The 276,430-nt window shown below is 53.3% G+C and overlaps 22 protein-coding genes and 1 pseudogene across 40 annotated transcripts; all 23 read left to right on the top strand.

The window, feature by feature from the left end:
- The first annotated feature begins 36,916 nt into the window (after nucleotides 1-36,916).
- LOC137482897 (protocadherin beta-16-like) lies at nucleotides 36,917-42,167 on the top strand. Its single transcript, XM_068205529.1, has 2 exons — nucleotides 36,917-39,485; nucleotides 41,213-42,167. Exons 1-2 carry the CDS (start codon nucleotides 37,053-37,055, stop codon nucleotides 41,330-41,332), a joined length of 2,553 nt encoding a protein of 850 aa, XP_068061630.1. The 5' UTR covers nucleotides 36,917-37,052; the 3' UTR covers nucleotides 41,333-42,167.
- A 476-nt stretch (nucleotides 42,168-42,643) lies between these two features.
- On the top strand, nucleotides 42,644-45,619 carry LOC137482896 (protocadherin beta-16-like). The gene has a single exon (XM_068205528.1). The coding sequence runs from the start codon at nucleotides 42,970-42,972 to the stop codon at nucleotides 45,424-45,426; it is 2,457 nt and encodes an 818-aa protein (XP_068061629.1). The 5' UTR covers nucleotides 42,644-42,969; the 3' UTR covers nucleotides 45,427-45,619.
- Nucleotides 45,620-46,260: 641 nt separating this feature from the next.
- On the top strand, nucleotides 46,261-48,762 carry LOC137482895 (protocadherin beta-15-like). Its single transcript, XM_068205526.1, has one exon. The coding sequence runs from the start codon at nucleotides 46,297-46,299 to the stop codon at nucleotides 48,736-48,738; it is 2,442 nt and encodes an 813-aa protein (XP_068061627.1). The 5' UTR covers nucleotides 46,261-46,296; the 3' UTR covers nucleotides 48,739-48,762.
- Nucleotides 48,763-50,664: 1,902 nt separating this feature from the next.
- LOC137482894 (protocadherin beta-15-like) lies at nucleotides 50,665-53,246 on the top strand. The gene has a single exon (XM_068205525.1). It carries the CDS (start codon nucleotides 50,729-50,731, stop codon nucleotides 53,168-53,170), a length of 2,442 nt encoding a protein of 813 aa, XP_068061626.1. The 5' UTR covers nucleotides 50,665-50,728; the 3' UTR covers nucleotides 53,171-53,246.
- A 1,873-nt stretch (nucleotides 53,247-55,119) lies between these two features.
- Nucleotides 55,120-57,603, top strand: LOC137483326 (protocadherin beta-15-like). The gene has a single exon (XM_068206313.1). It carries the CDS (start codon nucleotides 55,162-55,164, stop codon nucleotides 57,601-57,603), a length of 2,442 nt encoding a protein of 813 aa, XP_068062414.1. The 5' UTR covers nucleotides 55,120-55,161.
- A 1,996-nt stretch (nucleotides 57,604-59,599) lies between these two features.
- Nucleotides 59,600-62,121, top strand: LOC137482893 (protocadherin beta-15-like). Its single transcript, XM_068205524.1, has one exon. It carries the CDS (start codon nucleotides 59,636-59,638, stop codon nucleotides 62,075-62,077), a length of 2,442 nt encoding a protein of 813 aa, XP_068061625.1. The 5' UTR covers nucleotides 59,600-59,635; the 3' UTR covers nucleotides 62,078-62,121.
- A 1,926-nt stretch (nucleotides 62,122-64,047) lies between these two features.
- LOC137482891 (protocadherin beta-15-like) lies at nucleotides 64,048-66,569 on the top strand. Its single transcript, XM_068205523.1, has one exon. The coding sequence runs from the start codon at nucleotides 64,084-64,086 to the stop codon at nucleotides 66,523-66,525; it is 2,442 nt and encodes an 813-aa protein (XP_068061624.1). The 5' UTR covers nucleotides 64,048-64,083; the 3' UTR covers nucleotides 66,526-66,569.
- A 1,926-nt stretch (nucleotides 66,570-68,495) lies between these two features.
- LOC137482805 (protocadherin beta-15-like) lies at nucleotides 68,496-70,989 on the top strand. Its single transcript, XM_068205395.1, has one exon. The coding sequence runs from the start codon at nucleotides 68,532-68,534 to the stop codon at nucleotides 70,971-70,973; it is 2,442 nt and encodes an 813-aa protein (XP_068061496.1). The 5' UTR covers nucleotides 68,496-68,531; the 3' UTR covers nucleotides 70,974-70,989.
- A 1,978-nt stretch (nucleotides 70,990-72,967) lies between these two features.
- On the top strand, nucleotides 72,968-75,451 carry LOC137483325 (protocadherin beta-15-like). Its single transcript, XM_068206312.1, has one exon. It carries the CDS (start codon nucleotides 73,010-73,012, stop codon nucleotides 75,449-75,451), a length of 2,442 nt encoding a protein of 813 aa, XP_068062413.1. The 5' UTR covers nucleotides 72,968-73,009.
- A 1,970-nt stretch (nucleotides 75,452-77,421) lies between these two features.
- On the top strand, nucleotides 77,422-79,905 carry LOC137483323 (protocadherin beta-15-like). Its single transcript, XM_068206311.1, has one exon. The coding sequence runs from the start codon at nucleotides 77,464-77,466 to the stop codon at nucleotides 79,903-79,905; it is 2,442 nt and encodes an 813-aa protein (XP_068062412.1). The 5' UTR covers nucleotides 77,422-77,463.
- Nucleotides 79,906-81,901: 1,996 nt separating this feature from the next.
- Nucleotides 81,902-84,385, top strand: LOC137483322 (protocadherin beta-15-like). The gene has a single exon (XM_068206310.1). It carries the CDS (start codon nucleotides 81,944-81,946, stop codon nucleotides 84,383-84,385), a length of 2,442 nt encoding a protein of 813 aa, XP_068062411.1. The 5' UTR covers nucleotides 81,902-81,943.
- Nucleotides 84,386-86,381: 1,996 nt separating this feature from the next.
- On the top strand, nucleotides 86,382-88,962 carry LOC137482890 (protocadherin beta-15-like). Its single transcript, XM_068205522.1, has one exon. The coding sequence runs from the start codon at nucleotides 86,424-86,426 to the stop codon at nucleotides 88,863-88,865; it is 2,442 nt and encodes an 813-aa protein (XP_068061623.1). The 5' UTR covers nucleotides 86,382-86,423; the 3' UTR covers nucleotides 88,866-88,962.
- A 4,540-nt stretch (nucleotides 88,963-93,502) lies between these two features.
- On the top strand, nucleotides 93,503-96,487 carry LOC137483321 (protocadherin gamma-A3-like). Its single transcript, XM_068206309.1, has 2 exons — nucleotides 93,503-95,956; nucleotides 96,470-96,487. The coding sequence occupies exons 1-2, from the start codon at nucleotides 93,503-93,505 to the stop codon at nucleotides 96,485-96,487; spliced, it is 2,472 nt and encodes an 823-aa protein (XP_068062410.1).
- A 1,428-nt stretch (nucleotides 96,488-97,915) lies between these two features.
- Nucleotides 97,916-100,706, top strand: LOC137482873 (protocadherin gamma-B5 pseudogene; annotated as a pseudogene).
- A 1,868-nt stretch (nucleotides 100,707-102,574) lies between these two features.
- On the top strand, nucleotides 102,575-105,591 carry LOC137483320 (protocadherin gamma-A6-like). Its single transcript, XM_068206307.1, has one exon. The coding sequence runs from the start codon at nucleotides 103,105-103,107 to the stop codon at nucleotides 105,589-105,591; it is 2,487 nt and encodes an 828-aa protein (XP_068062408.1). The 5' UTR covers nucleotides 102,575-103,104.
- A 5,738-nt stretch (nucleotides 105,592-111,329) lies between these two features.
- LOC137482874 (protocadherin gamma-A4-like) lies at nucleotides 111,330-271,970 on the top strand. 19 transcript variants are annotated; one of them, XM_068205485.1, is made up of 4 exons: nucleotides 111,330-113,809; nucleotides 251,116-251,174; nucleotides 264,655-264,743; nucleotides 269,558-271,970. In XM_068205485.1, the coding sequence occupies exons 1-4, from the start codon at nucleotides 111,353-111,355 to the stop codon at nucleotides 269,779-269,781; spliced, it is 2,829 nt and encodes a 942-aa protein (XP_068061586.1). In that variant the 5' UTR covers nucleotides 111,330-111,352; the 3' UTR covers nucleotides 269,782-271,970. The 19 variants fall into 19 exon arrangements, with proteins under 19 accessions (XP_068061586.1, XP_068061583.1, XP_068061577.1 ...); XM_068205482.1 differs by lacking the exon at nucleotides 111,330-113,809 and adding an exon at nucleotides 116,091-118,720; XM_068205476.1 differs by lacking the exon at nucleotides 111,330-113,809 and adding an exon at nucleotides 123,317-125,815.
- LOC137483317 (protocadherin gamma-A10-like) lies at nucleotides 127,992-139,975 on the top strand. Its single transcript, XM_068206305.1, has 4 exons — nucleotides 127,992-130,474; nucleotides 133,603-133,609; nucleotides 135,028-135,165; nucleotides 139,752-139,975. The coding sequence occupies exons 1-4, from the start codon at nucleotides 128,018-128,020 to the stop codon at nucleotides 139,973-139,975; spliced, it is 2,826 nt and encodes a 941-aa protein (XP_068062406.1). The 5' UTR covers nucleotides 127,992-128,017.
- LOC137483316 (protocadherin gamma-A10-like) lies at nucleotides 144,509-147,150 on the top strand. Its single transcript, XM_068206304.1, has 2 exons — nucleotides 144,509-147,074; nucleotides 147,133-147,150. Exons 1-2 carry the CDS (start codon nucleotides 144,621-144,623, stop codon nucleotides 147,148-147,150), a joined length of 2,472 nt encoding a protein of 823 aa, XP_068062405.1. The 5' UTR covers nucleotides 144,509-144,620.
- On the top strand, nucleotides 157,072-168,068 carry LOC137483315 (protocadherin gamma-A12-like). The gene is made up of 4 exons (XM_068206303.1): nucleotides 157,072-159,528; nucleotides 162,659-162,665; nucleotides 164,085-164,222; nucleotides 168,007-168,068. The coding sequence occupies exons 1-4, from the start codon at nucleotides 157,075-157,077 to the stop codon at nucleotides 168,066-168,068; spliced, it is 2,661 nt and encodes an 886-aa protein (XP_068062404.1). The 5' UTR covers nucleotides 157,072-157,074.
- On the top strand, nucleotides 168,974-171,605 carry LOC137483314 (protocadherin gamma-B5-like). The gene has a single exon (XM_068206302.1). The coding sequence runs from the start codon at nucleotides 169,110-169,112 to the stop codon at nucleotides 171,603-171,605; it is 2,496 nt and encodes an 831-aa protein (XP_068062403.1). The 5' UTR covers nucleotides 168,974-169,109.
- LOC137482804 (protocadherin gamma-A5-like) lies at nucleotides 173,457-176,145 on the top strand. Its single transcript, XM_068205394.1, has one exon. It carries the CDS (start codon nucleotides 173,590-173,592, stop codon nucleotides 176,134-176,136), a length of 2,547 nt encoding a protein of 848 aa, XP_068061495.1. The 5' UTR covers nucleotides 173,457-173,589; the 3' UTR covers nucleotides 176,137-176,145.
- Nucleotides 185,962-189,040, top strand: LOC137483313 (protocadherin gamma-A6-like). The gene has a single exon (XM_068206301.1). The coding sequence runs from the start codon at nucleotides 186,494-186,496 to the stop codon at nucleotides 189,038-189,040; it is 2,547 nt and encodes an 848-aa protein (XP_068062402.1). The 5' UTR covers nucleotides 185,962-186,493.
- LOC137483312 (protocadherin gamma-A5-like) lies at nucleotides 199,567-203,182 on the top strand. Its single transcript, XM_068206300.1, has 2 exons — nucleotides 199,567-202,517; nucleotides 203,141-203,182. Exons 1-2 carry the CDS (start codon nucleotides 200,058-200,060, stop codon nucleotides 203,180-203,182), a joined length of 2,502 nt encoding a protein of 833 aa, XP_068062401.1. The 5' UTR covers nucleotides 199,567-200,057.
- Nucleotides 271,971-276,430: the final 4,460 nt, after the last annotated feature.

Genomic DNA, 276,430 nt, shown 5'->3' with positions numbered 1-276,430 from the left:
AGCTCTGCTGGGAGGAAAGGCTGGCACAGCTGGGATTGTTCAGCCTGGAAAAGAAAAGCCTTGGGGTGACCTCACTGTGGCCTTGCAGGACCTGAAGGGAGCTGGCAATAAAGATGGAGAGAGACAATTTACAAGGGCCTGGAGTGACAGGACAAGGGAAATGGCTTCAAACTAAGAGATTGTCAGTTTAGATTATGTGTTAGAGAAAAAACTTTGCCTGTGAGAGTGAGGAGACCCAGGCACGGGCTGTGTGGGCTTTGGAACAATCTGGTCTAGTGGAATATGTCCCTTCCCGTAACAGAGGGGTGGAACTAGATCATACTGAAGGTCCCTTCCAACCCAAACCCTTCTATGACTGTATATATAAAAATCTGGGACATGGTTATACTGTTGTACAGAAAACTTCAATACCCACTGTCAGTGATAATACTGCTTAGGTATAATGAAAATCTGATTTTTCAAAGTGATTCTGATATGGTGACCAGAGGCACCTACTTCTAGATTATTTGTAGTTCAGGTGCCTTAGGCTGGCTTAGAGAACTAATGAATTAAATCCTTCAGCATGAAGTACCACAGCATTATCTCTGTGGTGAGAAGAGCATATCTTACGCTGCACCATGGATTCCCTTTCATATCCCAGGACAGCCTCCATGAAATCACTCTGATGCAGGTGTTAACATCAAAAGATGACAGAGATGCGGTGAAGTAAACATCTCTCAGAACGCCACACAGCTTAAAAATATTAAAAATGTTTGCCTGGCAGTGGTGCCCAGAGTTGTGTCACTGTTGTCTGCAAGTGACTTATCCACATTTAGGAACTGATGTCTGAAGCATATTACAAAACAGACATGCTAGGCTTGAAAAACAGATTTTAAAACCTTGACAGAGGGTCAGAAATACTAAACTGGCCTTCACACCAAATGGAGCAGCCCTAAGTCTGTGTCACTTCCACTCCTCAGCTCCCTTGTTCCTTCTCTGTGGTGGGGGGACCTGTGGGAAGCAGGAATCCTGAAGAGAAAATCCCATTTATGCTTCCAGGTGGGAAAAGTTCTCCTCCAGGCAGACCATGGCAACAGGCACATAAATGGGGTGTTGGGGACACCTGTGGGGCACAGTGTTAGGTGAAGTGTGACCATGTCACCAAGGTGCCATCCCAGGAGTCATGCCTGAACCTGAAGCAAGTGTGAGACCCTGAAGGCCTCCCTGGGAGCTCAGCAGTGGGTGGTGCATCACTGCTGGGGCATTAGATGTCACTTTAGGCTTCAGCACTGAGGTGGGGTAACAGAACTGGCCCTGGCAGCCCCGTTCCAGCTCCTTTGGCAATATTTTATGGACACCTCGAGTGTCTTGGCACCACTTGAGCTGCACTGAGGAGAATTAGAAAGTCCTTGCCCATTAATTACAGGAATGGTGCTGCACAACAAGGCTGACAAGATGTAGTATTGTTAAAACACATCAATCACAGCCAGCCTAGACTTTTAATCCTGCAATAGTTTTCCTGTTAGATAAATCCTTCAGCTTTTCAGTGGCTCAAATTCTGCTTAGTGCAGATTCAGTGGCAGCAATGTGTGTGGTTCTGGGGGAAGCTAGACAGAAAATATGCTAAGCAAGCCCCCAGTGTGTCTTAGCCCCCATCGAGGGAGGCATGAATCACTCCCTACCCTGAAGAACTTCCCTCTGTGGGTGTTTAAAGAAGCCTGGAGTCTCTCAGTGGAGTGATGTGCTGAGCAATTACAAATCCAATCAACTCTGTGCTCTAGGACTTAAGGCCATCCATACATTCCCACTTCTACCCCCAAATTATCAACACTGTTCAAGCCTTTACTGGCTGATGTCCAACTTCCTCATCATCACCTGTGGTGCAAACAGCCTTGGGCTCAGTGAGGGCCCAGGATCTTGTTCCATGGGCTGGCACAAGAGGCTCAGGACCTGTCTAGAGCAGCTTTTTCAGTCTGGCTCTTCCCAGATGCTCTGAACCCCAGCTGTGAGCAGTTTCATCCAGCACCACGTGGTGACAGGATAAGGGGCTTAACTTTGCTGAACTTGCTCTCACCTTTCCCCTTCAGTATAGAAGTTTCCTGAGGTGTATGCTAGATAAGAGGCAAGCCTAAAATAATGAAAAATCTAGCCTAAAATTTGCTTGTCTTACATGCTTACAAGGGGATTATGCAACACTTAGGTACTGGCATTTGAGGAAATGATCCACAATGATCCTGATGGGTGTTTACACAATAAAGAGGATCTGCCAAACCCCAAGGGTGTGTAAATTGTGTTAGTCCAGCTACTTGAAGACTCAAAAAGTTCTTTGTACAAATATAAGCAGCCACTAAGCATCACAAAAGCTACCTTAATCTTTCCAAAGCCACATGTAACAATCTCTAGTTAATCTACTTTAGCGCAGTCACAATATAGATACAATCCTGAAGATGAGCTGCATCTTACCCCAGAGGGTGACTGCACTGAAAATGGCAGGCACAAATACCTCCTTCTGTTCTCAAGGAACAAACGACACAAAAAGGTGAAACCAGTTTTATTTTATCCTCAGGCTCCCTTCAAATGCACAAGAGTAGGTCTCAGCTGGCCACATTGAGTCAGATTCTGAGCAGCAGCGCCAGCAAAGAGATATTTATTAGCTAGAAAGTGATAAAAGGGTTATGTGACCGAATTCTTTCACAACATTAGAAGGTACCAGAGACTGGAAGTGTGACAGGTCAGTCCAGGTCACTAAATGCACTTAGTTTGGAGTGGCTGGTCTGCTTACAGAGCTCGCTAATGGCCCCCTGGGTCAAGCAGGCTTTCACAAATGCACAGCCCATATCATCTTTAAAGCTGTCAAATATGCTGTTGGGCCCATGGCAGGAACTGCTGACCTGTGAGTTATATTGCTCCCTTTTTTTAGTATCTAAGAAAAAAATTAGAATTCCTATGAAGCATCTTAGCCTAGGCCCTTACGGTGCCCTGCTGGGCTCCTCTGTGAACCTGCCAGGCCGTGTAGGTTCAGTCATCAATATGCACACAGGCTCCTGCAAAGCAGCCTGGAAGGAACAGGATATTGCAGTGCTGTAATGCCAAAGCCTTCCCAGCCTGATCAATATTGATGGTGCAGTTAGTTCTGCATTGATTAACTTCCAGAGCAAAACCTCTCTAATAAATGAGTTCTGTGGTGAAGCTCTGCTGCCGCTGTGGCTGCCAGAACCGTGCAGCTGTGTGAGATAAGAAATAGGTCACAGGCAGACAGACTGCAGGTGTGTGTGCAGCCCAGCTGTTCCACTGTGCCACGAGCACTCACAGCGGGGCTGCAGGCCCCACGGGGTAATTTATGCTCTGCAAAGTCTTGTCCTTCCCCTGCACAGAGGTTTGTACTAAAATCTCTTAAAACCCAGGGGCATTTGGCCGTGCTCCCTGACCTCAGTGTGTAAGGACACGTGTACACTTCACCACGAGTGTTTATGTTGTTGGCTGTGGGTGCCAGTGGGCTTTGGGCTGCTGGTACCTGCTCTGTGTAAAGGCATAGGGCTGGCCCCAAAATCCATACATGCAGCTAATCAATGATGGCATTATGGTGGCAAATGGGATAGATGACCTGATGCTTACCCACCCACGGGGCAAATAATGATTTGGTTCATCCCATCCTGAAAGATCCCAAATTTCTTCCTGCCTGTGCAGCTGGATGAGGTCATTTCCTGTGCTCTGGAAAGTTAGCTCATCCTTGGGCCCTGTGGCCTTTTTCAAATGCATGGAGAAAATTACATCTTCCTGTATTTTCTATGTGCTTCCTTCTCCTCCGCTGCTCCAGCTCCTCTAAAGAGCAGAACTGGGCTTGTTCAGCAAGACTGGATTTCTGCCCATGTCTAAACACACATTTAAAATGAAAAAACTGTCCAAACACTTCCTATCTAAGCCCATCATGTTGGCTTCTCTTCTGCTCTCCTACCCACCCGCCTACCCCAAGTTCTGTTCCAGAAAACTCATAAAAATGCTTTGAAATGCCATGTCCCTCCTTCCTGGCTACAGCTTGCTCATTGATTTTTAGCCATTTGTAAATTTGAGTGGCCAATGACTGACACAAAACAAGTCAAACATCCCCAAACTCCACTAAGCAGCATCTCATTCCTTCCCTAGCAACACTTACACATCCAGGACAGTCCCAGCTCCCATAAAATCCCCTGGATTCATTCCATGACTGCTCCAAAGCCCTTTTCAGTCCGTGGCTGTTATGGATATGATTCCTCCAGTCAGACACATGACCTACATTCTTGATCATATAATGCCTTTGGATGTCATGAAGTAGATGTGTCTCTGTTGCTCTCCACCTTCCAAACTAGTTGAGCTTATTCTGTGTGATTGATTTAAGTGTCTCATTCCTGATAGTGTGTGCCATCTGCATGTTTTTCCTTAAATAATTTTGTATCTTCTTACACATTATTCATTTAGCAGCCTTTGGTGAAGAAGAAATCCTCATAGGACCTACAGAAGATCCCAAAAATTCACACTGGTCATGTTCTATCTGTTGTAAGATATTTTGTAGCCAGACTATTTCAGTGGCCCTTGTGGGTACCATCCAAGTCAGGACATTCAATTACAGCTTTATTATATATCATCACTGCTGTGGAAAACTACGGCACAGGAATTGGTTGGGTTTTTTGTTAACACACTTTTCTATATAAATCAGGCCAATGAGTAATTAAAAATTGTATTGCACTTATTTGACAAGACTCATTTTTCATAAAACCATGGTTTTGCTTTTTACAGCTTATTTACCATTCCAGTATTTTCCTTTTTTTTTTTTTTTTTTTTTTTTTCCTGACACAAATTTCAGGCTCTTTGCCCACTAATTTAGCAAAGTGGCTCAGTCTCTTTCACAGGTCTCTCTCCAGAGTTCCAAGAGGTTAAAAATACTCAGTCCCTGAAGGAACCTGAGCCAATTCTTGTATTGTACTTGAATGAAGACAAAGAATCATAGCACAGAATCATGAATTATTTGGGTTGGAAGGGACATTAAAGCCCATCCAGTTCCAAATCCCTGCCACTGCAAGGACACCTTCCCCTATCCCAGGCTGCTCCAAGCTCCATCCAGCCTGGCCTTGGGCACTTGCAGGGATCCCGGGGCAGCCACAGCTTCTCTGGGCACCCTGTGCCAGGGCCTCACAGGGGGGAATTTCTTCCATATATCTGGCCTGAATTTCCCCAGTTTCACTTTGAACTCACTATTTCTTATCAGGTCCTGATGAAAAGTCCCTCTCTGGATTCTTTGTAGGCCCCTTCTGACACGGAGAGCTGCCCTAAGGCTTCTGTGCATCCTTCTCTTCTCCAGGCTGAACAGCCCCAACTTTCTCAGCCTGTCATCACACCAAAGGGCTATTTTATACTTAACAAAGAAGAGCAGCCATTTTAGATGAAGCCTATGGGGCAATACTTTGATAAAATAACAATCACTATTGAAAATCCATGCACAGAACATAAGAAACCTGTCCAGAAATGTTCTCATTTCTTGCAGTCATTTTTGACAGATACTTATCTAGCAATTTCTCACTCCCTTCAATGTTCTCACAGCTTCTCAGGGCCTGTTTCTTATCTCATAAAAGTCACCTTTTTATTAACAGTGGGGTGTACTGAAGCTTGGACTCTGATGAAATCTTTTACTTGGGCCACAGAGTCCAGTAATAATCAAAATTATGCCACTGCCAACTGCAGTTTAGCGTAGGATAGGGAAATGTCACAAATCTAATTGCCAAGGCCATGTACATGCTGCAGCAAACAGAGTCCTAAATCCTACTTTCTAGCAGCTCATTCCGCAGTTCCCTGGTGCAAAAGACTAGAAATTTTGCAGTGGTTTCTTTTTCAATTGCTCACATAATCAGTACAGTTCTTCTGAACTGTTTCCTTTAATATGAAATTGCATACATGACACACTTTCTCTTTTTTTTTCTCTAGAGCCCTGATTGTCCTATTCTCAGAAAATAGTTTCAGAAAAAGTGTCAAAAATCATTAGAAAAGAATTGGAGCTTTTGGCACATGAAAAAATGTGGAAGTGAGTTGCAGATAAAGGAGTTTTTCTGTAAAAATGAAAGAGTTAAAGGCATTGACTTTTGAACTATGAATGTTTCATTTCACCATTTTCAGCTCTTTGAGATGTGGCAGTTCACATTTCTCTGGCTGACTGGCAACTTAGGACAACCTCTCAAAATGGAGACACACTGTCAAGTTTGTCTTGTGAGTGACAAGGACAAGCAGGAAATAACAGAAATAAAACAGGTATTTGATCATGCAGTGGGCAAATGGCACAAGGTCTTTCATCAACCTCTAGTTTTTAACAGTAATGAAATGTAACATTCCACAATAAAAGCTGGGGGCAAGTTTGTCTTTGCTGGCATGTTTTGGAAAAAAGTGGATTATTGCATACACTTCTTTTTCCTGTCAGTACAAGACATTTTTTTCTGCAGCCTCATAGCTGGGCTTCTTCCTCAAACACATCCAGCAAGGTCACTGTGACCACTCTTTCCCCTTGCTAATATAAGATTATCATGGCTTACTGTGAATATGGGTAAGAAAAGGCTCGTGCAGACCCAAGGCTTTGAATGGCGCTCTTCCTTTTCCACCTGAGCAATGTTAATAAAAGTGTTTGTTCTTTGGATGTGCCTGCCTGGGCAGTGACCACACCATATCCTACAAGTGGTGTTCCTGCTGTTAGAGAAATTGTCCAGAACTGGCACATTTTGGGAGCTGTCTGCTTAAGAAGTCTAAAAAACTAAGTGGAGTCTGATGAAACAGCTGGAAAAAGTATTTCGAGTTTCCTTGTTGCATTGGAGGAGATGCTCTCTCACTTGTTAGGAGAGCTGGCCTTTTCTGTTCTTTATGCCTATTTATTTTAATTTACTTTTTCCCAGTAATGGCTCAGAGAATTGTTATCAATAAATCACCAGCTCTCTGATGCAGAAAAAAATCAAGTAGTATTTGGTGTTAGTTATGATCCTTACTATGCAAAATTTATTTTCTTCAAGAAATGTGTTGTTTTCTTTCCCTGTGAAAATTTTTAGGAAGGCATTTCTAAGAAGGGACCTAACATAGGTGGATGTTGGTCTAAATGCTGGCTTTTGAGCTCTTTTTTTCCTGAACAGCACCAGGTAAGAAAATCTTAGCTGTTTTTGAAAACTCAGTCTAAAAGAAAATCCCTTGTTTTCAAATATGTGAAATGTTATCCATGTTTTCTTAGTCCCCAGTGTTGCAAACTGTCATAAATAGTTTTACTCCAAATCACAAGTATGAAATTATGCTGTTGAAGACTTAGCAGACTTTCCAGACAAGGCTTTTTATTCTTTTCTGTAACAGTGTTGTCTAATCTCCACTGAACTTTTTATAATCCTTTTTAAAGCAAACATAGAAGTCTCACTGAAAAATAAGTGGAATAAGAGCCACTAATTCAAACAGAGCACCTTGAAGCATGAAGTTCTTTAAATTGTAAATAAGGCTACAGTTTCTTTATTAGTATAATGAGTACTTGTATTTTGGACAAGGCACTTGAGACTGATAGCTCTTTCTAGAGAAGATGAAGCTTTCAAAACATTCTATATCCAAATTGGAAACCTTTTGCACCCTGGAAGTAGGAAGTCCATAGGCAGGATACAATTAATACCACTTTGGTTTGAATTCAAACATGAGGATGTTCATATTGCACAACTATCAAACAGTGGATAAGCTCACAGGCTTTATATGAATTGTGCCAGGCTGCAATCCTTCCTACAAGAACCTTGTGTGAACTTCAGCTAAATCCACACTTTAAACACAGGACAGCAGTGAAGGCCTTGAAAACACCAGCACATTTTGAAGCAGAGCCCCCAGCAATAAACTGATCATTGCTGATCATTTGTGATTAAACACACCCTGAAAAGCTGGGAAAGGACTGCTGCTGCTGTGAGGTGGTGGTGGGGCAGCAAGTTCATCAGCTTATCAAGAGATTAAAAAAGAAAAAAAAACCCACATAAATACAAGCACCAACCAAGAAACAAGTCACAGGCCAAGACACATTCAGTAGCCTGGGGAAGTCCCACCCCCAGCACACTGCAGTGAACAAGTGAATGGCTTAGAACTGTCTAGAAAATGAAACACCTATAAAAGGAGAAAACATTGAATTTGTGGGTTGTAAAGGAAGGGGGAATTATTTCTCAGAACTGATCACCTTCACCTCATGGACTGAGAGGACATTGAGAACTGCAGCTCTTGGCCCTGTCTGTATGACACCCTCTCCATGGCATTGGCCACTTACAGCTAAATTAGAATAAGGTTGTTAAAATAACCTCTGTGACTCTGTGGTGATGGTTATTAATAGTAAATACCAACAAACATTCATTGTGTGTATTGTTAATATCTAACAAGATTTTTTAGAATTTAAAGCTGCCTTCTTTTATCTGGCTTCTAAATTTTCCTATGGCAGCAGTCTTCTTTTCCCTAATTAGTACAGTTGTATTCAGTTACAGCATGGTAAGGGATCTACTAAGGAATTTTATTCTCATTAGAGAAAGAGTAAAATGTCTAATATTTAATATTATATCTAGTGTTTATGTATTTCATGTTACATGGGAGAAATGGGAAGTGTGTGGGCAAGATTTACAAAGTCTAGTGAGACTCATCTCACCTAATCTGAGAAGTCTGCATCACTGATATCTGCATCTGATCTAATCTTGATGACTCCTTTCATATCCATTGGAGGGAAATAAATTCTTCTGAAATTCTAGCCATTTGTCCTGTCTCTGAGTGAGATGAGGTGACCCTTGAAAGGCCTATTTCTGTCTCTTCGTCAAGACAGCCCAGACAACGAGCTCCAAGGTGACAGTCTGCACCACCAACATTTCCTTTTTGACAGGGGAATCTCACCCTTTGGCTATTAGGGATGTCTGCTCCTGGAAGCTTGTCTAGCCAGAGGTTCCTCCTCTGTCACTTCACGGGGCAAAGCTGCTAAAATATTGATTTAGACAGAGCAAGAAAGCCCAGCAAAATTACTTTTTGTTATTTCTAATCTTCAAGCAGTTCAGTTTTTGGAGTCAAGTAGTTATTGATTAGTCATTAATGAAGTCCTGAGTGAATAAGTTAAATGAGTTGTGGGGGTGTTTTTCCCCTGGTTAAATTGCTCCCAGCCTCCCTTCTCCTTAAGATTTGCCACACCCTGCTCTGCTCCCCAGTTTGAATCCCAGCAGATTATTGTTTGAGTGTGGGAGAAATGCAGGTTTCTAGGTTGATGAAAAGATTAAAAGTTTATTCTTATCATCAGGCAAATCAAGTGGGGTTGATTTTTAGAATTTAAAGCTTCCCTTGTTTCTTTGGCTTTCTAATTCTAAAACTAGAAATATTCTGGGAAGCAAGGGATGATGACAACACAATTTATTCAGGGTAGAGGGACAGGATGACTAATGGAATGAAATCCAGGTTCTTCTAGAGGTCACTGTGTCATAATGTAGCACAAATTGGCACAGAAAGAGGCAGAGCTGGAGAATTGGTTATAGGAATTCAAGGAACAATGAAAAAGCCAGAAAGGAGGCAGCGTGACTCCTGAATCAGATTTCCTTTTCTCATGATTAAAAAACAATAGCTGACTGAACAGGCTCAAGAGATGCAGGCATGGAAGATTGCAGTGGAGAAGACCTGTAACAGGTCTGATCCCTAGGGCAGGTCCTTGTGCTGCTCCTTCCCCAGGATCTTTTGGCTGCTGTGAGCCCAACACCACCCCAAACTACAAAGCTGCTGCACCCAAGGCTTTATGCCATAGAAGATGATTTTGGAAACAGTGGGGAAAAGGACCACTACAACTGGCCAAAAAATACAAAGAAGACAAAAAATACACTAAAAGGAAAAATATTTGCCACCAGCTTCAAGCCTGTTGAAAGAAGACAATACAGATATGTAGGAGCATACCTGTCATGGTGGCTGCTCCTGGGAGCTTTGCTCAGAGCATGTGTGCTTGCATTTGCACTAAAATAGCTCCCAGACAGAGGAAGAAATAAATTTAAAGTGACAGCTGCTCGAATTCAAGGTCTACTAAAGACTCTGGGGATGTATTCTTCTAGAGACTGCAGACAGATTAAAGGCATGGAACAAACACCAATGGTTTGCATTGGCTGCATGTTGCTGACTCAATGGAAAAAAAAAAAAAAAAAAGCTGTGTCCTTTTGCATGTATTCCAGCTCCACCACCATCTCCCTAACCTGTTGGATAAATTAGAAACACGGTTCAACGTGCCTCCATCTGCTTTAAGTCTAAATTGTGGTAAGCATGACATGAAGGTAGAGGCAGTAAAAGACAAAAAATACTGTAGAACATTTTCTTTCCCTTTCTCTTTCCTTCTCAGTCACCAGGCTTTGGATTCCCTGAGCAATTCCAGCTCCTGGAGCAGTGTCCCAGTCTGCCTTTCCCAGGACTCCTGGGGTAGATCCACTGTGGCCTGTGCTGATCTTGGTGTGTTCTTCTGCTCTTGCCATGCAAATACACTGGAACTGGCTCTGTTACCATGTGAGAGTGACGAGAACACATCCCAACCTGTCCCACTCTTATTCCTGAGATTCTGCTGGGTGTTTCTGAATTAATAGTTTCAAATACCCGGTGTTGGGTTGGAACCAAGCAGTTGTTCCTCGATGCAATAAAGATACTGGCAGTTGGCCAGCTGGCTAGTCCAGCATTATAAACAATCCCTTCCTACCTTGGCCCAGAGGAGAGGAAAAAATTGTTAAAGGGGTCTCCTTGGTTTGGTGTTTTTTGGTGATTTTTTGTTGGTGGTTGGAGTTTTTGTAGTTTTTGTTGGTTTGTTGTTGTTGGTTGTTTTTTTGCTGTTGTTTTGGTTTTTTTTACAGTGGTAGGGAAAAAGCATTTTTATTTCCTTTGCTCCTACTGGAAATCCAAGACCTTTGAAAGCACCTCATGGGGTGCATTTCTACTCGCAAGCTTAAAACAATGGAGTCAGATAAAATTCTGAGCTCCTCAGTCGTTAACTGCTGCAGCAATTTAACTGGCTTATGTTTGGGCCAGCCTGTTGTTCTAGAATATTTTATACACCTTTGGTTCAGGTTGCTTCACTTTGTAATTCTTGGAATTTGGATTTTGTTGGGTTTTTTTCCCAGATAGATCTGTTTTATGATAAATAGCTGTCTTTAGCCTGCATTAACAATATTTTCTTTCATCTCTATCCTAGTGTCTTTCATATCTATCCAATAATATTTGGTGGATGTTATTTCTTGCCTATTATCTCCCAGCTATTGTTTTGGGTGCTCCAATGTGTTCACTGGAGGTACAGGTCTCTCACCTTGCAGTGTGCATCACTGCTTGCCTGTTAAAATAATGCACAAAAGCAAGAACAGGGGTTTTGAAAGGAACGCAAGCAATTTTTGATCATTCAGAAAGAAAATATTATTGATCCTTCAGAAAGAAAACATGTAATATATTTAGAAATTCGCACAACTCTGATTCTGTTCCTGGCATGAAAAAATACAAGTCCCAGAAAAAGGCAAGTGGAAAATTATGGAAATTTAAACATGCTATGTCATGATCACAACTCAGTATAAGCATATTATTTATCTGTTTATTTAAATTTAATTTACTCAAAGCACTTAACTTGGACCACTGGACAGTTTTATAAGTTTGTTAAATGTAAAATTCCAGCAAACTTTCTGTCCTTAAAAATACCTTATTCTTCTGCAAATCTAAAGCTCCTAGGCTCAGTGTAATTAAACCCACTAACCACATTTATGTTGAAAGACTAACATTGTGTCTTGTCATATCTAGGAAGGAGGTGAATTCAACATGCAGGTCACCAAAAGAAATTATCAGGCTAATGGGTTTCTGCCATTTGAAAAGGTTGTTGTGTGTCAGAGCGGCTCAGGAGCTAGGAATTCACTCAGTGTCACATGGGGAAAAAGAGGATTTCCAAGGGAAAAAAACCACAAATTAAGCTTTATAAATTAAAAGCAATATATTGAATTTTTCAAATGGGAAATCATTGCACTTCTAAATACAGGTATGGTGTACTCTGTGGGTATTACTTGACAAAATAATTTTAGAAATTAGTGAAGTCCAGTGTCAAAAATCCTGCAGCAACCTGCTGACAGTCACAGGCTGCTCTAGCAGGATCTGTCCTGTAATAATTTACTTTTGTTTCTGTTCTGGTTCATAATATAACGTTGTCATCAAATAGTGCTGTTAATGAACCTTGTCAGCATGTGTGTAAATAACAAATTATATCAGAGATGGTTGGAATGCATCTTGATGTAATTTAGCAAACACTTCAGCAGGCCTCTCACAGGAATTCCTGCTAACTGTGCAGTGAAAATGCTGATCAGTGTGAGGTCAGAGGCACAGCCTGGTCCAGTGGCAAAACATACAGAGGATGTGTAGATGCAGTGTGAAATGAACAGTGACAGTGAAGATGCAAGAGATGACCAAATGTTTTTCTACCTCACTTGAAACTTTAAATCCATGCAGATCCTACCCCTGACACACCAGTCAAACCTGTTCTTAAGGGATGTTAACTCTCCCTTAGCCTCTTCCAGGCTTAACTATCCTTGGAGTGGCAAATGTTTCTGGGGTGTAATGTAAATCCTCTTTGCTGCAAATTAAGCAGATTACTTCTTGCCCTCCTCCAGAGGACACAGAGAACAATGGATCACTGGTTTTGTTGCAGTAACCTTTGATAAACTGGAAGATTCTTCTCACCTTTCCCTGGCCTCCTTATTTATCATCTAAACAAATCTTCAGGACTTTAATTTTGGATAAAAACCTTATTTTTCTTGTTCTCTGTTGGATATTCTTTATGTTCTTGCTTCTTTAAATGCTGTACTCACAGCAGGAACCAAGCTCTCACTAGTAACAAGTAGAGCAGAATAATTACCTCCCTTGTCTTACACACAGCACTTCTGATAATATACTCCAGAATGAGATTTTCTGCTTTTTTGGAGGTGTCATCTTATGGCCTGTGAACCACTATAACCCCAGATATTTTCTGCAGTACTGCTCACTCATTTAATTCCTCATTTTGCTCTATTTGTTCTGCCCTTCCTGACTGTACCTTTTTGAATGTGTCATTATGAAATTTTGTCTTATTTCAAACTCTCCCTCCCAAATTGACAAGGTTATTTTCAATTCCAGAAAGCTTCCCTATTTCCATGTGCTAGTTTGGCATCAGCCAAGATTTTGTGTGCATGGAAGTAGCATATAAGGTGCTAGTAAAATAATTTTTAGAGTCAGATGCATGACAGATCCCTGTAGGACTATGCATGAAATGTCATCCCATATTGACAGAAACCATTGTTTAAACACTGGATTTGGTTTTTGTTTTTTTTTTTTTTTCAGAGCCAATTGTTTATCAGCATTGTGGTGATTTAATCCACACCATTTCTAGGCTATAACCAGGTTGCTTCCTGAAATCCATTTGCAAATTCAAGTACATAAAATTTAAGTTTCAGTTTGAGGAGAGGAGAAGGAAGAAGTCAGAGTTGGAGGAAAAAGTCATTAAAAGGACTGTTGACCTACATGGTCAACAAAAGAGAAGAAAAGAAAGTGTACTGGAGAAAAGGAAGATGTGGCCAGGCACAAGGATTCACAAAGGTTTTCTGGAAGAAGAAGAGAGGAATATTAGCAGACAGTTAAGAGACATACTGGAGGTTGAGAAATAAATGTGAAAAGAGACAGAGTTTTCTTTAGTCAGGGGTGGACGAGATTTGAAGAACAAAATTAATTTGGAAAGCAGACAGATCATATCACCACAAGACAAATTCTTGCAGAATTGCCAAACATCATGAGCCACAGCAGAAATGTGTTTGGGATGTAGACCCCAAGCCTTGCTTGTGGAAACAACTCCCTTTGGATGGAAGGAGACCAGAGAAAACAGGGCAGTAACCTCAATGATGGGGCAGGAGGGGGTTCTGAGAGGAGATTGAAAATGTGGATAGCAGGTAAACAACCAGATGAAGGGAAAGAGCAGTGAGAGATAATAGATACTTATTTATCTTCTCCAAAAATAGATGTTGCTCACTATAGCAAACATGGGAATTGAGATGGATTATGCACAGTGCAAGCTTAACTCACACAGGGTTTTTCAAAGCTGTCTGCTAAACCATAGAGATTTTAGGAGTTTAACCCTTGAAGAAGCTGTATTTGATTTACCTCTTTGTCAAAAGCCCAGTCAGCATTGCTGCCAGTGGAGGTATTTAAAGCTGTATGTATGTGTAAAGAATCAAAAACTTACTGGGTAAGCACTTCCCATGATGCAAGCCCCTCCTTTGTGTGCCATCTCTCTGTGTCACAGCAGTCTGGGATTTCCCTATACATTTCCTGTCACTAAAATTCTGTGTAACCCAGGCTGACAGCACAGTGGGGTGAGCCAAGCCCACTGGTGCCCATGGAATTGGATGCTCCTGTGCACGATAAGCACCTTTTGCTGCACAGTTCCCAGCATCTCTCATGTGTGAATCACTCTGTTCTGCTCATGCTTCCTTCACTCTGCATCCCTTTGTTGCTCAAGGGTGTTTTGTTCTTACTTAAAGAAATCTACATCCTCCTTCCTTTTGATGCTTCGCTGTAGTTCAGCTATGTTTAAGAGCTGAAAGAGTTGAATCTGAATTTTAACTGACTGAAGCTTACCTTTAGGATGTCCTTGTCTGCTTTCTGGGGCACCAGTCAGCACAAACTCTGTGCATAAATAAGTAGCTGTAAGAAAGGTGGGTGCTCTTCAGACACCACACAAGGGCACACAAGGTTCTGTAAGCAGAGGGAAATAAGGAAGTGGTTATATAAATGTTACAAGGGGCCAACTGAGGCATTTTGGACAACTGGGAAGTTTTCCCTGATATTATTCTGGGCACTGGCTATGATAGAGACCACTATGGGGGGCATCAAGTAAATGAGATTTGAGAAAAAGAGGGGTTAATCAAGGAGAGATGGTGTGGCCAGAGTCCAAAATACAGGTTTTTGCAGCCTTTTGTCACAATGATGTGTGAAGAGCAGTAATGGGGAGGACCCAGGAACAGCAAGGTTTGAAGGAGCTGTGTAATTCTGAGTAGACAACAAGTGGCCCAGCTTTGGGATGGGGCAGTGCTGACTCTTGGCATTCCTAACAACGAGCCTGAGGTAGTCCCTAGGTGAGACTTGGCCTGGCTTGACAAAACTATTGCAGAGTCCATGCTCCAGGAAGTTGTGAGAACAACAAATGCTGCAGTGAGATACTGTGAGGAGCAGATTTGTATAGTTTTCACATAGATGGTGATGTACCAGCAGAACAGAGAGGTACTAAAATACCCACATACAAGATAAAACTTTCCTTAGACGCTAAGCCTGCAGAAAAAAAAATAATAATAAAAATAATTTTAAAATCTAGTTGCCTTATACTCACAGCCTATGTGCAATGTATCCCCTTCTATTTGTGGTATAGAAGTGCCTCACAACACGGCGGCATGCAAGAATTCCTCCTCTGACTCTTCCTCCATTTGCAAATCACTCCTAAAAAGATAATTTATGCATCTTCTGCCCTGAGGAATAATACTGACACAGAGTTTCAGGGCTGCACTTCCTCTTTGTGCAGGCTCTACCTCGAGTCCTGGGGGCAGTTTTGGATGCCACAGTAGAGGAGAGATCTAAAGTTATTAGAGACCTGTAAAACTGTTAGGTGGGGTGCAAAGATGGTGAAGGGCCTGAAGGGGAAGCCACAGGAGCTGCAGCTCAGGACACTTGGCTTGTTCAGCTCGAGGAGACAAAGCTGAGGTCAGACTTCACCAGGGTCTGCAGCTTTCTCATGACGGGCAGCTCCCATCACTGCTCTTTGTGAGCAGGGCAGGACCCAAGGGAATGGCTGCAGCTGTGTCAGGGGAGGGTTAGATTGGATACCAGGGAAAGATTCTTTCCTCACAGAGTGGTCAGGCACTGCCCAGGCTCCCCAGGGAATGGGCACGGCCCCAGGGCTGCCAGAGCTCCAGGAGGGTTTGGACAATGCTCTCAGGCACAGGGCCAGGAGCTGCACTTCAATGATCTCTTCCAGCTCAGGGGTGTGATGCAGCTTTCACACTTGTATCCATGTGTGAGATCTGCCACTAAATGCCACACCAGAGCGTGGGTTATAGAAAGTATTGCAATGTATATGAAAACACAGGACTCAACTTTCCAGACATAACTTAGATATGTTATTACATTTTATTGCTAAGAAGCTTACTATCTCCTTTCTTTTTTTTTTTTTGTCTATGAAATAACCACAATATCAGCCTGACAGTGATAAATGTGTCGCTGTCTTGCTGCCAATCTGAAAGTTCTGAGAGACTGCAAACTGAATGTTATTACAGAGAATCAATATGTGTGGCCCCAGTTCTGATCTTCAGAACAGATAACTGTCAAAGCCTGTTTTTAATTTCCTTCCAAATATTAGGCTATTTTAGAGTGATCTTTGTAACAGATTACATTGCTGTAAACATTACTGGGTAAAATAAATGAGTCATTCTTTAACTTTACCATTCTTTGTTATTTTTTGTGATAATATCTAGAGTGACTGCCTTCAACCCTAAACTTTTATCCAGAAACATTGTGGACTTGCACAAAAAACTTCAGCCTTAGCTAAGTACAATTTCAGGGCCAAAATCGCCAAACTTTTCATTCTTAGCCAAGCAGGGAGCTTAGGAGCATTCTCTAAAGTTTTTCAACAAGCAATGTCTTGGAGTTCCTCTAAAATTACTTTCCGGGTCCAGAGAGTCTGTGGGTTCCTCATCCCTGGGATGTTCAAGACCAGACTGGATGGGACTCTGAGTAACCTGGTCTAGTGGAAGGTGTCCCATGGTCCTTCCCAAACCAAACCCTTCTCTGATATTTTCTGAAAAAGTGACAGAACAGGACAGAAGCAAGCCAGGAAATCTCTGGAGTGCCCCAATGGTAACTCCCTGATACAGGGCACTGAGGAATCAAGGAGAGGAAGTTCTTTGCTGGACCTGATGCTTATAGACAAGAAAAACTGGTCTGGAGTGTGAAGGCTGGGTCACCCTTGGATTTAGGGATCATGTAATGGAGGGAAGGATTTTGGGAGAAGGGAACTGGGCAGAAAGCAGCCTCTGAACCCCAGAGTGGCCTCCCAGGTTTCAACAGAGTGGGCTTTGGCCCGCTCAGGAACTGGTAAAATTAGAACCATGTAGAAGATGGTTCTGGAGAGGAACTCTGGAGATTTCAAAGTTTTACCTTCTCCAAGCTCCAGAATGTACAAAAGTCAGATGAGCGTGGCAGAAAGCCTGCATGGGTGATCAAAGAGCTCCTGGCTCAACTCTAATATCAAAAATAAGTGTACAGAAGATGAAAGAAGGGACAAGTGACCCCACAGGAATATAGAGAAGCTGTTCAATATTCAGGCAAGTGTAGGATAAGGAAGCCAAAGCTCAGCTGGAGTTGAATGTAATGAAGGGTGGGAAAAGCAATGTGAGCTGGCAGCAAGAGAAAGATGAGTAGACTGAGGGCCCACTGCTGAATGACGTGAGGGAGGTGGTGACAAAGAGCAAGGTGGTAAGAAGGAGAATCTACAGAACCAGAGCTCATTAGATTCTCCTCAGTCCCTGGGAGGATGCAGAGCAAATAACCCTGTAAGCCCTTTTGAACCATATGAAGGACAAGAAAGTGATTGTGAGTAGTACTCATGATTTTATGAAAGGGAAATCATGTTTGATCAACCTGATGTCTTTCCACAATCACGACTAGATCACTGGATGAGGGAGGAATGGTAGAATTTGTTTACCCTGACCTGATTATGGCTTCCAGAGCTTCCTCCTACAAACAAATGGATGGATTACAGCCTAAATAAGTGGGTGCTGGAGTGAACTGAGAACCAGGTAAACTGCCAGACTTAAAGGATTGTGACTAAGGGGAAGGGAGGGGAGGGGAGGGGAGGGGAGGGGAGGGGAGGGGAGGGGAGGGGAGGGGAGGGGAGGGGAGGGGAGGGAAGGGAAGGGAAGGGAAGGGAAGGGAAGGGAAGGGAAGGGAAGGGAAGGGAAGGGAAGGGAAGGGAAGGGAAGGGAAGGGAAGGGAAGGGAAGGGAAGGGAAGGGAAGGGAAGGGAAGGGAAGGGAAGGGAAGGGAAGGGAAGGGAAGGGAAGGGAAGGGAAGGGAAGGGAAGGGAAGGGAAGGGAAGGGAAGGGAAGGGAGGGGAAGGGAGGGGAAGGGAGGGGAAGGGAGGGGAAGGGAAGGGAAGGGAAGGAAGGGAAGGGAAGGGAAGGGAAGGGAAGGGAAGGGAAGGGAAGGGAAGGGAAGGGAAGGGAAGGGAAGGGAAGGGAAGGGAAGGGAAGGGAAGGGAAGGGAAGGGAAGGGAAGGGAAGGGAAGGGAAGGGAAGGGAAGGGAAGGGAAGGGAAGGGAAGGGAAGGGAAGGGAAGGGAAGGGAAGGGAAGGGAAGGGAAGAGAAGGGAAGAGAAGAGAAGAGAAGAGAAGAGAAGAGAAGAGAAGAGAAGAGAAGAGAAGAGAAGAGAAGAGAAGAGAAGAGAAGAGAAGAGAAGAGAAGAGAAGAGAAGAGAAGAGAAGAGAAGAGAAGAGAAGAGAAGAGAAGAGAAGAGAAGAGAAGAGAAGAGAAGAGGATCAGGGGGAATTAAAAATCAGTCAAATAGCTGGGAGGATAATAAAGTGGGAGTAAAGCATGCAGACAGGTTGTCCAACAGGACAATAGGCAGGAATGGAAATATACTAAATTCAGGTAAATTAAGGCAAAAGCTTTCCTGCTCTGATGGTAGTTGACCACAGGTCTCCATTCCTGGATGTATTCAAAATTCAATTGGTTGAGAACCTCAGCAACCTGCTCTAACTTACCCAGGATTTAGGGGGTGGAGGGAGTGGCTGTCATGTGGTGACAATCTCCACAGGGTCCATTCTAACCTCAATAATTCTTTGGCTCTGTGAATTATAGGAAAAACAGTTCTTAACAAAGGTGCTTGACAGTGAGCTGCTAGGACAAAAAGACAAGTCTGGAATCACAGAAAGAATTAGTCACATTTAGATAATATGCAATTTATGCATTTTTAGGTAGAAGATGGGAATTCATGCTTTGCTGGAAGTGGTGTATTATGCCTCTATGGTTAGTTGACCAAAAGATATTAGGAGTAGGCTGATACATGTAATTTGATGAAGCTGAATGAATTAAAATGTGGTCTGCACTGTATCTTTTTAGTTCATGTATTAGATTTCAAAGTCAGCTCTTTCCTTTTGCAAGCTTTTCATGCTGTATATACCCTAATCATCAACTTTCTAATTTAACAGTGTGCAGTACAGTGTCAAATTGGTTTTATGTCTACAGCTTCCCTCTGTGATATGTTACCACTGTGAAAAATTCTGTCAGATTTGATAGGAATAATCTCCCATGTGTGAATCCCACTGAGTCAAACTCTCCTTAATTAAATCATAACAGTCCAGCTGGCCTGCTCCATCTCGCCTTAATGGTGTCCTCTGTTACCCTTTCTGCATTTTTTAGTCTTGTATTTTCCTTAGTACAAAAGACAGGTATTACACATGAATCTTTCTCAACACGTCCTTGCTTCCAGAAGTGTGCTGAATACATATGCTAATATTGGCCCATTTTTTGGTACTTGCCTCAGGATGCTGCAAAGGAGGTTTTCTCGTTTTGCACAGTTGCTTAATCTTCAAATGCTCTAATTTTTTCTTTTAATATCTCCTTTTTCCTTTTCTTTTCAGTACCAGATCTGGCAAGATTCCAGTTCCCTTCAGCAAGTTTTGTTTTCTAAAATAATAACAGCTGTTCCTGGGAAAAGTGGCTTGTTTTAATGATTCCATTTTTTCAGTAATTCCCATGGGTGTTCTTGTTTCTCATGGGGCTGAAATGCTGTTACCAGTTTTGCTGATATCTTGATTGCTTCTGAGTCGTCACAGGCCATGTGCTCTTTGTCAAAACCTTATGCAACCTGGTCAAAATCAAACATGCTCAGAACTATTCAGGGCTTGCTGGTGATAAAAACAAGGTGAGCACATAAACTTCCTTTGCATTATGATGATCATTTCACTAGAGACACATATACAAGGCACAACTATACGCCAGAGATAAAATTTCATCCTTTTTATTCATGCCTCTCCTTCTCTTTGTACAGCTGGATAAACTTAGGCCTAGAATTTTAATATTAAGTATGCTTATTTGTTTCAATAATTGCAGTAATTCCTCTTAAATTTTAGGTGCTTCCCTCTAAATTTCAAATTTTTCTAATATAACATGTAGCTGGAGAAAAGGTATTAGAAGGCAAATGATCAAGTAGGTCAAGAAGATTGATTGTTTTCCTTCATGGTCTCTATTTTACTCCAGCATATTCACAAAAAATGCTATAATCGATTTTAGAATGTGCTTTTATATGGAGATTGTGTTTGGACTTGCAGGGATCTATATGTAAATAAACCCCAACAGCTCCTTAGCATTCAGTTTAATTTTCCTCTAAGTCACTCTGTGCACATGCTTAGTTCTGTGTCCCTGTGCCTCTGCTGCTTCTTGCTTCAGTCTTGGCACACTTTTGATTTTTGTAGACTTATATCTCATTTTCTCATCTCTTTCTCCCTTAGCTAAACATTTTAAACTCTCTTGCCTCACATTTAATTTCCGTCAAGACTTTCATCAGGTGATAATATTTCTTTGGTCTGGCTTAGTTTATGAACATGTTGCATTTGAGTTCTCCTGTGTGCTGTGGCCATCCGGATATTAGAGAAACAGAGAGAATACAAATCAGCTGGAATTACACATGGACCTGGGAACTGCCGTTAATAAAAGTATAACAAAAGCTTCATGACTGCTGTTTAGAAAATAGGAAGCTTTCTGGAAAATCATTGTACCAGAGTACAGAGATGCAAGAGTGTATTTGAACTCCTTGTATTTTTAATTTAGAGTAGATGTTTTAAAGAAACACACAGACAAAACAGCAAGCAGTGATGTAAAAAATTGCCAAAGTGCACAAGTGACTTGCAGAGTTCATTGCCTTTTACCTCAGATTACCCAGCTAAAACCATGCTGGCAGCCCAGAAGAGATGCTGCTTTTCAGGATATTTCAGAGATAAGCAGATCCTATAATTATATTATATTATTATATTATGTAACGTTAATGTATTATTTCAGAGATAATAAAAAATGCTTCCCAAAATCAATATTTACAGAGCTGGCTCAATAAGTAATTGTGTTGCCTTAACTAAAAATAACAATTATATGAATTTTATATTACACTGAAAAATGGCTTAATAATCTGCATTTCCTTTGGACTAGAAAGAAACAATAATGATTTGTAGAGGTAGTTATGTTATGGTAGAAGAATTTACCCAAAAATCACATCCTGGAGCTCATGCCCTATAGACCTAGGTAGGTACAAAAACAGAAATTGGACAAACAGTTGAAATTCCAAGTAGTAACTAAAAACATTTGAAGTGTGCCTATCTTTAGTGAGATATTTCCCCCATTCTGAGTTATCACATCTCAGAGCGCCTTTTAGCTCAATAAATGTGACATCAAAAGCTTCATGCAAAGAAGTATTTCCCATGGTTTTGCCCCACATTCTCCTTGTGAGCCACTCTGGGGATTTCTCAAACAGGGTTTCTGCCTCAGACATTCTCTTTTCCAGATTCATACCAAAGGTCTGTTCCCTTCAGTGCCTGCTCTTTCACACCTTCTGGACCATTTCAGCTGCAAATATAATTAATTTAAGTTATTAGATTCTATCAGGCCATGCTGGAACAGTGAAGCAGTCTCTGTGTTGTACTTTTGCCTTTTCAGAAACACAGGAACTTCTACAGCAGAGGGTTTAGCAGATGGATTCTTCCAGGCTGTAAATGCAGGGTTTAAGAATCCCTTGCTTACTGTCTGAACACAGATCAAGCATGTTCCTAATATAAGCAAGAAGTATGTTTTCTCTCATCAGGAAACACCATTTCTGGTTAAAGTCAGACTCTTAGCACTGTCTGATGGGCAGGTGCCAGAGGAAGATAATATATAACACATCCCATCAATTTTCATCTTCTTAAAAATCACAATTTCAGAATATACAATGGCAGAGAGGCAAGGAGCTGGCTATAGCCATGGCTGAGGCCAACATCTGGCACTGCAGATGCGTCTTCATTAACACTTCAGTTCATCTTTGTGATACTGAAAAGGCAGAGCAGAGCTGGCTCTACAGATCTCAAAGGAGAAAATAAATAGCAGAAGCAATAGCTGAAGAATCAGCTCTATTTATGTCTATGTTTCAGAAGACGATTGGAATTGTTAAGTTATATTTCCAAAATGACAGAATATAAAGAACACCACAGCACCTTATTCTACTTAATAGCCATGTGTGCAGTCCCTGAGAGGTAACACAGAGATTCTGACATTTGAGAGAATCCTGTGGGAAATGGACTCCCAGGAAGCAGCATCTGATGCTCACATATGTCTTGAGCAGAAGGAAAGGGACTTCTGTGTGTTTCCAAAGGTATGAAATCTGAACTTTTTTTAACTTTGCTGTTCCAATAACTTGGGAGAAAATCTCCAGCTCTCCATCACTACTAGAGGCACAAAGCACAGTAAAAGCCAAATTCTGAATTTGATTCATTCTGTTGCTTCAAAATGTATTTTCTGGGCACTCTGAACGTTAATTAGCAGATTAGATGATTTTTGAAAGCTGGCAGTTATCTGGAATTTGGGAATCAATTGTGGAGAGGCAAATACAGAAGCCATGTTTGACCTGGAGGATGTTAGATCCAATGTTTGTATTTCACAGATACAGGATGTATTTTGTGATCATCTAACCTGCTCTGTGCATATTCACATGCACCTCTCCCTGCAACTGTCTCATGACAGAATGTGAACCACCTTTAGAAAGACCCCACTTATTGATTTAAAGGGATCAGATGAGAGGTAACACAGCATGTGCCTTGGCCATGTCCTTTAGGTGTTATAAATTGTGATTTATTCCCTGTTCCCATTTCTTTAAACTGCTGAATAATAACAGGGGTGTGTCAAATGCCCTTGCTGGGTTAAAGAGCCATCTTAGAGATTTCTGTTCGTCAGACTCTGACCAAACCACCTGTAAGTTCCCAATGGTAAGCTGGAGACTGTAGTTCCTTAGGTCTCTGTCCTGTTCTCCAGACCAGTTATTGCCCTGACTGTTCCTCTATGAACCAGAGTCAGTTTTGAAGGGCACACATGGAAGCTGAGTTCCAACAGCTGCAAAGAAATGCTCTTTTTCTCCTCAGTGCTTTTCTGTTATCATGTATTTTGCCATCCATCCCGGTGGTGTTCAAGAGGTTGCCTACAGAAATTTCCAGTCTGTCCAGAGCCAGGTCTCTGCATGTGATTCTTTGGTCCTGGAGGAATAACACTGGATTTTATTGTATTAAAAATGCCTTGGTGTGCCATGCCAAACATTTCACAGCTCTGTGATATGCTCACGGGCTTTCTTGATTACCACATCTCAATGTTTATGTCATCTGAAAGCTTTCCAGGAACAAATGTATGTTTACACTACCATTACGTATCTGTATCATTGTAAAATAAGATTATATGTTTATAATAGAACAGTATTTATAGGACATTACAAGTCTTATTGCAATTATTTGATGATTTTACATTAATTGCAGTGAGACTATCAGCTTGACACATTCAATTGGATTTAGTATGTGCCATTCTGATCTTTCATGATGCTCTTGTTTTTAGGTTTTTTGTCTGATTTTAGAGGCACAAAGCCAGAAGTCTAAAAATGTCTGATTATGTTATATCAACAATATAGTCTCCGTTATGATTCCTATGTTTAATCTTGTCAGAGAAAGATATCAAATCTCTTTGACATAATCTGCTTTCCATTAAGCTGCACTCTCCTTGTTAGGCTTGTGATGAGTTTAGGCTGTTGCCACACAATGGGAGGTGTAGCTAAAACAAAGTAATAAATAAGATAGGATACAGTAGGAATTAGGGGTTGGCCTGTTTGCTTCTGCTTCCTGATGGCTGAAGCACTTCCTTCCCCTTGCTTGTGACATTTGCCTTTGTGTCCAAGTGCCATAGTTGTGTTTTGGAAATCACAGAATGGCCTGGGTTTGAAGGGACCTTGAAGATCATCATGTTCCAACTCCCTGCCATGGACAGGGACACCTCCCACCAGGCCAGGCTGCTCAGAGTTCCATCCAACGTGGCCTTAAACACTTTCAGGGATGGGGCATCCAGGTAATAATTAAACAAACAGCTAAATAATAAATAAATAAACAGATAAATGAACCTGATCTCTTTAATGATTATTATTTGTCTACTGGCTGACAGTCTGCACCACACACAACAGTAACTGGAACACCCACAGAGGACTGCAAGTTTTCTATGCAGAAAAAAAGCAGTAGAGAAAAGGTCAGGGTGATCTCAGCAGTGACACAGACACCTCCTGAATAATTAAAAATTATAGATAAACATTCCATGGAGCAGAAAGGGAAAGAACCCACAATATGAGGTGTGTTTCCTCTGAAGTATGCACTCTTTGCCGGCACAGCTTTCTTATTATTCTCATGCATATTTTTCTAAAGTATGATGATCATTTTGGGCCCAACCACCAAAATATCATGTTCAAACTGACATACTTGTATAACATATTTTTAAATAATTGATTACTATCTTAACTTTTCTACTCATTCAGATAACACAAGTAACAAAAAAGTTTATCTGTGTTTTGTTTCTTTTTAAGTCCTAAGAAACTTAAGGGTTCAAAGGATTTAGGGAATTTACGCCTCGTTTGAAAAACCCCAGCCATTTCCAGTTTTTCTGAACAAGTATGTAAAAAAAATCTTATGCATATTTATTTGTATATATTCTGCTATGATTTGAGAATATGTAATTAGAGTATATATAGGGAAATTTGCAATGTTAATTAATAAAGCTTCAGAACAGACTTAGGAATTTGTTGCTATGGGCCAAGAAACCAGCACCTGCAGCCCTCTGAAGCATCCTCAGTGTCTCTCACCCTTTCATTAACTGACAGGAGAATCCCTTTCCAAGAGATTTTACTATGTATGATCTCACACATTTTTATTTCAGAGGCAAGTGCAAATGTCTGTCCAATAGGAAGGATCTCTTCTCATCTCTCCCTCCCTCTAATTTGATGTGAAACTTCAAATGATGCATGAAGACCTTTTGTTAGAGCACTGCTTTTGCTTCTGAAAGAAAGGCATTTGACCATTCTTATTGAGTCTTCTTAGTTTGGGTATTCAGGTGGATTGGTAGTTACAGCAGCTTGGGGGTTGCTTTTTTAGGTGCTATTCTTGGGCAGTCAGGGGGAGCTTTTCTGATTTTACCATTTGCTGTCAGCTCAGAAGAGTTTAGTCCCAGGGGAGGCTTTAGGGGTTTGGTTGATTCACCTTTGAAAAAACAGTTCTGATGCTAACTTGCATTTCCTTCTTATTTGTCTTGAGGACCCATTGGCTGTTATCCACCTGGCATTGATAATGTGCTCTCTCTGCTGGACAAAACTTTATTATATCTCTTAATCGTTATCTTAATCCAAAACAAAGCTCTCTGCAAAGCTTTAAAAGATTTTTAAATACCCTGCAACACATGCAGGAGACTGCATTATGTGATGCAGCTTCCATTCAGGAATTCTTTAAGTGGATTGTACTTACTGCTATTGACCTCTGTGATGGGGTCATGGATCTCTGACAAAAATTTATGTCCAGCATCGAGGTGGCTGCTCCCATGTGCCATTCACAGCATGTGCACTGTGGTAATGTTACAGCTAGATTTCAAATTACTGAGCTGACAACAGATGGGTGGCTTCTGTGTAAGAGCAGAAAGCAGGAGTGTGTTTCAGAAGATGGTATCTCTTTCCTAAAATATTTATCTATTCTTAAAGGCAGTGTAAATCAGAAGTTGTTGAACAAAGGCTGTTAGTATTACTATATTTGTGTGATTATCTCAGAATTTCTTCTCTCATCAAGTACAAACAAGCCTATTTTTTGTTGTTAGTGGTTTGAAATTAAATAAGATTCTCAGTCTTACCACATTAGAGCTGTTGCTTTAATCCACCTCTTATTGCTGGTACCAGATTCTGTGAGGCCTGGTGTCACTGCTTTTCTCCCTCATCACCCTGGACCAGTTTGGGTATTTCCTTGTGGAAGCTGTGTTTCCAGCCAGATGTGTCTCACTGTTCCAAAGCTGCTGAGCATCTGAGCCATCATTCTGAATGCTACATAAATGAAAACAGTATTATCATATTTGCTTTTGTTGTTGCTGCTGTTGTAGTTCACCTTTAGGCAAGATTGCTTCTAAGAAAATTTTTGTTGTGGCTGGTGATGCTGGACCTCAATTATCTGTGCAGTACAACATCTGTCTTGATTTTTCTGATGTTTTACTTGTAAGCCACATGCAAAACTAAGTAAAGATTATGTACAAGGCAAAAACAAGAACACAGGTTTATTCTGTCTTTAAAGTTTTGCCAAATAGATTCTGTGATGTTTGTATGTGCATTTAGTAGGAAGTGGGAGTCACTTGGTTTAGCATTTTAATGTAAATAACTCATACTCCATCTACTGAGCAACACTGTAGTGAACATTTGTCTGTTCCTGTCACTGTATTCACTACCCCAGTTTTCCCCTCAGAATGGCAGATGTTTGTGTATTGGGCACAGAGCTTTTTCCCCCCTATATGTTCCAAAGAATATTCACTTGAGTTTGGGATTTAAAAGTTGAATTTAAGGGATTTATTCACCCAGGCAGCCCATAGTAATTCTTAACCTCTCTCAGAATCACCTATGACTTTGTACTGGATTTGGGGGTGCTTTTTTGAGTATTTCTTTCTTTAGCTACCTTGATTAATACATCAAGAAATAGAACGAGATAGATGAAAGAAAAGAATGAGGAAGAAAAGAGACTCTTACTCAGTTGTTAACTGCCACTTGCTAATGAGTGTAATGCTTGTTTTGAGTGGAAGGTTAAGAATCACTCCAGACCTGTGCTAAAGTTCCTGTCATCAGATATCCAGAGGTGACGCCTTCTTTAGGTATCACTTTAGAAGAAGAAAAAAGGAGACAAGTTATTTTGTCAAATCCCTAAGGTATAAATGGGAGACTTACAGTAGTGCTGGATATGTTTGCTTCTCAAAATGTATTTTAAATCACTAAATCAGCCCTGGACAAACCTGGGAATTTTACTTTAAACTAAGTGTGATAAGAAATATTTATATACATGTATTCCTGACAACTGCCTCTCTGAAGAGGTGCCTCTGACCCCTTTCTTTGTCTTCTGTAAAGATTAAACAGAAGACAAGCATGGAGTAATGAATGTGGACACAATTCTTTAAGCACATTTTAAATGGCACAAGTACTTTCTGCATTAGAGACTGGCTTGACAGAGAAGCAAGTTAGGAGATTATTTAGATGCTGGTGTCTCCTACACCAATCCCAGATTCCCAGGGTTTAAGCTGGCTGCTGTCCTCACTTGCCCTGCAGCCCCAGTGCTGGGAGAAACCAGCACACTGCTCAATACTACTGCAATTTGGTTTTTGTTCAGTGGCAAGGACAGAAAGGCAGCGCTGGGGACCCCAGGGGATAAACCGATCCCCGTGGCTGCTCCATGACCTACATCCCCTCCCACAGCCCGCTCAGTCCAGCATTCTGGATCCCCCTCTCAATCTCACTGCTTCCCTCCTGACCTCACATCTCCCCCTTCTCCCCAGCCCCTTGCTTTGAGTCTGAGTGTGATCTGAAATGGTTTCCTTGCATGTGAGTTTCCCTGGATGCTCCTTTCCCCAGGGCAGCGAGCAGCACAACGGAGCCCAGATCCTGTGGACAAGGATGCTGCAGGATGGATGGGTGGGTGGATAAGAGATGAATGGATGGGCAGGTAGATAAATAAATGGAGGAATGGATGGACAGCTTGATAGGTAGATCTATAAATGATAGATAGATAGATAGATAGATAGATAGATAGATAGATTATAGATAATAAAGAGACCTGCCTCTCTCCGGGGGATTGTCCCTTCCCTAGCCGGCCCCGCGATGCTGCCGGGCCCGGCTGTTCCCGGTCCAGCCCCGCCGCTCCCTCCCGTGACTTGCAGATTCTCCGCTGGCTTTTTCCTTTGTGGCGGCTGCTATCTGGTGGAAAAATGTGGGAATTGCAGCAGCCGGGTTGGACCCCGCCGCCTCTGCCGCTCCCAGGGCAGAGCTCAGGGCAAAGACCGACTTGCTGCTGGTCAATAAACTGCATTTAAGTGATCCCAAGGAGCTTACAAGTCTCATCTGGTCAAGCCTGACCAAAAAAAAGCGGTAATAGTTTTATATACGGCAGATATACAGGGACTACCAGCTGTTTTCTATTAGCCCTCCCCATCACTGATGCAATCCAGGGGTTTTAATACAAAAATACTTTTTTTCCCCCTCCAAAATGTATGAACCTGGCAGTAGGAGTATCGTGATATCACAATTGTGTTTCACCTATGCAGATATAAACTCTTTGGAAAATAAATTAGCTGTCATACACTTCCAGTGGTACCTGCTAAATGTGTTGAGTTTGTATCTGTTTACTTTATAATTTTTCACTAGGAACAGTGTTTGTGCATCTGTCTTGAAATTGGTTTTCAGTTTGTCTTTGCCAGTGTGTCCCCTCCTTTAGAAAATGTGTTACAGGTATGAGTACCTGTCTGCTGCCTAAACAGTGAATAAACTCTTTCTGGATTCCTGCCTACAGAATTGATGTTTTCTTTTCTGTGAGTCTATTTTTTTCTGGAAGTCTCTTTTCTTTCAGAATATCCACATGTTGTTGGTCAAAAACGCTGAGCATGTCAAAGGATCATTCAAAAAAAGGAGAGCTTTTCACTGCCCATCTTTGTCAAAATACAGAAGTATTTAAAGATAAAATAAAAGACAAGATACAAATGGGTTAACAGGAGTCTAAACTTCACTGCTTTGTGTAAACAATGACCCAGGTAGTTCACTGGTCACTCTGTATTCTGGGGGATGATTTAGCTGTGTCAGAGGTCCAAGGGCCATCCTGTGATCCCAGAGAGCGCCTGGTTTGCAGTTGCTACTGGAATCATGTGGGAGAAAGTGACCTGCAACTAAGGACAAAGGAAGTTAAACAGAGGGCCCCAAACCCCTTTACCTTCCCAAATATCCTCCCAAAAAAGGACATCTCTGCTGTTTCAGTAAACCATAAGCCAGATTTCCCTTATGCTGTGTCAGAACCCAGAATGTCCCTTGGACACTCTTGGATGTTCTGGGCCCAGGTCAAAAGCATCTGAGACCCTGGAATGCAGCCACAGACCCCTGTGGCTTTGAACCTGATCCATGGAACAATTTACCAACCTTGCAGGAAGAACAAGAAACCACAAAAGTTTAGATATTATAGTAGAAGTAGTCACAGAGTGAAAGGAAGAGTTTTTGAGTGCTGTACAGGGGGGTTTTAGGCCTTGTACAGAGGGGGCTGAGTTTTGTACATGAGGATCAGAAGTTTTAAGATGAAGGGATTTGGGTGTGCCCTGTCCTTTTTCCTTCTTCTTCCTAACCTCCATGTTCTTGGTGATGTTGGCACTCACAGATTGGTTTAGAGTAGAAAGTCACTGTTCAATATCGGTGATGGGCATTGGGGAAAAACCACAAACATTTAACACATAATGTATGATACAAAAGAGGGCACCAGCCCCCTGGGAGTCAGTGTATGCCCTTGCCTGACTGCTGAACGGACCGCAGCAGCTCAGGGAGAAATCTTTTAGATAACACACAATAAACTACCTTGAGACTGGACGACTGAAGACTACTGAGTCTTTCTTTGGAGACACGGGTTGCAGGAGAGACTTTTCCACCTTTCCGGGTCACCCCAACCAGGGAGTGAGCCCCCACAATGCTGGGGTTACACAGCTCTTATCACTTGGCTGGATGTGGTTTAGAAATAGTCTTATTTAACTGCTGAACTGGTCTCTGTGTCTTCAGAAGCACCAGACATGAATTGAGGGGTGAGCCCCTTGTGCTGGTGCATCTCTGTTCACCTGTGCCATGAGCAAACACCGTAACTCCCTCGATCTCTGTCTTGTGGGAATTAGTAAAGGTAAGAAGATTTTCAGTAAGCTGGGAAAGCAGGCCTTAGAAACAGAAAAAAAGAAAATTTAGAGCTAGCTGCAGCTGCAAAATCTGAAAGTAGAAAAAGTTACAATGGTATAGCAAGCAAGGACATTGAGCAATAGCTTGAGTTTTAGGCTTGGCTAAGATAGACCTTAAATTGCAGAAAAATATGCTTAGGAGGGTAGTAGAAGATTTTAAGCTTATTACTGGAGTATTGTGTATTGTTAATAGAAAGAAGACAAGCAAGCATTGTGTGAAGCAGGTGTACTTGTGCTTTTAACAATTGGCTAAACCAGCTGTCTGTGAGCTTTAGCAATATGCTATTGGCTAAAAAGTTTTTAAGATGCTCTGTAACAAAGAAATCTTTGGCTGCTGCTGGCTGTACGTGAGCTTTGCCATCATCTGACTGTCTCAGCCATGTTATGAGGCTGATGCTGCAAATAAAGCTCAAGGAACAGATCCCAGCAGCCCCATCCCTTTTGTGAAAAGGAAAAAAAAGCCACACCAACACACGTCTCCTTTGAAAATCTCAGTTCAGAACTCCTGCTTTCCTTCCAGGCAGTGACCAGGCTGTCCATGAAGCTGTGCTTGAATCCCTTCTCCACTGACCTTCCCTTTAGGTACCACTGGGCCCTGTTTCCAGAGCTGTTCTCAGTATGTTCATGCATCCAAGGGGTACAGGATTCAGAACCTGGCTTGCAAAGGGCCAAGACTGGCATCAGGAGACAGAAAGTTGGGTACTGGACACTTCCCATTACACTGGCTGAGGTAGAAGGGTTCCTCTTGGTTTGCTGCTACCTTCTGATAACTTTTTTGCTCTCCCATCAGAAAGAAAGACATTCTGAGGAAGAAAGGTGGAAGTGAGGAAATCTAAGCCTTAAGCCAGACACTAAGAATTGGAGAAAGACCAGTGCAAGCTTAAAGGATCAGATATACACTTTCTTCCTCCTTCCTAACTCATTTATTTCTTCCTCCTTTGTGTCTATTTTGGCTCCTTTCTGATCCATGCAACTGCTTTGACTTGAAACTGGATTTATTGCCCTTCCTGCTTCTCCACAGAATTCCCAATACCCTTTTTACTCTGGTTGATTGGATCCCACACTCCCTTTGATGCCTGTTGTGATTCTTTTCTTACAGGTGCTACATCAACCAGCCTTTCCTAAGCTGTTCTCAGGATGGATCCTACCCGTGTTTCTTTGTCCTTCCCCTGCTTGGTCAGCCTTGTCAACCAAAGAGCTTCATGCTTGTCCTCTCTTGGTCCCCCTTGCATAGCATCTTTCCCTCCTCTAACCACTGCTGTCGCCTCCTTCTGCTCTCCCCCTCTCTCTTTCACTTTCAAATTTGCTTCTCAGATGAATCCCTGATTATATATATATATATATATATATATATAGATATAGATATAGATAGATATAGATATAGATATAGATATAGATATAGATATAGATATAGATATAGATATAGATAGATATACACACACATGTCCCCCTTGGAAGTTAAAAAATGGGCACAAAGCAAGGATTTCAGAATTTGTCCTTGCAATAGCCTTGCTCAGATGACCAGTCAGATTTCCAAAATTAGCCTGTCCAAAGCCAACCTCTTCCCATATCTATTCCTTCCTGTCCTTTTAAGACAAAATGTGCTGTTTCTCTGCCCTGGACAGCACACAGTCTGCCTGGTTCTTACTTTCTTGTTATAATGCTCAGTTGTTTGACTTCAAACACTTCTAATTCCTATCTTCGGGTAGTCAATCACAGAAGGATTTCTTCACAAGCCTGAGGATTCTTGTCCCTGTTCATGAATGCCTGTGTGGCACTTCCACCCCTGAAATGTCTTTTTCAAGGCTTTCCAAATGTCACTAAGAAAATCATCCTGTTCTTTCTTGCTTCGTGAAAAGCACAGAGAAAGCCGAGGCTATTTATTTAGTGAACTTGAATTACCTGAAAACCTTGTGCTGGACTGTTGAACATGTGAGTTTCCATTTGAATATCTCCTCTGAGTCAACTGAAACAGCCACTGCAGGAAACTGTGGAAGGAGTCATAAAGAAATTGAACAGAAGAACATGGGGAAAAAAATCTCAGTAGAGGACACTTGCCCCACAACTTCTAGAAATTGAAATATTATTTGTTGGCCATTTGAGACCTCAGGACATAAAAAACCCACGTGGGTTTAGGGATTTATGAAGAAAATTTATGCCTATTTGACCTAGGAGTGAGACTGAAGGTGGAAAAATTGGATCCCACTAAGCACAAAGTTTACAAAGATGAAAATACTTACATGCCTTCGAAAGGCATTCAAGATAGTGTTGCAGCGGAGAGGATTTATTTCCAAATGAGATTGTCATGGATATAGAGGAGAGAACTTGTTGCCTTTGAAGGATGGGAAAGATCTAAGCACACATACCATGACAGAATGGTTTGGATTGAAAAGATCATCTTGTTTCAACCTCTTACCATGGGCATGGGCACCTTCCACTATCCCAGGTAGCTCCAGGCCCTGTCTAACCTGGACATTTCCAGGGGTGGGGCAGCCACAGCTTCTCTGGGCAATCTCAGGGCCTCACCATCCTCACAGTAAGGAATTTCTTGTTAATATCTCATCTAAACCTGCTCTCTGTTAATCTGGCAGGTATCTTCTGTCCAGAATTGTCTTTGGAGACTGGAGAATACAGAATATCTCTGAGGAAATACATGAACTTAGACTTTGGAAGCAGGAGATTTTCCATTATTCTTTGAAGCTGGAAGGTAACCAGGGAAGTTTTAGAGCAGATGGACTCATGAACTGGTGTCATTAGAAAGAAAATGCTGCTACCTAGGGAGAAATATGTTCTCCATTGTGTCTGAGGAGCAGCAGCAGCAGCATTACTGCCTCAGTCAAAACACTGAAATTCTGACTTTAAAGGAGTCACTGGACCAAGGGGACATCTGGCCACACAGCAATACCTGCAGGCTCATCTTTAAGATATTCTTTGGAAATCTATTGCAGCTGATCCAAGGGGCAGCAGGGGTTGGTGCTGCTGTTAACACTGAATTGGTTCTTAACTATGGAATATTTTAGGAGAGCTCATCCAACCGTTGGAGATCGCCTTCTGAAATAGAATGTATTCAAAACTTAGCCTCCTCCAAACAGCCTGTGCTTGAAGATGCCTTTATTCCTAGCTTCTGGAAAACGTAGTGTGCACACACAATGTTTGCTAGGTTTGCCCATGTCTTTGTTCAGCACACTTGATGGAATGTTTGTGTAGGGCGTTTCACGTCTGCCTGGATTATTAATGCCAAACCAAACGTCTCAACAAACACTAAGGGAAGGCATTTATGTGCCAAAGAGTCCAGGTGGGAAATATATTTCAGAATTCGTCCTTGCAATAGCCGGAAGGCGAGAGAGGAGATGCCAGCCGAGGCTCGGGGCAGGCGCCCCCGTGCAGTTCCTGCGCTGGCCGCCCAGCGGCGCTCTTGGCCAGCGCTGGGCGCGCGTCGCTGCTGCCGGGCGGGCGGGGGGAGCGCAGCGAGCCGCCGTGAGATGCTGCGGGGCTGGCCCCGGCTGAGAGCCCCGCAGAAACGCCCCGGAACGCGCCCTGGCTTAAAGCCTTTCCAAAGGATGTGCTGGGAATCGCCGCATCGAGACGTGCCTGGAAAAGCCAAAAGAACAAGGTGAAACGGAGTGTGAAGGACGGAGACGGCCTCCCAGGGGCATCGTGCGGGATTCGGGAGGATTTCACCGGAGGTCTGGGGTAGCTCAGAGTCGGCTGGTTGGTAAGCAGAGTTACTAGCGGGAGAAATAAACATTTGATTCTAACAGACTGATGGGGAAAGCACTCGCTGTACTGAGTGCAGACAGAGGGAGGAGGCTGGTGTATCTCTCGGAAAATGAGCCTCAGAACAGGTACCCGTGGTGTTTACAACATAACCGAGAGCCAGAAGGTTAGGAATTATTCTCCCACCTTTCCTCACGTTTGCATCCAGCTGAGAGCTCCGGCCCCACTTCCGCAGGATAGCTGGGAATTCGGGATGCAGCCTGATTGTTACAGAGACAAAAGAAGAAATCCATCCTGGGAGCTCTCTGGGAAGGAGAGGTCGGGAGTGTTGGTCCGTCCTTGCACTCAGGCATGGAAAACGCTGTGACTCTGGGAAGTATCTGCTCTTCTGCTCCGCAGGCTCCTCCCACGCCATCCTATCCTCAGGGTGTGCTGAGGGAAGCGGACAGCATCTCCAGGGATGAAGAAGCCTTTATCTGAGGGAACCACAAAACCGGGCACAGTTTCATTCCGCAGATCTGAATCCCCATATGAAAGACCAAGAAGGATTTTGGAAATTGAAATTGCTCAGGCTTCGGAAGTGCGGGCAGAATTTTCTTTTAGCACCTCTGTGTTCTGAAACACAGAGCCATACCAGGAACTGAGCAGGATATGCTGATGTAACGCTTTTCTAGCGTAAAGTTTTAAATGACCGAGTGAAGAGAACTGTTTTTTTTTGGTTCTTCTTAGGAAAAGATGTCATCACTGAAAAAAAAGATGAAGAAGCCTGCAGTATCACGGTATGCCCGAGGAGATAAGTGAATTCTCTGGCACATTTATGCAAATCTTTGTTAGCATGGGTATAGTTCCTTCGTTTGTCCTAAAATACAGTGTGCCTCCGTCTGGCAGTGTTCAAACTTCTTTTTTTTTTTTTTTTTTAATTGATACCCATCCATTTCACTTTTGTGACCCAAAGGAAAATACCAGCATTTGCTCTCTAGTGCTACACGGTAAATGACCCTCTTTATAATTTCTCTAAAATCTGAAAAAACTATAAACATCTGTTGAAGAGCAGCATCTTCTGATGAGCAAAGATCTTGTTACAGCCAAGAGCTCCGTTAGGGATCGCTTTTCTTCTTACACCCTTCTACACCTGAAGCTGAAGGACGCGATTTCCTCTCTGGAATGATGGCAGCAACAATAACTGGGCTCCTGCGCTCAGGGTAGGAAATGTCTGTGGAAGTTCTTCTCGGCTTGTGTCTTTCCCTGTGCTGCGCAGTGATGCCAAAGATTAGGATAAGTAGAAGAAAATACACGTTTCCCCATCGGAGGTGAAAAAACCGGGCACAAAGCAAGTGGATTACAGGTGTCACAGTTATTTTTACGTGGCAAAATAAAAGAGAGAAGCCACTTTCCCAGCACATCTGCTGCTGTGCTTGGCCTACGGTTTGACTTCTCTGTTGGTGATAATGATCGCAGCTGGAGGGATGGACCTGTCCCTGGAAGGGAAGAAAGGAGGAGCTGCCCTTTGATGTATGTTACTGGTTTAGATCTTATCACGAGTGCAAGTCAAGGGGAGATAAGAGGAAATCGCCGAAAATTACTTCGTTCGCGCAAGATCTTTTAGTAGTTAAAGTTTCTGGGAATCCTGAAGCCAACCAACCCTAGTTGTTGTTTTCTCCTACTGATAAAGGCACGAAGTTTTTTATTTTAAAACTAAAATTAAGACATCAGAGAATTTCTAGGACTTGACCTCTTGAGTATTGTTTGACAGCGTCACTCCTTTTAGCAAACAAAAATAAGGGGAAAACATCTAGGAAATTAAAGAAAACGTACCAAACCCAAGGGGGTTTTGATACTTTATAATAATAATTTTTAATAGCATCGTTTCTTTTATAGTAAAATCCGAACTAAAAATTCTCGAGACACAGGTAAATAATGCAAGCACTATTTTGTTCCCTCCTTCAGTTTTTAATTCTCTAAGAGAAAGGTCGGACTGGGCTCGCAGACAGCTGTGCACATCTTCAGTGCATTCGTCGCAGAAGCAGTCGAGGAGTAAATCTTTCTTCGGGGCCAGCCGTGCCTGCCTGACGCTGAGGTTTTTATCTGGTTCCCGGCACGAATTCTGCCTCACAGTACCCCTCGATATCTCCTGCCACCTCCGTTTTCCCACGGTTGTTCCTAACAGGTCTGCTGTAGACATGTCCCTCTTAGCGAGTTTGATTCTGCCTCTAATCATCTCATAATAAGCCTTGCAAATTCCTGGAGCCCCCCTCAAACACTTCGTAATCAATTAGTTCTTTTCCATTACATTTTTTTCTGATTATCCGTGAGAATCTTTAGAACTTTTTTCTTTTCCTTTATCTTTTACAGGGTTTTATGTTGAACCTCTGAAGTCTACGTTTCAATTATTCTTTTAATGGCCCGCCAATTAGCGTGATGAGAGCCTTATCTTTGCTATTGTCTCCGTTGCTCCTCGTTAGCATTTGTATAAGGAGGAGTTTAGCTCAGAAGCTCCCTGTTTGTTTCCTTGCCTTTCTTATTAGCCGGCTGCTGGCCATACATCCTAAGGCAGATACAGGACTTCAAGTTTAGCATCTTTTTCACGTAGAAAAGTGTAAAAGTCGGGCTAGGTGTGATACCCAGTAAGAAAAGAACAGCTTTAGGATGATGTATCCTAGGACAACTTTATCATCCTGCTGTGATGGCGATCTGGGGTGATAAGGAAACGTTTACTTAGGGACAATTCCTTGTGAGGTCTCTGGCAACAGCTCTCATTTTCAATAGCTTCTCTGACTCGCCCCACTTGCTAATCGCCATGTGCTGATTAAAAAGTGGAGAAGAGAAAGAAAATCTCTTCTGTAGCAGAGGAATTTGCCGTGTCTACACAACGCAAACCAAAAGCTGTGCATGAAGAGTTCGTGGTTGCGAGTTGGGATGTGATACCCAGAGCAGCGCTCTGTACGCGGGCAGGGAACCCACTTCTGAGAGAGGAGAGCTTTTACACCGCACCTTTTTTCTTCTCTTTGGCACAAAGAGTGCGGGTTCAAGCAGCAAACTCCGAACCAGCAGCGCTGCCCCGATTGAGAGGAAATATTCCCCCTTCCGACGCTGGGTGGGGATGTTGGCCGCGGACCGGAGCGTTCCTCGGTCCGCCCCGGGTTTGCAGACACAGGGAGACAAAAAAAGCCGTGTGAGCTGAGCTGCTCGCAGAGGAGTCGGAGCACTCCGGGGCTTCCAGTTTCCTTCACCCCAGGACTGCTGGCCCACACCGTTCTTTTTCGGACGCTACTAAAAAATGCTGGGAGCCACGGAGGACGGTGGATGGCTTTTTTGGAGAGTGATGACGTGTGGGAGACGGAGCAGAGACAGAAAGAGGCAAGTGATCTTGTTTATTCTGTGTGTTTGCGTGTGTCAGAGCGGGGCTGAAACCCTCCGCTACTCTCTGCCGGAGGAAATGGAGAGGGACTCATTTGTCGCCAATATCGCCAAGGACCTGGGGCTTCCTCTGAGCCAGCTCGCGGCTCGCAAAGCCCGCGTTGTGTCCGAGGGGAACGAGCAGCTTTTCCGACTCAATCAAAACACAGGAGTCCTGACGGCAAAGGAATCGCTGGACCGAGAGGAGATCTGTCCTCAGAGCGACACCTGCACGCTCGTCTTTAAGATATTCTTTGAAAATCCGTTGCAGCTTATCCGAGGGGAGGTGGAAGTTCGTGACGTAAACGACAACTCGCCCGTGTTCCCGGAGAAGGAGATGGTTTTAAAAATTCTAGAAACAGCATCTCCTGGCTCCCGTTTCCCCCTGGAAAGCGCCCAGGACCAGGACGTGGGCATTAACGGTTTGCAGAACTACAGCCTCGGACCCAATCCTCATTTCTCCCTCGCTATTGGAACAGCGAAAGATGGAGTAAAATACCTGGAACTTGTCCTACAGCGCCAGCTCGATCGTGAAGAGCAGGGAGAACTGAATTTACTTCTGACCGCCACCGACGGGGGGTCACCACCCAGGTCGGGCACGGCTCAGGTCCGGATCGTGGTTGTGGATGCCAATGACAATATTCCTGTCTTCGACCGGGAGACCTACGAGGTGCGCCTGGCTGAGAACAGCCCCCTGGAGCAGCTGGTGGTCAGAGTCGCTGCCGCGGATCCCGACGAGGGGTCCAACGGGGAAGTGCGTTATGCCTTTACCCAGACATCAGAGCGATCCCGGCAGCTCTTCCAGCTGAACCCGACCACAGGTGAAATACGAGTCGCGGGCAAGCTGGATTTTGAGGAAGCAAAATCCCACAAGATGGTGGTGAAAGCCACGGACGGCGGAGAGCTGTCTGCGCATTGCAAAGTGCAGGTGGAGGTCCTGGACGTGAATGACAACGCCCCGGAGATAGCGCTCACCTCCCTCAGCGCCTCCATTCCCGAGGACGCCCCGCCACGCACCGTGGTGGCTCTGTTCAGTGTGCGGGACCGGGACTCCGGGGACAACGGCAGGACGGAGTGTTCCATCGACGGGGACTTGCCGTTCAGTCTCACCCCCACTTTTGATAATTACTACGAACTGAGAACAAACGCGGCTCTGGACAGGGAGAGGACGGCAGAGTATAACATTACCATCACAGCCACGGACTGGGGCAGGAAGCGGCTGAGCTCTCAGGAAAGCATCTTTGTGCAGATATCGGATGTGAACGACAACCCCCCAGAGTTCACCCAGGAGGTTTACACCATGTCTGTCACGGAGAACAACAGCCCCATGCTCCGGATCGGCAGCATGAAGGCCACGGACGCCGACACAGGAATAAATGCCCGCGTGAACTACGCACTGGTGCGGCCGGAGGGCAAAGAGCAGCCCGAAGTGTCAGTCAACGCTGAAAACGGGGATGTTTATATCCTCCGCCCGCTGGACTATGAGAAGGTGCGCGCCTTCGAGGTGACAGTGCGCGCAGCCGACGGCGGCTCCCCGCCGCTCAGCGCCCAGGCCGTGCTGCACATCGTCGTGCGGGACGAGAACGATAACGCGCCCGTGCTGCTGCACCCGGCCCCCGACAGCAGCGCGGCCGGAGAGCTGGTGCCGCGCTGGGCACCCTCCGGCTACCTGGTGGCCAAGGTGGTGGCGGTGGACGCGGACGCGGGGCAGAACGCGTGGCTGTCGTACGAGCTGGCCAAGGCCACGGAGCCGGGGCTGTTCCGCGTGGGGCTGCACAGCGGCGAGGTGCGCACGGCGCGGGCCGTGACAGAGAGGGACGCGCCCCGGCAGAGGCTCATCGTGCTGGTGCGGGACCGCGGGCAGCCGCCACGCTCTGCCACTGCCACCCTCGCCGTGGCACTGGTGGACGGCTTCTCCGAAGCCCATTTACGGGTGAGCGAGGAGGCACCGGCCGCCGAGCCCGACGGGCCGCTTACTCTGTACCTCATCGCCTCCCTCGTGTGCGTGTCGGCGCTGTTCCTCGCCACCGCGGTGGCCGCCGTGGTAGTGAAGGTGCGGCGGGCCAGGCGGAGCGAGACGGAGAATTTGCCCACCTTCCCGACTGCCACGGAGAGCAGCGCGGGCTCCCTGCCCCGCAGCTACGTCTACGACGTCTGCTTCGCCGCCGGGACCGTCAACAGCGAGTTCCGTTTCCTCAGGCCGCTCTTCCCCTGCTTCCCCGCCGGGCTGCCTCCCGGCCCGGGCGAGCAGCGGAGCTCGGTGTGCTCGCAGGATGCGGCCAACCTCGGGGGCGCGGGCGACTGGACCGCACAGGTGAGGGACTGACAGGGCGATCGGGCAGGCGGGAGGGAGGTGTGACAAGCCCTGGAAGCAAGGACTATTGAAGCTGCAGAACTGCTAGTGAAGGAGTCCCTGGGGTGGGAGGAGATGATAGAAGGCATCTCAGAACTGCTGGAGAGGCCTCCCAGGAGGATCCAACGGGGCTCAGCTGCTCCCCAAATGCTGACTAACCACACCTCTCTGCATCATAGAAGGACAGAACATTTTGGGTTGGAATGGACCTTTAAAAGCCACTAAGTCCAAACCCTCATGCAATGAGCACAGATACTTTCAACTAGGTCAGGCTGGCTCTGAGCAACCCGACCTTGGATATTTCCAGAGTTGGGGTACCCATCACCTCTCTGGACAGCTGCACCCATCTATGCTGAACATTCATGATAGGTGAAGTCTTTGGTGTCACTTCAAAGGGGACTAGTTGGGCCATGAGAAGGTGAAAATTACAGGTAGAGATGTGTTGCAGCTGAGATGGCCACAATACACAGAGTATCACCATACAATTTCAGAAGGCTTCAAGCGTCAGCCCATACAGAGTAATACCATACCACTTCAGAATGCTCCAAACGTCTTCCCTTGTTGTTCTTTAGCCCAACCTTTTACACCCTTCATGTTCATGCATTGCACCTGTGTGTCCTCTCTACCTTTTTGTGGTAGGTCAGTGCACCTGGGCACTCCAGATCTCATTACCTTCAATGCTGCTCACCTGTCCTGCACAGCTGAAGCCCATTAGGGATGAGGCTCGGCCGCAGCCCCACTCCCACTTACCACAAACCATGTACCTACACACATGTGGCTTCTGCTCACACACTGTGTAGAGCCTGTGGGGACCTGGAGCAGGAATGACACCATTCCTAGGGATCTGTCCTCCCAGAGGTGGCTGTAACGGGAATGTAGTGGCCTGTCCAGCGTCAGATGGGACTACAGGGACAGCTGTGCAAAGGGGTGTCACCAGCAATGTCCTCTGCGCTGCTGTTGGGAGCTGGCACTTGGTGCTGCCATGTGCCATTCACCAGGGTGGTGGCAGTGCTGAACTCAAGCTGTCTTACAAACTGCTGGAAGCTACGGAGGTGGAAACCTCTGCCCTTAAATTCTCTTATATTTTTGTGACTTGCATGGATAGTGTTGGCCAGAAAAGTGTGGTTATCAGAGTCAATCACCTCTCAGTATGGGATGCTGTGGGGACTCCATGGAGAGTGTCCAAGTATCCATTTAGCATTTCACAGTGGACAGGATGATGAAAGTATATGAGGTTGGAGAAACACAAACACCATCAGGGTCAGTTAATACTTTCATTTTTCATAACCACCGGTGACTTGGACTCACTTTACTGCAGGGTGTCAGAATCACAGTAGCCTCAGGGAAGACAAGGCCCCTTCTTGATATATCAGCATTAAACCACATTTTCTGTTAGTGAGAAAGTGGTTTCTGTTTGGGGCTCTCACCATTTCGAATTACTTAAAACTCATAAAAGTTTTATAGAGACTCATTAGGTTTTGCAATAGTACCTTTTTTGGAGGATGGTTTCTGACTTCAGGTGTTCTCCATTCAGGTCAGAGATCCACCAAGTCTTGCCTTCTCTTTGGCTCTCGGTAGAGAGGAGTGGTGTGATGCAGGCAGTGGTGTACGACAAATCCTCTAAGCTTCTCGGTGACGCCTGCTTTCCTTCAACACCAAATGACAACCTCTCTCTCTGTTCTTTGCAGGGCAGTGCTCCCCTCTCTGAAGATACAAGGCCCAGAGCTGCTGATGCAGTTTGCCCTGCAAACAGGGAGCTGGAGCTAAATGTCAGTTCTGAGCAAAACCCTTGGCTCACCCATCAATAAATTAAAAGAAAGACAAGTTTGTCTGTCCTCACAGGGAAAAGGGAACATAGAGACCAAACACGTCTCTAAAAAGTACCAGGGAGATGAAGCGTTCTCTGTGAGAGTACTTTCCCCTTGAGCAGTACTTTATTCGTGTAGGTATTTTATAATTGTGATGTCAATGGAGGAGAAGAACCGTGCTGCATGTTGATTACATAATAATGTATGATTGTGAGAATGCTACTGCTTCTACATACTTGCAGAAATACTGAAAACTGGCAGCAGATCTTTAACTTCTTGTTACACCGCATTCTCTGGGGGGTTTCCTTTCGTGCTTTGTTTATTTCTTTATTTTTATGGAGAGAGCTTTGTAATAATATCTTAATTTTTCTGCCGTGTATTCAACACCAGGCAAAACAGATATTATGCAAAATTAGGTGGTGCTTGCAAAGGAATTTCTTACAAAATAAGCAGAAGCTGTTTACATTTTGAACTACTGGCATTGGCACAGTTGGCATATTTGACCAGGAACTTACAGGCTCTCCTCATTGTAAAGAGTGAGCTTTGAGCAATGTATTCTTTCTTCCTTTTTTTTTTCCATAAAGTTGAAAATGCTATTTCACAGTTTTTAAAAACCAAGATAATTAGAAGTATTGTTTGTGGTTTTTCAGTAAAATAGATGAAACCATTTACAATTAGCTTAGGACACTGTAGAATATAGGGTGTCAAAAATTTTCTGTTTTTCTTTCGTCAGTCAGTATTAAACTATAAAGTAAAGTGATAATTCCTGTCATTTAACAATTTTTAAGAGTCATATGAGTGATGACAGAAAAAAATAAAATCTACTTGGAACTCCCTTGGGTGAGTGTGCAGTCTCGAGATCAATTGCCACAGTCATGGCCAAGGAAATAACCAACTCAAAAGCAGGATTTTGGGAATAAATCCGTGCATCTGGAGTGGAATTTATGCAGGGGAAATCAGAACGACCTGGGAAATAGGATGGTCTCAGAGGTCGGAGCAAGGCTGAGGAATTTTTTTCTGGGTGGAGCTGAGGTCTGAGATGCTGCCTCCAGCCCATTCCCAAAGGCTCCCAGCAGAACAGGTGGTGAACTGCGGGAACAATCTCTGTCCATTCCGAGAACGACTCTGGCGATAGCTGGTTAAAAGACCACCTCACCTGGTGGCTGGACCCCTGTAACCATACACAGCTGTTCTAGCTGAATAGCCGGAAAGTAATTTATTCAAAGCGTTCACACTGGGGAGGGGGGGAACCAAAACAAAAGGAACAACCCAGCTTTAAATAAACTCCATTTTGACATAGAAGGCAAACAGAGGCTTTGCTCATTCAGCCAGTGGCCATATTTTGAATACGGTTGTATGGACATATAAATCTCTATGCTTTGACCTAGGAAGAGAGAAAACCAGCCGTTAATCTCTGCTTTCCAGGCTTTGCGCTGGGAAATCTTCGAATCCTTCTACTGATCGGCCGCCTGGTGCCGCTGCTGACCGCGGAAGCTCCGCGCAGCTCCCAGTTCCGCGCCCCCGCGATTCGGGCGGGCGGGGCTGCACCATCTCGGGCTGCTCCGCTCGGGGGTCGGCAGGCTGTGTCGGCAGCTCCATCCAGCTTACAGGAGAGGAGATCGGGTCTCTGGAAGGGAATGAAGCCGAGGAAGAGTGAGGAACCGCTCCCGGGGCGAGCGGCGGCTCTGATCCTTGTCCTCTGCGTCTCGGGGATGAGAGCAGAAACCGCTCAGTACTCTGTGCCCGAAGAGGCGGGGAGAGGCTCTTTTGTGGCGAATATCGCTAAGGATTTGGGACTAACCGGTGAGGAATTATTGGCTCGTCAGGCTCGAGTCGTTCCTGAAGGAGAAAAGCAGTATTTACAGCTGAACCAGCACACCGGGGATTTGGTGGTGAGAGAGCAGATGGACCGGGAAGAGATGTGTGGACAGAGCGAACCCTGCTTGGTGCGTTTTGAGGTGCTGCTGGAGAGCCCACTGCAGTCCTTCCGAGCTGAGGTAAGACTCACCGATATAAACGATCATGCTCCTGTGTTCTTAAATAAAGAGATTGTTTTAAAGATTTCGGAGTCGACAATGCCGGGAACTCGGTTTTTGTTGGAAAGCGCTCACGATCCAGACGTGGGGAACAATAGCCTTCAGCACTATAGTATCAGCTCGAACGACTATTTCCTTGTCTACACCCGGCGGCGGAGTGACGGCGGGAGGTACGCCGAGCTGGTGTTGGATCGAGCCCTGGACCGGGAGCAGCAGGCAGAAGTTGCTTTCATCATCACGGCTGTGGATGGTGGGAATCCACCGCGGTCTGGCACAGCTTTAATCCGCGTGGTAGTCCTGGATATAAATGACAACAGCCCAGTATTTACTCGAAGTTTGTATACAGTCTCCGTAATGGAAAATAGCTCCCAGGATACCTTAGTGGTGGTAGTGTCTGCAAGCGATTTAGACGCAGGCACAAACGGAGAAATCGTCTATTCCATAGTTCAAAATTCAGAGGAAAATTTCGAGACATTTAAAATAAGCCCAGAGACAGGTCAGATTCGGCTCAAAAAGGCTTTGGATTATGAAGAAACAAAAACCTATGAGATAGATGTTCAGGCCTTAGATGGAGGGGGCCTCTCCACCCATTGCAAGGTGGAGGTGCAGGTGAAGGACGTGAATGATAATGCCCCCGAGGTGATCATCACCTCGCTCACCAGCACTCTCTCCGAAGCCGCCCCTCCCAACACCGTGGTGGCCCTCTTCAATGTGCGGGACCGGGACTCCGGGGACAATGGCAGGACGACTTGTGAGCTGTCAGGAGAGCAACCCTTCAGGATCACGCTGCTGGCAGCCGACGCGTACGCGCTGGTGACATCAGAAACGCTGGACCGGGAGCTGGTGGAGGAATACAACGTGACGGTGCGAGCTCGAGACGAGGGCTCCCCCGCCCTCTCGGCATCCAAGACCCTGCTCCTGCGGCTCTTGGATGTGAACGACAATGCACCCACCTTCACCCAGGCCATTTACACCATGGTGATGAGCGAAAACGAGCCCGCGGGGAGGAGCCTGGGCCACCTCAGTGCCACGGACCCAGACGCGGGAGAGAATGCCCGCGTGAGATACTCGCTAGTGCCGCCGCCGACAGGCACCCCTGCCGCGGCATCATTCGTGTCAGTGGACGCGGAGAGTGGAACTGTCCGGAGTTTGCGCCCACTGGACTACGAGAAGGTCCCTGCCTTCGAGGTGACAGTGCGCGCAGCCGACGGCGGCTCCCCGCCGCTCAGCGCCCAGGCCGTGCTGCACATCGTCGTGCGGGACGAGAACGATAACGCGCCCGTGCTGCTGCACCCGGCCCCCGACAGCAGCGCGGCCGGAGAGCTGGTGCCGCGCTGGGCACCCTCCGGCTACCTGGTGGCCAAGGTGGTGGCGGTGGACGCGGACGCGGGGCAGAACGCGTGGCTGTCGTACGAGCTGGCCAAGGCCACGGAGCCGGGGCTGTTCCGCGTGGGGCTGCACAGCGGCGAGGTGCGCACGGCGCGGGCCGTGACAGAGAGGGACGCGCCCCGGCAGAGGCTCATCGTGCTGGTGCGGGACCGCGGGCAGCCGCCACGCTCTGCCACTGCCACCCTCGCCGTGGCACTGGTAGACGATTTCTCCGATGCCTTCCACCAGCTTGGCCACGATCCTGCGAGCGGACAGCAGCCGCAGATGGCCGAGGAGGAAATGCTCACCACTTACCTCATCGCCTCCCTGTGCTGTGTCTCGTCCCTTTTCCTCTTGTCCGTCCTCGTCTTGGCGGCGAACACTCTCTGCAAAGCTCGCGTCCGGGCAGAACTTCCTCCTCCCTCTCCCAGCTGCTACGCGGATGGAGATTTCACCAGCGACGGCGTGGGCGTGGGCAGCACAGGTACTCTGTCACCGGCTTACCGCTATGAAATGTGTCTGACCAGCGGCTCGGGGAAGAGTCAATTCCAGTTCCTAAGGCCTGTCCTGCCCAGCCTTCATAGCAATGCTGAGGCGGGACTGAACAAGGACGAGGAGCCGCTAGGCCACTCGCAGCCTGCCTGCGACAGGGAAGCCCAGGCGAGGAGCACAGCCACTCCTCGTTTTTAGCCGCAAGACTGGCCGGTAGGCGTGCGCGTCCATGCCTGAGCCGTGCTGGGACGCACGTCCCTTCCCCATCCTCAGCCTAAGATTCCCCAGTAGCTGTAGTACCGTTCCCTGCTGTTGCTGGCGTACTCTCCCTGCTTAGGCTCCAGGCTGGTTTCTCCTGCCGGGCAAGGGAGCTCAGTCGCTCCGGGTTCAGCCTCTGCCTCATACTACCCTGTTGTGCGGCTCTTGCGGCCGCGTTTCTCGAAAGTCGCGGAGGCGCCTATCGCTAGACAAGAGCACACCAGACCGGGAGCTCGGGGCAGCGAGGGGAGAAGACGGGAAGCGGAAGAGCTGCCGGCGATGCTCCGGCGTCAGAACTCTCCCAGGGCTACTGCCTATCCTCCCTAGCGCTTCTCTCCCCGGAGGATGGGAGCGCATCCTGCCGCAGGAGCCCCGCTGTGCGCGCGGCTCCACGGGCCGGGGCGAGCGGCAGCGCGGGCTGCGGGCGGCGGCGGCTGCAGTCCCAGCGCGCACCGCTGGGTGGTGCCCTCGGCCAAGGCGGCGCCGAGCGGCTGCGGCAGCGGAGGCGGCCGAGCCCGGACCGGCGCAGCGCAGCGCAGCCCGGCACGGCACGGCACAGCCCAGCCCAGTTCAGCTCAGTGCAGCTCAGCTCAGCTTAGACCAGCGCAGCGCAGCCGGGCGGAGGTGGCACAGGCTGCGGAAGGGATTGCAGCCGCTGCCGGGACACCCCGGCTGCCGTACGGGCCGCCGGCAGAATCTGAAGCAGCGAGAGAAGACGTCCGCCTTCCACTTCGCCGCTCTCCGCGGGGAATCGCCCGGATCATCCGCGAGACCGACACCGGCCGCCGCCGCCGCCGCCGCCGCCGCGCCATGGCGCTCGCAAGGCAAGTGCTTTGTCTCTCTGCTTTCCTCTCGCTGCCGCACGCTCGCGCCGAGCCCATCCGCTACTCCGTAGCCGAGGAGGCGGAAAGCGGCTCCCTGGTGGGCAAGCTGGCGGAGGATGCGGGGCTGACGCCGGCGCAGCTCTCGGCTCGCCGCGCCCGCCTGGTCTCGGAGGACGGCCGGCAGCATTTTCGCTTCGACCGCGCCTCCGGCCGCCTCGTCGTGGCGGGGAGGCTGGACCGGGAGGAGCTGTGCGGCCAGTCCGCCACCTGCATGCTCCCCTTCGAGCTGCTGCTCGCCAGCCCCCTGCAGTTCTTTCGGGTCGAGGTGACTCTGGACGATATCAATGACCATTCGCCCGTCTTCCCCGAGGAACGAGTCACTTTTAGGATACCCGAAAAGAGCGACCCCGGTTCCCTTTTCCCGCTGGAGGCGGCTCAGGACCTTGATATTGGCCAGAATACAGTCCAGGAGTACAACATCTCTCCAGAGAATGAGTATTTCAGTGTCTCCTATGGGAGTCGGAGTAATACTGACAAATATCTTGAACTTGTTCTGGAAAAGCCACTAGACAGGGAGGAGCAGGCAGAGATGGGTTTCAGTGTTATTGCTGTGGACGGGGGCTCCCCTCCCAGAAGCGGGACCATCGAGATCTCTATTATCATTCTAGATGTAAATGACAATACTCCGAAATTCACGCAAGATCGTTATATTGCAAAGGTTCTGGAGAACATGCCCGAAGGCTCTGTGGTTCTGACTGTGCTGGCAGCTGATCCAGATGCAGGACTTAATGGGGACATCACCTATCAACTCAGCCAGACAGTGGGACAGAGTGACTCTGCATTTGTGATTGATCCCACAACTGGTGAAATTAAAATCACAAAACCTCTGGACTTCGAGGCAGGAGAAACTCACGAGCTGATTGTGAGGGCCAGAGACGGAGGGGGCCTGTCAGCAATCTGCAAAGTGTTGGTGGAGGTGGTGGATGTGAATGACAATGTCCCAGAGCTGCTGGTCAGTTCCTTCAGCAGTCCCCTCCCCGAGAACACGGTGCCCGGCACGGTGGTTGCCCTGTTTGCGGTCAGGGACCGGGATTCCGGTGCCAACGGGAAGATCTCCTGTGCCCTCGAGGATCAGCTCTTCTTCTCCCTGCGGCCAGCCTATAAGAATTACTATGAGTTGGTGACAGTGAGCGCGCTGGACCGCGAGGAGACGCCTCAGTACGTCCTCAGTGTCACGGCAGCAGACGCGGGGTCGCCTCCTCTCACAACCACCCAGACCTTCACGGTGGACATCTCCGATGTCAATGACAACGCCCCCGTCTTCAACCAGACCTCCTACACCATGTACGTGCGTGAGAACAACGTCCCCACGGTGTTTGTTGGGGCCGTCAGTGCTGCAGATGCTGACGTGGGGCTCAATGCCAAGGTGACCTATTCCCTGGCGCCAGAGCAAGGGTCAGAGCGGCCCTCGTGCTCCTGCATCTCTGTGAACTCTGAGAACGGACACGTGTTTGTGCTGCGGCCCCTGGACTATGAGCACTTGAGGCAGACCGAGGTGACGGTCAGTGCCTCTGACGCGGGCTCTCCTCCCCTCAGAGCCAACGTCACCGTCCACCTGGTCGTGCTGGACGAGAATGACAACGCACCGCTCGTGCTCTACCCAGCCCAGGACAGCAGCCCAGCGTCCAGTGAGCTGGTGCCCGTGTCGGCTGAGGCGGGCTTCCTCATCAGCAAAGTGGTGGCCGTCGATGCCGACTCGGGACAGAACTCCTGGCTCTCCTACCACCTGCTGAGGGCCACCGACCCAGGGCTGTTTTCCGTGGCCGTCCAAAGCGGGGAGGTGCGTCTGAGGAGGCCGGTGACAGAGAGAGACAGCGTGAAGCAGAAGCTGGTTGTCCTGGTCAGAGACAACGGCAAGCCCCCGCTGTCAGCCACGGCAGCTCTGAGCGCTCTCCTGCTCAAGGACTTCTCAGACGCGCGCCTCCCGCACAGCAGCCCGGCCACAGAGGATCAGGACGGCTCCCTGACCACCTATTTAATCATTGCCTTGGTCTTTGTCTCACTCCTCTTCCTCATCTCCGCCGCAGTCTTTGTCGCTCGCAAGGTGTGCAGGAGAAAGGAGCTGAAGGCTGGCCACGTGCTTTATGGTGCCGACAACTTGCAGAGCGGCCTGGCCGATGCAGCCGCTGCAGGGAGCCTGCCCCGCGCCTATTGCTACGAGATCAGCCTCACAACGGGCTCGGGCAACAGCGAGTTCAAATTCCTCAAGCCCATCCTGCCCAGCCTGCCCCCACAGCACTGCGCCAGGGGCCAGGGCCCGGATGAGGAACACGATCTCCCCTGTGTCCCTGTCAGCACAGAGGACATGGCCCCAGACAATGCTGGCACTCTCTCTGCAGGACACTTCAACGCTCTTTCCTTTAACTAACATGGGTTCTGCACAGCTGGAGGCTTCATGGCTCATGGGGGGAGTGGATCCTTGTTGCAGCACCTGGCAATTGTTCCTCCAGAGACAGTATGTTCCCAATTGGCATAGCCAATTTCCCAAGTCAGTGTGTACTTTGTCTGCCTCTCCAAATACAAAATTGCAGAAAAAAAATATACTCTGATTCTCTTCCTCAGACAATAGTCTATTTCTCCTATGTAACTGCCCTTTCTGATAGGCTTTAATAATGCACTCCCAGATTTGCTCTTTGTCTCTTGCTCTCAGACCAGACCTTGGACTTCTTGTTTTTTTCATAGCTCAGTGGCACAGTTGCATAGACAAAGCTCACATTGGCTGAAATGACACAAAACCCTTTCCCCAGAGAAGCAAGGCTGTTCTGAATACTGTGTCATAATGTTCTATTAGCATGGGGCTTTTTCTTTCTGGGTTTTGGATGTCTCTGTCTGAGATGGGTGGGCTCTGTGTGTCACACCGTCTTGTCAGTATATCTGTCTGTATAGCCATGGTGCGTGTGCAGGTGCTTTGCTAATGCTGCCCACAGAAAGGGTGAATTTCTCCCATCCAGCCATTACAGTGCAGGCAATTCCAGCTCTGCCTGAAAGTAGACTGGACTTTTGATCCTTCCAGGGCAGAGCAGAGCACTCCAAAACACAGCAGAGCAGCAAAACGCATAACAAAAGTCTTCCTTTGGCCTATAAGTGTGCATTTGTTGTTCTGTCTCCTTGCACTTGCCTTGGAAATATAGCAGTGACAGGTCAGCCTGTGTTTGGAGAGTGTATGACTGCACAGAGCAATGAAAACTTATTCATCATCTCTGGGGGCATGAAAATCAAAGAATTTTCTGAGGGTAAAATCAAGAACTTGAAAGTTTGAAAAAGATTGGAAAAGGAATTTGAGTTTTGTTTCCTCATTCTTGTTAGAGAATTCAGCGCTTTGTTGTTGGGACTTGACGCATATGACTTTCCCATATGTGTTAGAGCATTTGCATTCTCCGTTTTGCCCTTTCTCCTGCTCTCTGAAATGTGTTTGCACATTACCTTGCCTGTTCCTCTAGAGGAATGCCACCCTATCTAGAATTGCTGGCTGTTTGAATGATGTCTGTGATGCATGAAATACTCAGAAAGTTTCCCACTCGCTGTGATGAGCTGACGTTATAGAGTTTAACAGTGTAAATTGGTATGACTCTGGGTTTAGAAACTGAAAAATTATGTTAGACGGAAATAAAAAGAGCATCGTACCTCCTTTAGTGGAGACAGAATCCTTCGTAGAGACGTTCTTTCTGGGAAAGCCCTGTCAAGACTTTTCAGAATTGTGCGAGTTACTTTCCCAGTGTGTCGCTTGTCGGAAGCAATGTTGGGTGGGTACAGTTCCTGAGTGTGCAGATGCAGCCGGGAGAGTGTTCATTGGCATGCCCGTGCGGTCACCATCGCCCTATCTGCGCTCGGTTTCTCCTGCTGCGGGAGGAGGCTCTGTCCTTCTGGACTCAGCCTCGTCTTTAGGCTGTGCTGGTTCGGGCCGCGTTCCGTTCTTGGCCCGGCTGTCTCGGTGGGCTCGGAATCGCGGGCCGGGGCGAGCGGCAGCGCGGGCTGCGGGCGGCGGCGGCTGCAGTCCCAGCGCGCACCGCTGGGTGGTGCCCTCGGCCAAGGCGGCGCCGAGCGGCTGCGGCAGCGGAGGCGGCCGAGCCCGGACCGGCACAGCGCAGCGCAGCCCGGCACGGCACGGCACAGCCCAGCCCAGTTCAGCTCAGTGCAGCTCAGCTCAGCTTAGACCAGCGCAGCGCAGCCGGGCGGAGGTGGCACAGGCTGCGGAAGGGATTGCAGCCGCTGCCGGGACACCCCGGCTGCCTTACGGGCCGCCGGCAGAATCTGAAGCAGCGAGAGAAGACGTCCGCCTTCCACTTCGCCGCTCTCCGCGGGGAATCGCCCGGATCATCCGCGAGACCGACACCGGCCGCCGCCACCGCCGCCGCGCCATGGCGCTCGCAAGGCAAGTGCTTTGTCTCTCTGCTTTCCTCTCGCTGCCGCACGCTCGCGCCGAGCCCATCCGCTACTCCGTAGCCGAGGAGGCGGAAAGCGGCTCCCTGGTGGGCAAGCTGGCGGAGGATGCGGGGCTGACGCCGGCGCAGCTCTCGGCTCGCCGCGCCCGCCTGGTCTCGGAGGACGGCCGGCAGCATTTTCGCTTCGACCGCGCCTCCGGCCGCCTCGTCGTGGCGGGGAGGCTGGACCGGGAGGAGCTGTGCGGCCAGTCCGCCACCTGCATGCTCCCCTTCGAGCTGCTGCTCTCCAACCCCCTGCAGTTCTTTCGGGTCGAGGTGACTCTGGACGATATCAATGACCATTCGCCTGTTTTCCGAGAAGATCGAGTCACTTTTAGGATCCCAGAAACTAGCGAGCCAGGCTCTCGTTTCCCGCTGGAGGCAGCTCACGACCTTGACATTGGCCAGAACACAGTCCAGGAGTACAACATCTCTCCAAAGAATGAGTATTTCAGTGTCTCCTATGGGAGTCGCATTACAGGCAAGAATTCTCTTTTGCTTGTTTTGGAAAAGCCGCTAGACAGGGAGGAGCAGGAAGAGGTGGGTTTCAGAGTTATTGCTGTGGACGGGGGCTCTCCTCCCAGAAGCGGGACCATCCAAGTAAACATTGTAATTCTGGATGTAAATGACAATGTTCCCATCTTCACAATGGAGGAGTACACAGGAAAGATTCTGGAGAACATGCCCGAAGGCTCTGTGGTTCTGACTGTGCTGGCAACTGATCCAGATGCAGGACTTAATGGGGACATCTCATATCAACTCAATGAAGCACTGGGTCAGAGCGACTCACCCTTTGTGATTGATCCTACAACTGGTGAAATTAAAATCACAAAACCTCTGGACTTCGAGTCAGAAGACTCTCACGAGCTCATTGTGAGGGCCACAGATGGTGGGGGCCTGTCAGCAATCTGCAAAGTGTTGGTGGAGGTGGTGGATGTGAATGACAATGCCCCAGAGCTGCTGGTCAGTTCCTTCAGCAGTCCCCTCCCCGAGAACACGGTGCCCGGCACGGTGGTTGCCCTGTTTGCAGTCAGGGACTGGGATTCCGGTGCCAACGGGAAGATCTCCTGTGCCCTCGAGGATCAGCTCTTCTTCTCCCTGCGGCCAGCCTATAAGAATTACTATGAGTTGGTGACAGTGAGCGCGCTGGACCGCGAGGAGACGCCTCAGTACGTCCTCAGTGTCACGGCAGCAGACGCGGGGTCGCCTCCTCTCACAAGCACCCAGACCTTCACGGTGGACATCTCCGATGTCAATGACAACGCCCCCGTCTTCAACCAGACCTCCTACACCATGTACGTGCGTGAGAACAACGTCCCCACGGTGTTTGTTGGGGCCGTCAGTGCTGCAGATGCTGACGTGGGGCTCAATGCCAAGGTGACCTATTCCCTGGCACCAGAGCAAGGGGCAGAGCGGCCCTCGTGCTCCTGCATCTCTGTGAACTCTGAGAACGGACACGTGTTTGTGCTGCGGCCCCTGGACTACGAGCACTTGAGGCAGACCGAGGTGACGGTCAGTGCCTCTGACGCGGGCTCTCCTCCCCTCAGAGCCAACGTCACCGTCCGCCTGGTCGTGCTGGACGAGAATGACAACGCACCGCTCGTGCTCTACCCAGCCCAGGACAGCAGCCCAGCGTCCAGTGAGCTGGTGCCCGTGTCGGCTGAGGCGGGCTACCTCATCAGCAAAGTGGTGGCCGTCGATGCCGACTCGGGACAGAACTCCTGGCTCTCCTACCACCTGCTGAGGGCCACCGACCCAGGGCTGTTTTCCGTGGCCGTCCAAAGCGGGGAGGTGCGTCTGAGGAGGCCGGTGACAGAGAGAGACAGCGTGAAGCAGAAGCTGGTTGTCCTGGTCAGAGACAACGGCAAGCCCCCGCTGTCAGCCACGGCAGCTCTGAGCGCTCTCCTGCTCAAGGACTTCTCAGACGTGCACCTCCCGCACAGCAGCCCGGCCACAGAGGATCAGGACGGCTCCCTGACCACCTATTTAATCATTGCCTTGGTCTTTGTCTCACTCCTCTTCCTCATCTCCGCCGCAGTCTTTGTCGCTCGCAAGGTGTGCAGGAGAAAGGAGCTGAAGGCTGGCCACGTGCTTTATGGTGCCGACAACTTGCAGAGCGGCCTGGCCGATGCAGCCGCTGCAGGGAGCCTGCCCCGCGCCTATTGCTACGAGATCAGCCTCACAACGGGCTCGGGCAACAGCGAGTTCAAATTCCTCAAGCCCATCCTGCCCAGCCTGCCCCCACAGCACTGCGCCAGGGGCCAGGGCCCGGATGAGGAACACGATCTCCCCTGTGTCCCTGTCAGCACAGAGGACATGGCCCCAGACAATGCTGGGACTCTCTCTGCAGGACACTTCAACGCTCTTTCCTTTAACTAACATGGGTTCTGCACAGCTGGAGGCTTCATGGCCCATGGGAGGAGGAGATCCATGTTGCAGCACCTGGCAATGGTTCCTCCAGAGAAAGTATGTTCCCAATAGGCATAGCCAATTTCATGAAAATTCCAAGTCAGTGTATACTTTGTCTGCCTCTCCAAATACAAAATTGCAGAAAAAAAATATACTCTGATTCTCTTCCTCAGACAATAGTCTATTTCTCCTATGTAATTACCCTTTCGGATAGGCTTTAATAATGCACTCCCAGATTTGCTCTTTGTCTCTTGCTCTCAGACCAGACCTTGGACTTCTTGTTTTTTTCATAGCTCAGTGGCACAGTTGCATAGACAAAGCTCACATTGGCTGAAATGACACAAAACCCTTTCCCCAGAGAAGCAAGGCCGTTCTGAATACTGTGTCATAATGTTCTATTAGCATGGGGCTTTTTCTTTCTGGGTTTTGGATGTCTCTGTCTGAGATGGGTGGGCTCTGTGTGTCACACCGTCTTGTCAGTATATCTGTCTGTATAGCCATGGTGCGTGTGCAGGTGCTTTGCTAATGCTGCCCACAGAAAGGGTGAATTTCTCCCATCCAGCCATTACAGTGCAGGCAATTCCAGCTCTGCCTGAAAGTAGACTGGACTTTTGATCCTTCCAAAACACAGCAGAGCAGCAAAACGCATAACAAAAGTCTTCCTTTGGCCTATAAGTGTGCATTTGTTGTTCTGTCTCCTTGCACTTGCCTTGGAAATATAGCAGTGACAGGTCAGTCTGTGTTTGGAGAGTGTATGACTGCACAGAGCAATGAAAACTTATTCATCATCTCTGGGGGCATGAAAATCAAAGAATTTTCTGAGGGTAAAATCAAGAACTTGAAAGTTTGAAAAAGATTGGAAAAGGAATTTGAGTTTTGTTTCCTCATTCTTCTTAGAGAATTCAGCGCTTTGTTGTTGGGACTTGACGCATATGACTTTCCCATATGTGTTAGAGCATTTGCATTCTCCGTTTTGCCCTTTCTCCTGCTCTCTGAAATGTGTTTGCACATTACCTTGCCTGTTCCTCTAGAGGAATGCCACCCTATCTAGAATTGCTGGCTGTTTGAATGATGTCTGTGATGCATGAAATACTCAGAAAGTTTCCCACTCGCTGTGATGAGCTGACGTTATAGAGTTTAACAGTGTAAATTGGTATGACTCTGGGTTTAGAAACTGAAAAATTATGTTAGACGGAAATAAAAAGAGCATCGTACCTCCTTTAGTGGAGACAGAATCCTTCGTAGAGACGTTCTTTCTGGGAAAGCCCTGTCAAGACTTTTCAGAATTGTGCGAGTTACTTTCCCAGTGTGTCGCTTGTCGGAAGCAATGTTGGGTGGGTACAGTTCCTGAGTGTGCAGATGCAGCCGGGAGAGTGTTCATTGGCATGCCCGTGCGGTCACCATCGCCCTATCTGCGCTCGGTTTCTCCTGCTGCGGGAGGAGGCTCTGTCCTTCTGGACTCAGCCTCGTCTTTAGGCTGTGCTGGTTCGGGCCGCGTTCCGTTCTTGGCCCGGCTGTCTCGGTGGGCTCGGAATCGCGGGCCGGGGCGAGCGGCAGCGCGGGCTGCGGGCGGCGGCGGCTGCAGTCCCAGCGCGCACCGCTGGGTGGTGCCCTCGGCCAAGGCGGCGCCGAGCGGCTGCGGCAGCGGAGGCGGCCGAGCCCGGACCGGCACAGCGCAGCGCAGCCCGGCACGGCACGGCACAGCCCAGCCCAGTTCAGCTCAGTGCAGCTCAGCTCAGCTTAGACCAGCGCAGCGCAGCCGGGCGGAGGTGGCACAGGCTGCGGAAGGGATTGCAGCCGCTGCCGGGACACCCCGGCTGCCGTACGGGCCGCCGGCAGAATCTGAAGCAGCGAGAGAAGACGTCCGCCTTCCACTTCGCCGCTCTCCGCGGGGAATCGCCCGGATCATCCGCGAGACCGACACCGGCCGCCGCCGCCGCCGCCGCCGCCGCCGCCGCGCCATGGCGCTCGCAAGGCAAGTGCTTTGTCTCTCTGCTTTCCTCTCGCTGCCGCACGCTCGCGCCGAGCCCATCCGCTACTCCGTAGCCGAGGAGGCGGAAAGCGGCTCCCTGGTGGGCAAGCTGGCGGAGGATGCGGGGCTGACGCCGGCGCAGCTCTCGGCTCGCCGCGCCCGCCTGGTCTCGGAGGACGGCCGGCAGCATTTTCGCTTCGACCGCGCCTCCGGCCGCCTCGTCGTGGCGGGGAGGCTGGACCGGGAGGAGCTGTGCGGCCAGTCCGCCACCTGCATGCTCCCCTTCGAGCTGCTGCTCTCCAGCCCCCTGCAGTTCTTTCGGGTCGAGGTGACTCTGGACGATATCAATGACCATTCGCCCGTCTTCCCCGAGGAACGAGTTACTTTTGACATCCTAGAAAGGAGTGACCCTGGCACTCTCTTCCCACTAGAGTTGGCTCAGGACCTCGATATTGGCAGCAACAGCATCCAGGCATACCGCATCTCACCTGAGAACGAGTATTTTACTGTCTCCTATGGGACTCGCGATACAGGCAAAAAGTATCTTGAACTGGTCCTGGAAAAGCCACTAGACAGAGAGGAGCATGCAGAGATGGGTTTCAGTGTTATTGCTGTGGATGGGAGCTCCCCTCCCAGGAGTGGCAGTACAGAAGTGAAAATTGTCATTCTAGATGTAAATGACAATGCTCCCCTTTTCACACAGGAGGTGTACATAGGAGAGGTTTTAGAAAACATGCCAGAAGGCTCTGTGGTTCTGACTGTCCTGGCAACTGACCAGGATGCAGGACTTAATGGGGAAATTTCCTACCAGTTCAGCCAGACAGTGGGACAGAGTGACTCTGCATTTGTGATTGATCCCATAACTGGTGAAATTAAACTCACAAAACCTCTGGACTTTGAAGCAGCAAACTCTCACGAGCTCAGTGTGAGGGCCAGAGATGGTGGGGGCCTGTCAGCAATCTGCAAAGTGTTGGTGGAGGTGGTGGATGTGAATGACAATGCCCCAGAGCTGCTGGTCAGTTCCTTCAGCAGTCCCCTCCCCGAGAACACGGTGCCCGGCACGGTGGTTGCCCTGTTTGCGGTCAGGGACCGGGATTCCGGTGCCAACGGGAAGATCTCCTGTGCCCTCGAGGATCAGCTCTTCTTCTCCCTGCGGCCAGCCTATAAGAATTACTATGAGTTGGTGACAGTGAGCGCGCTGGACCGCGAGGAGACACCTCAGTACGTCCTCAGTGTCACGGCAGCAGATGCGGGGTCGCCTCCTCTCACAAGCACCCAGACCTTCACGGTGGACATCTCCGATGTCAATGACAACGCCCCCGTCTTCAACCAGACCTCCTACACCATGTACGTGCGTGAGAACAACATCCCCACGGTGTTTGTTGGGGCCGTCAGTGCTGCAGATGCTGACGTGGGGCTCAATGCCAAGGTGACCTATTCCCTGGCGCCAGAGCAAGGGTCAGAGCGGCCCTCGTGCTCCTGCATCTCTGTGAACTCTGAGAACGGACACGTGTTTGTGCTGCGGCCCCTGGACTACGAGCACTTGAGGCAGACCGAGGTGACGGTCAGTGCCTCTGACGCGGGCTCTCCTCCCCTCAGAGCCAACGTCACCATCCGCCTGGTCGTGCTGGACGAGAATGACAACGCACCGCTCGTGCTCTACCCAGCCCAGGACAGCAGCCCAGCGTCCAGTGAGCTGGTGCCCGTGTCGGCTGAGGTGGGCTACCTCATCAGCAAAGTGGTGGCCGTCGATGCCGACTCGGGACAGAACTCCTGGCTCTCCTACCACCTGCTGAGGGCCACCGACCCAGGGCTGTTTTCCGTGGCCGTCCAAAGCGGGGAGGTGCGTCTGAGGAGGCCGGTGACAGAGAGAGACAGCGTGAAGCAGAAGCTGGTTGTCCTGGTCAGAGACAACGGCAAGCCCCCGCTGTCAGCCACGGCAGCTCTGAGCGCTCTCCTGCTCAAGGACTTCTCAGACGTGCGCCTCCCGCACAGCAGCCCGGCCACAGAGGACCAGGACGGCTCCCTGACCACCTATTTGATAATTTCCTTGGTCTTTGTCTCACTCCTCTTCCTCATCTCCGCTGCAGTCTTTGTCGCTCGCAAGGTGTGCAGGAGAAAGGAGCTGAAGGCTGGCCACGTGCTTTATGGTGCCAACAACTTGCAGAGCGGCCTGGCCGATGCAGCCGCTGCAGGGAGCCTGCCCCGCGCCTATTGCTACGAGATCAGCCTCACAACGGGCTCAGGCAACAGTGAGTTCAAATTCCTCAAGCCCATCCTGCCCAGCCTGCCCCCACAGCACTGCGCCAGGGGCCAGGGCCCGGATGAGGAACACGATCTCCCCTGTGTCCCTGTCAGCACAGAGGACATGGCCCCAGACAATGCTGGCACTCTCTCTGCAGGACACTTCAACGCTCTTTCCTTTAACTAACATGGGTTCTGCACAGCTGGAGGCTTCATGGCTCATGGGGGGAGGAGATCCACGTTGCAGCATGTGGCAATGCTTCCTTCACAGTATATTTGTCTTTGGATTTGGTTCAGACAACTTTTTTGAAATTATATTCCGAATATACACAGTCTGCCAATCTAAAGAGCAACGACAGTTGTAAAATGGCAAAGGTTCTCTCACTTTTGTAGGAATTTGTTCCAGCTCTTTTACTGCCATTTCCAACAGGCTTTAACTGTGTCGTTAGCACTCAGCTGTGTTCTTGTTTCTCTTGCTGTCTGAATAGTCATAGGATGTTTTTATTCTGAGATTTATACCATGTCACTGGTGGCCAAACAAATCATATCCTCACTGAAATGCAAAAAGCCATTTTTGAGCCTCAGGAAAGCAAGGAAGTTGCGAGTACTGGGACGCAGTGTCACGTGGGCACTAGGCCCTTCCTTGCCTGGATTCTGGATGTCTCTGTCTGAGATGAGGGCTCTGTGTGCTTTGCTTTCTTGTCGCTATGACAGACAACACAAGCTTGTCCATTCAGACACTGAATATCTGCAGATGCCTCAGTACTGGGGCCTGGGGGAGGTGCTCCCACCCAGCCATTGCAACTCAGGCAATGCCAGCTCAGCAGGGGAGGAGTTGATTTGGACCCATTCACAACAGCAGTCTCGCCTTCCCTATCTAGCTCTGAGCAGGGCAGCAAAATGCACAACAAAGTCTCCCTACGGCTTCCGAGAAGGGCTTGGGGGATCTGTCACCTCAGGATTGCCTTGGAAACACATGAGCACAAACAGGGTTAGGGTAGACTGTAAGTGAAAAGAGCTGTAGAAATATGTCCATTATCGTTGAAGGCATTGAAGGAAATCTCCACAAATACTCAGACAATTATTGGAAGGAAGAGTAAAGAAGAACTTTAAAAAAAAGACATTGAGATTGGTCTTTTCATTGTTGTTTCTGAATCTCAAGGCTTCTTGATGGCACTAGAAAGCTGTCCCTGCATGATTTATTTTCTGTGTTTATGTCAGAGCATTTGCATTCCCATATTTGCCCTTTCTCCCCTGAAATGTACTGAACAATATACTGGGCCTGTTCCTCTAGAGAAGAAGTGCCACTCCAACTAGAATTACTGGTTGTTTGAATGATGTCTGTGATCCTTGAAATACTGGGATAGTCTCCCTCCCGCTGTGATGTGCTGAAGTTAGACAGTTTAACGCTGTAAATTAGTATAACCATGGGATTAGAAAGTGAAAAAATGTGTTAGACTGAAATAAAGAGAACACACAGACTCCTTTTGTGGAGAGAGATGTTTGTAGTGGCATTCTTTCTGGGAAAGCTCTGTCAAGACTTTTCAGAATTGTGCGAGTTACTTTCCCAGTGTGTCGCTTGTCGGAAGCAATGTTGGGTGGGTACAGCTCCTGAGTGTGCAGATGCAGCCGGGAGAGTGTTCATTGGCATGCCCGTGCGGTCACCATCGCCCTATCTGCGCTCGGTTTCTCCTGCTGCGGGAGGAGGCTCTGTCCTTCTGGACTCAGCCTCGTCTTTAGGCTGTGCTGGTTCGGGCCGCGTTCCGTTCTTGGCCCGGCTGTCTCGGTGGGCTCGGAATCGCGGGCCGGGGCGAGCGGCAGCGCGGGCTGCGGGCGGCGGCGGCTGCAGTCCCAGCGCGCACCGCTGGGTGGTGCCCTCGGCCAAGGCGGCGCCGAGCGGCTGCGGCAGCGGAGGCGGCCGAGCCCGGACCGGCACAGCGCAGCGCAGCCCGGCACGGCACGGCACAGCCCAGCCCAGTTCAGCTCAGTGCAGCTCAGCTCAGCTTAGACCAGCGCAGCGCAGCCGGGCGGAGGTGGCACAGGCTGCGGAAGGGATTGCAGCCGCTGCCGGGACACCCCGGCTGCCTTACGGGCCGCCGGCAGAATCTGAAGCAGCGAGAGAAGACGTCCGCCTTCCACTTCGCCGCTCTCCGCGGGGAATCGCCCGGATCATCCGCGAGACCGACACCGGCCGCCGCCGCCGCCGCCGCCGCCGCGCCATGGCGCTCGCAAGGCAAGTGCTTTGTCTCTCTGCTTTCCTCTCGCTGCCGCACGCTCGCGCCGAGCCCATCCGCTACTCCGTAGCCGAGGAGGCGGAAAGCGGCTCCCTGGTGGGCAAGCTGGCGGAGGATGCGGGGCTGACGCCGGCGCAGCTCTCGGCTCGCCGCGCCCGCCTGGTCTCGGAGGACGGCCGGCAGCATTTTCGCTTCGACCGCGCCTCCGGCCGCCTCGTCGTGGCGGGGAGGCTGGACCGGGAGGAGCTGTGCGGCCAGTCCGCCACCTGCATGCTCCCCTTCGAGCTGCTGCTCTCCAACCCCCTGCAGTTCTTTCGGGTCGAGGTGACTCTGGACGATATCAATGACCATTCGCCTGTTTTCCGAGAAGATCGAGTCACTTTTAGGATCCCAGAAACTAGCGAGCCAGGCTCTCGTTTCCCGCTGGAGGCAGCTCACGACCTTGACATTGGCCAGAACACAGTCCAGGAGTACAACATCTCTCCAAAGAATGAGTATTTCAGTGTCTCCTATGGGAGTCGCATTACAGGCAAGAATTCTCTTTTGCTTGTTTTGGAAAAGCCGCTAGACAGGGAGGAGCAGGAAGAGGTGGGTTTCAGAGTTATTGCTGTGGATGGGGGCTCTCCTCCCAGAAGCGGGACCATCCAAGTAAACATTGTAATTCTGGATGTAAATGACAATGCTCCCATCTTCACAATGGAGGAGTACATAGGAAAGATTCTGGAGAACATGCCCGAAGGCTCTGTGGTTCTGACTGTGCTGGCAACTGATCCAGATGCAGGACTTAATGGGGACATCTCATATCAACTCAATGAAGCACTGGGTCAGAGCGACTCACCCTTTGTGATTGATCCTACAACTGGTGAAATTAAAATCACAAAACCTCTGGACTTCGAGTCAGAAGACTCTCACGAGCTCATTGTGAGGGCCACAGATGGTGGGGGCCTGTCAGCAATCTGCAAAGTGTTGGTGGAGGTGGTGGATGTGAATGACAATGCCCCAGAGCTGCTGGTCAGTTCCTTCAGCAGTCCCCTCCCCGAGAACACGGTGCCCGGCACGGTGGTTGCCCTGTTTGCGGTCAGGGACCGGGATTCCGGTGCCAACGGGAAGATCTCCTGTGCCCTCGAGGATCAGCTCTTCTTCTCCCTGCGGCCAGCCTATAAGAATTACTATGAGTTGGTGACAGTGAGCGCGCTGGACCGCGAGGAGACGCCTCAGTACGTCCTCAGTGTCACGGCAGCAGATGCGGGGTCGCCTCCTCTCACAAGCACCCAGACCTTCACGGTGGACATCTCCGATGTCAATGACAACGCCCCCGTCTTCAACCAGACCTCCTACACCATGTACGTGCGTGAGAACAACGTCCCCACGGTGTTTGTTGGGGCCGTCAGTGCTGCAGATGCTGACGTGGGGCTCAATGCCAAGGTGACCTATTCCCTGGCACCAGAGCAAGGGTCAGAGCGGCCCTCGTGCTCCTGCATCTCTGTGAACTCTGAGAACGGACACGTGTTTGTGCTGCGGCCCCTGGACTACGAGCACTTGAGGCAGACCGAGGTGACGGTCAGTGCCTCTGACGCGGGCTCTCCTCCCCTCAGAGCCAACGTCACCGTCCGCCTGGTCGTGCTGGACGAGAATGACAACGCACCGCTCGTGCTCTACCCAGCCCAGGACAGCAGCCCAGCGTCCAGTGAGCTGGTGCCCGTGTCGGCTGAGGCGGGCTACCTCATCAGCAAAGTGGTGGCCGTCGATGCCGACTCGGGACAGAACTCCTGGCTCTCCTACCACCTGCTGAGGGCCACCGACCCAGGGCTGTTTTCCGTGGCCGTCCAAAGCGGGGAGGTGCGTCTGAGGAGGCCGGTGACAGAGAGAGACAGCGTGAAGCAGAAGCTGGTTGTCCTGGTCAGAGACAACGGCAAGCCCCCGCTGTCAGCCACGGCAGCTCTGAGCGCTCTCCTGCTCAAGGACTTCTCAGACGCGCGCCTCCCGCACAGCAGCCCGGCCACAGAGGATCAGGACGGCTCCCTGACCACCTATTTAATCATTGCCTTGGTCTTTGTCTCACTCCTCTTCCTCATCTCCGCCACAGTCTTTGTCGCTCGCAAGGTGTGCAGGAGAAAGGAGCTGAAGGCTGGCCACGTGCTTTATGGTGCCGACAACTTGCAGAGCGGCCTGGCCGATGCAGCCGCTGCAGGGAGCCTGCCCCGCGCCTATTGCTACGAGATCAGCCTCACAACGGGCTCGGGCAACAGCGAGTTCAAATTCCTCAAGCCCATCCTGCCCAGCCTGCCCCCACAGCACTGCGCCAGGGGCCAGGGCCCGGATGAGGAACACGATCTCCCCTGTGTCCCTGTCAGCACAGAGGACATGGCCCCAGACAATGCTGGCACTCTCTCTGCAGGACACTTCAATGCTCTTTCCTTTAACTAACATGGGTTCTGCACAGCTGGAGGCTTCATGGCCCATGGGAGGAGGAGATCCATGTTGCAGCACCTGGCAATGGTTCCTCCAGAGAAAGTATGTTCCCAAATGGCATAGCCAATTTCATGAAAATTCCAAGTCAGTGTAAACTTTGTCTGCCTCTCCAAAAACAAAATTGCAGAATAAAAGATATGCTCTGATTCTCTTCCTCAGACAATAGTCTATTTCTCCTATGTAACTGCCCTTTCTGATAGGCTTTAATAATGCACTCCCAGATTTGCTCTTTGTCTCTTGCTCTCAGACCAGACCTTGGACTTCTTGTTCTTTTTATAGCTCAGTGGCACAGTTGCATAGACAAAGCTCACATTGGCTGAAATGACACAAAACCCTTTCCCCAGAGAAGCAAGGCCGTTCTGAATACTGTGTCATAATGTTCTGTTAGCATGGGGCTTTTTCTTTCTGGGTTTCGGATGTCTCTGTCTGACATGGGTGGGCTCTGTGTGTCACACCGTCTTGTCAGTATATCTGTCTGTATAGCCATGGTGCGTGTGCAGGTGCTTTGCTAATGCTGCCCACTGAAAGGGTGAATTTCTCCCATCCAGCCATTACAGTGCAGGCAATTCCAGCTCTGCCTGAAAGTAGACTGGACTTTTGATCCTTCCAGGGCAGAGCAGAGCGCGCTAAAACACAGCAGAGCAGCAAAACGCATAACAAAAGTCTTCCTTTGGCCTATAAGTGTGCATTTGTTGTTCTGTCTCCTTGCACTTGCCTTGGAAATATAGCAGTGACAGGTCAGCCTGTGTTTGGAGAGTGTATAACTGCACAGAGCAATGAAAACTTTTTCATCATCTCTGGGGGCATGAAAATCAAAGAATTTTCTGAGGGTAAAATCAAGAACTTGAAAGTTTGAAAAAGATTGGAATAGGAATTTGAGTTTTGTTTCCTCATTCTTGTTAGAGAATTCAGCGCTTTGTTGTTGGGACTTGACGCATATGACTTTCCCATATGTGTTAGAGCATTTGCATTCTCCGTTTTGCCCTTTCTCCTGCTCTCTGAAATGTGTTTGCACATTACCTTGCCTGTTCCTCTAGAGGAATGCCACCCTATCTAGAATTGCTGGCTGTTTGAATGATGTCTGTGATGCATGAAATACTCAGAAAGTTTCCCACTCGCTGTGATGAGCTGACGTTATAGAGTTTAACAGTGTAAATTGGTATGACTCTGGGTTTAGAAACTGAAAAATTATGTTAGACGGAAATAAAAAGAGCATCGTACCTCCTTTAGTGGAGACAGAATCCCTCGCAGAGACGTTCTTTCTGGGAAAGCCCTGTCAAGACTTTTCAGAATTGTGCGAGTTACTTTCCCAGTGTGTCCCTTGTCGGAAGCAATGTTGGGTGGGTACAGTTCCTGAGTGTGCAGATGCAGCCGGGAGAGTGTTCATTGGCATGCCCGTGCGGTCACCATCGCCCTATCTGCGCTCGGTTTCTCCTGCTGCGGGAGGAGGCTCTGTCCTTCTGGACTCAGCCTCGTCTTTAGGCTGTGCTGGCTCGGGCCGCGTTCCGTTCTTGGCCCGGCTGTCTCGGTGGGCTCGGAATCGCGGGCCGGGGCGAGCGGCAGCGCGGGCTGCGGGCGGCGGCGGCTGCAGTCCCAGCGCGCACCGCTGGGTGGTGCCCTCGGCCAAGGCGGCGCCGAGCGGCTGCGGCAGCGGAGGCGGCCGAGCCCGGACCGGCACAGCGCAGCGCAGCCCGGCACGGCACGGCACAGCCCAGCCCAGTTCAGCTCAGTGCAGCTCAGCTCAGCTTAGACCAGCGCAGCGCAGCCGGGCGGAGGTGGCACAGGCTGCGGAAGGGATTGCAGCCGCTGCCGGGACACCCCGGCTGCCTTACGGGCCGCCGGCAGAATCTGAAGCAGCGAGAGAAGACGTCCGCCTTCCACTTCGCCGCTCTCCGCGGGGAATCGCCCGGATCATCCGCGAGACCGACACCGGCCGCCGCCGCCGCCGCCGCCGCCGCGCCATGGCGCTCGCAAGGCAAGTGCTTTGTCTCTCTGCTTTCCTCTCGCTGCCGCACGCTCGCGCCGAGCCCATCCGCTACTCCGTAGCCGAGGAGGCGGAAAGCGGCTCCCTGGTGGGCAAGCTGGCGGAGGATGCGGGGCTGACGCCGGCGCAGCTCTCGGCTCGCCGCGCCCGCCTGGTCTCGGAGGACGGCCGGCAGCATTTTCGCTTCGACCGCGCCTCCGGCCGCCTCGTCGTGGCGGGGAGGCTGGACCGGGAGGAGCTGTGCGGCCAGTCCGCCACCTGCATGCTCCCCTTCGAGCTGCTGCTCTCCAACCCCCTGCAGTTCTTTCGGGTCGAGGTGACTCTGGACGATATCAATGACCATTCGCCTGTTTTCCGAGAAGATCGAGTCACTTTTAGGATCCCAGAAACTAGCGAGCCAGGCTCTCGTTTCCCGCTGGAGGCAGCTCACGACCTTGACATTGGCCAGAACACAGTCCAGGAGTACAACATCTCTCCAAAGAATGAGTATTTCAGTGTCTCCTATGGGAGTCGCATTACAGGCAAGAATTCTCTTTTGCTTGTTTTGGAAAAGCCGCTAGACAGGGAGGAGCAGGAAGAGGTGGGTTTCAGAGTTATTGCTGTGGATGGGGGCTCTCCTCCCAGAAGCGGGACCATCCAAGTAAACATTGTAATTCTGGATGTAAATGACAATGCTCCCATCTTCACAATGGAGGAGTACATAGGAAAGATTCTGGAGAACATGCCCGAAGGCTCTGTGGTTCTGACTGTGCTGGCAACTGATCCAGATGCAGGACTTAATGGGGACATCTCATATCAACTCAATGAAGCACTGGGTCAGAGCGACTCACCCTTTGTGATTGATCCTACAACTGGTGAAATTAAAATCACAAAACCTCTGGACTTCGAGTCAGAAGACTCTCACGAGCTCATTGTGAGGGCCACAGATGGTGGGGGCCTGTCAGCAATCTGCAAAGTGTTGGTGGAGGTGGTGGATGTGAATGACAATGCCCCAGAGCTGCTGGTCAGTTCCTTCAGCAGTCCCCTCCCCGAGAACACGGTGCCCGGCACGGTGGTTGCCCTGTTTGCGGTCAGGGACCGGGATTCCGGTGCCAACGGGAAGATCTCCTGTGCCCTCGAGGATCAGCTCTTCTTCTCCCTGCGGCCAGCCTATAAGAATTACTATGAGTTGGTGACAGTGAGCGCGCTGGACCGCGAGGAGACGCCTCAGTACGTCCTCAGTGTCACGGCAGCAGATGCGGGGTCGCCTCCTCTCACAAGCACCCAGACCTTCACGGTGGACATCTCCGATGTCAATGACAACGCCCCCGTCTTCAACCAGACCTCCTACACCATGTACGTGCGTGAGAACAACGTCCCCACGGTGTTTGTTGGGGCCGTCAGTGCTGCAGATGCTGACGTGGGGCTCAATGCCAAGGTGACCTATTCCCTGGCACCAGAGCAAGGGTCAGAGCGGCCCTCGTGCTCCTGCATCTCTGTGAACTCTGAGAACGGACACGTGTTTGTGCTGCGGCCCCTGGACTACGAGCACTTGAGGCAGACCGAGGTGACGGTCAGTGCCTCTGACGCGGGCTCTCCTCCCCTCAGAGCCAACGTCACCGTCCGCCTGGTCGTGCTGGACGAGAATGACAACGCACCGCTCGTGCTCTACCCAGCCCAGGACAGCAGCCCAGCGTCCAGTGAGCTGGTGCCCGTGTCGGCTGAGGCGGGCTACCTCATCAGCAAAGTGGTGGCCGTCGATGCCGACTCGGGACAGAACTCCTGGCTCTCCTACCACCTGCTGAGGGCCACCGACCCAGGGCTGTTTTCCGTGGCCGTCCAAAGCGGGGAGGTGCGTCTGAGGAGGCCGGTGACAGAGAGAGACAGCGTGAAGCAGAAGCTGGTTGTCCTGGTCAGAGACAACGGCAAGCCCCCGCTGTCAGCCACGGCAGCTCTGAGCGCTCTCCTGCTCAAGGACTTCTCAGACGCGCGCCTCCCGCACAGCAGCCCGGCCACAGAGGATCAGGACGGCTCCCTGACCACCTATTTAATCATTGCCTTGGTCTTTGTCTCACTCCTCTTCCTCATCTCCGCCACAGTCTTTGTCGCTCGCAAGGTGTGCAGGAGAAAGGAGCTGAAGGCTGGCCACGTGCTTTATGGTGCCGACAACTTGCAGAGCGGCCTGGCCGATGCAGCCGCTGCAGGGAGCCTGCCCCGCGCCTATTGCTACGAGATCAGCCTCACAACGGGCTCGGGCAACAGCGAGTTCAAATTCCTCAAGCCCATCCTGCCCAGCCTGCCCCCACAGCACTGCGCCAGGGGCCAGGGCCCGGATGAGGAACACGATCTCCCCTGTGTCCCTGTCAGCACAGAGGACATGGCCCCAGACAATGCTGGCACTCTCTCTGCAGGACACTTCAATGCTCTTTCCTTTAACTAACATGGGTTCTGCACAGCTGGAGGCTTCATGGCCCATGGGAGGAGGAGATCCATGTTGCAGCACCTGGCAATGGTTCCTCCAGAGAAAGTATGTTCCCAAATGGCATAGCCAATTTCATGAAAATTCCAAGTCAGTGTAAACTTTGTCTGCCTCTCCAAAAACAAAATTGCAGAATAAAAGATATGCTCTGATTCTCTTCCTCAGACAATAGTCTATTTCTCCTATGTAACTGCCCTTTCTGATAGGCTTTAATAATGCACTCCCAGATTTGCTCTTTGTCTCTTGCTCTCAGACCAGACCTTGGACTTCTTGTTCTTTTTATAGCTCAGTGGCACAGTTGCATAGACAAAGCTCACATTGGCTGAAATGACACAAAACCCTTTCCCCAGAGAAGCAAGGCCGTTCTGAATACTGTGTCATAATGTTCTGTTAGCATGGGGCTTTTTCTTTCTGGGTTTCGGATGTCTCTGTCTGACATGGGTGGGCTCTGTGTGTCACACCGTCTTGTCAGTATATCTGTCTGTATAGCCATGGTGCGTGTGCAGGTGCTTTGCTAATGCTGCCCACTGAAAGGGTGAATTTCTCCCATCCAGCCATTACAGTGCAGGCAATTCCAGCTCTGCCTGAAAGTAGACTGGACTTTTGATCCTTCCAGGGCAGAGCAGAGCGCGCTAAAACACAGCAGAGCAGCAAAACGCATAACAAAAGTCTTCCTTTGGCCTATAAGTGTGCATTTGTTGTTCTGTCTCCTTGCACTTGCCTTGGAAATATAGCAGTGACAGGTCAGCCTGTGTTTGGAGAGTGTATAACTGCACAGAGCAATGAAAACTTTTTCATCATCTCTGGGGGCATGAAAATCAAAGAATTTTCTGAGGGTAAAATCAAGAACTTGAAAGTTTGAAAAAGATTGGAATAGGAATTTGAGTTTTGTTTCCTCATTCTTGTTAGAGAATTCAGCGCTTTGTTGTTGGGACTTGACGCATATGACTTTCCCATATGTGTTAGAGCATTTGCATTCTCCGTTTTGCCCTTTCTCCTGCTCTCTGAAATGTGTTTGCACATTACCTTGCCTGTTCCTCTAGAGGAATGCCACCCTATCTAGAATTGCTGGCTGTTTGAATGATGTCTGTGATGCATGAAATACTCAGAAAGTTTCCCACTCGCTGTGATGAGCTGACGTTATAGAGTTTAACAGTGTAAATTGGTATGACTCTGGGTTTAGAAACTGAAAAATTATGTTAGACGGAAATAAAAAGAGCATCGTACCTCCTTTAGTGGAGACAGAATCCCTCGCAGAGACGTTCTTTCTGGGAAAGCCCTGTCAAGACTTTTCAGAATTGTGCGAGTTACTTTCCCAGTGTGTCCCTTGTCGGAAGCAATGTTGGGTGGGTACAGTTCCTGAGTGTGCAGATGCAGCCGGGAGAGTGTTCATTGGCATGCCCGTGCGGTCACCATCGCCCTATCTGCGCTCGGTTTCTCCTGCTGCGGGAGGAGGCTCTGTCCTTCTGGACTCAGCCTCGTCTTTAGGCTGTGCTGGCTCGGGCCGCGTTCCGTTCTTGGCCCGGCTGTCTCGGTGGGCTCGGAATCGCGGGCCGGGGCGAGCGGCAGCGCGGGCTGCGGGCGGCGGCGGCTGCAGTCCCAGCGCGCACCGCTGGGTGGTGCCCTCGGCCAAGGCGGCGCCGAGCGGCTGCGGCAGCGGAGGCGGCCGAGCCCGGACCGGCACAGCGCAGCGCAGCCCGGCACGGCACGGCACAGCCCAGCCCAGTTCAGCTCAGTGCAGCTCAGCTCAGCTTAGACCAGCGCAGCGCAGCCGGGCGGAGGTGGCACAGGCTGCGGAAGGGATTGCAGCCGCTGCCGGGACACCCCGGCTGCCTTACGGGCCGCCGGCAGAATCTGAAGCAGCGAGAGAAGACGTCCGCCTTCCACTTCGCCGCTCTCCGCGGGGAATCGCCCGGATCATCCGCGAGACCGACACCGGCCGCCGCCGCCGCCGCCGCCGCCGCGCCATGGCGCTCGCAAGGCAAGTGCTTTGTCTCTCTGCTTTCCTCTCGCTGCCGCACGCTCGCGCCGAGCCCATCCGCTACTCCGTAGCCGAGGAGGCGGAAAGCGGCTCCCTGGTGGGCAAGCTGGCGGAGGATGCGGGGCTGACGCCGGCGCAGCTCTCGGCTCGCCGCGCCCGCCTGGTCTCGGAGGACGGCCGGCAGCATTTTCGCTTCGACCGCGCCTCCGGCCGCCTCGTCGTGGCGGGGAGGCTGGACCGGGAGGACCTGTGCGGCCAGTCCGCCACCTGCATGCTCCCCTTCGAGCTGCTGCTCTCCAACCCCCTGCAGTTCTTTCGGGTCGAGGTGACTCTGGACGATATCAATGACCATTCGCCCGTCTTCCCCGAGGAACGAGTTACTTTTGACATCCTCGAAACGAGCGACCCTGGCACTCATTTCCCACTAGAGTTGGCTCAAGACCTCGATATTGGCAGCAACAGCATCCAGGCATACCGCATCTCACCTGAGAACGAGTATTTTACTGTCTCCTATGGGACTCGCGATACAGGCAAGAAGTATCTTGAACTGGTCCTGGAAAAGCCACTAGACAGAGAGGAGCATGCAGAGATGGGTTTCAGTGTTATTGCTGTGGATGGGAGCTCCCCTCCCAGGAGTGGCAGTACAGAAGTGAAAATTGTCATTCTAGATGTAAATGACAATGCTCCCCTTTTCACACAGGAGGTGTACATAGGAGAGGTTTTAGAAAACATGCCAGAAGGCTCTGTGGTTCTGACTGTCCTGGCAACTGACCAGGATGCAGGACTTAATGGGGAAATTTCCTACCAGTTCAGCCAGACAGTGGGACAGAGTGACTCTGCATTTGTGATTGATCCCACAACTGGTGAAATTAAACTCACAAAACCTCTGGACTTTGAAGCAGCAAACTCTCACGAGCTCAGTGTAAGGGCCAGAGATGGTGGGGGCCTGTCAGCAATCTGCAAAGTGTTGGTGGAGGTGGTGGATGTGAATGACAATGCCCCAGAGCTGCTGGTCAGTTCCTTCAGCAGTCCCCTCCCCGAGAACACGGTGCCCGGCACGGTGGTTGCCCTGTTTGCAGTCAGGGACCGGGATTCCGGTGCCAACGGGAAGATCTCCTGTGCCCTCGAGGATCAGCTCTTCTTCTCCCTGCGGCCAGCCTATAAGAATTACTATGAGTTGGTGACAGTGAGCGCGCTGGACCGTGAGGAGACGCCTCAGTACGTCCTCAGTGTCACGGCAGCAGACGCGGGGTCGCCTCCTCTCACAAGCACCCAGACCTTCACGGTGGACATCTCCGACGTCAATGACAACGCCCCCGTCTTCAACCAGACCTCCTACACCATGTACGTGCGTGAGAACAACGTCCCCACGGTGTTTGTTGGGGCCGTCAGTGCTGCAGATGCTGACGTGGGGCTCAATGCCAAGGTGACCTATTCCCTGGCGCCAGAGCAAGGGTCAGAGCGGCCCTCGTGCTCCTGCATCTCTGTGAACTCTGAGAACGGACACGTGTTTGTGCTGCGGCCCCTGGACTACGAGCACTTGAGGCAGACCGAGGTGACGGTCAGTGCCTCTGACGCGGGCTCTCCTCCCCTCAGAGCCAACGTCACCGTCCGCCTGGTCGTGCTGGACGAGAATGACAACGCACCGCTCGTGCTCTACCCAGCCCAGGACGGCAGCCCAGCGTCCAGTGAGCTGGTGCCCGTGTCGGCTGAGGCGGGCTACCTCATCAGCAAAGTGGTGGCCGTCGATGCCGACTCGGGACAGAACTCCTGGCTCTCCTACCACCTGCTGAGGGCCACCGACCCAGGGCTGTTTTCCGTGGCCGTCCAAAGCGGGGAGGTGCGTCTGAGGAGGCCGGTGACAGAGAGAGACAGCGTGAAGCAGAAGCTGGTTGTCCTGGTCAGAGACAACGGCAAGCCCCCGCTGTCAGCCACGGCAGCTCTGAGCGCTCTCCTGCTCAAGGACTTCTCAGACGTGCGCCTCCCGCACAGCAGCCCGGCCACAGAGGATCAGGACGGCTCCCTGACCACCTATTTAATCATTGCCTTGGTCTTTGTCTCACTCCTCTTCCTCATCTCCGCCGCAGTCTTTGTCGCTCACAAGGTGTGCAGGAGAAAGGAGCTGAAGGCTGGCCACGTGCTTTATGGTGCCGACAACTTGCAGAGCGGCCTGGCCGATGCAGCCGCTGCAGGGAGCCTGCCCCGCGCCTATTGCTACGAGATCAGCCTCACAACGGGCTCGGGCAACAGCGAGTTCAAATTCCTCAAGCCCATCCTGCCCAGCCTGCCCCCACAGCACTGCGCCAGGGGCCAGGGCCCGGATGAGGAACACGATCTCCCCTGTGTCCCTGTCAGCACAGAGGACATGGCCCCAGACAATGCTGGCACTCTCTCTGCAGGACACTTCAACGCTCTTTCCTTTAACTAACATGGGTTCTGCACAGCTGGAGGCTTCATGGCTCATGGGGGGAGTGGATCCTTGTTGCAGCATGTGGCAATTGTTCCTTCACAGTATATTTGTGTTTGGAGTTGGTTCAGACAACTTTTTTGAAATTATATTCCGAATATACAAAGTCTGCCAATCCAAAGAGCAACGACAGTTGTAAAATGGCAAAGGTTCTCTCACTTTTGTAGGAATTTGTTTCAGCTCCTTTACTGCCATTTCCAACAGGCTTTAACTGTATCGTTAGCACTCAGCTGTGTTCCTGTTTCTCTTGCTGTCTGAATAGTCATAGGATGTTTTTATTCTGAGCTTTATACCATGTCCCTGGTGGCCAAACAAATCATATCCTCACTGAAATGCAAAAAGCCATTTTTGAGCCTCAGGAAAGCAAGGAAGTTGCGAGTACTGGGACGCAGTGTCACGTGGGCACTAGGCCCTTCCTTGCCTGGATTCTGGATGTCTCTGTCTGAGATGAGGGCTCTGTGTGCTTTGCTTTCTTGTCGCTATGACAGACAAGACAAGCATGTCCATTCAGACACTGAATATCTGCAGATGCCTCAGTATTGGGGCCTGGGGGAGGTGCTCCCACCCAGCCATTGCAACTCAGGCAATGCCAGCTCAGCAGGGGAGGAGTTGATTTGGACCCATTCACAACAGCAGTCTCGCCTTCCCTATCTAGCTCTGAGCAGGGCAGCAAAATGCACAACAAAGTCTCCCTACGGCTTCCGAGAAGGGCTTGGGGGATCTGTCACCTCAGGATTGCCTTGGAAACACATGAGCACAAACAGGGTTAGGGTAGACTGTAAGTGAAAAGAGCTGTAGAAATATGTCCATTATCGTTGAAGGCGTTGAAGGAAAACTCCACAAATACTATAAATTATTGGAAGGAAGAGTAAAGAAGAACTTTTAAAAAAGACATTGAGATTGGTCTTTTCATTGTTGTTTCTGAATCTCAAGGCTTCTTGATGGCACTAGAAAGCTGTCCCTGCATGATTTATTTTCTGTGTTATGTCAGAGCATTTGCATTCCCATATTTGCCCTTTCTCCCCTGAAATGTACTGAACAATATACTGAGCCTGTTCCTCTAGAGAATGAAGTGCCACCCCATCTAGAATTACTGGTTGTTTGAATGATGTCTGTGATCCTCGAAATACTGGGATAGTCTCCCTCCCGCTGTGATGTGCTGAAGTTAGACAGTTTAACGCTGTAAATTAGTATAACCATGGGATTAGAAAGTGAAAAAATGTGTAAGACTGAAATAAAGAGAACACACAGACTCCTTTTGTGGAGAGAGAAGTCTTGTGGTGGCATTCTTTCTGGGAAAGCCCTGTCAAGACTTTTCAGAATTGTGCGAGTTACTTTCCCAGTGTGTCGCTTGTCGGAAGCAATGTTGGGTGGGTACAGTTCCTGAGTGTGCAGATGCAGCCGGGAGAGTGTTCATTGGCATGCCCGTGCGGTCACCATCGCCCTATCTGCGCTCGGTTTCTCCTGCTGCGGGAGGAGGCTCTGTCCTTCTGGACTCAGCCTCGTCTTTAGGCTGTGCTGGTTCGGGCCGCGTTCCGTTCTTGGCCCGGCTGTCTCGGTGGGCTCGGAATCGCGGGCCGGGGCGAGCGGCAGCGCGGGCTGCGGGCGGCGGCGGCTGCAGTCCCAGCGCGCACCGCTGGGTGGTGCCCTCGGCCAAGGCGGCGCCGAGCGGCTGCGGCAGCGGAGGCGGCCGAGCCCGGACCGGCACAGCGCAGCGCAGCCCGGCACGGCACGGCACAGCCCAGCCCAGTTCAGCTCAGTGCAGCTCAGCTCAGCTTAGACCAGCGCAGCGCAGCCGGGCGGAGGTGGCACAGGCTGCGGAAGGGATTGCAGCCGCTGCCGGGACACCCCGGCTGCCTTACGGGCCGCCGGCAGAATCTGAAGCAGCGAGAGAAGACGTCCGCCTTCCACTTCGCCGCTCTCCGCGGGGAATCGCCCGGATCATCCGCGAGACCGACACCGGCCGCCGCCGCCGCCGCCGCCGCCGCCGCCGCGCCATGGCGCTCGCAAGGCAAGTGCTTTGTCTCTCTGCTTTCCTCTCGCTGCCGCACGCTCGCGCCGAGCCCATCCGCTACTCCGTAGCCGAGGAGGCGGAAAGCGGCTCCCTGGTGGGCAAGCTGGCGGAGGATGCGGGGCTGACGCCGGCGCAGCTCTCGGCTCGCCGCGCCCGCCTGGTCTCGGAGGACGGCCGGCAGCATTTTCGCTTCGACCGCGCCTCCGGCCGCCTCGTCGTGGCGGGGAGGCTGGACCGGGAGGACCTGTGCGGCCAGTCCGCCACCTGCATGCTCCCCTTCGAGCTGCTGCTCGCCAGCCCCCTGCAGTTCTTTCGGGTCGAGGTGACTCTGGACGATATCAATGACCATTCGCCTGTTTTCCGAGAAGATCGAGTCACTTTTGACATCCCAGAAACTAGCGAGCCAGGCTCTCGTTTCCCGCTGGAGGCGGCTCAGGACCTTGATATTGGCCAGAACACAGTCCAGGGGTACAACATCTCTCCCGAGAATGAGTATTTCAGTGTCTCCTATGGGAGTCGGAGTAATACTGACAAATATGTTGAACTTGTTTTGGAAAAGCCGCTAGACAGGGAGGAGGAGGCAGAGATGGGTTTCAGTGTTATTGCTGTGGACGGTGGCTCTCCTCCCAGAAGCGGGACCATCGAGATCTCTATTATCATTCTAGATGTAAATGACAATGCTCCGAAATTCACGCAAGATCGTTATATTGCAATGGTTCTGGAGAACATGCCCGAAGGCTCTGTGGTTCTGACTGTGCTGGCAACAGATCAGGATGCAGGAATTAATGGGGACATCACCTATCAACTCAGCCAGACAGTGGGACAGAGTGACTCTGCCTTTGTGATTGATCCCACAACCGGTGAAATTAAAATCACAAAACCTCTGGACTTCGAGGCAGCCAAAACTCACGAGCTGATTGTGAGGGCCAGAGACGGAGGGGGCCTGTCAGCAATCTGCAAAGTGTTGGTGGAGGTGGTGGATGTGAATGACAATGCCCCAGAGCTGCTGGTCAGTTCCTTCAGCAGTCCCCTCCCCGAGAACACGGTGCCCGGCACGGTGGTTGCCCTGTTTGCGGTCAGGGACCGGGATTCTGGTGCCAACGGGAAGATCTCCTGTGCCCTCGAGGATCAGCTCTTCTTCTCCCTGCGGCCAGCCTATAAGAATTACTATGAGCTGGTGACAGTGAGCGCGCTGGACCGCGAGGAGACGCCTCAGTACGTCCTCAGTGTCACGGCAGCAGACGCGGGGTCGCCTCCTCTCACAAGCACCCAGACCTTCACGGTGGACATCTCCGATGTCAATGACAACGCCCCTGTCTTCAACCAGACCTCCTACACCATGTACGTGCGTGAGAACAACGTCCCCACGGTGTTTGTTGGGGCCGTCAGTGCTGCAGATGCTGACGTGGGGCTCAATGCCAAGGTGACCTATTCCCTGGCACCAGAGCAAGGGGCAGAGCGGCCCTCGTGCTCCTGCATCTCTGTGAACTCTGAGAACGGACACGTGTTTGTGCTGCGGCCCCTGGACTACGAGCACTTGAGGCAGACCGAGGTGACGGTCAGTGCCTCTGACGCGGGCTCTCCTCCCCTCAGAGCCAACGTCACCGTCCGCCTGGTCGTGCTGGACGAGAATGACAACGCACCGCTCGTGCTCTACCCAGCCCAGGACAGCAGCCCAGCGTCCAGTGAGCTGGTGCCCGTGTCGGCTGAGGCGGGCTACCTCATCAGCAAAGTGGTGGCCGTCGATGCCGACTCGGGACAGAACTCCTGGCTCTCCTACCACCTGCTGAGGGCCACCGACCCAGGGCTGTTTTCCGTGGCCGTCCAAAGCGGGGAGGTGCGTCTGAGGAGGCCGGTGACAGAGAGAGACAGCGTGAAGCAGAAGCTGGTTGTCCTGGTCAGAGACAACGGCAAGCCCCCGCTGTCAGCCACGGCAGCTCTGAGCGCTCTCCTGCTCAAGGACTTCTCAGACGCGCGCCTCCCGCACAGCAGCCCGGCCACAGAGGATCAGGACGGCTCCCTGACCACCTATTTAATCATTGCCTTGGTCTTTGTCTCACTCCTCTTCCTCATCTCCGCCACAGTCTTTGTCGCTCGCAAGGTGTGCAGGAGAAAGGAGCTGAAGGCTGGCCACGTGCTTTATGGTGCCGACAACTTGCAGAGCGGCCTGGCCGATGCAGCCGCTGCAGGGAGCCTGCCCCGCGCCTATTGCTACGAGATCAGCCTCACAACGGGCTCGGGCAACAGCGAGTTCAAATTCCTCAAGCCCATCCTGCCCAGCCTGCCCCCACAGCACTGCGCCAGGGGCCAGGGCCCGGATGAGGAACACGATCTCCCCTGTGTCCCTGTCAGCACAGAGGACATGGCCCCAGACAATGCTGGCACTCTCTCTGCAGGACACTTCAACGCTCTTTCCTTTAACTAACATGGGTTCTGCACAGCTGGAGGCTTCATGGCCCATGGGAGGAGGAGATCCATGTTGCAGCACCTGGCAATGGTTCCTCCAGAGAAAGTATGTTCCCAATAGGCATAGCCAATTTCATGAAAATTCCAAGTCAGTGTAAACTTTGTCTGCCTCTCCAAAAACAAAATTGCAGAATAAAAGATATGCTCTGATTCTCTTCCTCAGACAATAGTCTATTTCTCCTATGTAACTGCCCTTTCTGATAGGCTTTAATAATGCACTCCCAGATTTGCTCTTTGTCTCTTGCTCTCAGACCAGACCTTGGACTTCTTGTTCTTTTTATAGCGCAGTGGCACAGTTGCATAGACAAAGCTCACATTGGCTGAAATGACACAAAACCCTTTCCCCAGAGAAGCAAGGCCGTTCTGAATACTGTGTCATAATGTTCTGTTAGCATGGGGCTTTTTCTTTCTGGGTTTCGGATGTCTCTGTCTGACATGGGTGGGCTCTGTGTGTCACACCGTCTTGTCAGTATATCTGTCTGTATAGCCATGGTGCGTGTGCAGGTGCTTTGCTAATGCTGCCCACTGAAAGGGTGAATTTCTCCCATCCAGCCATTACAGTGCAGGCAATTCCAGCTCTGCCTGAAAGTAGACTGGACTTTTGATCCTTCCAGGGCAGAGCAGAGCGCGCTAAAACACAGCAGAGCAGCAAAACGCATAACAAAAGTCTTCCTTTGGCCTATAAGTGTGCATTTGTTGTTCTGTCTCCTTGCACTTGCCTTGGAAATATAGCAGTGACAGGTCAGCCTGTGTTTGGAGAGTGTATAACTGCACAGAGCAATGAAAACTTTTTCATCATCTCTGGGGGCATGAAAATCAAAGAATTTTCTGAGGGTAAAATCAAGAACTTGAAAGTTTGAAAAAGATTGGAATAGGAATTTGAGTTTTGTTTCCTCATTCTTGTTAGAGAATTCAGCGCTTTGTTGTTGGGACTTGACGCATATGACTTTCCCATATGTGTTAGAGCATTTGCATTCTCCGTTTTGCCCTTTCTCCTGCTCTCTGAAATGTGTTTGCACATTACCTTGCCTGTTCCTCTAGAGGAATGCCACCCTATCTAGAATTGCTGGCTGTTTGAATGATGTCTGTGATGCATGAAATACTCAGAAAGTTTCCCACTCGCTGTGATGAGCTGACGTTATAGAGTTTAACAGTGTAAATTGGTATGACTCTGGGTTTAGAAACTGAAAAATTATGTTAGACGGAAATAAAAAGAGCATCGTACCTCCTTTAGTGGAGACAGAATCCTTCGCAGAGACGTTTTTTCTGGGAAAGCCCTGTCAAGACTTTTCAGAATTGTGCGAGCTACTTTCCCAGTGTGTCGCTTGTCGGAAGCAATGTTGGGTGGGTACAGTTCCTGAGTGTGCAGATGCAGCCGGGAGAGTGTTCATTGGCATGCCCGTGCGGTCACCATCGCCCTATCTGCGCTCGGTTTCTCCTGCTGCGGGAGGAGGCTCTGTCCTTCTGGACTCAGCCTCGTCTTTAGGCTGTGCTGGTTCGGGCCGCGTTCCGTTCTTGGCCCGGCTGTCTCGGTGGGCTCGGAATCGCGGGCCGGGGCGAGCGGCAGCGCGGGCTGCGGGCGGCGGCGGCTGCAGTCCCAGCGCGCACCGCTGGGTGGTGCCCTCGGCCAAGGCGGCGCCGAGCGGCTGCGGCAGCGGAGGCGGCCGAGCCCGGACCGGCACAGCGCAGCGCAGCCCGGCACGGCACGGCACAGCCCAGCCCAGTTCAGCTCAGTGCAGCTCAGCTCAGCTTAGACCAGCGCAGCGCAGCCGGGCGGAGGTGGCACAGGCTGCGGAAGGGATTGCAGCCGCTGCCGGGACACCCCGGCTGCCGTACGGGCCGCCGGCAGAATCTGAAGCAGCGAGAGAAGACGTCCGCCTTCCACTTCGCCGCTCTCCGCGGGGAATCGCCCGGATCATCCGCGAGACCGACACCGGCCGCCGCCGCCGCCGCCGCCGCCGCCGCCGCGCCATGGCGCTCGCAAGGCAAGTGCTTTGTCTCTCTGCTTTCCTCTCGCTGCCGCACGCTCGCGCCGAGCCCATCCGCTACTCCGTAGCCGAGGAGGCGGAAAGCGGCTCCCTGGTGGGCAAGCTGGCGGAGGATGCGGGGCTGACGCCGGCGCAGCTCTCGGCTCGCCGCGCCCGCCTGGTCTCGGAGGACGGCCGGCAGCATTTTCGCTTCGACCGCGCCTCCGGCCGCCTCGTCGTGGCGGGGAGGCTGGACCGGGAGGAGCTGTGCGGCCAGTCCGCCACCTGCATGCTCCCCTTCGAGCTGCTGCTCTCCAACCCCCTGCAGTTCTTTCGGGTCGAGGTGGCTCTGGACGATATCAATGACCATTCACCCGTCTTCCCCGAGGAACGCTTCACGTTTAAGATTCCAGAGACGAGCGATCCCGGCTCTCGTTTCCCACTGGAGGTGGCTCGAGACCTCGATATAGGCAGTAACACAGTCAAGGAGTACAACATCTCTCCAAAGAATGAGTATTTCAGTGTCTCCTATGGGACTGGGATTTCAGGCAAGAAGTATCTTGAACTTGTTCTGGAAACGCCACTAGACAGAGAGGAGCATGCAGAGATGGGTTTCAGTGTTATTGCTGTGGATGGGGGCTCTCCTCCCAGAAGTGGGACCAGCCAAGTAAACATTGTAATTCTGGATGCAAATGACAATGCTCCCATCTTCACAAAGGAGGTATACACTGGAAAGGTGTTGGAGAACATGTCAGCAGGCTCAGTGGTTCTGACTGTGCTGGCAACAGATCAGGATGCAGGAATTAATGGGGACATTAACTATCAATTCAGCCAGGCTGTGGGACAGAGTGAGTCAGCTTTTGTGATTGATCCCATAACTGGTGAAATTAAAATCACAAAACCACTAGACTTCGAGGCAGAAGAATCTCATGAGCTCAGTGTGAGGGCCACAGATGGTGGGGGCCTGTCAGCAATCTGCAAAGTGTTGGTGGAGGTGGTGGATGTGAATGACAATGCCCCAGAGCTGCTGGTCAGTTCCTTCAGCAGTCCCCTCCCCGAGAACACGGTGCCCGGCACGGTGGTTGCCCTGTTTGCGGTCAGGGACCGGGATTCCGGTGCCAACGGGAAGATCTCCTGTGCCCTCGAGGACCAGCTCTTCTTCTCCCTGCGGCCAGCCTATAAGAATTACTATGAGCTGGTGACAGTGAGCGCGCTGGACCGCGAGGAGACGCCTCAGTACGTCCTCAGTGTCACGGCAGCAGATGCGGGGTCGCCTCCTCTCACAAGCACCCAGACCTTCACGGTGGACATCTCCGACGTCAATGACAACGCCCCCGTCTTCAACCAGACCTCCTACACCATGTACGTGCGTGAGAACAACGTCCCCACGGTGTTTGTTGGGGCCGTCAGTGCTGCAGATGCTGACGTGGGGCTCAATGCCAAGGTGACCTATTCCCTGGCACCAGAGCAAGGGGCAGAGCGGCCCTCGTGCTCCTGCATCTCTGTGAACTCTGAGAACGGACACGTGTTTGTGCTGCGGCCCCTGGACTACGAGCACTTGAGGCAGACCGAGGTGACGGTCAGTGCCTCTGACGCGGGCTCTCCTCCCCTCAGAGCCAACGTCACCGTCCGCCTGGTCGTGCTGGACGAGAATGACAACGCACCGCTCGTGCTCTACCCAGCCCAGGACGGCAGCCCAGCGTCCAGTGAGCTGGTGCCCGTGTCGGCTGAGGCGGGCTACCTCATCAGCAAAGTGGTGGCCGTCGATGCCGACTCGGGACAGAACTCCTGGCTCTCCTACCACCTGCTGAGGGCCACCGACCCAGGGCTGTTTTCCGTGGCCGTCCAAAGCGGGGAGGTGCGTCTGAGGAGGCCGGTGACAGAGAGAGACAGCGTGAAGCAGAAGCTGGTTGTCCTGGTCAGAGACAACGGCAAGCCCCCGCTGTCAGCCACGGCAGCTCTGAGCGCTCTCCTGCTCAAGGACTTCTCAGACGTGCGCCTCCCGCACAGCAGCCCGGCCACAGAGGATCAGGACGGCTCCCTGACCACCTATTTAATCATTGCCTTGGTCTTTGTCTCACTCCTCTTCCTCATCTCCGCCGCAGTCTTTGTCGCTCGCAAGGTGTGCAGGAGAAAGGAGCTGAAGGCTGGCCACGTGCTTTATGGTGCCGACAACTTGCAGAGCGGCCTGGCCGATGCAGCCGCTGCAGGGAGCCTGCCCCGCGCCTATTGCTACGAGATCAGCCTCACAACGGGCTCGGGCAACAGCGAGTTCAAATTCCTCAAGCCCATCCTGCCCAGCCTGCCCCCACAGCACTGCGCCAGGGGCCAGGGCCCGGATGAGGAACACGATCTCCCCTGTGTCCCTGTCAGCACAGAGGACATGGCCCCAGACAATGCTGGCACTCTCTCTGCAGGACACTTCAACGCTCTTTCCTTTAACTAACATGGGTTCTGCACAGCTGGAGGCTTCATGGCCCATGGGAGGAGTTGATCCATGCTGCGGCATGTGGCAATTGTTCCTTCACAGTATATTTGTGTTTGGAGTTGGTTCAGACAACTTTTTTGAAATTATATTCCGAATATACACAGTCTGCCAATCCAAAGATCAACGACAGTTGTAAAATGGCAAAGGTTCTCTCACTTTTGTAGGAATTTGTTTCAGCTCTTTTACTGCCATTTCCAACAGGCTGTAACTGTGTCGTTAGCGCTCAGCTGTGTTCTTCTTTCTCTTGCTGTCTGAATAGTCATGGGATGTTTTTATTCTGAGCTTTATACCATGTCACTGGTGGCCAAACAAATCATATCCTCACTGAAATGCAAAAGGCCATTTTTGAGCCTCAGGAAAGCAAGGAAGTTGAGAGTACTGGGACGCAGTGTCACGTGGGCCCTAGGCCCTTCCTTGCCTGGATTCTGGATGTCTCTGTCTGAGATGAGGGCTCTGTGTGCTTTGCTTTCTTGTCGCTATGACAGACAAGACAAGCTTGTCCATTCAGACACTGAATATCTGCAGATGCCTCAGTATTGGGGCCTGGGGGAGGTGCTCCCACCCAGCCATTGCAACTCAGGCAATGCCAGCTCAGCAGGGGAGGAGTTGATTTGGACCCATTCACAACAGCAGTCTCGCCTTCCCTATCTAGCTCTGAGCAGGGCAGCAAAATGCACAACAAAGTCTCCCTACGGCTTCCGAGAAGGGCTTGGGGGATCTGTCACCTCAGGATTGCCTTGGAAACACATGAGCACAAACAGGGTTAGGGTAGACTGTAAGTGAAAAGAGCTGTAGAAATATGTCCATTATCGTTGAAGGCGTTGAAGGAAAACTCCACAAATACTATCAGACAATTATTGGAAGGAAGAGTAAAGAAGAACTTTAAAAAAAGACATTGAGATTGGTCTTTTCATTGTTGTTTCTGAATCTCAAGGCTTCTTGATGGCGCTAGAAAGCTGTCCATGCATGATTTATTTTCTGTGTTATGTCAGAGCATTTGCATTCCCATATTTGCCCTTTCTCCCCTGAAATGTACTGAACAATATACTGAGCCTGTTCCTCTAGAGAAGAATTGCCACCCCATCTAGAATTACTGGTTGTTTGAATGATGTCTGTGATCCTTGAAATACTGGGATAGTCTCCCTCCCACTGTGATGTGCTGAAGTTAGACAGTTTAACGCATAAATTAGTATAACCATGGGATTAGAAAGTGAAAAAATGTGTAAGACTGAAATAAAGAGAACACACAGACTCCTTTTGTGGAGAGAGAAGTCTTGTGGTGGCATTCTTTCTGGGAAAGCCCTGTCAATACTTTTCAGAATTGTGCGAGTTACTTTCCCAGTGTGTCCCTTGTCGGAAGCAATGTTGGGTGGGTACAGTTCCTGAGTGTGCAGATGCAGCCGGGAGAGTGTTCATTGGCATGCCCGTGCGGTCACCATCGCCCTATCTGCGCTCGGTTTCTCCTGCTGCGGGAGGAGGCTCTGTCCTTCTGGACTCAGCCTCGTCTTTAGGCTGTGCTGGTTCGGGCCGCGTTCCGTTCTTGGCCCGGCTGTCTCGGTGGGCTCGGAATCGCGGGCCGGGGCGAGCGGCAGCGCGGGCTGCGGGCGGCGGCGGCTGCAGTCCCAGCGCGCACCGCTGGGTGGTGCCCTCGGCCAAGGCGGCGCCGAGCGGCTGCGGCAGCGGAGGCGGCCGAGCCCGGACCGGCACAGCGCAGCGCAGCCCGGCACGGCACGGCACAGCCCAGCCCAGTTCAGCTCAGTGCAGCTCAGCTCAGCTTAGACCAGCGCAGCGCAGCCGGGCGGAGGTGGCACAGGCTGCGGAAGGGATTGCAGCCGCTGCCGGGACACCCCGGCTGCCTTACGGGCCGCCGGCAGAATCTGAAGCAGCGAGAGAAGACGTCCGCCTTCCACTTCGCCGCTCTCCGCGGGGAATCGCCCGGATCATCCGCGAGACCGACACCGGCCGCCGCCGCCGCCGCCGCCGCCGCCGCCGCGCCATGGCGCTCGCAAGGCAAGTGCTTTGTCTCTCTGCTTTCCTCTCGCTGCCGCACGCTCGCGCCGAGCCCATCCGCTACTCCGTAGCCGAGGAGGCGGAAAGCGGCTCCCTGGTGGGCAAGCTGGCGGAGGATGCGGGGCTGACGCCGGCGCAGCTCTCGGCTCGCCGCGCCCGCCTGGTCTCGGAGGACGGCCGGCAGCATTTTCGCTTCGACCGCGCCTCCGGCCGCCTCGTCGTGGCGGGGAGGCTGGACCGGGAGGAGCTGTGCGGCCAGTCCGCCACCTGCATGCTCCCCTTCGAGCTGCTGCTCTCCAACCCCCTGCAGTTCTTTCGGGTCGAGGTGGCTCTGGACGATATCAATGACCATTCACCCGTCTTCCCCGAGGAACGCTTCACGTTTAAGATTCCAGAGACGAGCGATCCCGGCTCTCGTTTCCCACTGGAGGTGGCTCGAGACCTCGATATAGGCAGTAACACAGTCAAGGAGTACAACATCTCTCCAAAGAATGAGTATTTCAGTGTCTCCTATGGGACTGGGATTTCAGGCAAGAAGTATCTTGAACTTGTTCTGGAAACGCCACTAGACAGAGAGGAGCATGCAGAGATGGGTTTCAGTGTTATTGCTGTGGATGGGGGCTCTCCTCCCAGAAGTGGGACCAGCCAAGTAAACATTGTAATTCTGGATGCAAATGACAATGCTCCCATCTTCACAAAGGAGGTATACACTGGAAAGGTGTTGGAGAACATGTCAGCAGGCTCAGTGGTTCTGACTGTGCTGGCAACAGATCAGGATGCAGGAATTAATGGGGACATTAACTATCAATTCAGCCAGGCTGTGGGACAGAGTGAGTCAGCTTTTGTGATTGATCCCATAACTGGTGAAATTAAAATCACAAAACCACTAGACTTCGAGGCAGAAGAATCTCATGAGCTCAGTGTGAGGGCCACAGATGGTGGGGGCCTGTCAGCAATCTGCAAAGTGTTGGTGGAGGTGGTGGATGTGAATGACAATGCCCCAGAGCTGCTGGTCAGTTCCTTCAGCAGTCCCCTCCCCGAGAACACGGTGCCCGGCACGGTGGTTGCCCTGTTTGCGGTCAGGGACCGGGATTCCGGTGCCAACGGGAAGATCTCCTGTGCCCTCGAGGACCAGCTCTTCTTCTCCCTGCGGCCAGCCTATAAGAATTACTATGAGCTGGTGACAGTGAGCGCGCTGGACCGCGAGGAGACGCCTCAGTACGTCCTCAGTGTCACGGCAGCAGATGCGGGGTCGCCTCCTCTCACAAGCACCCAGACCTTCACGGTGGACATCTCCGACGTCAATGACAACGCCCCCGTCTTCAACCAGACCTCCTACACCATGTACGTGCGTGAGAACAACGTCCCCACGGTGTTTGTTGGGGCCGTCAGTGCTGCAGATGCTGACGTGGGGCTCAATGCCAAGGTGACCTATTCCCTGGCACCAGAGCAAGGGGCAGAGCGGCCCTCGTGCTCCTGCATCTCTGTGAACTCTGAGAACGGACACGTGTTTGTGCTGCGGCCCCTGGACTACGAGCACTTGAGGCAGACCGAGGTGACGGTCAGTGCCTCTGACGCGGGCTCTCCTCCCCTCAGAGCCAACGTCACCGTCCGCCTGGTCGTGCTGGACGAGAATGACAACGCACCGCTCGTGCTCTACCCAGCCCAGGACGGCAGCCCAGCGTCCAGTGAGCTGGTGCCCGTGTCGGCTGAGGCGGGCTACCTCATCAGCAAAGTGGTGGCCGTCGATGCCGACTCGGGACAGAACTCCTGGCTCTCCTACCACCTGCTGAGGGCCACCGACCCAGGGCTGTTTTCCGTGGCCGTCCAAAGCGGGGAGGTGCGTCTGAGGAGGCCGGTGACAGAGAGAGACAGCGTGAAGCAGAAGCTGGTTGTCCTGGTCAGAGACAACGGCAAGCCCCCGCTGTCAGCCACGGCAGCTCTGAGCGCTCTCCTGCTCAAGGACTTCTCAGACGTGCGCCTCCCGCACAGCAGCCCGGCCACAGAGGATCAGGACGGCTCCCTGACCACCTATTTAATCATTGCCTTGGTCTTTGTCTCACTCCTCTTCCTCATCTCCGCCGCAGTCTTTGTCGCTCGCAAGGTGTGCAGGAGAAAGGAGCTGAAGGCTGGCCACGTGCTTTATGGTGCCGACAACTTGCAGAGCGGCCTGGCCGATGCAGCCGCTGCAGGGAGCCTGCCCCGCGCCTATTGCTACGAGATCAGCCTCACAACGGGCTCGGGCAACAGCGAGTTCAAATTCCTCAAGCCCATCCTGCCCAGCCTGCCCCCACAGCACTGCGCCAGGGGCCAGGGCCCGGATGAGGAACACGATCTCCCCTGTGTCCCTGTCAGCACAGAGGACATGGCCCCAGACAATGCTGGCACTCTCTCTGCAGGACACTTCAACGCTCTTTCCTTTAACTAACATGGGTTCTGCACAGCTGGAGGCTTCATGGCCCATGGGAGGAGTTGATCCATGCTGCGGCATGTGGCAATTGTTCCTTCACAGTATATTTGTGTTTGGAGTTGGTTCAGACAACTTTTTTGAAATTATATTCCGAATATACACAGTCTGCCAATCCAAAGATCAACGACAGTTGTAAAATGGCAAAGGTTCTCTCACTTTTGTAGGAATTTGTTTCAGCTCTTTTACTGCCATTTCCAACAGGCTGTAACTGTGTCGTTAGCGCTCAGCTGTGTTCTTCTTTCTCTTGCTGTCTGAATAGTCATGGGATGTTTTTATTCTGAGCTTTATACCATGTCACTGGTGGCCAAACAAATCATATCCTCACTGAAATGCAAAAGGCCATTTTTGAGCCTCAGGAAAGCAAGGAAGTTGAGAGTACTGGGACGCAGTGTCACGTGGGCCCTAGGCCCTTCCTTGCCTGGATTCTGGATGTCTCTGTCTGAGATGAGGGCTCTGTGTGCTTTGCTTTCTTGTCGCTATGACAGACAAGACAAGCTTGTCCATTCAGACACTGAATATCTGCAGATGCCTCAGTATTGGGGCCTGGGGGAGGTGCTCCCACCCAGCCATTGCAACTCAGGCAATGCCAGCTCAGCAGGGGAGGAGTTGATTTGGACCCATTCACAACAGCAGTCTCGCCTTCCCTATCTAGCTCTGAGCAGGGCAGCAAAATGCACAACAAAGTCTCCCTACGGCTTCCGAGAAGGGCTTGGGGGATCTGTCACCTCAGGATTGCCTTGGAAACACATGAGCACAAACAGGGTTAGGGTAGACTGTAAGTGAAAAGAGCTGTAGAAATATGTCCATTATCGTTGAAGGCGTTGAAGGAAAACTCCACAAATACTATCAGACAATTATTGGAAGGAAGAGTAAAGAAGAACTTTAAAAAAAGACATTGAGATTGGTCTTTTCATTGTTGTTTCTGAATCTCAAGGCTTCTTGATGGCGCTAGAAAGCTGTCCATGCATGATTTATTTTCTGTGTTATGTCAGAGCATTTGCATTCCCATATTTGCCCTTTCTCCCCTGAAATGTACTGAACAATATACTGAGCCTGTTCCTCTAGAGAAGAATTGCCACCCCATCTAGAATTACTGGTTGTTTGAATGATGTCTGTGATCCTTGAAATACTGGGATAGTCTCCCTCCCACTGTGATGTGCTGAAGTTAGACAGTTTAACGCATAAATTAGTATAACCATGGGATTAGAAAGTGAAAAAATGTGTAAGACTGAAATAAAGAGAACACACAGACTCCTTTTGTGGAGAGAGAAGTCTTGTGGTGGCATTCTTTCTGGGAAAGCCCTGTCAATACTTTTCAGAATTGTGCGAGTTACTTTCCCAGTGTGTCCCTTGTCGGAAGCAATGTTGGGTGGGTACAGTTCCTGAGTGTGCAGATGCAGCCGGGAGAGTGTTCATTGGCATGCCCGTGCGGTCACCATCGCCCTATCTGCGCTCGGTTTCTCCTGCTGCGGGAGGAGGCTCTGTCCTTCTGGACTCAGCCTCGTCTTTAGGCTGTGCTGGTTCGGGCCGCGTTCCGTTCTTGGCCCGGCTGTCTCGGTGGGCTCGGAATCGCGGGCCGGGGCGAGCGGCAGCGCGGGCTGCGGGCGGCGGCGGCTGCAGTCCCAGCGCGCACCGCTGGGTGGTGCCCTCGGCCAAGGCGGCGCCGAGCGGCTGCGGCAGCGGAGGCGGCCGAGCCCGGACCGGCACAGCGCAGCGCAGCCCGGCACGGCACGGCACAGCCCAGCCCAGTTCAGCTCAGTGCAGCTCAGCTCAGCTTAGACCAGCGCAGCGCAGCCGGGCGGAGGTGGCACAGGCTGCGGAAGGGATTGCAGCCGCTGCCGGGACACCCCGGCTGCCTTACGGGCCGCCGGCAGAATCTGAAGCAGCGAGAGAAGACGTCCGCCTTCCACTTCGCCGCTCTCCGCGGGGAATCGCCCGGATCATCCGCGAGACCGACACCGGCCGCCGCCGCCGCCGCCGCCGCCGCCGCCGCGCCATGGCGCTCGCAAGGCAAGTGCTTTGTCTCTCTGCTTTCCTCTCGCTGCCGCACGCTCGCGCCGAGCCCATCCGCTACTCCGTAGCCGAGGAGGCGGAAAGCGGCTCCCTGGTGGGCAAGCTGGCGGAGGATGCGGGGCTGACGCCGGCGCAGCTCTCGGCTCGCCGCGCCCGCCTGGTCTCGGAGGACGGCCGGCAGCATTTTCGCTTCGACCGCGCCTCCGGCCGCCTCGTCGTGGCGGGGAGGCTGGACCGGGAGGAGCTGTGCGGCCAGTCCGCCACCTGCATGCTCCCCTTCGAGCTGCTGCTCGCCAGCCCACTTCAGTTCTTTCGGGTCGAGGTGGCTCTGGACGATATCAATGACCATTCGCCAGTTTTCCCTGAGGAACGAGTCACTTTTAGGATACCCGAAACGAGCGACCCTGGTTCACGTTTCCCACTGGAGGGTGCTGAAGACCTAGATATTGGCAGCAATAATATCCGGGCATATAGCATCTTTCCTGAAAACGGGTACTTCAGTGTCTCCTATGGAAGTAGGAGTGAAGATGACAAGTATGTTGAATTAGTCTTGGAAAAGCCGCTTGACAGAGAGGAGCATGCAGAGATGGTTTTCAGTGTTATTGCCGTGGATGGGGGCTCTCCTCCCAGGAGTGGGTCCACAGAAGTGAAAATTGTCATTCTAGATGCAAACGACAATGCTCCCATCTTCACACAGGAGATGTACATCATAAAGGTTTTAGAAAACATGCCAGAAGGCTCTGTGGTTCTGACTGTGCTGGCAAGTGACCTGGATGCAGGAGTTAATGGGAACATCTACTATCAGCTAAGCCAACCAGGAGGTCAGAATGCCTCAGCATTTGTGATTGATCCCATAACTGGTGAAATTAAACTCACAAAACCTCTGGACTTTGAGGTTTCAGAGCATCATGAACTCCGTGTTAGAGCCACAGATGGTGGGGGCCTGTCAGCAATCTGCAAAGTGTTGGTGGAGGTGGTGGATGTGAATGACAATGCCCCAGAGCTGCTGGTCAGTTCCTTCAGCAGTCCCCTCCCCGAGAACACGGTGCCCGGCACGGTGGTTGCCCTGTTTGCGGTCAGGGACCGGGATTCCGGTGCCAACGGGAAGATCTCCTGTGCCCTCGAGGATCAGCTCTTCTTCTCCCTGCGGCCAGCCTATAAGAATTACTATGAGTTGGTGACAGTGAGCGCGCTGGACCGCGAGGAGACACCTCAGTACGTCCTCAGTGTCACGGCAGCAGATGCGGGGTCGCCTCCTCTCACAAGCACCCAGACCTTCACGGTGGACATCTCCGATGTCAATGACAACGCCCCCGTCTTCAACCAGACCTCCTACACCATGTACGTGCGTGAGAACAACGTCCCCACGGTGTTTGTTGGGGCCGTCAGTGCTGCAGATGCTGACGTGGGGCTCAATGCCAAGGTGACCTATTCCCTGGCACCAGAGCAAGGGTCAGAGCGGCCCTCGTGCTCCTGCATCTCTGTGAACTCTGAGAACGGACACGTGTTTGTGCTGCGGCCCCTGGACTACGAGCACTTGAGGCAGACCGAGGTGACGGTCAGTGCCTCTGACGCGGGCTCTCCTCCCCTCAGAGCCAACGTCACCGTCCGCCTGGTCGTGCTGGACGAGAATGACAACGCACCGCTCGTGCTCTACCCAGCCCAGGACAGCAGCCCAGCGTCCAGTGAGCTGGTGCCCGTGTCGGCTGAGGCGGGCTACCTCATCAGCAAAGTGGTGGCCGTCGATGCCGACTCGGGACAGAACTCCTGGCTCTCCTACCACCTGCTGAGGGCCACCGACCCAGGGCTGTTTTCCGTGGCTGTCCAAAGCGGGGAGGTGCGTCTGAGGAGGCCGGTGACAGAGAGAGACAGCGTGAAGCAGAAGCTGGTTGTCCTGGTCAGAGACAATGGCAAGCCCCCGCTGTCAGCCACGGCAGCTCTGAGCGCTCTCCTGCTCAAGGACTTCTCAGACGTGCGCCTCCCGCACAGCAGCCCGGCCACAGAGGATCAGGATGGCTCCCTGACCACCTATTTAATCATTGCCTTGGTCTTTGTCTCACTCCTCTTCCTCATCTCCGCCGCAGTCTTTGTCGCTCGCAAGGTGTGCAGGAGAAAGGAGCTGAAGGCTGGCCACGTGCTTTATGGTGCCGACAACTTGCAGAGCGGCCTGGCCGATGCAGCCGCTGCAGGGAGCCTGCCCCGCGCCTATTGCTACGAGATCAGCCTCACAACGGGCTCGGGCAACAGCGAGTTCAAATTCCTCAAGCCCATCCTGCCCAGCCTGCCCCCACAGCACTGCGCCAGGGGCCAGGGCCCGGATGAGGAACACGATCTCCCCTGTGTCCCTGTCAGCACAGAGGACATGGCCCCAGACAATGCTGGCACTCTCTCTGCAGGACACTTCAACGCTCTTTCCTTTAACTAACATGGGTTCTGCACAGCTGGAGGCTTCATGGCCCATGGGAGGAGTGGATCCAGGCTGCAGCATGTGGCAGTGGTACCTGTAGACTAAATTTGTATTTTCAATTTATGTATTCAACTTCCTGCAAATTCTAAGACTAAATATTTGTTTTCCACTCCAAAACACGAGCAAATAAAAGCGACTCAGGTTCTCTCACTGAGATAATGGTATGTTTCAGCTGTCATGGTCATTTCTGACAGGGTTAAGGAAGAGGCTAACACTTCAGCTATGCTCTTGTCTCTCTTGCTCTCCAACAAGACAGTGGAGCTTTTCTTCTGTCCTGTGACACAAGGGCTCTCCTTGTGTCCTAGTTTGGCACACTATGCCAGATCTCCTCCTTCAGAAAATGTACAAAACCCCTTCCGCAGCTCAGGAAAGCAAATATGTTGAGAGTACAGTGTCACGATGTTGTGTGAGGACTGGCTCTTTCTTCCCTGGATTCTGGATGCCTCTCTCTGGGATGTGTGGGCTCTGTGTGTTTTGGTTTCCTGTCAGTCAGTATAGCCACTGTGTGTCTGCATATAATTCACTAGTGTGGCCTGGTGGAGCTGCTCCCATCCAGCCTTTGCTCCAGGCAATTGCAGCTCACCTGGCAAGACTATTCTGACCCTCTGAGTACAAGAGTCTCATTTTCTCCAGGGCAGATAAGAGCAGTAAAATGTATGACAAAATATTCTTTTTGCCCTATAAAGCAGTGCTTGGTGTTCTGTCTCCTTGAAATACAGAAATACAACAGCACAAATGGTGTTTGGTTTACTATAACTGTACAAAGTTTTGAAAAAATGTTCATTTCCTTTGGTTATATTTCATGAAAAATCCATAAGTCCTTCAGAGAGCATTTTCTAAGAGTAGAATCAACATGAAATGGTAAAAAGGAGATTGATGTTGGCCTTCTTATTGTTGCTGTATACAGTGGTTTCTTGTTTGGAGTAGAAAGCTGTCCCCACATGATTTTCTCCATTTGTGTTAGAGCATTTGCATTCTCCTTTTTGCCCTTTCTCCTGCTACTCTCTGAACTGAGTTTGAACATTGTCTTTATTTTGCTTAAAGACTGTCACCCCACTTATAATAACAGATTACTTAAATGATGTCTGTGCTGCATGGAATATTCAGAAAGTCTCACGCTGTGTTTTGTTGAAGTTATAAAGTTTAACATTGTAAACTTGGATACCCCTCAATTTAAAACTGAAATAAAGAGAACACCTGTATGCCTTGTGTGGAGACAGTCTTTGTATTTTCCTTTGGCCTAGATAGTGGGTGAGTGGGCACATCTCTCCAGTTTCAAGATGCAGCTGATAAAGCATTCAGGAAAATTGGGAGGACAATGGAATTGCTATCAGGCCTCTATGGTTCTTTTGAGCACTGACCTTTAGGCTGAGATGGAGCCCAGTAATAGGCAGGTCGGAGGAAACTGGGCCCCACCTCCACACAGGCCCTAGGTGTGCTCTGTCCTTGTAAAGCTGTGATGTAGGGGAGTGAACTTCTCAAATCTCCTGACTGCTGCATCCACAGATGCAATTACGAGGTGTTTGTAACACTTCAGATGTAGGAAGTTTAGAAAAGAATGGCACAAAACCTAGGGAGGTATATTTAGGGAGTGCCTGGAGGTGGAAATTTGATGAGTAAAACTGCTACCAGGGAGAAGCTTTGACATAATGAAATGCAGAGGACTACAGCAGGACTACTTCCACAAGGCCCAGATGAAAAGGTAAGTCCTGGGGAGCAAATGGTGTAGTGATGCTGACCAGAAGACTGATGAACATCAAGGTTGAAGTAATCCATAATCCAGTTAAACTGGGAAGACTTAGGCTGCTGATGTGCTGTGTTCTGCTCTACAAATACATTGGTGGAGGGTTAGATTAATCTCATTTTAACCAAGGAACCTGCAGGCAGGTCCCCCTTCCCACAGGTGAGAAAGCTACCTGCAAGCAAGAAGTCTGCATGAAAACTTCTTTTACTGGAACTCTAAAAATTATGAATAAAACTGGTTTACTGTGTGAAAGTCTTGTAGTGTCTTGACCGAGTGGAACAGGGGCACACTTCATTTCCTGGGACCAGGAACTGCTTGGCATCCTGTGTGTGGCTGAATTCCTGTGGGAAGTTACTTTTACTCAAAGTTCTCCACATCTAAAGGAATGTAAGATTACCTGTGCAAATCTTTTCCACTAGTGTGTGTTATAAAAGAGAGTTGGTGTGTGTCTTTTACTGAGATAATGAGGGACCACCACCTTTCGTTATTAAATGTCTGGGTGTCATAGTTTAACACAGAAGTGAATTTTTTTAGGAAGTTAAGTCAAACTTTCCCAGGGGGAAAATGGGGAGGGACTGTAGTCCCAAGATGAGATGCTGAACTGTTGTCTCTTTTAGTCGGTGGCAAAGCATCCTTAAAGGAGCCTTATGAGCAGTCTGTCCATGCACAGTAGTAAGAGCACTGTGACATAGAAAAAAAGAGTGTCACACTAACAAATTTTCTCCAGGCAGTGCCATGTGTAACATAGAAACACAAGGGTAGCAATTGTGTTTCCTAGGGGAGTCTGTAGTACAAAAGAGACTTCTCTCTCCTTTAAAAGACTGAGTATTAATTATTTAAAAGGTGGCAACTTAATCAAGAATCCTAAGTAGTGTCTCACTGTAGTTTTGTAAGAAATTAGTTAGAGGGAGGAGGAGCGTTTTAAAGAGTCTTCATCCTAGATTTTAGTGTGTGTGTCTTCTATAGTAGTAGTAGTTTAATAAAGGGGTTTTTTTCTTTGTTATTCAGTTTGAGACTGCTCTGCTCTGTTCCTGATCACATCTCACAGCAATTATTTGAGAAAGTGCATTTTCATAGAGGCACTGGCATTGCGCCAGCATCAAACCATAACACTGGGGTTTGAGTCATTCCAGTTTGAAGCTTCAAGTGTCTGAGGCAGTTCATAAACAGATGGTTTATTATGGCTTTTACCCTGTGAGAGGGGAAGGCAGTATCCTGTCTCGAAAGGCCTGAACACACTGCTGAGTTCTCCCAAGAAGCTCACTTGGAGGTGCCCTTTAGGAAGGATTGAGACCTTAGTCCAACCCTCCTTACCAGAAGAAATGTTTTTCTGGACTTGTTGGTCATCAAAACAGATGAGCTAATCAGAGATATGAGGACTGGAGGCAGCCTGGGCTGCTATGATCATTCACTGGTCAAGTTCATAGTCCTGAGAGGTATGGATCTGGCAAAGAGCAAAGCCAGGACAATGAATTTTAGGAAAGCAAACTTCCAGGTCTTAAAGGATTTAGTCAATGGGCTCCCTCAGGGCAAAGTGCCCTGAAGGACAAGAGAGCAGAACAGACCTGGCAGATCTTTAGGGATGCTTTCCATACAATGCATGCCCTCTAGAAACCCATGTGTAGGAAAACAGGAAAAGAAGGGAACAGACCGGCATAGCTGAGGGAAGAATTGCTGGTCAAATGAAAGGGCAAGAAAGAAATGAGCAGCAGTGGGATGAGGGATAGGGTCCTGGGAAGAGTATAGGGATGCTGGCTGGTTGTGCTGGGATAGGGTCAGGTTGGCCAAGGCATGGTTGGAGATGAACTATACAGGGAATGCAAAGAATAGCAAGAAAGGTTTCTACAGGTAAGTCTGACTGAAGAAAAAGGTAAAAAAAAAACAAACCTGTATGTCTCCTGATGAGCACAAGTGACAATTTGGTAAAAACAGACCACGAAAAGGCTGAGGTACTCAGCCATATCTTTGTCTCAGTCATCACTGACAAGGTCTCCTCTCACACCTGTCAAGTGGATGGAGTTCAAGGCAGGGACTGGAGGGAAAAATGTCCCTCCCACTGTAAGAAAAGATCAGGTTCGAGACCACCTGAGGAGCTTGAACACAGAAAAGTCGGCTGCTGGCTTGTGCTAACACATGGGGTTTGGAAATCTGAGGTTGCTAGTGGCATTCAAATATTAAGATATATTGGCAGAAAATGTGAGGGGAATAGAAAGATTATCCAACAACGACTGCTGAAAAAGCTGGGCCATTAGTGGGGGAAATTGTGGTTTTGAATGAATGGACTATGACTAGTAATCCTTCTGCTTGTTAAGAGAACTTAATATCAATATTGTATCACCATTACAAAAAACCTTTTCCTGTGCGGTAGAAAACACAAGGACGCCTCTGCCTCCTTACCGGTCTTGATCAGCTCCTCAAAGAAGAGATGGGCTGGGGAAAAGCAGAGGCAGGAGGTCCCCTCTGGACGGGGCCCGATATCTCCGTGGCGCTGTGCTGTCCCCGCGAGCTGTCCGTGGGCGAGGCAGGGCGGGCAGCGCTCGGTGCCTGCAGTGCCGGGAGGAGGCTGCGGGCGCCGCTGTTGACCGAGAGGAGCGAGAGGGAGCTCGGAGCGCTGCAGCCCCGCCCGCTGCGGACAGGATTCCTTGCCCGTTGCCTCTCTGACTCGGCAGACGCCGGATTGGGATCGTTCCCGCAGTGCGGATCGGTGCAGCACCGAGGCGGAGGGGCCAGCGGCAGCGGCCGGGAGCGGTGAGCCGGAGAAGAAATTAGAGCAGAAGCGGGAGCCGGAGCGGGGTGCAGATCAGGGGTCGGCGGGGCGAACTGCTCTCTGTGTTGCGGTGCCGCGGTGGAGATGTGCGCGGCGGGGAGGCGCTGGGGCCGGCGGCAGCGAGCTCTGCTCTGGGCCGTGCTGCTGGCAGCGTGGGAGGCGGCGTGGGGGCAGCTGCGCTACTCCGTGCCCGAGGAGATGCCCAAGGGCTCGTTCGTGGGCGACGTGGCCAAGGACCTGGGGCTGCAGCTGCCGGCACTCAAAGACCGCGACGCCCACGTTTTTGACACAGGTAGGACACGGTACTTCTTCTTAGACTTGCAGAGCGGCCACTTATCTATGATGGAGCAGGTGGACAGAGAGGAGATATGCGCAGCTGTTGCTAAATGTGTTCTAAAGTTTGAAATTCTTGTAAAGCGTCCAATGAACATTTACAAAGGGGAGGTAGAAATACTGGATATTAACGATAATCCTCCCAGTTTCCCAGAAGGAAGAAGTGTCTTAGAAATCAGCGAGAATACTGCACCAGGTGCACGCTTCCCATTAGAGAAAGCTCATGATCCCGATATAGGAGTGAACTCTTTACAGAATTACGAATGTAGCGAGAGCAGCTATTTCACCTTGGAAGTGAAAACTGGAGATGATGGTGTGAAATATCCGGAATTATTATTGGTGAAATCTTTGGATCGGGAACAGAAGGCTGCTCATAATTTGATCCTGACAGCCACAGACAACGGGAGTCCGGTGAAATCAGGATCGACAACAATCGAAATTATTGTGTTAGATGGAAACGACAATGCTCCAGAATTTACTCAGTCTGTGTATAAGGTGACTGTGAGAGAAGACGTGGCTGTAGGAAGTCGGGTGTTACAAGTGACAGCGAGTGACAGAGACGAGGGGCCAAATGCCGAAGTAAAATACTCGTTCTTTAAAATCCCAGAGAAGTTCGACAAGACTTTTAAGATGGATCCGGAAAGTGGAGAAATTATAATAATGGAGAACTTGAATTTCGAAGAACACGAGTTTTACGAATTGGTTGTGCAAGCTCGGGATGCGGGTGGACTCACTTCCCACAGCAAGGTACTCATCAAGGTCGTTGATGTAAACAACTACGTTCCCGAGATCGTCATAATGTCCGTGTTCACTCCGGTTCCGGAAGATACGCCTCTGGGGACAGTAATAGCAATTTTCAGCGTCCAAGACAGGGATTCGGGAGCAAACGGAGAGGTGCAGTGCAGTATCAGCGACAGCCACCCGTTCCGCCTAGAGAGGTCATTCGATAATTACTACCGTGTGGTGACTGCAGAACTACTGGACCGGGAGCAGGTGTCGGAGTACAACGTGACGGTGCGAGCGGCCGACGGCGGGTCGCCGCCGCTGCAGAGCAGCGCGGTGCTGGCGCTGCGGGTGCTGGACGTGAACGACAACGCGCCGGTGTTCGCGGAGGAGCGCTACAGCGCGCGGCTGGCGGAGAACAACGCGGCGGGCGCGCTGGTGCTGACGGTGCGCGCCACGGACGCGGACTGGGGGCAGAACGCGCGCGTGCGCTACCGGCTGGCGGAGGGGCGGGTGCGGGGCGCGCCGCTGTCGTCGTACGTGTCGGTGCAGGCGGAGACGGGCGCGCTGTACGCGCTGCGCTCCTTCGACTACGAGCAGCTGCGCGAGCTGCAGCTGTGGGTGCGTGCGGAGGACGGCGGCGCGCCGGCGCTGAGCAGCAACGTGTCGGTGCGGCTGCTGATCGTGGACGAGAACGACAACGCGCCGCAGGTGCTGTACCCGCCGGCGGCGGCGGCGGCGGCGGCGGGCTCGGGCGCCGCGTGGTCGGGCGTGGAGCTGGCGCCGCGCTGGGCGGAGGCCGGCGCGCTGGTGGCCAAGGTGGTGGCGGTGGACGCGGACGCGGGGCAGAACGCGTGGCTGTCGTACGAGCTGGCCAAGGCCACGGAGCCGGGGCTGTTCCGCGTGGGGCTGCACAGCGGCGAGGTGCGCACGGCGCGCTCGCCGCTGGCCCGCGACGCGGCGCGCCAGAGCCTGGTGGTGCTGGTGAAGGACCACGGGCGGCCGGCGCTGTCGGCCACGGCCACGCTGAGCGTGGTGCTGGCCGAGAGCGTGGCCGAGCTGCTGGCCGAGCTGGGCAGCGCGGCCGACGGGGCGGCGGCGCCGGGCGAGCCGGCCGCCAGCCTGACGCGCTGGCTGGTGCTGGCCGTGGCCGCCGTGTCGTGCCTCTTCGTGGCCTTCCTGCTGCTGCTGCTGGCGCTGCGCCTGCGCCGCTGGCGCCGCCAGCAGCTGCTGCCGGCGGACAGCGGCGCCCTGCGCGGCGTGCCCGTGTCGCACTTCGTGGGCATCGACGGCGTGCGCGCCTTCCTGCAGTCCTACTCGCACGAGGTGTCGCTCACGGCCGACTCGCGCAAGAGCCAGCTGCGCTTCTCGGGCGGCAGCTGCTGCGACACCCTGCCGGCCCGACCACCAGATGAGGCTTCGGGTGATCTCGTCCCTTCAGGAAATCAAGTTACCGAAAGCGGTGGCCCAGTTGCCTTTCAGGTACGTTAATTTTTTGACTGTATTTAGTGGACGCGATGTTTAGGATTCTTAGGGTAGTCTCAGATGTTTCACAGTCTTAGAAACCGTGTTTCAAGACAGTCACACACTCGTGAATGTCATCTCCTGAATGCATGCTGATTCTGCCTTGTGTGTTTTACGTGGCATGTTCTTTACTGCTTTCAAGAGCTCTTTTTACCTAGCTTTCCTCAAGGCTGGAAGGTTCTGTTGCCTGTGTAACTTCACAAGGAAATCACTTTCTCTTTGTGTTCTACTTGACCCTTCCTTGTAATTGTTTGAATACTTGCTAGTACCCGGCTCCAAGCATTTCAGTGTAATCACCTGTATGAGCTCTCAAATTCGGGGATCTTGTAGCTTGAAAGCCGACACTTTGAACTTCCAGATTTCTCCCATATCTGCCTTCAACAAACGAATTATTCAATCCTTCTTAAGGGTATTTGAAGAGACTCGTATTAGTTGGTGAAGAATTCCTCTGATCCAGTTTTTTCCCCACAGCTGGGTTTCGTGACTTAACCTTTGGATTCGATACAAACTGTCGATTACTGTGCAGGCATAGTAATCAAAATAAAGTATATTTACTAGAATATCGATGAAAAAAATACCTAAATGCAAACTACGATTCATCACTATCTATTCATCATGTAGCTAATTTTAGAATGCGAGTTAATATTGAAAACACGTATTTGGACAGTGTTTCAGAGATGCATGAAAATGTGTGTCTGGGTTGTTACAGGCAATTCTGGTCATATAGGAGGCAATAAATTGTCTGCGACATATTTCAACAGAATTTCCCTGCCCCCATAGAAACAACCACATCCATCTCTCAATTTCTTCTGGAGATGCTCACAGTCTTGCGTGGCTTCTGAAACATTACAAATTCAAATCCACGTCTTGTTCTGACAGAGTGTTAATTTTTTACCAGAGGTTGTGTATAGGTGCAGCTGGATGGGAAGGAATTATCCTTGACTAGATTAACTACCACAGTTAGTAGGAAAACACATTTTCTAACGAGACATTACTGATACGGGGGGATAGCTTGACTTGGCATCTCAGACACCCAGGACTGGAGAATGTGCCAGAGCAATTCTATCGAGTAGATAGTGTGGAGAGTTTTCTAACCTCTCCTTGTCTTCTGCATAAGGGGCTGTGATGATACACAACCTTTCTTCAGGATTTTTTGTTGTTATTTTTTTTTGTTTGTGGGTTTGGCGATTTTTTTTAACGGTAAAAGAGACGAGGATCTAGTTTACAAGTAAGATAAAATGGCTTTTCGCAAGGAATCTGTCTGTTTACTCTGGTTGTTCAAACAACCATAGCTGCCGCCGACATTTCCCAGGAAATGTTCTTTAACGCCTGAGAACAGCTACAGTATCTGCCTGTTTAGGATATCAGGGAGTGGTTTGTGGGATACACACACATGATTCGGGGTTGGGTTGTATGGGTAATGATATGGACGCTGAGCTTTGAACGTCGAAAGAGATGGGATCAGGTCTGATGTGACCGCTGTGGTTTTCTCAGAGCCTGGAATTCCCGGCTTCGCTTGTCCATCAACGACGACTGTTCAAAACTGGAAAGCTTAGTGTTAGCTGGGGATCTCAGCTATCCTAAATAAACCCAAAGCAGTGTTTCAGTGTTCGATCCGCCTTGCCTTTTCCCTCACGGAGGCGGCACGATGGCAGCGGGGACGCCGAGCGCTCCACCCAAGAGATCAGTAAGCTGACAGTGGCACACCAAGGTCCTGCCCCACATCCCTCAAGAAAGGGATCTGTCCGACAGAGGAATTGCAAGTGTAAGCAATTCAGACAACAGGAATTCCTAGATGTTTCAGTACTGATAGACTTTCTGTTTCTTGCTCCTGACAATATCTGTATTTTCCAGTCATTCCCGAGGCAAGGGAGTGCAGGGCTGACCTTCGGGCTGTTTTTTTTTTCTTGGACACTGCGGTTCTCAGGCACGGACTCAGGGTGTCACTGTTGGCCAAGGCGGAGATGCTGCTCAGCTGTCGGCTCCTCCCCGGCGCCCGCGTATTGCTGCTCCGTACTGCGCAGAGCAGAGAGAAAAGCAGGAACCGCTCGACTCAGCCCGTCCTCCAATCTGCAACAGGGATTTCATATCTTTATTTCTCTCGAATACTGGTTCAGCTACCCGGAAAGGCTAACTTTTACCCGTCCACAGAATACCCTTCAGGAAAGCACGGAATGGAGGTCAGATCGGCAGCGCAGGGCTGGGCAGGCGCTGGGCGGGTCGCGCTGCTGGCCGCGGTGCTGCTGTGCGTGTGGTGCCGGGCGGCGGCCGAGCGGGTCCGCTACGCCATCCCCGAGGAGCTGGGCAGAGGCTCGCTCGTGGGGCCGCTGGCGCGGGACCTGGGGCTCAGCGCGGACGAGCTGCCGGCGCGCAAGCTGCGAATAGTCACTGGTGACGAAAAGCAGTACTTCACTCTAGAGGAAGATAATACAAATCTGCGTGTAAATGGCAGGATAGACCGAGAGAGCATCTGCGGGGCCGTGTCGCCGTGTGTCCTCAGTTTGGAGGCAGTTGTGGAAAACCCTTTTGACATATTTCATGTGAGTGTTACTATTCAGGATATCAATGACAATGCGCCACAGTTTGAAAGAGAATTTGTTACCATAGAAATTATCGAGTCGACGCCTCCTGGGACCAGGTTCCCACTGGGCAGTGGGAGAGACCCCGACATTGGAGTGAACTCCTTGCAAAACTACGAATTTACCCCTAATCCACTTTTCTCCCTCTTAGTGAGAGAGAGCCCTGATGGGACAAAACACGCGGAACTGGTACTAGAGAAAGTCTTAGATCGAGAAAAACAGAGAAATTACCATTTGATACTGACAGCGGTGGATGGTGGAGATCCAATCCGATCTGGAACCGCCCAGATTAAGATTAACGTGACCGACGCAAATGACAATCCACCAGTATTCACCAAAGAAATCTACAAGGTTCGACTGATGGAAAACCTGCCAGAGGGCACCTTTGCTTTTCAGGTGAAAGCTACTGACAATGACGAAGGTACAAATGCGGAAATCACCTACTCCTTTAGCGACATAGCAAAAAGTATCCGACAGCTCTTTACTCTGGACGCTAGGACAGGGGACGTAAAGGTTACAGGACCCTTAGATTATGAAGAAAGGAAATATTACGAATTCAGTGTTGAAGGCAAGGATGGGGGCGGGTTGACAGCACACGCCAAAGTGCATATAGACATTATAGACGTAAACGACCATACACCAACGCTTTCCCTCCTGCCTATCTTGAACCCGATACCCGAAGACTCAGTCCCGAGCACGGTTGTAGCTGTGATCAATGTCCGTGACAGAGATTCAGGAGAAAACGGAGAAGTGAGCTGTGAAATGGACAGAAATTTGCCTTTCAGATTAGAAGCTTCATCAGAGAACACATACAAACTTATAATAGCCAGTGCCCTGGACAGAGAAAATGTCTCCGCCTACAATATCACCATCACTGCCACGGACCGGGGCAAGCCGGCGCTGCGGAGCAGCGCGGAGCTGGTGCTGGAGGTGTCGGACGTGAACGACAACGCGCCGGTGTTCGAGGAGGCGGCGTACAGCGCGTACGTGGCGGAGAACAACGCGGCGGGCGCGCTGGTGCTGCGCGTGCAGGCGCGGGACGCGGACGCGGGCGCCAACGGGCGCGTGAGCTACTGGCTGGCGGGCGGCAGCGCGGGCGCGGCGGGCGCGGCGCCGCTGGTGTCGGTGGAGGCGCGGAGCGGCGCGCTGTACGCGCAGCGCTCCTTGGACTACGAGCAGTGCCGCGAGTTCACGGTGGCGGTGCGGGCGCAGGACGGCGGCTCGCCGGCGCGCAGCTCCACGGCCACGGTGCGCGTCTTCGTGCTGGACCGCAACGACAACGCGCCCCGGGTGCTGTGGCCGGCGGCGGCGGCGGCGGCGGCGGCGGGAGAGGCTGCGGGAGGGGCGCCGCCTCCTTTCGAGGTGGTGCCGCGTTCGGCCGAGGCCGGGTACCTGGTGGCCAAGGTGGTGGCGGTGGACGCGGACGCGGGGCGCAACGCGTGGCTGTCGTACGAGCTGGTGCAGGCGTCGGAGCCGGCGCTGTTCCGCGTGGGGCTGCACAGCGGCGAGGTGCGCACGGCGCGCGCCGTGTCCGAGCGGGACGCGGCCAAGCAGCGTGTGGTGGCCGTGGTGAAGGACCACGGGCAGCCGGCGCTGTCGGCCACGGCCACGCTGCACGTGGTGCTGGCCGAGAGCTTGCAGGAGGCGCTGCCGGAGCTGAGCGAGCGGGCGGCGGGCGCCGAGGCGGCGGCGGCGGCGGCGGCCGAGCTGCAGTTCTACCTGGTGCTGGCGCTGGCGCTGCTGTCGGCGCTCTTGGTGCTGAGCGTGGCGCTGGCCGTGCTGGCGCGGCTGCGGCGGGCCGGGCCGCCCGCCGTGCTGCGCTGCCTGGGCGCGCAGCGCTTCTCGGTGGCCGGCGCCGCCTTCCCGGCCGACTTCTGCGAGGGCACCTTGCCCTACTCCTACAACCTGTGCGTGGCGGCGCCGGCCCGCGCCGTGCCCGAGGCCGCTTGGCCGCCGCCGCCGGTGCCCGTCCTGTCTGCGGAGGAGCTTCTGGGCGGGGATTCCTGCGAGAAGCCGAGCCTGAACAGCAGTGCCGCCGAGGGAGAGGTGCCTGCCAATCCCGATGCACCGCAGGTCTGTAAAACCGTGAGCTCCTGCTGTTCTCCTTGAGCCTTTCTTAACAGGCTTTTTCGTTTTCCCCAAATTGATACACTTGCCGTGATCTGGACATTGTCTGTCGGTCAATACTCGTTCGGTATTTACTCCGAAAGAGAACACGCACCTGGCTCTACTGATTGAGAAATTACATGTTGTTCTAACCCTCTTCTGCTTGCCCTCCCATGTTTTGAGAGAAGGCTGCTGCACATATGCTAGGCATAGTGAGGCTGACTGGTTTTTCCCCTGATATTGTTTGTCTGATGCCACCCGGGTTTTAATCCTGTGTCCAAAATTGCCGTGTAGTGTCCTATGTCTGAGGGAATGGTGCTGGAGCAAAGGCAGCATTAATGGCATGGATATATATTTCCCAGTCATGGTTTTTCAGAGGCTTTTAAAACAATTATTTATCAGTTCAACGGAGAGCACGGATTCTTGCTCTGCAGAAAGAGATCCACTGATTCTATGTAACAGAATTCCGAAAAGGGAATTAACACTTTTGTTTGTTAGGAGGTCGGGGCTTGTGTTTGCTTGTCATTTGGGGTTTTTATTCCTGCGATGTGTGCCTTTTCGACATGAAAGGAGAAATTACAGGTGGTTCCTCCCTGCTGCAAGAGTGTCGAGTGTATTTGGTTAAAATTTTCTTCAGAAATGGTAGGCGGGGTTGCTTATCTATTCCAGTCATTATTTTTCTCTGCAGTTCTTTCTGCAGAGCTGCGAGTTCCTGCTGTTCTCCTTGAATCTTTCCCAACCGTTGCCCTCTTTTCCTTGGGATTCCCCGGGTAGTGTAGGTTGGAATGGCTGGTCCATGTCTCCGGGAAGGAATAAAAGAACGAGGCGATTTCTTTTTCTAAGAACAGGCAATTAGCCAAAGCACTCGATTCTGCAGTGGCCACAGCTTCAGATTCATCTAAGAGGTCTTGTCTGCATCTCTTGAGTTGACTAAAATCGTATTAATTAGTAACTGTGATGGGGAATCATAACTGCGCAGGAGATTCGTGGTTCTTCATTAAAGGAAATGGGGAAATAACGTAGATACTAGCTGTTGCAGATTTTTCCTTAATGATCTGTTTATCCTGAAACTGTATTCTGGGACCTGGTTAAAAACTGGCCACATACCCCTTGTTTAACGCTTTTTCAGTCTTGGACTCCAGAAAGACTCGTTTCTCCTGGATAGAACAATGACAGGTCCTCCATCCAGAGTAAGAGAAGAGATTGTCACTCATCGTTTGCGTGAACACTGTTGCAGAAATGATAGGACTGGTACCATCAGCGGGACGAGTTCATTTTGCTAGATTTCTTTTTCCATTCTGGCTGGTAGTTCCCTCTTTTTCTTTTGCTATTCCTAATTTTTCCTTCATGCACAGGTGTCGATGAAGACTGAGGCCTCAAAGAGGGGGAATTTTTTTTTTTTTTTTTTTTTTTTGTTCCAGACGCGACTTTCTTATCCTGTTTATAAAAAGAGAGGTGATTGGACCCTGTATAGAGAATTCGTTCTCTTAGGGTTTTTTTGTTTGTTTGCTTTTTTTTTGGTTGGTTCCCCTTCCACTCCTCCCTCCCCAGTTTTTCTTATGAATGTCTATTTAAAAGGATAATAAGGCTCTAAGATTCAAATATGGATATCAAATGTGTAGGAGATTCGCCAATTGAGACTTCAGGCACTTGAACCAGGTCTACTTGAAAATTTACCAAAGGCCATCAGAGTCTAAGGTGTGCAGCTGTAATTCTCTTTCCTCGCTGCCTGAAAATGTTTCGTTGAAAATGTGCCATAGCTACATGAATACACAAAAATTAGAACAAGGTTTTGCTAACGAGCGTCAGCCCTTTACATCCTAATTTCTGAGAAAAGAAAAACCTCTTCCTGAGATTATAGAATGACTTGATTGAATATAGTCATGTATAAGCTGGACAGGTTCAGTACAGGAGCTTTCCTGCCTCCTGGGTAGTTGTAGGTACAGTGGGCACAGAGTGATGAAGTAACCTACAGCTGTATATCAGAGTCGGTTTTCTTTCGCTACCCTTGCGCCGCTCATTCCATCATGTCCCCTACAAATATTTGTGAAGGAAGTTCTGCTTTTCTACTACTGCGTTAGGACTCGTAATACTCCGTACGTCGTATTAAAATAACTCGATTACATTTCACTGCGTGCAGTGCCGGGAGGAGGCTGCGGGCGCCGCTGTTGACCGAGAGGAGCGAGAGGGAGCTCGGAGCGCTGCAGCCCCGCCCGCCGCGGCCCGGCTCTCTCGCTCTCCCGGTGTGTGAGTCGGCGGCGGAGCGGTCTGCGATCGTTCCCGCGGTGCGGAGACGTGCTGAAGGGAGTCGGAAGAGCCTGGCAGGAGCGGCCGGGAGCAAAGCGCCGGAGCTACACCGTGAACCAGATCCGTGAGCGGCGGCGGAGAGCTCCCGGCAGTGTTGCGGTGCCGGCGGTGGAGATGTGCGCGGCGGGGAGGCGCTGGGGCCGGCGGCAGCGAGCTCTGCTCTGGGCCGTGCTGCTGGCGGCGTGGGAGGCGGCGTGGGGGCAGCTGCGCTACTCCGTGCCCGAGGAGATGCCCAAGGGCTCGTTCGTGGGCGACGTGGCCAAGGACCTGGGGCTGCAGCTGCCGGCGATCCGCGACCTCGGCGTCCGCGTTGTCGCCGAGGGTACGATGACGTATTTCGCTCTGCACGGGAAGACGGGACATTTAGTGACAGCAGAGAGGATCGACAGAGAGCAGCTGTGCCGGCTGGTGGAGAAATGCGTGCTGCGCTGTGAGCTGATAGTGGAGGGACAGATGCAGGTTTACGGAATCGAAGTGGAGATCATGGACATTAACGACAACGCGCCCAGCTTTCGACAGGCAGAGAAAGACCTGAGACTTAGCGAGATGACAGCCCCAGGGTCTCGGTTTCCCCTGGCCGAGGCTCACGATCCGGACTCGGGCCGAAATTCCCTGCAGAGCTACGAGCTGAGCGGCGACGAGCACTTCTCGCTGGCCGTGCAGGCGGGCCCCGGCGGCGATCAGCGTCCCGAGCTGGTGCTGGCGAAGGCGCTGGACCGGGAGGAGGCGGCGTTTCACGAGCTGGTGCTGAGGGCGATGGACGGCGGCGATCCGGCCCGGACGGGCACGGCTCGGATCCGCGTGACGGTGCTGGACGCGAACGACAACGCGCCCGTGTTCAGCCAGGCGGAGTACACGGTGCGTGTGCCCGAGGACGTGCCCGTGGGCTCCGTCCTCGTCACCGTCACAGCCACCGACGCCGACGAGGGTCTGAACGGGCAGGTGAAATACAGCTTCCATAAAATTTCAGACCGAGCCTCAGAACTTTTTAATCTCGACTCTGAGTCAGGAGAAATAACTGTTAAGGACGACTTGGATTTCGAGGAAATCTCATCCCATGAACTTGAGGTTCAGGCACATGACGGAGGAGATCTCTCTGATACTGCAAAAATGGTGATCACCGTGACAGACGTCAATGACAACGTGCCCAAGATTTCAGTGAGGTCGGCTCTTAACGAGATCTCGGAGGACGCCCCTCCGGAAACTGTCGTTGCCCTGCTGCATGTGCAGGACCGCGACTCGGGTGCCAACGGTGAGATGCACTGCTCGCTGGATGGGGATGTCCCGTTCCGCCTAGAGAAGTCTTTTGACAACTACTACCGTGTGGTAACAGCGAGCGAGCTGGACCGGGAGCAGGTGTCGGAGTACAACGTGACGGTGCGAGCGGCCGACGGCGGGTCGCCGCCGCTGCAGAGCAGCGCGGTGCTGGCGCTGCGGGTGCTGGACGTGAACGACAACGCGCCGGTGTTCGCGGAGGAGCGCTACAGCGCGCGGCTGGCGGAGAACAACGCGGCGGGCGCGCTGGTGCTGACGGTGCGCGCCACGGACGCGGACTGGGGGCAGAACGCGCGCGTGCGCTACCGGCTGGCGGAGGGGCGGGTGCGGGGCGCGCCGCTGTCGTCGTACGTGTCGGTGCAGGCGGAGACGGGCGCGCTGTACGCGCTGCGCTCCTTCGACTACGAGCAGCTGCGCGAGCTGCAGCTGTGGGTGCGTGCGGAGGACGGCGGCGCGCCGGCGCTGAGCAGCAACGTGTCGGTGCGGCTGCTGATCGTGGACGAGAACGACAACGCGCCGCAGGTGCTGTACCCGCCGGCGGCGGCGGCGGCGGCGGCGGGCTCGGGCGCCGCGTGGTCGGGCGTGGAGCTGGCGCCGCGCTGGGCGGAGGCCGGCGCGCTGGTGGCCAAGGTGGTGGCGGTGGACGCGGACGCGGGGCAGAACGCGTGGCTGTCGTACGAGCTGGCCAAGGCCACGGAGCCGGGGCTGTTCCGCGTGGGGCTGCACAGCGGCGAGGTGCGCACGGCGCGCTCGCCGCTGGCCCGCGACGCGGCGCGCCAGAGCCTGGTGGTGCTGGTGAAGGACCACGGGCGGCCGGCGCTGTCGGCCACGGCCACGCTGAGCGTGGTGCTGGCCGAGAGCGTGGCCGAGCTGCTGGCCGAGCTGGGCAGCGCGGCCGACGGGGCGGCGGCGCCGGGCGAGCCGGCCGCCAGCCTGACGCGCTGGCTGGTGCTGGCCGTGGCCGCCGTGTCGTGCCTCTTCGTGGCCTTCCTGCTGCTGCTGCTGGCGCTGCGCCTGCGCCGCTGGCGCCGCCAGCAGCTGCTGCCGGCGGACAGCGGCGCCCTGCGCGGCGTGCCCGTGTCGCACTTCGTGGGCATCGACGGCGTGCGCGCCTTCCTGCAGTCCTACTCGCACGAGGTGTCGCTCACGGCCGACTCGCGCAAGAGCCAGCTGCGCTTCTCGGGCGGCAGCTGCTGCGACACCCTCCCGGCCCGGCCGCCGCCCGACGAGCCCGCGCCGCTGCTCGGCGACGAGGATCCTGCCGGTGGCCCGCCGCCGGATCCCACTGCTCTCCCGGTGAGTTCCCCGTACCATTTTGTTTCGTGATGCTTTCCTCTCTTGCCTTCCTGCTCTTTTTGCTCGTTTTCTGTTTTCAGCAATTGCTGACATGGAAGGCAAAGCGTTGTTCATCGATGCACTGAACTTCTCTGCCTCTTTTTGCAATGAAGTGATCATGGTTGTGATGCTCTGTTTAAAAGGTGGTCGGAGATGCTGTTGGTTGCTTGAGGTTCCTTCTTTTGGGCCTGCGTGTCTTTATTGAGCAGTGTTGACAATGGACTGCTGCCCTGATTTTTAAAAGTGTTAAGTTTTCTTTTAAAGTTCTTTTGAAACTTTTAAAGTTCTCATAAAACTTCTTTAGCCTTCTAATGATGTTTACGTATTTGAGAGTCAGAGTTTCCACACAATTTCATGTATACGTAGAATAGTTTACATATTTCTCTGTGAGTGGAGATAAATGATTAGTTGATCTTTATACCAGAGTGATTGGAGAAGTAGTAATTCCATCCTCCAATCCATGGTCACCTTTAGAATTCTATAAATACCAAATGTTTAAATAAAACCTGGTCTTTTTCTCTTTGAATTTACCAAGCTTCTGTGTACTCATTTCGTGTCCAATAGCAACAATGGACATTGTATCTCCTGGTTGTAAAATACATACTTTGGCAAGAGCTATTGGCAGGTGAGAGGTGATACGTCTATGGAGCTAGAGGAGGTATAACTAGAGTTAGAAGGTGAGGATCCATGGAGATATGCACTGACGGAATCTCTCCTGAGGTTCACAGCTCTTGTAGTTTTAGAACTTTGAGGTTTCTTCACGGAACTGCTGTGACCAGATTTATGTGTTCTCCTACCTACAAAAATATTTATGTAAATTTTGTGGTGAGATTTTGTGGCCTGTTGAAGAGAAATTATCTGGGAGACTGGCCTGTGGTGTCATTTATGAGGGTCAAGGAACACCATGGATTTTGTAAAGGATAGTAATGCAAGTCTTGGGAGTTGTGCATGAGGGCCTGTTAAAGTACACAAAGGAATATTTTCCTCCTTTCCTTGTTCAGTGCCTGTCTGAAATGTGAGGTTTTCCTTCCCTGGATATTTGGCTAGAAGACATGTTATTCCATGTGTATGGAAAGTCCTGGGAGGTTCTTTGTATGTGTTTGCATTTCATCATAATTTTGTAACTTCACAGCTTAATCATGAACTAATGGCAAGTACCATGTGGAAATTTGGGAAGAACAAGCTGTGTATTCACTACCTGCTAAACATTACTTACTTTTAGTTAAGTGATCTAGAAGAGTGTGTTGTGATCCCTTTCTTTCTGCAGGTTTTCACTTCCTGCCTCGATCCTTTGAGGGTCTGAATATGGTCCTTTCTGTCAGATAGTGTGTGAAAGACCAGATGTGTTGCATTTGCCGGGCTGTTCTATACTTGCCTTTCATGTTTACAGCTAGAAAGAGAAAGACTTTCACAGAAGTGTTTCCTGGAAATGTCACTGTACAAAATGCTCTTACTTGTCACATGTACAAACGAGAAATCAAATATGGACTGTGGTAAGGAGAAATTGTTTGTGTAACATTTCTTTTGGTGATGTCTCTGCAAATTATGAATGCCTGCGATAACCATGTGAGCCGTGAAGGGTTGAGGAGAGAATTTGGGGTGCTTTGTGTGAGGAGGTACTGGCATGTGAAGACATGCCATGTCTTTTATCGATTCCCAGATTTTATTGCTGGCCTTCTAACAACGAGTCTGAAGTTTCTTATTTTTTGATATTGCATGTTGTGGACTCAAATGGCCAAGTTGTGGGTTCAGCACGTTTTACATGAAGGGTGCTAGAGTCACACACTTTCCAAGAGCCCATGTGCTGAAGAAGAATGATGTTGTGTTTGAGATGATGTTTTGACAACTGAGTCTTTAACTGAGCTGCTGACTGCTTGCATCCTTTAAGACATTTTACATTGGTTCAAATTAATAGAATGAAAATAATAGCCTTTGAGCATGTATCCATGTTGTGATGGTTGGGATCTGATCAGCTGTGTGTGAAATTTTTCTTTTACTGATGTCCAGCTGCAGTTTTAACTTTCCTGGTTTGTGATTCTTGGACAGGGAGAAGAGCTCCCTCTGTTAAGACAGAGAGGTGGAGGAGCTAACTATAATATAGCTTGAATATGGAAGCTATAAAAGTTCAGTTTGTCCTAGTTGTTACATGAGGCCAACAGCTGTGGTTCCAGGCTTTTTCACAGTCAAAGAAATGCCACTGTCTGGGGTGCATGGTGTGAGCTCCTCTGTGGGCCTCCTGTGTACTTATTACAGACAAGGTATCTTTGTTACACATCTTGGGGGTGTGTTTTTAAGAGTTTTTTGTGGTTTTGTTTTGTTTTTTAAGGAATAAAGCTAGTCCTCATTATGACTGGCAATTCTGCTAATACCAAAAAACAGTCGTGCAAACACCAAAGTCCTATAATTATCAGGATGGAAGAGAAACTCTCATCCATCCTTTGAAGGTGACCATCACTAAATATTAAGCACTTTGCTAAAATTATGCTTCCTCATAAGGAAACTGAACTAAATGCTCTTTTCCCCATGTCTGACATATACAAGCTTGTGGTTGTATGTCAAAGGTCCAACTAAAGGCTTTAAATGCAGGGCAAGGAGGGTGAGAGGCTGCATTTGAACCAGGAAAATAGGTGGTTCATTGTGGCTTCGGCTGAGAAATTGTTTGATTTAAGCGTTATGCCAAGACCCATGCCATTTCTGCTATGATTCTGATTTCTCTGTCCTAAAAGGCAATGGCAGTTCTCCATCAATACAGATTTTTCACAATAACTGTGCATGTAGAACCATGATGCATGGGTAGAATAACTTAATAATCCTGTGCGAAACCTCCATTATCCATCTGTACCTTCTTGTGATATAGTGATGTAGAATTTCTTCATAAGTGTAAATAGATTTCCTTTCAGGCCTTTGTTTCTTATAAGTGTTGTCTTTTTCCTCATTTCTGGTGCTTTTGCTTTTGTAATTGTGATTGTTGTTTTGCAGCAAATACTTCAGCCACTTAGAACAGAATTTTGTGTGTGTGCATTATGAAGCAGAAGTTAAAATACAAACTATTGTAATTTCTCAAAAGACTGAGCTTGTGAAGGAGGCCTGTGACAAGGTCTTTAAATTTATGGCTTCATATCTGTGGGAAGTGAGCAAGCTACGCAGAGGAAATATACTTTCTGAAAGGTGATGAGGATTTCCTAAAATGAACCCCCTACTCTGAAGTCCAGGGTAAGACTTGAGGCCCACACTTGTACTGATGTCTTGTGAAGGCTGACCTAGAACAGAGACTAGATGGAGCTAAAGAATGAAGTAAGGATTTATTAAGAGGCTTCAATGGATCCACCTCGGATAGCACAACCCAAATGGGCACAAAAAATGGACAACTGGTCACGGGGTCCTCTCACTTTTACAAGTTCTGCTCCATTTGCACATTGGAGTTCATTGTCCAATTCCAGCTTCAGCCCAAGCAGTCCCATCCTTCTTGTTTTTCTCTCTTCAGCCCACGTTGTTTGTGCTCTTGGGCCTGAGATTTGGATCATTTGTCCTTTGTCCCCAGTTAGAGCAGGAATTGTTTTGTCTCCCTACTCTGTGAAGAGAGCTCACCATCCCATAATATGAATCCCAGACCCACACACTAAAGCAGCACAAAATCTGAAAATAAAAAGCTAAACCTGAGTCATCAGTATGTTGAGATATTAATCCCTTCCACATGCTCTCAAGGATGAATTTCAGCAGTGTGGAGAGCAACAATTTCAACAATTGCAGTGAAGAGCAAGAAGACTTTCCATTGGGTCTCCCTCACCACCTTTTGTCTTTTTTTGTTTCCTGTGTATGTAGGTTTACAGCATTTTAGGAATGTGCTTGATTAGTGCCTCTTGCTGCAGCAAGTGTGAAAGGCAGGAGATGCAAAGGTAGCTTTGAATTCTCTTAATGTCAGGATGAATAGATGTAAACATGACCTTTGTATAAGGTGCATCTCTGTGGAACAGTGTGGGTGATAGAAGAGGGGAGGAAAATTCCTCTGAGTCATTGGTCTGATGAGTCATTTTATGTTGGATAACTATTCCTCTTTTAATTTGGCCATTCATCTTTTATGCGCCTTAGAATCCTTCATTTTCTTATGAGAATGCTGCAGAGCAGATAAATGAACCACCCTTTTTGGTTTAATCTTACTGCTTTATCCCATCATGACAAGTTCTGCCAGAAGTGAACTCAACAGCTGTGTAGATTTGGAGAGAACACAGGGAAGCTATAGAAGAACAGACAACAATTTCCCTTCTTGTTATATATCAGAGTTAAGAGAAGTGTGTGCTTGATGGAGGACCATGCAAGTTGGGCTGATTCTACTCATTAAGTGGAGCCTGAGAAAAATAGCACCTGATACGCTCATTTCTCTGTGTTCCTAAATTTGCATTGCTTGTCATGAGATCAGCCTCAGGGTGTCTGGTGTTATGTAGAAGGTGACATCTGTTCCAATTGTCCCAGGGCAAGTGCAGTTCACATACACACCTGTGAGTTTTACAGCCATAAAAAGGAAGGGTTTCGTAGTAATGTGTGTGTCAGCCAGGCACTCCTGTACATAACAACAGAATACAACATGACCTCTGCTGCAGTCCTCAATGGCCAGAGTGGTCACCAGCCATGATTTCCATGAGCAGAGTAGAGGCCGGTGGGAGAATATGTGCAGGGTGTTTCCCACACAGTCTCCCAGGATCTGGTGGCCAGTGTACTGGAGACTGGTCGATGGGTGAACTACTGGCTGCACAGTCACCTGGACAGAATTATAGTCAATGACCTAACGTCCAAGAGGAAACCAGCATGGTGTTGCATACCTGTGGCCTGTACTGGGACTGATTCCATTTCATATTTTCATAGACAATGGGATTGAGTGCACCCTCAAATTTGCAGCTGAAACAAGCTGAGTTGATCCATGAGAGGGTGGAGATGCCAACTAGAGAGATCATGATAGATTGGTGAAGATCTAGGAAAGATTTCATGTGGCTTTGTACTTTTCCATTGCCAGCTTCTGGAGTAAGGAGATGAAAATTAAGGAATAGATCACAAAAACCCCAATATATGTAATACTTATGTTATAATACTATAAACATTGATTTAGGCTGATAGATTTATCAGATTAATTTGTCCCAGATAAGGAAACACGATTTCAAGATAACAAACAGAGTACCTAAAAGCTCTTAAGAGACTTCTCAGACTTTAATATATTGTTTCCTTATCTTAAAGCTGAGCCTTGATTACATTCTTTATCACATTGACATGAATATTTGCTTCTGATAATAGAGTGCAATTCAAGGAGATGACCTAAAAGCACCCAACTGTTTCAAATCCTTTGGAGTCCTATTAAGCAAGTGCTTCTGCCCTTGCTGATGTCGCTCAGAAGAAATTCCGGGGCCGGTGCAGGCGCTGAGCCCCGCCCAAAGCCGGGCCCCCTTGAGCGCGGCCATCCGGCGGCTGCAGCGGCGCGGCGGCGCCTCCGGGTGCCGCTGTTGGCCGCCGCCGAGCGGCGCTGGAGCCGCAGCCGCCGCCGCCGCAGCGTCCTGGCCCCGCAGGCTGCTCGCTCGCCCGGCGCCGGCCACAGCGGCAGCGGCACCGCCGCCAGCAGCAGCAGCAGCAGCAGCGGCGGCGGGGAGAGGCGGCCCGAGCGGGCCGGCTGCGCTGCGGCGGCCCCTGCGCTGTGAGGCGAGAGCGGCTGGAAGGGAGGCAGGGCAGCGGCGGGAGGCAGGAGCGCGGCGAGCGCAGGCGGCGGAGAATGGCGGTGAGGCGGCGGCAGAGGCGCGGGCCGGGCGGCGGGCGAGCGCTGCTGGCCGCGGTGCTGCTGTGCGTGTGGTGCCGGGCGGCGGCCGAGCGGGTCCGCTACGCCATCCCCGAGGAGCTGGGCAGAGGCTCGCTCGTGGGGCCGCTGGCGCGGGACCTGGGGCTCAGCGCGGACGAGCTGCCCGTGCGCAAGCTGCGGCTGAGCGAGGAGAAGCAATTCTTCACGGTGAATGAGGAGAACGGGAACCTGTACGTGAACGAGAGGCTGGACCGGGAGCAGATGTGCGGCGAGTCAGCGACCTGCTCTGTCAGCTTCGAGGCGCTTGTGCAAAACCCACTGAACATTTTCCACGTCGAAGTGGAAATCCAAGACGTGAATGACAACACGCCGCGCTTCCTGCAAGATACTTTCCACCTGGAGATCAACGAGTTAACTTCTCCCGGCACTCGGTTTTCAGTTGGTGTGGCCGAAGATGCGGACGTGGGCAGTAACTCGCTGCAGGATTACGAGCTCGAGGCCAACGGGTATTTCACTGTGGAGGTGAAGGAGAGTCAGGACGGCAGCAAGTTCGCAGAGCTGGTGCTGCGCCACTCACTGGACCGGGAGAGCGAGCAGAATCTGCGGTTAGTGCTGACGGCTCTGGATGGGGGAGAACCGCCCCGGACTGGCACCGCCAAGCTCTGGATCAACGTCACCGACGCCAATGACAACCCACCCGTGTTCGCGCAGGACCGGTACCGCGTCAGCCTGCGAGAGGACACGCCTCCGGGATCAACGGTGCTGAACGTGTCAGCCTCCGATGCCGATGCAGGCACGAACGCACACATAACCTACGGCTTCGGGAAAATGCCGGCTAAGGTGCTTCAGAAGTTCGTGGTGGATGCCGAGCGAGGAACAATCACGCTGCAGGAGGCGCTGGACTTCGAGGACACAAGAAGCTATGTACTGCTGGTGGAGGGGAAGGACGGTGGGGGTTTGGTTGCACAATGCAAGGTGGAGGTGGAGGTGCTGGACGTGAATGACAATGCGCCCGAGGTGACCCTGACGTCCGTGTCAAGCCCGGTGCCTGAGGACGCGCCGGCCGGCACTGTGGTAGCTCTACTGAAAGTCCGGGACAGAGATTCGGGAGAGAACGGTCAGGTGTCGTGCGAGCTGTCGGGAGAGGCGCCGCTGTCGATCGTGGCGTCCTCGGGCGGCTCGTACAAGGTGGTGACGGCGGGCGCGCTGGACCGAGAGCAGGCGTCCGAGCACCGCGTGACGGTGGTGGCCCGGGACCGGGGCAGGCCGGCGCTGCGGAGCAGCGCGGAGCTGGTGCTGGAGGTGTCGGACGTGAACGACAACGCGCCGGTGTTCGAGGAGGCGGCGTACAGCGCGTACGTGGCGGAGAACAACGCGGCGGGCGCGCTGGTGCTGCGCGTGCAGGCGCGGGACGCGGACGCGGGCGCCAACGGGCGCGTGAGCTACTGGCTGGCGGGCGGCAGCGCGGGCGCGGCGGGCGCGGCGCCGCTGGTGTCGGTGGAGGCGCGGAGCGGCGCGCTGTACGCGCAGCGCTCCTTGGACTACGAGCAGTGCCGCGAGTTCACGGTGGCGGTGCGGGCGCAGGACGGCGGCTCGCCGGCGCGCAGCTCCACGGCCACGGTGCGCGTCTTCGTGCTGGACCGCAACGACAACGCGCCCCGGGTGCTGTGGCCGGCGGCGGCGGCGGGAGGGGCTGCGGGAGGGGCGCCGCCTCCTTTCGAGGTGGTGCCGCGTTCGGCCGAGGCCGGGTACCTGGTGGCCAAGGTGGTGGCGGTGGACGCGGACGCGGGGCGCAACGCGTGGCTGTCGTACGAGCTGGTGCAGGCGTCGGAGCCGGCGCTGTTCCGCGTGGGGCTGCACAGCGGCGAGGTGCGCACGGCGCGCGCCGTGTCCGAGCGGGACGCGGCCAAGCAGCGTGTGGTGGCCGTGGTGAAGGACCACGGGCAGCCGGCGCTGTCGGCCACGGCCACGCTGCACGTGGTGCTGGCCGAGAGCTTGCAGGAGGCGCTGCCGGAGCTGAGCGAGCGGGCGGCGGGCGCCGAGGCGGCGGCGGCGGCGGCGGCCGAGCTGCAGTTCTACCTGGTGCTGGCGCTGGCGCTGCTGTCGGCGCTCTTGGTGCTGAGCGTGGCGCTGGCCGTGCTGGCGCGGCTGCGGCGGGCCGGGCCGCCCGCCGTGCTGCGCTGCCTGGGCGCGCAGCGCTTCTCGGTGGCCGGCGCCGCCTTCCCGGCCGACTTCTGCGAGGGCACCTTGCCCTACTCCTACAACCTGTGCGTGGCGGCGCCGGCCCGCGCCGTGCCCGAGGCCGCTTGGCCGCCGCCGCCGGTGCCCGTCCTGTCTGCGGAGGAGCTTCTGGGCGGGGATTCCTGCGAGAAGCCGAGCCTGAACAGCAGTGCCGCCGAGGGAGAGGTGCCTGCCAATCCCGATGCACCGCAGGTCTGTAAAACCGTGAGCTCCTGCTGTTCTCCTTGAGCCTTTCTTAACAGGCTTTTTCGTTTTCCCCAAATTGATACACTTGCCGTGATCTGGACATTGTCTGTCGGTCAATACTCTTTCGGTATTTACTCCGAAAGAGAACACGCACCTGGCTCTACTGATTGAGAAATTTCATGTTGTTCTAACCCTCCCATGTTTTGAGAGAAGGCTGCTGCACATATGCTAGGCATAGTGAGGCTGACTGGTTTTTCCCCTGATATTGTTTGTCTGATGCCACCCGGGTTTTAATCCTGTGTCCAAAATTGCCGTGTAGTGTCCTATGTCTGAGGGAATGGTGCTGGAGCAAAGGCAGCATAAATGGCATGGATATATATTTCCCAGTCATGGTTTTTCAGAGGCTTTTAAAACAATTATTTATCAGTTCAACGGAGAGTACGGATTCTTGCTCTGCAGAAAGAGATCCACTGATTCTATGTAACAGAATTCCGAAAAGGGAATTAACACTTTTGTTTCTGAGGTGGTCGGGGCTTGTGTTTGCTTGTCATTTGGGGTTTTTATTCCTGAGATGTGTGCCTTTTCGACATGAAAGGAGAAATTACAGGTGGTTCCTCCCTGCTGCAAGAGTGTCGAGTGTATTTGGTTAAAATTTTCTTCAGAAATGGTAGGCGGGGTTGCTTATCTATTCCAGTCATTATTTTTCTCTGCAGTTCTTTCTGCAGAGCTGCGAGTTCCTGCTGTTCTCCTTGAATCTTTCCCAACCGTTGCCCTCTTTTCCTTGGGATTCCCCGGGTAGTGTAGGTTGGAATGGCTGGTCCATGTCTCAGGGAAGGAATAAAAGAACGAGGCGATTTCTTTTTCTAAGAACAGGCAATTAACCATAGCACTCGATTCTGCGGTGGCCACAGCTTCAGATTCATCTAAGAGGTCTTGTCTGCATCTCTTGAGTTGACTAAAATTGTATTAATTAGTAACTGTGATGGGGAATCATAACTGCGCAGGAGATTCGTGGTTCTTCATTAAAGGAATTGGGGAAATAACGTAGATACTAGCTGTTGCAGATTTTTCCTTAATGATCCGTTTATCCTGAAACTGTATTCTGGGACCTGGTTAAAAACTGGCCACATACCCCTTGTTTAACGCTTTTTCAGTCTTGGACTCCAGAAAGACTCGTTTCTCCTGGATAGAACAGTGACAGGTCCTCCATCCAGAGTAAGAGAAGAGATTGTCACTCATCGTTTGCGTGAACACTGTTGCAGAAATGATAGGACTGGTACCATCAGCGGGACGAGTTCATTTTGCTAGATTTCTTTTTCCATTCTGGCTGGTAGTTCCCTCTTTTTCTTTTGCCATTCCTAATTTTTCCTTCATGCACAGGTGTCGATGAAGACTGAGGCCTCAAAGAGGGGGAATTTTTTTTTTTTTTTTTTTTTTTTTTTTTTTTTTTTGTTCCAGACGCGACTTTCTTATCCTGTTTATAAAAAGAGAGGTGATTGGACCCTGTATAGAGAATTCGTTCTCTTAGGGTTTTTTGGTTTGTTTGCTTTTTTTTTGGTTGGTTCCCCTTCCACTCCTCCCTCCCCAGTTTTTCTTATGAATGTCTATTTAAAAGGATAATAAGGCTCTAAGATTCAAATATGGATATCAAATGTGTAGGAGATTCGCCAATTGACACTTCAGGCACTTGAACCAGGTCTACTTGAAAATTTACCAAAGGCCATCAGAGTCTAAGGTGTGCAGCTGTAATTCTCTTTCCTCGCTGCCTGAAAATGTTTCGTTGAAAATGTGCCATAGCTACATGAATACACAAAAATTAGAACAAGGTTTTGCTAACGAGCGTCAGCCCTTTACATCTTAATTTCTGAGAAAAGAAAAACCTCTTCCTGGGATTATAGAATGACTTGATTGAATATAGTCATGTATAAGCTGGATAGGTTCATTATAGGAGCTTTCCTGCCTCCTGGGTAGTTGTAGGTACAGTGGGCACAGAGTGATGAAGTAACCTACAGCTGTATATCAGAGTCGGTTTTCTTTCGCTACCCTTGCGCCGCTCATTCCATCATGTCCCCTACAAATATTTGTGAAGGAAGTTCTGCTTTTCTACTACTGCGTTAGGACTCGTAATACTCCGTACGTCGTATTAAAATAACTCGATTACATTTCACTGCGTGCAGTGCCGGGAGGAGGCTGCGGGCGCCGCTGTTGACCGAGAGGAGCGAGAGGGAGCTCGGAGCGCTGCAGCCCCGCCCGCCGCGGCCCGGCTCTCTCTCTCTCCCGGTGTGTGAGTCGGCGGCGGAGCGGTCTGCGATCGTTCCCGCGGTGCGGAGACGTGCTGAAGGGAGTCGGAAGAGCCTGGCAGGAGCGGCCGGGAGCAAAGCGCCGGAGCGACACGGTGAACCAGATCCGTGAGCGGCGGCGGAGAGCTCCCGGCAGTGTTGCGGTGCCGCGGTGGAGATGTGCGCGGCGGGGAGGCGCTGGGGCCGGCGGCAGCGAGCTCTGCTCTGGGCCGTGCTGCTGGTGGCGTGGGAGGCGGCGTGGGGGCAGCTGCGCTACTCCGTGCCCGAGGAGATGCCCAAGGGCTCGTTCGTGGGCGACGTGGCCAAGGACCTGGGGCTGCAGCTGCCAGGGATCCGTGATAATGCCGTCCGTGTTGTCTCCAAGGGTAGGACGCAGTATTTCGCTCTGCACGGGAAGACGGGACATTTAGTAACAGCAGACAGGATCGACAGAGAGCACCTGTGCGAGAATGTGCAGCAATGCGTGCTGCGCTGTGAGCTGATAGTGGAGGGAGAAATGAAATTTTATGAAATAGAAGTGGAGATCACGGACATAAACGACAATGAGCCCAGCTTCCGAGAGGCAGAAATTGAAATTAGAATGAGCGAGACGACAGCCCCGGGGTCTCGGTTTCCCCTCCGAGAAGCACAAGACCCAGACTCTGGCCGGAATTCCCTGCAGAGCTACGAGCTGAGCGGCGACGAGCACTTCTCGCTGGCCGTGCAGGCGGGCCCCGGCGGCGATCAGCGTCCCGAGCTGGTGCTAGCGAAGGCGCTGGACCGGGAGGAGGCGGCGTTTCACGAGCTGGTGCTGAGGGCGATGGACGGCGGCGATCCGGCCCGGACGGGCACGGCTCGGATCCGCGTGACGGTGCTGGACGCGAACGACAACGCGCCCGTGTTCAGCCAGGCGGAGTACACGGTGCGTGTGCCCGAGGACGTGCCCGTGGGCTCTGTCCTCGTCACTGTCACGGCCACGGATGCCGACGAGGGTCTGAACGGGCAGATGAAATACAGCTTCCATAAAATTTCAGACCGGGCATCAGAACTTTTCCACCTGGACACCGAGTCAGGAAAAATAACTGTTAAAAATTATATGGACTTCGAGGAAATCTCCTCCTATGAACTTGAGGTTCAGGCACATGACGGAGGAGAGCTTTTTGATACAGCAAAAGTTATTATCACAGTGACAGACGTCAATGACAATGCGCCCGAGATTTCGGTGCGATCAGCGCTCAGCGCGATTTCTGAAGACTCCCCGTCGGGGACGGTGGTGGCCCTGTTACATGTTCATGATCTGGACTCGGGGACCAACGGCGAGATGCACTGCTCGCTGGATGGGGATGTCCCGTTCCGGCTGCAGAGCACACACGGCGGCTACTACAGCGTGGTGACAGCAAGAGAGCTGGACCGGGAGCAGGTGTCGGAGTACAACGTGACGGTGCGAGCGGCCGACGGCGGGTCGCCGCCGCTGCAGAGCAGCGCGGTGCTGGCGCTGCGGGTGCTGGACGTGAACGACAACGCGCCGGTGTTCGCGGAGGAGCGCTACAGCGCGCGGCTGGCGGAGAACAACGCGGCGGGCGCGCTGGTGCTGACGGTGCGCGCCACGGACGCGGACTGGGGGCAGAACGCGCGCGTGCGCTACCGGCTGGCGGAGGGGCGGGTGCGGGGCGCGCCGCTGTCGTCGTACGTGTCGGTGCAGGCGGAGACGGGCGCGCTGTACGCGCTGCGCTCCTTCGACTACGAGCAGCTGCGCGAGCTGCAGCTGTGGGTGCGTGCGGAGGACGGCGGCGCGCCGGCGCTGAGCAGCAACGTGTCGGTGCGGCTGCTGATCGTGGACGAGAACGACAACGCGCCGCAGGTGCTGTACCCGCCGGCGGCGGCGGCGGCGGCGGCGGCGGGCTCGGGCGCCGCGTGGTCGGGCGTGGAGCTGGCGCCGCGCTGGGCGGAGGCCGGCGCGCTGGTGGCCAAGGTGGTGGCGGTGGACGCGGACGCGGGGCAGAACGCGTGGCTGTCGTACGAGCTGGCCAAGGCCACGGAGCCGGGGCTGTTCCGCGTGGGGCTGCACAGCGGCGAGGTGCGCACGGCGCGCTCGCCGCTGGCCCGCGACGCGGCGCGCCAGAGCCTGGTGGTGCTGGTGAAGGACCACGGGCGGCCGGCGCTGTCGGCCACGGCCACGCTGAGCGTGGTGCTGGCCGAGAGCGTGGCCGAGCTGCTGGCCGAGCTGGGCAGCGCGGCCGACGGGGCGGCGGCGCCGGGCGAGCCGGCCGCCAGCCTGACGCGCTGGCTGGTGCTGGCCGTGGCCGCCGTGTCGTGCCTCTTCGTGGCCTTCCTGCTGCTGCTGCTGGCGCTGCGCCTGCGCCGCTGGCGCCGCCAGCAGCTGCTGCCGGCGGACAGCGGCGCCCTGCGCGGCGTGCCCGTGTCGCACTTCGTGGGCATCGACGGCGTGCGCGCCTTCCTGCAGTCCTACTCGCACGAGGTGTCGCTCACGGCCGACTCGCGCAAGAGCCAGCTGCGCTTCTCGGGCGGCAGCTGCTGCGACACCCTCCCGGCCCGGCCGCCGCCCGACGAGCCCGCGCCGCTGCTCGGCGACGAGGATCCTGCCGGCGCCCTCCCCGTGGATTCCGTCTCTGCCCCGGTGAGTTCCCCGTACCCATTTTTCCCCGCTATCCTTTTTTTTTTTTTTTTTTTTTCCTTGCTTCTCTACTCTTTTCCGGCGTTTTCTGTGTCCCTCAGATCAATGTTTGCTGACAAGGATAGCAAAGTATCTTTTAGGGCCATGCTGATCGCGGGGCTTCTTGCCTGCATCATGGTGAACATGGGGTCGGGTCTGAGCTTTCTGGTTTGTGAGAGATGCATGATAAGGGCGACTACTCTTGGACTGAGGATTTTTTAAATCAATTTATCATATGATCTTCACTGCCTCAGTATCTTTTGAAGGACATGTAGTGTTTCACCTCCTTCTTGCTTCTTCTGTGAGATATATTTGGCAGACAAATATTTCTTCCCTCCTAGTACAGACTTATAAGGACACCTGTTTGAAGGCCATAGGTTATCCTGGTGCATATTGCAGGGAAACGATCTGAATAACTGGCATTTTGATGGAAACTGCTTTCAAATAATCAAGGTCAAGAAACAACATGCAAGATTTTAGAGGCAGGAGATGCAAATACTGGGCTCTGTGTGTCAAAGATGGCTAAGGGATACAAGGTTTCAGTGTCTATCTGTAGTATAATGTAATGCAATTTGCTCCTTCCCAAACGTGTATGGCTTAACAGATATTACTGCAGTTCTATTGAGACGCGTGGGCTTTTTACAGGTTAAAGTAATGTATTTAATTAATAGCCTTATATATTCTAATCTGAAATGTCACAATGGAAGCTTTGTAATAAGGAAATTCATTACATCCCTACTTTAAACACCTAGTTTGTGTATTTTCTCCAAGAGCCTTAATCTAGATGAGAGGGATCCCTTCATTTCTGCAGATGTTACCTTATTGTCTTGTTCTTTGTACTGATCTCAAGCTGAGCCTTTGTATCTGGTGGTATCTGATCCCAGCTCTTACATTTGCTTGGCTGTCCCATACATGCCTTTCATTTTTACAACTCGACAGGGAAAGACATTAATAGATGTTTCCTTAAATTTTTAACGGGAGAAATTGTCTTATTTCTCACATGCACACGTTAAGACGTTAAATATTAGCCATGGTAAATTATCTCTGCAACTTTTCTTGCAGTGGAGTACATCTGCTAATGGTAAAGATCAGAGAGATCTGTAACGAGTTTGAGGAGACTCTTGCAGGTGCAGTGTGTGAGGAAGTACTGTTGGAGAGAAAGCAGGTGGTTTTTAAACTTCCATGGTCCATTGCTGGGCTACATAAAATGAATATGAATATGTTCAGATTATAAGTGACCAAGCTGTGGATTCATACGTTTGCTTTCCTGGGGTGCTCTCTGGGAATGATAGTTAAACTGTTGACTTGTTTGTCATGACCAGGTAAAGGTGGGCCTGTGTGTGTCTGAAACTTTATCTGAAAATGATAGAATCACTGATCTTACTTGTCAGGGAGAGGTTGGCCCGAGGGAGAGACTGGCCCCTAAGCAGGCAAAGGGGGGTTCTGTGATCCAATAATCTGGATGTGCCTTCATGTCATGCCTAGTGCCAAGGCCTGTGCCACTTACACCAAGTGCCCTTTTCCTGTGTCCAGAAAAGAATGGCAATCCTCCAATGAATTTGTCTGCAAGAAGTGCCCAGGGAAGTGCATGCTTCAGGGGTTCTGTGTCTAAGAAAGGTTGTGGGAAGTGTCATTTCCCCAGCTATATGTCCTTGTTACAGTTGTGATGTAGAGTTTCATTGTGGTTGTACTAAGCTTTCCCAAGCCTTGAGCAGACCTTCAGATGTTAATAATGGCCCTTGCTTGTATGATGTTTCTGCTGATGTTTTGTTGGTATTGAAAGTGGTAGGATTGTAGGGATGGGAGAGTCTAATTTACCAGCAAAGTATGGGTTTGGGACCTTTTATTTGAAGCATGTGTCAGAAAGTCACTCATTTTATCCTCTGTCATGCCTGATACACCTCTTCCCTGTGAGTGGTAGCTCTTGGTTGTGGACATAAACATCACATTACTGGTTGCAGAGTGACATATATTCAAAAATGTCCATGTGCTTAGGAAGAATGATGACGTCTTTCAGTTGATTCTGATCTGAGTCTTTAACTGAGTTGCACATTGCTTATGCCTGTTAGAACATTTTACATTTCTTCAAGTATCAGTGATGAGCAGAGTCCATCTGTGTGGGCCTGTGTTGTGATCCCTGTTCTCCATAAGGAGAAGTTGTGTGGAAAACTTCTTCCAGTGGTGTCTGTCTGCAAAGGGGTCCCTGTTGGGTGATGTCTGAGCATTCTGCCTGCACAGAGACAGGGCAGATGAAAGAGTTGCTGAAATATCTAAAGGGTTGGTGTAGATATTCAGTTTTCCCTAGCTGTTATATGGATCACATAGTTATGGTTCTGTGCATTTTTCTTTGCTTTTTCTCCAAAGAAATTACTTGGAGGGCCTTACCTCTGTATATTATATATGTTTCTTATGTACTTGTTACAGCAGACACAAGTTAGGCCTTCAGAGTTAGTTAGGCCTTCAAAGTTAGGCCTTCAAATTTGTGGGGTATGACCAGGCCAGAAAAGCTGATGAGAGCTCTTGTGTGTTTCATGCAGTGAAGTCACACTTGTAGTCCAGAAGAAGATTTCAGGGTCACACTTCCAGCCTGAGACCTCAGTGGGTTCCAGGTGCTCTCAGGGATGAATTTCCTTGCCCACAGAGAAGGCTGAGATTTCCTCCTGGTGAGTTTCTTTGAAAGAACTCTAATGCATCCCTGCATTGCTTGTGTGTTTTTTTTTTTTCCTTGACATGTTATTACAGCTGATGTGAAATGAGGACATGTGAGGGGGGTACATCTGTGTTCTAATTTTGTCATATGTTGAGAGATGTAAAAATGACCTTAGGAGAATTCACATCTTTGTGGACCAGTGCATGTGATAAAAGAGGGGAAGTGCATAGCTTGATAAAGAGTTCATGAATGTGGTAATTACATTTTCCACCTTGGATCTCAATTCAGGCTCTGTTTCCTGGAAGGCCATGGTTCATGTTTCCTTCCCACTTGTTGAGCGCTGCTTTGCAGGAAATAGTAACTTCCATTGAGAACCAAATGGAGACAGAATGTTGTGTGAGAGGAAAATTAAAAGTTGCTCAACTCGAGAGGGTAGCTGTAAAATGCTGCTGTCCAAATCCACTTACCTGGGGATTCTTCTTGTGTCTCTGAGGACTGCACAGCCACATGCTGCTCTCTGTGATTTCCTGCACTGCTCAGGCCCTGATGTGTCACAGCAGCCAATGACTGGCCCCATGTATGGCAGTAGGAGGCATTTTGTTTGACTTCCTAGATATAGTAAGTGCCAAGGATTTCTGTTGTTCTGCTGCTTAGTAAAGTCATTTAGTCCAGTCAGAGAGGCCTCATAGTCCTTTCATATTCCTGCAGCTTGCCTAGCTTGCACCTTGAGGCCTCAGTGAGTTTCCACGTGCTCTGGGAAAGAATTTTTAAGGCTGTGTTGTGGTAAAGCAAAAGAAAATCGCAGCACTAAAATATTTCCCCTTCTCTGAGGAGGTCAGATGGAAGTTAGGGGTTTGTATATGAATCTTCAGAATTCATTGAAAACCATTCAGGTGATTTTGCAGTCCTAAAACGGACTGGGGAGATGTTGGGATTTTTGCCTAGAGGTTAGGAAAATCAAACCAGTGGAAATATTAAATCAATAATTGTCACAGGCCTTATTTTTGAGCTTCCACCAAAAGCACAGAAGGTTTTCTGTGTGGAAGGAGAGTCAGTGTAAGGACAGGCACAGGGCACAATCTGCACTTCTTTGCACTTTCTTATTCTCTGCCATTTGTATGCACACTGCCATTTATCTGAGAGCAGATCCACTGCTTCTGGGCTTCATATTTCTCTACAAGTGTTAATCACTGGAAAAATGTCCTTTTGATTTACACCGTTTTTGCACCAGTGATAGGCAAACAGTATCTCGGGTACCACTGGAACAATTATATTGTAAATTATCCCAGCAATCTTCTTTTCAGATTTTGGCTTCAATTGTTTGACTACGCATGAGAGAACCAATTTGTATTTTTGGAGCACATATTTCCTTTCTGATTTTTGTGCCATCTCAAACCAGAGTGTGCAAAAATCTTTGATAAGGTGTAATACTTGTTTCCATGCCTATTGCAGCGACAAACAATTAAATCGTTATCCCATGGATATTGCTGCTGTAATCATAAGGGTTCCTGCTTGTCGTTAAACAAGTGGGTCTGATCTTGCCGTTTGCAATCGGGGAGAGCCCCCGGGGCCGGTGCAGGCGCTGAGCCCCGCCCAAAGCCGGGCCCCCTTGAGCGCGGCCATCCGGCGGCTGCAGCGGCGCGGCGGCGCCTCCGGGTGCCGCTGTTGGCCGCCGCCGAGCGGCGCTGGAGCCGCAGCCGCCGCCGCCGCAGCGTCCTGGCCCCGCAGGCTGCTCGCTCGCCCGGCGCCGGCCACAGCGGCAGCGGCACCGCCGCCAGCAGCAGCAGCAGCAGCAGCGGCGGCGGGGAGAGGCGGCCCGAGCGGGCCGGCTGCGCTGCGGCGGCCCCTGCGCTGTGAGGCGAGAGCGGCTGGAAGGGAGGCAGGGCAGCGGCGGGAGGCAGGAGCGCGGCGAGCGCAGGCGGCGGAGAATGGCGGTGAGGCGGCGGCAGAGGCGCGGGCCGGGCGGCGGGCGAGCGCTGCTGGCCGCGGTGCTGCTGTGCGTGTGGTGCCGGGCGGCGGCCGAGCGGGTCCGCTACGCCATCCCCGAGGAGCTGGGCAGAGGCTCGCTCGTGGGGCCGCTGGCGCGGGACCTGGGGCTCAGCGCGGACGAGCTGCCCGTGCGCAAGCTGCAGGTGGCGTCTGCCGGCAAGAAGCAGCTGAAATACTTCACGGTGAATGAGGAGAACGGGAACCTGTACGTGAACGAGAGGCTGGACCGGGAGCAGATGTGCGGCGAGTCAGCGACCTGCTCTGTTAGCTTCGAGGCGCTTGTGCAGAATCCGCTGAATATTTTCCACGTCGAAGTGGACATCCAGGACGTGAATGACAACACGCCGCGCTTCCTGCAAGATACTTTCCACCTGGAGATCAACGAGTTTACTTCTTCCGGCGCCCGCTTTTACTTAGGTATGGCAGAGGATCCGGACACAGGCAGTAACTCGCTACAAGGCTTCGAGCTTGAGTCCAACGGGTATTTCACTGTGGAGGTGAAGGAGAGCCAAGACGGCAGCAAATCCGCGGAGCTGGTGCTGCGCCACTCACTGGACCGGGAGAGCGAGCCAAGCCTGCGGCTGATGCTGACTGCTCTGGATGGGGGAGACCCGCCCCGGACTGGCACCGCCCAGCTCTGGATCAACGTCACCGACGCCAATGACAACCCACCCGTGTTCGCGCAGGACCAGTACCGCGTCAGCCTGCGAGAGGACACGCCTCCGGGATCAACGGTGCTAAACGTGTCAGCCTCCGACGCCGATGCAGGCACGAACGCACACATTACCTACGGCTTCGGGAAAATGCCGGCTAAGGTGCTTCAGAAGTTCACGGTGGATGCCGAGCGAGGACTGATCACGCTGCAGGAGGCGCTGGACTTCGAGGACACGCGCGCCTTCAGCTTGGCTTTGGAGGCGACGGACGGCGGCGGTTTGGTGGCGCACTGTAAGGTGGAGGTGGAAGTGCTGGATGTGAATGACAATCCTCCTGAGATAAGAATTCTATCGCTCTCGAGCCCGGTGCCTGAGGACACAGCGGTCGGCACCGTGGTGGGTCTTTTGAACGTAAATGACCTGGACTCCGGCGAGAACGGCCAGGTGTCGTGCGAGCTGTCGGGAGAGGCGCCGCTGTCGATCGTGGCGTCCTCGGGCGGCTCGTACAAGGTGGTGACGGCGGGCGCGCTGGACCGAGAGCAGGCGTCCGAGCACCGCGTGACGGTGGTGGCCCGGGACCGGGGCAGGCCGGCGCTGCGGAGCAGCGCGGAGCTGGTGCTGGAGGTGTCGGACGTGAACGACAACGCGCCGGTGTTCGAGGAGGCGGCGTACAGCGCGTACGTGGCGGAGAACAACGCGGCGGGCGCGCTGGTGCTGCGCGTGCAGGCGCGGGACGCGGACGCGGGCGCCAACGGGCGCGTGAGCTACTGGCTGGCGGGCGGCAGCGCGGGCGCGGCGGGCGCGGCGCCGCTGGTGTCGGTGGAGGCGCGGAGCGGCGCGCTGTACGCGCAGCGCTCCTTGGACTACGAGCAGTGCCGCGAGTTCACGGTGGCGGTGCGGGCGCAGGACGGCGGCTCGCCGGCGCGCAGCTCCACGGCCACGGTGCGCGTCTTCGTGCTGGACCGCAACGACAACGCGCCCCGGGTGCTGTGGCCGGCGGCGGCGGCGGCGGCGGCGGCGGGAGAGGCTGCGGGAGGGGCGCCGCCTCCTTTCGAGGTGGTGCCGCGTTCGGCCGAGGCCGGGTACCTGGTGGCCAAGGTGGTGGCGGTGGACGCGGACGCGGGGCGCAACGCGTGGCTGTCGTACGAGCTGGTGCAGGCGTCGGAGCCGGCGCTGTTCCGCGTGGGGCTGCACAGCGGCGAGGTGCGCACGGCGCGCGCCGTGTCCGAGCGGGACGCGGCCAAGCAGCGTGTGGTGGCCGTGGTGAAGGACCACGGGCAGCCGGCGCTGTCGGCCACGGCCACGCTGCACGTGGTGCTGGCCGAGAGCTTGCAGGAGGCGCTGCCGGAGCTGAGCGAGCGGGCGGCGGGCGCCGAGGCGGCGGCGGCGGCGGCGGCCGAGCTGCAGTTCTACCTGGTGCTGGCGCTGGCGCTGCTGTCGGCGCTCTTGGTGCTGAGCGTGGCGCTGGCCGTGCTGGCGCGGCTGCGGCGGGCCGGGCCGCCCGCCGTGCTGCGCTGCCTGGGCGCGCAGCGCTTCTCGGTGGCCGGCGCCGCCTTCCCGGCCGACTTCTGCGAGGGCACCTTGCCCTACTCCTACAACCTGTGCGTGGCGGCGCCGGCCCGCGCCGTGCCCGAGGCCGCTTGGCCGCCGCCGCCGGTGCCCATCCTGTCGGCGGAGGAGCTTCTGGGCGGGGATTCCTGCGAGAAGCCGAGCCTGAACAGCAGTGCCGCCGAGGGAGATATGTCTACCGGTCCGGACGCACCACAGGTCTGCAAATCTGCATGTTCCCGTTGTTGTCCTTGAGTCGTTTCCAAGCGTTGCCCTTTTTTCCTCTTATTTCTCCCGCATTATATGGATGAGGTGTGCTGCTATATCTCTGCCTGACGGGGTGATAAAGCTGGCTCACTCGTCCCTCAAAATGTAAGCATTTAGCTGCGGCAGTTATTGGGTTTTTGGTGGTATCTGTTTCACATTCTAATGAAAGTTGTTGTCTAAAACTTTCACGTTGCATTTAATTTATATTAGTAGTAATGGCCAAGTCGAATGTTACTCTAAGGAGGAAAATGTGCTGAACCTGTATGACAGCTTTGGGTAAAACAGAATTGACAGAATTGATTCTGTGGATTTTTCTTTCATAATCGATTTTTTTTCCCCCTGGATTATGGATGCTTATTTTTTCATCTGGTTTATGGATCCACTACGATTATGGATGCTGGTGGATGGCAGGATACAAACCCTTTTGCTAATCCTTCCTTTTCATTATTATACTCAGAAAGGCAACCTGAGAGTGGGATTAGGTGAATGGAGTGTGTCAGGCAATCCACCAGTTGTGAAATACGAGAATGTCGCCAATTCTGTGGGAATTCTGCTATCGAAATGACAGGAATGCGAAAAGAAGTAGGAGCATTTAGCTGTTGTTAACAGTGTTTTTACATCCTGCGTGATACTTCAATATTTTTTGACATTCCTGATGTTTCTTTCATTTACAAGTGTAGAAGATGTCCAAAAAAGGAAAAAAAAAAAAAAAAAAAAAAACAAGAGCTAGTTTTCTTTCTCTATGCTTTTTACAGAAAGAGAGCATGTTTTGTATCCTGTTTAAATTGTCCTCCGTGTTTTTTTTTTTTCAATAGTTGTTACATCGTTTTTTACAAGGATAGACCAGTGAGACTGGGGAAACCTTTCTCATATGTCAAAGGAGCTGCCAAAATAACGATTTAAGTACTTGAATCAAGTCCATTTGTACATTTATCCATGGTCCCCGCTGTTTAGGCCACGCAGCTCTTCTCTTACTATTCTACAGTATTTTGTTGAAAATACATATTGCCAGCGCGAATTACAAAGAGTTAGATTAATGCTTTACTAACAAGCTTCAGTTCTTTGCGCCTTGGGTTTTGAGGAAATGAAAGCCCTTTCTTGTCGCTACAGAACGACTTATTAAATGTTAGCATGTATTAACTTCGATTATTCTGGCAAGATTAATTGCAGATACTTCCTGATAGTGCAGTCAGAGAAAAGTGCTCCAGGGACCTACAGTCTGAAATCGGGGGTGGGAGATAGTGATCTTTGAGTATCCAGGGGTTTTCCTGCTGTCCTCTGTTCCCATTTATATCCTATAGGGAGACATCCCAGAGCACCTGGCAGGTGCCTGAGCAATCAAAGCTCATGGCAATTGTAAGGGGCTATGTTAGACCCCACCTTCTTCCGCATTTAAACGCCTCTTTTTAGTCAATCACAGTGCATTAGTGCAGTAGTTAATTTAGACCAACTCCTGTATGAATTGGAGAATTTAAAGCAAAGTTCCTGCCATTGGGTTAATGAGCCTGATATCTCCGCTACTCCGGCGGGCAGAGTTTTGTATTTGATCATCACATTGTGTATGAGTAAGCCTCTTTTGTTTAGTGGTTGTCCAGTCATACAAGAAGCACGGCTTCAACTCGTGTTTTTAGACTAATAGGATAGGACTAAGACTTTTCTTACACAATAAAATCAGACAAGATATTTACCTATATCGCCGGTAGCAAATAATGTTTTTCCGTGAGTTAAAAACGCCCCGCTCACGAGACACCTCTGCTTTCCTCACGATCGTGATGTGTTCGAGCATAAAAGAAGAGATCGGCTGGAGAAAAGCAGGAGGTGTGTGCGGCAAATGTCTCCTTCCCGCCCGTGGGCAAGGCAGCGCTCGGTGCCTGCAGTGCCGGGAGGAGACTGCGAGCGCCGCTGTTGACCGAGAGGAGCGAGAGGGAGCTCGGAGCGCTGCAGCCCCGCCCGCTGCGGATCGGCTCGGTCACTCGCTCCGTATTAAGCTCGGCAGCCGAGCGGTCTGCGATCGTCCCTGTGGTGCGGAACCGTACTGAGGAGAGGCGGCGGTGCCGGAAGAAGCGAGTGGAGAGAAGAGCGGGAGCGAGATCGGCGGAGTGACCGGCGGGAAGAGGCCGACGTGTTTGCAGTGCCGGCGGTGCCGCGGCCGAGATGTGCACGGCGGGGAGGCGCTGGGGCCGGCGGCAGCGAGCTCTGCTCTGGGCCGTGCTGCTGGCAGCGTGGGAGGCGGCGTGGGGGCAGCTGCGCTACTCCGTGCCCGAGGAGATGCCCAAGGGCTCGTTCGTGGGCGACGTGGCCAAGGACCTGGGGCTGCAGCTGCCGGAGATCCGCGACCGCGGCGTCCACATTACAGAAAGAGGTAGGACTCAATACTTCTCTCTGCACGGGAAGACGGGATACTTAGTGACAGCAGAGAGGATCGACAGAGAGCAGCTGTGCCGGCTGGTGGAGAAATGCGTGCTGCGCTGTGAGCTGATAGTGGAGGGACAGATGCAGGTTTACGGAATCGAAGTGGAAATTACAGACATTAACGACAACGCACCCAGCTTCAGAGAGGCAGAAACAGAGCTGAGAATGAGCGAGATGATAGACCCGGGGTCTCGGTTTCCACTTCCCAGGGCTCATGACCCCGATAAGGGACTGAATTCCCTGCAGAGCTACGAGCTGAGCGGCGACGAGCACTTCTCGCTGGCCGTGCAGGCGGGGCCCGGCGGCGATCAGCGTCCCGAGCTGGTGCTGGCGAAGGCGCTGGACCGGGAGGAGGCGGCGTTTCACGAGCTGGTGCTGAGGGCGATGGACGGCGGCGATCCGGCCCGGACGGGCACGGCTCGGATCCGCGTGACGGTGCTGGACGCGAACGACAACGCGCCCGTGTTCAGCCAGGCGGAGTACACGGTGCGTGTGCCCGAGGACGTGCCCGTGGGCTCTGTCCTCGTCACTGTCACGGCCACGGACGCCGACGACGGCTTATACGGGCTCGTGAAGTACTCTATGAAGAAAGCGACCGACATAGAATCGGATATTTTTCATCTGGATACTGAAACTGGAGCGCTCAAACTGTCGAGGATCCTGGATTTTGAGGAAGGCGTTTCGTATGAACTGGAGGTGCAGGCATATGACAGTGGAGCACTTTTTGACACTGCAAAAGTCACGATCACTGTGACAGATGTGAACGACAATGCGCCCGAAATGACAGTATCATCAAAGCTCAATGAGATCCCGGAGGACGCTCAGCCGGGAACTGTTGTGGCCCTATTGCACGTGCAGGACCGTGACTCGGGGACGAATGGCGAGGTGCGCTGCTCGCTCAACACGGACGTCCCGTTCCGGCTGGAGAAATCCTTTGAAGACTACTACCGTGTGGTGACAGCGAGCGAGCTGGACCGGGAGCAGGTGTCGGAGTACAACGTGACGGTGCGAGCGGCCGACGGCGGGTCGCCGCCGCTGCAGAGCAGCGCGGTGCTGGCGCTGCGGGTGCTGGACGTGAACGACAACGCGCCGGTGTTCGCGGAGGAGCGCTACAGCGCGCGGCTGGCGGAGAACAACGCGGCGGGCGCGCTGGTGCTGACGGTGCGCGCCACGGACGCGGACTGGGGGCAGAACGCGCGCGTGCGCTACCGGCTGGCGGAGGGGCGGGTGCGGGGCGCGCCGCTGTCGTCGTACGTGTCGGTGCAGGCGGAGACGGGCGCGCTGTACGCGCTGCGCTCCTTCGACTACGAGCAGCTGCGCGAGCTGCAGCTGTGGGTGCGTGCGGAGGACGGCGGCGCGCCGGCGCTGAGCAGCAACGTGTCGGTGCGGCTGCTGATCGTGGACGAGAACGACAACGCGCCGCAGGTGCTGTACCCGCCGCCGGCGGCGGCGGCGGCGGCGGGCTCGGGCGCCGCGTGGTCGGGCGTGGAGCTGGCGCCGCGCTGGGCGGAGGCCGGCGCGCTGGTGGCCAAGGTGGTGGCGGTGGACGCGGACGCGGGGCAGAACGCGTGGCTGTCGTACGAGCTGGCCAAGGCCACGGAGCCGGGGCTGTTCCGCGTGGGGCTGCACAGCGGCGAGGTGCGCACGGCGCGCTCGCCGCTGGCCCGCGACGCGGCGCGCCAGAGCCTGGTGGTGCTGGTGAAGGACCACGGGCGGCCGGCGCTGTCGGCCACGGCCACGCTGAGCGTGGTGCTGGCCGAGAGCGTGGCCGAGCTGCTGGCCGAGCTGGGCAGCGCGGCCGACGGGGCGGCGGCGCCGGGCGAGCCGGCCGCCAGCCTGACGCGCTGGCTGGTGCTGGCCGTGGCCGCCGTGTCGTGCCTCTTCGTGGCCTTCCTGCTGCTGCTGCTGGCGCTGCGCCTGCGCCGCTGGCGCCGCCAGCAGCTGCTGCCGGCGGACAGCGGCGCCCTGCGCGGCGTGCCCGTGTCGCACTTCGTGGGCATCGACGGCGTGCGCGCCTTCCTGCAGTCCTACTCGCACGAGGTGTCGCTCACGGCCGACTCGCGCAAGAGCCAGCTGCGCTTCTCGGGCGGCAGCTGCTGCGACACCCTCCCGGCCCGGCCGCCGCCCGACGAGCCCGCGCCGCTGCTCGGCGACGAGGATCTTGCCGGCGCTCGTCCTGTGGATCCCGCCCCTCCCTCGGTGAGTTATTTATTCCGGAAGGCAAAATTCCTTTCAGTGACGTTTTGGTTAGTCATGCTGCGGGGTGATGGACGTATAAGCCGTTGTTGGAGGACATAGAAGTGATGCCGCTGCCTGGTGCGGGTTTTTTCCGTGTCTTTAATTTTTTGTCTGCTGCCAGGTCCTTTCTCGTTTTTTTCCCTTACGAATATAATATAGTTTTCCTCACTGCCTTAGCTCTTCCGAATGGATTCCTTGTGTTGTTAGTCAGGGGAATGTCACATTATTATCAGAATCCAATGTCTTCCCGACAGCACATGTGCTTGAGTGCTGTGAAATATTCCTGAATGTGATGCTGACATTGTTTCTATTCCTCTTAGCCTTTAGTTTTTCTCACGGTAAGCCAGTGACCGAGAATTGTCTTTGCATTCATCTATGTTCTGGTCTTTGTGCACGCTCTGGAAGAATGTATATGGTTGAGTACAAAGAGCCATTGGAGGAATCAGTAGAGAAATTTTGCTGATGCCATGTCTTTAAATTTTTTTTTTTGGCAAGTACTGGGTGTGCCTTAGCTTGAAAAATTCTGTTATGGCAGGAGCCGTGCCAGGGGAGAGGGAAAGAGTGTCATTATATGGGTGGCAAGGTGAGGAGAGGGGAGAATGACCCTATTCAGATTTCACCATTTTAGTTTGTCCTAGAGGACTTCTCATTCGTGCCTTCCAGAAGTTAGACATTTCTTCACAATTCTCTAATGACCAAAGAGATGTGTCCTCCACCTTCATGACAGAGATGTAAAGATAGCCGTGTGAAGTCCATGGTGTGATGGTGCTTGTTGAAGAGAGTGGTCTAGGCCAGAAGGTGACTTCTGTCTTCTCGAAGAGGCTCGACTAGAAGAATTTATTCCAGCTGTACTGGGAGCCCTGGGTGGTCCTTCCTGTGTGTTTGCAGGTTGATACGATGTTTGTAGCTGATAGCTTAATTGTGCAATTGTGGCAATTGCCATAATGTGAGCTTCGGGAAGAGGATGCCCTGTATTCAATCCCTGCTAAAGATTGAGATTATGTCTCTACTCCAAGTGCTGAAATGTAGAAGAGTGGGTTCTGCCCTCTTATTTTCTGCATGCTTTGTTATTATGAGCTAAATGATAAAATGAGTCTGAAGCTGTCTTATTGTTTGATATCGCACTGCTCAGAATGTGGCTGCTCAAGCAGTGGTTCATCATTCTGCTTCCCTGTAGTGTGACATTTCCTGGCAGTGGCAGTTATTGAGCGTCAGCACACAGGGGTGTCAAGGTTTGAGAGTAACGTATCTTCCAAGTTGCACAATATGCTGAAGTAGGATAATGGTGTCTCTGAGCTGCTGCTCTGATGGCTGGGTTTTAATCAGATATGCACATTGCTTAGTGTGTTCAGTACATTTTAAATTTCTTTGAAGCATCATGATGAGCAAAGATATATCTTTGAATGCATGTTATGATCCTCGTTCTCAGTAAAGAGAAGTTGTGTGTGCCTCTTTTCTCTCCTGGTGTCTCATGAAAATAGAGCAACTCCCAACATTTGCTCTGCTGTGATTAGAAATACCTGAAATATGTAAAGATGGTGTACAAGTTCAGTTTGTCTTAGTTGTTAAATGAGGCTGACAGTAATGCTTGTGTGCATTTTCCCTTTTTTATTGTCTGTAGAAATTACACTGGGAAACAGTGGTGGTGGTCTTTGGTGTGAGCCCCTGAGTGAATGTTCTGTTGACTTTTAACCAACTGCATACCCTGCTTGAGTACCTGCTACTGAAATATTAGGGTATCAAAGCTTGCTGAGGGAGGCACTCCCCAGCTGGTGAATGTACATGGCCTGATCCTGGTGCACATTACAGATATCTTTTTCTGTGCATCTGGGAATTTTATTACATGTTCTTGCAACTTCTGAGGGTCAGAGGATCCTATGCAGGTAAAGAAGGGCTGGAGATAAGGGTCCTGGGAGCTGTGTGTGAAGGTCTCTTGAAAGACACAAGAAATATGGATTGCTCTTTTCCCTGAGCAGTGCCCAGCTGTGGAATCATGCAATGTGAGTTTCATCATCCCCAAATGTTTAGCTGGATGACATTATTCCACCTGTAGGGGGAACCCTGGGAGGTTGTCCCTGTGAGTTTGCATCTTTTCATCAATCTTACCTAACAGCTTAAATATGTAACAGATACATAATGGAAGTTTGGGGAAGATCAAACATTTCACTTGATACCTAATAAGTACCTGAATTATGTAGCTACTCTGGGTGCCATTATCTAGAACTGTATGGGATGTTCCCTTCCATGAAGCATGTGTTAATTTGTTATCTTGCTTGATCTAATGAGCCAAAGGTGGGCCTTTTTCTCTGAGAGTGTCTGGAAGATGACATCTGTTAGAATTGTCTGTCTGACCTGTTCATGCCTTCCATGGTTTTAGATCTGAAGAAAAAGACTTTCATAGATGTCTTTCTGAAAAACACCACTTAAAGAAATACTCTTTCTTGTCAAATCTTCGTGGTGAGAAGCCAGTGGAAGATCAGTGTGAGACTGGCCTCAGAGCAGGCAAGGAGGGGATTGCCTGCTCCACTAGACTCAGGGTGCTTCCACAGCAATCCTAGTGCCAAGGCCTGTTGGACTTACAGAATTGCCCCTTTTCCTGTATCCCAAAAAGATACAGACTTGCATGAATTTGTCTGCAGACATAGCCACGGAGATGCAAACATGATTCAGAGACTCTGTGTTTAGGAGCTGTCAGTTTTCCAGCTGTATGTCCTTGTAAGACGGTGATGTAAAATCTTGTCTTGGTTGTACTGAGCTTTCCCCAGCCTTGACCAAGCTTCAGATGTAATTAATGGATCTTGCTCATATGAAGTATCTGCTGATGTTTTGTTAGCATTTAAACAGTTTGTGGAGAATGTAGGGCATGGGGTGGTAGTTTTGTTAGGAAATTCTAGTTTGGGGGCTTGAAGATTTCACATTCCTTGAAATGAAAGAGAGCAGAGACGTTCGTATGTGTTGATCTGCGTGCTGTGATCCTTATTGTCCATGAGGAGAAGTTGTGTGGGAAACATGTCCTTTGATGGTGCCTGTTTGCCAAGTGGTCTCTGTTGGGTGATGCGTGAGCACGCTGAAGCATTCTGTCTGCACAGAAATCGGGTAGGTAAAAGTTTGCTGTGGTATAGTTTGACTATCTCCAAGGTTGGTATAAACATTGAATTTCCCCTATTTTTGTGCCCATAGTTATGATCCTGTGCACTTTTCTTGTTTTCCAAAGAGCTGACTTAGAGAAGCAGGCCTGTGTAAAGTCCCTGTGAACCTCCTGTGTACTTCTTGCAAGGTAGATGATGCTTCTTGTGTACCTGCTACAGTTGACAAAGTCTGAAATATTAAGCCCTGATTCTTAACTTCTGTGCCTTTCCTGTTCCTTCCTTGTTTCTTTATGTTCTACAAGTAGGCCTTGATTTGGCTGATAGTCCCTGGAAGTAGAGATGTGTTCAGATGATCAGAGGGTGGGAGTTGTTCTCATCCATGTTCACCCATGAAGGTGTTCAGCTGCCAGCAGAAAGACCTTGATACACTCCTATTTTCCTAGAATGTTCCAGAATTATGTGTTCTTTTGCTTGTGGCTGACATGCAGCCAAATGTTGGGTCATGCCTGTAGTGCAACTAAAAGTTGTGAAGGCAGAGCAAGGAAGGTGAGGGACTCGCTTGGAACAAGGAACATGGATGGAACAATGTGTTTTTGGATGGGAAGTGTTTTGGTTTCGTGCCTGGTGCCAAGGCCTGTGCCATTTACGTTCTGATCCCAATTTCCCTGCTTTGAAAGGCAATGGTTGTCATCTGACAGTGAGGTATTAGAATGTGTGTAGCTAGAACATTGATGTCTGAGTCGAATGGCTTGTGATTCTTCTCCTTTATCCATCTCTGTGTCCCTGGAACATTATGATACATGGTTTCCTCACAGCTGTAATTACACTTCCTTTTAGGCCTTTGTTTGCTGGCAGGTCGTGGTTCACGTTCCCATTTCTGGAGATAAGACATGTTGCTTTAGAAGATGCAAGTCTTGTTTTGCAGCAACAACTCACTTTAATCACCTAAACCAGGACTTTTGGTGAGAAGGAAATGAAGAAAAAGCTAAAAAGGAGTCTCTCATCTTTTCTCATAGTATACAAACAAGGCCCTTTATAAAGTGTTAACATTTTGACAATTTTGTTTGTAGGGAAGTTAACAGGCCACATCATGTAAAAAAACCTCATGAGAGCTGATGATGACTTCATAAAATGAAACTAGATGTGTACCAGGAGATTTGTTTTACTTCTGCTGAAGAAATGACTCTTGCCTTGCTTTTTGTTTTGAGCGTGACCTCAGGGCATCTGATCTCACATGAAAGGTCCCATCTGGTCCTGTTGTCCAAGTGCAGGTGGAGTTCAAAGAGTTGTAGACAATATCTCACTGCCCAGCTGGAAACTACCAATGTGTGGGGTCTTCAAGGGCCTGTACTTGGATCACAATATTCCGGGTCTTTATCAGTGACACAGCTAATTGGATTGAGAGTACCCTCTACGGGTTTGCAGCTGACACCAAGCTCAGTGGTGCCACGGATCCAGTAGAAGGATGGGATGTCATTCCCAGGGACCTGGACAGTCTGGAGGAGTGCACTCATGTCAACCTCACCAAGTTCAACAAGGTCAAGTGCAACATCATGCACCTGGGTCAGGGCAATCCCCTTTCAGTCCAGACTTGGGGGATTGAGAGCTGCCCTGTGGAGAAGGAGTTGGGGTCCTGGGGGGTGACAAATGGGATATGAGCTGGCAGTGAGTTCTTGCAGGCCAGGAAGTCAATCACATTCTGGGCTGCATAACAAATAGTGTGGCCAGCAGGACAAGGGAGGGGCAGCTGACAGAACGAGAGGACACAGTCTTCAGCTGTGCCAAGGGGAATATAGGCTGGATATTAGGAAAAAGTTTTTTATGGAAAGAGTGATGAAGTACTGAACCTGTCTGCCCAGGGAGGTGGTAGAAGAGTCACCATCCCTGGAAGTGTTTAAAACAAGACTGGATGTGGCTCTCGGTACCATGGTTTAGTTGAGGTTTTGGGGCATGGGTTGGACTCAGTGATCTTGGAGGTCTCTCCAAGCTGGTGATTCTCTGATTTTCTGTCTTCACTGTGTTTTTGTGAGACCTGATGTTAGAGTATATCCAGAGAAGAACAACAAAAATTGTGAAAGGGATGGAACATCTCTGCTATGTAGATGGGCAGAGAGAAGACCTTCAGGCAGAACTGAAAAGGTGCTGTGAAGAAATTACTGTGATGTCTACTAAATCAAATGAGTAAATGAAAGATAGAGAGCGTCTGGACTCTTACTGTCCAAGGGATTGACAGTCTGGGGCCTATGTTGTGAGCTCCTGTGTGAGGCCTCCTGTGTATTAGTTACAGTCCAGTTTGCTGTGTCTTGTGTATACTGCAAATGACCCAATCTGCAATGTGAGGCCATGACTGATACTCTTCTGGTGTTTTCCCGTTCTTGGCTGGGTTGGTTAATATTTTTACTATGTTTGGTATGGTTTGGGTTGTCTGTTTGTTTGCTTGTATTTTTGTCAAGGAGTAAAGTTGATCCTCATTGTTCCTGTCAGTCCTGGAAACTCCAAAACATAATTGTCCTGTATGGAAAGTATCTCTCATCCATCCCTTGAGGCTGTACATGTATTCATAGAATCCTAGAAACACAGATCCAGAGAATGATTTGTGTTGCTAAGGACCATAAAGTTCCTCTCGTTCACCCTCCTCTGCTGTGTCCAGGGATATCTTCCACCAGGGCAGGTTGCTCAGAACCCCACCCAGCCTGACCTTGAATATTTCATTCAAGAAATACAACTTCATAAATGGATGTTTCCCCAGGGTGTTGTTTTTCTCTTTGGCCAACATGGAATCAAAATGTTGGTATGTGTGGATGGTGAAACTAAAGGCTGTGAATGCAGAGTGAGGAGGGTGAGAGCTCAGTTCTGTGCCAGGAAAATCAATTACTCAGTGTGGGTTTGGCAGAGAAATGGTTTGGTTTCATGCTCGGTGCCAAAGGCAGTGCCCTTGCTGTTCTGCTCCTGGTTTCTCTGTGATGAAGGACAATGACAGTCCTCCGACACTAACACTTTCCACAGTAACTGTTCATGTAGAACCTTAATTCTTGGCTAGAACTGCTAATGAATCCTGTGTGGAACCTCCGTTATCCATCTGCATCTCTATGTCACAATGGGAAACAGAGTTTCCTCAGAGTTGTAATTGCACTTTGATTCAGGCCTTTGTTTCCAGGAAGGCTGCAGCTCCTTGTCACAATTCTGGTCAGTACTTTTAAATATGAAACGGTGACTGATGTTTTCAGCACATCCTTACTTCAGCCACTTAAGACTGAACGGTGTGTGGGGAATAGGAAGCAGAAGCAAGAAGGGAATCTGTTGTAATTTGCCAGAAGATTTACCTTGAGAAAGAGGCCGATGAGAAGCTGTTGAAAATGATGGTTTCATAACTGTGCAGGATGAGCCGGCCATGCAGTAAAAGAGTTGCTGAGCTGAAAACTAATGCTTCAAATGAACCCTGCTGTCCTGCTGTTCTGTGTGAATCTTTAGGGTCAAACTTGCAGTTTGGGACCTGAGTGACTTCCAGGCGCCTTCTGGGGTGAATTTTAAGGCCTGCAATGAAGGCCTAGAAGACTTCACTGTGAGCATCTCTGACTACTTGTTCTCTTCTAATGCTTCCTTGCATTTTCTGATCCATGATTTGGGTTTTTCTGTGGGGTTTTTTTGTTTCATTTTGTTCTTCCTTGATTTACTCGGTATGTGGGTATATTTTGATTTATCAACAAGCTATCTTTTATGAGCCACATATGGTGTGTTAGTGTCCCTTGCTCTTGTTCCAGTGGGAGTGGAAGGCAGGAGATAGGAGAGAGACTTTGTGTTCTGTTCCTGTTGGGAGAAATAGATGTAAATATGACTTTAGTGGATGTTGCATGTCTGTGGAACAGAGCATGTGATAAGGATGAGGAGGAGATTCCCTTGAAGCCAATGGTTTGATGAGCCATTCTTTGTTGGATGACTGCTGTTCTTTTAGTGTGGTTGTTTATCATTTGTGTGCTCTAGAATCCTTCAGTTCCTTATCATAATGGTGGTGAGCAGACAATGGTACCTCCCTTCTGGGTGTGGCTGTAGTGCATTATCAACTCATGCTAGATGTGAGCAGTGAGGAGATGGGCACAAGCAAAACCTTCCAGTGGCATGGCGTGGAGGAGAGAGCAGACAGGGGAGCTCTGTGTGTGAGGCTAGAGAAGAGCTCAGGCATTCCCTTGCTTGTCACATGTCATAGGTGACACCAGCCTGTGCCTGATGGAGTCCAGTGTGATTTGAGTGGCTTCTGTGGAACAAGGGAGACCTACAAAATGTTATTTCATCTGTACATTTCCATATGTTTCTACTCTTGCAGTGTTTGTTGTCATGAGCTCAACCTCAGCGTGTCTGACCTTAGGTGGAAGGTCTCCTCTGTCCCCAGTGCCCGAGTGCAGCTGCAGTTCCCACACGCCCCTGTGATGTTTACAGCTGCACAGAGGAAGGGTTTCATAAGCCCTCCTGCTGTGCTCACCCAGGAACACTTTGTCTGTGTTGTAAAATGCAGAAGCATCTCGGCTGCAGTTGTCAAAGTGAAGAGTGGCCACCCAGCCCATCCAAGACTGCCATGAGCAGACCAGGGGCCAGTGGGAGAACTTGTGCCATGTCCCCCAGGCCATCACCCAGAGGAGCATGCTGGGCAATCATCTGGAGGCTGTTACATGGCTGAGGAAGAGGCTGGAGAGTCACCTGCAAAGAGTTACAGACAGTGGCTGAATGTGCAGGTGGAAAGCAGTGACTTGTGCTGTCCCTGAAGGGCCCTGGCTGGGCCCAGTTCTGTTCAGTGCCTTCATGGACAATGGCACTGAGTGCACCTTCAGCCCATGTGCAGCTGACACCAATTGGAGTTGATTCAGGGGAGGGCAGAGCTGCCAGTGAGGCTGAGGCTGGAGAAGTGGCCCCTTGCAACCATCCTGAAGTGGAACAAAGTGCAAGGTCCTGCAGCTGGGGTGGGGCAGTCCCCAGTTTCAACAGAGGGTCAGGGATAGGGAAGAGCTTTGCAGAGAAGTGCTTTGGGTCATTGGTGGGTGATGAGATGGGACATGAGCTGCCAATGGGCACCTGCTGCTCAAATTGTGTCCTGCACTGCATGACAAGCACTCAGCCCAGCAGGTGAAGGGAGGTCCTTCTCCCCTCTCAACTCTTTTTGTGAGAGCATAGACAGCATGCAGATCTTGGGTCAATATCCCAAATGGACATGTTAGAGTCCCCAGACGGATCATGGAAGTGGTCTGAGGGTTGGAACATCTCTCTTTTGCAGAAGGACTGAAGGAGTTGAGGTCTTCAAACTCAGAGAAATGAAAACTCTGTGTAGACTTTTGAAAATATTTTGCCCTTTCAAGTTATGAATAAACTTATAGGAGAGATGTGGAGAGTTTTTTTTAATGAGGACTGGTGGTCTTAGGAGAGCAGACTATTGTTTTCCACTAAAAGAATGGACATTTTGATTAGGAGAAAGCTTTTCAGTGTGGGTTGTGTGAAAATAGAAGATATTGCCCAGAGAAGTTTTGGATGTGCCTCCAACATTGAAGTCTAGCAAACAGTGCTCCTGCTCAGGGCAGACGTGTGGATTAAATCACCGTTAATAAAATTTAAGTTGGAAACTGAGAAGATTGTTTGGCTCCGTGAAGGACTGAGAATTGCTTTGCATTTCCCATTGTCAGGTGCTCAGATATGGATGAATGAAACAACTCAGATGAATCAACTTTGATGGGTCAGAAACAAGAGTAAAGGTCATTCTGCTCTCTTGGCATAGGGGTTGCTTATATTGGTTTAGGCTGCTCTATAACTCAAATTCAATCCAGGTAAAGAAAACACAATTCAAGACAAGTGAGAAAAAGCTCTTGAAGTTTTCCCTATATTATCATTTACTGCTGGTGCAAATGAGCCGTGATTACTTAAGAGCAGCAGAATTCCCTTCTTTATTGCCCTGTCATGAGTATTTGCTTCTGACTGTTGAATGTGACTCAAAACAATGCTGTAAAAGCATCCGACATCGCATCTGAGTTAGAAAGGCCTTGGAGTGGAATTAAGCAAGAGGTTCTGCGCTGGCTGTTTGCAATCGGGGAGAGCCCCCGGGGCCGGTGCAGGCGCTGAGCCCCGCCCAAAGCCGGGCCCCCTTGAGCGCGGCCATCCGGCGGCTGCAGCGGCGCGGCGGCGCCTCCGGGTGCCGCTGTTGGCCGCCGCCGAGCGGCGCTGGAGCCGCAGCCGCCGCCGCCGCAGCGTCCTGGCCCCGCAGGCTGCTCGCTCGCCCGGCGCCGGCCACAGCGGCAGCGGCACCGCCGCCAGCAGCAGCAGCAGCAGCAGCAGCGGCGGCGGGGAGAGGCGGCCCGAGCGGGCCGGCTGCGCTGCGGCGGCCCCTGCGCTGTGAGGCGAGAGCGGCTGGAAGGGAGGCAGGGCAGCGGCGGGAGGCAGGAGCGCGGCGAGCGCAGGCGGCGGAGAATGGCGGTGAGGCGGCGGCAGAGGCGCGGGCCGGGCGGCGGGCGAGCGCTGCTGGCCGCGGTGCTGCTGTGCGTGTGGTGCCGGGCGGCGGCCGAGCGGGTCCGCTACGCCATCCCCGAGGAGCTGGGCAGAGGCTCGCTCGTGGGGCCGCTGGCGCGGGACCTGGGGCTCAGCGCGGACGAGCTGCCCGTGCGCAAGCTGCGGCTGAGCGAGGAGAAGCAATTCTTCACGGTGAATGAGGAGAACGGGAACCTGTACGTGAACGAGAGGCTGGACCGGGAGCAGATGTGCGGCGAGTCAGCGACCTGCTCTGTTAATTTCGAGGTGCTCTTGTACAACCCGCTGAACATTTTCCACGTCGAGGTGGCAATCGAGGACGTGAATGACAATTCCCCCGTCTTCAGCAAGGCTGTTCTGGAGCTCGAAATCGGTGAATTAATCCCTCCTGGTGCTCGGTTTCCACTGGAGATGGCGCGAGATGCAGATGCAGGAAGCAACTCACTGCTGACTTACCAACTTACCAGCAATCCGTCCTTCTCACTTTCTTTGCACGAAAAGCCAGGTGGAAGCAAACAGCCAGAATTAGTATTGGAGAGAGTGTTAGACCGGGAGAAGCAGAGCTCCTTTGATCTAATGCTGACAGCGGTGGACGGCGGGGATCCCGCGAGGTCTGGGACTGTCCTGGTTCGCATCAACGTGACAGACGCAAATGACAACTCACCCGTGTTCAGCAAAAGCCTCTACGAGGCGAGAGTGGCAGAGAATTTGGCGGTGGAGTCAGTAGTGCTGCGGGTACGGGCGACGGATGCTGACGCAGGCTCGAACGGGAGAGTGTCCTACTCTTTTGGCAGCGTCCCGGACCCTGTCCGGGCCGTGTTCACTATCGACAGTGAGAGCGGGGAAGTTAGAACAGCGGGTCCCCTCGATTTTGAGGAGAAGAATAAATACATCTTCGGCGTAGAGGCGAGAGATGGCGGCGGGCTCACCAGTCACTGCGAAGTGCAGATCGACATCACGGACGAGAATGACAACGTGCCCGAAATCACGATTCTGTCCCTCTCGAGCTCCGTGCCCGAGGACGCTCCGGTGGGCACCGTGGTGGCCGTGCTGAAAGTGCGGGACAGAGACTCAGGCGAGAACGGCCAGGTGTCGTGCGAGCTGTCGGGAGAGGCGCCGCTGTCGATCGTGGCGTCCTCGGGCGGCTCGTACAAGGTGGTGACGGCGGGCGCGCTGGACCGAGAGCAGGCGTCCGAGCACCGCGTGACGGTGGTGGCCCGGGACCGGGGCAGGCCGGCGCTGCGGAGCAGCGCGGAGCTGGTGCTGGAGGTGTCGGACGTGAACGACAACGCGCCGGTGTTCGAGGAGGCGGCGTACAGCGCGTACGTGGCGGAGAACAACGCGGCGGGCGCGCTGGTGCTGCGCGTGCAGGCGCGGGACGCGGACGCGGGCGCCAACGGGCGCGTGAGCTACTGGCTGGCGGGCGGCAGCGCGGGCGCGGCGGGCGCGGCGCCGCTGGTGTCGGTGGAGGCGCGGAGCGGCGCGCTGTACGCGCAGCGCTCCTTGGACTACGAGCAGTGCCGCGAGTTCACGGTGGCGGTGCGGGCGCAGGACGGCGGCTCGCCGGCGCGCAGCTCCACGGCCACGGTGCGCGTCTTCGTGCTGGACCGCAACGACAACGCGCCCCGGGTGCTGTGGCCGGCGGCGGCGGCGGCGGCGGCGGCGGGAGAGGCTGCGGGAGGGGCGCCGCCTCCTTTCGAGGTGGTGCCGCGTTCGGCCGAGGCCGGGTACCTGGTGGCCAAGGTGGTGGCGGTGGACGCGGACGCGGGGCGCAACGCGTGGCTGTCGTACGAGCTGGTGCAGGCGTCGGAGCCGGCGCTGTTCCGCGTGGGGCTGCACAGCGGCGAGGTGCGCACGGCGCGCGCCGTGTCCGAGCGGGACGCGGCCAAGCAGCGTGTGGTGGCCGTGGTGAAGGACCACGGGCAGCCGGCGCTGTCGGCCACGGCCACGCTGCACGTGGTGCTGGCCGAGAGCTTGCAGGAGGCGCTGCCGGAGCTGAGCGAGCGGGCGGCGGGCGCCGAGGCGGCGGCGGCGGCGGCGGCCGAGCTGCAGTTCTACCTGGTGCTGGCGCTGGCGCTGCTGTCGGCGCTCTTGGTGCTGAGCGTGGCGCTGGCCGTGCTGGCGCGGCTGCGGCGGGCCGGGCCGCCCGCCGTGCTGCGCTGCCTGGGCGCGCAGCGCTTCTCGGTGGCCGGCGCCGCCTTCCCGGCCGACTTCTGCGAGGGCACCTTGCCCTACTCCTACAACCTGTGCGTGGCGGCGCAGGCCCGCGCCGTGCCCGAGGCCGCTTGGCCGCCGCCGCCGGTGCCCGTCCTGTCGGCGGAGGAGCTTCTGGGCGGGGATTGCTGCGAGAAGCCGAGCCCGAACTGCAGCGCCGTAACGGGAGAACTCCCCGCCGATCCCGGTGCACCGCAGGTCTGTAATGCCGCGCGCTGTTTCTCTTATTGAGGCTTTCCTATCATCGTCCTTTCCCCCCTCGTTTTTTCGGCATGGTGTCCATGCGAAGTCCTCATTTGTGTCTCCATGTAGCCGCGGAAACTTTTGATCTTTCCTCGGGAATCAAAGGCTTCCATTTCAGCTGAAATGCTTTGACTATAACTCTCCTTTTAACTTGGAGCAGTGTTCCCCTGTTTTCCGGAGTTATATCGTTGTAGGAGGCACACACCTGCCTCCGTGAATTAAGGAAATTAATGAAGAAACTGGATTAAGGAAAGGTCTATCCCCCTTCCATGGAGAACAGGAGGCTAGCTGTAGCACCTCGTTCTTCTTTGGTAACAAAATCAAATTCAGTGGAAGACGTTTTGTCTTCAAAACTCGTTCTCTGTAAATTAAAATGCGTTTCCAGCGTTGAACTTGATTTCTTCCTGTGCAGGAGACCCACTGATTCTGTGTGATGGGGTTGGAGAGAAAAAGAAAAACCACAGACAAGTGATGTTGTAGCTATTTTCTTTCCTGATTTTATTCAGAAAGAATGCATTTGAGACTGGTTTATAGCTTTACACAAATCCATTTATAAATGGTCGGGTTTTTCTGTTCTGTTTGGAGGTTTTTTTTGCCTATTGGACTTACAAAGGGAAGGTGTGTAGAGTGTTATGTTGTGCATCCTGAGTGAAACAAAAGAATGTCCCTCGTTTCGGGGGGTAATGCAATAGTGGGCTGGCTTCCTTTTTGCATCCTGGCTGGTAGTTCCCTGTTTTACTCTCCATATCTATTTCATACAGAGGTGAAGGTGCAGAAAGCTTTGTTTCAGATGTTTTTCTTTTCCCTTTCGTCTTTACCCTAAGGGTTTGAGATTTATGGAGATTTCGGGGTTTTTTTTCTTTTTTTTTTTTTTGAGAACAGCATGGTTTTTAAATTCTGACTCTTTACAAGGGTAGACATCTGAGATAGAAATATCTGAGAGTATCAAGGAGATTAGCCAAATGACAGTTCAGGCACTTGAATAAAACTCATTTGTACATTTCTCACGACTCATCAGTTTCGAGTGGGCAACTGTACTTTTTTTTCTTCTACTGTTCTACAATTCTTCCTTGAAAATGTTGTACCAACCCGTTGAAAAAGCTATTCCTGTGACACTTTCTTAACAAACTTCAATGCTTTGCAGGTTGATTCCTGATAAATTCTTTTTCTTGTGGCTATAGAATTACTTGATGATGTGTAAATGCGTAAAAAGCAAGGAAACACTAAATTTAACTGACGATAGCAAGATTCAAACATTTGACTCTTGACTCCTTCACGTTTTCCTTTGCAAGTATTAGCTACGTCTTTATTTCTACCTATAATAATCATATAACAATTCGCTCCGTGACTTAAGCATGCGATTGTTCTCGTCCCGCTTACGTTAATGAGCCTGATAGCTCAGGTTATCGGTGTGTGTGGGTGTGTATCTAATGCTTTCAATCTCAGACCCCGTTGCTGAAGAAGTTACTGAACAAACAGGGTAAGACCACTGGTAATCTAGAGCTTGAAGTGGGAAAATATGGTTTAATTTACATATATTGCCATTAGTAAGTTATTAGTACCTCCTGCGGTTGAAGCACCACCCCCAGGGAATGCCTGTACATTCCTCCCGATGGTGATCCCCTGAAGGACCAAAACAGAGTTCGGTTGGAGAAAAGGCAGTGCAGGAGGTCACCGCTGCACGGGAAAATTGTCTACGTGGCAAATATCCAGTCCTCGCGAGCTGCCCGTGGGCAGAGCGGGCAGCGCTCGGCGGCGCTCGGTGCCTGCAGTGCCGGGAGGAGGCTGCGAGCGCCGCTGTTGACCGAGAGGAGCGAGAGGGAGCTCGGAGCGCTGCAGCCCCGCCCGCCGCGGATCGGCTCGATCAGAAGATCGCCGGATTCTTGGCCCGGTGAGAGGACGCTCTGCGATCGTCCCCGCGGTGCGGAACCCTTCTGGAGCGAAGCGGACGGACTGCCGGCGGCGGAGCGGCCGGGAGCGGCGAGCCGGGGACGAACAGTGAGGCAGATCGGTGGTCGGCGGTGGGGCGCTGCTCGCCGTGTTGCGGTGCCGCGACTGAGATGTGCGCGGCGGGGAGGCGCTGGGGCCGGCGGCAGCGAGCTCTGCTCTGGGCCGTGCTGCTGGCGGCGTGGGAGGCGGCGTGGGGGCAGCTGCGCTACTCCGTGCCCGAGGAGATGCCCAAGGGCTCGTTCGTGGGCGACGTGGCCAAGGACCTGGGGCTGCAGCTGCCGGAGATCCGCGACCGCGGCGTCCGTGTTGTCTCCGAGGGTAGTACGCAGTATTTTGCTTTGCAGGAGAAGACGGGACATTTAGTGACGGCGCAAAAGATAGACAGAGAGCAGCTATGCGAGAGTGTGCAGCAATGTGTGCTGCGCTGTGAACTCATAGTGGAGGGGGAAATGAACTTCTATGGAATAGAAGTGGAAATTGAGGATATAAACGACAACGCACCCAGCTTTCAAGAGGGAGAAACAGAGCTGAGAATGAGCGAGATGACAGCCCTGGGGTCGCGGTTTCCATTGACAGAGGCTCATGACCCAGACTTGGGCCGAAATTCCCTGCAGAGCTACGAGCTGAGCGGCGACGAGCACTTCTCGCTGGCCGTGCGGACGGGCCCCGGCGGCGATCAGCGTCCCGAGCTGGTGCTGGCGAAGGCGCTGGACCGGGAGGAGGCGGCGTTTCACGAGCTGGTGCTGAGGGCGATGGACGGCGGCGATCCGGCCCGGACGGGCACGGCTCGGATCCGCGTGACGGTGCTGGACGCGAACGACAACGCGCCCGTGTTCAGCCAGGCGGAGTACACGGTGCGTGTGCCCGAGGACGTGCCCGTGGGCTCCTCCCTTCTCACTGTAACGGCCATGGACGCGGATGAGGGGCTGAATGGACAAGTGAAATATTCCTTTAAAAAAAAAAAGACTTCGTTGCAGATATTTCACCTGGACTCTGAGACGGGAGCAATCACTCTGGGGCGAAGCCTGGATTTCGAGGAAGGTGGTGCCTACGAGCTAGACCTGCAGGCATATGATGGTGGGGCTCTTTACGATACGGCGAAAGTCGTGATCACTGTGACAGACGTCAACGACAACGCACCCGAGATTTCCGTGCGGTCAGCATTAAGGGAGATCTCGGAAGACGCCCCCTCGGGAACCGTGGTAGCACTTTTGTATGTACAGGACCGTGACTCGGGGTCGAATGGCGAGGTGCGCTGCTCACTTGTCGGTGATGTCCCATTCCGGCTACAGAGTTCCCACGGCAACTACTACCGTGTGGTGACAGCAAGCGAGCTGGACCGGGAGCAGGTGTCGGAGTACAACGTGACGGTGCGAGCGGCCGACGGCGGGTCGCCGCCGCTGCAGAGCAGCGCGGTGCTGGCGCTGCGGGTGCTGGACGTGAACGACAACGCGCCGGTGTTCGCGGAGGAGCGCTACAGCGCGCGGCTGGCGGAGAACAACGCGGCGGGCGCGCTGGTGCTGACGGTGCGCGCCACGGACGCGGACTGGGGGCAGAACGCGCGCGTGCGCTACCGGCTGGCGGAGGGGCGGGTGCGGGGCGCGCCGCTGTCGTCGTACGTGTCGGTGCAGGCGGAGACGGGCGCGCTGTACGCGCTGCGCTCCTTCGACTACGAGCAGCTGCGCGAGCTGCAGCTGTGGGTGCGTGCGGAGGACGGCGGCGCGCCGGCGCTGAGCAGCAACGTGTCGGTGCGGCTGCTGATCGTGGACGAGAACGACAACGCGCCGCAGGTGCTGTACCCGCCGGCGGCGGCGGCGGCGGCGGCGGGCTCGGGCGCCGCGTGGTCGGGCGTGGAGCTGGCGCCGCGCTGGGCGGAGGCCGGCGCGCTGGTGGCCAAGGTGGTGGCGGTGGACGCGGACGCGGGGCAGAACGCGTGGCTGTCGTACGAGCTGGCCAAGGCCACGGAGCCGGGGCTGTTCCGCGTGGGGCTGCACAGCGGCGAGGTGCGCACGGCGCGCTCGCCGCTGGCCCGCGACGCGGCGCGCCAGAGCCTGGTGGTGCTGGTGAAGGACCACGGGCGGCCGGCGCTGTCGGCCACGGCCACGCTGAGCGTGGTGCTGGCCGAGAGCGTGGCCGAGCTGCTGGCCGAGCTGGGCAGCGCGGCCGACGGGGCGGCGGCGCCGGGCGAGCCGGCCGCCAGCCTGACGCGCTGGCTGGTGCTGGCCGTGGCCGCCGTGTCGTGCCTCTTCGTGGCCTTCCTGCTGCTGCTGCTGGCGCTGCGCCTGCGCCGCTGGCGCCGCCAGCAGCTGCTGCCGGCGGACAGCGGCGCCCTGCGCGGCGTGCCCGTGTCGCACTTCGTGGGCATCGACGGCGTGCGCGCCTTCCTGCAGTCCTACTCGCACGAGGTGTCGCTCACGGCCGACTCGCGCAAGAGCCAGCTGCGCTTCTCGGGCGGCAGCTGCTGCGACACCCTCCCGGCCCGGCCGCCGCCCGACGAGCCCGCGCCGCTGCTCGGCGACGAGGATCTTGCCGGCGCTCATCCCGTGGATTCGGCCTCTGTTCCGGTGAGTTCCTCCGTGAAAATTCCCCCTTCTGATCCTCTGTGGTCTGTGTCGTGCATAGGGAGTTTCGTTGACTTAGGCAGGAGATGCCCATACAATCAGTTTTTACGTCACAGGTGTAGGAGCCTGGAGAAATAATGCTGCTTTTGCCTGAAGGTACGTTAGGCCCTGGATTAATTAACTAAATAATTAAACACGTCGTTATAATTTCTCATTCTGTCCACTTATCCAATATCTCCTGGAAAATAACTCCTCTTTTAGCTTTAGAAACTTGACAGTTCTTTCAAGCATAGATGGTGAAATTGCTTGCATATTACAAGTTTCATAAAATCCCTTTGAGTTTGTCAGGGCCTATAGATGTGAATCATTGGAGCTTTTCCCTGTGGATCTCTTGCAGTATGCAAGAGAATATTTTGCTGCTGTTCATCATCTGTGCTCACAGCTTTATCTGGTGGTATATCCCATACAGCTCTTCCTGTGAAAGGTAGTTTTTTGATATAGGTGTAAACATTGTATTAATGGCTGCAGAATGAGTTATTTTCCAAAATACCTATGTGCTAATGAAGATTGACAGTGTCTTGGTGTTGATTCTTATTACTGAGTCTTTATCTGAGCTACGTATTGCTTATACTGCTTAGAACATTTCATGTTATTTCAGGTGCGTGTGTTGAGCAGACAATTCCTGTGCATGGATCTCTTTTGGGATCCTTGTTCTCCATGTGGAGATATTGTGTGGGAGATGTCTTTCAGTGGTATCTGTTTTCAAAGTAGATTGCCTTGATTCATGGTGTCTCTGCTTGCTGAGGTATTCTATGAGCACAGAGTCAGAGCAGCTGGAAAACTTTTCTATTGTGAAATTTGAAATGTTGGTGTAAATATTTATTTCACACAAGGTGGTACTTGATTCCCTTTGTTCTGCTTCTGTGCAGTTTCCTTTTCTTGTTCTCCAACAAGATTACTTGGAGATCTGTGCCTCTGGATGCTACATACTCTTCTTTTGTACCTACTACAAAAGAACTGCTACTACTATTTGACATAGCCATAAATGTCAGGCTATGACTCCTGCACTGTTGGGGTTTTCCCATTGCTTCCTTGGTTGTTCTAAAACTGGTTATTTGTTTGGCTGATAGTCCTAAAAATAGGTATTTATTCAAATCATAAGGCTGGCAGAGCAGTTTCCATCTATACCTTGATGCTGTGCTGTTGCTAAGACAAAAACATTGATACACAGGTGTGTCAGTGTGGTTTTGGCTGAATAATGGTTTGATATAATTCCTGGTCCCAATGTGTAGGAATACAGCTAGAAAGCCAAGCTGGGAGCACTGTCCAGCTCATGACAGAAGTGGATATGTTAGCATTAGTAGGCCTCAGGCCTTGGCAACAGAAAACAGAACCTTGAAGAAGGAATGCAGAAGTCAGCGGTGTGCTTGGTACGATGTGCTTGGTGAGCGGAACTCATATGAGATAACATGCACCTGCGCTAGTTAGTACGAGGCTTTGGATTAAGCAATGTTACCTAGTTACATGTTATAGTTGTGCTATTTTTAGTAACTGCTGAAAAGGTATATAAGCTCAGCTTTGCAAATCAAGAAATGGCTTCATGTGTGCAAACCATGGAGCCCACGTCTCTTTTGTCAGTCGCCATCACCAATGCCTCTGCCATTTTTTTTTTCTATGACGCCGGTTTCTCTGTACTGAAAAACAATGGTAGTCTTCTTATAATATAGCATTTGTACAATAAATCGGCATTTAGAAGGATGATGCATGCGTAGATGTTGCAAACGAGCAATTTAGATCGCTTAAAGAACAGTATCAGAGCTGTTATTAAAACTATTTTCAATATGGCTTCATAGAAGCCCATCTTAACAAAGGTTGATGGTAAGGTTCACTCTACTACTTGCTATATGGATGAAATATACAAGGTATTTTTTAGGGAGTGGCAAGCCTTGAGAGTTGTCCCTGCTCAAGGGGAGAGTCACCTGACATTGCAGTCCAGATACACTTCAGGGAGAGATCAAACTGAATTAATCCAAAGATCTAATGTTGGCAACATTATCTCTGCCTTGAAGAGCAAGTTTATATCTCTCGGGAATGTTGTGATGGAGAGCTTCTTCATGGTTGTAATTACGCTTTCTTTCGGGCCTTTCTGTCCTGGAATGTTGTGGTTCCTTTTTCTTTTCCTTTTCTGGACTGTAACGCTTTAGAAGCTGTGAGTGTTCTTTTGCAGTAAATGCCTCAATGAACTAAGACAAAATTTTATATGCTAGGAACAAAGTAACAGAAGGTAAAAGAGAATCTATTGCACATTCTTAGAAGGTTTATTTTGAGAGTGAGACCTATAATAAGGCCTTTAAAATTATGGCTGCTTATTTGTGTAAGATGAGCAGATCACATAGTAGAAAAATCAATGAGAGATGATGACTGCTTGAAAAATGCAACCATTTACAGTGTAGTCCAGAGTAAGACTTCAACTTCACACTTTCAGCTTGAGACCTCAGTGAGTTCCAGGTGCTCTTGGGGATGAATTTCCATGTTAACAATGAATACTAGAATGTCCTCCTTGTCAGTTTCTCTGAAAACATTTCTTTACATTTATCATCTAGTTTTGTCTTGGGTTTTTTTCCCAGTTCCACGCCCCGCGCCGCACCCTCCCCTTTTCTGATCTTCTGTGTATGTAGGTTTAGTTTAGGTAGTGATATATGTTCGTTTAGGAATGTATTTTCTGGTCACGTTAATGCTGGTGTGGAGAGCAGGAGAGGGAGGGACATTTCTGTTTCAGTATTGTTATGGGTTAACAGACCTATATATGACCTTAGAAGAAGTTGCATCTTTGTGGAACTGTGCATGTGATAAGAGAAGAGATTCTTTCTGAGCAAATAGTGAGATTAGGTGGGAAATAGATTTGTAGAGAGTTTTTAGGGCCTGACAGAAGGCCCTAACGAGTGGCCAATCCTCAGTTGTGAAAATATTAGCATGAGGCTGCCAACAAGACAAATCCCATAACCACTTAGTATCATTGGACCCTTAATCTTCTTAAAACACTTTCTAAACCTCAAAAATTGAAAATTCTTAGTTCTTTAGCAAAAAGAATTTTGTGCTAAGTTTCAGTACCAAAGAGATCCACAATTAAACGTTACTCCCCATCATCCTGTATACAGAAACTCAAGTTTGTAATACAATTGTACTACCACCGTACCCCTTAGAGCGAAATTGCTGACCTAGATGAGTCCCCATGGCAATTACCAAATAGGTATTGGCTCATTTGTGGAACTAGAGCCTAACAAAACTATACCTCAAAAATTAAAGGTGGCCCATGTAGCATCAGACAACTCACTGTGATAACACCTAATGTTAAAAAAGCCATCAAGAGAAAACACAGAGGAAAAAAGATTTGCCCATCACTATGAGGAAAACTGTAATAGCAATATCAAACCCTGGAGCCCTGCAAATCGAGTTACATCAGCTTTATTTCTACCTCAAGTTGCCTCAGGTGAGGCATTGAAACAATGATACCAATTAAGGTTTTAGCTGAGTAAAGAAGTCAATGCTACTTCCATTGCAATTAGTGACATGATGACAGATGTTGGTGCTGTCAGACATGCAACCTTACAGAACAGAGCCACCACCGTTTTTCTCTTATTGGCACATGGACATGGTTGTGAGGATTTTGAAGGACTGTGTTGTATGAACTTATCTGACCATTCAGTGTCTTGCAAAAACAGAGAGGTTTAACAAATCAAATTAAAACAAACGATGGATCATGGTTAGATGGCTTGTTTGAAGGATGGAGTTTTGCACCTTGGCTAAAGGAGCTTTAAAAAATATGCATTGATTGTTATCCTGGCATTGTTAGTGATGGTGCCTTGTGCGCTTCACTGTGCACCACGAATGATGAACAAGGCTGTCAAAGAAGTTTTTTTCAGTTCAAGAGAGAGGGGGAAATGGATTTGTAGGAAGTTCTCAGGGCTTGACAGAAAGCTCGCGTAGTCTGCATCTGTATGCAAACTTTGGGACAAGAAATACTGTCTTAGAAATGCCATGGAATAGGGCAGACATTGTTGAGAGAGAAGTGGAGCTAGAAAAAAGTTTCAAAAGATGGCCTTGCAAATAAGACTAGATATTTTAGAGAAACAGAACTATGAAAGATGCATTGTAGCAGGACCCATGAGGGGTAATTTTAGATGATTTGCTTTAAGGCATTTACAGTATGGTGTGGAAAAAGCTGATATGCCAAGAAACACTTATGGTGTATTGTAATTAGGAAATAATTGGCTTCTGATTGTGATAGTGTGAATTATAACGTGTATTGTCTCACCCTTCTCATGGGACTGAAAATGGAATAAAAGCTTTAAAAATGCCTCTCAATTGCTCCATCTCTGGGTCAGGAAAAGTGTGTTGTCTGACCTTACTTAGAAGCATTTTTCTTGTTCTGAATAAATGCATTTTCTGAGATTTACTAAAATCATTAGGTCCAGTCAAGAGAGACCTAGTAGCCCTTTCAAATCAGTGCATCTTACCTAGCTTAAATCTTGAGATTTCAGTGACCTTTCATCATCTGTGGGAGTGATCATTTTAAGGCAGAATTGTAAGAAAAACACTGAAGACCATAGACCTGGTATAACTTACTTAGCAAGATAAGATCAAGATTTGGGATTTTGATATTAATCATTCAAAATAATTAAAAACTTATTACTATTTATGCTCTCCTTTGGCATCTGGGTTGGCCAGTTGATAGGACTTTTGTGTAGCAGCTCCCAAAATTAAACCAGTACAAATGTGAAATCCATTGTTATGGCAGGCCTTAGAATTTGGGGTTTCAACCACCAGCACTGATTTTGATTTTCTCCTGGACTGGAGTCAGTGTAATAATTTGCAGTTTCTTCTTTTCTGCATGGTATGCACAGTTATATTGCTTTGAGTTCAGGTCTACTGACTATGGGCTTCACATTTCTTTGTCAGTTTTAATAACTGTTCTAAATCAGAATTAAACCTTGACTTTATAAAGTAACATCGAATGCACACTTTTGAATGGGATGCAGAGACAGCGATGGGAAAATGAAGCATTTATAGTTTTGGTGTAAACTGACAGAGTGGGTTTAGAAAAGTTGAAATCAGTGGTTAGAAATGGCAGGATTTCCTTCTGCCTCTCTGCATCCTGGTTGCAAACTAGAGTCAAGACTTAGATTCTCTGACAGCAAGAGCCAAACTTCTTAATTGTTCTGACACGCATAATTATTTCCTTCTCCGTTTTCATGCCCCCTCCAACAACAAGATGGAAAGGTCTATGGCAGTACATAATATCAGCTTAAATGTTTCCTACAGCTACAAAAAAACCCCTTTAGGCATGGCACGAGTATTGCTGCTATAATCATTAGGTTTTCCGCTCAACATAAAAGAAGAGCTTCCGTGATTGTAGATTGCAATCAAAAAGAGCCCCCGGGGCCGGTGCAGGCGCTGAGCCCCGCCCAAAGCCGGGTCCCCTTGAGCGCGGCCATCCGGCGGCTGCAGCGGCGCGGCGGCGCCTCCGGGTGCCGCTGTTGGCCGCCGCCGAGCGGCGCTGGAGCCGCAGCCGCCGCCGCCGCAGCGTCCTGGCCCCGCAGGCTGCTCGCTCGCCCGGCGCCGGCCACAGCGGCAGCGGCACCGCCGCCAGCAGCAGCAGCAGCAGCAGCGGCGGGGAGAGGCGGTGCACGGATCTCTGTGCCTTTCAGCAGTCTCTGTTCTCGCCGGCGAGAGCGGCTGGAAGGGAGGCAGGGCAGCGGCGGGAGGCAGGAGCGCGGCGAGCGCAGGCGGCGGAGAATGGCGGTGAGGCGGCGGCAGAGGCGCGGGCCGGGCGGCGGGCGAGCGCTGCTGGCCGCGGTGCTGCTGTGCGTGTGGTGCCGGGCGGCGGCCGAGCGGGTCCGCTACGCCATCCCCGAGGAGCTGGGCAGAGGCTCGCTCGTGGGGCCGCTGGCGCGGGACCTGGGGCTCAGCGCGGACGAGCTGCCCGTGCGCAAGCTGCAGGTGGCGTCTGCCGGCAAGAAGCAGCTGAAATACTTCACGGTGAATGAGGAGAACGGGAACCTGTACGTGAACGAGAGGCTGGACCGGGAGCAGATGTGCGGCGCGTCGCCGACCTGCTCCGTCAGCTTTGAGGCGCTGGTGCACAACCCGCTGAACGTTTTCCAAGTCGAGGTGTCCGTTGAGGACGTGAATGACAATTCCCCGACATTCAGCAGGGCTGCCCTGGAGCTCGAGATTAGTGAATGGACAATTCCTGGTACTCATTTTCCTTTGGAAATGGCACGAGATCCAGACGTAGGAAGCAACTCACTGCTGACATATCAACTCACGAGCGACCCGTCCTTCTCACTGTCCGTGAAAGAAAAGCCGGGTGGAAAGAAGCAGCCGGAATTAGTACTGGAGAGAGCTTTAGACCGGGAGAAGCTCAGTTCCTTGGAGCTGGTGCTGACAGCAGTGGACGGCGGGGAACCTGCGAGGTCTGGGACTGTCCTGGTTCGCATCAACGTGACAGACGCCAATGACAACCCGCCGGTGTTCAGCAAAGGTGTCTACGAGGCGCGAGTGGCAGAGAATTTGCCAGCGGGGTCGTTGGTGCTGCGGGTCCGAGCCACGGATGCGGACGTGGGCTCCAATGGGCGAGTGTCCTACTCCTTCAGCAACGTCCCAGACGATGTGCTGTCATTGTTTGCTATCGAGAGCGAGAGTGGAGAGATCAGAACTGTGGGTGTACTCGATTTTGAGGAAGAAAAAAAATACGTTTTTGGCTTGGAGGTGACCGACGGCGGCGGGCTCACGGATCACTGCGAAGTGCAGATCGATATCACGGACGAGAACGACAACACGCCCGAAATCACGATTCTATCAATGTCCAGCCCAGTGCCTGAGGACGCAGCGGTCGGCACTGTGGTAGCCCTGCTGAACGTGAACGACCTGGACTCAGGAGAGAACGGCCAGGTGTCGTGCGAGCTGTCAGGAGAGGCGCCGCTGTCGATCGTGGCGTCCTCGGGCGGCTCGTACAAGGTGGTGACGGCGGGCGCGCTGGACCGAGAGCAGGCGTCCGAGCACCGCGTGACGGTGGTGGCCCGGGACCGGGGCAGGCCGGCGCTGCGGAGCAGCGCGGAGCTGGTGCTGGAGGTGTCGGACGTGAACGACAACGCGCCGGTGTTCGAGGAGGCGGCGTACAGCGCGTACGTGGCGGAGAACAACGCGGCGGGCGCGCTGGTGCTGCGCGTGCAGGCGCGGGACGCGGACGCGGGCGCCAACGGGCGCGTGAGCTACTGGCTGGCGGGCGGCAGCGCGGGCGCGGCGGGCGCGGCGCCGCTGGTGTCGGTGGAGGCGCGGAGCGGCGCGCTGTACGCGCAGCGCTCCTTGGACTACGAGCAGTGCCGCGAGTTCACGGTGGCGGTGCGGGCGCAGGACGGCGGCTCGCCGGCGCGCAGCTCCACGGCCACGGTGCGCGTCTTCGTGCTGGACCGCAACGACAACGCGCCCCGGGTGCTGTGGCCGCCGGCGGCGGGAAAGGCGGCGGCGGGAGAGGCTGCGGGAGGGGCGCCGCCTCCTTTCGAGGTGGTGCCGCGTTCGGCCGAGGCCGGGTACCTGGTGGCCAAGGTGGTGGCGGTGGACGCGGACGCGGGGCGCAACGCGTGGCTGTCGTACGAGCTGGTGCAGGCGTCGGAGCCGGCGCTGTTCCGCGTGGGGCTGCACAGCGGCGAGGTGCGCACGGCGCGCGCCGTGTCCGAGCGGGACGCGGCCAAGCAGCGTGTGGTGGCCGTGGTGAAGGACCACGGGCAGCCGGCGCTGTCGGCCACGGCCACGCTGCACGTGGTGCTGGCCGAGAGCTTGCAGGAGGCGCTGCCGGAGCTGAGCGAGCGGGCGGCGGGCGCCGAGGCGGCGGCGGCGGCGGCGGCCGAGCTGCAGTTCTACCTGGTGCTGGCGCTGGCGCTGCTGTCGGCGCTCTTGGTGCTGAGCGTGGCGCTGGCCGTGCTGGCGCGGCTGCGGCGGGCCGGGCCGCCCGCCGTGCTGCGCTGCCTGGGCGCGCAGCGCTTCTCGGTGGCCGGCGCCGCCTTCCCGGCCGACTTCTGCGAGGGCACCTTGCCCTACTCCTACAACCTGTGCGTGGCGGCGCCGGCCCGCGCCGTGCCCGAGGCCGCTTGGCCGCCGCCGCCGGTGCCCATCCTGTCTGCGGAGGAGCTTCTGGGCGGGGATTGCTGCGAGAAGCCGAGCTCGAGCAGCAGCGCCCTGACGGGAGAGCTGCCAGCTGATGCCGACACATCGCAGGTCTGTAAACCTGCATACTTTTCTTGTTCTCCTTGTTCTTTTTTTGGGCCATGGTTCTATTTTCTTTTTTTTTTTTTTTTTTTTTTTTTTTGTTTATTTGTTTGTTTTCCGCCTGGTGTTGTTCGAGTAATTTGTTTGTCCTGGAAGGAGTGAAATACTGTGTCCTCATTCCACTCTCAGCAAGCAGCCGTGGCATTTGGTTATGTGGTGGTAGTCCGTGAGAGGTATTGACTAGAGGTCTCGTTTTGAGTCACGAACGCGGTAAATTAGTGATCTTCCATTATAGAAACTATTATAGGTACTTCGGTTTTGAATTTTTTCCCTCGAATTCCCTCTTCCCTATACTCTTGTACTTGGACCTGTTTTATAGGTGAACAAATGTTGACGAATGCTTTTGTGCTGCTGGAAGTTGTTTGATAATCCTTATCAAAGTTCTACGGTGTGTCATGTTTTGCTGGAAAGCTGATTCAGAAATGGTAGCACTCGGCTATTTTCTTCCAGGCATTGTTTCTCTAAAGCAAAATCGTTGGTATTGCTGTTTCCCAAATAAATACTACAGGTTGCTCCTCCCTAGACAATGGTCTTCTGTTCCGCCATGTGTGTTCTGATATGTTTCAGAAGGCTGCCACGTAGATGGCAACGTTAATGAATGGAGAGATTTTATCCAGACATGAATTTTCGTATTTTTCATACAGCTTCTCATTTTAATATTGAACACTAATTCTTATTCTATATCATCAGATACGAGGACTTTGATAGAATAGGGAAAATGGACTTGGTGCTTGGTGCTGGATTTTTTTTTTTTTTCGTTAAATTTACTTGTTCTCTTCGGGACAGAGAAGTTATTGGTCTTTCCTCCATCCTGAAGGAGGAAAATGTAGGCCGTGTTTTAAGATAAAGTGTCTGCAATAATTGTAGCCCAGAGAGACCGGTTAATTATCCCAGGCATTCTTTCTAATCTTCGGTTGTTTGGCGGGTTTGTTTTTTGTCTGGATTCTCTGAAACCAGAAGATTGGGATAAAAACGGAGTACTTAAAGCAATACGTGTTAATTGCTTAATGCAAATATGTGTTAATGAGCCTGATAGCTGTGGATCTCCGAGTGAGGGTCTGAATATCAAGTTTCCTACTTCAGTGCCCTTTTCTTTGTTCTATTCAATAAAGATTGCTAGAAAATTTGTGATGGAGATTGTAGTTTTGGAGTAGTAAAATAAGATTCATAAGACTATGCGCGTCGTATTATGGGAATCTTTTTCACTTGAGATATATCCACGTTAGTAAGCGAATTTTCCCGAGCGGTAGAAAAAGAAGAACCACAGGGAAACTCTATATTTCTTCCGGTGATGATCAGTTAAGGGTCGGGGAGAAAAGCCGAAGCAGGGTCGAAGCCTCCGTGGCGAATGCCCCATCCCCGCGAGCAGCCCGTGGGAAAGGCAGAACCACAGCGCTCGGCAGCGCTCGGTGCCTGCAGTGCCGGGAGGAGGCTGCGAGCGCCGCTGTTGACCGAGAGGAGCGAGAGGGAGCTCGGAGCGCTGCAGCCCCGCCCGCCGCGGATCGGCTCGGTCACTCGCTCCGTATTAAGCTCGGCAGCCGAGCGGTCTGCGATCATTCCGGCAGCGCGGGAACCGACCTGCAGCGAAGCGGAGACAACGGCTCCGCTTTTAGACAAGGGCCTGAGAACGTGAGGGTCATCGGTGATCGGCGGTGGGGAGCTGCCGGCGGTGGAGATGTGCGCGGCGGGGAGGCGCTGGGGCCGGCGGCAGCGAGCTCTGCTCTGGGCCGTGCTGCTGGTGGCGTGGGAGGCGGCGTGGGGGCAGCTGCGCTACTCCGTGCCCGAGGAGATGCCCAAGGGCTCGTTCGTGGGCGACGTGGCCAAGGACCTGGGGCTGCAGCTGCCGGAGATCCGCGACCGCGGTGTACACATTACAGAAAGAGGCAGGACTCTGTACTTTTCTCTACACGGGAAGACGGGACACTTAGTGACGGCAGAGAGGATCGACAGAGAGCAGCTGTGCGAGGATGTGCAGATATGCGTGCTGCGCTGTGAGCTGGTAGTAGAGGGAGAAATGAAATTTTATGGAATCGAAGTGGAAATTACGGACATTAACGACAATGCTCCGAGCTTTCGAGAGGCAGAAACAGAGCTGAAAATGATCGAAACGACAACCCCGAGTGCACGGTTTCCCCTTGCCAGGGCTCACGATCCGGACTCGGGCCGGAATTCCCTGCAGAGCTACGAGCTGAGCGGCGACGAGCACTTCTCGCTGGCCGTGCGGACGGGCCCCGGCGGCGATCAGCGTCCCGAGCTGGTGCTGGCGAAGGCGCTGGACCGGGAGGAGGCGGCGTTTCACGAGCTGGTGCTGAGGGCGATGGACGGCGGCGATCCGGCCCGGACGGGCACGGCTCGGATCCGCGTGACGGTGCTGGACGCGAACGACAACGCGCCCGTGTTCAGCCAGGCGGAGTACACGGTGCGTGTGCCCGAGGACGTGCCCGTGGGCTCTGTCCTCGTCACTGTCACGGCCACGGACGCTGACGAAGGTCTCAACGGGCAAGTAAAATATTCTTATCAAATGGTTTCTGAGAAAGCGTTAAACATATTCCGTCTGGACGATGAAACGGGAGCAATCACGTTGATGAATAATTTAGACTTCGAAGAAGGTACCTCCTACGAACTGGAGATACAGGTTCGAGACGGCGGGGACCTTTCCGACATAGCGAAAGTAGTAATCACTGTGACAGACATCAACGACAATGCACCCGAGATTTTTCTACGGTCGGCCCTGAGTGAGATATCTGAGGATGCCCCGCCCGGAACCGTGGTAGCACTTTTGTACGTGCAGGACCGTGACTCGGGGTCGAATGGCGAGGTGCGCTGCTCGCTGGACAAGGACATGCCGTTCCGGCTTCAAAGCTCGCAGGGCAATTATTATAGCGTGGTGACAGCGAGCGAGCTGGACCGGGAGCAGGTGTCGGAGTACAACGTGACGGTGCGAGCGGCCGACGGCGGGTCGCCGCCGCTGCAGAGCAGCGCGGTGCTGGCGCTGCGGGTGCTGGACGTGAACGACAACGCGCCGGTGTTCGCGGAGGAGCGCTACAGCGCGCGGCTGGCGGAGAACAACGCGGCGGGCGCGCTGGTGCTGACGGTGCGCGCCACGGACGCGGACTGGGGGCAGAACGCGCGCGTGCGCTACCGGCTGGCGGAGGGGCGGGTGCGGGGCGCGCCGCTGTCGTCGTACGTGTCGGTGCAGGCGGAGACGGGCGCGCTGTACGCGCTGCGCTCCTTCGACTACGAGCAGCTGCGCGAGCTGCAGCTGTGGGTGCGTGCGGAGGACGGCGGCGCGCCGGCGCTGAGCAGCAACGTGTCGGTGCGGCTGCTGATCGTGGACGAGAACGACAACGCGCCGCAGGTGCTGTACCCGCCGGCGGCGGCGGCGGCGGCGGGCTCGGGCGCCGCGTGGTCGGGCGTGGAGCTGGCGCCGCGCTGGGCGGAGGCCGGCGCGCTGGTGGCCAAGGTGGTGGCGGTGGACGCGGACGCGGGGCAGAACGCGTGGCTGTCGTACGAGCTGGCCAAGGCCACGGAGCCGGGGCTGTTCCGCGTGGGGCTGCACAGCGGCGAGGTGCGCACGGCGCGCTCGCCGCTGGCCCGCGACGCGGCGCGCCAGAGCCTGGTGGTGCTGGTGAAGGACCACGGGCGGCCGGCGCTGTCGGCCACGGCCACGCTGAGCGTGGTGCTGGCCGAGAGCGTGGCCGAGCTGCTGGCCGAGCTGGGCAGCGCGGCCGACGGGGCGGCGGCGCCGGGCGAGCCGGCCGCCAGCCTGACGCGCTGGCTGGTGCTGGCCGTGGCCGCCGTGTCGTGCCTCTTCGTGGCCTTCCTGCTGCTGCTGCTGGCGCTGCGCCTGCGCCGCTGGCGCCGCCAGCAGCTGCTGCCGGCGGACAGCGGCGCCCTGCGCGGCGTGCCCGTGTCGCACTTCGTGGGCATCGACGGCGTGCGCGCCTTCCTGCAGTCCTACTCGCACGAGGTGTCGCTCACGGCCGACTCGCGCAAGAGCCAGCTGCGCTTCTCGGGCGGCAGCTGCTGCGACACCCTCCCGGCCCGGCCGCCGCCCGACGAGCCCGCGCCGCTGCTCGGCGACGAGGATCTTGCCGGCGCTCGTCCTGTGGATCCCGCCCCTCCCTCGGTGAGTTATTTATTCCGGAAGGCAAAATTCCTTTCAGTGACGTTTTGGTCAGTCATGCTGCGGGGTGATGGACGTATAAGCCGTTGTTGGAGGACATAGAAGTGATGCCGCTGCCTGGTGCGGGTTTTTTCTGTGTCTTTAATTTTTTGTCTGCTGCCAGGTCCTTTCTCGTTTTTTTCCCTTACGAATATAATATAGTTTTCCTCACTGCCTTAGCTCTTCCGAATGGATTCCTTGTGTTGTTAGTTAGGGGAATGTCACATTATTATCAGAATCCAATGTCTTCCCGACAGCACATGTGCTTGAGTGCTGTGAAATATTCCTGAATGTGATGCTGACATTGTTTCTATTCCTCTTAGCCTTTAGTTTTTCTCACGGTAAGCCAGTGACCGAGAATTGTCTTTGCATTCATCTATGTTCTGGTCTTTGTGCACGCTCTGGAAGAATGTATATGGTTGAGTACAAAGAGCCATTGGAGGAATCAGTAGAGAAATTTTGCTGATGCCATGTCTTTAAATTTTTTTTTTTGGCAAGTACTGGGTGTGCCTTAGCTTGAAAAATTCTGTTATGGCAGGAGCTGTGCCAGGGGAGAGGGAAAGAGTGTCATTATATGGGTGGCAAGGTGAGGAGAGGGGAGAATGACCCTATTCAGATTTCACCATTTTAGTTTGTCCTAGAGGACTTCTCATTTGTGCCTTCCAGAAGTTAGACATTTCTTCACAATTCTCTAATGACCAAAGAGATGTGTCCTCCACCTTCATGACAGAGATGTAAAGATAGCCGTGTGAAGTCCATGGTGTGATGGTGCTTGTTGAAGAGAGTGGTCTAGGCCAGAAGGTGACTTCTGTCTTCTCGAAGAGGCTTGACTAGAAGAATTTATTCCAGCTGTACTGGGAGCCCTGGGTGGTCCTTCCTGTGTGTTTGCAGGTTGATGCGATGTTTGTAGCTGATAGCTTAATTGTGCAATTGTGGCAATTGCCATAATGTGAGCTTCGGGAAGAGGATGCCCTGTATTCAATCCCTGCTAAAGACTGAGATTATGTCTCTACTCCAAGTGCTGAAATGTAGAAGAGTGGGTTCTGCCCTCTTATTTTCTGCATGCTTTGTTATTATGAGCTAAATGATAAAATGAGTCTGAAGCTGTCTTATTTTTTGATATCGCACTGCTCAGAATGTGGCTGCTCAAGCAGTGGTTCATCATTCTGCTTCCCTGTAGTGTGACATTTCCTGGCAGTGGCAGTTATTGAGCATCAGCACACAGGGGTGTCAAGGTTTGAGAGTAACCTATCTTCCAAGTTGCACAATATGCTGAAGTAGGATAATGGTGTCTCTGAGCTGCTGCTCTGATGGCTGGGTTTTAATCAGATATGCACATTGCTTAGTGTGTTCAGTACATTTTAAATTTCTTTGAAGCATCATGATGAGCAAAGATATATCTTTGAATGCATGTTATGATCCTCGTTCTCAGTAAAGAGAAGTTGTGTGTGCCTCTTTTCTCTCCTGGTGTCTCATGAAAATAGAGCAACTCCCAACATTTGCTCTGCTGTGATTAGAAATACCTGAAATATGTAAAGATGGTGTACAAGTTCAGTTTGTCTTAGTTGTTAAATGAGGCTGACAGTAATGCTTGCGTGCATTTTCCCTTTTTTATTGTCTGTAGAAATTACACTGGGAAACAGTGGTGGTGGTCTTTGGTGTGAGCCCCTGAGTGAATGTTCTGTTGACTTTTAACCAACTGCATACCCTGCTTGAGTACCTGCTACTGAAATATTGAGGTATCGAAGCTTGCTGAGGGAGGCACTGCCCAACTAGTGAATGTACATGGCCTGATCCTGGTGCACATTACAGATATCTTTTTCTGTGCATCTGGGAATTTTATTACATGTTCTTGCAACTTCTGAGGGTCAGAGGATCCTATGCAAGTAAAGAAGGGCTGGAGATAAGGGTCCTGGGAGCTGTGTGTGAAGGTCTCTTGAAAGACACAAGAAATATGGATTGCTCTTTTCCCTGAGCAGTGCCCAGCTGTGGAATCATGCAATGTGAGTTTCATCATCCCCAAATGTTTAGCTGGATGACATCTTATTCCACCTGTAGGGGGAACCCTGGGAGGTTGTCCCTGTGAGTTTGCATCTTTTCATCAATCTTACCTAACAGCTTAAATATGTAACAGATACATAATGGAAGTTTGGGGAAGATCAAACATTTCACTTGATACCTAATAAGTACCTGAATTATGTAGCTACTCTGGGTGCCATTATCTAGAACTGTATGGGATGTTCCCTTCCATGAAGCATGTGTTAATTTGTTATCTTGCTTGATCTAATGAGCCAAAGGTGGGCCTTTTTCTCTGAGAGTGTCTGGAAGATCACATCTGTTAGAATTGTCTGTCTGACCTGTTCATGCCTTCCATGGTTTTAGATCTAAAGAAAAAGACTTTCATAGATGTCTTTCTGCAAAACATCACTTAAAGAAATACTCTTTCTTGTCAAATCTTCATGGTGAGAAGCCAGTGGAAGATCAGTGTGAGACTGGCCTCAGAGCAGGCAAGGAGGGGATTGCCTGCTCCACTAGACTCAGGGTGCTTCCACAGCAATCCTAGTGCCAAGGCCTGTTGGACTTACAGAATTGCCCCTTTTCCTGTATCCCAAAAAGATACAGACTTGCATGAATTTGTCTGCAGACATAGCCACGGAGATGCAAACATGATTCAGAGACTCTGTGTTTAGGAGCTGTCAGTTTTCCAGCTGTATGTCCTTGTAAGACGGTGATGTAAAATCTTGTCTTGGTTGTACTGAGCTTTCCCCAGCCTTGACCAAGCTTCAGATGTAATTAATGGATCTTGCTCATATGAAGTATCTGCTGATGTTTTGTTAGCATTTAAACAGTTTGTGGAGAATGTAGGGCATGGGGTGGTAGTTTTGTTAGGAAATTCTAGTTTGGGGGCTTGAAGATTTCACATTCCTTGAAATGAAAGAGAGCAGAGACGTTGCTATGTGTTGATCTGCGTGCTGTGATCCTTATTCTCCATGAGGAGAAGTTGTGTGGGAAACATGTCCTTTGATGGTGCCTGTTTGCCAAGTGGTCTCTGTTGGGTGATGCGTGAGCACGCTGAAGCTTTCTGTCTGCACAGAAATCGGGTAGGTAAAAGTTTGCTGTGGTATAGTTTGACTATCTCCAAGGTTGGTATAAACATTGAATTTCCCCTATTTTTGTGCCCATAGTTATGATCCTGTGCACTTTTCTTGTTTTCCAAAGAGCTGACTTAGAGAAGCAGGCCTGTGTAAAGTACCTGTGAACCTCCTGTGTACTTCTTGCAAGGTAGATGATGTTTCTTGTGTACCTGCTACAGTTGACAAAGTCTGAAATATTAAGCCCTGATTCTTAACTTCTGTGCCTTTCCTGTTCCTTCCTTGTTTCTTTATGTTCTACAAGTAGGCCTTGATTTGGCTGATAGTCCCTGGAAGTAGAGATGTGTTCAGGTGATCAGAGGGTGGGAGTTGTTCTCATCCATGTTCACCCATGAAGGTGTTCAGCTGCCAGCAGAAAGACCTTGATACACTCCTATTTTCCTAGAATGTTCCAGAATTATGTGTTCTTTTGCTTGTGGCTGACATGCAGCCAAATGTTGGGTCATGCCTGTAGTGCAACTAAAAGTTGTGAAGGCAGAGCAAGGAAGGTGAGAGACTCGCTTGGAACAAGGAACATGGATGGAACAATGTGTTTCTGGATGGGAAGTGTTTTGGTTTCATGCCTGGTGCCAAGGCCTGTGCCATTTACGTTCTGATCCCAATTTCCCTGCTTTGAAAGGCAATGGTTGTCATCTGACAGTGAGGTATTAGAATGTGTGTAGCTAGAACATTGATGTCTGAGTCGAATGGCTTGTGATTCTTCTCCTTTATCCATCTCTGTGTCCCTGGAACATTATGATACACGGTTTCCTCACAGCTGCAATTACACTTCCTTTTAGGCCTTTGTTTGCTGGCAGGTCGTGGTTCACGTTCCCATTTCTGGAGATAAGGCATGTTGCTTTAGAAGATGCAAGTCTTGTTTTGCAGCAACAACTCACTTTAATCACCTAAACCAGGACTTTTGGTGAGAAGGAAATGAAGAAAAAGCTAAAAAAGAGTCTCTCATCTTTTCTCATAGTATACAAACAAGGCCCTTTATAAAGTGTTAACATTTTGACAATTTTGTTTGTAGGGAAGTTAACAGGCCGCATCATGTAAAAAAACCTCATGAGAGCTGATGATGACTTCATAAAATGAAACTAGATGTGTACCAGGAGATTTGTTTTGCTTCTGCTGAAGAAATGACTCTTGCCTTGCTTTTTTGTTTTGAGCGTGACCTCAGGGTATCTGATCTCACATGAAAGGTCCCATCTGGTCCTGTTGTCCAAGTGCAGGTGGAGTTCAAAGAGTTGTAGACAATATCTCACTGCCCAGCTGGAAACTACCAATGTGTGGGGTCTTCAAGGGCCTGTACTTGGATCACAATATTCCGGGTCTTTATCAGTGACACAGCTAATTGGATTGAGAGTGCCCTCTACGGGTTTGCAGCTGACACCAAGCTCAGTGGTGCCACGGATCCAGTAGAAGGATGGGATGTCATCCCCAGGGACCTGGACAGTCTGGAGGAGTGCACTCATGTCAACCTCACCAAGTTCAACAAGGTCAAGTGCAACATCATGCACCTGGGTCAGGGCAATCCCCTTTCAGTCCAGACTTGGGGGATTGAGAGCTGCCCTGTGGAGAAGGAGTTGGGGTCCTGGGGGGTGACAAATGGGATATGAGCTGGCAGTGAGTTCTTGCAGGCCAGGAAGTCAATCACATTCTGGGCTGCATAACAAATAGTGTGGCCAGCAGGACAAGGGAGGGGCAGCTGACAGAATGAGAGGACACAGTCTTCAGCTGTGCCAAGGGGAATATAGGCTGGATATTAGGAAAAAGTTTTTTATGGAAAGAGTGATGAAGTACTGAACCTGTCTGCCCAGGGAGGTGGTAGAAGAGTCACCATCCCTGGAAGTGTTTAAAACAAGACTGGATGTGGCTCTCGGTACCATGGTTTAGTTGAGGTTTTGCGGCATGGGTTGGACTCAGTGATCTTGGAGGTCTCTCCAAGCTGGTGATTCTATGATTTTCTGTCTTCACTGTGTTTTTGTGAGACCTGATGTTAGAGTATATCCAGAGAAAGACAACAAAAATTGTGAAAGGGATGGAACGTCTCTGCTATGTAGATGGGCAGAGAGAAGACCTTCAGGCAGAACTGAGAAGGTGCTGTGAAGAAATTACTGTGATGTCTACTAAATCAAATGAGTAAATGAAAGATAGAGAGCGTCTGGACTCTTACTGTCCAAGGGATTGACAGTCTGGGGCCTATGTTGTGAGCTCCTGTGTGAGGCCTCCTGTGTATTAGTTACAGTCCAGTTTGCTGTGTCTTGTGTATACTGCAAATGACCCAATCTGCAATGTGAGGCCATGACTGATACTCTTCTGGTGTTTTCCCGTTCTTGGCTGGGTTGGTTAATATTTTTACTATGTTTGGTATGGTTTGGGTTGTCTGTTTGTTTGCTTGTATTTTTGTCAAGGAGTAAAGTTGATCCTCATTGTTCCTGTCAGTCCTGGAAACTCCAAAACATAATTGTCCTGTATGGAAAGTATCTCTCATCCATCCCTTGAGGCTGTACATGTATTCATAGAATCCTAGAAACACAGATCCAGAGAATGATTTGTGTTGCTAAGGACCATAAAGTTCCTCTCGTTCACCTTCCTCTGCTGTGTCCAGGGATATCTTCCACCAGGGCAGGTTGCTCAGAGCCCCACCCAGCCTGACCTTGAATATTTCATTCAAGAAATACAACTTCATAAATGGATGTTTCCCCAGGGTGTTGTTTTTCTCTTTGGCCAACATGGAATCAAAATGTTGGTATGTGTGGATGGTGAAACTAAAGGCTGTAAATGCAGAGTGAGGAGGGTGAGAGCTCAGTTCTGTGCCAGGAAAATCAATGACTCAGTGTGGGTTTGGCAGAGAAATGGTTTGGTTTCATGCTTGGTGCCAAAGGCAGTGCCCTTGCTGTTCTGCTCCTGGTTTCTCTGTGATGAAGGACAATGACAGTCCTCCGACACTAACACTTTCCACAGTAACTGTTCATGTAGAACCTTAATTCTTGGCTAGAACTGCTAATGAATCCTGTGTGGAACCTCCGTTATCCATCTGCATCTCTATGCCACAATGGGAAACAGAGTTTCCTCAGAGTTGTAATTGCACTTTGATTCAGGCCTTTGTTTCCAGGAAGGCTGCAGCTCCTTGTCACAATTCTGGTCAGTACTTTTAAATATGAAACGGTGACTGATGTTTTCAGCACATCCTTACTTCAGCCACTTAAGACTGAACGGTGTGTGGGGAATAGGAAGCAGAAGCAAGAAGGGAATCTGTTGTAATTTGCCAGAAGATTTACCTTGAGAAAGAGGCCGATGAGAAGCTGTTGAAAATGATGGTTTCATAACTGTGCAGGATGAGCCGGCCATGCAGTAAAAAAGTTGCTGAGCTGAAAACTAATGCTTCAAATGAACCCTGCTGTCCTGCTGTTCTGAGTGAATCTTTAGGGCCAAACTTGCAGTTTGGGACCTGAGTGACTTCCAGGCGCCTTCTGGGGTGAATTTTAAGGCCTGCAATGAAGGCCTAGAAGACTTCACTGTGAGCATCTCTGACTACTTGTTCTCTTCTAATGCTTCCTTGCATTTTCTGATCCATGATTTGGGTTTTTCTGTGGGGTTTTTTTGTTTCATTTTGTTCTTCCTTGATTTACTCGGTATGTGGGTATATTTTGATTTATCAACAAGCTATCTTTTATGAGCCACATATGGTGTGTTAGTGTCCCTTGCTCTTGTTCCAGTTGGAGTGGAAGGCAGGAGATAGGAGAGAGACTTTGTGTTCTGTTCCTGTTGGGAGAAATAGATGTAAATATGACTTTAGTGGATGTTGCATGTCTGTGGAACAGAGCATGTGATAAGGATGAGGAGGAGATTCCCTTGAAGCCAATGGTTTGATGAGCCATTCTTTGTTGGATGACTGCTGTTCTTTTAGTGTGGTTGTTTATCATTTGTGTGCTCTAGAATCCTTCAGTTCCTTATCATAATGGTGGTGAGCAGACAATGGTACCTCCCTTCTGGGTGTGGCTGTAGTGCATTATCAACTCATGCTAGATGTGAGCAGTGAGGAGATGGGCACAAGCAAAACCTTCCAGTGGCATGGCGTGGAGGAGAGAGCAGACAGGGGAGCTCTGTGTGTGAGGCTAGAGAAGAGCTCAGGCATTCCCTTGCTTGTCACATGTCATAGGTGACACCAGCCTGTGCCTGATGGAGTCCAGTGTGATTTGAGTGGCTTCTGTGGAACAAGGGAGACCTACAAAATGTTATTTCATCTGTACGTTTCCATATGTTTCTACTCTTGCAGTGTTTGTTGTCATGAGCTCAACCTCAGCGTGTCTGACCTTAGGTGGAAGGTCTCCTCTGTCCCCAGTGCCCGAGTGCAGCTGCAGTTCCCACACACCCCTGTGATGTTTACAGCTGCACAGAGGAAGGGTTTCATAAGCCCTCCTGCTGTGCTCACCCAGGAACACTTTGTCTGTGTTGTAAAATGCAGAAGCATCTCGGTTGCAGTTGTCAAAGTGAAGAGCGGCCACCCAGCCCAGCCAAGACTGCCATGAGCAGACCAGGGGCCAGTGGGAGAACTTGTGCCATGTCCCCCAGGCCATCACCCAGAGGAGCATGCTGGGCAATCATCTGGAGGCTGTTACATGGCTGAGGAAGAGGCTGGAGAGTCACCTGCAAAGAGTTACAGACAGTGGCTGAATGTGCAGGTGGAAAGCAGTGACTTGTGCTGTCCCTGAAGGGCCCTGGCTGGGCCCAGTTCTGTTCAGTGCCTTCATGGACAATGGCACTGAGTGCACCTTCAGCCCATGTGCAGCTGACACCAATTGGAGTTGATTCAGGGGAGGGCAGAGCTGCCAGTGAGGCTGAGGCTGGAGAAGTGGCCCCTTGCAACCATCCTGAAGTGGAACAAAGTGCAAGGTCCTGCAGCTGGGGTGGGGCAGTCCCCAGTTTCAACAGAGGGTCAGGGATAGGGAAGAGCTTTGCAGAGAAGTGCTTTGGGTCATTGGTGGGTGATGAGATGGGACATGAGCTGCCAATGGGCACCTGCTGCTCAAATTGTGTCCTGCACTGCATGACAAGCACTCAGCCCAGCAGGTGAAGGGAGGTCCTTCTCCCCTCTCAACTCTTTTTGTGAGAGCATAGACTGCATGCAGATCTTGGGTCAATATCCCAAATGGACATGTTAGAGTCCCCAGATGGATCATGGAAGTGGTCTGAGGGTTGGAATATTTCTGGTATGCAGAAGGACTGAAGGAGTTTGGGTCTTCAAGTATGGAGATGTGATAGCTCTGTGTAGACTTTTAAAAGTTTGTTTTTGCTGTTTCAGTTTATGAGGAAGCTCATAGGAAATATGGACAGAGCTCTTTTTACCTGGGCTTGTTGTCGTAGAACAGCAGACAAATTTTTTTTAACTAAAAAAAGGGAGGTTTTGTTTAGGAGAAAGCTTTTCAGTGTGGGTTGTGTGAAAATGGAAGATATTGCCCAGAGAAGTTTTGGATATGCCTCCGACGTTGAAGTCTAGCAGTGTTCCTGCTCAGGGCAGAGGTGTGGATTAAATCACCGTTAATAAAATTTAAGTTGGAAACTGAGAAGATTGTTTGGCTCCATGAAGGACTGAGTATTGCTTTGCATTTCCCATTGTCAGGTGCTCAGATATGGATGAATGAAACAACTCAGATGAATCAACTTTGATGGGTCAGAAACAAGAGTAAAGGTCATTCTGCTCTCTTGGCATGGGGGTTGCTTATATTACTTTAAGCTGAACTGTATTTAAAATGATTTTAACCCAGGTAAAGAAAACACAATTCAAGACAAGTGAGAAAAAGCTCTTGAAGTTTTCCCTATATTATATTTTCTTGCTGGTGTTAATGGCCCATGATTTTTTTAAGAGCAGCTGAATTCCATTCTTTACTGCCCTGCCATGAATATTTGCTTCTCACTTCTGAATGTGACTCAAAAGAATGCTGTTAAAGCATCCGACATCGCATCTCAGTTAGAAACGCCTTGGAGTGGAATTAAGCAAGAGGTTCTGCGCTGGCTGTTTGCAATCGGGGAGAGCCCCCGGGGCCGGTGCAGGCCCCGAGCCCCGCCCAAAGCCGGGCCCCCTTGAGCGCGGCCATCCGGCGGCTGCAGCGGCGCGGCGGCGCCTCCGGGTGCCGCTGTTGGCCGCCGCCGAGCGGCGCTGGAGCCGCAGCCGCCGCCGCCGCAGCGTCCTGGCCCCGCAGGCTGCTCGCTCGCCCGGCGCCGGCCACAGCGGCAGCGGCACCGCCGCCAGCAGCAGCAGCAGCAGCAGCAGCAGCGGCGGCGGGGAGAGGCGGTGCACGGATCTCTGTGCCTTTCAGCAGTCTCTGTTCTCGCCGGCGAGAGCGGCTGGAAGGGAGGCAGGGCAGCGGCGGGAGGCAGGAGCGCGGCGAGCGCAGGCGGCGGAGAATGGCGGTGAGGCGGCGGCAGAGGCGCGGGCCGGGCGGCGGGCGAGCGCTGCTGGCCGCGGTGCTGCTGTGCGTGTGGTGCCGGGCGGCGGCCGAGCGGGTCCGCTACGCCATCCCCGAGGAGCTGGGCAGAGGCTCGCTCGTGGGGCCGCTGGCGCGGGACCTGGGGCTCAGCGCGGACGAGCTGCCCGTGCGCAAGCTGCAGGTGGCGTCTGCCGGCAAGAAGCAGCTGAAATACTTCACGGTGAATGAGGAGAACGGGAACCTGTACGTGAACGAGAGGCTGGACCGGGAGCAGATGTGCGGCGAGTCGGCGACCTGCTCTGTCAGCTTCGAGGCGCTGGTGCACAACCCGCTGAACGTTTTCCGCGTCGAGGTTACCATCGAGGATGTGAACGACAACTCCCCGGCCTTCAGCAACGCTGCCCTTGAACTTGATATAGGGGAATGGACTCTCCCCGGTGCTCGTTTTCCCCTGGAGATGGCCCAAGATGCTGACTCGGGAAGCAATTCATTGCTGACTTACCAGCTCACCAGCAACCCGTCTTTCTCTCTCGTCATGAAAGAGAGCCCTGATGGAAGCAATCAGCCGGAATTAGTGCTGGAGAGAGCGTTGGACAGGGAGAAGCAAAGCTCTTTCGAGCTGGTGCTGACGGCGGTGGATGCCGGGAATCCAGTTAGATCCGGAACTATCAGAATTAGGGTCAATGTTACAGACGCCAACGACAATCCACCTGTATTCGGGCAGGACCGGTACCGTGCGAGATTGCGTGAAGACGCGACCCCGGGGACGAGAGTGTTAAACATCTCTGCCTCTGACGCCGATACCGGCAACAATGCTCGCATCACCTACGGCTTCGGGAAAATGCTTGCCAAGGTACTTCAGAAGTTCATGATCGACGCGGAGAGCGGAATGATCACGCTGAAAGAGGCTTTGGACTTCGAGGACACGAGAGGCTACACATTACTGGTGGAGGCGAGGGACGGTGGAGGTCTGGTGGCACACTGCAAGGTGGTGGTGGAGGTGCTGGACGTGAACGACAACGCACCTGAGATCACAGTCCTGTCGTTGTCGAGCCCCGTGCCTGAGGATACGCCAGCGAGTACCGTGGTGTCCGTGCTGAACATAAATGACCTGGACTCAGGAGAGAACGGCCAGGTGTCGTGCGAGCTGTCGGGAGAGGCGCCGCTGTCGATCGTGGCGTCCTCGGGCGGCTCGTACAAGGTGGTGACGGCGGGCGCGCTGGACCGAGAGCAGGCGTCCGAGCACCGCGTGACGGTGGTGGCCCGGGACCGGGGCAGGCCGGCGCTGCGGAGCAGCGCGGAGCTGGTGCTGGAGGTGTCGGACGTGAACGACAACGCGCCGGTGTTCGAGGAGGCGGCGTACAGCGCGTACGTGGCGGAGAACAACGCGGCGGGCGCGCTGGTGCTGCGCGTGCAGGCGCGGGACGCGGACGCGGGCGCCAACGGGCGCGTGAGCTACTGGCTGGCGGGCGGCAGCGCGGGCGCGGCGGGCGCGGCGCCGCTGGTGTCGGTGGAGGCGCGGAGCGGCGCGCTGTACGCGCAGCGCTCCTTGGACTACGAGCAGTGCCGCGAGTTCACGGTGGCGGTGCGGGCGCAGGACGGCGGCTCGCCGGCGCGCAGCTCCACGGCCACGGTGCGCGTCTTCGTGCTGGACCGCAACGACAACGCGCCCCGGGTGCTGTGGCCGGCGGCGGCGGCGGCGGCGGCGGCGGGAGAGGCTGCGGGAGGGGCGCCGCCTCCTTTCGAGGTGGTGCCGCGTTCGGCCGAGGCCGGGTACCTGGTGGCCAAGGTGGTGGCGGTGGACGCGGACGCGGGGCGCAACGCGTGGCTGTCGTACGAGCTGGTGCAGGCGTCGGAGCCGGCGCTGTTCCGCGTGGGGCTGCACAGCGGCGAGGTGCGCACGGCGCGCGCCGTGTCCGAGCGGGACGCGGCCAAGCAGCGTGTGGTGGCCGTGGTGAAGGACCACGGGCAGCCGGCGCTGTCGGCCACGGCCACGCTGCACGTGGTGCTGGCCGAGAGCTTGCAGGAGGCGCTGCCGGAGCTGAGCGAGCGGGCGGCGGGCGCCGAGGCGGCGGCGGCGGCGGCGGCCGAGCTGCAGTTCTACCTGGTGCTGGCGCTGGCGCTGCTGTCGGCGCTCTTGGTGCTGAGCGTGGCGCTGGCCGTGCTGGCGCGGCTGCGGCGGGCCGGGTCGCCCGCCGTGCTGCGCTGCCTGGGCGCGCAGCGCTTCTCGGTGGCCGGCGCCGCCTTCCCGGCCGACTTCTGCGAGGGCACCTTGCCCTACTCCTACAACCTGTGCGTGGCGGCGCCGGCCCGCGCCGTGCCCGAGGCCGCTTGGCCGCCGCCGCCGGTGCCCATCCTGTCTGCGGAGGAGCTTCTGGGCGGGGATTCCTGCCAGAAGCCGAGCCCGAGCAGTGACCTCGTCGTGGGAGAGCTGCCAGCCGATCCGGATGCACCGCAGGTCTGTAAAGCCTGATATTCTTCCTTTTTTTAAAGTTTCCGAATCGTCGTCATTTTTTCCCCCTGGTATTCTCTGCGTGGTGTTAGTGGGGATTCGTCATCTGTGTCTCCACGTAGCGGCGGAAGTTTTTCATTTTTTCGCGGTAGCGGCCTCAGCTGACAGACTTTGACTATAGCTCTCCTTTCGGCTAGTAGCAGCGCTTCTCATTTTCCCCATGTTTCCCGGAGTCGTGTTGATGTGAGTTGCAGTCTTGTCTCCGTGGTGGACTGGATTAAGGAACGGGCTCTCCCTCGTTCATGCAGAGCAGGAAGCACTTGGCTCTTTCTTTGTCACAGGTTCAGCTTCAGCCTCTAGGTTTTGTCTTCAGCACTTGAGCTCTCTAAATTAGAATGTGTTAGCAAGATTGAAAGTAGATTCGTACTCTTTGGAAGGAGAACAGCTGATTCTGCATGATGGAGTCGAGGAAAATAAAAATAAAGCACTGACATCTGGTGCTGGAGCTTTTTCCTTCCTGACTGATTTGTTCAGAAAGGGTGCGTTTGGAACTCGTGTATAGCTTTACACAAACCCGTTCATTAAGTCATGTTTTGAGCTCTCTAAATTAGAGCTTGCTATTAGATTTAGAAAGGAAACGATTCTGGAGAGTTTCATTCTCCATCCCGAGTGAAAAAAGAGATTGTCGCTCGTTTTGGGGCGGGGGGTAATGCAGTATGGGACTTCGATGTCTTCGTTTATACGTGCTCGCTGGCTCTGTTTTGTTGTTCAAGATCTTTATTTCGTACACTGGTGAGAGAGCTGAAAGATTTCTGTTTCATAGGTTTTTATTTTTCTATTCTCTTTTCACGAAAATCTTGGGCGTTTTAGTAGAACTCGCACATATCGAGTAGGGCAAATTTTTTCAATTCGTCTACTAAGATAGACATCTGAGATACGAAGGGATCAGACATCAGGGGGATTGGCCAGAGGCGGGTTTAGGCCCTTGAATCAAGCCCATTTGCACACTGGTGGTCAGCACTGTTTCGAGAGCACAGTTTTGTTCTACCATTCTGTAATTCTTTTCGTGAAAACATATCGTACCAACGTCATTAAGAAATACTTAGATGAATAGTTTACTAACGAACTGCAGTGCTTTACACATTGATTTCAGAAAAAAGGAATCCTAGCATTACTTTATTAAAGGTAAATCTGTATAAACTAAAGAAACACTAGGTTTAACTTAGGAAGAGATGTCAAATATTTGACGTCCTGAAAGGTTCCTTTGAGAGTTTTAGCTGCATCTTTATTTGTAGCCGTAGTTCAATCCTGTAACAATTTGCTCCCTGACTTCAAGAAGCATGCAATTGCTCCCGCCCTGCTTGTGTTAATGAAAGCTCTGTATTTTCGGGATATGGCATCTTCCCTTTTTCCTGCTGAAAGCCTGTTGTTGAAGATGCTTTTGAACACAAAGGATAAGAGTAACAATAAGCTGCTGGGTAAAAGACTAAAACTGTGTTTTAATTTACCTCTAATGACATTAGTAATTGATTCGTTTCCCGTGCGGTTAAAAAAACACGCCCACGGAATGCCTCTGCCTTCCTCCCGATGCTGATCCCCTGGAGGATGAAAGCAGAGGTCGGCTGGAGAAATGCGGAGGCAGGAGATCCGCGCTGGACGAAAAGTGACATCTCCGTGGCGACTGTCCCCTGTGTGTAGCAAGGCAGGACCGCAGCGCTCGGCAGCGCTCGGTGCCTGCAGTGCCGGGAGGAGGCTGCGGGCGCCGCTGTTGACCGAGAGGAGCGAGCGGGAGCTCGGAGCGCTGCAGCCCCGCCCGCTGCGGATCGGCTCGCTCGGCTGCTCGCTCCCTGTCCGAACCCGCAGTCCGCGATCATCGCCGCGGTGCTGGTCCATTCTGCAGCCAGTCGGAGCGACAGGCAGCTGTGCACGGTGCAGAAGCTGAGAGCATTGAGTGGCAGCGGGATTGGCTCGGCGGTGTTGCGGTGCCGGCGGTGCCGCGGCCGAGATGTGCGCGGCGGGGAGGCGCTGGGGCCGGCGGCAGCGAGCTCTGCTCTGGGCCGTGCTGCTGGCGGCGTGGGAGGCGGCGTGGGGGCAGCTGCGCTACTCCGTGCCCGAGGAGATGCCCAAGGGCTCGTTCGTGGGCGACGTGGCCAAGGACCTGGGGCTGCAGCTGCCGGAGATCAGGGACCGCGGCGTCCACATCTTGGATAAAGGTAGGACGCAGTATTTTGCTCTGCACGTGAAGACGGGACACTTAGTGACAGCAGAGAGGATCGACAGAGAGCAGCTGTGCGAGAATGTGCAGCAATGCGTGCTGCGCTGTGAGCTGATAGTGGAGGGACAGATGCAGGTTTACGGAGTGGAAGTGGAAATCACGGACATTAACGACAACGCGCCCAGCTTTCGAGAGGCAGAGACAGAGCTGAAAATGATCGAAACGACAGCCCTGGAGTCGCATTTTCCCCTGCCAGACGCTCATGATCTGGACTCGGGCCGGAATTCCCTGCAGAGCTACGAGCTGAGCGGCGATGAGCACTTCTCGCTGGCCGTGCAGGCGGGCCCCGGCGGCGATCAGCGTCCCGAGCTGGTGCTGGCGAAGGCGCTGGACCGGGAGGAGGCGGCGTTTCACGAGCTGGTGCTGAGGGCGATGGACGGCGGCGATCCGGCACGGACGGGCACGGCTCGGATCCGCGTGACGGTGCTGGACGCAAACGACAACGCGCCCGTGTTCAGCCAGGCGGAGTACACGGTGCGTGTGCCCGAGGACGTGCCCGTGGGCTCTGTCCTCGTCACTGTCACGGCCACGGACGCCGACGACGGGTCGAATGGACACGTGAAATACTTGTTCAAGAAAATCACAGAAAAAGCCTCGCAGATTTTCCAGCTGGACACTGACAAGGGAACCATCACTCTGTTGCGGGGACTGGACTTCGAAGAAGGCAACTCGTACAAACTGGAGGTGCAGGCGCATGATGATTGGGGCTTTTTTGACTCGACGAATGTTGTCATTACCGTGACAGATGTAAACGACAACGGCCCCATACTCACAGTTTCGTCGAGGCTAAATGAGATCTCTGAGGACGCCTCGCCGGGGACGGTGGTCGCCCTGATCCATGTGCAGGACCGGGACTCGGGGGCCAACGGCGAGGTGCGCTGCTCGCTCGACAAGAACATCCCGTTCAGGCTGGAAAAATCCTATCAGGATTACTACCGTGTGGTGACAGCGAGAGAGCTGGACCGGGAGCAGGTGTCGGAGTACAACGTGACGGTGCGAGCGGCCGACGGCGGGTCGCCGCCGCTGCAGAGCAGCGCGGTGCTGGCGCTGCGGGTGCTGGACGTGAACGACAACGCGCCGGTGTTCGCGGAGGAGCGCTACAGCGCGCGGCTGGCGGAGAACAACGCGGCGGGCGCGCTGGTGCTGACGGTGCGCGCCACGGACGCGGACTGGGGGCAGAACGCGCGCGTGCGCTACCGGCTGGCGGAGGGGCGGGTGCGGGGCGCGCCGCTGTCGTCGTACGTGTCGGTGCAGGCGGAGACGGGCGCGCTGTACGCGCTGCGCTCCTTCGACTACGAGCAGCTGCGCGAGCTGCAGCTGTGGGTGCGTGCGGAGGACGGCGGCGCGCCGGCGCTGAGCAGCAACGTGTCGGTGCGGCTGCTGATCGTGGACGAGAACGACAACGCGCCGCAGGTGCTGTACCCGCCGGCGGTGGCGGCGGCGGCGGCGGCGGGCTCGGGCGCCGCGTGGTCGGGCGTGGAGCTGGCGCCGCGCTGGGCGGAGGCCGGCGCGCTGGTGGCCAAGGTGGTGGCGGTGGACGCGGACGCGGGGCAGAACGCGTGGCTGTCGTACGAGCTGGCCAAGGCCACGGAGCCGGGGCTGTTCCGCGTGGGGCTGCACAGCGGCGAGGTGCGCACGGCGCGCTCGCCGCTGGCCCGCGACGCGGCGCGCCAGAGCCTGGTGGTGCTGGTGAAGGACCACGGGCGGCCGGCGCTGTCGGCCACGGCCACGCTGAGCGTGGTGCTGGCCGAGAGCGTGGCCGAGCTGCTGGCCGAGCTGGGCAGCGCGGCCGACGGGGCGGCGGCGCCGGGCGAGCCGGCCGCCAGCCTGACGCGCTGGCTGGTGCTGGCCGTGGCCGCCGTGTCGTGCCTCTTCGTGGCCTTCCTGCTGCTGCTGCTGGCGCTGCGCCTGCGCCGCTGGCGCCGCCAGCAGCTGCTGCCGGCGGACAGCGGCGCCCTGCGCGGCGTGCCCGTGTCGCACTTCGTGGGCATCGACGGCGTGCGCGCCTTCCTGCAGTCCTACTCGCACGAGGTGTCGCTCACGGCCGACTCGCGCAAGAGCCAGCTGCGCTTCTCGGGCGGCAGCTGCTGCGACACCCTCCCGGCCCGGCCGCCGCCCGACGAGCCCGCGCCGCTGCTCGGCGACGAGGATCTTGCCAGCGCCCTCCCCGCGGATCCCGCCCTTCCCTCGGTGAGTTTCTCTGTCCAGGTTTTCTCCGCGACTCTTTCTCCTGATGCTCCCCTGCCCTTTCCCCGCCGTGTTCTCTATCTTGCATAGTAGATTTTGCTTTAAAGCACAGTAAAGTTTCCTTCAGTGACGTTCTTAATACTGCAACACGTTGCTGTCGTTATGTGAACATGGGGTCGGTCCTCAGCCTTCCAGTAGGTGAAGAAGGAAAGCGGGAGAAGGCTGCTGCTGGCAGTCTGTTGTTTAGGTTGGAGGTTTGGGTGTTGACCATGTTCAAGGTGTTGTTCCCCTATATCATCTGTGCTCTGTAGAATCTGTGTCCCTGCTAACATTATCGCGTCTGGAGGGATGGATCACGTTAAGAAATACAGCTTTAGAGCAGTCTGATGTGTCTTCCCAAGAGCACGTGTGCTTGACTAGGTTGAACGTGTCTTGAACAAAATGCTGATGGCTTTGCGTGGAACCTCTCTGCACATTGTTCTCCGCCTTTGTCGCTCTCCAGGATACATATTGGAGGTCAGCAGGAAGTGTTTGTGTCATCCGTGCTTTGATCTTTGTCCTCAGCAAAGGATTGGACCGGGCCACAAGTGATTCTTGATGATGTGTGTTTGCTTGTTACGAAGATGAAGGATCCTCTTGAATTTGTGATTATTCGAGATGCCTGACTGGGGGCTGCATGTGGGTGGGGGAGGAAATGCAGGAGGCAATGGCAGAACTGCTTTGTTTTTTTCTTATTTTTCAAGATAGAGCTATATCAGATGGAGCTGGATGAGCCTTGTCTATAAAATATTTGGCATGGCAAGAGAATTGCCTGGATGGGAAGGGAGAAATTCAAGGTGCAGTGGGAGATACAAGGTGGGCATAATTGCCCTTGAGCTGACATTCACTGATTCAGTGTCTCTTGGAAGACTGCTCGGCTTTTCCTTTGGGACCTTTGAAGTCTCCTCACAGAACTTCAGTCAGCAGGCAAATGCATCTTCCACAGCACAGCGATGTACAGAGAGCTGTGTGGAATTGGTGGTGGGAAGAAAATGGTCTGGGGAACTGGGCCTCCGCTGTCACATGTTTCAAAGATATGTGGGTGAAAGGACACCATGGATGGTGTGAAGGGTTGGAAATCTGAGTGCTGTGAGCCGTGCATGGATGTCTGTGAAAGACTGAAGGAAATGTTTTCCTCCATTCCCTGTCCAGTCTATTCTATCTCTAGGATGAAGCAATGTGGGGTTCTTCTTCCCAAAGTGATTGTCTAGGAGATATGTATTCCAGCTGCATGGAGAACCCTGGGAGCTTCTTGCTATACTATTTGCATGTCATGATAATTGTGTCACTTCAATGCTTAATTTGGTACTTGTGACAGACGCCGTATGGGAAGTGCAAGCTGTGTATTCAGGGCCCACAATGTCATTAAGAATTTACTCTGTGTCATATAACCCAGGAGAGTGTTGTGAGCTCTTCAGTTCTGCAGGTGTAAATTTTCTGTCTCACTCTTCTGGTGATCTGAAGATGGTTCTATCATGTTTATAGATGAAAGGAGAGAGATTTCCATAGACATGTTTCTTGGAAATGTCTCTGCAATAACTGCTTTTTCTTGTCCCATGGCTGGGGTGAGAAGTCAAATATTATCAGTAATAAGGAGATACTGCCTGAGCAACTTTCCTCTTGGTGGAGTCTCCCTGAATTCTGCCGATCTGTGCCAACCATGGGAGCTGTGAAGGGTTAGGAGGGAGTGTCGGGGGTGTGGTGTGTGGGGAGGTCCTGGTGGAGACCTGGCATGTGTTTTGTTGCTCCCCAGGGCTATTGCTGGCCTTCTGAAATGAGTCAGGAGGAGCCTTATGATGTTCAGTTGTGTGGTTTGGACTGAAATGGCCTAGTTTGGGTTCCATATTCCTTTGCATCAAGAGTGGTAGTTTCACATCTTGTGAGGAGTCCCTGTGCTGAAGAATGGTGATGTTGCCTTTGAGGGGATACTTGGGTGTGTGGGTCTTTGACAGAGCTGGTAATAATTTGTGGCCTATAGAACATTTTCCACTTGTTCAAATAATAGGGAGGAGCCCAATAATCTTAGTTGTGATGCCTGGGATATGGAAGCTCTGAACACAGCTTCTCTTCTAATGATGTCTGTATGCAAAATTTTCTTCCATGTTTTGTTTGGACAGAGGGAAGAAGCCTGTCTGTCCAGGGACAGGGCTGGTGCTGGAGTTCACTGTGATCTAGTTCAAAATGAATGAATTGTGTCCAGTTCTGTTTGTCCTAGGAGTCAGCTGAGGCCCAGAGTTGTGGTTCCAAGCTTTTCCTGTCTCTTACTGTCCAAGGGATTGACAGTCTGGGGCCTATGTTGTGAGCTCCTGTGTGAGGCCTCCTGTGTATTAGTTACAGTCCAGTTTGCTGTGTCTTGTGTATACTGCAAATGACCCAGTCTGCAATGTGAGGCCATGACTGATACTCTTCTGGTGTTTTCCCGTTCTTGGCTGGGTTGGTTAAGATTTTTACTATGTTTGGTATGGTTTGGGTTGTCTGTTTGTTTGCTTGTATTTTTGTCAAGGAGTAAAGTTGATCCTCATTGTTCCTGTCAATCCTGGAAACTCCAAAACATAATTGTCCTGTATGGAAAGTATCTCTCATCCATCCCTTGAGGCTGTGCATGTATTCATAGAATCCTAGAAACACAGATCCAGAGAATGGTTTGTGTTGCTAAGGACCATAAAGTTCCTCTCGTTCACCTTCCTCTGCTGTGTCCAGGGATATCTTCCACCAGGGCAGGTTGCTCAGAGCCCCACCCAGCCTGACCTTGAATATTTCATTCAAGAAATGCAACTTCATAAATGGATGTTTCCCCAAGGTGTTGTTTTTCTCTTTGGCCAAGATGGAATCAAAATGTTGGTATGTGTGGATGGTGAAACTAAAGGCTGTGAATGCAGAGTGAGGAGGGTGAGAGCTCAGTTCTGTGCCAGGAAAATCAATGACTCAGTGTGGGTTTGGCAGAGAAATGGTTTGGTTTCATGCTTGGTGCCAAAGGCAGTGCCCTTGCTGTTCTGCTCCTGGTTTCTCTGTGATGAAGGACAATGACAGTCCTCCGACACTAACACTTTCCTAGTAACTGTTCATGTAGAACCTTAATTCTTGGCTAGAACTGCTAATGAATCCTGTGTGGAACCTCCGTTATCCATCTGCATCTCTATGTCACAATGGGAAACAGAGTTTCCTCAGAGTTGTAATTGCACTTTGATTCAGGCCTTTGTTTCCAGGAAGGCTGCAGCTCCTTGTCACAATTCTGGTCAGTACTTTTAAATATGAAACGGTGACTGATGTTTTCAGCACATCCTTACTTCAGGCACTTAAGACTGAACGGTGTGTGGGGAATAGGAAGCAGGAGCAAGAAGGGAATCTGTTGTAATTTGTCAGAAGATTTACCTTGAGAAAGAGGCCGATGAGAAGCTGTTGAAAATGATGGTTTCATAACTGTGCAGGATGAGCCGGCCATGCAGTAAAAGAGTTGCTGAGCTGAAAACTAATGCTTCAAATGAACCCCGCTGTCCTGCTGTTCTGTGTGAATCTTTAGGGTCAAACTTGCAGGGACCTGAGTGACTTCCAGGCGCCTTCTGGGGTGAATTTTAAGGCCTGCAATGAAGGCCTAGAAGACTTCACTGTGAGCATCTCTGACTACTTGTTCTCTTCTAATGCTTCCTTGCATTTTCTGATCCATGATTTGGGTTTTTCTGTGGGTTTTTTTGTTTCATTTTGCTCTCTTTTATGAGCCACATATGGTGTGTTAGTGTCCCTTGCTCTTGTTCCAGTGGGAGTGGAAGGCAGGAGATAGGAGAGAGACTTTGTGTTCTGTTCCTGTTGGGAGAAATAGATGTAAATATGACTTTAGTGGATGTTGCATCTCTGTGGAACAGAGCGTGTGATAAGGATGAGGAGGAGATTCCCTTGAAGCCAATGGTTTGATGAGCCATTCTTTGTTGGATGACTGCTGTTCTTTTAGTGTGGTTGTTTATCATTTGTGTGCTCTAGAATCCTTCAGTTCCTTATCATAATGGTGGTGAGCAGACAATGGTACCTCCCTTCTGGGTGTGGCTGTAGTGCATTATCAACTCATGCTAGATGTGAGCAGTGAGGAGATGGGCACAAGCAAAACCTTCCAGTGGCATGGCGTGGAGGAGAGAGCAGACAGGGGAGCTCTGTGTGTGAGGCTAGAGAAGAGCTCAGGCATTCCCTTGCTTGTCACATGTCATAGGTGACACCAGCCTGTGCCTGATGGAGTCCAGTGTGATTTGAGTGGCTTCTGTGGAACAAGGGAGACCTACAAAATGTTATTTCATCTGTACATTTCCATATGTTTCTACTCTTGCAGTGTTTGTTGTCATGAGCTCAACCTCAGCGTGTCTGACCTTAGGTGGAAGGTCTCCTCTGTCCCCAGTGCCCTAGTGCAGCTGCAGTTCCCACACACCCCTGTGATGTTTACAGCTGCACAGAGGAAGGGTTTCATAGGCCCTCCTGCTGTGCTCACCCAGGAACACTTTGTCTGTGTTGTAAAATGCAGAAGCATCTCGGCTGCAGTTGTCAAAGTGCAGAGTGGCCACCCAGCCCAGCCAAGACTGCCATGAGCAGACCAGGGGCCAGTGGGAGAACTTGTGCCGTGTCCCCCAGGCCATCACCCAGAGGAGCATGCTGGGCAATCATCTGGAGGCTGTTACATGGCTGAGGAAGAGGCTGGAGAGTCACCTGCAAAGAGTTACAGACAGTGGCTGAATGTGCAGGTGGAAAGCAGTGACTTGTGCTGTCCCTGAAGGGCCCTGGCTGGGCCCAGTTCTGTTCAGTGCCTTCATGGACAATGGCCCTGAGTGCACCTTCAGCCCATGTGCAGCTGACACCAATTGGAGTTGATTCAGGGGAGGGCAGAGCTGCCAGTGAGGCTGAGGCTGGAGAAGTGGCCCCTTGCAACCATCCTGAAGTGGAACAAAGTGCAAGGTCCTGCAGCTGGGGTGGGGCAGTCCCCAGTTTCAACAGAGGGTCAGGGATAGGGAAGAGCTTTGCAGAGAAGTGCTTTGGGTCATTGGTGGGTGATGAGATGGGACATGAGCTGCCAATGGGCACCTGCTGCTCAAATTGTGTCCTGCACTGCATGACAAGCACTCAGCCCAGCAGGTGAAGGGAGGTCCTTCTCCCCTCTCAACTCTTTTTTGTGAGAGCATAGACTGCATGCAGATCTTGGGCCAATATCCCAAAGGGACATGTTAGAGTCCCCAGACGGATCATGGAAGTGGTCTGAGGGTTGGAACATCTCTCTTTTGCAGAAGGACTGAAGGTGTTGAGGTCTTCAAGCCCAGAGAAATGAAAACTCTGTGTAGACTTTTGAAAATATTTTGCCCTTTCAAGTTATGAATAAACTTATAGGAGAGATGTGGAGAGTTTTTTTAATGAGGACTGGTGGTCTTAAGAGAGCAGACTATTGTTTTCCACTAAAAGAATGGACATTTTGATTAGGAGAAAGCTTTTCAGTGTGGGTTGTGTGAAAATGGAAGATATTGCCCAGAGAAGTTTTGGATATGCCTCCGACGTTGAAGTCTAGCAGTGTTCCTGCTCATGGCAGAGGTGTGGATTAAATCACCGTTAATAAAATTTAAGTTGGAAACTGAGAAGATTGTTTGGCTCCGTGAAGGACTGAGTATTGCTTTGCATTTCCCATTGTCAGGTGCTCAGATATGGATGAATGAAACAACTCAGATGGATCAACTTTGATGGGTCAGAAACAAGAGTAAAGGTCATTCAGCTCTCTTGGCATAGGGGTTGCTTACATTACTTTAAGCTGAACTGTATTTAAAATGATTTTAACCCAGGTAAAGAAAACACAAATCAAGACTAGTGCTAAAAAGCTCTTGAAGTTTTCCCTATATTATAGTTTATTGCTGGTGTTAATGGCCCATGATTTTATTAAGAGCAGCTGAATTCCATTCTTTACTGCCCTGCCATGAATATTTGCTTCTCACTTCTGAATGTGACTCAAAAGAATGCTGTAAAAGCATCCGACATCGCATCTCAGTTAGGAACGCCTTGGAGTGGAATTAAGCAAGAGGTTCTGCGCTGGCTGTTTGCAATCGGGGAGAGCCCCCGGGGCCGGTGCAGGCGCTGAGCCCCGCCCAAAGCCGGGTCCCCTTGAGCGCGGCCATCCGGCGGCTGCAGCGGCGCGGCGGCGCCTCCGGGTGCCGCTGTTGGCCGCCGCCGAGCGGCGCTGGAGCCGCAGCCGCCGCCGCCGCAGCGTCCTGGCCCCGCAGGCTGCTCGCTCGCCCGGCGCCGGCCACAGCGGCAGCGGCACCGCCGCCAGCAGCAGCAGCAGCAGCGGCGGGGAGAGGCGGTGCACGGATCTCTGTGCCTTTCAGCAGTCTCTGTTCTCGCCGGCGAGAGCGGCTGGAAGGGAGGCAGGGCAGCGGCGGGAGGCAGGAGCGCGGCGAGCGCAGGCGGCGGAGAATGGCGGTGAGGCGGCGGCAGAGGCGCGGGCCGGGCGGCGGGCGAGCGCTGCTGGCCGCGGTGCTGCTGTGCGTGTGGTGCCGGGCGGCGGCCGAGCGGGTCCGCTACGCCATCCCCGAGGAGCTGGGCAGAGGCTCGCTCGTGGGGCCGCTGGCGCGGGACCTGGGGCTCAGCGCGGACGAGCTGCCCGTGCGCAAGCTGCAGGTGGCGTCTGCCGGCAAGAAGCAGCTGAAATACTTCACGGTGAATGAGGAGAACGGGAACCTGTACGTGAACGAGAGGCTGGACCGGGAGCAGATGTGCGGCGAGTCGGCGACCTGCTCTGTCAGCTTCGAGGCGCTGGTGCACAACCCGCTGAACGTTTTCCACGTCGAAGTGGCGATCGAGGACGTGAATGACAATTCCCCGACATTCAGGAAGGCTGTTCTGGACCTCGAGATTGGTGAGTGGACGCTTCCCGGTGCTCGGTTTCCTCTGGAGATGGCCCGGGATCCAGACGTAGGAAGTAACTCACTGCTGACATATCAACTCACCAGCAACCCTTCTTTCTCACTATCTATGAAGGAAAAGGCGGGTGGAAAAAAGCAGCCGGAATTAGTACTTGAGAGAGCGTTGGACCGAGAGAAGCAGAGTTCCTTTGAGTTGGTGATGATGGCGGTTGACGGTGGGGACCCCGCGAGGTCTGGGACTGTCCTGGTTCGCATCAACGTGACAGACGCAAATGACAACCCCCCCGTGTTCAGCAAAACCGTATACGAGGTGCAAGTGGCAGAGAATTTGCCATCGGGGTCGCTGGTGCTACGGGTGGTGGCCACGGATGCAGATGCGGGCTCCAATGGGCGGGTCTCCTTCTCCTTAAGCAGCGTCCCGGATACTGTCAAGGAATTGTTCGCTATCGACAGCGAAAGCGGCGAGATAACGACGTCCGGTCCCCTCGATTTCGAGGAGAAGAATAAATACATCTTTGGTCTGGAGGCGACTGACGGCGGCGGGCTCACCGATCACTGCGAAGTGCAGATCGATATCACGGATGAGAATGACAACGCGCCCGAGATAACCATTCTGTCTCTGTCGAGTCCCGTGCCCGAGGACGCGCCTGCCGGCACTGTGGTGGCCGTGCTGAACGTGAACGATCCGGACTCCGGCGAGAACGGTCAGGTGTCGTGCGAGCTGTCGGGAGAGGCGCCGCTGTCGATCGTGGCGTCCTCGGGCGGCTCGTACAAGGTGGTGACGGCGGGCGCGCTGGACCGAGAGCAGGCGTCCGAGCACCGCGTGACGGTGGTGGCCCGGGACCGGGGCAGGCCGGCGCTGCGGAGCAGCGCGGAGCTGGTGCTGGAGGTGTCGGACGTGAACGACAACGCGCCGGTGTTCGAGGAGGCGGCGTACAGCGCGTACGTGGCGGAGAACAACGCGGCGGGCGCGCTGGTGCTGCGCGTGCAGGCGCGGGACGCGGACGCGGGCGCCAACGGGCGCGTGAGCTACTGGCTGGCGGGCGGCAGCGCGGGCGCGGCGGGCGCGGCGCCGCTGGTGTCGGTGGAGGCGCGGAGCGGCGCGCTGTACGCGCAGCGCTCCTTGGACTACGAGCAGTGCCGCGAGTTCACGGTGGCGGTGCGGGCGCAGGACGGCGGCTCGCCGGCGCGCAGCTCCACGGCCACGGTGCGCGTCTTCGTGCTGGACCGCAACGACAACGCGCCCCGGGTGCTGTGGCCGGCGGCGGCGGCGGCGGCGGCGGCGGGAGAGGCTGCGGGAGGGGCGCCGCCTCCTTTCGAGGTGGTGCCGCGTTCGGCCGAGGCCGGGTACCTGGTGGCCAAGGTGGTGGCGGTGGACGCGGACGCGGGGCGCAACGCGTGGCTGTCGTACGAGCTGGTGCAGGCGTCGGAGCCGGCGCTGTTCCGCGTGGGGCTGCACAGCGGCGAGGTGCGCACGGCGCGCGCCGTGTCCGAGCGGGACGCGGCCAAGCAGCGTGTGGTGGCCGTGGTGAAGGACCACGGGCAGCCGGCGCTGTCGGCCACGGCCACGCTGCACGTGGTGCTGGCCGAGAGCTTGCAGGAGGCGCTGCCGGAGCTGAGCGAGCGGGCGGCGGGCGCCGAGGCGGCGGCGGCGGCGGCGGCCGAGCTGCAGTTCTACCTGGTGCTGGCGCTGGCGCTGCTGTCGGCGCTCTTGGTGCTGAGCGTGGCGCTGGCCGTGCTGGCGCGGCTGCGGCGGGCCGGGCCGCCCGCCGTGCTGCGCTGCCTGGGCGCGCAGCGCTTCTCGGTGGCCGGCGCCGCCTTCCCGGCCGACTTCTGCGAGGGCACCTTGCCCTACTCCTACAACCTGTGCGTGGCGGCGCCGGCCCGCGCCGTGCCCGAGGCCGCTTGGCCGCCGCCGCCGGTGCCCATCCTGTCGGCGGAGGAGCTTCTGGGCGGGGATTCCTGCGAAAAGCCGAGCCCGATGAGAAGCAACTCTGTGGGAGAGCCGCCCGCCGAATCTGTTCTACCGCAGGTTTGTCATCTCGTATGCCCATTCTCTCATAACCTCTTCCTCCTAAGAGCGTGAGGCAGTCTATTCTTGGTCTTCGTTTCTCTTTTGAGACTGCTTATACTGTACTGTGTTTCAATTAATTCCTATAGGCATCCTATACTGAATTTCTCAGCAGCCAGGCTGACAAACGGGCTCTTTTTTTCTTATCAGCTGATGATGAAATTTAGGCTGAATTGATGGCTCTTACCTTTCTAGCTTATACTGAGTAAAATCTTTCAGGATTGTTGATGCTCTCATTTACATTTTCCTTTCCTTCATTTTCCACTTAGAACAGGCAGGCAGAGGCGGAAGCTTTTCTTTCATCCGCTTGTCAGGGTTCGTTGTCTAAACTTGTTGTCTGAAACGCTGAAACTTACTAATGATGAAGGCAGTTTTTTAGCGTGTAGAACGAGATTCGTTTGTTGACGCCTGATATTTGGGATTTATTTTTCTGAGCTCTCTTTCTTGGTCCGCCCCTGAGTAACCACTGTAAAAATAACCGTCTTTATTTACTCCTCTTTTGGTATGCCGCTTTCAAATGGTGAATATGCATCACTGAGTGTGGAAGTGACGGGTCATTACTTCATAATGAATGCTCCTCCCCTTTTCCGTCCCCCCCCTACATCTTTTGAGGGAAGGCAGCTGCATAAATGCCAGGTTTTCATGAACACCTGAAATAAGCACGTTCCGAGTCAATTCCTGGTTATCAGTGTTCACACGTGTAGGGGAGGGTTTTGCCGTTCAACTTGCGTTTTCTAAATGTTCCGGATTCACCGTAGGTCTTGTTTTGGTTTATCAGAAGTTCATGTTCACTTGGAAAATTTCGTCTAAAACACTAGGTTTGTCTGAAATGTTAGGAGTTACCAAACTTCCAGGCGGATCTTACACCCTACAATAAGATCTGCTAATTCTACATGATGGGCTTAGGAAAACAGAGTGGATGTTTCCTCCTTCGTAATCTTTATTTCCCGAAGCGAAGTACTGAAACTTTTATGGCTGCTGGGTAATATCCTGTAGGTTAAAGGGTGTTTTGTGTTGTATTCCAAAGCGAACATACGTGTGTCTCTCTAAAAGAAGTTCAGCTCTGTTCCATCCCATACTTTCCTGGAAGGCAGCTGCAGAAATGACAGCTTTAGTCGCGCTCATCTGTCCACAACGTTTCGCTGACGATTGTACCCTCCCCGCGAGATGCCCGTGTGCAAGGCAGGACCGCAGCGCTCGGCAGCGCTCGGTGCCTGCAGTGCCGGGAGGAGGCTGCGGGCGCCGCTGTTGACCGAGAGGAGCGAGAGGGAGCTCGGAGCGCTGCAGCCCCGCCCGCTGCGGATCGGCACGGTCACTCGCTCGCTCGGTATCAAGCTTGGCGGCGGGCGGTCTGCGATCGTCCCCGCGGTGCGGACCCGTTCTACAGGGAGGCAGAAAGTCCGGCGACAGCACCCGGGAGCAGCGAGTGGAACAGCGGTGTTTCGGTGCCGCGGCCGAGATGTGTGCGGCGGGGAGGCGCTGGGGCCGGCGGCAGCGAGCTCTGCTCTGGGCCGTGCTGCTGGCGGCGTGGGAGGCGGCGTGGGGGCAGCTGCGCTACTCCGTGCCCGAGGAGATGCCCAAGGGCTCGTTCGTGGGCGACGTGGTCAAGGACCTGGGGCTGCAGCTGCCGGAGTTTCGAGACCGGGGCATCCGTGTTGTCTCTGAAGGTAGTATGCAGTATTTCGCTGTGCACGGGAAGACGGGTCATTTAGTAACGGCGGAGAGGATTGACAGAGAGCGGCTGTGCGAGCGTGTGCAGCAATGCATGCTGCGCTGTGAGCTGATAGTGGAGGGAGAAATGAAGTTTTATGAAATAGAAGTGGAAATCACAGATATTAATGATAATGCGCCGAGCTTTAAGGAAATTGAACTGGAAGAGAGACTTAGCGAGATGACAGCCCCGGGGTCTCGGTTTCCTCTGGCCGAAGCTCACGACCCGGATGCGGGCCGGAATTCCCTGCAGAAATACGAGCTGAGCGGCGACGAGCACTTCTCGCTGGCCGTGCAGGCGGGCCCCGGCGGCGATCAGCGTCCCGAGCTGGTGCTGGCGAAGGCGCTGGACCGGGAGGAGGCGGCGTTTCACGAGCTGGTGCTGAGGGCGATGGACGGCGGCGATCCGGCCCGGACGGGCACGGCTCGGATCCGCGTGACGGTGCTGGACGCGAACGACAACGCGCCCGTGTTCAACCAGGCGGAGTACACGGTGCGTGTGCCCGAGGACGTGCCCGTGGGCTCTGTCCTCGTCACCGTCACGGCCACGGACAACGACGAGGGGCTATACGGACGTGTGAAATACACGTTGAAGAAAATAACAGAAAGAGCCTCGAAGATATTCCATCTAGACTCTGAGACGGGAGCGATCACTCTGCTGAGAAGCCTGGACTTCGAGGAAGGCGATTCCTACGACCTGGAGGTGCAGGCACGGGACGGAGGACAGCTTTTCGATACTGCAAAAGTCGCGATCACCGTCACAGACATAAACGATAACACACCAGTGATTTCTGTACGGTCAGCTCTAAGTGAGATTTCTGAGGATGCCCCTTCGGGGACGGTGGTCGCCCTGCTTCATGCGCATGATCGCGACTCGGGGGCCAACGGAGAAGTACGCTGCTCTCTGGATGAGGATGTCCCGTTCCGGCTGCAGAGCACACACGGCGGCTACTACAGCGTGGTGACAGCGAGCGAGCTGGACCGGGAGCAGGTGTCGGAGTACAACGTGACGGTGCGAGCGGCCGACGGCGGGTCGCCGCCGCTGCAGAGCAGCGCGGTGCTGGCGCTGCGGGTGCTGGACGTGAACGACAACGCGCCGGTGTTCGCGGAGGAGCGCTACAGCGCGCGGCTGGCGGAGAACAACGCGGCGGGCGCGCTGGTGCTGACGGTGCGCGCCACGGACGCGGACTGGGGGCAGAACGCGCGCGTGCGCTACCGGCTGGCGGAGGGGCGGGTGCGGGGCGCGCCGCTGTCGTCGTACGTGTCGGTGCAGGCGGAGACGGGCGCGCTGTACGCGCTGCGCTCCTTCGACTACGAGCAGCTGCGCGAGCTGCAGCTGTGGGTGCGTGCGGAGGACGGCGGCGCGCCGGCGCTGAGCAGCAACGTGTCGGTGCGGCTGCTGATCGTGGACGAGAACGACAACGCGCCGCAGGTGCTGTACCCGCCGGCGGCGGCGGCGGCGGCGGCGGCGGGCTCGGGCGCCGCGTGGTCGGGCGTGGAGCTGGCGCCGCGCTGGGCGGAGGCCGGCGCGCTGGTGGCCAAGGTGGTGGCGGTGGACGCGGACGCGGGGCAGAACGCGTGGCTGTCGTACGAGCTGGCCAAGGCCACGGAGCCGGGGCTGTTCCGCGTGGGGCTGCACAGCGGCGAGGTGCGCACGGCGCGCTCGCCGCTGGCCCGCGACGCGGCGCGCCAGAGCCTGGTGGTGCTGGTGAAGGACCACGGGCGGCCGGCGCTGTCGGCCACGGCCACGCTGAGCGTGGTGCTGGCCGAGAGCGTGGCCGAGCTGCTGGCCGAGCTGGGCAGCGCGGCCGACGGGGCGGCGGCGCCGGGCGAGCCGGCCGCCAGCCTGACGCGCTGGCTGGTGCTGGCCGTGGCCGCCGTGTCGTGCCTCTTCGTGGCCTTCCTGCTGCTGCTGCTGGCGCTGCGCCTGCGCCGCTGGCGCCGCCAGCAGCTGCTGCCGGCGGACAGCGGCGCCCTGCGCGGCGTGCCCGTGTCGCACTTCGTGGGCATCGACGGCGTGCGCGCCTTCCTGCAGTCCTACTCGCACGAGGTGTCGCTCACGGCCGACTCGCGCAAGAGCCAGCTGCGCTTCTCGGGCGGCAGCTGCTGCGACACCCTCCCGGCCCGGCCGCCGCCCGACGAGCCCGCGCCGCTGCTCGGCGACGAGGATCCTGCCGGCGCCCATCCTGTGGATCCCGCCCTTCCCTCGGTGAGTTTCTCGGAACGAATTCTGTCCGTGACACTTCCTCCTGCTGGTTCCCTGTCCTTTTCGCCCTCTGGTCTCTGTCCTGAGTAGGGAAGTATTCTGACAAGTAAGGCATATTTCCGGTGGGGGATGCGCTGGTGCCTCTTGCAGCGGGAGGTGGAGAAAGGCTCCGTGCTCTGCTTTCTGAGTCTATCGGGAGGCAGATGTAGTGAGGTTGATGGTGGCTAGGAATCGTGTGAGTCTTTGTGGTTTCATCAGGCGCCAAGTCGTTTCTGTGCCGTGAAATGTGTAATACCCATGATTCTTTCGGTATTAGTTGTTGTGAATTGATGGGTTGCATTAGTAGGAAATTGTAGTTTTCGTTCTTTGCTGATTCAGGTGTCTTCCCAAGCTTTCATGTGCTTTACTGGGGTGAGTCTCTATATTGTAATCTTGACAGCTCTGAGTGTAACTTCACTGCTCATGGTTTATACTCTTCTCTGCCTTTATGTATAAAGAGAGGTCCGTAGGAAATGTCTTTGCATTTGTCTAATCCTGCAGGAGAATGGGGTGGGTGGCTGTATGTAGAGGAGGGCTACTGGAAGAAATGGCAGAGGTGCTCTGTTGGTTTGGTATCTTTTCAGGCTGAGCTCTGTCAGGTTGAGCTGCGTGTGCCTCGGCTGTAAAATACAGGTCATGGCAGGAGCCTTGGCGAGAGTGTGAGGGGAAGGATTCAAGGTGCAGAGTTAGGCATAAGGAGAGGGTGACTGCCCCAATAGAGACATGCACTGACCCTTTCTCTCCTGGAGCACTGTTCCTCTTTTTGTTTTAGAAGTCTGAGGTTTCTTCGCAGCAGAGTAGCGAGCAGAGAAAATCAGCTTCCTTTATCCAGAGATGTGAAGGTATCTGTGTGAAGTTGGTGGTGTGAAAAGAAGCAGTCTGGGAAACTGGGCCTTATATGTAAGGCCTTATATGTAACTGGGCCATACCCATGTAAGTTAGATGGGTCATAGACCAGCCTGGGGATTGTGAAAAATTGGAGATTTGAGTCCTGTAGTTCTACATGAGGATCTGTTGAAGGACAGAAGGGTTGCTTTTCTCATGTATCTTTTCATTACCCACCCGTAGTATCACTCCATGTGATGTCCTCCTTCCCTAAATATTTGGCAAGAAGACATGTAATTTTGGCTGTATGGAATGCCCTGGGAAGTTCATTGTGTGTATGTTTGCAGATGGTCATAATTGGGTAACTTAACAGCTGAATTATGTACTCATGACATAAATCATAAAAAGTCATGTGGGAGTTTCAGGAAGTTCAGTTGGTGCATTCACTGCTTGGTAAACAACTGTGGTAATTACCTACTCTTAGTTACATGATCAAGAAGGGTGTGTTGTGATCTCCTTTCTGTAGCTGTTTGTTCCCTTCCTTGCTCTTTGATGATCTGAAGATGATTCTTTCTCTCTGCAAGTGTGTGGAAGATCGGGTCTGTTGTATTTTCCTGGCTGTTCTCCACATGCCTTTCATGTTTACAGCTATAAAAAGACTTTCATAGATGTTTCTTTAACATGTCTCTGTAATAAATACACTTGCTTATGCATGCACATACTGGAAAGTCAAATATTAGCCGTGGTAAGGAGACATCTGAGCAGCTTTTCTCTTGGTGGAGTCTCTCTGCCAGTTTTGAAGATCGTGGTAACCATGTGAGTCCTGCAGAGTTTGAGGAGATTGTTGGGTGTGCACTGTATGAGGAGAGGAGATACTGGTGGAAACATGGCATGTATTCTGTTGATTCCTAGGATTTAAGCCTGACTTTCTGAAAATAACTCTGAAGGAGAACTTTTCCTTTTTCTTTTTTTTTTTTTTTTTTTTTTTTTTTTTTTTTTTTTTTTTTTTTTTTATATTGAGTGCTTTGGACTCAAATGGCCTAGTTTTTGGTTCAGCATTCTTTTGCTTTAAGAGTGATGAAGTCACCCAGCCTTCAGAGAGGTCATGTGTGATGTTTCCTTTGAGCTGATACTCTGATGGCTGGGTCTTTAATAGAGCTGGTAATAATATAGGGTCTCTAAAGCATTTTATATTTCTTCAAGGTACTGGGAGGAACAGCATTATCTTTTTTGTGGTGCTTGAGATCTGAGAATTTATGTGTGCAGCTTTTCTTTCAACAGAATTTGTCTGCAGATTTAACTTTCCGTTTGTGTTGTGTTTGAAATGGGGAAAGAGTTTCATCTGTCCAGAGCCAGGGCCTTTGCAGGAGAGTGAAGTGGCTAAAAGGAAGGTGTAAAGCTCCAGTTTGTCCTGGATTTTAGGCAAGGCCCACAGCTGTGGTTGTGGTTTTTTTTCAAGGTCTAAGATGTGACTGTATCTGGGGTTTATGGCGTGAGCTTCTGTGTGAGCATCCGGAATACTTCTTACAAACGAATTCCCTTTGTGTACCTATGACAGCTGACACAATCTGAAATGTGAATCTATGGTTCATGGACTTCGGATGGTTTCTCAATCTTTTTGTGTCATATTTGTTTGTTTGTTTCTTGTTAAGGAGTAAGTCTGGACCTCATTGTTCCTGGCAATCCCGCAAACAAATAAAAGCTGGTGAAGCTTATGAGGAGAACAGGAGTTGTTTAGCCTCGAAAAAGAGGAGACTCAAGGAGGAACTTACTGCTCACTCTAATCACTTGAAATGAGGTACTAGTGAGGTGGGAGTTGATCTCTTTTGTCATGTCTCAAGTGAAAGGCCGAGAGGAAACGGCCTTAATTTGTGCCAGGGGAGGTTCAGATCAGCTATTTGAATAGTCTTCTGTGAAAGAATGATCAGGCACTGGAATAATTTACCCAGAGGAGGTGGTGGAATCACAATCTCTGAAAGTGTTTGAGAGGCTTCTGGATGTGATGCTTGAAGATATTGTTCAAGGCTGATTATGGTGGTGCTGGTCTGGAGTAGATTACTTTGAAGGTCTCTTCCAGCTTTGGTGATTCTGTGATTGCATGAAACACCAAAAGCTGTCTTATAATTATCAGGGTGGGAGACCAATTCTCATCTGTACCTTGAAGGTGGATATAGCTAAATTTATGTTTTCCTCATATGGGACTGGATGAAATGCTCTTTTCCCTGTGGCTGATACATGGTTAGAATCTGGCGACTGACCATGATGCAAAAAAAAAAAAAAAAAAAAAAAAAAAAAAAAAAAGACTGTGAATGCAGAGCCAAGAGACCGAGAAATTGGATTTGAATGTGGAAAATCGATGGGTCAGTGTGGCTTTGGCTGGAAAATGGCTTGATTTCAGGCCTCGTGCCAAGGTCCTTGCCAAGGTCTATGCTGTTTTCATTGATCCTGGTATCCCTGTCCTGGAAGGCAATGCCACTTCTCCAGCAGTAAAGTATTTCCTGAAATACTGTGCAGGTGATGCTTGTGTAGAATGGCTTATAATACCTGCATGAAGATTTCAACTTTCATTTTTAACTCTAAGGAACATAGAGATGTTATGTGTCTTCACAGCTGGAATTAGACTTGCAGGACTTTGCTTCCTGTAAGGTCTTGGTCTTTTTACCCTTTTCTGGTCAGTGCTTCTTCTTTTGGAATTATGATTCTGGCTTGGCAGCAAATACCTATTTCAACCACCAAGGACATAATTTTGTGTGTGAGAAATATGAAGGAAAAGGAAAAAGTGACTCTTGGAATTTCTTAGAAGGGTGAAGTTGAGAAAGAGGCCTCAGATATTTCATATCTTTGGGAGGTCACATAACAGAATTGCTGAGAGCTGATGACTGTTTTTTGTAATGAACCCCAGTACTACGGAGTCCAGTGTAAGACTTTAGGGCTGTACTTGCACCTTTAGGCCTCAGTAACTTCCAGGTGTTCACAGAGATGAATTCCAATGCCCACAGAGAAGACCAAGGAGACTTCCTGATGAATTTCTCTAACTGGCCTTTGTCTTCTAATGTTTCCTTGCCTTACTTGTTTGATGTATGTTTTGAAGTTTTTTGGTTTTGTTTTTGGGGGGTTCTTTTTTTGTGTGTTTTTTGGGTTTTTTTTGTTCTTGGCTTTCTTTCTGTGAAGGTTTCCTTGTAATTATCAGCCTTGCTTCATTCTTCATTCAGCAATGAATCCTGTGTTAGTGCCTCTTGTTCATGCTACAGCAGGTGTGAAAGGCAGGAGAGGTGAGGGTGCCTTTGAGTTCTGTTACTGTCAGGGGGAAGGGAGGTAAACATCACCTTGGCAGTATCTCTGTGGAACACTGTGTGTGATAAAAGAGGGCAGGTGGTTTCCTCTAAGCCATTAATTAGGCGAGCCATTCTCTGTTGGATGACTGCTAATCTTTTAGTTTGGTTGTTTATCATTCATGTAGTTGCGAATCCTTCAGTTTCTTCTCAGAATGCTGGCGAGCAGATAAATTTACCTCCCTTCCTGATGTGATCATGGTGCTTTATTCCCTCATGATAAATTTTGCCAGCGATGTTAAGGGCCAGTAGCACACCAACAGCTGTGCAGCATTGGAGAGAAGACAGGGGAGCTCTGTATGTGGGAGTATAGAAGAACAGATGGTAATTTCCCTTGTTGTTGTATGTCATGCATAACACATCCTTGTGCCTGATGGAGTGCCATGTAATAGGAATTGCTGTTGCTCAGTAAATGTGGCCAGCAAAATGTTGTTGCACCTGTACATTCCATATGTATGTAACTCTTGTCACATGTCATGAGCTCATCCTCAGGGTGTCTGACCTTAGGTGGAAGGTCTCTTCTGTCCCAACTGCCTGAGTGCAGCTGCAGTTCCCACACACCCCTGTGATGTTCACAGCTGCACAGAGGAAGGGTTTCATAAGCCCTCCTGCTGTGCTCACCCAGGAACACTTTGTCTGTAATGTAATAAAAGTGCAGAAGCATCTCCGAGAGGCTGCAGTTGTCAAAGTGAAGAGCAGCCACCCAGCCCAGCCAAGACTGCCATGAGCAGACCAGGGGCCAGTGGGAGAATGTCTCCCACCCAATCACCCAGAGGAGCATGCTGGGCAATCATCTGGAGGCTGTTACATGGCTGAGGAACAGGCTGGAGAGTCACCTGCAAAGAGTTACAGACAGTGGCTGAATGTGCAGGTGGGAATCTGTAGTTTGTGATGTCTGTACTGGGAACAATGCTATTCAGTACCTTCAGAGACAATGGGATCAGGCACGCCCTCAGTAAATTTGCAGCTGACATCGAGCTGAGATCATTAGTGAGAGGTGAGGCATGATGTTTATGGATAAGCTGGTGGAGCAGACCTTTGCAAACTTCATGAACTTCAAGAAGGCCAAGTACAAGGTCCTGCATGTGGGTCAGGGCCATCCTCAGTTTAAACAGAGAGTAGGGGATTGAAAGCAGCCTTGCAGAGAAGTGCTTTTGTTCACTGCTGGATGATGACATGGGCTGGTGATGTCCACTTGCTGCCCAGATTGCATCTAGGGTGGCATAACAAGTAGGATGACCAGCAAGAAGAGGAAGATGGTCCTCTCCCTATACACTTCTTTGACCACACAGATTGTCAAAGAACTGCAACATCTCTGCCATGAAGAAGCTCTGACAAAACTCAGGTCCTTAAGCCTGAGAAAATAAAGCTTTGAGTAGAATTTATTGTGTCTTTTCAATTTATAAAAAACACTTAAAGGAAGGATTGAAAGAGAGATTTTAGGTTTTGATTAGATCTAATATTTTATGATGAGGATGGTGAGACACTGGAATGAGTTACCCACAAATATTGTAGATATGGCACTATTGGAAGACTTCAAGGACAGGTTGGATGGGCCTTTCAGTAACCTGGTTGAGTGAAGGATGCCCCTGCCTGTGACTAATGATTGGATTAAATTATTTTAAAGGATCCGTTCAACCCAGAGAATTCTTCAGGTCTATAAAAGACTCATGGTGTCTTTGCATTTCTGTAATCATGTCCTCAACATATGGAGATGCAAAGAAAGTTACATTTCTGAATCTCAGAAACAAAAGAGGAAATGTTATGATTTGCAAAAAGATAAAAACATTGCTTTAGGCTAAACAATATCTCAATTCGATCCAAGACAGGAAAGCAGAACAGAAGATACACGAAAGGGTACTTATAGATTTCCCTGGCCATAGACATATATAGAGTTTCCTGTTTACTCAGTTGTACATTTCTATTGTTAAGATAAACTGAATTCCTTTATTTATTGCTTTGCCATAAACATATGTTTTTCTATTTCCACTGCGACTAAAAAGATTACTTAAAAACATTAAGGAGCTCACCTAAGTTTTAAACGTATTTGAAACCACGTCAAGGCCCCGAGCCCCGCCCAAAGCCGGGCCCCCTTGAGCGCGGCCATCCGGCGGCTGCAGCGGCGCGGCGGCGCCTCCGGGTGCCGCTGTTGGCCGCCGCCGAGCGGCGCTGGAGCCGCAGCCGCCGCCGCCGCAGCGTCCTGGCCCCGCAGGCTGCTCGCTCGCCCGGCGCCGGCCACAGCGGCAGCGGCACCGCCGCCAGCAGCAGCAGCAGCAGCGGCGGGGAGAGGCGGTGCACGGATCTCTGTGCCTTTCAGCAGTCTCTGTTCTCGCCGGCGAGAGCGGCTGGAAGGGAGGCAGGGCAGCGGCGGGAGGCAGGAGCGCGGCGAGCGCAGGCGGCGGAGAATGGCGGTGAGGCGGCGGCAGAGGCGCGGGCCGGGCGGCGGGCGAGCGCTGCTGGCCGCGGTGCTGCTGTGCGTGTGGTGCCGGGCGGCGGCCGAGCGGGTCCGCTACGCCATCCCCGAGGAGCTGGGCAGAGGCTCGCTCGTGGGGCCGCTGGCGCGGGACCTGGGGCTCAGCGCGGACGAGCTGCCCGTGCGCAAGCTGCAGGTGGCGTCTGCCGGCAAGAAGCAGCTGAAATACTTCACGGTGAATGAGGAGAACGGGAACCTGTACGTGAACGAGAGGCTGGACCGGGAGCAGATGTGCGGCGAGTCGGCGTCCTGCTCTGTCAGCTTCGAGGCGCTGGTGCACAACCCGCTGAACGTTTTCCACGTCGAAGTGGCGATCGAGGACGTGAATGACAATTCCCCGACATTCAGGAAGGCTGTTCTGGACCTCGAGATTGGTGAGTGGACGCTTCCCGGTGCTCGGTTTCCTCTGGAGATGGCCCGAGATGCAGACGTAGGAAGTAACTCACTGCTGACTTACCAGCTCACCAGCAACCCGTCATTCACTTTGTCATTAAAGGAGAACCCCGGTGGAAAAAAGCAACCGGAATTAATACTGGAAAGAGCGTTGGACCGGGAGAAGCAGAGCTCATTTGAATTGGTGCTGATGGCGGTGGACGGCGGGGACCCCGCGAGGTCTGGGACTGTCCAGGTTCTTATCAACGTGACAGACGCAAATGACAACCCCCCCGTATTCAGCAAAAGCCTCTACGAGGCGAGAGTGGCAGAGAATTTGGCGGTGGGGTCTGTGGTCCTGAGAGTACGGGCTACGGATGCGGACGCGGGCTCCAATGGGCGGGTCTCCTATTCATTCGGCAACGTCCCTGATGACGTCCCTTTGTTGTTCACTGTCAACAGCGACAGTGGGGAGATCAGGACGTCGGGTCCCCTCGATTTTGAGGACAAAAATAAATATATCTTCGCCCTGGAGGCAAGAGACGGAGGCGGGCTCACCAGTCACTGCGAAGTGCAAATCCACATCATGGACGAGAATGACAACGCGCCTGAGATCACCATTCTGTCCCACTCGAGCTCCGTGCCCGAGGACGCCCCGAGTGGCAGCGTGGTGGCCGTGTTGAAAGTGCGAGACCAAGACTCAGGAGAGAACGGTCAGGTGTCGTGCGAGCTGTCGGGAGAGGCGCCGCTGTCGATCGTGGCGTCCTCGGGCGGCTCGTACAAGGTGGTGACGGCGGGCGCGCTGGACCGAGAGCAGGCGTCCGAGCACCGCGTGACGGTGGTGGCCCGGGACCGGGGCAGGCCGGCGCTGCGGAGCAGCGCGGAGCTGGTGCTGGAGGTGTCGGACGTGAACGACAACGCGCCGGTGTTCGAGGAGGCGGCGTACAGCGCGTACGTGGCGGAGAACAACGCGGCGGGCGCGCTGGTGCTGCGCGTGCAGGCGCGGGACGCGGACGCGGGCGCCAACGGGCGCGTGAGCTACTGGCTGGCGGGCGGCAGCGCGGGCGCGGCGGGCGCGGCGCCGCTGGTGTCGGTGGAGGCGCGGAGCGGCGCGCTGTACGCGCAGCGCTCCTTGGACTACGAGCAGTGCCGCGAGTTCACGGTGGCGGTGCGGGCGCAGGACGGCGGCTCGCCGGCGCGCAGCTCCACGGCCACGGTGCGCGTCTTCGTGCTGGACCGCAACGACAACGCGCCCCGGGTGCTGTGGCCGGCGGTGGCGGCGGCGGGAGAGGCTGCGGGAGGGGCGCCGCCTCCTTTCGAGGTGGTGCCGCGTTCGGCCGAGGCCGGGTACCTGGTGGCCAAGGTGGTGGCGGTGGACGCGGACGCGGGGCGCAACGCGTGGCTGTCGTACGAGCTGGTGCAGGCGTCGGAGCCGGCGCTGTTCCGCGTGGGGCTGCACAGCGGCGAGGTGCGCACGGCGCGCGCCGTGTCCGAGCGGGACGCGGCCAAGCAGCGTGTGGTGGCCGTGGTGAAGGACCACGGGCAGCCGGCGCTGTCGGCCACGGCCACGCTGCACGTGGTGCTGGCCGAGAGCTTGCAGGAGGCGCTGCCGGAGCTGAGCGAGCGGGCGGCGGGCGCCGAGGCGGCGGCGGCGGCGGCGGCCGAGCTGCAGTTCTACCTGGTGCTGGCGCTGGCGCTGCTGTCGGCGCTCTTGGTGCTGAGCGTGGCGCTGGCCGTGCTGGCGCGGCTGCGGCGGGCCGGGCCGCCCGCCGTGCTGCGCTGCCTGGGCGCGCAGCGCTTCTCGGTGGCCGGCGCCGCCTTCCCGGCCGACTTCTGCGAGGGCACCTTGCCCTACTCCTACAACCTGTGCGTGGCGGCGCCGGCCCGCGCCGTGCCCGAGGCCGCTTGGCCGCCGCCGCCGGTGCCCGTCCTGTCGGCGGAGGAGCTTCTGGGCGGGGATTCCTGCCAGAAGCCGAGCCCGAGCAGTGACCTCGTCGTGGGAGAGCTGCCAGCCGATCCGGATGCACCGCAGGTCTGTAAAGCCTGATATTCTTCCTTTTTTTAAAGTTTCCGAATCGTCGTCATTTTTTCCCCCTGGTATTCTCTGCGTGGTGTTAGTGGGGATTCGTCATCTGTGTCTCCACGTAGCGGCGGAAGTTTTTCATTTTTTCGCGGTAGCGGCCTCAGCTGACAGACTTTGACTATAGCTCTCCTTTCGGCTAGTAGCAGCGCTTCTCATTTTTCCCCTGTTTCCCGGAGTCGTGTTGATGTGAGTTGCAGTCTTGTCTCCGTGGTGGACTGGATTAAGGAACGGGCTCTCCCTCGTTCATGCAGAGCAGGAAGCACTTGGCTCTTTCTTTGTCACAGGTTCAGCTTCAGCCTCTAGGTTTTGTCTTCAGCACTTGAGCTCTCTAAATTAGAATGTGTTAGCAAGATTGAAAGTAGATTCGTATTCTTTGGAAGGAGAACAGCTGATTCTGCATGATGGAGTCGAGGAAAATAAAAATAAAGCACTGACATCTGGTGCTGGAGCTTTTTCCTTCCTGACTGATTTGTTCAGAAAGGGTGCGTTTGGAACTCGTGTATAGCTTTACACAAACCCGTTCATTAAGTCTTGTTTTGAGCTCTCTAAATTAGAGCTTGCTATTAGATTTAGAAAGGAAACGATTCTGGAGAGTTTCATTCTCCATCCCGAGTGAAAAAAGAGATTGTCGCTCGTTTTGGGGCGGGGGGTAATGCAGTATGGGACTTCGATGTCTTCGTTTATACGTGCTCGCTGGCTCTGTTTTGCTGTTCAAGATGTTTATTTCGTACACTGGTGAGAGAGCTGAAAGATTTCTGTTTCATAGGTTTTTATTTTTCTATTCTCTTTTCTGTTTCATAGGTTTTTATTTTTCTATTCTCTTTTCACGAAAATCTTGGGCGTTTTAGTAGAACTCGCACATATCGAGTAGGGCAAATTTTTCCAATTCGTTTACGAAGATAGACATCTGAGATACGAAGGGATCAGACATCAGGGGGATTGGCCAGAGGCGGGTTTAGGCCCTTGAATCAAGCCCATTTGCACGCTGGTGGTCAGCACTGTTTCGAGAGCACAGTTTTGTTCTACCACTCTGTAATTCTTTTCTTGAAAACATATCGTACCAACGTCATTAAGAAATACTTAGATGAATAGTTTACTAACGAACTGCAGTGCTTTACACATGGATTTCAGAAAAAAGGAATCCTAGAATGACTTCATTAAAGGTAAATCTGTATAAACTAAAGAAACACTAGGTTTAACTTAGGAAGAGATGTCAAATATTTGACGTCCTGAAAGTTTCCTTTGAGAGTTTTAGCTGCATCTTTATTTGTAGCCGTAGTTCAATCCTGTAACAATTTGCTTCCTGACTTCAAGAAGCATGCAATTGCTCTCGTCCCGCTTGTGTTAATGAAAGCTCTGTATTTTCGGGATATGGCATCTTCCCGTTTTCCTGCTGAAAGCCTGTTGTTGAAGATGCTTTTGAACACAAAGGATAAGAGTAACAATAAGCTGCTGGGTAAAATACGAAACCTGTGTTTTAATTTACCTCTAATGACATTAGTAATTGATTCGTTTCCCGCGCGGTTAAAAAACCCCGCCCACGGAATGCCTCTGCCTTCCTCCCGATGCTGATCCCCTGGAGGATGAAAGCAGAGATCGGCTGGAGAAAAGCGGAGGCAGGAGATCCGCGCTGGACGAAAAGTGACATCTCCGTGGCGACTGTCCCCTGTGTGTAGCAAGGCAGGACCGCAGCGCTCGGCAGCGCTCGGTGCCTGCAGTGCCGGGAGGAGGCTGCGGGCGCCGCTGTTGACCGAGAGGAGCGAGAGGGAGCTCGGAGCGCTGCAGCCCCGCCCGCTGCGGATCGGCTCGCTCGGCTGCTCGCTCCCTGTCCGAACCCGCGGTCCGCGATCATCGCCGCGGTGCTGGTCCATTCTGCAGCCAGGCGGAGGCACAGGCAGCTGTGCACGGTGCAGAAGCTGAGAGCATTGAGTGGCAGCGGGATTGGATCGGCGGTGTTGCGGTGCCGGCGGTGCCGCGGCCGAGATGTGCGCGGCGGGGAGGCGCTGGGGCCGGCGGCAGCGAGCTCTGCTCTGGGCCGTGCTGCTGGTGGCGTGGGAGGCGGCGTGGGGGCAGCTGCGCTACTCCGTGCCCGAGGAGATGCCCAAGGGCTCGTTCGTGGGCGACGTGGCCAAGGACCTGGGGCTGCAGCTGCTGGGGACCAGAAACCGGGGCGTTCATATCTTGGACAAAGGTAGGACGCAGTATTTCGCTCTGCACGTGAAGACGGGACATTTAGTGACAGCAGAGAGGATCGACAGAGAGCAGCTGTGCGAGAATGTGCAGCAATGCGTGCTGCGCTGTGAGCTGATAGTGGAGGGACAGATGCAGGTTTACGAAATCGAAGTGGAAATTACAGACATTAACGACAACGCGCCCAGCTTTCGAGAGGCAGAAATAGAGCTGAGAATGAGTGAGACGACAGCCCCAGGGTCGCGGTTTCTCCTGGCCCAGGCTCATGACGCAGACTCGGGCCGGAATTCCCTGCAGAGCTACGAGCTGAGCGGCGACGAGCACTTCTCGCTGGCCGTGCAGGCGGGCCCCGGCGGCGATCAGCGTCCCGAGCTGGTGCTGGCGAAGGCGCTGGACCGGGAGGAGGCGGCGTTTCACGAGCTGGTGCTGAGGGCGATGGACGGCGGCGATCCGGCACGGACGGGCACGGCTCGGATCCGCGTGACGGTGCTGGACACGAACGACAACGCGCCCGTGTTCAGCCAGGCGGAGTACACGGTGCGTGTGCCCGAGGACGTGCCCGTGGGCTCTTTCCTTGTCACCGTTACTGCAAATGATGCCGACGAGGGGGTGTACGGATACGTGAAATATTCGATTCAGAAAATCACAGAGAGAGCCTCGCAGATATTCCAGCTGGACACTGACACGGGAGCAGTCTCCCTTCTGCGAAGCCTGGACTTCGAGGAAGGCAATTCCTACGAACTGGAGGTGCAGGCACATGACGGGGGTGGCCTTTCCGACACTGCCAAAGTTGTGGTTACCGTGACTGATGTGAACGACAACGCCCCAGAACTCACAGTGTCGTCGGCGCTGAGTGATATCGCTGAAGATGCACCGTCCGGGACGGTGGTCGCCCTGCTGCACGTGGAGGACCGGGACTCGGGAGCGAAAGGCGAGATTCGGTGCTCACTCGACGGGGGCGTCCCGTTCCGACTGGAGAAATCTTTTGGAGCCTACTACCGTGTGGTGACAGCGAGAGAGCTGGACCGGGAGCAGGTGTCGGAGTACAACGTGACGGTGCGAGCGGCCGACGGCGGGTCGCCGCCGCTGCAGAGCAGCGCGGTGCTGGCGCTGCGGGTGCTGGACGTGAACGACAACGCGCCGGTGTTCGCGGAGGAGCGCTACAGCGCGCGGCTGGCGGAGAACAACGCGGCGGGCGCGCTGGTGCTGACGGTGCGCGCCACGGACGCGGACTGGGGGCAGAACGCGCGCGTGCGCTACCGGCTGGCGGAGGGGCGGGTGCGGGGCGCGCCGCTGTCGTCGTACGTGTCGGTGCAGGCGGAGACGGGCGCGCTGTACGCGCTGCGCTCCTTCGACTACGAGCAGCTGCGCGAGCTGCAGCTGTGGGTGCGTGCGGAGGACGGCGGCGCGCCGGCGCTGAGCAGCAACGTGTCGGTGCGGCTGCTGATCGTGGACGAGAACGACAACGCGCCGCAGGTGCTGTACCCGCCGCCGGCGGCGGCGGCGGCGGCGGCGGGCTCGGGCGCCGCGTGGTCGGGCGTGGAGCTGGCGCCGCGCTGGGCGGAGGCCGGCGCGCTGGTGGCCAAGGTGGTGGCGGTGGACGCGGACGCGGGGCAGAACGCGTGGCTGTCGTACGAGCTGGCCAAGGCCACGGAGCCGGGGCTGTTCCGCGTGGGGCTGCACAGCGGCGAGGTGCGCACGGCGCGCTCGCCGCTGGCCCGCGACGCGGCGCGCCAGAGCCTGGTGGTGCTGGTGAAGGACCACGGGCGGCCGGCGCTGTCGGCCACGGCCACGCTGAGCGTGGTGCTGGCCGAGAGCGTGGCCGAGCTGCTGGCCGAGCTGGGCAGCGCGGCCGACGGGGCGGCGGCGCCGGGCGAGCCGGCCGCCAGCCTGACGCGCTGGCTGGTGCTGGCCGTGGCCGCCGTGTCGTGCCTCTTCGTGGCCTTCCTGCTGCTGCTGCTGGCGCTGCGCCTGCGCCGCTGGCGCCGCCAGCAGCTGCTGCCGGCGGACAGCGGCGCCCTGCGCGGCGTGCCCGTGTCGCACTTCGTGGGCATCGACGGCGTGCGCGCCTTCCTGCAGTCCTACTCGCACGAGGTGTCGCTCACGGCCGACTCGCGCAAGAGCCAGCTGCGCTTCTCGGGCGGCAGCTGCTGCGACACCCTGCCGGCCCGGCCGCCGCCCGACGAGCCCGCGCCGCTGCTCGGCGACGAGGATCTTGCCGGCGCTCGTCCTGTGGATCCCGCCCTTCCGTCGGTGAGTTTCTCTGTCCAGGTTTTCTCCGCGACTCTTTCTCCTGATGCTCCCCTGCCCTTTCCCCACCGTGTTCTCTGTCTTGCATAGTAGATTTTGCTTTAAAGCACAGTAAAGTTTCCTTCAGTGACGTTCTTAATACTGCAACACGTTGCTGTTGTTATGTCAACATGGGGTCGGTCCTCAGCCTTCCAGTAGGTGAAGAAGGAAGGAGGAAGAAGGCTGCTGCTGGCAGGCTGTTGTTTAGGTCGGAGGTTTGGGTGTTGACCAGGTTCCAGGTGTTGTTCCCCTATATCCGCTGTGCTCTGTAGAATCTGTATTGCTGTTAGCATTAGATCTTCTGAAGAGATGGATCACGTTAATATGAAATATAACTTTTTAGGAGGCTCACATATCTTCCCAAGAGCACATGTGCTTGACTAGGTTGAACGTGTCTTGAACAAAATGCTGATGGCTTTGTGTGGAGCCTCTCTGCACATTGTTCTCTGCCTTTGTCGCTCTCCAGGATACATATTGGAGGTCAGCAGGAAGTGTTTGTGTCATCCGTGCTTGGAGCTTTGTCCTCAGCAAAGGATTGGACCGGGCCACAAGTGATTCTTGATGATGTGTGTTTGCTTGTTATGAAGATGAAGGATCCTCTTGAATTTGTGATTATTCGAGAAGCCTGATTGGGGGCTGCATGTGGGTGGGGGAGGAAATGCAGGAGGCAATGGCAGAACTGCTTTGTTTTTTTCTTATTTTTCAAGATAGAGCTATATCAGATGGAGCTGGATGAGCCTTGTCTATAAAATATTTGGCATGGCAAGAGAATTGCCTGGATGGGAAGGGAGAAATTCAAGGTGCAGTGGGAGATACAAGGTGGGCATAATTGCCCTTGAGCTGACATTCACTGATTCAGTGTCTCTTGGAAGACTGCTCACCTTTTCCTTTGAGACCTTTGAAGTCTCCTCACAGAACTTCAGTCAGCAGGCAAATGCATCTTCCACAGCACAGCGATGTACAGAGAGCTGTGTGGAATTGGTGGTGGGAAGAAAATGGTCTGGGGAACTGGGCCTCCGCTGTCACATGTTTCAAAGATATGTGGGTGAATGGACACCATGGATGGTGTGAAGGGTTGGAAATCTGAGTGCTGTGAGCCGTGCATGGATGTCTGCTGAAAGACTGAAGGGAATGTTTTCCTCCATTCCCTGTCCAGTCTATTCTATCTCTAGGATGAAGCAATGTGGGGTTCTTCTTCCCAAAGTGAATGTCTAGGAGATATGTATTCCAGCTGCATGGAGAACCCTGGGAGCTTCTTGCTATACTATTTGCATGTCATGATAATTGTGTCACTTCAATGCTTAATTTGGTACTTGTGACAGACGCCGTATGGGAAGCGCAAGCTGTGTATTCAGGGCCCACAATGTCATTAAGAATTTACTCTGTGTCATATAACCCAGGAGAGTGTTGTGAGCTCTTCAGTTCTGCAGGTGTAAATTTTCTGTCTCACTCATCTGGTGATCTGAAGATGGTTCTTTCATGCTTATAGGTGAAAGGAGAGAGATTTCCTTGGAAATGTCTCTGCAATAACTGCTTTTTCTTGTCCCATGGCTGGGGTGAGAAGTCAAATATTATCAGTAATAAGGAGATACTGCCCGAGCAACTTTCCTCTTGGTGGAGTCTCCCTTAATTCTGCAGATCTGTGCCAACCATGGGAGCTGTGAAGGGTTAGGAGGGAGTGTCGGGGGTGTGGTGTGTGAGGAGGTCCTGGTGGAGACATGGCATGTGTTTTGTTGCTCCCCAGGGCTAAAACTAATGCTTCAAATGAACCCCGCTGTCCTGCTGTTCTGTGTGAGTCTTTAGGGTCAAACTTGCAGTTTGGGACCTGAGTGACTTCCAGGCGCCTTCTGGGGTGAATTTTAAGGCCTGCAATGAAGGCCTAGAAGACTTCACTGTGAGCATCTCTGACTACTTGTTCTCTTCTAATGCTTCCTTGCATTTTCTGATCCATGATTTGGGTTTTTCTGTGGGGTTTTTTTGTTTCATTTTGTTCTTCCTTGATTTACTCGGTATGTGGGTATATTCAGTATTATCAACAAGCTATCTTTTATGAGCCACATATGGTGTGTTAGTGTCCCTTGCTCTTGTTCCAGTTGGAGTGGAAGGCAGGAGATAGGAGAGAGACTTTGTGTTCTGTTCCTGTTAAGAGGAATACATGTAAGTATGACTTTAGTGGATGTTGCATCTCTGTGGAACAGAGCATGTGATAAGGATGAGGAGGAGATTCCCTTGAAGCCAATGGTTTGATGAGCCATTCTTTGTTGGATGACTGCTGTTCTTTTAGTGTGGTTGTTTATCATTTGTGTGCTCTAGAATCCTTCAGTTCCTTATCATAATGGTGGTGAGCAGACAATGGTACCTCCCTTCTGGGTGTGGCTGTAGTGCATTATCAACTCATGCTAGATGTGAGCAGTGAGGAGATGGGCACAAGCAAAACCTTCCAGTGGCATGGCGTGGAGGAGAGAGCAGACAGGGGAGCTCTGTGTGTGAGGCTAGAGAAGAGCTCAGGCATTCCCTTGCTTGTCACATGTCATAGGTGACACCAGCCTGTGCCTGATGGAGTCCAGTGTGATTTGAGTGGCTTCTGTGGAACAAGGGAGACCTACAAAATGTTATTTCATCTGTACATTTCCATATGTTTCTACTCTTGCAGTGTTTGTTGTCATGAGCTCAACCTCAGCGTGTCTGACCTTAGGTGGAAGGTCTCCTCTGTCCCCAGTGCCCTAGTGCAGCTGCAGTTCCCACACACCCCTGTGATGTTTACAGCTGCACAGAGGAAGGGTTTCATAGGCCCTCCTGCTGTGCTCACCCAGGAACACTTTGTGTTGTAAAATGCAGAAGCATCTCGGCTGCAGTTGTCAAAGTGCAGAGTGGCCACCCAGCCCAGCCAAGACTGCCATGAGCAGACCAGGGGCCAGTGGGAGAACTTGTGCCGTGTCCCCCAGGCCATCACCCAGAGGAGCATGCTGGGCAATCATCTGGAGGCTGTTACATGGCTGAGGAAGAGGCTGGAGAGTCACCTGCAAAGAGTTACAGACAGTGGCTGAATGTGCAGGTGGAAAGCAGTGACTTGTGCTGTCCCTGAAGGGCCCTGGCTGGGCCCAGTTCTGTTCAGTGCCTTCATGGACAATGGCACTGAGTGCACCTTCAGCCCATGTGCAGCTGACACCAATTGGAGTTGATTCAGGGGAGGGCAGAGCTGCCAGTGAGGCTGAGGCTGGAGAAGTGGCCCCTTGCAACCATCCTGAAGTGGAACAAAGTGCAAGGTCCTGCAGCTGGGGTGGGGCAGTCCCCAGTTTCAACAGAGGGTCAGGGATAGGGAAGAGCTTTGCAGAGAAGTGCTTTGGGTCATTGGTGGGTGATGAGATGGGACATGAGCTGCCAATGGGCACCTGCTGCTCAAATTGTGTCCTGCACTGCATGACAAGCACTCAGCCCAGCAGGTGAAGGGAGGTCCTTCTCCCCTCTCAACTCTTTTTGTGAGAGCATAGACAGCATGCAGATCTTGGGCCAATATCCCAAATGGACATGTTAGAGTCCCCAGATGGATCATGGAAGTGGTCTGAGGGTTGGAATATTTCTGGTATGCAGAAGGACTGAAGGAGTTTGGGTTTTCAAGCATGGAGATGTGATAGCTCTGTGTAGACTTTTAAAAGTTTGTTTTTGCTGTTTCTGTTTATGAGGAAGCTCATAGGAAATATGGACAGAGCTCTTTTTACCTGGGCTTGTTGTCGTAGAACAGCAGACAAATTTTTTTTAACTAAAAGAAGGGAGGTTTTGTTTAGGAGAAAGCTTTTCAGTGTGGGTTGTGTGAAAATGGAAGATATTGCCCAGAGAAGTTTTGGATATGCCTCCAACGTTGAAGTCTAGCAGTGTTCCTGCTCATGGCAGAGGTGTGGATTAAATCACCGTTAATAAAATTTAAGTTGGAAACTGAGAAGATTGTTTGGCTCCATGAAGGACTGAGAATTGCTTTGCATTTCCCATTGTCAGGTTCTCAGATATGGATGAATGAAACAACTCAGATGAATCAACTTTGATGGGTCAGAAACAAGAGTAAAGGTCATTCTGCTCTCTTGGCATGGGGGTTGCTTATATTGGTTTAGGCTGCTCTATAACTCAAATTCAATCCAGGTAAAGAAAACACAATTCAAGACAAGTGAGAAAAAGCTCTTGAAGTTTTCCCTATATTATCATTTACTGCTGGGGTAAATGAGCTGTGATTTTATTAAGAGCAGCAGAATTCCCTTCTTTATTGCCCTGTCAGGAATATTTGCTTCTGACTGTTGAATGTGACTCAAAAGAATGCCATAAAAGCATCCGACATCGCATCTCAGTTAGAAACGCCTTGGAGTGGAATTAAGCAAGAGGTTCTGCGCTGGTTGTTTGCAATCGGGGAGAGCCCCCGGGGCCGGTGCAGGCGCTGAGCCCCGCCCAAAGCCGGGCCCCCTTGAGCGCGGCCATCCGGCGGCTGCAGCGGCGCGGCGGCGCCTCCGGGTGCCGCTGTTGGCCGCCGCCGAGCGGCGCTGGAGCCGCAGCCGCCGCCGCCGCAGCGTCCTGGCCCCGCAGGCTGCTCGCTCGCCCGGCGCCGGCCACAGCGGCAGCGGCACCGCCGCCAGCAGCAGCAGCAGCAGCGGCGGGGAGAGGCGGTGCACGGATCTCTGTGCCTTTCAGCAGTCTCTGTTCTCGCCGGCGAGAGCGGCTGGAAGGGAGGCAGGGCAGCGGCGGGAGGCAGGAGCGCGGCGAGCGCAGGCGGCGGAGAATGGCGGTGAGGCGGCGGCAGAGGCGCGGGCCGGGCGGCGGGCGAGCGCTGCTGGCCGCGGTGCTGCTGTGCGTGTGGTGCCGGGCGGCGGCCGAGCGGGTCCGCTACGCCATCCCCGAGGAGCTGGGCAGAGGCTCGCTCGTGGGGCCGCTGGCGCGGGACCTGGGGCTCAGCGCGGACGAGCTGCCCGTGCGCAAGCTGCGGCTGAGCGAGGAGAAGCAATTCTTCACGGTGAATGAGGAGAACGGGAACCTGTACGTGAACGAAAGGCTGGACCGGGAACAGATGTGCGGCAAGTCGGCGACCTGCTCTGTTAGCTTCGAGGCGCTGGTGCAGAATCCGCTGAACATTTTCCACGTCGATGTGGCGATCGAGGACGTGAATGACAATTCCCCGGCCTTCAGCAAAGCTGTTCTGGACCTCGAGATCGGTGAATTAATCCCTCCCGGTGCTCGGTTTCCTCTGGAGATGGCCCGAGATGCAGACATAGGAAGTAACTCACTGCTGACTTACCAGCTCACCAGCAACCCGTCATTCACTTTGTCATTAAAGGAGAACCCCGGTGGAAAAAAGCAACCGGAATTAATACTGGAAAGAGCGTTGGACCGGGAGAAGCAGAGCTCATTTGAATTGGTGCTGATGGCGGTGGACGGCGGGGACCCCGCGAGGTCTGGGACTGTCCAGGTTCTTATCAACGTGACAGACGCAAATGACAACCCCCCCGTATTCAGCAAAAGCCTCTACGAGGCGAGAGTGGCAGAGAATTTGGCGGTGGGGTCTGTGGTCCTGAGAGTACGGGCTACGGATGCGGACGCGGGCTCCAATGGGCGGGTCTCCTATTCATTCGGCAACGTCCCTGATGACGTCCCTTTGTTGTTCACTGTCAACAGCGACAGTGGGGAGGTTAGGACGTCGGGTCCCCTCGATTTTGAGGACAAAAATAAATATATCTTCGCCCTGGAGGCAAGAGACGGAGGCGGGCTCACCAGTCACTGCGAAGTGCAAATCGACATCATGGACGAGAATGACAATGCGCCTGAGATCACCATTCTGTCCCACTCGAGCTCCGTGCCTGAGGACGCCCCGAGTGGCACCGTGGTGGCGCTGCTGAAAGTGCGGGACAGAGATTCGGGAGAGAACGGTCAGGTGTCGTGCGAGCTGTCGGGAGAGGCGCCGCTGTCGATCGTGGCGTCCTCGGGCGGCTCGTACAAGGTGGTGACGGCGGGCGCGCTGGACCGAGAGCAGGCGTCCGAGCACCGCGTGACGGTGGTGGCCCGGGACCGGGGCAGGCCGGCGCTGCGGAGCAGCGCGGAGCTGGTGCTGGAGGTGTCGGACGTGAACGACAACGCGCCGGTGTTCGAGGAGGCGGCGTACAGCGCGTACGTGGCGGAGAACAACGCGGCGGGCGCGCTGGTGCTGCGCGTGCAGGCGCGGGACGCGGACGCGGGCGCCAACGGGCGCGTGAGCTACTGGCTGGCGGGCGGCAGCGCGGGCGCGGCGGGCGCGGCGCCGCTGGTGTCGGTGGAGGCGCGGAGCGGCGCGCTGTACGCGCAGCGCTCCTTGGACTACGAGCAGTGCCGCGAGTTCACGGTGGCGGTGCGGGCGCAGGACGGCGGCTCGCCGGCGCGCAGCTCCACGGCCACGGTGCGCGTCTTCGTGCTGGACCGCAACGACAACGCGCCCCGGGTGCTGTGGCCGGCGGCGGCGGCGGCGGCGGCGGGAGAGGCTGCGGGAGGGGCGCCGCCTCCTTTCGAGGTGGTGCCGCGTTCGGCCGAGGCCGGGTACCTGGTGGCCAAGGTGGTGGCGGTGGACGCGGACGCGGGGCGCAACGCGTGGCTGTCGTACGAGCTGGTGCAGGCGTCGGAGCCGGCGCTGTTCCGCGTGGGGCTGCACAGCGGCGAGGTGCGCACGGCGCGCGCCGTGTCCGAGCGGGACGCGGCCAAGCAGCGTGTGGTGGCCGTGGTGAAGGACCACGGGCAGCCGGCGCTGTCGGCCACGGCCACGCTGCACGTGGTGCTGGCCGAGAGCTTGCAGGAGGCGCTGCCGGAGCTGAGCGAGCGGGCGGCGGGCGCCGAGGCGGCGGCGGCGGCGGCGGCCGAGCTGCAGTTCTACCTGGTGCTGGCGCTGGCGCTGCTGTCGGCGCTCTTGGTGCTGAGCGTGGCGCTGGCCGTGCTGGCGCGGCTGCGGCGGGCCGGGCCGCCCGCCGTGCTGCGCTGCCTGGGCGCGCAGCGCTTCTCGGTGGCCGGCGCCGCCTTCCCGGCCGACTTCTGCGAGGGCACCTTGCCCTACTCCTACAACCTGTGCGTGGCGGCGCCGGCCCGCGCCGTGCCCGAGGCCGCTTGGCCGCCGCCGCCGGTGCCCATCCTGTCGGCGGAGGAGCTTCTGGGCGGGGATTGCTGCGAGAAACCGAGTGCCAGCAGCAGCGCCGTAACGGGAGAGCTGCCCGCTAATCCCGATATACCTCAGGTGTGTAATTTCGCACGTTCTTTTTCTGTGAGCCTTTTTGTATGAGCGTGGTGGTGGCAGCAGGCTCTTTAGTTTAGTTCTTTGTTGCGGCGGTTATTGCAGTTTCGAATTTCCATGACGCCTTAATTGACTATGTCCCGTGTGTATTTTGGCGGCAGCCCAAGCGATATGGCACTTCCTGCCTCTTAAGACGTGATGAAGTTCTGCTCTTCATCTGTAGCTTCTATGAAATTTCTGTGACAAATTCTGCCTAGCTTTCTGCTGTTGTCTTCAATGTTTTAAAGGTTAAGAAACATCGTTACTTTTCTTTTTTTGATTGTTGTTTGTCTGCACTGTATCCTTGAGAATGATAGATAACTAGGAAAAAAAAGCCATTGCTAAATGTAGTTTTGATATTGTATTACCAAAGGAAGTTTGCATATGGCTCCTGGAATAGAGAATTTATGCATCTGTCCTGTGTCCTTATATCTTTTGAGAAAGTAATGCCACAGAGAGGGATACACCAGTTGGACAGAGTAATTTAGGATTTGAAAAAATTAAACAAACATACGAAAACAGAAAAAGGAACCAAAAAGTTAAAACAAAGAAAACAAAGTACCAAAAAATCCCCAAAACCACACAAAGCAATTCCAAACCCTTGGTTAATGTATTGCCAAGTCTTTTTAGTTTTAATTCTCCTTTCCTTATCATATAACTTGAAGACTTTTCTTTTAGGCATGCTTTAGTATTTCGTTTGGTTTTGGGTTTGTTTTACTGTTCTGAAATTTTCCCACTAGCCGGGATGTATGGACTTTGATCACATGGGAGGTCTTTTCTGACATTAATGATTCTAGTGTTTTATGGCTCATAGCTCTCTTCTTCTGAAGTACTCTACCAAGGAGAACGAGGGGTAACTGCAGCCTGCAGTGTGTAAAGGTGTGAGGATCAATTCCCAAGTGGTGTCTGGAGAATGGAGTGAAGTCGGGGTGCTTCAGAGCAGCCTGGGATGTGTAACTTGGCCCAAAATTTTGTGTAGTCCTAATATTGTTGAATGCGGGGAGAGAATATTTTGACTGATCATAATTATTTCTGCTGATACATGGTGCTGTTTTAACCTGCTGAGTGGGTGAGGAGAAAGTCGTGGAAGACGGACTGCTCTAAAAAGCCGTGCAGTTGCAGGAAGGATATTGAGCTTCGGGGTCTACGGAAATAATATTAGCAATACTCTGAATGCCATATTCGGAGAGTACATTTAATCACATTTATTAAAAGTTTTTCGGCGCGGCAGAAATACACAACCCTAGAAGATGTATTAAATGTATCTAGAGATGACCTGGGTGATCGAATAAGAGAACGGCTGTAGAAAAGCTGAGGCAGGACGGGACCTCACGACTCCGAGGCTACTGTCCCTTCCCCGCGAGCTGCCCGTGAGCAAAGCAGAACCACGGCGCTCGGCAGCGATCGGTGCCTGCAGTGCCGGGAGGAGGCTGCGAGCGCCGCTGTTGACCGAGAGGAGCGAGAAGGAGCTCGGAGCGCTGCAGCCCCGCCCGCTGCGGATCCGCTCGATCAGAAGATCGCCGGATTCCTGGGTCGGTAGCCTGGCGATCTGTGACCGTTCTCACAGTGCGGATCCGTGCAGCGGAGAGGCGGAGAAGGCTACGACAGGGGCTGGTGAGCAGAGAGCCGTAGGAAACCTCAGGAAGAGCGGATACCAGAGCAGCAGGCGGCAGAGGGGAGCTGTCGCGGCACAAATGTGCGCGGCGGGGAGGCGCTGGGGCCGGCGGCAGCGAGCTCTGCTCTGGGCCGTGCTGCTGGCGGCGTGGGAGGCGGCGTGGGGGCAGCTGCGCTACTCCGTGCCCGAGGAGATGCCCAAGGGCTCGTTCGTGGGCGACGTGGTCAAGGACCTGGGGCTGCAGCTGCCGGAGATCAGGGACCGCGGCATTCGCATTATAGAAAGAGGTCGGACGCAGTATTTTGCTCTGCACGGGAAGACAGGACATTTAGTGACGGCGGAGAGGATCGACAGAGAGCAGCTGTGCGAGAATGTGCAGCAATGCGTGCTGCGCTGTGAGCTGATAGTGGAAGGGGAAATGAGATTCTATGAAATAGAAGTGGAAATCATGGACATTAACGACAACTCACCCAGTTTCAAAGAAATCGAACTGGAACAGAGTATGAGTGAGATGACAGCGCCGGGGTCGCGATTTCCCCTCCCAGACGCTCATGATCCTGACTTCGGCCGGAATTCCCTGCAGAAATACGAGCTGAGCGGCGACGAGCACTTCTCGCTGGCCGTGCAGGCGGGGCCCGGCGGCGATCAGCGTCCCGAGCTGGTGTTGGCGAAGGCGCTGGACCGGGAGGAGGCGGCGTTTCACGAGCTGGTGCTGAGGGCGATGGACGGCGGCGATCCGGCCCGGACGGGCACGGCTCGGATCCGCGTGACGGTGCTGGACGCAAACGACAACGCGCCCGTGTTCAGCCAGGCGGAGTACACGGTGCGTGTGCCCGAGGACGTGCCCGCGGGCTCTGTCCTCGTCACTGTCACGGCCACGGACGTCGATGAGGGGCCAAACGGACACTTAAAATACAGTTTTCATAGAATTTCAGAAAAGGCATCCGAACTTTTTCACATTGAATCTAAGACAGGAAAAATAACTCTTAAGAAGAACTTAGACTTCGAGGACATTTCCTCATTTGAAATGGAGGTGCAGGCACGGGACGACGGAGCACTATTCGACTCGGCCAAAGTCATGATCTCCGTGACGGACGTCAACGACAATGCCCCAGAACTGACAGTATCATCGGCATTGACTGAGATCTCAGAGGACGCTTCGCCGGGGACGGTGGTCGCCCTGTTGCACGTATATGATCGGGACTCGGGGATGAATGGCGACGTGCGTTGTTCTCTCGCCGGGGGCATCCCGTTCCGACTTCAAAGCTCACAGGGCAGCTACTACAGCGTGGTGACAGCGAGCGAGCTGGACCGGGAGCAGGTGTCGGAGTACAACGTGACGGTGCGAGCGGCCGACGGCGGGTCGCCGCCGCTGCAGAGCAGCGCGGTGCTGGCGCTGCGGGTGCTGGACGTGAACGACAACGCGCCGGTGTTCGCGGAGGAGCGCTACAGCGCGCGGCTGGCGGAGAACAACGCGGCGGGCGCGCTGGTGCTGACGGTGCGCGCCACGGACGCGGACTGGGGGCAGAACGCGCGCGTGCGCTACCGGCTGGCGGAGGGGCGGGTGCGGGGCGCGCCGCTGTCGTCGTACGTGTCGGTGCAGGCGGAGACGGGCGCGCTGTACGCGCTGCGCTCCTTCGACTACGAGCAGCTGCGCGAGCTGCAGCTGTGGGTGCGTGCGGAGGACGGCGGCGCGCCGGCGCTGAGCAGCAACGTGTCGGTGCGGCTGCTGATCGTGGACGAGAACGACAACGCGCCGCAGGTGCTGTACCCGCCGCCGGCGGCGGCGGCGGCGGCGGCGGGCTCGGGCGCCGCGTGGTCGGGCGTGGAGCTGGCGCCGCGCTGGGCGGAGGCCGGCGCGCTGGTGGCCAAGGTGGTGGCGGTGGACGCGGACGCGGGGCAGAACGCGTGGCTGTCGTACGAGCTGGCCAAGGCCACGGAGCCGGGGCTGTTCCGCGTGGGGCTGCACAGCGGCGAGGTGCGCACGGCGCGCTCGCCGCTGGCCCGCGACGCGGCGCGCCAGAGCCTGGTGGTGCTGGTGAAGGACCACGGGCGGCCGGCGCTGTCGGCCACGGCCACGCTGAGCGTGGTGCTGGCCGAGAGCGTGGCCGAGCTGCTGGCCGAGCTGGGCAGCGCGGCCGACGGGGCGGCGGCGCCGGGCGAGCCGGCCGCCAGCCTGACGCGCTGGCTGGTGCTGGCCGTGGCCGCCGTGTCGTGCCTCTTCGTGGCCTTCCTGCTGCTGCTGCTGGCGCTGCGCCTGCGCCGCTGGCGCCGCCAGCAGCTGCTGCCGGCGGACAGCGGCGCCCTGCGCGGCGTGCCCGTGTCGCACTTCGTGGGCATCGACGGCGTGCGCGCCTTCCTGCAGTCCTACTCGCACGAGGTGTCGCTCACGGCCGACTCGCGCAAGAGCCAGCTGCGCTTCTCGGGCGGCAGCTGCTGCGACACCCTCCCGGCCCGGCCGCCGCCCGACGAGCCCGCGCCGCTGCTCGGCGACGAGGATCTTGCCGGCGCCCTCCCCGCGGATCCCGCCCTTCCCTCGGTGAGTTTCTCTGTCCAGGTTTTCTCCGCGACTCTTTCTCCTGATGCTCCCCTGCCCTTTCCCCGCCGTGTTCTCTATCTTGCATAGTAGATTTTGCTTTAAAGCACAGTAAAGTTTCCTTCAGTGACGTTCTTAATACTGCAACACGTTGCTGTTGTTATGTCAACATGGGGTCGGTCCTCAGCCTTCCAGTAGGTGAAGAAGGAAAGCGGGAGAAGGCTGCTGCTGGCAGTCTGTTGTTTAGGTTGGAGGTTTGGGTGTTGACCAGGTTCCAGGTGTTGTTCCCCTATATCATCTGTGCTCTGTAGAATCTGTGTCCCTGCTAACATTATCGCGTCTGGAGGGATGGATCACGTTAAGAAATACAGCTTTAGAGCAGTCTGATGTGTCTTCCCAAGAGCACGTGTGCTTGACTAGGTTGAACGTGTCTTGAACAAAATGCTGATGGCTTTGCGTGGAACCTCTCTGCACATTGTTCTCCGCCTTTGTCGCTCTCCAGGATACATATTGGAGGTCAGCAGGAAGTGTTTGTGTCATCCGTGCTTTGATCTTTGTCCTCAGCAAAGGATTGGACAGGGCCACAAGTGATTCTTGATGATGTGTGTTTGCTTGTTACGAAGATGAAGGATCCTCTTGAATTTGTGATTATTCGAGAAGCCTGATTGGGGGCTGCATGTGGGTGGGGGAGGAAATGCAGGAGGCAATGGCAGAACTGCTTTGTTTTTTTCTTATTTTTCAAGATAGAGCTATATCAGATGGAGCTGGATGAGCCTTGTCTATAAAATATTTGGCATGGCAAGAGAATTGCCTGGATGGGAAGGGAGAAATTCAAGGTGCAGTGGGAGATACAAGGTGGGCATAATTGCCCTTGAGCTGACATTCACTGATTCAGTGTCTCTTGGAAGACTGCTCACCTTTTCCTTTGGGACCTTTGAAGTCTCCTCACAGAACTTCAGTCAGCAGGCAAATGCATCTTCCACAGCACAGCGATGTACAGAGAGCTGTGTGGAATTGGTGGTGGGAAGAAAATGGTCTGGGGAACTGGGCCTCCGCTGTCACATGTTTCAAAGATATGTGGGTGAATGGACACCATGGATGGTGTGAAGGGTTGGAAATCTGAGTGCTGTGAGCCGTGCATGGATGTCTGCTGAAAGACTGAAGGGAATGTTTTCCTCCATTCCCTGTCCAGTCTATTCTATCTCTAGGATGAAGCAATGTGGGGTTCTTCTTCCCAAAGTGAATGTCTAGGAGATATGTATTCCAGCTGCATGGAGAACCCTGGGAGCTTCTTGCTATACTATTTGCATGTCATGATAATTGTGTCACTTCAATGCTTAATTTGGTACTTGTGACAGACGCCGTATGGGAAGCGCAAGCTGTGTATTCAGGGCCCACAATGTCATTAAGAATTTACTCTGTGTCATATAACCCAGGAGAGTGTTGTGAGCTCTTCAGTTCTGCAGGTGTAAATTTTCTGTCTCACTCTTCTGGTGATCTGAAGATGGTTCTATCATGTTTATAGATGAAAGGAGAGAGATTTCCATAAACATGTTTCTTGGAAATGTCTCTGCAATAACTGCTTTTTCTTGTCCCATGGCTGGGGTGAGAAGTCAAATATTATCAGTAATAAGGAGATACTGCCTGAGCAACTTTCCTCTTGGTGGAGTCTCCCTTAATTCTGCAGATCTGTGCCAACCATGGGAGCTGTGAAGGGTTAGGAGGGAGTGTCGGGGGTGTGGTGTGTGGGGAGGTCCTGGTGGAGACATGGCATGGGTTTTGTTGCTCCCCAGGGCTAAAACTAATGCTTCAAATGAACCCCGCTGTCCTGCTGTTCTGTGTGAGTCTTTAGGGTCAAACTTTCAGTTTGGGACCTGAGTGCCTTCCAGGTGCCTTCTGGGGTGAATTTTAAGGCCTGCAATGAAGGCCTAGAAGACTTCACTGTGAGCATCTCTGACTACTTGTTCTCTTCTAATGCTTCCTTGCATTTTCTGATCCATGATTTGGGTTTTTCTGTGGGGTTTTTTTGTTTCATTTTGTTCTTCCTTGATTTACTCGGTATGTGGGTATATTTTGATTTATCAACAAGCTATCTTTTATGAGCCACATATGGTGTGTTAGTGTCCCTTGCTCTTGTTCCAGTTGGAGTGGAAGGCAGGAGATAGGAGAGAGACTTTGTGTTCTGTTCCTGTTAAGAGGAATACATGTAAGTATGACTTTAGTGGATGTTGCATCTCTGTGGAACAGAGCATGTGATAAGGATGAGGAGGAGATTCCCTTGAAGCCAATGGTTTGATGAGCCATTCTTTGTTGGATGACTGCTGTTCTTTTAGTGTGGTTGTTTATCATTTGTGTGCTCTAGAATCCTTCAGTTCCTTATCATAATGGTGGTGAGCAGACAATGGTACCTCCCTTCTGGGTGTGGCTGTAGTGCATTATCAACTCATGCTAGATGTGAGCAGTGAGGAGATGGGCACAAGCAAAACCTTCCAGTGGCATGGCGTGGAGGAGAGAGCAGACAGGGGAGCTCTGTGTGTGAGGCTAGAGAAGAGCTCAGGCATTCCCTTGCTTGTCACATGTCATAGGTGACACCAGCCTGTGCCTGATGGAGTCCAGTGTGATTTGAGTGGCTTCTGTGGAACAAGGGAGACCTACAAAATGTTATTTCATCTGTACATTTCCATATGTTTCTACTCTTGCAGTGTTTGTTGTCATGAGCTCAACCTCAGCGTGTCTGACCTTAGGTGGAAGGTCTCCTCTGTCCCCAGTGCCCTAGTGCAGCTGCAGTTCCCACACACCCCTGTGATGTTTACAGCTGCTCAGAGGAAGGGTTTCATAAGCCCTCCTGCTGTGCTCACCCAGGAACACTTTGTCTGTGTTGTAAAATGCAGAAGCATCTCGGCTGCAGTTGTCAAAGTGCAGAGTGGCCACCCAGCCCAGCCAAGACTGCCATGAGCAGACCAGGGGCCAGTGGGAGAACTTGTGCCGTGTCCCCCAGGCTATCACCCAGAGGAGCATGCTGGGCAATCATCTGGAGGCTGTTACATGGCTGAGGAAGAGGCTGGAGAGTCACCTGCAAAGAGTTACAGACAGTGGCTGAATGTGCAGGTGGAAAGCAGTGACTTGTGCTGTCCCTGAAGGGCCCTGGCTGGGCCCAGTTCTGTTCAGTGCCTTCATGGACAATGGCACTGAGTGCACCTTCAGCCCATGTGCAGCTGACACCAATTGGAGTTGATTCAGGGGAGGGCAGAGCTGCCAGTGAGGCTGAGGCTGGAGAAGTGGCCCCTTGCAACCATCCTGAAGTGGAACAAAGTGCAAGGTCCTGCAGCTGGGGTGGGGCAGTCCCCAGTTTCAACAGAGGGTCAGGGATAGGGAAGAGCTTTGCAGAGAAGTGCTTTGGGTCATTGGTGGGTGATGAGATGGGACATGAGCTGCCAATGGGCACCTGCTGCTCAAATTGTGTCCTGCACTGCATGACAAGCACTCAGCCCAGCAGGTGAAGGGAGGTCCTTCTCCCCTCTCAACTCTTTTTGTGAGAGCATAGACTGCATGCAGATCTTGGGTCAATATCCCAAATGGACATGTTAGAGTCCCCAGACGGATCATGGAAGTGGTCTGAGGGTTGCAATATTTCTGGTATGCAGAAGGACTGAAGGAGTTTGGGTCTTCAAGCATGGAGATGTGATAGCTCTGTGTAGACTTTTGAAAATATTTTGCCCTTTCAAGTTATGAATAAACTTATAGGAGAGATGTGGAGAGTTTTTTTTATGAGGACTGGTGGTCTTAGGAGAGCAGACTATTGTTTTCCACTAAAAGAATGGACATTTTGATTAGGAGAAAGCTTTTCAGTGTGGGTTGTGTGAAAATGGAAGATATTGCCCAGAGAAGTTTTGGATGTGCCTCCAACATTGAAGTCTAGCAAACAGTGCTCCTGCTCATGGCAGAGGTGTGGATTAAATCACCGTTAATAAAATTTAAGTTGGAAACTGAGAAGATTGTTTGGCTCCGTGAAGGACTGAGAATTGCTTTGCATTTCCCATTGTCAGGTGCTCAGATATGGATGAATGAAACAACTCAGATGAATCAACTTTGATGGGTCAGAAACAAGAGTAAAGGTCATTCAGCTATCTTGGCCTAGGGGTTGCTTATATTGGTTTAGGCTGCTCTATAACTCAAATTCAATCCAGGTAAAGAAAACACAATTCAAGACAAGTGAGAAAAAGCTCTTGAAGTTTTCCCTATATTATAGTTTCTTGCTGGTGTTAATGGCCCATGATTTTTTTAAGAGCAGGTGAATTGCATTCTTTATTGCCCTGCCATGAATATTTGCTTCTCACTTCTGAATGTGACTCAAAAGAATGCTGTTAAAGCATCCGACATCGCATCTCAGTTAGGAACGCCTTGGAGTGGAATTAAGCAAGAGGTTCTGCGCTGGCTGTTTGCAATCGGGGAGAGCCCCCGGGGCCGGTGCAGGCGCTGAGCCCCGCCCAAAGCCGGGCCCCCTTGAGCGCGGCCATCCGGCGGCTGCAGCGGCGCGGCGGCGCCTCCGGGTGCCGCTGTTGGCCGCCGCCGAGCGGCGCTGGAGCCGCAGCCGCCGCCGCCGCAGCGTCCTGGCCCCGCAGGCTGCTCGCTCGCCCGGCGCCGGCCACAGCGGCAGCGGCACCGCCGCCAGCAGCAGCAGCAGCAGCAGCGGCGGCGGGGAGAGGCGGCCCGAGCGGGCCGGCTGCGCTGCGGCGGCCCCTGCGCTGTGAGGCGAGAGCGGCTGGAAGGGAGGCAGGGCAGCGGCGGGAGGCAGGAGCGCGGCGAGCGCAGGCGGCGGAGAATGGCGGTGAGGCGGCGGCAGAGGCGCGGGCCGGGCGGCGGGCGAGCGCTGCTGGCCGCGGTGCTGCTGTGCGTGTGGTGCCGGGCGGCGGCCGAGCGGGTCCGCTACGCCATCCCCGAGGAGCTGGGCAGAGGCTCGCTCGTGGGGCCGCTGGCGCGGGACCTGGGGCTCAGCGCGGACGAGCTGCCCGTGCGCAAGCTGCGGCTGAGCGAGGAGAAGCAATTCTTCACGGTGAATGAGGAGAACGGGAACCTGTACGTGAACGAGAGGCTGGACCGGGAGCAGATGTGCGGCGAGTCAGCGACCTGCTCCGTCAGCTTCGAGGCGCTGGTGCAGAATCCGCTGAACATTTTCCACGTCGATGTGGCGATCGAGGACGTGAATGACAATTCCCCGGCCTTCAGCAAGGCTGTTCTGGAGCTCGAGATCGGTGAATTAATCCCTCCCGGTGCTCGGTTTCCGCTGGAGATGGCCCGAGATGAGGACGCAGGAAGCAATTCATTGCTGACTTATCAGCTCACCAGCAACCCTTCCTTCTCCCTGGTCATGAAGGAGAGTCCTGAAGGAAGCAAGCAGCCGGAATTAGTGCTGGAAAAAGCATTGGATCGGGAGAAGCAGAGCTCCATTGAGCTGGTGCTGACGGCAGTGGATGGCGGGGAGCCCTCGAGATCCGGGACTGTCCAGGTTCGCATAAATGTTACTGACGCCAACGACAATCCACCCGTGTTCAGCAAAAACTTCTATGAGTCGAGAGTAGCGGAGAATCTATCAGTGGGTTCTCTGGTGATGCGAGTATGGGCGACAGATGCGGACGTGGGCACCAACGGGCGAGTCTCCTACTCATTCAGCAACGTTCCGGAGAGCATCCGTGCTTTGTTCACTCTGGACAGCAACAGTGGTGAGGTCAGGACGGCGGGTCCCCTCGATTTCGAGGACAAGAAGAAATACATCTTCGGCCTGGAAGCGATGGACGGAGGCGGGTTAACGGCTCACTGCAAGGTTCAAATAGATATCATGGACGAGAATGACAACGCCCCGGAAATAACGATTCTGTCACTGTCGAGCCCGGTGCCTGAGGACGCGCCGGCCGGCACTGTGGTAGCCCTGCTGAAAGTGCGGGACAGAGATTCGGGAGAGAACGGTCAGGTGTCGTGCGAGCTGTCGGGAGAGGCGCCGCTGTCGATCGTGGCCTCCTCGGGCGGCTCGTACAAGGTGGTGACGGCGGGCGCGCTGGACCGAGAGCAGGCGTCCGAGCACCGCGTGAGGGTGGTGGCCCGGGACCGGGGCAGGCCGGCGCTGCGGAGCAGCGCGGAGCTGGTGCTGGAGGTGTCGGACGTGAACGACAACGCGCCGGTGTTCGAGGAGGCGGCGTACAGCGCGTACGTGGCGGAGAACAACGCGGCGGGCGCGCTGGTGCTGCGCGTGCAGGCGCGGGACGCGGACGCGGGCGCCAACGGGCGCGTGAGCTACTGGCTGGCGGGCGGCAGCGCGGGCGCGGCGGGCGCGGCGCCGCTGGTGTCGGTGGAGGCGCGGAGCGGCGCGCTGTACGCGCAGCGCTCCTTGGACTACGAGCAGTGCCGCGAGTTCACGGTGGCGGTGCGGGCGCAGGACGGCGGCTCGCCGGCGCGCAGCTCCACGGCCACGGTGCGCGTCTTCGTGCTGGACCGCAACGACAACGCGCCCCGGGTGCTGTGGCCGGCGGCGGCGGCGGCGGCGGGAGAGGCTGCGGGAGGGGCGCCGCCTCCTTTCGAGGTGGTGCCGCGTTCGGCCGAGGCCGGGTACCTGGTGGCCAAGGTGGTGGCGGTGGACGCGGACACGGGGCGCAACGCGTGGCTGTCGTACGAGCTGGTGCAGGCGTCGGAGCCGGCGCTGTTCCGCGTGGGGCTGCACAGCGGCGAGGTGCGCACGGCGCGCGCCGTGTCCGAGCGGGACGCGGCCAAGCAGCGTGTGGTGGCCGTGGTGAAGGACCACGGGCAGCCGGCGCTGTCGGCCACGGCCACGCTGCACGTGGTGCTGGCCGAGAGCTTGCAGGAGGCGCTGCCGGAGCTGAGCGAGCGGGCGGCGGGCGCCGAGGCGGCGGCGGCGGCGGCCGAGCTGCAGTTCTACCTGGTGCTGGCGCTGGCGCTGCTGTCGGCGCTCTTGGTGCTGAGCGTGGCGCTGGCCGTGCTGGCGCGGCTGCGGCGGGCCGGGCCGCCCGCCGTGCTGCGCTGCCTGGGCGCGCAGCGCTTCTCGGTGGCCGGCGCCGCCTTCCCGGCCGACTTCTGCGAGGGCACCTTGCCCTACTCCTACAACCTGTGCGTGGCGGCGCCGGCCCGCGCCGTGCCCGAGGCCGCTTGGCCGCCGCCGCCGGTGCCCGTCCTGTCTGCGGAGGAGCTTCTGGGCGGGGATTGCTGCGAGAAACCGAGCTCGAACAGTAACATCGTCTTGGGAGAGCCGCAGGCCGACCCGGACGCAGTTCAGGTCTGTAAAGCGAATTCCTTCCTTCTGCGCCTTTAAATAACGGCGTGCTGGTGGCAGCGGGCTTTTTTTTTTTTTTTTTTTTCCCTGCGTCTGTCATTGGTTATATTTTATACCATGACGCCGTGAAATAATCTCTTCTCGTGTTTCTTTTTTTCATCAAGTGTTGCGAACCGGCAATTGCTGCCTCATCTGCTCTAAGCCTGGTCGGCTCACTGAGAGTTATTACCGTTCAGCGGTTTTGAAGTGCATTTGATTCATGACAGATTCTGGTTTAGCTGGAAGATTTTCTTTAGGAAAAATATGTTTTCTTAGTTGTTACATGTCATTAACGAAGGAAGCGGATATTTATTGTGTAGAATGAGATGTGCATGACGGGCTTGGTGTGGAGAGTTTTCCTTCCCGATAATTTTTTGTTGAAGCTGTGTGTTTGGACCGTCTGTTAGGTGGGCCAAACCCCTTCTTTTGAGGGAAGGCTGCTATAGGAATGCTTACACTAATGAGTCGGGTTAATTTAGGATTTCAAATAAGCTCTGTGTGAGAGTATTAAGTCAGAGTGAGCATTGTCATGCCTATATTGAGTAAAATTGTAATGAAAATTGTGAAGTCGCGATGGGAGAACGGGGAGTAATGCAGACTTAATCAGAATAGTGTCTGATGTGCCGGTGCAAAATAGCAACGACCTCCCCTGCAGTGCTGGATTCGGTGAATCTTGTGAACATTGTGACTGTTCATGAAAAGTTCTCCTATTCCTTAACAATATTTGATTTGCTGAAAGACTGTTCTTCAAGCACGACTCGTATAAAAAATGGAATTTGTGGAGGAGTTTGCGTTTTGGGATGTATGCAGTAAAACTCGTGGTAGCCCGACGTCACATTCAGAGATAGTTTCATTCATGTTATACGATCATGATAAAGACATGTCCCGGGTGGTAGAAATAGCATAATCACAGGAGGTGTGTTACTTCTGTTACGTCGTCATCGGTGGAGGATGAGATCAGCTGCACAATAGCCGAAGCAGGAGGTCCGCGCTGGACGAAAAGCGACGTCTTCTGAGCGGTTATGTTCCGCCCACGCGAGATGTGCGTGGGCGAGGCAGGACCGCAGCGCTCGGCAGCGCTCGGTGCCTGCAGTGCCGGGAGGAGGCTGCGGGCGCCGCTGTTGACCGAGAGGAGCGAGAGGGAGCTCGGAGCGCTGCAGCCCCGCCCGCTGCGGATCGGCTCGGTCACTCGCTAGCTCAGCGTCTGGATCGGCCGCCGGGAGGTCTGCGAGAGAGGCCGCGGTGCGGAGCCGTTCTGTAGCAAGACGGAGGAGCCGGTGGCTGAAATACTGTGCAGAAGCTGGGAAGAAAGTCGGAGGCGGAGGTGTCCGGGTTGGCGGCGAGAAGCTGCAAGCGAACGAGCGGTGCCGCGACTGAGATGTGCGCGGCGGGGAGGCGCTGGGGCCGGCGGCAGCGAGCTCTGCTCTGGGCCGTGCTGCTGGCGGCGTGGGAGGCGGCGTGGGGGCAGCTGCGCTACTCCGTGCCCGAGGAGATGCCCAAGGGCTCGTTCGTGGGCGACGTGGCCAAGGACCTGGGGCTGCAGCTGCCGGCGCTCCGAGATCGGGGTATCCGCATTGTCTCTGAAGGTAGTATGCAGTATTTTGCTCTGCACGGGAAGACGGGACATTTAGTGACAGCAGAGAGGATCGACAGAGAGCAGCTGTGCCGGCTGGTGGAGAAATGCGTGCTGCGCTGTGAGCTGATAGTGGAGGGACAGATGCAGGTTTACCGAATAGAAGTGGAAATCACGGACATTAACGACAACGCGCCCAGCTTTAAGGAAACTGAGCTGGAAGAGAGAATAAGCGAGATGACAGCCCCAGGGTCGCATTTTCCCCTGCCAGACGCTCATGATCCTGACTCGGGCCGGAATTCCCTGCAGAGCTACGAGCTGAGCGGCGACGAGCACTTCTCGCTGGCCGTGCAGACGGGCCCCGGCGGCGATCAGCGTCCCGAGCTGGTGCTGGCGAAGGCGCTGGACCGGGAGGAGGCGGCGTTTCACGAGCTGGTGCTGAGGGCGATGGACGGCGGCGATCCGGCACGGACGGGCACGGCTCGGATCCGCGTGACGGTGCTGGACGCGAACGACAACGCGCCCGTGTTCAGCCAGGCGGAGTACACGGTGCGTGTGCCCGAGGACGTGCCCGTGGGCTCTGTCCTCGTCACTGTCACGGCCACGGATGCCGACGAAGGGCTGAATGGTCATGTGAAATACTCGCTGAAAAAAGTGTCAGACATAGCATCGAATATCTTCCATCTGGACTCTGAGACGGGTGCCATCACTCTGTTGCGGAACCTGGACTTCGAGGAAGGTGGCTCTTACGAACTGGAGGTGCAGGCACGGGACGGGGGAGGTCTTTCCGACACTGCCACAGTCACGATCAGTGTGACAGACAAAAACGATAATGCGCCGGTGATTGCGGTGAGGTCGGCACTGAGTGAGATTTCCGAGGACGCACCGTCGGGGACCGTGGTTGCCCTGCTTCACGTGCAGGACCGGGACTCAGGAGCGAGTGGCGATGTGCGCTGTTCGCTTGATGGGGGCGTCCCCTTCCGCCTGGAGAAGTCTTTTGACGACTACTACCGTGTGGTGACAGCGAGAGAGCTGGACCGGGAGCAGGTGTCGGAGTACAACGTGACGGTGCGAGCGGCCGACGGCGGGTCGCCGCCGCTGCAGAGCAGCGCGGTGCTGGCGCTGCGGGTGCTGGACGTGAACGACAACGCGCCGGTGTTCGCGGAGGAGCGCTACAGCGCGCGGCTGGCGGAGAACAACGCGGCGGGCGCGCTGGTGCTGACGGTGCGCGCCACGGACGCGGACTGGGGGCAGAACGCGCGCGTGCGCTACCGGCTGGCGGAGGGGCGGGTGCGGGGCGCGCCGCTGTCGTCGTACGTGTCGGTGCAGGCGGAGACGGGCGCGCTGTACGCGCTGCGCTCCTTCGACTACGAGCAGCTGCGCGAGCTGCAGCTGTGGGTGCGTGCGGAGGACGGCGGCGCGCCGGCGCTGAGCAGCAACGTGTCGGTGCGGCTGCTGATCGTGGACGAGAACGACAACGCGCCGCAGGTGCTGTACCCGCCGCCGGCGGCGGCGGCGGCGGCGGCGGGCTCGGGCGCCGCGTGGTCGGGCGTGGAGCTGGCGCCGCGCTGGGCGGAGGCCGGCGCGCTGGTGGCCAAGGTGGTGGCGGTGGACGCGGACGCGGGGCAGAACGCGTGGCTGTCGTACGAGCTGGCCAAGGCCACGGAGCCGGGGCTGTTCCGCGTGGGGCTGCACAGCGGCGAGGTGCGCACGGCGCGCTCGCCGCTGGCCCGCGACGCGGCGCGCCAGAGCCTGGTGGTGCTGGTGAAGGACCACGGGCGGCCGGCGCTGTCGGCCACGGCCACGCTGAGCGTGGTGCTGGCCGAGAGCGTGGCCGAGCTGCTGGCCGAGCTGGGCAGCGCGGCCGACGGGGCGGCGGCGCCGGGCGAGCCGGCCGCCAGCCTGACGCGCTGGCTGGTGCTGGCCGTGGCCGCCGTGTCGTGCCTCTTCGTGGCCTTCCTGCTGCTGCTGCTGGCGCTGCGCCTGCGCCGCTGGCGCCGCCAGCAGCTGCTGCCGGCGGACAGCGGCGCCCTGCGCGGCGTGCCCGTGTCGCACTTCGTGGGCATCGACGGCGTGCGCGCCTTCCTGCAGTCCTACTCGCACGAGGTGTCGCTCACGGCCGACTCGCGCAAGAGCCAGCTGCGCTTCTCGGGCGGCAGCTGCTGCGACACCCTCCCGGCCCGGCCGCCGCCCGACGAGCCCGCGCCGCTGCTCGGCGACGAGGATCTTGCCGGCGCTCGTCCTGTGGATCCCGCCCCTCCCTCGGTGAGTTTCTCGGGTCGAATTCTGTCCCTGACACTTCCTCCTGCTGGTTCCTTGTCCTTTTCGCCGTCTGGTCTCTGCCCTGAGTAGGGAAGTATTCTGACAAGTATGGCATGGTTCCGGTGAGGGATGTGCTGGTGCCTCTTGCTGCGGGGAGGTGGACGTAGGAGTCGGATCTCAGTGTTACGGTTGATGAGCTTTTCATGAGAATTCGAGCTCTTCTCTGCTGGAGGTTCTGTGGTTGAGATCTTTTGTTTTTGTGAGTGCAGGTTGTTTAATTCCGGTTATCTCGCCAGTATTCGATCTGCTATTGAATTGTATTGCCTGGTAAAGAAGTGGTAGTTTGCCTTGTTGTCAGTATCAGCTGTGTTCTTGACAGCACACGTGCTTGAATAGTGTGACATTTGTGTTCCCGTCCAGAAATTTTAAATTCATGATAGTATTTTAAGTTTTGTATGCAATCTTATGGCTTTTGTTTTTCTTTCACCCCTGCCCCCCCGCATCATTATTTGTTCATTGGTATAGTACCACCTCGCCTTATATTTTTAAAATTATTTATTACCTTTTAAAGCAGTATGAACTACACTGTAGTCTGGATTTTTAACAGCGGTACTTTTCTCAAGTCTGTCTTTGGTATACTTAATTATCACTCTCCCCGTATTCCTTTTCTGTACATAGTATTTAGGATAAATGTAAGCCATTGTTTGAAATTGAACATGGACCCGTGTTTGCCTGCTTTGTTTTCGGTTTGTTACATTTGTCACTTTTGAAAGGGCTTCATTGAGTGTTCCTCATCCAGTAGTTGCAGCAGTGTCAACTTCGTGTAGCATTCTGTTTCTTCCAGGACACCATTCCTAGGCATTCTTCACAAGTTTGCGTGTGGGAGTTTCTTTGGTTGAATAAAATGTGAGCTTCACACTCGGGAGTGAGTAGAGATGGTGGAAGAGTAGCACAATTGCTTGTTGCTAATGTTGTTAAATCTAAATTATATATGTTAGTGCTGGTTTGTCACCTTGGTGGTGCATCATCACTGTGCCCCTGCAAAGATGGAGTTGAAGCTGAAGGATGTTCTCAGAAAGAAGGTCCAGATTAGAGACCATATGCATCTTTTTATGCCTTCAAACTATGGGTGAACACCTAGAAATTAGAGCGTAGTGTCGAGAATTCTGCTCAGATGCATTACAGGTGGCACGGCACTGCAAGGAAAGTCGAGATACGCTTGTGTAAAGAGTTGTTTGTGCTTTTACAATGCCTTAAATCTTATTTTGTATCGTTCACTGTCATGTAGCAGCGCTTGATCTTTCCATGCCAAGTGTTTAAAATCGATGCACTGTAGAAGGAAGTGTTATGTACATCGTTAATGCATCACTGGTTAGAAATTTTTTTGGTTTTGTTTTGTTTTGTTTTGTTTTGGTTTTTTTTCTGTGTTCCTTACCAGCCGGTGAGCACAATCCAGTTAATGCACCTGGAGTGATTTTGTGAGAATGACCTGACTGTCCACGAGAAGCTTCTTGTGCCAAACCAAAGTTGATTTCCAAAGGATTGTTGCCATTCTATGGGCAATTTTTGTCTCTTTTACTCTTCGCCATTGTGCCGTTTTCAGAGAGATGGTGCTGTAGCCAAGGGTGTAGCAACAGTAGGTCCTGACATGCCAAAGTTCATTTGCCAATGTTCATTTCTTGATCACAGTATTGCTCACAAGTTTGGACTCTTAGACATACACAGGTGTTTTCATTGTGAACTGTTTATTGGTTAAAGGTTTTTCCAAAAGTCAGTCCTCCATTTTTGTATTTATCACAGTTGTCGTACAACACAGAGTTTTCAATAACATTAATTATTTGAAAGCTTGAAAGCAGTGTCTAATTTACATAATACAATAAAGGGTGAGGAAGGGCAAGATTCTACTTAAGTACTTTCTCAGTATTCTCTCTCTTAAGCCAGAGCCTGTTCTCACAGCAATGTTGAGGCCAATTGATCATTTTCTAATAACTGCTACGGCAGAAGAGATAAAAACTGTGTCTTGTAGTTTCTATCTTTGTTTTTTTCAAGACAGTGGTAAGAGTGGTGTAAGCGGGAACCGAGTTATCACCAGGACCCTGTGAATGAGCACAGTAAGAATCCATGGAGTTATTTCTTGAGCAATAGGAGTGTTGGGAAAACCTGCTGTACCCGTAGTTTCCCAAAACCTGGTTTGGGTAGCATTTGGAATGGTTCAGCTGATCATAACGTGCCCTGCTCTGTACAAGGTCATGAAACAAGAGCTGTTGATTTGTGGAGAGTTTTGTATTTCATGATTTCGTTTGGTTGTTGCAGGGAGGTGGTGTCAGCACAAAAAGGCACCGAGGTGGATCGAGTGTTTTATCATTTCTGTTTTCAGACCATCCCACTCCTGGAGCGTTCAGTGTTTTATTGTGGCAAAGGACGTCAGTGTGTTTGAGCCATGGGCACACTGCTTTCTCTAGTTGTGCCCTTCTGAGATTCCTTTTTCTGACTTTTTTTGTTGTCTTTTTGTCTCGAAGTCTCTGTCCTGGGAAAGGTAGCTGACATGTCATGTATGCCTCAGGCATCACCACACAGGAGTATTAACCCTCATGTTTACAATTCTCAGAGTAAAAAATTCAGCACGCTGCTAACTGAAGTATCCTGGGAGCATGGATACCTTTTTGAGTCTGTCCCCATTCTTAGATCAACTTACTTAAACCGTTCACTGAAAAAGCTTTTTGAAGAAGTGTTTTAACAGGTCATTCTTCCCAGTTCTAGGACAAGAAGTTGTGGTAATATCCATGATTTGTAAAACTGGGACCATGTAAGGATAATGCTGATCTAGAGAATAAGACTTGCCATTTCCCCCCAGTCACAGTTACTGTGAGAGGGATATAAAATAAAAGGAATGGAAACAAGAATCTCCAGAAAGAAGATGTTGCTTCTGGTGCTTCTTTTCCACAAGGGCTTCTCTTCCCAAGTATTTTGTAGATGTTAGTACACAGAGACGGTAGAAATGAAATAAAAGAGCTGGGTAAAGAGAGCCCACATCAGTAATAGAAGGCATAGGAATCTGCAAATCTGCAAGGCATTTGATGCACAGTGTACCTGCTTGTACTCACCTGTGCCCCCTTGTACGAAGTCTGCGTGTTCCTCCACTACTCCACTACACGTTCCACAGCCAGGGTCTGCATTTTTGCTTCTGAACAGAGCTCCTCGATTCCCCTTTCCGCGGGTATGAAAAAACTCACCAAAGTGAACTCTTACTCGCGGTTTCCCGTAGCTGATGGGGGTGAGCAGCCAACGGTGCGGGCCGGGGCGAGACCCCCTCTGGCGCGGCCATCCGGCGGCTGCAGCGGCGCGGCGGCGCCTCCGGGTGCCGCTGTTGGCCGCCGCCGAGCGGCGCTGGAGCCGCAGCCGCCGCCGCCGCAGCGTCCTGGCCCCGCAGGCTGCTCGCTCGCCCGGCGCCGGCCACAGCGGCAGCGACACCGCCGCCAGCAGCAGCAGCAGCAGAGGCACGCTGCCTTTCAGCAGTCTCTGTTCTCGCCGGCGAGAGCGGCTGGAAGGGAGGCAGGGCAGCGGCGGGAGGCAGGAGCGCGGCTAGCGCAGGCGGCGGAGAATGGCGGTGAGGCGGCGGCAGAGGCGCGGGCCGGGCGGCGGGCGAGCGCTGCTGGCCGCGGTGCTGCTGTGCGTGTGGTGCCGGGCGGCGGCCGAGCGGGTCCGCTACGCCATCCCCGAGGAGCTGGGCAGAGGCTCGCTCGTGGGGCCGCTGGCGCGGGACCTGGGGCTCAGCGCGGACGAGCTGCCCGTGCGCAAGCTGCAGGTGGCGTCTGCCGGCAAGAAGCAGCTGAAATACTTCACGGTGAATGAGGAGAACGGGAACCTGTACGTGAACGAGAGGCTGGACCGGGAGCAGATGTGCGGCGAGTCGGCGACCTGCTCTGTTAGCTTCGAGGCGCTGGTGCAGAATCCGCTGAACATTTTCCACGTCGAAGTGAACATCCAGGACGTGAATGACAACACGCCGCGCTTTCTTAGGGAAAATATCCACTTCGAAGTCATTGAGTCTACACCTCCTGGTGCCCGATTTTCCGTGGATGTGGCCGAGGACGCGGACGTGGGCAGTAATTCACTGCAAGGGTACGAGCTGGAGACCAACGGCTACTTCGCAGTGGAGGTGAAGGAGAGCCAAGACGGCAGCAAGTTCGCTGAGCTGGTGCTGCGCCGTGCACTGGACCGGGAGAGCGAGCCGAGCCTGCGGCTGACGCTGACTGCGCTGGATGGCGGAGACCCGCCCCGGACTGGCACCGCCCAGCTCTGGATCAACGTCACCGACGCCAATGACAACCCACCCGTGTTCGCGCAGGACCGGTACCGCGTCAGCCTGCGAGAGGACACGCCTCCGGGATCAACGGTGCTGAACGTGTCAGCCTCCGACGCCGATGCAGGCACCAACGCACACATCACCTACGGCTTCGGGAAAATGCCGGCTAAGGTGCTTCAGAAGTTCGTGGTGGATGCAGAGAGTGGGATGATCAGTCTGCAGGAGGAGCTGAATTTTGAGGACACGCGAGGCTACATGTTGCTGGTGGAGGCGAGGGATGGTGGCGGTTTGGTAGCACACTGCAAGGTGGAGGTGGAGGTGCTGGACGTGAATGACAACGCGCCTGAAATCACGATTCTGTCCCTGTCGAGCCCAGTGCCGGAGGACTCGCCAGCTGGCACCGTGGTGGCCCTGCTAAATGTGAATGACCCGGACTCCGGTGAGAACGGTCAGGTGTCGTGTGAGCTGTCGGGAGAGGCGCCGCTGTCGATCGTGGCGTCCTCGGGCGGCTCGTACAAGGTGGTGACGGCGGGCGCGCTGGACCGAGAGCAGGCGTCCGAGCACCGCGTGACGGTGGTGGCCCGGGACCGGGGCAGGCCGGCGCTGCGGAGCAGCGCGGAGCTGGTGCTGGAGGTGTCGGACGTGAACGACAACGCGCCGGTGTTCGAGGAGGCGGCGTACAGCGCGTACGTGGCGGAGAACAACGCGGCGGGCGCGCTGGTGCTGCGCGTGCAGGCGCGGGACGCGGACGCGGGCGCCAACGGGCGCGTGAGCTACTGGCTGGCGGGCGGCAGCGCGGGCGCGGCGGGCGCGGCGCCGCTGGTGTCGGTGGAGGCGCGGAGCGGCGCGCTGTACGCGCAGCGCTCCTTGGACTACGAGCAGTGCCGCGAGTTCACGGTGGCGGTGCGGGCGCAGGACGGCGGCTCGCCGGCGCGCAGCTCCACGGCCACGGTGCGCGTCTTCGTGCTGGACCGCAACGACAACGCGCCCCGGGTGCTGTGGCCGGCGGCGGCGGCGGCGGCGGGAGAGGCGGCGGGAGGGGCGCCGCCTCCTTTCGAGGTGGTGCCGCGTTCGGCCGAGGCCGGGTACCTGGTGGCCAAGGTGGTGGCGGTGGACGCGGACGCGGGGCGCAACGCGTGGCTGTCGTACGAGCTGGTGCAGGCGTCGGAGCCGGCGCTGTTCCGCGTGGGGCTGCACAGCGGCGAGGTGCGCACGGCGCGCGCCGTGTCCGAGCGGGACGCGGCCAAGCAGCGTGTGGTGGCCGTGGTGAAGGACCACGGGCAGCCGGCGCTGTCGGCCACGGCCACGCTGCACATGGTGCTGGCCGAGAGCTTGCAGGAGGCGCTGCCGGACCTCGGCGACAGAGACGCTGTGTCTCACCTGTCATCTGATTTGAACCTCATTCTTGTTGTGTCGCTCTCCGCCGTGTCCTTATTATTCGTTTCCACGGTCATTTTTGTTTTTTTCTTTAAATGTCGACAGTCGAGGAGCCCTCCCATTTTTATAACTTCTGATAAGGAACTATATTCCACCTTGGGCTCAAAAGCACCGTACAACTACTGCAGCAGCACGCTGCCTTTGCCCTATTCCTACGAGGTGTGTTTAGCCTCCGAGTCGGGGCAGAAGGACTTCACGTTCCTGAGACCAGGGGCGGCAGCTTTGTCTGCCAATCTCCTGTCCGCTGATCCTGGCTCAGGCACCTGTTCTGGGAAGGACCCTCCTAGCCCTGGGAGCTCGACACAGGTGAGCTTCTGTCCTACGGTCCCTCTCTGTGAGTTTTTCTGAATCTTTTTTCCTCTATTCTGCTGTTGGTGATCAGTAGGGAACCGGCAGATCTGAACGTACCGGCGCACTGCTCAGAGGCTTGGGGATGTGAGTGATTGGGGGTGTACTTGAGATCTTGACTCATCCTTTTGACCTGCCATGTCTTACCTGCAAATTGCTGGTTTTCCCCGAGGAGAAAAGAGAGAGCAAGAACAACAAATGCAAATGTTGTCAGTACTTCCATCTGTCCTGGAGAAGGACAGACAGCTGCGAGTTTCACCGAACTGGAGTGGTGAGGCGGACTCGGGGTGGAGCGGGAACAAAAGTGTCGTGGAGCCTGAAGCTGAGACAACCTTTTCGCCTGGGTCTAGTGACCACTAATTGTCTCAGCCATATTTGGGCTCTTTCATGTGATAATGAGGTGTGATCTGACCCGGCCTGTTTACTCAGTGGGGAACTACGCTGTAGTTCTCCTTTTCTGGCAAGCTCGGTTCTTTAGCGCTCTGAACCCCTTTTAACAGAAGGTGTGTACACCCGTAATTCAACTTGTTCCCTCCTTCTGTAGAATCGGAGGTGGTGCTTCGGTGTAGCTCCAAGCCTGGCATCGAGCAGAAGGAGCTTTTTGTTCCCCGCTGCCACCGGCTTCCCTGGAGTGGAGTCGGGGAAAATGCCGAAGTGAGCGGCTCAGGCTGGGTTTTGGCTTGAAGCAGTCCCCGGAGGACTGGTGCAGGGGAAGGCGTCTTCCCCCTTAGCTGTTGCACTTTTTCACTCTTCCCCCTCAAAGTGGCGCTTTCAGGCGCTCTGAAGCGTCGTCTGCAATATTCAGGCTTCCCACCAAGGTGGAGGAGATGTAATGTCTCCAGATTAATCGAAATACGGTAGATTGAAATGTTCTGTCTTTCATGCCTTTCCTAAAATCTCTTTTCTACTCAGCTCTCCGCTGCTTGGCCATCCCAGTACTGCTGGCATTAAACGGAGAAGGTACTCTGGTACGGGTGGTGGGTGCGCTCATACATAGGGAGGGAAATTATTTGAGAACTGTGGTCCCCACGTTGAGAAATCACGTGTAGAAAAAACCTAAAATGGGCAGTGATTGGAAAAAGGATTTAGAACTTACAGTGGTTGGGAAAAGGATTCAGAGTTTATTTAAGAGAAATAAGTCGCTGAAGACTATTTCAAGATTGGGTCGAAGAGAGCTGTGGATTTTCTTGGTTTTAGATTATATGTAAGAAAGAAATCAAATTGGGATTTTGTTTTCTGTGAAAAAATAAGTGTTTTGGGAAGGTTAGATGACTCATTGGATTTTATTTGTGTGAAACTCTATCACGTGTGAATGGTACGTGAAACTTTTATCACTTTCTGTGGACAGGTGATAAGAATGATAAATAGCGCTGATAACTTTATCTTTTGGCAACGATTAATCAGGAAAAAAGGAAATAGCTGAGCATGTAGATAGGACAGATTGCGCCGACTCTTTCGATATTGCCGACTCTTCATGTAAGTGCCAAACTACTGCGTCTCTGGGTGGATCCCATGTGCTCATGGCAGCTTTTAGGATTGTGCAGGGCGAGGACACGCAGAGTCGAGATCCCTCTCGCTCTGGCGAATGTCGCTGTCCAGCGCTGGTGGGGTGGCTTGCAGCCCCTAGGAGCCTAGCCCCCACAATTAGCGGGGTAACGAATAACCCGCCGCAAGTTTCCGAGGCAGTTCTGCAAGGCTTGGAGAGCCTCCATAAGCGAATGAACGCTTGGGCGCTGATTTCCAGTCCGGTTTTTGCCTTCCTTGTCAGTGTCGGCTGTGGGATGACACCTGGGCGCTGTGTCACAGCTGGGTTTTCACAGGATTCCTGACGGTCCCTTATTAAGCATCCTCGCCCCTTTTCATTACCCTATGAGAGCCGAGCGGTTCTGCGGGTGACAGACGATGAATGCCGGAATTTCGGTAATTTTATCCTTATGTGTGCCTAAAAATTCGGGAAAGTCGGAAAAGCCGACGTAGCACGAGTTGTTGATGACAGCAACAACAACCCAAAGGCAGGTTTTCCACGAGGCACTGCCGGTGCTGTGACCTGCCAGGCTGTGGCTGCGCGGGAACGGGATCTGTTCCCACCGGGTGAACCTGCACCGCAGGTCGCACAGCGTGATCTCCCTGAGTCTGGCTGGTGGAAAAAAAGTACCGGGGAGCAACCTGGGAGATGACGAGAGTAGGAGGGCGTATTAAACCGAGATTTCTGCGGTTTGTCGGGGAAGACGCCTGCTGGGATAGTGGTGGCAGTGAGGATCCCGCAGGAGGGGCGATGCTCCTGAAAATCCAGCGGCGGGAGCCGCCCCGCGGCGAGACTGTGTTGCGGCCGGAGGAGCTGCTCATAACACGGCAGCACGAAATCTATTTCGCTTTGCCGGCTGCGCTGCTTTGGTGGCATACTGAGCAGCGACGTCCCGACACCTTGAAAGGGGCTTCCTCCCAGGAAGGGGCTGGCCAAGCATTTGGGTGGGAGAACCGGCATCCTGAAGGTCCTGAGAAACACTGGGCGCTGGCGCATTGTGCCTGTGCTGGCTCTACCTGGCACCCTCCCCACTCATCCTCCCGCCCTCTCCACCTCCCTTTCTTACTCCCGCCGTCTTATTCCAGCGAGGTCACACGTTCCCAGCCACTCCACGTCTCTGTATCGCCCCTTCTGTCGTCACTCTGCCAACTTTTACAGCTTCTTGCCCACACAAACCGTCCCTATGGCCGATCTACCCTGCCTCTGCCAGCGCTCCCCAAGCCTGGCTGTTTCTATAGCGGGGTTTCTCGCAGGGTTGTGCTCTCCCTTCAGGTTCTGCCCGCTCGAGCCCCGCTGTCCTCGGGCCGCGGTCGCCGCGCTCCCTCCGGCGGGGCTCGGCGGCGGCGCGGCCCCGGCGCCCTGCGCTCTGTGCAGTTATTGGACGGGACTCTGTGTGCCGCTGTCGGCCAATGATGGAGCGGGGGGGAACTGGCGGCCCGGCCCCGCTCGGAGCCGGGATGAGGCGCAGACGGGCTCAGAGAGACTCTGCGAGTGAGTCACTGCCGAGCCCGCCGAGCAATGCCCGGCTCCCCGCCGCCGCCGCCGCTTCCCGGGGCCGCTGGGCAGCGGCATGACGGGGCGAGCTGAGAGTTTCTAGCCGGGGCGGGGGGGCGAAGCGGAGGGCGCGGCCGTCCTGTGCGATGAACGGCGTTGCTGTGAGGAGCCGCGGGGTGACGACGGGGCAGGTACTGAGCCTCTTGCTTTTGTTCGGCGTTTCCGACTGGGTTTCCGCCGCGATTCGCTATGCGATCCCCGAGGAGGCGCGGAGAGGCTCCGCGGTGGGGAACGTGGTAGCCGACCTGGCGCTGGACCTCGGGCGGCTGCCGGGGCGCCGATTGCGGGTGGTGTCCGGCGGCAACAAGAAGTACTTCGGGGTGGATCTGACGAGCGGGGCGCTGCTGGTGAACGAGAGGATAGACCGGGAGGAGCTTTGCGGCGCGCTCTCTCCCTGCTCCCTCAGCTTTGAGATCGTGGTGGAAAACCCGCTCGAGCTGTACAGCGGCACTGTAGAGATTCAGGACATCAATGACAACGATCCGGTTTTTCCCAGCAGCCAGGCGAGGCTGGAAATCAGTGAGTCGGTGGCTGCCGGAGCGCGCTTCCCGCTAGAGAGCGCGCAAGACCCCGATGTGGGAATTAACTCTTTGCAGACTTACCAGCTCAGCGCCAACCCGAACTTTGCGCTCGACGTGCAGACAAGGGTGGATGGCAGCAAGTACGCGGAACTGGTGTTAGAGAAGGAGCTGGACAGGGAGGAGCAAAGGGAGCTGAATTTGGTTTTGACGGCGCTGGATGGAGGCAGCCCGCCACGGTCGGCCCACGTGCAGATCCACATTGACGTTGTAGATGCCAACGATAACGCCCCGGTCTTCAACCAGTCCACCTATAAGGCGAGTGTGAGGGAGAACACGCCCAGCGGTACCCTGGTCGCCAGGATCAGTGCGTACGACCTGGATGATGGGCCCAATGGAGACATCGTCTACTCCTTCAGCAGCCACACCCCCGCCAAGGTACGAGAACTCTTTGCTCTGGACTCAGCCACAGGGGAGTTGAGGGTCAAGGGACAGCTGGACTATGAGGAAACAAAGTTGTACGAGATTTACTTACAGGCTAAAGACAAGGGAGCCGTTCCTGGTGTGGCTCATTGCAAAGTGCTGGTGGAAGTCGTGGATGTGAATGACAACGCTCCAGAGGTGACAGTAACTTCTGTCTACAGCCCTGTGCCTGAAGATGCAGCCCCAGGGACGGTTGTAGCTCTGCTGAGTGTAACAGACTTGGACTCCCATGACAACGGCCTGGTGAACTGTTTTATTTCCCCTGGGATCCCGTTCATGCTCAGCTCCTCCCTCAAAAATTACTACACATTGAAAACAGAAGGAGCTCTGGACCGGGAAAAGGCAGCAGAGTATAACATCACTATCACAGCCAAGGACTCGGGCTCACCACCCTTGTCTGCAGTAAAACACATCCTGGTGCAGGTGTCAGATGTCAATGACAATGCTCCCAGGTCGTCCCAGGACTCCTATGATGTCTATGTTCTGGAGAACAACATGCCTGGCATCCCCATCCTTAATGTAAGCGCCACGGATCCGGACCTTGGACGCAATGCCCACCTCTCCTATACCCTTTTGCAGGGTGACACCACTTTTGGCCACCTCTTCTCCATCAACCGGGAGAATGGCACCCTCTACGTGCTCACCTCCCTGGACCATGAGGACCAGGTGGAGTTCAACATGATGGTGCAGGTCCAGGACGGTGGCTTTCCACCTCTGGCCACTAATGTCTCAGTCAGTGTGTTTGTCACTGACCTCAATGACAATGCCCCAACGGTGCTGTACCCTCACCCCAACACTACTGCCACCTACACTGATGTGGTGGCACCAGGCACTCCTGCCGGGCACATGGTCACCAAGGTGGTGGCTGTGGATGTGGATGCAGGGTACAATGCCTGGATCTCCTATACCCTGCTGCAGGCCACTGACCCCAGCCTCTTCTCGGTTGGGCTGCACAATGGGGAGATCTTCACGGCCCGCCAGCTCCGCGAGGATGACGCTCCCGAGCACACCTTAGTCATCCTGCTGAAAGACCATGGGGAGCCTGTGCTGTCCACCAGTGCCACCATCTCCATCTCTGTGGCCGAGATGGTCAAGGAGGTGCTCACTGACCTCACTGATGTGGCACCTGCCAATGATCCCAGGAGACATGTGACTTTCTATCTCATCCTGGCTGTGATTTTGGTGTCAGCAGCCTTCTTCATCACCATGTTGTCCGTGGGCATCTTCAAGTGCTACAAGTGGAGGCAGTCAAGGGAGCTGTACAACAGCTCCAGGAGCACCACGTACAGGACACCAGGGCCCTTCCACCACATTGATGCCGTGAGGGGTGGCTTCACGCCACCCAGCTTCTACCACCAGGTCTATCTCACCACAGACTCTCGCCAGAGTGATCTCCTGTGTAAAAAGCCCTTCACTTCCAGCCCCTTGGGGAGCCGCCAAGGCACCATAAGGAATGGTGAGCCAGGGCTGTACCACCAGATTGTGGGCACCGCCAGCCGGCTCCCCACACCTGCCGAGGTAAAGTAGCTCCTTCCTTGGCATGTCCCAGCGCTGGGCAGAGCCGCGGTTCGTTTGTGGTGTACGCGTGTTGTTGCGTGTTGGGGTTGGGAGGGACATCCAGTCGTGTCATGCCCCTACAGCTGAGCAGGTGTTCTTTGGTGTCAAATGAGCCATCCTGAGGGCTGATGACTTTTGCACTGTGATGAGCAGGATCAAGTGAGTCATTTTGCTCATGTTGGCAGTCATACGTCTTTTGGACGCAGTTTTGGGTACGCCTTGCATGAGTAACCGGTGGAGGCTGAGGTCAGCTTGAAACCACTTGTTAATCCTTGGCACGAAGTTTGTTGTTACTGGTATTTCCTTCCCTTTGCAAAAGGAGAGCCAAGGGGAGCACTTGCACTGCGGGGGAATGTAATCTCTGTGCGTCATGACTTGGTGGGGGCTGAAGAGCTGGGGGTGCAGATGGGGCTGGGAGCTGGGGATCGGTGTGTCGCCTCTCACAGTGCAGCTCACAGAGCTGAAGGATGATGCTGGTTCCTCTGACAGACTGTGGTCATAGAGCAGTCCCTTCCATCTGTGCCATTCCCCATGTTTGATTCCTGAATGGTTCCGGTTTTGTTTTTATGGAAATTCTGTACTGATGTTCGCTTTGGGGTGGGGGTGGGATTGCAGACTGCCCCAGTTGCTTGCAGGGTTCTGCTGAGCTGGAATTTGGCTCTGAGCAGGGTGGTGAGTCCTCCACTGAGATGTTGTTCAAAAACCCTATTACAAGCTCTGCATGATTCGTAATATGCTGTCTCTGGGTGATGTCTGATGTCCTGACTGCAGGCTGGAAGGCGTTTGCGCATGACAGCAGCTTCTGTGCTTCTCCCCCGATGAGAATTGTGGTGCTGCTTAATTTGAAAGCTTTCAATTACAGGAATGCTTCAATCTTCAGAGGTGAGGCCAGGTAGTGGATCCAGTGGAGGTGAAGTGTGGATCTGGTGGATTTCCAAGGTCGTTGGTGCTGGTAATTAGTCCTTCCTGGGAGGCAGTGTGTAGGAGCGACTGGTTCCTCAGAGCAGAAGGAAGTGAGGTGCAGCGGAAGCTTTTCATGGGTGTGAGGCTGCGTGTGCTGCCTGCTCAGTGTGGCCAAATCACAGAAGGAGGCAGAAACCTCTCAGAATTATTTTATGCCTTTTTATTTTTTCCCCTGCTTGCGTCATTGCTCAGACTCAGCACTTCTGATTTGTGGCAGGTGAGAATGGCTGCAGCAGCTGCAGGAGCAAGTGTTCCTCTGCATTGTGAGGGCTGTGCTATGGCTGGGGACAAGGATGTCCTCTCCACCAAAGCGTACTGACAAGATGCCTTTGGGGATGAGGGCAATAAATGATTTGAGAGTGGGGGTGGAAGGAGGGCAGCAAGCCTGAGCCCCAGCCATGACTCCCCCCTACTCCCCAGTACTGCACTGGAAAGGCACTGGCAGGGAGAAATCAGCTGGGCTGGCTCTGGGCCCTGGATTTTCAGTCTTTGTGGTGACAATGGACTGTGTCAAGCCTGCAAAGGCTTTACACCTCCTTGCTTTGCAGGGCACAACCTGCCCACAAAAGTGATGCAGGGGGAAGGGTGCTGGCCCTGTCCCTAGCAGGTGGCATGTCCTGCCATGAGGGATCCTACCCTGCAGGATCTCCAGTGATCCCTGGGTTGTCTGGCTTGGTGCCTTTCCACAGAGTGAGCTCTGACCCTGTGGAATAAGGAACATCTCCTTCTCCATCCTAGACACCCCATACCCTTCCTGTCTTGTCCCACTGTCCCCATCCCAGGCCCAAACAGCAGCAGGATCCCCCGTGTAAAGCCCTTGCTCCAAGTCCTTGGTGCTCGAGCTGTGTCAAGGCACTGAGTGGTTTCTCCCAGGCTGTGTGGGCTTTGCAGGGGGCTTCTGCTGTGGCACTGCAGCCGCACCAAACCCATTCCCAGGGGTGCAGCACCCTGTATTGCCAGTGGAAAGCTCTGTCACCCAGCTGTACTGTCCGGGGCTCAGCCTGGGATGGGGACAGGGCACATTCCAGAGCCAAGGTTACTGTGACAGTTGCCTGCTGGTGGCACCGTCAGGAGCCCTGGGGGAATGAATATGTACGAGAAGGAATTGGTCTCTGTATGCTGGGGAATCCCTTGTCCAGTGTTTTTCTGCATTGTCTCTTTAAGGACGCCTTCCCCCCCCTCCTCCTGAGCCGGCAGTAGGTGGAACCCGGGCAGTCTTCTCACCATTCATAAGGTTCCTCCCGGTGTCTCTCCCTGACTGGCAGCAGGGTGGTCCCGCCTCACGGCTCTTAGAATAGGCAGGGAAGTGCTGCAGACGGGAGGGAGGACCCTGGACTGCAGCACCTTCACCGTCCCTGTTCCCGGCAGAAGGATGCTGTCCCCGTCACCGTCCCCCGTGCCGGGCGTGGGTGCCCTCAGCCTCTCTCACCTATTCCCCAGGTCCCTCTGGTGCCCAGGCGGTGGGGACAGGCAGGATCCCAGGCAGGTGCTGGGTCCCCTGTCTGCCACGCCGCTGCAGACCCCAGCCCCCAGGGTCTGTGTGCACACAAGGGAGGGTCAGGGTGGCCTTCAGTGCACCAAGGACATAAGACGGAGAGGGACTTCTTACAAAAGCACGTAGTGACAGGACAAGAGGGAATGATTTTAAACTGACAGAAGCTTTAGATTAGATAACAGGTATAAAAATTCTTCCTTGTGAGAGTGGTGAGGTGCTGGTACAGGCTGGCCAGAGAAGCTGTGGCTGCCGCATCCCTTGAAGTGTTCAGGGCTGGGCTGGATTGAGCTCTGAGCAACCTGGTCTAGTGGAAGGTGTCCCTGCCCATGACAAGAGGTCAGAATGAGATGATCTGTAAGGTCCTTTCTGACCCAGGCCGTTCTGTGACTCTGACTGCACAAGGTTTCTGCAGGGATGTGAATGGAACTAAAAGTCTGCAGCTTGCCAATATAATTTGTGACAGGGACAGCAGGAAATTACTGTGCTCCCTGGGGAGGCTAAGACCCCTGCTTCTGCCCTCAGGAGACTGACTGCAAAGCTGTACCTGCCACAGAGTATCAGTGTGTGTGTCTGCCAGGTGAGAGGCTTGGGCTTCCTTCCCAGTCTGAGATCCTGACCTGGTGTTGTGATCCTGTGGTGATCTAGTGGCCTTATTGTCTGGCTCTGTGTGTTTGCAGTGATTTGGGTACTGTGAAGACTGGCCCCTTCCGTGCCCCAGGGTGAGGAAGTGGCTTGCAGTCAGGTGTGCATTGGGACCAATTGTATTTTGGCTTTAAATGGCTCACCTGCCTTTGCTTTTGCACCTTCAGCCAGCCAGTCCCACGGTGGGCTGGCAGAGGTGGGTGTCCCCCTCCAAGTGCAAGGTCTGCTGGCCGGTGGTGTTACTGGTGGCAGTGATGCCTCACTCAGAGAGGCAATCATGGGGTGCAGGCAGCAGCCAAAGCAGTAGCTGAGGGGGAGAAGAGGGGTGAGAGAAGAGCCCCTGGCACCTCGGGGCTCTAACAAGCACCTTTTCATCGGGCATGAAAAGTCTTTTGGCCTGCGTTCATGACAGCTGCCCTTTGTCTGTGGGCATGATGTGAAGCCACCATTGTGGAGGGGGAGCACACAGGGAGGGCTTGTACCTTGCTTCCAGGCTGCCAGGACGTGCAGTTTCCCTGTGAACGCAAAGCGAGCTGTCGGAGCAAGTGAGTCAGGCTGGCAGAGGGGAGGCCGGGGGTGGCAGCCCCGCTGTTGCCGGCTCAGGCCCCTGCTTCCCGCACCTCCGGAGCCACTGCTGGCCGAGAGGGGATGGAGCTCTCGGCCAATTGGGCGCTGATCTGAAGCGAGGGGGGGAAGTCTGCTTCTCCCCCACCCCCCCCTCCCACCTCCGCGCTGGGGCTGTGATTCAGTTCCCCTCCCCCAGCCCACCCCCTCTGCTTGGAGGCTGACAGTTGGAGCCGCAGCCTGCCGGAGACCCGGAGCTGTTTTCTAAGCCGTGCAAGAGAGACCCAGGGATTTATCTGCAGTTCCTCAGTGCCTGCTGTGTCCCGGGCCGGATGCGCACGGACATGGAGAGTGCCAGCCTCCAGCGACCCGCCTGGAAATGGCAAGTACTGAGTTTGTTTTTGCTCTGCGGCTGGGGCTGGGTCTCCGGGCAGATCCACTACTCGGTGGTTGAGGAGTCAGAGTTGGGAACCGTGGTGGGGAACGTGGCCCGGGACCTGGGCTTGAAGGTGGAGGAGCTGCCGGGTCGCAGGCTGCGCCTGGGCTCAGAGGAGAGCTTGCGCTACTTCGCCGTGCGCCTGGACAGCGGCGCGCTGGTGGTGAGCCAGCGGCTGGACCGCGAGCGTCTGTGCGGAGCAGCTGCCAGCTGCGTGCTGTCGGTGCAGGTGGTGACAGAGAACCCCCTGCAGCTCTTCCGCCTGGAAGTGGAGATCCTGGATCTGAATGACAACTCCCCCAGCTTCCCCACCGCTCACCGCACCCTGCGCATCGCCGAGTCTGCCACGGTGGCTGCGCGCTTCCCCCTGGAGAGCGCGCAGGACCCCGACGTGGGTACCAATGCTGTGAGCTCCTACCGGCTGAGCCCCAACTCCCACTTCTCCCTGGATGTAAAGCAGCAGCCGGATGGCAAACTCTTCCCGGAGCTAGTACTGGAGCGTGCCCTGGACCGGGAAGAGCAGCCAGAGGTGCAGCTGGTGCTGACGGCCGTGGACGGGGGAAGCCCAGCGCGCTCGGGCACGGCGCAGATAACGGTCCAGGTCCTGGATGTCAATGACAACGCACCCACCTTTGACCACACCACATACAGGGTGAAAGTCCCAGAGAACACACCTGTGGGGGCTGTGCTCCTCCGGGTCAATGCGTCTGACCCCGATGAGGGTCCCAATGGGGAGACACAGTACTCCTTCGGGGTTCACACCTCCGACTCAGTGCGGAGGCTCTTTGCCCTCGATCCCCGCTCCGGCGAGGTCCGGGTGAGCGGGGCCCTGGACTTTGAGGAATCACGTTTCTATGAGATCTATGTGCGAGCCCATGATGGAGGGGTCCCGGAGATGGAGGGCAATTGTGTGCTGCAGGTACAAGTGGAGGATGCCAATGACAACCCCCCTGAGGTGCTGCTCACCTCCCTGTTGAATCCGGTGCCAGAAGACACCCCACCGGAGACTGTCGTGGGGCTCTTCAATGTACGGGACCGAGACTCGGGGGCCAACGGGGATGTGAGTTTGGAGATCTCCCCCGATGTGCCTTTTGCCATCAGGTCCCTTCAGAACCACTTCTCCCTGGTCACCCAGAAGAACCTGGACCGAGAGTCTACCTCACAGTACGCAGTGGAGCTGATTGCCCAGGATGGTGGTTCTCCAGCCCTCACCACCACACTCACGCTGCTCCTCAATATATCTGATGTGAATGACAACCCCCCACGCTTCTCGCAGCCCTCCTACGAAGCCTTTCTCCAGGAGAACAACCCGCCTGGCTCCCTGCTGTGCACCGTCTCTGCCTCAGATCCTGACGATGGGGATAATTCCCGGCTTGTTTACTCCATAGAGAGTGGCCAAGTGCAGGATGCCCCCATCTCTTCCCTTGTCCACATCAACCCTGACAATGGGAATCTCTACGCTCAGAGCACCTTTGACTTCGAGCTGCTGCAGGTTCTGCCAGTGTCAGTGGTCGTGAGGGACTCGGGGTCCCCCCCCCTCTATGCCAATGTTACCATCTACATCTTTGTGCTGGACCAGAATGACCATGCCCCCACCATCCTGCACCCTGCCAGTGACAGCGATGTGCCAGCACCCCAGAGGGTCCCGCTGTCTGCCCCACCGGGCTACCTGGTGGCCAAGGTGACAGCAGTGGATGCAGATGCTGGGCACAATGCCTGGCTCTCGTACCGACTGTTGCCGCAGTCCACCGACCCCTCCTTGTTCCATGTGTCGCTGTACACCGGGGAGGTGCGGACGGCGCGTGCCTTCCAGGACAGCGACATGGCAGTGCAGCAGCTCGTTGTCCTGGTGACGGACAACGGTGACCCTCCGCTCTCCACCACTGCAACCATCACTGTGGCCCTAGAGGAGGCAGCCCTGGAGGAGAACTTCAAGCCTCAGGATTTCCTGGCTGGTGCCAAGGAGAAGCCAGACCTGACCTTCTACCTGATCATCGCTCTGGCAGCCATTAGCACGGTGGCACTGGCCACTGTCACCCTCCTGGCCGCCCGGTGCCTCCGGCGCAGGGGCCGTGCCGCCGTTTCACCCTACTGCTGCTGCTGGCTCAGCGAGTCACCGTCCCGGGACTTCTGCAAGCACTCCAGCCCCAAGCTCCAGCTCAGCTCCGACGGCACGCTTAAGTACATGGAGGTCACGCTGCGACCCACCGACTCCCCGTCCCAGTGCTACAGCACCTGCTTCTCCCCCGGCTCCGAGCGGAGCGACTTCACCTTCCTGCGGCCCTGCCCAACCCCCGCCACCCTGCCAAGGGAAAGCGGGGCTTTCCTGCCCGCCGCCGGCACGCTGCGGGACCGCGGCCAGGTGAGCGGCAATGCCGGGGCGGGGTCCGGCGGTGCCGGGCGCTCCGACGGCGCGGGCCCCGCGGGGGGCGCGGAGCGGCCGCGCCGGTGCGCGGCGCGCGGCGGCGGCGCGCGGGCCGCGATTGGCGCCGGTGTTGCTGTCCTGGGGAAGGAGCGCGGCGATTGGAGCGGCGCCGCCGCGCCCGCAGCCAATGGCGGGGCGGCTGCGCGGCCGCGCTCCCCCCGCCCCGTCGAGCCGCGTCCGCCCCAAACAATGAATGGGAGCGGCGAGCGCTGAGCGCGGCCCCCGGCGCCGAGGGCATCGCTCCCCGGCCGGCCACCCGGCAAGGATGCCGAGGGCAGGGCAGGCGCGCCGGTCCCTGGGGCTGCCGCGTGTCTTCTCCTTCTGTTTGTTCTTGCACAGCTCATCTGCTCAGATCCGATACAGCATCCCGGAGGAGCTCACGCGGGGTGCCTTTGTGGGCAATATCGCCAAGGACCTGGGCACCGATGTGGCTAAACTGGCGGCAGCTAATCTGCAGGTACTGTCGGATTCGGATTCCCAGTACTTCTCTGTCAATGTGAACAGCGGTGTTATTATGGTCAGCGAGAGGATAGACCGGGAGCAGCTCTGCGGGCAGAACCCACGCTGCTTCCTCCACTTGAAACTTGCCATCGAGAACCCGGTGGAGTTTTACCGTATTGAGGTGGAGATCCTGGACATCAATGACAACCCCCCGGAGTTCCCCAGCGATGAGGTTTCCTTGCGCATCTACGAGCTGGCGTCTCTGGGTGCCCGCTTCCCCATCCAGCCAGCCCAGGACCCCGACGTGGGCACCAACACCTTGCAGACCTATCACCTGAGTGCCAATGACAACTTCAACCTCAACGTGAAGGCTCGCACTGATGGTGGGAAGTTCCCTGAGCTGGTGCTGGAGCGGGCCCTGGACCGAGAATTCAGAGCTTTCCACTACCTGGTCCTGACTGCTGAAGATGGGGGCTCTCCCCCACAGTCCAGCAAGATACGTATCACCATTCAGGTCCTGGATGCCAATGACAACCACCCGGTCTTTGACAGACCATCATACGGAGCACGCTTGGTGGAGAACTCGCCACTGGGCACCCTCGTGGTGAAGTTAAATGCCACGGATGTGGATGAAGGACCCAATGGAGACATCCGCTACTCCCTCAGTAGCCACAACTCAGCTGCCTTACGCCAGATCTTTGCCATTGATGAGCAAACTGGGGAGATTCGTGTCCAGGGCAACCTGGACTTTGAGGAGGCGACAGTGTATGAGATCGAAGTGGAGGCCAAGGACATGGGGTCGCCCACGATGGAGGAGCACTGCAGCGTGGTAGTGGAAATCACTGATGTCAATGACAACGCCCCTGAGGTCATTCTTACCTCCTTCTCGAGCACCCTGAGTGAGGATGCACTGCCGGGCACAGTGGTGGCCGTGATACACGTCAGAGACAGGGACTCTGGCGAGCAGGGCAAGGTCCTGTGTCACGTGTCTCCAGATCTTCCCTTCCAGCTGCGTAAGGACTACGAGCACCAGTACTCGCTGCTCACCAGCACCCGTTTGGACCGGGAGCATGTTGCCTACTACAATGTCACCGTCTCTGCCTCGGACCTGGGCAATCCCCCCCTCTCCCGCCACACCATCTTGCCAATCACCCTGATAGATGTCAATGACAACGCTCCCCAGTTTGAGCAAGCATCCTATGAAGTGCTGGTGGCAGAAAACAATCCAGTGGGCAGTGTGCTGGTTACAGTCTCTGCTGCCGACCCTGACTCGGAGCAGAATTCCCGCCTGTCCTACTCCATCCTGCGAGCTGGTGGGACAGATCCAGGCCTGGATCCTACTCGCTACCTCTCGATACATCCCACGAATGGGCAGGTGACTGCCAAATTCCCTTTTGACTATGAGCAAACCACCTATCTCCAGTTCCACGTGGAGGTCTCTGATGGTGGCTCCCCGGCCCTGAGGAACAGAACACTGGTTCATGTTTTTGTAGTGGACCAGAACGACAACGCCCCACGGGTGCATTTCCCCAGGGCTGGGGAGGACTCTGCTACTCAGTTCCGAATTTCCCCTTCCATCGTCCCTCCTGCCCTCATCACCAAGGTGGTGGCAATAGATGCGGACTCAGGGCGCAATGCCTGGCTATCCTACCACCTCGTGGAAGCCACAGACCTGGGGCTTTTCAGCGTGGCCCTGCGTTCCGGGGAGGTCCGGATCATGCGGGCTCTGCAGGAGACGGACGCCTCTGAGCACGAACTGCTGGTGGTGGTCCGGGATGCCGGGGAGCCCCCGCTCTCCACAGCTGTAACACTGGTGGTGCTGGTGGAGGAGAAGGGTCCAGAGGCCCTGCAGGGCTCCGAGGCTCAGGCTGCTGATGGTGGGGGCTTGCCCACTATTACGCTTTGTCTGATTGTGTCCCTGGTGCTCATCTCCACCGTCTCGCTGGTGGCACTGGCAGCGCTGGGCATTCGGTGCCTCCGGCGGGGCTCTGCACCTGCCAACCAGGGCTGCTGCGTGGAGAGCGTGAACACGCTTCAGCCTCCTCCCAGCCACATCTTTGGGCACTTGCACTATGAGCCTAAGAAAGGGGACACTGTGATGGGCGTGCAGGTGACAGCAACGGCACCCCCCGCCCCTCGTTACCGCTCCTGCTTTTCGCCTGTCTCGGATATCAGCGAGTTCATGTTTGTGAAACCCTCCGCGGATCCCACCCTGGGCAGCGAGGTGAGCTCGGGGGTGTGGTCTCCAGCCTGAACACAACCCCGGTGTTCGCGGGGCTCGGCACCGAACCGACCGGCTTTGGGGAGGGGGTGTCCGCCGGTGCCCGGTGCCAGCAGCCGGGCGGGGCGGGGCGGAGCGGGTTTCCCGCTGCCGGGAGTCCCCGGCGCCCTCCCGGCGCTGCGGGGGCGGAGTGGCGGCAGCGGGGGAAGGGGAGGGCTACGCCGTGCGTATTTTGGGGAAGGCGGTGAGATGGAGAAGGGGAGGAGGAGGGAGAGAAAAAGGAGGAGGCGGAGGAGGAGGGGGCTGTGGAGAGACGTAAAACTGTCACTCGGTCCGTCCCCTCCGCTCGCCGACTTTGTGTGTCTTTGCGTATCGAGAAGCGGTTCAGCCGGCGGGGCTGCGCTCACCCCCTCCCCCGCCTCCTCCATCCCTCCCTGTCCGGCTCCGGCGGCTCCGGCAGCGGCTTCCTCCCTGCACAACCCGCTCGGACCCCCCCGGGGCTCAGGGGTTCCGGCTGCCGGGGCCGGCTGCGGGGGCGGGGAGGAGGGGGAGGCTGCGCGGAGCCGCCGCCGCTCCTCTCCGCGCCGCTCCATTCGCACACCCGGCACGGGATGCTCGCGGGACAGAGTTTGCCATGGCAGCTCCCGCTGCTGCTCGCAGCCCTCTCCTGCCTGCCGGCTCCCAGCTGCGCCCAGCTCCACTACTCCGTACCCGAGGATCGCGAGCCGGGCTTCTCTGTGGGCGACCTGGCCAAGGACTTAGGGGTGGAGGTGCGGAGCCTGGCCGCCCGCAACCTGCGCCTGGTGAGCGAGGGTGGGCAGCGGCACTTCCAGGTGGACCTGGCGGCAGGTGTGCTACTCCTCGACAGCAGGCTGGACCGGGAGGCACTGTGTGGGCAGAGCCCCACATGCTCTCTGCACCTCCAACTCGTCATGGAGAATCCCCTCCAGCTCCACCGTGTTGAGGTGGATGTCCTCGACGTGAACGACAACGCGCCCCAGTTCCCCAAGCCAGAGGTGGTGTTGGAAATCACTGAGGTAGCCAACCCTGGGACTCGGCTGCCCTTGGAGGTAGCAGAAGACCCGGATATGGGCTCCAACTCCATCTCCACCTACGAGCTCAGCCCCAGCAAGCATTTTGCCCTGAGCATCAACGTGAGAGGAGATGGTGTTAAAATGCCCGAGATTGTACTTGAAAAAGCACTGGATAGAGAGAAAGTGCCTGTTCACCATCTAACACTGACAGCCCTGGATGGAGGGAATCCTGTGAAATCTGGCACTGCCAGGGTTACCATCCATGTTTTGGATGCAAATGACAACCCTCCTGTCTGTGACCCACCCATATCCAAGGTACTTCTGGAGGAGAATGTGCCAGTGGGCACTCTGGTCACCAAGCTGAATGTCACCGACCTGGATGAAGGTCCCAACGGGGACGTGGAATATTCTTTCAAAACCAGCAATAATGCACTCGGTAAATTCACCAAACTGTTCTCCTTAGATGCCCGTACAGGGGAGATCAGAACCAAAGCCCCGCTGGATTATGAGGAATCCAGTGCTTATGAGATTGCAGTTCGAGCCAGGGACAAGGGATCCCCAGCCATGGAAGGCCACTGTCACCTGCGAGTGGAATTAATTGATATCAACGATAACAGCCCTGAGATTGTGCTGACCTCTGTCTCCAGCCCAGTGCAGGAGGATGCAGCCCCAGGCACTGTGATCGCCCTCATTGGTGTGAAGGACAGCGATTCTGGTGACAACGGGCAGGTCCGTCTGCAGATAGCAAAAGAGCTCCCATTTAAACTAGTGTCATCTTTTAAAGAGCATTTCTCGCTGGTCACCAGTGGTCCCCTTGATCGGGAGAAGGCCAGTGGATACAACATCACAGTGAGGGCTGTGGATTCAGGGTCCCCCCAGAGGGCCACACAAAAAACCTTTTATCTCCGCATTGCTGACGTGAATGATAACGCACCGAATTTCTCCAGCCCTTTTGATACAGCTCACGTTCAGGAAAACTCCCTCCCTGGAACTTCTGTCTTTTCAGTGTCGGCTTCAGATCCTGATGAGGGTAGCAATGCCAAGCTGTCTTACTCCATCCTGGACAGTGGGATGCAGGATGCACCTATCTCAACCTACTTCCGAATAGATCAGGACAATGGCACCATCTACACTGTGCGAGCTCTGGATTATGAGCAGGACAAGGTATTCCAGGTGCCTGTGGAGGTGAAGGATGCTGGGTCTCCTGCTCTGAGTAGCACTGCTGTGGTCCATGTGTTTGTCCTGGACGAGAATGACAATGCTCCCAACATTGTCTACCCGTCTGTCCCCAAGGGCTCTGCCTTCCACCAAGCCATCCCGGCCTTGGCAGAGCCTGGCTATCTGGTAACTAAAATTGTAGCAGTTGATGCTGACAGTGGCCATAATGCCTGGCTGTCCTACCAGCTGCAGGAGTCTGCTGAGGCTTTGCCTTTCCAAGTGGAACGCCGCTCTGGAGAGATAAGGGTTGCACAGGCTCTCAGGGAGTCAGAAGATTCCCACAGGCTGGTGGTCGAAGTGAGGGACAATGGCACGCCGTCCCTCTCGGCCTCTGTGGTAATAGTCATTTCTCCAGAGGAAAACGGCATGCAGGACTTCTCCAAGTCCTTGGACCTCCCCCAGCCTTCTTCTGAGGATACCAACCTAACTCTATACCTCATCATCTCCTTGGTGTCCATCTCCCTCGTGTCCTGTGTGATGTTTGGGCTGGTGGCTGCCCGGTGTCTCAAAGCTGGCAGTGCCAGCTGGACTTTCGCGGGTTGCTGCCGGGGGACTGGCCGCAAGCCTGCCTCCCATTTCCGAGGGCAGATGAAGCCAGATGGCTTCATCAAGTACCTGGACGTGGGAGGAGCGGGCTTGACCTCCCAGGCACAGAATTACACCTCTTGTTTCTCGCCCATGTCCGAGCAGAGCGACTTCCTCTTTGTAAAGCCCTTCAGCCATTCTAGCACTGCGGAGACCGTGGCTGCCTATGAGCAGGTGACCAGCACCTTAGCGAGTCCCTGCGATGGGGTAAGAGATGGCTGTTTCTTACTGTCCTCTCTTCTGAGTGCAACAGTTTGTCATATCCAGGCCACTTGGCTGTTCTCTGTCTGTCCTTCCTTCTAAGACAGTGGCCTCAGGGAACATGTGTCACTGTCATCTCCTGGGAGGTGGCAGGGGAAAGTTTTGGCTCAGCTTGGTGGAGGTGGGGAAGGGGGCTGAGCCGCGTTCTAGAGTCAAAGATTCTGTGTTTGTAGCAGTGGAGAGCTTCCCCTTGGCCCCGCTCGTACTTGTTTCTATTTAAAGTGATTCTTAGCGTGGTCAGGAACAGGTTTTCTGGGGGTTTAACTTCTTGGTTCTGTTTAACCCATTTTTCCTGCCTGGCACATGAGCTGTGGTGCGGAGGAGGCTATCTGAAAGGAAAGTCTGCCTGTGTTTCTTTTGCTCAGTTTTAGAGGTGTGTTGTAGAAATTTCTCATTTCTCAAACCCCAAGTGTTACTAATTACTGACTGTGCCTTGGCAAGGGATCATTTTCCAGCTTGGTCATGTTGAGTGAGGAGCTAAATTCAGTATTCAGCACTAAAATACTGAAATGTCAGGAGTGACATTATTTACAAAGATCCTGGTGACCTTATGTGCTCTTGGGCTTGCAGAGGCTGAGGAGCGGCAAGCTTTGAAAACTTGAGCTGTTTGTACTCAGATGCCTAAATATAGACGTAGGTGACTGTGTTTAGCTGGAGCTTTTATAATTTTGGGATATAAAAAGTAAAGCAATTTTGTGTCACAAATGCCTGCCCTAAATTTGAAAATGGTAATTACAACAGGAATTCAAAATATGGAAGGGCTATTCAAAATACTGGGAAGGGCTTATCTGGTGTCGTATTGTGTGTCAGTGTGTGCAAAAATGCATATCTGAAATCTGGAGAGCAAGTCTTTAAACAGCTTCATTTGCATGCAGCATGGGGACCAGTGGGGCATCTATTTTAGGGGAGTAATTTATTCTAATATCTTCTTTCATGAGTATCATCAAAGCTGCAGAGAAATTAGTGAGAGCACATCTACTAAATAAAAATCTAGGTCAGCTCTACTCGTCTTCACTTTTCCTTAGTAATTGCATGTACAAGCAGAATAATCCTATAAAACTGATGTTCCACTATGTAGGGACTATGAACTGCTCGTTCCTAAAATAGCTGAGGGAAGCATTGTCCTTTCCAGGTAGTATGTCATCAGTCTGGAGTTCATTAGGATGATCATGATTTTCGGAAGTGTGTGTGTTTTCCTGACAGAAACAGTTGTGCTATTTAGTGCTTTCCACAAAGGCATGATTCAAACAGGAATATACAAGCTTGCTCCATGTCCTTCCTTATTTACAAAATATTCATTGTCTGGTTGTAAAATAACACGAGCAGAGAGTGATATGGGGGCTTATTAATGAGGTTACAAAGTGTGCTGCTGTGTCTGAAGGTTATTGTGTCTCCTAAACAAATAATGCTTTTTCCTCTTGCTGTCGGAAGTTTATTCATTTTTCTGCGGACAGAAAAATATTGTAGTGCTCCAAGGCCACAACAGCTAGGAAAAGTCATTCAAATACCATGCATAAAAACAAGATCTCAGGCAGGCCTTTTTAAGGACAGAAGAAGGAGTGATTAGGAAGGTCTGTTACCATTTTACCTTAGAGTATTAAGAGCATCTTTCTGAGTATCAATTAAGTCTGCCACCCCCTCACACCCCCCTTCCTCCTCCAAGCTCATTACTGTGGTACCACTGCTCCTGCTGAATTCATGCCCTTATCAGTTTATTTCATGCTTCATTTCTTTCACAGCCTGGTTTCCTGAGCTGCTTTGGAAGATTATTCTCTGAACAGTTTTTGTCATGCTTTTTGGTATTCATGCTGCTTCAGAAATACTCAAGAAAGGGGGAGGGGGAGCTTTCTCTTTGTTCTAATTGATTTGCTTCATTTGGACAGAACATGCTGATATTCCAGACTGAAATAATCCAGGATCAGTTCGCTTTCATTTTCAAAGGCAAGAATGGAGGTACTAAAACTCTTCTTTTTCTTTGCAGCAAGCTCAGCCTAACACAGATTGGCGCTTCTCTCAGACCCAGAGACCTGGAACAAGTGGGTAAGTGGATCTTTCTTCATTTATCTGTGGGATTAAGTTTTCTTTTCTTGGTGTGCCACTTTCAGTGCTGCAAAGTCCATGAGTGGCAGCTCTGAGAGCGGGTGTCCCTGTCACTGATGGAGTCAGAAATAGGGCTGCTCCTGTGTCAGCTGTGTTTGGTGGGGGTGTGACACCTGCTCTTGGCAGTGGTGTGTCTGGGTTTGGTGTCTGCACCTCAGGACCTGGAAGGAATTCCAGGTGAAGTTGGGAGATAGAGGACTGGACAATGGGTTTCACAGAGAAAGGCCTCTTTGCTAAAGCAGATTCTGAGCATGTAAATTCCTTCCCGAGTCAAAAATCTTAATTCCTCTTCCTTCATGGAGGCCACTGGAAATCACTCCCTTGGAGTTTCCCATGGAACCTTGAGCTCTGTGCTCACCTCAGGATGGGTCAGATGAAGGGAACCACAGAGCTTCACCTGGTCCCACCTCCCTGCTCAGCAGGGTCATCCCAGAGCTCACAGCACAGGATTGTGTCCAGACGGTTCTGGAATATCCCCAGTGAGGGAGATTCCACCACCTCTCTGTGGGGTGTGTGTGAGGTCAGAAGAGAAGCCCCAGCAGCAGAGCAGAGACCTCCCAAGTGAGTACCCTGCTCCTGACTGGGGCTCTCTTGCCTCTGGCCCACCAAGGTTTGCTTGTCTTGGTCCACAGCGAGAGACCACGGGCAACAAAATGTTGTTCTTTGCCTCTCCCATCTTCTGTCCTGGTTCATGGACAGGGATCCCCTTCAGAGGGTGAACTCCCTTGAAAGAGAGAGCTTTAACTGAATTCCACCTTTCTTTGTGAATACCCCAACCAGAGGTTACTGTGTATGGGGAGACTGGCTCCAGGATAATTTATATGTGAAAAGATTATATCTTTTGGGGCATACCAGAGGGTTGTACTCTCTGAAAAATCAGGAGTAAATCTGGGTGATGTGCTTCCTCATCTTGCTGGCTCAGGCCCTGTATCTCTGTCTTTGTCACTCCTGGTGGCCACTTGGGCAGCTCCTGTGGAGTTTAAAATGGTGACATGGGAGTAGTGGATGCTGGATTTTGGTGTCAGAGCTTGCAATTAAACATCTGCAGCAGCTGTTTGTGCCTGACTCTTTCCCTGGGTCTGGCTCAATAATTAATCTTATCAGAAAATGAAGAGATTGCTATAGCCAACTTGTTGAAGTGATTAAACTTTGCTATTCCAGCTGATAAAGCTAAAATGGAGTGAGGGTTTGATGTAATTAGATAAAGTGTTCATAGTAGAAGCTGGCCTTGGACTTTAAAACAAAGCTATAGCTGGAATAGTTTTCTCAGAGGTCTGTTAAGCTCCCCATCACTGACAACATTTTAATCAAGGAAAATCTTTCTAAGCATTTCCGCTCTAGTTCAAATGACAATTAACAAAGCCCTGTTAATGAAGAAGTACACCACAGCTGCTGTAATTGTTTTGCTGTGAGAAGGCAGTAAATGAGCCCCGTCAGAGCAGGCTCTGCTGCTCCCTCTTCTAGCATCATGCTGGGGCTCTTCAGGGCACAGAGCTGATGCAGCCCAGAGCCCCTCAGCTCAGTGACAGGGACTTTCCTCAGGTCATGGGACAGTGACACTCAGCCCGGCTCCCAGCCCCTGCCTGGATCTCTTCACAAGCTCCATCCCCTTCCCAGTGCCTAAGAGACAGCAGCAACTGTGGCGTGGGAAGAGAGGGGGAAAGAGGAAAGGCAGCCTCAGAGTGTGTGTGGGGAGCTGAGCGAGTGTGACATGTTACTTCTGGTGCATGAGCCACGATGTCACTGCTGAGGATCTGTGACCTGCGTGCCCAGGGCAGCCTCTGGAACAGCTGCTCTTCAATCACAGAATGCTTTGGGTTGGAAGGGACCTTCAAGCTCGTCTTTTTCCACCCCCTGCCATGGGTAGGGACACCTTCCTCTGGACCAGGTTGCTCTGAGCCCCATGGTGTGACAGGGGTGTCCCACAGCATGGGCTGAACCCTGACTTTGGAAAGAGATTTTGCTGAAGCACAGGCTGCTGTTGAAATAACTGGAAAAAAAATCAGTGGATTTTAATTCCTGCTGTTTTTCCCCACTTGCCTGTGTCCACATTTGCAACAAAACTGCTCTTGCAGACTTTTTTCCCTCCTGTTTCTTTTATCCTGTTTTAAATTAAATGAAGGGGGATGTTTTTAATCCAAACCTGTGTGACACTATTAAAGGATGGAAATAGAAAGTGCTCTCATATGTTCAGTGCCCAGCCCTGACATCTCCCTGGTGATCAAACAGGCAGATCCTGGAAAGCAGCCCACTCCCCATTGTGCTGTTCCCGTGCTCTTCCCAGAGTTTTGATGCCTGGCGTGTGAATTCCCCAGGCACTGCTTGGTAGTACAGGCATTAAAGAGGGGGCAAGTGCAGCTGCCTGAGCCCGGCTTGCTGTTCTCTTTCTGCTGTTAAACCCTGTACAAATGTGTCTCCTGCTGACAGGTGAAGCTCTGTAGCACCACGAGCTCTCTGAACTGCAGGGCTCTGCTTGGTGCTAGGGGAGCACAGCCCGCCTTTCAGCTGAAAATCAAAAAAAGAGATGTGCTCTCAACTCTATTTGACCCAAATTAAATAACAATAAAGACTCAGCAGCTTAGGCCAGGGGTTTGGATGGGTCGTGGGGGGAGCCTGGCACTGACCCTAAGCCAGAAACAAGCTCAAACCCGTGTTGGGATTTCTGCCTTGCTGTCTCCATGGGAGCTGAGGAGGAAACAATCCTGTCTCTTCTCCACATAGCCCTGCCCATCACAACAAATCCCACATGTCTCTGGGCACCTGGAACCAGGCAGAACAGGGGAAGCGCAATGAGGCAGGGACCAGCTCTTGATCTCCTACCTTGCTGCTGCTCCAGGACAACAAAGGGAATCTGCTCTTTGTTCTGAAGCACGGGAGAGCTCTGGTGTACATGCTCAGGAGAGAGAAGCTCAGGCAATATGCTCTGAAAACGTGGTAGCGAGGCAGACCTGAGCAAAACAGAATTAATCTTGTTTGGGAGAAATAGGAGGATAGGATGATTAATTTAATGATGTTTGTGTTTTGTTTTTCTTTAAAAAAACACACCCATGCTGTCGCTGGGCAAATGGAAATGAATCCAGACTGATTCCGAGCAGCAGATGCCATTCCTGGGTAAATCAGATCAGTGGCTCTAGCAGAGATTACAGTGATGAATTGGCCAAAGTGCAGTAAATGAATGTCCAGCAGCATCGCAGGGTATCCCTGTGGGATCATCACTGTGGGGTTTCCCTGTGGGAGGAGAGTGCAGGGACTGGGGCTGCTACAAAGGACCCATCTTGTTGTTTTGGTTTGTTTTCATTGTTGTGCCCTGCATGTTCATGGTGCTGCCTGACCCTGGCTGCTCTTTGTTGTGGGGTGTGATGATTGTTCAGGAAAACACCGGGCTGGAGTCAGGATTTCCTTCCTGGAGGATGGGGAGGGCTCTGTGTTGCTCACAGGTGGACATGAGAGGGTGAGACAGGTCTGGGAGGCATCTTGTGGCAGGGCTGAGGACAATGCTGGGCTGTGTGGGCAGGCTGGGAGGAGATGGCAAGCAGGAGACACCCCAGAGACAGCGGCAGGGGACTGACAGGGAGGTGGGAAGCAGTGTGAGAATCCATGGCAACTCCAGAGGAGGGAGGAGCAGAGCGTGTAGAGAAGATGCAGAGTTGCCATTTCACAGCCCCCTTCCATTTGTTTTCTCCAATCCTAAATCCCCCTTTGTTAATGCTTCCCAAAGCTGTTGCTAGCCAGGCTTCCCCTCCCTGGCTGAGCACAGCCAATGGTGATGTTCACTTCGCTTCACTTGTTTATCAAACAGCATCACAGCTGCCCTGTCTGGCCCCAGCCATCATCCCCCACCCAGAAATGAGGGGCTTGGGGCTCACAGTGGAGATGCTGCAGCAAGAGAGAACCAGGAAAGAAATGAGGGATTTTTTTTTTTCATTCTCTGTTTTGTTTTCATGCAAGAACTTCAAGAGTTGGGCTTGCAGGACTATCAACAGGCTGCCTGTGTGTGCTGGGGGCTGGGGAGAGGAATAAAAAGTGATCCTTTAAGCTCTCAGGGGTGTTCTTGTGGCTCAAAGCATGCAGGAATAGCTTGTGGTGTGGTTTTGGGGTGCATGACAGTGTACCAGGACACTGACCCCACGTGTGTGTCTGGGGGGAACATCCCAGAGCAGCTGGGGCCAGAGACGGAACCACGGACATTCCTGGGCTTGCACAGCACGGGGCCGGACACCCAGCAGAAGGACAACTGGCCACAGCTGCAGGCTTTGCCCACATCCTTCCTAAAAATAAATAAAGGCAGACCCAGGAGCCCCAGGGGTGTCTGGGGGCGTTGTAAACACCGAGGAATTTACGCTGGGAGTTTGTGTCGTGGTGGAGTGCATCCAACAGCGGGTGCTACAAAGCACAGGGCACCAGTGGGACTGTGCAGATAAACACTGGTGGATTTGCCTTCTGCTCATTCATGGAAAACGTGGAGATGGGCACATGCCAGGCAGGGCTGCTGGACAGGCTGCAGCTTCGCACTGACAGCAGCAAGAGGAGCAGCAGAGGGAAGTGCCACTGTGGCCAGTTTAGGAAATAATTACAATCCTCACATTGCCATCCCAAACACACCCCAGGGTTAAGCCAGCAGTAGTATTTGCTTTGCCAGGTGTGGTTCCACACGTTTTGCAGGTGAATGATAAAGTTGTAACAGTCTCTGGGCTAAACTTCCAGCTTTTTCTGACTAGGTTGTATTTGTTTGCCTGTTCAGTGTTGAGTAGTGATTCCTCCACAACTCCTGCAGCATGTGGAGTGTGGAGCTGCTCTCAGCTGCATCCCCAAGGCCTGGGGAAGGTGTGAGCGGAGCCCTGCAGCCTGAAAAATCACAGCAGCCTCTGGAATTCTACTTGAGGGCAAGGCTTTGAAGGAACAGCCATAATCTAAGTGACAGTGTTCTCCTAAGAGTGAGAGCTGCTGTGCTTAGTGTGGGCTGTGAGTCTCTGAGTGCAGGAGGAGTTGTGCCAGTGAAGGAGCTCCGCACTGAAGGGGTTTTCCCCCTGCCAAATTCTTGGGGCTGAACAGCTCAAATCACCAACTTGTGCAATGTCCTGGGGAGCCTGGGAGAGAAGTTGTCTTTTTGGGGAGTATTTGGGGTGGTTGTTTGTGTCCAGTGATGAAGCCCACACCAGTCCCCAGCCACTTTGTGTGGCTTTTGCTCACCAAACATCTTGGAGGGAACCACAGAAGCCCAGGAAGAGCCAGACTGTTTCATCTGTCAGGTTTGACCTGGTGGGTTGTGGAAAAGAAAAGATTGAAGACAATTTAGAGCCTCATGGCTTGGAGGTGCTGGAGCGTGCCCAGGGCAGGGAACTGAGCTGGGAAGGGGCTGGAGCCCCAGGAGAGGCTGAGGGAGCTGGAAAGAGGCTCAACCTGGAGAAAAGGAGGCTCAGGGGGGACCTTGTGGCTCTGCACAACTCCTGACAGGAGGGGACAGCCGGAGGGGTCGGGCTCTGCTCCCAGGGAACAGGGACAGGAGGAGGAAAAGGCCTCGATTTGCACCAGGGGAGGTTAAGATTGGATATTAGGGAAAATTTCTTCTCTGAAAGGGTGGTCAGGTGTAGGAACAGATACCAGGGCAGTGGTGGAGTCTCTGTCCCTGAGGGGATTTAAAAGTTGTGCAGATGTGGCACCTGGGGCTTGGGTTGGTGCTGGAATTGTCAGTGCTGGGTTCATGGTTGAACTCGATGGTCTCAGAGGACTTTTCCAACCTAACAATTCTGTGATTTAATTACTGGGGTTTCCTATCAACCCTACAGACAAAACACTGCTTTTAAAGGACTGTGAGGCTGCACAGAGCCTGGCTTTGCTCTGGGCACGGGCTGCAGCCTTGGGGTGCAGTTTTGGAGTGGATTTGGGTCGCTGGGGCAAGCAGGAGCTGTTTTGATGCTGGGAGCTGGACTTTTCTCTGGATGACTCCTCTCCCTCCCTCTCTTCCTGCCGAGCTGATCTGATCTTGTTATTGGAAGCTGAAGGGTTTTGTAGAGATGTGTCGTGTCCCACCCCACCACCCTTTCCACAGTCAGGAGACCACAGAGCTGTCCTCTCTACCACCTGTGAGCAGCCCTGCTTGCAGGGCCACCCTTTTGGCTACCAACAGCCCAAATCTCAGCAGATTCAGTATCTGGGCTTCTTTCTACATCATGTAGCTCTTTTAAACTGAGTATTTCCTTCCCTTATGGGCCATTCTGGGCCAATAGTCCCTTTATCTGCATTTGTCATGGCCCTTGAAGTCTGAACCCTCCAGATCCTGCCAAGGGGGACAAAAGTAAAGTCTTTTGTAGAGAAAAGGAAATATCCAGGTGATGGGCTCTCTCACTGTGGAGAGCCCCCAGAATATCAGGCGTTTCATCATCAGTTTTATCTATAGAAAAGCTATTTTAGGTAATTTAACAGGTGCTATGTGTATTAGTTTAATTTTTCTCCCTCCATCTGCTTCCTGCGCAGCTGAGCACGTGCCATGGCCGGCTGCAGAGATGGATCTGAAAAATAGGCACAACAACCTTTCCAAAGAATTTCCCAAAATATCCTTCCTGACATGTCTGGGACACGGGTGGTGGCAGGATGGCCTGGGGGAAATAATTACTGGTCTGAGCTCTGTCTCCTTCAGAGGGTTAGAGGGAAGAGAGGGCGCTACCCTGGCCCCATTTTAGGAAAATTGTGGGCTTTTGTTCTGCCTTCATCCAGCAGAGCAGCATCCCAGCAGCTCCACAGGCTGGAAGTAAAGGCTCTCCAGTGCTTTGGGAGGCTGGAAATGCTCCCCCCCTCACACTTCTTGCTAACATTTTCAATCGCATCTTTGCAAAGTCATGATCTTAAAGCTCGGCTTCATCCAGGCTCCCTCCAGGCCTTGGCAGGACATTACAGAAGTGGCCGGGAATGTGCGGGGACGTGGGGGAAGGGCCGGCAGCGGCTCTGCCAGCGATGGGAAATTGTGGCAATTCTGGAGCGGATCCCGGCTTTTTGCGGGGCCTGGGGGAGGGTGGTGGGCTGCGGGATGGTGGCGTGGGAAGTAGGACAGAGGGATGCTCGCCCTGCGATGTGTCCCCAAGGACGCGGAGTGTCCCCAGGCTTGGGGCAGTGTCCCCAGGGACGCGGAGTGTCCCCAGGCTTGGGGCAGTGTCCCCATGCTCGGGGCAGTGTCCCCCGGCACAGGCAGTGTCCCCAGGCTCGGGCAGTGTCCCCATGCTTGGGCAGTGTCCCCAGGCTCGGGCAGTGTCCCCATGCTCGGGGCAGTGTCCCCATGCTCGGGGCAGTGTCCCCAGGCTCGGGCAGTGTCCCCAGGCTCGGGCAGTGTCCCCATGCTTGGGCAGTGTCCCCAGACTTGGGGCAGTGTCCCCAGCCACGGGCAGTGTCCGCAGGCACAGGCAGTGTCCCCAGGCTCGGGCAGTGTCCCCATGCTTGGGCAGTGTCCCCAGGCTCGGGCAGTGTCCCCAGGCTCGGGCAGTGTCCCCATGCTTGGGCAGTGTCCCCAGGCACAGGCAGTGTCCCCATGCTCGGGCAGTGTCCCCAGGCACAGGCAGTGTCCCCAGGCTCAGGCAGTGTCCCCAGGCCTGGGGCAGTGTCCCCAGGCTCGGGCAGTGTCCCCAGGCCCGGGGCTGTGTCCCCACACGCCTGGAGCACAGCGGAGGCTCAGCTCCGGCAGGGACGGCCCTGCTCCCTCTCACTTGTCCCTTTGCCAGCCGGGAATGTTCAGGCTGAGATTTTGCTGCCGCTGCCGCCTCCGGCTGGAGCCGCGTGTGGGAGGCGGCGGGGGGATGGGGAGGAAGCTGGGAGAGAGGAGCGAGAAGGGCAGGGGGATGGGGCAGGGGACAGCGTGCGGCGAGCTCGGGAATGGGGCTGGAGGAAAGGCCTTGGGGATACCCCAGGCTCCGGAGCTGGCTGGGGAGGGGAGGGCTGGGTGCTGCCCGAGGGAAAGTGGGAGCAGCATCCAGGGCTGGCGTGTAAATGGGAGTGAAAGGAGAAGAGGCCGGGAGGAGAAGGAAATCCCAGTCACAACCCCTTGCCTGGGAGCAGCCGGGACCACGGGCTGGGAGAGGTCCTGGCTAGAAGAGGGCACTGCCATAGGTGGCAGAAAGCCCCAGAAAGAGCGGAGAGAGGATGCTGAGGGTGTCCCGGGAAAATCCCCAGCCCCAGCACTGCCCACAACCCTGCCAGGCACCTCGGAGTGCCCTGGGGGCACTGAGCTGCCCTCTCCATCCCCTGGGCTCTGACAGCACTGCTCTGGCATGAATACACTTTCCCAGTTTGTTGTGGCGCTGCTGTGACTCGTGTTTCCAGCTGCAGAGCAAGGAAAACAATTTTTCAGGAATCCATCAGGCGATTGTGCAAATAAATGTTTGCGAGGCCTTTGGCTGCCATAGTGATGAGCTCCATGGCAACCCCGCAAGGAAATGAATAATTCTGTGCTCGAAGTGGAATAATTTTGTGCTGGAAGTGGAAGATAAAAAGGGACCTGATGGCTGAGGGTGCTGCAAATTAGCTGATGAGCAAAGCACCCAAGTGCCCCCCTGGTGTGGGTGCTTGTGGAAGCTCTGGGTAGTGGGGCAGTGTTGGGATGCAGATGGATGCAGTGGGGCTGTGGCAGGGCTGCCAGAAAAAGCCTTTTGTCTGGATATTCCATGATTTCCATGTAGCCAGGTTTATTGAAGGCAGCTCCAGGTCGTGCAGAGGCTGTACCTGCCTCTCCTGACACAGCACCTGGCCTGTGCTCTGTGTCCACCACGCCCTGAGCCCCTGCAGATGCTGCACCCCTGGGTTTGTCTCAACTGTGGCTTTGATTCCTTCTCTGAGTTCTAGCTATGCTGGAAGCATTCCTGAAAATGAAAGCCAGCTCTTTTCTGAGCTTTGAAGTGTGGAGTAGAACTGAGCAGAGAAAAAAAAAACAAAAACCCTGTCCTATGGGGGATGGGTTTTTAGAAAAACACCCTATTGAATCAACAGCATTTGTAATAAAACCAGCCAGTCCTTGGAGTATTTCCATAAGAACCAGCCCTCCCATTCCGGGCAGGCTCCTGCAGCAGCATCCAAAGCTGTGGAGGGGTGGGTGGCAGTGGCAGGGGGGTTCTGGGGTGTGCCCACCCCGGGCAGGGGCAGCAGGGCAGGGAGGGCTGCTCATTGTTGAGTCAGTGATTCACAGCTGTGACTCACAGCCCCATCCTATAGCCGTGGAAGGCAGCCAGGTCTGGCCATCAGCTGTGTGCATTCTCCGCTGCGAGAAGTTATTTTTGGATGTTTTTAGATTACAGCCCTTGGGTTTTTTTTTTCTGTGCCTCTGAATTCTGGATGATTGCACTGCAAGTAATTGAGACACTTGAATTTCCTGCTTAGAGAAGTGAGTTCAGTACCTTTTTTTTTTTTTTTTTTTTTGCAATGCTAAGGCATTTCTAAAATAGCTTTTCTACGTGGCATCATGAAGAGCAGGCACACAGCTTTGGGGCTCTGTGCAAAATTCGGGAACGCTGGCTGCAGTAAGGGTGAAGAAAAGGACACAGGGGGTGTCAGCTTGAACATGAATCACCAGTGCACCCTTGCTGTCATGGAGACTGACTGGTTTTACTGGTCAGCTTGTCACCAGCCGGACAAGAAGTTGCCCTCAATTCCCCTGTGACACCCACAGATCCACACCTGGAGCACTGTGCCCAATTTTGGGCTCCTCACTGCAATAAAAGCAGGACCATACCACCAAAATGATGTGAGCACTGGAGCCCAGGGCAGAGTGAGAGAGGCTGGGAGAACTCCTTCTGCTTGAAGTGTGGCACCTAGGAGCACTGCAGCATCCCTAAGGACTCTTCCAACCCAAACCACTCTAGGATTCTATGACTTGTGCCCCTCTTCCAGTCTGATTTTGTGATCTCACAGGGAATTAAGGGGAGCTAGGGCTTTGGGTGTCCCCCAGAGTGGAGGGGCTGGTGAGGCTCATGTCAGGAGTTCACATGTTCATTCCTCACTAAGACCAAGGAAGGAAAAAAGTCAGAAGTGCTCCCCATCCTGAGCTGGCTGGTGATGCACAGTCCTCCTCCCTGGGACACACAGCTCTAAACCAAGAGCTCAGAACAGCCTGAGCAAGATCCACGTTTCTTGGTACAGCCACCCCCCTTGGGCTGTGCACTGGGAGGGTTGGGCTGTGCCACTCAGATCCCTCCCAGTCTGCAGGGACTACCCAGACCCCTCATCCCTCCCTTTCCAACCCATTCCTGGCCAAGTCTGGTGCCCAGTGGTGCCAGCTCTCCTGCCTGTGCCTTCATGCAGCCCTGGGGCCAAGGGCTCTGGGGTGGGGAGCTCAGTGGGGTCAGGAGTCCTGGTGCAGGTGGATTTCCTGACCACAGGGTGAGCCTTTCCTTCCGTGCATTCCCACTGCTGTAGGACATAGAGGCTTTGACAGGAGACAGGAGGAAGGTCTGTACAGGGAAGCCTGAAGGAGTTGCCTGAAGGAGGGGTGGAAGAGGAGGGAAGAGTCTTTTGGGAGGTGGAAAATGTGATACTGGCACTGTCACATCAAAGAGGGAGTTGAACCTGAGCCTCTGATTTCACAGCAGAGTTCTAACCACTGGAATACTACACTTTAAAAGAGCCCCAAAATGTATTTGATACTTCCTTGTGCTTTCTCTCCCCCCACCTCTGGGTACCACCATCATGTCAGGGCAGCTCCCAGAGGCAGGATCAGCGGCTGGGAGGCTCAGGGATGTTTCTGAGCAGCTTTCCTGAAGCCCTGAAAAACCTGGGAACCTACCTCATCCTCCAGCTTGGGGGTGGGGCAGGAGCTGCTGGGGTTAACGGGTGGCTGAATGGGCTGTGGTTTGCAATGGAGTTTAGGTTCCTAAGTCCTTTATTGGATCTAGCCCGGGGCTCTATTCCCAGCCCTGTTTGTGACATTAACAGGTCACTGCAGCCCCAGGGCTGTCCCCACCTTGTCCTGGCGCTGCACCGAGCGTAGGGCAGGGGACCCGCGAAGCCAAGGAGTCTCGGCACAACCATCACGGAGGAATCAGTTTGGGAGGGGAGCACGCCTCACTTCTGGCCCTTTTGAAACCGTGCCACCACCAGGAGGGCTGTAAATAGTGCCCAGGATGCCCGGGATGCGCAGGCAGCAGGGATTTCAGGATGCTGCCGGCAGGGTCGTGCCGGGGCAGCCTCTGCTCCATTAGTGTTTATTTGCATCCTCTAAAGATTAACTGGTGTGAGAGCTGCGCCCTGTGCCCGGCTGGGGATGGATCAGGCACGGGATACAGAAGGGGAGGGACGGTCTTGTGGTCCTGGTTCGGGTCCTGCACATCTTTGGACAAGTTGCTTAAGACCAGATTTTGTGCAGAGCACCTGGGAGTGTCTGCACAGCATGCTTACAGTCAGATATCGTGTTTCAAAGGCAGTTTGAACATATATTCAGAATTCCAGAATGGTTTGGGTTGGAAAGGACCTCACAGACCATCCCATTCCACCCCCTGCCATGGGCAGGGATGCCTCCCACTATCCCAGGCTGCTCCAAGACCCATCCAACCTGGCCTTGGACACTGCCAGGGATCCAGGGGCAGCCCCAGCTTCTCTGGGCACCCTGTGCATGGGGAGGGATTTCACAGGGATGCTGAAAGCTTATGTGCATTCAAGGCTTCTCTCCTTTCTGCTTTCATGCACCTACGAGGTCACTGTGGCAGGTACAACCTTCAAGAACAGCACCTGTGGGTCCATCCCAATTCCAAAATGCCCATATTGAGCCTGTTCCGTGTGTGAGGGCACAGGTGGAGGGGGCACTCAGGCAGGGGGATGCTCAGCAGGGCGTGAGGAGCCCATCTGGTGCCCAGCACGTGGCACTGAGCTGGCACCGGCCGTGCCCGTGCTGGCATTTGCAGCGTGCAGGGTGCTGAGTGCTCAGGCACAGCAGGACACCCCAGAGCAGGGCTGGGCAGGAATTCAGGGGCTGAGCAGGAATCTGGTGCCTGAACCAGATGCTGAGATCCCAGCAGGGCTTCAGGATCTGAGCAGGGTTTTGGGGTCTGAGCAGGGTTTTGGGGTCTGAGCAGGCTGTTGGGGTCTGAGCAGGGTTTTGGGGTCTGAGCAGGCTGTTGGGGTCTGAGCAGGGTTTTGGGGTCTGAGCAGGCCGTTGGGGTCTGAACAGGGTTTTGGGGTCTGAGCAGGCTGTTGGGGTCTGGCAGCTCCTGGCTATAAGGGCTGGGACCACAGTGGTGGAGGATGCCACTGCCATGCCTTGTAACTTCGTGGTTTGAACACTTTCCTGGGAAATAGCGTAAGGTCTTTTAATGGAAAGGGCTTTCCAACCCCCCCATCCTCCCCTGTCTCACTTCAGGAGAGCTCCCAGCTGCAGGAGCCGGGCAGCCCTCATCCCAAGGAAGCCAAGGGGTAAATTCTGGCATTCCAGTGGATGGAAAGGGCTGTGGGTGGTCAGAGCAGTGACTGGGAGAGGAGACAGTGGTGATCTGAGTGGTGGGGTTATTTTGGGACAGAGCAGAGGGGACCCCAGGAAGCTGGTGAGATGTTTAGGAAGTGTGGAAGCTCTGGAGGGGCTCTGGGAGCACAGCCCTGAGCAGTGAGCGGTGGCTGAGCACAGCTGACACCTGGCAGACATGAAAGCCGGGCTTGTTAGCCTGCACACAGAGTGCTGATTGTGGGCCTGGCCACAAAACCTCCTCAGCCAAAGTCTGTCAGCATCCCCCGAGTTCTCCCAGGTGGATCTGTGGTGCTCAGCACCCCCAGCAGCCAAGGGTAACCAAGGGAGATGCCCAGCTGCTGCCTGCTCTCCTCTCCCTGCTGCTCCAGCCTCCCCTGGACTGATCTTGGACTCTTTTCAGAGCAAATCCTGTGGTGCCAGGCAGCTGCTCCGTGATGACCCAAATTCCCACCACAGCGTGGGGTTTTCTCACCCTCCATCACATGAATGAAGCTGCAGAATGGAGTTGTTACCTGAAAGGGCTTGAAAGGTGCATCCACTCACAGCCTGCAAAAGGACAGAGGACCTGGTCATACAAGGGTGCATATGCACCTCTGGGGCTTTAGGACTGCAGTTTTTATGATATTACACTGTAATTTTGGCAATGGTTTAAATTATATCCCATGGCAGGGGGTGGCAGATAGATGATCTTAAAGTTCTGTTCTGACCCAAGCCATTCTGTGATTGCTTTTTGGTGGGGTTTTGAGGAGATGAGATGCGTGGCTGTAGCCTCTGAAGGCAGCAGGAATTAGGAAGGTGTTGCTGGAAGTGCCATTGAGTCCCCAAGTGCTTTTGGTGGTTATTCTTCAAGAGCCTGGTGAGGGATGGACACCTCGGAAAGGGTCTTGGCTCCTGAGTGCTATTTATGGGAGGATTTAAAGCAGGCATTGGTCCAGCCCACTCCTCCTGACTGAACTGGAGTAACTTGCTGTTTGTTTTCTTTTCCCATAGCTCCCAGAATGGAGAGGAAGCTGGAGCCTGGCCCAACAACCAGTTTGACACGGAGATGCTCCAAGCCATGATCCTGGCTTCAGCCAATGGTTGGTCTCCATCACTCCTGGGAAAACCCTGACTCCTGCTCTGGGAGGGCTGTCTCGGGGTCATGCTGATAGATAAGATGCTGTGGGACTGATTTATCTGGGTTAGCTGGGCTGGCTGCAAAGGTTCTGCTTCAACAGATCCCAAAGCTGGTGGAAAAGCACTGATGTCCTGTAGAGAGAGGGGTCAGGAAGGATCCAGGGGAAAAGCACTGATGTCCTGTAGAGAGAGGGGTCAGAAAGGATCCAGGAGGAAAAGCACTGATGTCCCTGCAGAGAGAAGGGTCAGAAAGGATCCAGGAGGAAAAGCACTGATGTCCTGTAGGGTCAGGAAGGATCCAGGAGGAAAAGCACTGATGTCCTGTAGAGAGAGGGGTCAGGAAGGATCCAGGGGAAAAGCACTGATGTCCTGTAGAGAGAAGGGTCAGGAAGGATCCAGGGGAAAAGCACTGATGTCTTGTAGAGAGAGGGGTCAGGAAGGATCCAGGGGAAAAGCACTGATGTCCTGTAGAGAGAGGGGTCAGGAAGGATCCAGGCAGAGGAGATACCTGGTTCCTGTACTCAGGGACACTTTTTCCACCCAAACTCTGTTTGCTTTGTACTGAAACAACACCGTCTGGCTGTGCTGTGGTTGTGTTAGATGAAAGAGCCAGTCTGGAGATGATGTTTTATGAACTACTTGGTTCCAGAAAGTCACAGTAAATTACACTTGCTGTAAGGTGAGGAGGAAGGAAGGCTGGAAGTTTGTGTGTGGCTAGAGGCTGGACCAGGGAACCAGCGAATGCCTGACTCAGAATTCCCAACAAACCTTGTGTGCAGAGGAGCTCCCCAAGCCCCTCTGCTGAGCCATGGATTCACCAAGGTTTCCCCCACTGGCTGCTGCTCTGTCTCCTTGCAGTTGTTTTCGCAGGAGGGTGGCTTGGGGTCGTTTTGGGTTGGTTTGTTCTGGTTTATGGCTGTGCAGAAGCCTTGGGCAGGGAGGGATGTTCCCACGCACCCACAGTCTCCATGGCTTTGTATAAAACAAGGACAATTATCACTCTGTGCGGCACTATGGATAAAGAGCCTGGTTTTCATAGAGCCTTTATTTATAAATACCTCCAAGTCTTTCCCCCCTTGATTTAAAAATAGAAGCACAGCCATAAAACCCTGTGCAAAATGCTTAGGATGTTTCCTTTGAGCTGTTAGGAGGGAAGGAATCTGAGGGAGGAGGAATGGCTTTGCTGTTGCTTTCTTGGAAAGCTGCTGCAGCTGAACTTCGCTGCTCTGCAGACACCAGGAGACAGCTGCTGTGGCTGGGGAGGGGGACAAGGTCTGGGGCAAGGGAGTTGTTTACACTCAAGAAGGAGAAACAATGTGAAAATGTGTCTTTGCTCTGAAAAACGACCATGGAAAAACAGCCCTTGGGGTTGCATGTGGTTTTCATCACCCAGTGTCTCCAGATCCGGTTTCCTTGCTGGTAAATAAAGCTGGTTTTCTGGCTGCTGCTCCAGCAATCCCCAGGATCAGAGCTAAGCGGGTCCCTTCCAGGTTAAGCGCCGACTTTCATGGAGCCCCGGGCCCTATTGCAGCAAATCTCCCCAATCCACAGTCCTAACCTCTCCCACGGCTCCAGCCCGCCCAGGGCGTTGATGTAAATCAAATCCCTCCTGCAGATAATGGCTTTCCCTTATCCATCCTGTTCGGGCTCTCTCTGTGCTGGATGTGTGGATGGGGACCCAGCAGCAGTTTTTCCTCCAGCACAGTGTTTTCGTGTCACCTTTGCTGTCTGTCTCCCGTTTCTGCTCTCTCTTTAAGCCAATAGTGTTGATTGGAGCAAGCTTTGATTAGGGGCAGCGCTAATTGCCCATTAAGCTTTGTGCTACTCATCCCTGGGTGTGATTTCCTGGCCATTTAAATAATCCTTATCCTTCACTGTCACCCACTGAGCTCTGTTTGAGCTCCGAAGTGACAAGTGGTTCACAGTGTTGCCTTTGATGCATCCTTACCCTGGGCCAGGGGTTTTCCTTGGCTTCAGCAGGAGGCAGCGCTGGCCGTGCCAGGCCAAGCCTGCACCATCCAGTCCTTTGAGGATTAAATCCCTTCCCCAGTGGTTACATTGCCATCACAAGGCAGAGTATCTGGGGACCTGATTTTCCCCCCAGGGCTGTGACCTTGCTGTAGGGTTCTGTCCCCCTTCCTAGCCATCCTTCCTCTGGATCTTCCTGCCTTACAGCTGGGAACAAGATGAAAAACCAGTGTTTTGAGCCATCTGAATGGGCAGAGGCAACTGCTGGGACAGCCCAAGGAACACAGATGCTCCAGGACACCAGACTCTCAAGGACAGACATCCTGTCCTTAAAATACTCTGGCTCCAGTGAGAATTTAGAGAGGTGCCACGGGATGGTGGGAGAGCAGACAGAAAGGCAGCCCGGGAGGTCCCTGTCCCCCAGGCAGGGGCAGACACGCTATATTGGGTCCCCTGAAAGCCCCACCAGCAGCTGCAGCAACACCTGCTCTGGGGCTGCCCCCGGCCTCCCCTCTGCCCACGGGGGCGATGGAGCCACTCGCTGGTTATTTTTGCCAGAGCCCAAATTCTTGTTTTCCTCCTCAGGACTGTTTGGGATAATGACAGGCTGCTGGTAGAGGCTGAGCATGACCTTTCCAGCAAGAAGAGCTCAAGTGCTTTGCTTGGCAAGAGCACCTCGGTGCCCATTTATAACCCTCTATTGTTCCTGTTCTCTCTTCTGTTCAGCCTTAATGTCAGTGTTACCTAGAAACAGACGGTCGCCCTTACCCGGGACCGACTGGCAGGCTGGGAACTTCACCAGTGCCTTTTTCTCCCTGGTGGAAGCTGTGCTGAGACTGCAAATGAATTAATGGGGACTTGGGTGGTGCTGGCACCCCCAGGCCTTCACTGCTCAGAGCCCTGGGATGGCCCCAGCGGGACACAGGCAGCAATACCCAGGGAAGAGAAGGTGCCCAAGTCCACCCAGCCTCTCACTGGGCTGACTCCATCTGGGACAGCCCAGAAAAAACAATTCTCCCATGGCTGGAAGCTGTAGTCTGTCCTAGTTGAGACAGAGACAATACAAAGCAACGCACTCCATTTTCAGAAGGCTTCAAAACCTGTTTTTATTCCAGCCTGCAGGATTTTTATACATTCTTACAAAACTCCTAAGTTTACACTTTACTCATTGGTCACGAGAAACAAACAAAGTGCTCACTGGAACAGGCAGCTGCAGGTTTCTCTTATTTCTCCTTTCTTTCTTGGTTTCTGTGTCAACGACCTTGGTAGAAAATTCTTTCAGGGGTAAACATGGATCCTTTTCTCAAACTTCTCTCTGGCCCACAGAAGTCGCTGTAAAACCCCTTCCACAGTAGTCCACCTGTGAGATGGTTCCTGCCCATCTCCAGTCATCCCATCCCATGGGGATCATTTCTAACACCTCCATGGGTGTGGGCTTGAGTTGGTTGCTAATGAAACAACCTGCTGCTCAGGCGAGTGAGGATTAGCAATCAACATCACTAATTACAGACACACAAGGTCCTGCTACGTCTGGAACCCATTTCATGGTGACTCTGGAAGAATTCTACAGGGAATGCTTCCAGAGCAGGAAGTGAAAGGCATTTCCCCGCTCTGGGTCGCTGTGTTTGCACCCATGGCCCTGCCCCGGTGCACAGTATCACGCCTGTTTTCAGCCTCGCTGTGTTTTCCTCCCTGCCCGCTCCAACAGAGCAGCTGCAACTTTTCAAATTGCAGTTGCTTCATCCTTCCAACCCCTGCAAAGGGAATGTGTACACAGCCGTATTTCAGGGGGATGGTGGGATGTGGTCCAGCTTTTTGTCCAGCTTTCTGGCTGGCTTAGCCACCTCCATCTGCTTAGGGGAAAGCAAAGGCAGCACAGAGGTGTGCACAGAGTTGGTCTGGAGTGAGGAGAAATGTGAGGGGACCCAGCCCACCACCTCTGCTCGTTGTTTTTCACTGTTCCCACAATCTCTCTGCCTCTGAAAGGAGGGAGCAGCACTCCTGGGCTCTGCCTTGGGCCCTCTGGGTGCCCTTGCTGGATGTCCCCATCCTTCAGGAGGGCCTGGCCCCTGCCATGAGCATGAGGCAGTTAAAGGCTGAAATGGGAGCCACAGGCTCTCAGACAAAGGCTGAATTTCAGCAAACCATTTCTGAGCAGAGCTATGCAGGGATCCCACCCTGAGCCATGCACAGGCAGCTGCACTGGAGCAGATCGTGCAGCAGCTCATGGCAACAGCATCACTCAAGCCCTGCCATCCCCCCGTGCTCATTCTCCCCCTGCCTCCATGCATCCCCCCGTCTCCATCTGCTCTCCAGCATCCCGGGGGGGACCTGTGCCCCTCCCCATTCCATGCTGGAGCTTTGCATAGCGACAGGAATGAATTTGCCTTCCCCTCCCCCTGCTCCCAGATCTGGACCATCAGACACGCTCTGGCATTGATTTCCTTCGTGCTCAACTTCCTAGAGCCATTTTGTGGTATTGCAAGGGAGGGGTTTCATTTCTCATCTCCCCTGTCCAGCTCCCTGAATAAACCTGGCTGGAGAAAAATACCTCGGGCAGGGTTTTAAATGTGGCGGAAAAATAAATAAATATTGGATTTCCTTTAATGCATCACTAATGGTGTGACTGCACAGTATGTTTCAATGGGCAGTTTTGATGGGGGGGGCCTGTGCCAGGCTGCCCTGTGGGGAGCTGAAGGGTGATGTTGATTTGGGTTTGACACCCTGTGGGGCTGCTGGGGTTTGGGGTCTCCAGCTGCCTTTAACATCCTGCCCTTCTCTTTCCCCCCTTCCCCGGCGTTCCCCACAGAAGCTGCTGACGGTAACTCGACCCTGGGCGGTGGCAATGGCACGATGGGGCTGAGCGCCCGCTACGGCCCGCAGTTCACCCTGCAGCACGTCCCCGACTACCGGCAGAACGTCTACATCCCGGGCAGCAACGCCACCCTCACCAACGCCGGCAAGCGCGACGCCAAGAACGCCGCCCCCGCCGGAGGCAACAAAAAGAAATCCGGGAAGAAGGAGAAGAAGTAGTGAAGAAGAAAAAGGAGACCTTAGAGCTACAGGGCAGCCGGCTCCAGCACTCCCCCAAAAACCACAGCCCAGGCCGGAGGACGAATGTGAATTTTTTTGTGGTGCAAAAGTAGGAAATGCTGCGAATGTATCTCGTCATCATCAGAGCTGAGAGCAGGGGCTCTCTGCTCTCAGGTCTCATGATGAAAACCAATCCGGAGTCTAAACCGAACGCAAACAAGTGCCCTGTGAATAATGTTTTATACAATCCCTCGGGTATTAGAATATGCAAGGGCCGAAGGTCTTTTGCCACGTCTTTGGATCCAGTTTGCTCCCAGGTAGTCCAAGAAAGGCACAAGGCTTGTGCTCGGCTTTGCCCAGTGTAAATAATTTTAATGTGGATCTTTTAATTTATAGCCCTTCAGCTATTTTTTGGAAAGGAAAAGGAAGTTCTTAGCTTAGAGCCCATGCTCCAGTTCTTTGCTGTTAAATTTTCCATTCGTAAAATTCATCCCCAGTCAATGATAGCGATGGATTTTGGAATTTGGAAGTTGGTAGGGAGTGCTTCAGTTCCTGCTTACCTGTCATCTGAAAAAAAAAGTGTTTATATTGCATGAGTCAAAGGGAATATGGCAAAGCTGCATCCTAAGCGTTATTTTTTTTTTTAAAGTGTAACCACTAATGGCCTGAAATATGATAAGGAAAAAGCCCTCCTGCTATGTGAGAGGCAGGGAATTCCATGAGGAGCATGCCGAGGTGTGCGGCAGCTGCCCCGGCAGTTCTAGGGGTCTCCGAAGAGCAGACACATCTCAAACCTTCTTTGCAGTAAATATTTATATGTACAGTCGATGTTCTTATGGAATTAAGGCTAAGAGAGCCTCGCTCCCCCGCGGCCAGGCCTGGCCAGGTCCCCGCGCAGGGGACACGGGGACGACGCTTCACTGTCTGCACACGGTGTCTGCATGCACGTCCCTCACCTCACACCTGCACTAGCGCAGTAGCTCCACGGACCCGCAGAAGTCCTCGCATGCCCACGTGGTGTGAACGCGCCGGCAGCCGCCCGGGCTGCCCTGGGGAAGGGGTGGGAGGGGGTGGGATGGCTCAGGCGGGGTGGGGAAACTCATTATTGCTTCTAGTTTGGACCCCAAAGGTTGTTTGGGGTGGTGGGGCGGTTCTACAAGGCGGTTCCCGGGGTTTCGCCCAAAGAATGGGATCCGCGGAGCTGCCGGTGCATGGCTTTGGTGCAGACTTGGTGGCTGAGTAAGTGATGGTTGTTTTGGTGGCGTTTGGGGACCCGATCCAGACAGGGGACCCAAGAGCAGGGGGTGACGCTGCAAAATGGGGGGCAGTGGCTGGGGGAGTGTCACATGGGACCATGCGGGGCCAGGCTGGAGGAGGAGGTGATGCTCCCGCTGGCTCTGGGCTTTGTACCCTGTGGGCGGAATTGAAGGATCAGGATTAGAGTTTCTCCATGTGCCCATCACCAAAGCACCAGGCCAGCTTCCCATAGCAAAGCAGCTCTGAGCCCCCGGGAGAGACAGATGGGGGCTTTGTGTAGCCAGAGCCAGGAGAGGAGCTGTGGAGTGGCCCGGAGGGGGCCACACCGAGTTTCCCAGGGGGGTGTGTGTTGTTTTTTTTCCTTTTTTAATCACTAACACGTAACTCACCCAAGCAGATCCAGCCCTTTCAGCCAGGCTCTCCCCACCCCTGCCCCCTCCCCAAACCAGGGCAGCAGGAGCATCCTCCGTGTTTCATCCAGATCCAGCCACCTCTGGCGCTGGCTGCACTGGGAGCGGTTCCCACCTTGTCCCCTGCAGCTGCCACCTGACCCCCCCTCTAGAAATGCTGTAGCTGAATCGTAGTCTTTATATTTTCTTTTTAATCTGCAATCTGAGGTAGCGTAGTGAGTGTCGTGTATTTAGTGGCGTGTTATTTTTAATTGCAGTAACTAACTTGTGGACATCAGTATTTTCAATTTTCTCTGTATCTTCTTTCCATGTGGTCTGTGCTCCGAGTGTGCGTGAAATGAAACACGTTTGCCCTTTCAATGTGTCTAATATTGAATTATACTTATATATTATATATATGCTTATATCCTTCTTATACCCATATAGACCAATGTCGATGTGTTACACGCAAGTTTTATACTCTAATATTTATATTGCTTTTTTTCTTTGGGAAAAAAAAATAATAAAATGGTTTCTTCTGAATGAATGGTATTTATTCTGGTGGGAAGAGGGAGGCACAGCTGGGGTCTGGCCATCCCAGTGCTGCTGACAGGGGTGGTTCAGCCCCTGCCTGGCTCCAGCAGTGGGGATGCTCTAGGGGCACCCCCAATCTTGTGCCCCCAGGCCTGCTCTGGTGGCACCCCCATCCCTGGTTGCCCAGGGCTTAGAGTGGAGGGTGACCTGGCTGTGGATCATGACTGAGGACATGAAGGGGTCAGTAGCTACAGCCCCAAGAGTATCCAGCTGCCCCTCTCCATCACTGGCAGGGATGTGGTCACTGTTGCCCAGTCCTGGAGGATCTGGAGAACCAGATCCAGTTGGGATTCCATCACCCTTCCTGTCACCAGCAGGAATCCACTCTTCCTTCTCCAGCCCTGTCTGATTTGCTTTCTGTGGTCTCCCCTCTCTGCACTTGGGGACAGTGGGTGGGAGGACACTGTGACCGGAGCTCCCTGGCCAAGACAATCTTCCCACCCTCCCCCTGCTGGGGGTTCCAACACAGGCTCAGGAAAAACATCCCGTGGCTCAGGATGTCGCAACCCTGGAGGAAAAAATAAGCTGCTGCTGGCCAGATGTAAGGGGGAGGGTGGAGGAGGTGGGGGCAGAGCAGTCCCAGGAGACAGACGGACAAACAGACAGAGCCTGGGATTGGGGGTTGGGGCTGGTCCCCCTTGTTAGCAGAGCACAGGAGACTCCAGGTGTGCAGGGCACTGTCCCCATCCCTGTATTCCCATCTGTCCCCACCCAGTGTCTCTGTCCAGCTGCGGCTCTGTGGCCTCCATGTTCTGCCCCCCAAAACCCCCTGGGTTGTGCCCTTACACACAGTGAGCACCCCTGAGCCCCCCTTGCAGATTGACAGACGCTCCCCAAATCCCCAGTGCCCTACAGAGACACCAAACCCCCATCCAGCTGCACACAGACCCCTGAAAATCTCCATGAACCTCTCAGAGGGATATCCCTCTCCCCAAATTCCCTTGCATCCCACAGATCCAGTTCTTCCTCCCTTGTGCCCACGGGGACAGCCCTGGTCACACGCACACACGTCAGGGGCATCCTCCTTTGAGACAGGCGGTCCCAGACCACAGGGGAGGCCACGGGGGTCGGGGCAGTGCCAGGGCAGGGATTTGCTGCTCTGGGGCTCCTGTGACACCGTGTCCTCTGCCCCCCGCCCCGGAGCTGCTGTCCCTCCCCTGCTGGATCACCTGGCGTGCATCAGGGACAGCTCCAGGGATGGTGGGGATCAATCCCATCGACCCGCAGCTAATGGGGAGCAGGGCTGAGCACTTCCAGGTGCCACCCGCAGGCTGTCCCCAGCACCTGTCCTGGCTGGGTGGCTTCATGCCAGGGCACCGGGCATCACTGCCCGCTTGGCTGGTGATGCCACGGAGTGCCTGGAGCTGAGTGCTGGGGGCTGGTGGTGAAGGAACCGGGGATGGTCAAAGGAGGGGGTCCCCAGGTGGGTGACAGTCACTCAAGGGGAGCAAAGAGGCTTTGCAGAGCTCCAGGGGTGGGTTTGGCTTGAGGTTTGCGCCCTGAGCCCCGCGGTGTCCCCGTGTCCCAGCTGCGGGTGTTGGTGTCAGGATGGGGCGGTGAGAGGGGGCACAGCGAGTTTCATTTCATTTCTCTTCTCTCTCGCACTGAAATTACCGCAGGGCACGGCCAGAGCCAGGAAGGGGAAGCCACAAACACAGACCTGGCCAATTAGCACTGATGAAGGAAACCCGGTCAGCCGCGCTAATTACCGGGGACAGGCGGGAGCGGGAACGTGCTCAGTGCAGCGTGGAGAGCTGGGGGAATTCCCGAGCTCAGGCGGTGACACGGGGGAGGCAACAGAAACAGCTGCAATCACAGTCCTGACAAGAGGGACACAAAGAGCCAGGCAAGACAGAGCCCCCGGCAGGCGCTCGGGACGGGTGACATCGCGGGGATCAGGACACTGCCCCCGGGAAGGGCGGCCTGGCCGCGGAAAGCAGCTCCTGCAGGGGGGAATTCTTTCACTGCAGCCATGGTGGGCACCGAGGGGCTCTGCCTGGGGTGGGGCTGTGGGTCACAGCCTCTGTGCCCGCTGCTGGCTGTGGGGGGTGAGTGGCTGTGTCCCCCTCAGACCAGGGGGGGTTCACCAGCAAACCCTGAGGTGCCCAGCCAGTTCCAGACAGGGCCCTGTGCCTGGGCCAGGGTGTCCGTGCTGGGCTGCTCTGAGCATCCTTCACCATCCTTCTTCTTCCTGGTGCCCTCCTGCTGCTGCTTCTCCCCCTTCTCCATCTCCTTTCCCCACCACTGGGATTAGCTCAGCACTCTCCTCTCCCTGTCGTTGTTCCAGGTACAACCATGGTGAGGACCAGGGAACCTTCAAACCCCACAGGCAGCAGGGCTGGAAGCTCTCGGTGGGAGAGGAACAGGTCACGCAGTGGTGGAGACCCCTTTGTTCCCCCTCTGGGGATTGTCCCCAGCTCCTGGCAGAGCTGGAGCATCCAGATGCCACAGGTAGTGCTGGTCTCATGGCACCAACTGGTAGAGCCCTCATTTGCAGCAGTTTTGTTTTGTGTTTTTTTGGGTTTTTTTCCCAACTTACCTTGAAACTGAAACACAACAGTAAATTAAAAATAAAAATAATAATAAAAAAAAGAAAATAATTGAGCCAAGCCAGTTTTCCATTGGATCTGAGCTGAGCTGACCTGTCATTCGGCCCCAGGGAGGGCTGGGTGGGGAGCTGGAATCTCCATCAGGCTGTGGTCATGGGCTGAGTCCCATCAGCAGCTCCTCCAGTCATGACTTCACCCAGCAAAGCAGGGGGGTAGAAATCACCAAAAAAGCCAAGTTTTCATGCGGCTCTCTCTCTCACCCCTTCCTTTGGGGTCCCCAGAGGTACTGGGGAGGTCACCCTGGGTGTGACACAGACACTGGGAGCTGGAGCCTGCTCCAGAGCAGGAGACACCCCTGGGAGCTGGTGGCAGCAGGGGCTTCTCCTCCCATAAATGCCTCCGAAGGGAGGGCAGTCAATGCCATCCAAAAGCACTTGGGAATCCAAGTGTTTGGGATAAAAAACGTCCAAAAGGGATCCACAGGGGCAGTGGGTGCGAAAGGCCAGGTGAGGAGAGGGGATATCCATAGCAGGGGCTGTGGTGGGAAAGCCCCCCTGCCCTGCTCCCCTCCAGCCCCCCATGAAATCCCCTGGGATTTTATTGCCCCGACACAGCTGGCTCCTCTCACACCTCACATCCCCGGGGGGGAAGCGAGAGGTGTTTCATCATCCTCCACATCCCTTCCTGCTCCCTAAATCCACTTCCCGCCGCTGTGATTTATTATTATTTATAACAATAATAAAGCGTGCGTAGATGGAATAAAATTTTCCTTTTGCTGACTGAAACCTTGTGACCGCGGGGAAGGAGGGGGCGGAGGGAGGGCTCTGCTGGCCCTTGGCCGCCCCCTTTGGGACTCGGGGGCTGCCAAAGGCTCATCCATCACGTGGAGGGGCAGGACCAGCCCTCAGGCACTCTCCGGATAAAATAGGATGTGGTGGGATTTTGCCCTTTTGAAGCCTGTGTGACCTTGGGGTGGCTTCTGCCATGAGCTGCTGGGAGAACACTCTGTCTGTCTGTCTGTCCTCCCTGTTGGACATAGCCCTTGTCCCGGCCGGGTGCCCGAGGAGATCAGTCCCAGGGAAGCAGCCAGAACCTGAGGTCATGGGGCTGGGAGAAGGGAGGGCAGGGAAGGAGAGCAGTGCCAGGAGGGATGAGGGCAAAGCAGGCAAAGATCCTGGGCGCTGCTGGACACAGAGTGGCCGGCAGGGCTCAGCTCCAAGGGGACGCTCCTGTGTGTGTCCCCTCTCAGCCCCCCACACCCTGCTGGAACTCGCTGTGGCCCCTGCAGGGCTGTGTGGGGCTTGCCAGGGTCACTGTCACCGAGCTGCTGGCGGCAGAGCCAGCCTTTGTGCCTGGTCCCAGGGTCTGCTGCTGCCTCTGCAGGCAGGAACATCCCTCTGCTCCCGCAGAACCCAGGGCTGGCCCCACAAACCATCCCTGGGGAGTCCCTGGAAGCATCGAGCCGGGCGTGTTAATTCCCTCAGGGACACCTGCAGCCCCCATTAACCACAAGGAGCTGGGGCAAAGGCAGAGCTTTGCAAAACCCCCACCCAACAAAGGCCAAGAAAAGCCAAAATGCTCCTCTGGCAAGGTGCAGGGGCTGCCCGTGCCCAGTGCTGCCTGCCTGCCCCTTCTCCCTTTGGCACAGGACAAAAGCAGCCAGGCTCACTTTGGGGAGGGGGTTTTTGGGCCTCTCTCCCCTTGAACGGGCAGCAATGCTGAGCCAAACCACCCCAAGCTTTTCTGGGGCCTCTGGGAGCAGGAAAGAGAAAAGATCTGGCTGTGCTGGGGTGTGTTCCTCTCGTGGGGACAGGAGTGTGGGTGACACAGAACCCAGCACATCCTGCTGGCCAAGCTTCG

Source organism: Anomalospiza imberbis, chromosome 15 (assembly GCF_031753505.1).
Source record: "Anomalospiza imberbis isolate Cuckoo-Finch-1a 21T00152 chromosome 15, ASM3175350v1, whole genome shotgun sequence".
In the NCBI taxonomy this organism is placed as follows: Eukaryota; Metazoa; Chordata; class Aves; order Passeriformes; family Viduidae; genus Anomalospiza; species Anomalospiza imberbis.
This window is presented reverse-complemented; position numbering and strand designations above follow the sequence as displayed.

What these genes read in the sequence shown, in the direction of transcription:
- LOC137482894 (XM_068205525.1), top strand. Translation starts at nt 50,729, where the DNA reads ATGGCGCTCGCAAGGCAAGTGCTTTGTCTCTCTGCTTTCCTCTCGCTG.
- LOC137483313 (XM_068206301.1), top strand. Translation starts at nt 186,494, where the DNA reads ATGTGTGCGGCGGGGAGGCGCTGGGGCCGGCGGCAGCGAGCTCTGCTC.
- LOC137482893 (XM_068205524.1), top strand. Translation starts at nt 59,636, where the DNA reads ATGGCGCTCGCAAGGCAAGTGCTTTGTCTCTCTGCTTTCCTCTCGCTG.
- LOC137482897 (XM_068205529.1), top strand. Translation starts at nt 37,053, where the DNA reads ATGCTGGGAGCCACGGAGGACGGTGGATGGCTTTTTTGGAGAGTGATG. An exon ending in CGGGCGACTGGACCGCACAG is followed by an intron (nt 39,486 to 41,212) that starts GTGAGGGACTGA and finishes TGTTCTTTGCAG; the next exon opens with GGCAGTGCTCCCCTCTCTGA.
- LOC137483315 (XM_068206303.1), top strand. Translation starts at nt 157,075, where the DNA reads ATGTGCGCGGCGGGGAGGCGCTGGGGCCGGCGGCAGCGAGCTCTGCTC. An exon ending in GTGCAACATCATGCACCTGG is followed by an intron (nt 164,223 to 168,006) that starts GTCAGGGCAATC and finishes TTGCTGTTTCAG; the next exon opens with TTTATGAGGAAGCTCATAGG.
- LOC137482891 (XM_068205523.1), top strand. Translation starts at nt 64,084, where the DNA reads ATGGCGCTCGCAAGGCAAGTGCTTTGTCTCTCTGCTTTCCTCTCGCTG.
- LOC137482804 (XM_068205394.1), top strand. Translation starts at nt 173,590, where the DNA reads ATGTGCGCGGCGGGGAGGCGCTGGGGCCGGCGGCAGCGAGCTCTGCTC.
- LOC137483326 (XM_068206313.1), top strand. Translation starts at nt 55,162, where the DNA reads ATGGCGCTCGCAAGGCAAGTGCTTTGTCTCTCTGCTTTCCTCTCGCTG.
- LOC137483320 (XM_068206307.1), top strand. Translation starts at nt 103,105, where the DNA reads ATGTGCGCGGCGGGGAGGCGCTGGGGCCGGCGGCAGCGAGCTCTGCTC.
- LOC137482805 (XM_068205395.1), top strand. Translation starts at nt 68,532, where the DNA reads ATGGCGCTCGCAAGGCAAGTGCTTTGTCTCTCTGCTTTCCTCTCGCTG.
- LOC137483323 (XM_068206311.1), top strand. Translation starts at nt 77,464, where the DNA reads ATGGCGCTCGCAAGGCAAGTGCTTTGTCTCTCTGCTTTCCTCTCGCTG.
- LOC137482896 (XM_068205528.1), top strand. Translation starts at nt 42,970, where the DNA reads ATGAAGCCGAGGAAGAGTGAGGAACCGCTCCCGGGGCGAGCGGCGGCT.
- LOC137483312 (XM_068206300.1), top strand. Translation starts at nt 200,058, where the DNA reads ATGTGCGCGGCGGGGAGGCGCTGGGGCCGGCGGCAGCGAGCTCTGCTC. An exon ending in TGGATCCCGCCCTTCCGTCG is followed by an intron (nt 202,518 to 203,140) that starts GTGAGTTTCTCT and finishes CTTGTTATGAAG; the next exon opens with ATGAAGGATCCTCTTGAATT.
- LOC137482890 (XM_068205522.1), top strand. Translation starts at nt 86,424, where the DNA reads ATGGCGCTCGCAAGGCAAGTGCTTTGTCTCTCTGCTTTCCTCTCGCTG.
- LOC137483316 (XM_068206304.1), top strand. Translation starts at nt 144,621, where the DNA reads ATGTGCGCGGCGGGGAGGCGCTGGGGCCGGCGGCAGCGAGCTCTGCTC.
- LOC137483322 (XM_068206310.1), top strand. Translation starts at nt 81,944, where the DNA reads ATGGCGCTCGCAAGGCAAGTGCTTTGTCTCTCTGCTTTCCTCTCGCTG.
- LOC137483321 (XM_068206309.1), top strand. Translation starts at nt 93,503, where the DNA reads ATGTGCGCGGCGGGGAGGCGCTGGGGCCGGCGGCAGCGAGCTCTGCTC.
- LOC137483314 (XM_068206302.1), top strand. Translation starts at nt 169,110, where the DNA reads ATGGCGGTGAGGCGGCGGCAGAGGCGCGGGCCGGGCGGCGGGCGAGCG.
- LOC137482895 (XM_068205526.1), top strand. Translation starts at nt 46,297, where the DNA reads ATGGCGCTCGCAAGGCAAGTGCTTTGTCTCTCTGCTTTCCTCTCGCTG.
- LOC137482874 (XM_068205476.1), top strand. Translation starts at nt 123,335, where the DNA reads ATGGCGGTGAGGCGGCGGCAGAGGCGCGGGCCGGGCGGCGGGCGAGCG. An exon ending in CCGGTCCGGACGCACCACAG is followed by an intron (nt 125,816 to 251,115) that starts GTCTGCAAATCT and finishes TTTTCTTTGCAG; the next exon opens with CAAGCTCAGCCTAACACAGA. An exon ending in GATCCTGGCTTCAGCCAATG is followed by an intron (nt 264,744 to 269,557) that starts GTTGGTCTCCAT and finishes CGTTCCCCACAG; the next exon opens with AAGCTGCTGACGGTAACTCG.
- LOC137483325 (XM_068206312.1), top strand. Translation starts at nt 73,010, where the DNA reads ATGGCGCTCGCAAGGCAAGTGCTTTGTCTCTCTGCTTTCCTCTCGCTG.
- LOC137483317 (XM_068206305.1), top strand. Translation starts at nt 128,018, where the DNA reads ATGTGCACGGCGGGGAGGCGCTGGGGCCGGCGGCAGCGAGCTCTGCTC. An exon ending in GTGCAACATCATGCACCTGG is followed by an intron (nt 135,166 to 139,751) that starts GTCAGGGCAATC and finishes CGGCGGCTGCAG; the next exon opens with CGGCGCGGCGGCGCCTCCGG.